This window comes from Bos taurus, chromosome X, assembly GCF_002263795.3.
Source record: "Bos taurus isolate L1 Dominette 01449 registration number 42190680 breed Hereford chromosome X, ARS-UCD2.0, whole genome shotgun sequence".
NCBI classification, from domain to species: Eukaryota; Metazoa; Chordata; class Mammalia; order Artiodactyla; family Bovidae; genus Bos; species Bos taurus.
The window spans coordinates 36,825,537-37,096,492 of NC_037357.1; the positions used below are offsets into that span (position 1 = coordinate 36,825,537).

Below are 270,956 nucleotides of genomic sequence, written 5' to 3' on the forward strand. Positions count from 1 at the left end.
GCTCCGTGACCCCAAGGGAGCCGCAGCCTCCTCACAAGGGGGCTGTCCACTAATGAGCGAGTGAGGGTGTCACACTGAAGCTCAAAAGATGAGGCAGAGGAGGGCAGAGGCGTTTGGGGCACAGAGGAAAGCTGTGCCCGGGCGGGATGTCGGGAAAGCCCACATGCTCTTCAAAGTCAGGGCTCACCTCCAAAGTGCCTGCCCTGCACACCTGCTCCCCAGGGGCCTCCACCCAAGAACCAATCAGTGGAAGCCCTGCCACTTTTCCTTGGAAACTTCTCACTCCACTATCACACTATCACCGTTTCTTCCCTGCCTCCCCTGCCCCCTGCCTCGTTGACACCTTCTGGGCCAGTGAAGGCAGCTGCTCAGGCCTCCCTGTGGGTCCCTTTCCCTGCCCACCCCCCACTGCCTTCCACCCACCCACCCTTCTCAACACCGCATCCTTGAAGCTACTTGTGTCCCTGGATTCCACGCTGTGCCCTTGGTCCCCCACCCTGCCCCACTCCATCCTCTTGGTCCATTCAGGCTGCTGGAACAAAACCACCAGAGACATGGATTTCTTGCAGTTCTGGGAGGCTGGAAGTCCAGGATGCCAGCAGGGTTGGGTTCTAGGGAGGACCCCCCTTCTGGGTTGCAAGCCAGCCAGCTTCTCACTCTGGCCTCACAGGAGAGACAAGGCAAGGGAGCTCCTGAGATGCTTTTGGAAGGGGACTAATTCCACAAGGGCTCTGCTACATCATTTCCCAAAAGTCCACCTCCGGGTACCACCATCACCTTGGGCCTTCTGACTTCACCAGATCAGTCTGGGAGAGGGCCTATTCGGACCATAGCCCTCGCCAAGGTCAAGGGTCACGTCTGAGCTGTCTCCCACCTGTGGCCACCCGTTGCAGTTGACTGCTTGGTACATGGTCTGGCTCTATACCTGGACGGCTTTGAAGATTTGTACTCTGTGTCCCCTCAGGCACCACCCCCCACATCTGGGAAAGCTTTGAAGCCTTGTGCTCCCTGTCCCCCCACGTCTGGGCAAGCTGATCAGGATATCCTCCCCCCAGCCCCAGCCAGAGCAAAGAATCTATCATGCACTTGAGCTGTTTTCCCAGCACCCTGGGGGGCCTCAGACTCAAGCCAGGGATTTTTTTTCATAACCTCTTAGTGGGTGTGGGGCCATCAATCTCCACATCCAAATCACATTCAGGGTGGGGGTGTCCGTCTCACTTGCACACAGTGACCACAACACACGCCCTCCTGCCCCAAATGCTTTCCCTTCGGGGATTCCTGGGTTCCGGGCCTGTTCTCTTGGCTTGTCTCCTCCCTCCCGGATCAGCTGAGTGCCCGGTGAGTCGGGCTCAGGCCTGGTGCTGGGACAAAGCAGACAGTGTCTGCCTTCGGTAGCCTTGCCCTGGCTCCAGACACAACAACGTTTGTAAAAACGAAGTCCGATCAGTGCCCTTCCCTCTCCAAGCCCCCACAAGAGCCATACCGGCTGCCAGAAGACAGCTCTATTTACCCGGCAAGTGTCCTCCCAGGCACAAACACTGATGAGATTACAGTTTTTGGTTTATCTACTGCCTTGGATTATTTCCTTTGGACTACATGAGTTTCAAGTGAAGACAAACTCAATACGGAGAACAGTGGAGTGAGCTCTGAGCACCTATGAGATCTCCTATGAGGCCAAGTTGGGCCTGAGGAGAAGGGCTGAGAGTCAGCATGAGGGTCAGAAGATGCAATTCAGCCACAGACGTGCACAAAAAGCTGCCACGGATCCAGAGACAGAAAGTGGATCAGTGGGGGTAAGGGACCAACAAGCCACAGGAGGGACTGGTAACTGGCACAGGGGTTCTTTGAAGGCGTGATGGAAATGTTCTGGAATTAGATTATGGTGATGAGTGCATAACTCAGTAAATATGTTAAAAAAAATAACATGTTGAACTGTGCAGCCTAGATGAGTGAATGTTATAGTATCTGACATATCTCCATAGCTGTTAATTTTTAAAGGTCCTGTGCTCTTCAGAGACAAGTGAACTGACAGCTACTGCTACTGCTGCTAAGTTGCTTCAGTCATAACCAACTCTGTGCGACCCCATAGATGGCAGCCCACCAGGTTCCTCTGGCCTTGGGATTCTCCAGGCAAAAATACTGGAGTGGGTTGCCATTTTCTTCTTTGGTGAACTGACAGACCCACCCTCAAAGTCCTGAAATAGGGCAGATAATGGCACACGGTACTTTGCTCCCCCTTGGGGAGGGGAGTTGAGTGGCTTGTTGGAGATGGGGGAACACCCAGGCCTGACACTTCCACACATCCAGGATCCACCGACCTGAGTGGGGGCTTGACCCGAGTGCCTCTCACCAGTGACTTTAACCCACAGGCCGTGTGACAATAGAGGCAGGGCTTAAGAGTGATGTGGCCACAAGCCAAGGAATGCCTGCAACAACTGGAAGCTGGAAGAGATACAGAAGGGAGAGATGCGGAAGGGTCCTTCCCTAGAGCCTTCAGATGGGAGGGAATCCATTTCTGTTGATCCAGTTTGCAGTCCTGTGTTGCCACAGCCCAAGGAAACTCACACAAAGGGGTGTGGGAGGGAGTAATTAAGCCCCACCTTGCCATCTGCTACAGAGACAGCAGAGAAGATGGATGTGGCTTCTGATGGTTGCGTGGGCCCCTCACAAGTTCTGCCAGTGGAGGGAAGAAGGCCTGAGAAGGGCATAATCTTTACCCCAGAGCACTGGAAAACAAAAGAGATAGAAAGACTGCAGATGAAGCAGTCAGATCCAAGAAGGTCAGGCGGCTTCTCAAAGCCTCCCAGCATGTGGATGCCAGCCCAAATGGGTCAGGGCTGTTAGCTCCAGGAGCTTAGAAAGGGAACTTCTCAACAGTTTGGTCATCCTTGCCAGGTGCCACTCTCCTGTATGCCTCTCTAGCCCCAGCCATCTCAATCTTTCTACCAGACCCTGTCAATGTCAATGCCCTTCCTGTGTTTGCGATTGCCAAGGCTCAAGGACACACCTATTGCTGTCTCTGCCCTCTGCCGGGACAGGGCAGTAATGCATCCCAGATTTTCCTCATGTGCATGCCCACCATCACTTGACCAAGTCTGTCTCTAAAGGTCTAAATCCCCAGGGAGAATCTGATGGGATGAATCTTTGTTATGAACACATAGCCCTCTGAAACAGGAAGCCACCTTTTGTCAAATCAGCAGCAGGGCGGGGTGGTGGGGCTCAGTGTCTGTACACATTCCTAGGTAAGCTGTGTGGGAGGTCGGCAGTGACCAGCATGCCAACCCAGGAGCCCAAGGACACCCATTTGGCAGGGTCAGTCTCAGCGCATCTGAGCCCACGACCTCAGGTATTACACTTTGTGCACCACCCCCATACACCCAGAAAGGGACTCAGAGAAAAGGGCGTCATCACCCACCCTTTTCAGTGGTCAGCCAGAGATATTGTCTTTGCTATTTGTTCACTGAGCAAGGAAATAAAGCCCTCAACTCTCTTGGCAGGCAGTCAGTAGAGATGGTCTAAATTGCTAGATGAAGAAATAGGTGGGGAAAAAGCCAGTTGTCTGGTGATGCACAGGCAAGTATCCGAAGAGTTACAGTATTACGTTGAAGGCAGGCCATTGAAATAGTGACAAAGTGTATCTAGACTGGAAAGGGAAAAATAAAACTACCTCTATGCACAGATAACACAATCTTATATAAAAAAAATCCTAAGGAACACACACACACACAAACTACCTAGAGCTAATAAATATTCTACAACTTGGATGGACTATTTATTAGCTCTAGGTAGATTTGTATACTGCTCTTGTATTTCTACACAATACCTATGAACAATCAAAAATGAAATTAAGAGTTCTGTTCATAAGAGCATCAATTGAATAAAATACCCAGCAATAAATATAACAGAAGGAGGGCAAAACTTGTACAACAACATACTACTGAAAGATATTAAAGAAGATCTAAGTAGAAAGACATCTTCTGTTCATATATTAAAAGATTTTAATTGTTTAAATAGTAATATTCTTCAAATTGGTCTACAAATTCAATGCAATCGCTATCTAAATTCCAGTTGGCTTTTTGGCAGAAATTGACAAGCCCATCTTAAAATTCACACCGAAATGCAAAGGACCCAGACTAGCCAACATAATCTTGAAAAAGAACAAAGTTGAAGGACTCACACTTCCTGATTTTAAAACTTACCACAAAGCTACAGGAATCAAGACTATGTAGTACTGACACAAAGGTGGAGATACAGATCCACAAAATAGAAACCCATACTGCTTTGGTTAGCTGATTGTCAACAAGGGTGACACATTCAATGAGGAAAGAATAGTGTCTTCAACAAATGGTGCTGGGACAACAGGATAGTAGCCACATGCAAAAGAATGAAGTTAGACCCCTTCCCCACACCATATAGAAAAATCAACTCAAAATGGATCGTAAATCTAAATGTATTGTAACAGCTGAAACTATAAAACTCTTTTATAAAAAATAGACATAAATATTTGGGGACTTGGATAAGTTCATGGTTTCCTAGATATGATACCAATAAATAACAAGTAGATACATCATCAGTTCAGTTCAGTTCAGTCTCTCTGACTGTTTACAACCCCATGCACTGCAGTACTCCAGGCCTCCCTGTCCATCACCAACTCCTGGAGCTTTCTCAAACTCATGTCCATCGAGTCGGTGATGCCATCCAACCATCTCATCCTCTGTCGTCCCCTTCTCCACCTGCCTTCAATCTTTCCCAGCATCAGAATCTTTTCCAGTGAGTCAGCTCTTCACATCAGGTGGCCAAAATATTGGAGTTTCAGCTTCAGCATCAGTCCTTCCAATGAATATTCAGGACTGATTTCCTATAGGATGGACTGGTTTGATCTCCTTTCAGTCCAAGGGACTCTCAAAAGTCTTCTCCAACGCCACAGTTCAAAAGCATCAATTCTTCAGCACTCAGCTTTCTTTATGGTCCAACTCTCACATGACTACTGGAAAAACCATAGCTTTGATTAGACGGACCTAGACAGACCTTTGTTGGTAAAGTAATGTCTCTGCTTTTAATATGCTGTCTAGGTTGGTCATAGCTTTCCTTCCAAGGATCAAGCATCTTTTAATTTCATGACTGTAGTCACCATCTGCAGATTTTGGAGCTCCAAAATCACAGACACATTGTACTTCATCAAAAGTAAACAATTCTGAGCAGGGCAGCATGGCAGGGAGCTCCGACTGGCCACCCAGTGCTGAGGAAAAAAAAAGATTCATGGCTGCCAGGGGCTGGAGGGAGGGGTACTGGGGAATGACCACTCAGTGAGTATGGGCTTCCTTTTGCAAGTAATGAAAATGTTCTGGCCTAAGAGAGTGGTGATGTTTGCGCAACCACGTGGTGATGGTGGTGAAGATTCTAAAAGCATTGAACTGTACACTTTAAATGAGTGAATTAGTATGGAAGTGATATTTCAGTAAAGCTCTATTTTTTAAAAATGAAAGCCAGAAGGGAACCCTTAAATTGTTTCTGCCCTGGGGCAGCTCTGTCTGGAAGGGAAAGTGAAGACCCCAAACCCTCATCTCAGAAACAATTGACTCCTGTGCTGTGGTTACGTAAGACGTCACCATGGAGGAAGCTGGAAGAAAGGCACGCAAGACTCCCCTGTACTGTCTTTGGAACTTCCTGTGAATCTATAACAATTTCAAAATAAAACCAAAAGATGTCTTATGGGGCTGGGCTGTTAACTCAAGGCTCTGTGTCCAACTTCATTCAGGTTGTTGGCAGAATTCATTTCCTTGAGGCAGAAGAACCAAGTTCCCTGCTTCCTTGACTTGTGGTCCCTTCATCTTCAAGCTGGCGAGTGGAGTCCTTCTCAATATCTTTTAATCTTTCTGACTCCCCTGCGGCCTCAGCCAACAAAGCTCTGCTTGTTAAGGGCTCCTGTGATGACACTGCCTAGCCAATAATCAAGGCTAATTTCCCCATGTTCAGGTCAATTGGTTAATAGCGTTAATTACATCTACAAAGTCACCTCAGCTGTGCAGCATAACATATTCATGAGTATGACATCAGAGGACCAAGGACGTGAGAGTCAAAATTCTGGCTATCACAGTGGGTTATTTAAAATCTATCTGGGATGTAAACCCCCAGGAGGGTGAGGGTTAGGCATTAGGTATTAGAGAGGAGGAGGGAAGCCATCAAAGAGTTGTCCCCAGTTTGGAAAAGCCTCAACAGCCATGAGGGGGGCTGCGGTCACCCAAGGAGAGGGGGCAGGTCAGCCAAGGAGGGTGGGGGCAGGTGGTGGGTGGAAAGAATGGCCTGGGGGAGGCCAGCTGCGGATGCTCTCAGAAGTTTTCCCACCCCAACCTTAGCCTGCAGTTTTCTCCTTGGATGTAGCATCCGAAGACCAGTCTCCTATCTCCTTGATCTCCGAAGGTCAAGGCTAGAAGGAATCCCAGTGAGTTGGGGGGCTAGCCTGCTGCCCTGAGCCCGGTGTGCTGGCCACAGCCTACCACCAGGGGGCAGAGTCGACTACATCAAAGGCCACACAGCTGGAGAGTGCAGCAGTGTGTGTCTAAGTGTGTGTACAGGCGTGTTGGGGGCACGCTCATTGCTGGGTTGAGTCTCTTCACCAACCATGTCAGAGCCTCCTCTGTGCTGCCACGGTGGCTGAAAGGCTCCTCTCTGCTGGACACAGGCTCTCAGAACAGGAAGAGCTCATGCAATCCGGTTGTTACCCTAGTCAACACCCAAAGCACCCATCTCCCCGGTTCAGGCAAAAGAAGGGATCCGACTGGGTGCTACAGACTGAGTCTTGTGGCAGCACAAACAGCCCTCTTTGGGGCCAGGAGTTGGGTCTCCTTCAGAGAGAGAAGGGAGCAGGCCACTTAACCAGCCCTCACAAACTCAGGTCCACCACCCTCCAAGCCAGATCTCAACAACTGAAATTCACATCAAAATGCAGAACTAGTGAATAACTGGGCTCAGGTCCCAGAAATAGGCTGCCCTTTCTACAGGGTGACGGGAAGATCCTCCCTGCTTCCTGTTGCCATGGTTTCCACTCTGCTACCAAGCAGCAGGCGCGGTGGAAGCCATTTCCCGCAACGGGATGCTGGTGCTGGCTGGATGTGCAGCTGTGGTGGCCAAAAGCAAGCGAGATGGTGGGGGGGGGGGGGGAACCTAGTCCCAGAGATCTCTCCCCAGGGCCAGAGAGTAAACATCAAGGCATTATACACTCCTTGAGCACACAGATCAAGAGGCCTTGTAAAAAAGACTACACAGAAAAAAATTCCAAATGCTAGAGCCAACACGTGCTTGGGCAGAAGGCACCGCTGGTTTGGACCCTGGGCATGAGTTCTTGGCACAGAGGAGCCCATTTCTCTTTTGGCCAGAACACGGTGAGTGGGAGGAATGTCTTGGGTGTCCACAGCCTGCAAGCACAACAGACTCTGGGGTCTCACCCTTATGCATCCTGCCATTTGGAACCTAGGAATTGCTGGTAGCTCTGAGCTGGGGGCCCCTGGGGCTGCAGCTTCCCTTTGGGACCCGGTCTGTTCTCCACGGGCCCAAGGATGCCCTGTAGGTGGCCTGCCACCCTCCCAGGAGAGTAGGCAAGAATCAGAGTCCCTCCAGTCTCCAAACCTGCAGGCAGCCACTGTGCCAACTCGGGGACCCTCTCTATACTCAGTTTTCCAAGACAACTCAGGGGCCTCACCTTGTCCCCACAGCCTTAGTTCTGGGAAAGGTCTCCTGGGACAGGGAGGGCACCATGGGGTGCTGGGGTGATGAGGCTGCCCCAAGGCCTGGCAGGGGGACTGAGCACTCAGAGCCTGGAACAGGAATCACACCCGGACCTGACTTGCAGCCGCCCTGGCACTTCCTGGGTCTCTACTGGTCATTCCCGAACTTTCCCCACCGGTGGAACTCACTCAAAAGGCTTTGTTTATGCCGCTCACCAGCTCCGCCCCCCCCCCCGGGTCCCTACCCCCTCACCCCTGACTCATTCATTTTTCTAGTCCCTGGGGGCGATTAAAATTCAGCCCAGATTCACATCTCATTTGAAGCATCCCATCTGCCTCCCCAGGACTGGAATGCACCGGAATGGAGACAAGTAGCTCTGACCTCCTTTCCCCTCCCAATACCCCGCTGCCCCGCTCCTAAGGCTGGGGCCGGCCAGCCTTGTCTGGTGCCACCAGCCCAAGGTCGAGGTGGCGGGGCATGGAGGGGCTGTTCCATCCCTGACTGTAACTCCTGCTGAAAGGTTACCCCTTTCCCAGGGTGGGCTCAGCCCCTCCTCACCAAGGACTCAGGTGGCTGGCCAGCCCTGTCTTCTTGCCCCCTGCCATGTCCACAGCCCAGCCTCCTCTCCAGATGGGTGCCCTCTTCCCGACACTGGCCCTCTGGCCACCCACGATTCCTGCCCCCCAAGGCAGAGGCGAGCAGGGGTCCCAAGCTTTCCTTCTCAACATGCATTCTCAGTACCCCCTGGCCAATCGAGAGGGGCACTCCAGTAAGCCTCCTGAGACCCCAGTGGGGAGACGTGGGTACCCTCATTCCCAAGGCCACAGAGCCAGCTCTCCCCACACCTCACTCCAGGCTCAGAAGGCAGCTGGAAGAGTGGGGAGTGACACTCTCTGAGTCACCCCTCCATCGGGCTAGGGGTGACTAGCCTGATGGTGGGAGGTGACCCCCTACCACCATTAACAGCTTCTGAGCGAGGGAAGGGGGCAGAAAGAAGGGTAACAGGCTTTGCCCCCTAAAGATGGTGAAGGCTCTTGGTTGCTTGGTTGCTTGGGTAGGAGACTCAGGGAAGGCTTCCCAGGAGGATGCTAATGGAGAGACCTGCATGGAGCTCTCCAGGCAAAGGGAAAGGCAGAAACAATCCCAGGGAGGTGGTGAGGGTCCTTTCAGAAAGTACTGTGAGGCTGGGGCTGCAGCTATGGGGCCTGATTTTTTTCTCCCAAGTTGTCAGCATTTTAAGATGTAAAAAAAAAGCATTCCTCTAACTAAGGGCAGCACACATTATTCTGTGTTTCTACAGCCATTGAAATGGATCTCCAGGCCAGCTTCACGGTAAACAGTAAATGGATTAACCCAATTAAATCCTCACCTATGTGAAGGACACACCATTTTGCCCCATTTTATAAAGGAGGAGGCTGGTGTGACCTGCCCAGGGTCAACGGCCAGGGACAGCAGAGCTGTTGGGTCCAAACCAGCCTTTCTTCCCTTTGCTCATCTCTGGAGTGCTTGAAGGACTTTCTTTTGTGAGTGTGTGTGTGTGTGTGTGTTTTGATATAAAGATCTTCCCCTACAGTTGTTTTGCTCGGGGAATAAGTATTCAGGGGTTTTGTACACCGCTTTGTGTCTCCCAGCCCTGTTTTCCTGTGTGGATTGGATGTGACAGGAAGGTACCGAGGACAGTACTTCATCGCCCCACTTGCTCCTTCTCTGTGTAGATCCAGGCGGGCTGCTCTAGGAGATGCTTTACAGCTAGACATGGCTACTTTTGCAAGAAGAAGCAAAAGATCCCCCAGGAGAGCCGTCACCCCTAGCCCAGCACAAAGCAAGGCTTGGAAACACACTGCAGAGACAGAAGGGCCATCAGTGAATTGGTTTCCAAATGCTTCATTTTTTTAATTAGGCAAATTGATCATTAGAAAACTGATTAAGCTGGAGCCGCTGTTGGAATAAAAGGTGGAAATAAACTCCTTCATTTGAATTCCAAATGCAGGCTTGGAGGTGACCTGGTGGTTAGGCAAACTGGTTAAGGACGGGAAGGCGAAGGGACCCAGTGAGCGAACATAACCTTGACTCTTCCCTCCTCCCAGACCAGAGGCCCCAGGAGGTGTGGCTCCAATGTCCCATGCTGCCAACCCCGGGGGCCCAGGCCTGGGGTGGGGGCAAAAGAGAAGGTCTTAGGGGGCCTCTCATGGGCCCCACAGAACCCTCATTAGAGGATCAGGATGGGGGCAGGGGAACAGCAGACCAGGAGCATCTGAGCTGCAATTTACTGATGTGTGCAGAAGTCCTGTAGCATTTTAACTGTGGTACCGCCCTGCCTGGGGTTCCAGCTGCTGTGATTAGGACTATGGGCCCAGAAAACTGGGCCGTCCTCCCTGGGAAGGCGCCAGAGCCCGGCTTATGAAGTTTCCAGCCAGGACAGGATCCCAGCGCCTCACCAGAGATAATTCCGCAGAAGTCTTAGTCTCTAAAATTGTTTCTACTAGATAAAGAAAAAAGAAAGGAAGTGAAGTCTCTCAGTCGACTCTTTGCAACCCTGTGGACTGTAGCCTACCAGGCCCCTCTGTCCATGGGATTCTCCAGGCAAGAATACTGGAGTGGGTTGCCATTTCCTTCTCCAGGGGATCTTCCCCACCCGGGGATCGAACTCAGGTCTCCCATATTGCAGACAGGCGCTTTACCCTCTAAGCCACCAGGAAAGCCCACTAGATAAAGAGAAGGCACAAAAGAGTACCAACATGGTTCTTGGAGAATGTCTTGCTTCTAGGGTGGTAAAGAAGATTTTTGGACTTGGCGGAGGTGCTTAAATGAAGGGCCTGAAATTTTGAAAGCTTGCTTTTCCTTTTAAAATATTTAACACTTTAGGAAACAATGAAGACTTCAAAGTAAAAATTGAAAAAAAAAAAAAAAGAGTACCAACAAAATGTACGTGGGTAGGAAGGTCAATGCCAGTAGGCCCTGCTTAGTCACTGCTCAGCTTGGAAAAAAGAAAGGTGACATTGCCTTTAAGGACCTTGGGTGTCCCTTCTTGTCCACCCCACCCCACTTCCCCCTGCTTCAGACGGGACCTCTTTCTTGAATTTTTCCTTATAGTCTCTCCACCTTTGTATGCGTCCATCCCCCAACAACACATTTCCTTTCGCCAGATTCCAAGTGTACATAAATGGAATCATGCTGTGTATATTCTTCTCGAACCTGCTTTCTCATTGAACATGGGAATCTTGAGACTCACCCATGCTCCCCCTTAAGAGCTGACGCTGAGTCCCATGGTCATCTTGATGGACAGTGGGCCCAAGTCTATCTTTTGTACTGTTACAAACAGGGTGGCTTGACACACTCGTGGACAGGTGTCCTGATGTTCAGGGTGAGTTTCTGTAATGATCACAGGCAGGGGGAGGCCCCTGGGCCACATATCACATGAGCCCTCCACTCTGCTAAGGATGGATGAATCACTTTCCCACGGCTTGTGGGCCTGCAGCCTCTGAGTTTTCTCGTGGTTTGCCCAGAGAGCCTGATATTGTCAGACTTTATCCTCCATGCAGATTACCAACTGTCCCAGGATTTTTCATTGAAAAACATCTGTCTCCACTGACCTGCAGTGCCAACTTCGTCATGCATTGAATTTCTCCACACGGCTCATCTGCTTCCACTGTCTCTATTCTGCCACCTTGGTCTGTTTGTCCCTCCTTTTGCTAAACTGCAGCTGCTTAAATGTTGTCCCTTTAGAATCCACCTCAGAATCTGCTAAGGCAGCTCCATCCACCTGACCATTTGCTTGCTCTTCCATATACATTTAAGAACTACCTTGTCAAGCTCCATTTTTAAAATGGCATTTAGGTTGCTACTGTAGTCAATCAATAAATCAAATGGAAATGTTCAAAACATGCTCAAAACTTTGATTTTTTGGAGACTTCTGGGTAGCCAAGATAATGGTGGCAAGGTCCATATATCTGAAACTCTCAACACAGCTTCCAAACCAAAAATCAGTTAAGAAAAACAAGAACAAATATGACCACACAAAACCCATGCCCCTCAGCATAACCAGAAGACAGACAGCATCCAAATTTTGAATTACCTAAAATAAATAAAATCACAAGGACAGGGGGAAATCTCTTAAAAAATGAAATACAAACAAAAACAAATGAAGCAACACATATATCAATGTATAACCACCCCAAAGGGGAAGAAAAGAACCAAGCCAGGTAACCTTTGAACACAGTCCTTGGCCTTGCTGCCCTTAAGTTAAAGACAAAGAACTACAAACAAATATTGAACTCCAGAGAGTAGCTTTCTTATTTGCAGAGATATGAGTTGACAATTCTGAAACTGCTTTCAGAGTGTTCTGGGGTTGAGCAAATACACACATGAATTGAGGGTGATGTGAGCCAGCTTTCTCAATGAGAGAAGGAAATTACAAGTAAGCAAGTGGGAAGAATGCTAGAGTGAACCTGGAATCAGAGATGTCAGTATGAACTCGTGGAGAAAGAGACAGAGAGATAGATCATTGATAGAGAAATAGATAGACATTAAATACTGATTGATAATACAGATGTGTGAAAGTGTACATATATATCCAAAGATATACATCTACATGGGCTTCTCTGGTGGCTCAGAGAGTAAAGAATCTGCCTGCTATGTGGGAGACCTGGGTTCAATCCCTGGGTTGGGAAGATCCCCTGGAGGAGGGTGTGGCAACACACTCCAGTATTCTTGCCTGGAGAATTCCATGGACAGAAGAGCCTGGTGGGCTACAGTCCATGGGTTCACACAGAGTTGGACATGACTGAGAGACTAAGCACATACATCTACATGTATGCATGAATGTGTTATACATAAATGTGTGTGGTGTGTGTGTAATTTCCCAATAGGTTTCTAATTACAACAATTATCCACTCAAAATGAACTAAGGATCCTAGGATAAATGGCAGATCCTAGGAGTAGGGGCCAGGGAAGGTCTGGAGGAATCTTAGAACATCCTGTTCCTCAAGAAGGTAAGGAATCCATGACTCTGTGTTGGTATAAATAAACAGGTAAATGGGGAGAGGTGAAGGGAAGTTCTTCTTCACAGTAAAACCAAAGAATAAGTGTGGAATGAATGATAGAACTGTAAAGGCACCATTTGGCAACCATCATACGAATGACTGACTCAAGTAAAAATGATCAGTGACTGAAAAAACTGCTGGGTGAAAGTTTGACGAAGAACTGAACGTTTAAATAGTCTCAAAATGTGGCCCACACACACAAATGGAAAATAATAGCAACTCAACAGGTGAGAAACCTGGCAGACATCCCATTAACTAAGCCATCAAAGTTACATCTTCACCAGTAATGGACAAACAGCCATTACGTGCCTCCATGTCTCATGTGCCACCACGTCGCTTCTCTGAAACGTCTACCAAAAGTGTAAAACCTGAATCTAATGGTGAGAAAATGTCAGACCAACCAAAACAAAGGATACTCTTTCAAATAATCGGCCTACGCCTTTGAAAAATGTCAATGCTGTAAACCACAAAGACCCAAGAACTGCTCCAGATTAAACGAGACTAAAGAGACATGGCAACTGAATGTAATTCATGATAAAATGTGTTCCTTTTCTAGAAAAGGCATTATTGGGACAATTGGCAAACTCTGATCAAGGGTAAGATCACAATATTGTTTCAGTGTTATTTTCGTGATTTTCATAACTGTACTGTACTGATCACTGAGGAAGGCTTTCTTATCTCTCCTTGCTGTTCTTTGGAACTCTGCATTCAGATGGGTATATCTTTCCTTTTCTCCTTTGCCTTTTGCTTCTCTTCTTTTCTCAGCTATTTGTAAGGCTTCCTCAGACAACCATTTTGCCTTCCTGCATTTCTTCTTGGGATGGTTTGGATCACTGACTCCTGTACAATGTCATGGACCTCTGTCCATAGTTCTTCAGGCACTCTGTCTATCAGATATGATCCCTTCTGTCTATCTGTCACTTCCACTGTATAATCATAAGGGATTTGATTTAGGTCATACCTGAGTGGTCTAGGGGTTTTCCCTACCTTCTTCAACTTAAGCCTGAATTTGGCATGGTCTGAGCCACAGTCAGCTCCCAGTCTTGTTTTTGCTGACTGTATAGAGCTTCTCCATCTTTGGCTTCAAAGAATATAATCAATCTGATTTCAGTATTGACCATCTGGTGATGTTCATGTGTAGAGTCATCTCTTGTGTTTTTGGAAGAGGGTGTTTGCTATGACCAGTGCATTCTCTTGGCAAAACTAAGTTAGCCTTTGCCCTGCTTCATTTTGTACTCCAACGCCAAACTTGCCTGTTACTCCAGGTATCTCTCAACTTCCTACTTTTGCATTCCAGTACCATATAATGAAAAGGACATCTTTTTTTGGTGTTAGTTCTAGAAGGTCTTGTAGGTCTTCATAGAACCATTCAACTTCAGCTTCTTCGGCATTAGTGGTTGGGGAATAGACTTGGATTACTGTGATACTGAATGGTTTGCCTTGGAAATGAACAGAGATCATTCTGTCATTTTTGAGATTACACCTAAGTACTGCATTTCAGACTCTTTTGTTGACTATGAGGGCTATTCCATTTCTTCTAAGGGATTCTTGTCCACAGTAGTAGATAGAATAGTCATCTGAATTAAACTCACCTGTTGTGGTCCATTTTAGTTCACTGATTCCTAAAATGTCAATATTCACTCTTGCTATCTCCTATTTGACCAATTCCAATTTACCTTGATTCATGGACCTAGCATTGGAGAGACCAAGGGAACATTTCATGCAAAGATGGGCACAATAAAGAGAGAAACGGTATGGACCTAACAGAAGCAGAAGATATTAAGAAGAGGTAGCAAAAGCACACAGAAGAACTATACAAAAAAGATCTTAATGACCCGGATAACCACAAAAGTGTGATCACTCACCTAGATCCAGACATCCTAGAGTGCTAAGTCAAGTGGGCCTGAGGAAGCATTACTACCAACAAAGCTAGTGGAGGTGATGGAATTCCAGCTGACTTATTTCCAATCCTAAAAGATGATGCTGTTAAAGTGCTGCACTCAATATGCCAGCAAATTTGGAACCCTTGGCAGTGGCCACAGGACTGGAAAAGGTTAGTTTTCATTCCAATCCCACAGAAAAGCAATGCCAAAGAAAGTTCAGACTACCACACAATTGCACTCATCTCACACACTAGCAAAGTAATGCTCAAAATTCTCCAAGCCAGGCTTCAACAGTACATGAACTGAGAACTTCCAAATGTCCAAGCTGGATTTAGAAAAGGCAGATGAACCAGAGATCAAATTGCCAAAATCTTTTGGGTAATATAAAAAGCAAGAGAATTCCAGAAAAACATCTACTTCTGCTTCATTGGCTATACTAAAGCCTTTGACTGTGTGAATCACAACAAATTGTGGAAAATTATTAAAGTGATGGGAAAACCAGACCACCTTACCTGCCTCCTTAGAAATCTGTGTGCAAGTCAAGAATAAACAGTTAGAGCCATACATGGAACAATGGACTGGTTCAAAATTGGGAACAGAGTACATCAAGGCTGTATATTGTCACCCTGCTTATTTAATTTATATGCAGAGTACATCATGCGAAATGCCAGACTGGATGAAGCACAAGCTGGAATCAAGATTGCCGGGATAATATCAACAGCCTCAGATATGCAGATGACACCACCCTTATGTCTGAAAGTGAGGAGGAACTAAAGAGCCTCTTGATGAAAGTGAAAGAGGAGAGTGAAAAAACTGGCTTAAAACTCAGCATTCAAAATACAAAGATCATGGCATCTGATCCCATCACATCATCCAAATAGATGGGGAAACAATAGAAACAGTGACAGACTTTATTTTCTTGGACTCCAAAATCACTGCAGATGGTGACTGCAGCCATGAAAGTAAAAGACACTTGCTCCTTGGAATAAAAGCTATGATCAACCTAGATGGCATATTAAAAAGCAGAAACATTACTTTACTGACAAAGGTCTGTATACTCGAAGCTATGGTTTTTCCAGTCATCATGTACAGTTGCGAGAGTTGGACCATAATGAAAGCTGAGCACCAAAGACTTAATACTTTTGAACTGTGGTGCTGGAGAAGACTCTTGAGAGTCCCTTGAACAGCAAGATCAAACCAGTCAATCTTAAAGGAAATCAGTCCTGAATAATTGTTGGAAGGACTGATGCTGAAGCTGAAGCTCCAATACTTTGGCCACCTGACGTGAAGAACTGACTACTTGGAAAAGACCCTGATGCTGGGAAAGATTGAAGGCAGCTGGAGAAAGGGACGACAGAGAATGAGATGGTTGGATATCATCACAGACTCGATGGACATGAATTTGAGTAAATTCCAGGAGTTGGTGATAGACAGGGAGGCCTTGCGTGCTGCAGTCTGTGGGGTTGCAAAGAGTCGGACACGACTGAGCGACTGAACTGAACTGAACTGAACTGTGCTGAGATTGGAGAAAGTTTCTTGTTTTTAGGAAATACGCTCTGAAATATTTACAGATAAAGTAGCATCGTGTCTTAATTGATTTAAAAGATTCAGAAAATGTGTTATGAGTGTGTGTGTGTGTGTATATATAGATAAAAGTGACAAGAATAAAGCAAACAGAGTAAAATGTCAACATTTGGGAAGTCTTTATGAAAGGTATAGAAAAAATCTATCTACTATTCTTTTTAACAACTATAGTGAGATATAAATCATATGCCATGCAATTTACCTATTGGGACTATGCTTAGGAGTGGAATTTCTGGATCATATGGCAACTCTATGCTCAACATTTTGAGAAACTATCAAACTTCTAAACCAGCTGTACCGCTTTACCTTTTTATCAGTGATGTATGAGGGTTTCAATTTCTCCACTTTCTCATCAACATGTTTTGTTCTTTTTTGCCACACTGAATGGCATTTGGGATCTTAGTTTCCCAACCAGCAATTACACCCATGTCCCCTGCAGTGGAAGCATGGAGTCTTAACCACTGAACCTCCAAGGAAGTCCCCGTTCATCTTTTTGATTCCAAGCATGCTAGTGGGTATGGAGTAGTATCTCATGATGTTTTGAAATTGCATCTTCCTGACAATTAATGGTGTTGGGCATCTTTCATGTGCTCATTGGCCACTTGTACATCATCTCTGGAGAAATATCTATTTAAATGCTTTGCCATTATTAGATTTGAATCTTTTGTCTTTTTATCATGAAGTTGTAAGGTTTCTTTTTATACTGTAGATACAAGCCCTCTGTCCAATATATGCCCCTGATCTATATCCCCTTTAATCCAATATATGATTTGTAAACATTTCCCCTCATTCTGTGGGTTGTGCTTTCACCTTCTTGGTAGTATCATTTGCGGCATAAAACTATTTAAATGAAGTGCAATTTATCTATTTTTATCTTTGGTCACTCCTGCTTTTGGTATCATATATAAGAAATCATTGCCTGATACAAGGTCATGAAGATTTACACCTATGTTTTCTTCTAGGAGATTTATAGTCTTGGCTCTCATAATCAGGTCTCTGATCCATTTTGAGTTACTTTTTGTGCATGGTGTGAGGTAGGAATCCAACTTTATTTTTTGGCAGGTGCATATCCAGTTGTCCCAGCACCATTTGTTGTAAGATCATTTTTTCTTCCATTGAATTGTCTTGGCTTCCTTTTCAAAAAATTTAATTCACCATAAATGTAAGGGCTTATTTCTGGACCTCAATTCTACTACATTAATTTATAAGTCTATCCTTATGCCAATACCATATAGTCTTGATTCCTGAAGCTTTGTTAGAAGTTTTGAAATAAGGAAGTGTGAGTCTTCTTTCTTCTTTTTTAAGATTATTTTGCCTGCTCTTAATCCCTTCCATTTCCATGTGAATTTTAGAATTGGCTTGTCCATTTCTGCAAAAACACCAGCTAGAATTTTGATAAGAATTGTATTGAATCCATAGATCAGTTTGGACAGTGAAAGTGAAAAGTGAAAGTGAAGTTGCTCAGTCGTGTCCGACTCTTTGCGACCCCGTGGACTGTGGCCCACCAGGCTCCTCTGTCCATGGAATTCTCCAGGCAAGAATACTGGAGTGGGTGCCATTTCCTTCTCCAAGGGATCTTCCTGACCCAGGGATCAAACCCAGGTCTCCCACACTGCAGGCAGATGCTTTAAACTCTGAGCCACCGGGGAAGCCCACAGTACTACCACTTTAATATCAGTTCTTTGATCTGTGAACATAGGATGTCTTTCTACTTATTTAGATCTTCTTTATTGTCCTTTAACAACATACTGTTGTACAAGACTTGCCCTTCTTTTGTTAAATTTATTTCTAAGCATTTTATTCTTTTTGTGATTTATAAATAAACTGTTTTCTTAATTTCATTTGGATTGTTTGTTGCTGTATATTGAAACAATTGATTTTAGTACCTTGATCTTGTATCCTACAACTCGCTGAGCTCATTTATTCATTCAAATAGCTTTTTAGTGGATTCCTTAGGATACAAAATCATGTCATCTGTGACTAGAGATAGTTTTACTTATTCCTTTCTAATCTGGATGCCTTGCATTTCTTTTTCTTGCCTATTGCCCTGGCTAGAAGCTCCAGCACAATGTTACCTGAAAGTGACAAGAGCCAACAACTTTGTCTTGTTTCTGATCTTAGGGGGAAAGTTTTCAGTCTTTCACCATAAAGTATAATGTTCAGTTCAGTTCAGTTTAGTTACTCAGTCGTGTCCGACTCTTTGCAACTCCATGAATTGCAGCACGCCAGGCCTCCCTGTCCATCATCAACTTCTGGAGTTCACCCAAACTCTTGTCCATTGAGTCGGTGATGCCACCCATCCATCTCATCCTCTGTCGTCCCCTTCTCCACCTGCCCCCAATCCCTCCCAGCATCAGAGTCTTTTCCAATGAGTCAACTCTTCGCATGAGGTGGCCAAAGTATTGGAGTTTCAGCTTTAGCATCAGTCCTTCCAATGAACACCCAGGACTGATCTCCTTTAGAATGGACTGGTTGGATCTCCTTGCAGTCCAAGGGACTCTCAAGAGTCTTCTCAAGCGCCACAGTTCAAAAGCATCAATTCTTTGGCACTCAGCTTTCTTCACAGTCCAACTTTCACATCCATACATGACCACTGGAAAAACCATAGCCTTCACTAGATGGACCTTTGTTGGTAAAATAATGTCTCTGCTTTTGAATATGCTATCTAGGTTGGTCATAACTTTCCTTCCAAGGAGTAAGCGTCTTTTAATTTCATGGCTGCAATCACCATCTGCAGTGATTTTGGAGCCCAAAAAAAATAGAGCCTGACACTGTTTCCACTGTTTCCCCATCTATTTGCCATGAAGTGATGGGACCAGATGCCATGATCTGATGGTTTTCTGAATGTTGAGCTTTAAGCCAACTTTTTCACTCTCCTCTTTCACTTTCATCAAGAGGCTCTTTAGTTCCTCTTCACTTTCTGACATAAGCCATATGTCATCTGCATATCTGAGGTTATTGATATTTCTCCTGGCAATCTTGACCCCAGCTTGTGCTTCTTCCAGCCCAGCGTTTCTCATGATGTACTCTGCATAGAAGTTAAATAAACAGGGTGACAATATACAGCCTTGACGTACTCCTTTTCCTATTTGGAACCAGTCTGTTGTTTCATGTCCAGTTCTAACTGTTGCTTCCTGACCTGCATATAGGTTTCTCAAGAGGCAGGTCAGGTGGTCTGGTATTCCCATCTCTTTCAGAATTTTCCACAGTTTATTGTGATCCACACAGTCAAAGGCTGTACAAAAAAGATCTTCATGACCCAGATAATCACAATGGTGTGATCACTCACCTAGAGCCAGACATCCTGGAATGTGAAGTCAAGTGGGCCTTAGAAAGCATCACTACGAACAAAGCTAGTGGAGGTGATGGAATTCCAGTTGAGCTATTTCAAATCGTGAAAGATGATACTGTGAAAGTGCTGCACTCAATATGCCAGCAAATTTGGAAAACTCAGCAGTGGCCACAGGACTGGAAAAGGTCCATTTTCATTCCAATCCCAAAGAAAGGCAATGCCAAAGAATGCTCAAACTACTGCACAATTGCACTCATCTCACACGCTAGTAAAGTAATGCTCAAAATTCTCCAAGCCAGGCTTCAGCAATACGTGAACCGTGAACTTCCAGATGTTCCAACTGGTTTTAGAACAGGCAGAGGAACCAGAGATCAAATTGCCAACATCCACTGGATCATGGAAAAAGCAAGAGAGTTTCCAGAAAAACATCTATTTCTGCTTTATTGACTATGCCAAAGTATGATGTTAGCTGTGTTTTTTCCTACATGCCCTATTTCACATTGAAGATGTTCCCCCCTCCACCGTTTATTTCTACTATTCTTGTAATCTTTCACATATTTGAAATTATGTTTAAAAAAGTTAAAGCAAAAAAATATGTATGTGTTCCAATCCATGAACATAGCATATATTTCTATTGTTACTTTTATCTTTCCTTCAATGTCTTCTCAAATGATTGTAAATTTCTAAATAATGGTCTTACATGTCATTTTTTGTATTTACTCCTACATAGATATTTTATGCTATTGTAAACATTATCTTTCTTTTATTTATAAATTCTGTCCCTGCTTATTTTTACTGATTTATATCCAGAAACTGTGCTAAATTTTCTTATTAATTTGAATAATTTATCTGCAGAATCTTCAAGCTTTTTACACAAACTATCATAGCATCTGCAAAGAATTTCTAAATCTTCTTTTTTAATTTGGATTGCCCTACGGCACTGGCCAGGAACTCAAGTACCATGTCAAATGGAATTAGCCAGTAGCGTTATCTTGTATCTGACCTCAAATGTAATGCTTTCAACATTTCACATTTCAGTAATTTGGTTTTTAGCTGTTTTACCCAGATATATCTAGGTGCATATTTCTCTTCATTTATTCTGCAAGTAGTTTCTAAGCCCTCTTTAATTTGTGGTTTGAGGTACCCCCCACCAGTTTTGGGAAAGTTCTCAGCCATTAGGTCTTTTAATGCTGGTCATGTCCCCTTCCTTCTCTCCTCTTCTAATCATCCATTTGTTTAGCTCTGTATCCTGTCTCTCTTTCCCTCTTTTTTTAGTTTCCATCTCTTTGTCTCTCCCTAGTTTATTCTGCATAGTTCCTTCTGACTTACCTTCCAGTCCACTGATACTCTCTTTAGCTGTACATAGTCTGCTCTTATGCCCATCCATTTGTTTATTACTTTTGGTTACTGTCATTTTTAGTTCTAGAATTTTTAAGTAGCTCTTTTTATAGCTCCAGTTCCTTGCCATAATTGTCAATATTGTCAATTATATCTTTGAACAGTGTATGCTTAGCTATTTTCAAGTTTATATTTGATCATTCAAATATCTGGAGTCACAATCCATGACGCCATGAAAACTGAAGTTCAAGGTCACCAGGATCCACAAATATTCTCAAGACTGGCCTCAGCATTCTGTTTCCCTCTCTGAGTTTCTGTCTTGATTGAATTTTTGGACTCTGGGATTCCTTACTCTTTTACCATCTAACTGGTTCATTTAAAAGGATGATTTTTTAGATCTTTTATTCAGTGACTTTAGTTATTTTCATCAGAAAGGTCACACAGAACATCTAGTTTATAATGCTGAAAAAAAAAAACAGAAATCAACTTACACCTTTCTAAAAATCACAAACCTTGCATGTACTCTGTCATAAAAATGGCTTCCTTCTTGGTATTCTGATTGCAAAAATCTGGATAAATTCATCTAAGATAAATTTCTCTTTCTCTCATTCTTGTTTTTTTGTTAAGGGGTAGTAGTAGTAGTTTAGTCACTAAGTCATGTCCAGCTCTTGCGACCCCATGGACAGTAGCCCGCCAGGCTCCTCTGTCCATGGGATTCTCCAGGCAAGAATACTTAAGGGATAGCCTTGTGTTTTTCTTTAATAGATAGTTCTGCAATAATAATAATAATGATAATAAGAATGTCATAAAATGGCTGTCTCCACACTAGGTAATAACAGAGACCACATCAGTTAGCATTTAGGTTCAGTTACACATACAAGAAAAAACCTACTTGTGGCTTAACCAAGGAAGACATTTATTTGTTTTGTGCATTAATGAAGTCCAGAGGTAAAACACTCATGACTAGTATGGATATTTCACAAAATCACTAGCAATCAAGAATCCTTCCAGATCATTCCAACCCCCTGAAGTGTGGCCTTCATTGACTTGATCCAAAATGGCAGCCAGAGTGCCAGCCATAGCACCAGACAGAGATAAGGAAGAAAATAGAGAAAAGGGTGAACAAGGAGAATACCAGCACCTCTGAAAAGAATTTCCCAGAAGCAAAGCTAATTAGTTAATTAATCTCATTGCCAAGAACTGGTCATGTGGCCACACTCAATTGTAAAAGAGGCTCAGAAGTGTAGGCTTATCCTCAGACAGTCATGGGCCCAGCTAAATATCGGTCACCACAGAAGCAACCAGCAGTCTCTACCGTAATTGCTACATCCAAAAAGCCAACTAGGAGGTGCAAGAAGAATTATAGAATCAAGAAATCACCATTCATAACTCAAAATAATGGCCCTAGATGGAGATCATCAATGCCTGCTGAAACTGCTGGGTGGACATTTGCTGTATCAGGTTGACCCCACCTGCACCTACCAGTCCATCTTGACTTTGAAAGTGGGCAGCTAGATGAGGTGTGTCTCCTGGTGTAAGATGTGAAGTGCTCAGCCCCACCTGACGTGTCACCTTACCAACAAAATTTAACCTGAATTTGATCACACGTCTTGCTCTACTTACCAGTTTATAGGAAATACAGGTGACGAACGACACAGTAGACACCACAAGGATGCCATCATCAGCCAGGATGGACTTGGTTTTTCAAGATCTTATAAGACATGAGAGGCAAATCAACTCTCTGCTAGGTGATCACCTTGCTGGTGCTCATATCTAAACAAACCAGTTATAAGAAGCCATCTTTCAGACAAAGAAAGTGTATATTAAGTGACATTAAGGACTATTTCTAACATCGATCATTAGGTGTGATCATGATTTGTGGGGTTGTTTTTATTTTTATTTATTTATTTATTTATTAAATTTAAATTTATTTATTTTAATTGGAGGCTAATTACTTTACAATATTGTATTGGTTTTGCCATACATCAACATGAATGTGGGGTTGTTTTTAGAAGCCAGTATCTGTTTTTAGAAGCCAGGATCTGTTAGAAATCCATAGATATGTCTTTATGTGTGAAATGATGTGAAGTCTACCATTTATTTTCAAATGATCCAAACTAGAAACGTGTGAGATCTTGGAACAGAAAAGAACATGAGTAGAAAAACTGGTGAAATCTACATGAAGTCTGGAGCTTAGTTACTGGTATTGTACCAATGTTCATTTCTCGGTTTTGACAAACATCTTGGGAAGGCCAGGGGTTAACAATAGGGGAAGCTAGGTAGGTGAGGGGAACCCAGGAGCTTCTGTACTATCTTTATCCCAGGGCTTCCCAGGTGGTTAAGTGGTAAAGAATCCGCCTGCCAAGCAGGAGATGCAGATTCGATCCCTGGGTCTGGAAGATCCCCTGGAGAAGGAAATGGCAACCCACTCCAGTATTCTTGCCTGGAAAATTCCATGGACAGAGGAGATTGGTGGGCTACAGTCCATGGAGTTGCAAGAGAGTTGGACTCAACTTGGCAACTAAACAACCACAAAATTATTCCACAATCAAAAGCTCACTTTGTGAGGACCCTCCTACACTGTAGGTAGAAATGTAAGTTGGTGTAGCCCCTATGTAAAACAGTAGGGAGATTCCTTGAAAAACTAAAAATAGAGCTGCTGTATGATCCAGCAATCTCACCCCTGCACATATATCCAGAGAAAATTATAATTCAAAAATATATATGTACCCCTATGTTCATAGCACCACTATTCACAATAGCCAAGACATGAAAGCAACCTAAATATCCATCAACAGATGAATGCATAGGGAAGACGTGGCACATGTATCCAATGCAACATTACTGAGCCATAAAAAAGAAAGAAATAATGTCGTTTGCAGTAAGACAGATGCAACTAGAGATGATCATACCAAGTAAGTCAGAAAGACAAAGACAAATCCCATATGATAACACTTATGTGTGGAATCTACAATATGACAGAAATGACCTTATCTATGAAACAGAAACAGAGTCACAGACATAGAGACAGACTTTTGGTTGCCAAGGAGGAGAGCAACAGGGAAGGAATGAAATGGGGTACTGGATTACCAGATGCAAACTAGTACACCTAAGGTGGATAAACAATAAGTTTCTACTGTACAGCCCAGGGAACTATATTCAGCATCCTGTGATAAACCAGAATGGAAAAGAGCATGAAAAAGAATATATGTGTGTGTGTTTATAACTGAGTCAGTTTGCTCTACAGCAGAAATTAACACAGAACTTGGGAGAGGGGGGCCTTGGCCTCCTGCCTGTTTTTTTGCAACTTCCTGTGAATCTAATTATTTTAAAATAATAAATTCCAAAAAATACCTCAGGAAAAGAAAAATAAGGGTCAAAAGGAAAAACCCAAGCCAGTTGTTGATAACTGTTGACACTGGCTGGTCAGTCCCCAGGGCCTCATTAACGATTCTCTCCACCTTTGCTTAATGGCTGATATTTTCCGCAATAAACAGTTTTCTTAAGAGTCACTGCTAAACCAATGTCTGTTGAATGAATACATGAAGGATTAATGAATAACCACAGTCAAAACCTGCAGTTCTATAGATCATGGAAGCAAGAGCCAGGGAGGCCTTCTCAAGGCCACATGGAATCACAGTCCTTCTGATCTCCAATAACATTCTCTTAAAATATATTTTTTTTAAACTTTACATAAGCAGTATGTAAGCACATGCTTGTTGTTTTGTTTTTTTTTTTTAAAAAAAAAAGAGGGGGAAATTGACCATAAACTGAGGGCTGCAGCAGGGGGGCTTCCCTGGGAGATGGCAAAGAGAGACCCAGAGTGCCCACTGTGCTCAGGGACAGGGCCACAGGCAGCCAGATGGCCAGTCAGAGGACTCTGCCATGAGAGGTTTTCTTCAAGATGAAATCACTTGAATGCCTGGTGTGTTTGAACGTCTTGAGAGAACATTTACACACCGGGACGAGTCTTGGGTTGAATTAGTGATAAGTGCATGGGAAGCTAAGCAAACAGTCAGCCAGAGGACAATTATTAACTCCTGGGAAAACAAAATGCTGTGCAGAGGAGAAAAGTAACCATGGCTTGCTTGGCTTAACGGTGAATGGCATTTACGTGGCTGCATAATTTTCAAGGCTGGGGGGATCGGAGTGGGGGGTGGAGAGCTGAACCCTTGTCCTACAGAGAAGCTTGGAAGCACGGGATAGAGGGGTGAGGGGCTGCAAGGGCAGGGGTCAGGGGATCCTCGTGAGCCAAGGTTTGGGGGCAGGATGGAGGGAGGCCTTCAAGAAGGTTCTCAAGGTACAGTTGGGCCCGCTTCCCAAATGCTTCTTCCTTCCCCCCACCCTGGCCATCCCCGTGACCCACATAGCCCTTCACTCCCCACCCCCCAGCCCTCCAGATGGCCTGTCCTTGCTCCCCTGTGAGGCCAGACCCTCCACAGGGGCCCTGGGCCCCTCCCCGCTGGCCTGCTCTCTGTCACGCACTGAGCGCGTGCCCAGCTGCAAACACAGCAGCCCCTCTGGGGACGAAACTCCCATCTGGCTACGTGCTGGACAGCGGCTAGGGTGGCCACCCCCCCACAGAGCTGCCGGGAGGCCCCATCCTCCACCCTGGCTGGGAGGACCCAGGAACCCTCCAGCAAGTCACTGCCTTCGGAAGCGGAGAGGGTAACACACTGTGGGTCTGATGGGGTGAATGGTGCACCCCCCCACAACTCTGAGAGACAGGTCCACATCCTGGCCCTATGAATGTGGCCCGATTGGACAAAGATGTGATGAGATTAGGCTCTGGAGATGAGAACATTCTGGAAGGTCGTTACCCCTTCGTGGGACCCTGAGGGCAGCCCCAGGACACTCCTCCGGGGGAGATGCGGATGTGGGAAAGAGCCCCTCTAAGCACCAGGAGAGTGATGGCTGATGCTCCTGACCATGGGCAACGGCTGGCGGCCATCACTTGGTGAGCATGCTGGACCCAGCAAGGTGCCCAGGTCATTCCCCCGACCATGAAGGTTGGGCAACTGGGACTCAGCACATGGGAACCCCTCCAGCCATCACCCCCCAGCCCCAAGCCTTCCGCCCATTTGATGGCCACTCACCCAGTGTCTACTGACACTGTTCTGGCCAAGGCCCTCCATGTCACCAAAGCTGGTGACTTCTGCCCTTTCCTTTCTTTCAACAATGACCCTCCTCCCTACAGGCCTGATGGCCCATCAACCTGTCTGCCTGTCTCTCTGCAGCCTCAGCTCCATGTTCCCTGGCCTTGATGAGGGGCAGGGGAGTGGTGGAGACCCAGGGCAGCCAAGCAGGCTGGTTCTCTGAGGCCTCCTTGGGTTTACATGCCAAGATGAGAACAGTGCAGAAACGGTACTGTGGGCAAGAGTGAAGGATGTAGTCAAGAGAGACACTGGATACACAAGGAAGGGATGGCCCCAGGGGCTCCCCCATGGGGATGGGGGCTGCAAGGGACAGTGTGCTAGGCTGAACCCAGCCTCAAAGCTGCTAGGCCACTGCCACCCAGGGCCCAGCCGTCACTAGAGGGGACCTGGCACAGCCATGCTGGCTCCAAGGGGCTCTGGGAGGGTGCCTGGGCTCAGGTTTCCCCTGAGCTTTGGGAAACTTGCCTTTCATCTAAGTCACCATCTGCCTGCCCTGCTTGAATATCAGCACCTCGACAATAGTTGCTCGGCTTTGTTGCCTGTTCTATCAGCTCCTAGCACAGTATGTGACATGCCAGAGGTACTTCACTATTTTTTGAATGAATGAATGAATGAAGAGGCCCATCACACCCTACAAGAGCAGGAAGGAGAGGGTGTTCAAAACCACGAAGCCTGGCCCCTGGGTACATATCACCAAAGCCCTCTTCTGGGTCCTTGCTGTCCATCTGTGGATCCAGGTCTCCTCCCCACAGTCAAATCTCGAACCACCTGCCTGGGGCCACCAGCCTCTGAGTTAATGCTCACCAGACATGGAGGCCTGGCTAGTCAAGGCTATGGTTTCTCCAGTAGTCATGTATGGATGTGAGAGCTGGACCCTAAAGAGAGCTGAGTGCCAAAAAATTGATACTTTTGAACTGCGATGTTGGAGAAGACTCGAGAGTTCTTTGGACTGCAAGGAGATCCAACCAGTCCCTCCTAAAGGAAATCAATCCTGAATGTTCATTGGAAGGACTGATGCTGAAGCTGAAGCTCCAATACTTTGGCCACCTGATGTGAAGAACTGAGTCACTGGAAAAGACCCTGATGCTGGGGAATATTGAAGGCAGGAGAAGGGGGCGATAGAGGATGAGATGGTTGGATGGCATCACCAACTCGATGGACATGAGTTTGAGTAAACTCTGGGAGTTGGTGATGGACAGGGAGACCTGGCATGCTTCAGTCCATGGGGTCGCAAAGAGTTGGACATGACTGAGCAACTGAACTGAACTGACGCATGGAGGCCACAGGCCAAAGGGCCAAGACCATTACAGGCCGGTGGTCCAGAGGGACAGGAAAGAGCAGGGGTGAAGAGGAGCTGTAGGGGAGGGGCAGAGGGAGGTTGCCCCGGGCCTCCCTCTCTCCATCCTGTCTCCCCTTATCTGAGACTAGCCCAGGATGGCCAGTCAAGGGAGCTGAGGCCCCGGGGAGGGAGCAATGGGGGAACTGACTGAGCTCAGCAGCAGGTTCTTGGGACGCCACAGGGGAAGGAACCTAGAGAAAGGGTCCAGGGTGAAGCTAAGACATTGGTGGGAAGTGGGCGAGCCCCTTAAGAAGGAGAGCATGGGCCGGCCATGGAGGCCAGGCCCAAGGAGGCCATGGGCCAATTTTGCTGGGAGCAGGAAGTGGATGTTGGTGCCATGTTGGCTGGTGGCAAAAAGGAGGGTGGAGGTTCTGCTGATGCACCAGCCAGCACCAGCCAGGGGTGTCCTGCCCTTATTGTGGCTGGGGCTAGGGGCTGCAGGCAGCCCACTGGGGTGTCCTCAGCTGGGCTGGGTGGCGACTCAGGAGCCTTGAGTTCACAGATCAACACCTTGTCCCCCAGGGGACCAGCTCAGAGCTGGTGAGGGCACGAGGTGGCTGCCAGGGCCACGTGGGGAAAGCAGGGTCCTGGGGTGGGAGCCAGCCTAGCTGACCATCGCCCTGGGGTTTTGCATCACAAGGAGGCAGAATCACCAGAAGAGAGAGAATGTGCGTCAACTCAGCACAAAGGTCAGGTGTGACTGGAGCTTGAGCCTCAGGGGTGGGTCAGACAGGAGAGCCGGGCTCACCCAGGGCTCTCCCCACCCCTGTCCGCGACCCACTGTCCCTGGCCCAGTCTGGCAGCCAAGCCGCTGATCCGTGGACCGAATCACCCGCCCACCATCTCACGGGGATGCGAAGACACCTTGCCTCCCTTGTAGGGATCTGTCACGCTGCATGGTGCCCGGCTCCCCTTGCCCACCTCTGGAAGGGTCTAGAGAACCAGAAGCTGGCATAAGAGGGGGCAAAGGGAAGGCTCGGCGAGAGGCCACTAGCTAAAGTGTCCAGCCCCAAGGACTGGCATGTCTGTCTGCTTTTTGCTCAGCAGAAGCAAAGAGTTCTATGTGTGTGTGTGTGTGTACACACATGCACGTGTGCATGCAGGCAGCTGTACAGGGCAGGTGAGGCAGTATCCAGGAGCTCGCACTCACACTGTGAACGTGTGGGTGCGTGTACCGTGATTTCAGGCAGAAGTGTGTGGGAGGGATGGGAGTGATCAAGGCCCAAAAATGTGTGTGTGTGTGTGTGTGTGTGTCCCAGAGACTCTAGGAGGCAAGCTGGCATCTGGGAAGCAGCCTTGGGATCTTGAACAAAGGAGAGGGGGCAGTCTTGGGCATCGCCTTCCCCAGAGTCCCCTTCTCTGATGTGGCAGCTGTGTGGCTCTGCACATTTGGTTTTTCTATGCCTCCAGCTTCATCTTTACCCCAAGTAGACACACACACACATACGTGCCACAGGGAGTCTTTCTGAGTCCTTGAAGAGGTTCAGCATTTTCCTCCCTCCCTGCTCTTGCCCATGCTGTTCCAGCCTGGTACCACTTTCTTCCCTGCTCCACCCGGCGGACTCCTACCGCAAGACTAGGGTCTGGGGCCCACCTTCTACAGAGCTTTCCCTGTTCTTTCCCAGCCTGCGGATTTTGTTGACCACTTGTTGAAGGCAGTCCACTTCCTCCTGGTTTATCTGCTGCCGTGTCAGTAACTATTCCCAGACCTAGATTATCCCTGGAAACCAATCGAATCAGCTCATTCATGTATTCCACAGGCATTTGTTAGATGTCAACTAAATTATGCTTTCTCCTTAAAGATAAGCTCTTAGCTAACATAACTAATTATCAATTACTAGGTTGGGATGCATATTTGGGAAAAGTTATAATTTAGAGCAAGGTTTAAAGGAATACAATTAATTAAGAATAAGCTAAAAAGACATCCCTGCCAGTGATTAAGACTCTGTACTTCCACAGCAGAGGGCAGAAGTTCGATCCTTGGTTGGGGAACTAAGATCCTGCATGCTACAGGACACAGTTTAAAAAAAAAAAGAATAAGTTAAGAACCTTGTTTCAATGTAAACTAAGATTGCTGCTGCTTGTTAAAGCTGGGTCTGTCTCAGAGGTAAGATAAGGAAACACCTCTTTGTGATTTCTGATCAGATTGCCCAGCCCCATCCATACCTCTGCTATGCTGGAATTCCCAAGCAGGTGACAATGTCCACTCATGGCTACCTCCCTTTTCCATGGAGAGGGGCAGAAAAGAGTGCAGACTTTCTTTTCTTTTCTGTAATTTCAGTCTAGAATGGCCAAACAAAGTAAAACTACCTCCTCTGAGATGAGTTCCCTTGCTTTCCAAGACCCTCTAATTCTGCTGCATCCCCTAAATCATGAAAACTGTAACTGGTAAAAAAAAAAAAAAATCATCTGCATAAAAATAAACAAATTCATCTCAACAACAATAAAAACTTATCATGATAAAAGACCAGTCCACCAAGAAGACACAGCATTCCTACATGTGCATGCACCAAACCACAGAGTTGCAAAATACGTGAGGCAAAAGTTGTTAGAACCAAAAAAAGGAACAGAGAAGTCCACAGTTACAGTTGGAGAGGTGAACACTCGTCTCTCAAAAACTGGCAAAAGAACGAGATAAAATCAACAAGGATGTAGAAGAACTCAACACCACCACCAATAAACCCTATGTAATAGACATTTATGGAGCACTCTACCCAATAATAGTTCAGTCGGTAAAGAAACTGCCTGCAGTGCGGGAGACCTGGGTTCGATTCCTGGGTCAGGAAGATCCCCTGGAGAAGAAAATGGCAATCCAGTCCAGTATTCTTGCCTAGAAAATCCCATGGACTGTAGCCCACCAGGCTCCTCTGTCCATAGGGTCGCAAGAGTCAGACACATCTTAGAGACTAAACCACCACCACACCACCACTACCCAATAATAGCAGATCCCCATTCCTTACAAACACCATGAAATATGTACCAAGACAGACCATATCCCAGGCCATAGAACAACCCAACAAACTGAAAAGAAGTGGATCATGCAGAGTTTATTCCCCAATCACGATAGAATCAAACTAGAAATCAGTAACAGAAAAATAACAAAAAAGGATCTCCAGACACTAAGAAACTAAACACACATCTAAATAATCCATGTGGGGCAAAGATGAAGTCTAAAGAAAAAAATTTAAATACACTGAAATGAAAGAAAATAAAATTCCAATATAGCAAATTCTGTGAGAGGCAGCTAAAGCAGTGCTAAGGAGGGATATTTATAGCAAAAAAAGAAGAAGAAGAAGAAGAAGAAGAAAGATTCTTTCTCTCCCTTAAAAGGAATCAATTTATCAGAGGTAGGACAGTGCACAGAGTAAGGATAGACAATTTGCCTTGATTCATTCAATCAACAGTATCTGTCAGGCCGAAACCTTCACAAATTAATCGTTTACAATAATTAAAATCTGTCTATATCAGGAAGCTTGGAGACTTTAGCGCTTTTACATATCACTGGATCTAGATTTTAAACCAGAAGAGTTGCACTGAGCCCCAGGTCTGCTTCCAACTGAATTACTCTGAGAAAGCCATTCAAGTGTGCTGAATCTTGAACTCTTCATCTGAGAAATGCTAAGGCTATTTGCCTCATCACCAACTAGCATGTATTCAGACTGTCTAGCATCACCGACTCAATGGACATGAATTTGAGCAAACTCCGGGAGATGGTGAAGGACAGGGAAGTGTGGTGTGCTGCAGTCCATGGGATCACAAAGAGTCGGACACAACTGAGTGACTAACACTTTCTCACCTCACAGGGTATCTTTTAGCTTTAAATGATGCAATAGATGAGAAAGCCTTTCAAGAACTCTAAGGTTCTCCACGTCTGCTACACCTGTCATAACAAAGCACCACAAACTAGATGGCTTAAAATAATAAGATACTTATTGTGTCACAGCTCTGGAGGCCAAAGGTCTCAGATCGAGTTGTGTGTAGGGTTCTGCTCCTTCTGAAGGCAGTAGGGAAGGGTCTGCCCCAGGGGCCGCCCCTGGCTCCTGCTGGTGTGCTGGCAGGCTTTGATGCCCCTAGGTTTTACAGCTCCACATGGCATTTTCCCTGGGAGTGTTTGTGTCTAAATGTCCCCTACTGGGACTTCCCTAGCTGTCCAGTGGTTAAGACTCCATGCTTCCAGTGCAAGGAGAATGGGTTCCATCCCTGGTTGAGGAACTAAGATCCCACATGCTGCAGCAACAGATAAATCAATATCCCCCTTTCATAAGGATATCAGTCATAGTGCAGCTGTCCCCGACCTTTTTGGCACCAGAGACCGGTTTTGTGGAAGACAATCACTCCTTCCTGTGTGGCCTGGTTTATGGCCTAGGGGCTGGGGTCCCCTGATATTTAATTAGAGGCTCACCCCACTCTGGTATGACCTCATGTTAATTACATAGATGATGGCCCTGTTTCCAAAGACGGTCATATTCACAGGCACAAGGAGGTTAAGACTCAACATATGAGTGGTGGGAGGGGGACCATTCAACCCATAACAAGCCCTACACTAATGTCCTATTAGAACATTTTGGTCTTTTGCATCACTGTCCCTTTTGTTGGCTACACCTTATGTGGTCCAATTAAATCTTAATTGGATATATACAAGTGTGTGCATGTGTCTCAACCTTGGCAAGCTCCCTGGGGAGGTGAATGTATGCCCTGTGAAGGCTTGTGCACATTCATGTGTGGACACCACGTGACTGTCCTGATTCTGGGTTTGTGCTACCGTAGCACCACTGATGGAGCAAGTTTTAGCGCCCACACTGGAAGCCTCGGGTGCCCCTAACCTTCTCCCTTAGCCCACTCCGGGGCCCCTGTCAGCCTGAAAGCCAGCCAGGGTCTTGGTGGACACCCGGTGGGGTTCCATGCAGTCTTGTGGGCACCCTGGCCCTCATCTCTTGGAGAGATGTGCTCTCTGCCTGTCCGCTTCCACACAGCTGACAAGCACTCACACGAGGCTCCGGTTTCCGCAGTAACCAAGGCTGGTGACTGGTCACAGAACCTGCAGCAGAGGTGTCCCAGGGATACAGACAGGATGGCATGGCAACTCATCCTCCCTCCAGCCCCTGCCCACCTTTCCTCTGCATTATATGCCCAGCAAGCGCCTTCAGGCAGGTTGGGGGTGAATGGCCCCATCCTCAGCAACCACACGCTCGGCCCTCAGGTGTGGGTAGGAGCCACCCCGGGGCCCCGGCCAGCTGCCTGGACTGGAAAAGGGATGTGTGGGCAGTTGGAGGGTTCTGGGAGAGATGGCTGGCAGTGTGGGGGCACCTGGGCCAGCAGGAGTGTCCAGACTCCGTGACCAAGCCTGCGGGCTGTGGGTACAGCCGGGCACAGAGGAGGGAGCCAAGACAGTCATCGGAGCTCAACCCCAGGAATTCACAGTCCTCACCTGGAGGAGGAGGACAACCCAGGACAGGGAGGGGCCCTGGAAAGTGGCCACAGCTGCAGGAGCCAGCCCCATAGTCAGACAGCTGTGGGCCAGGGTTTGGGGTGCTGGGAAGGTCCATGTGGGGTTATACATCATTCACTCAGGAGACATCTGTGGAGGGCCTGTGGTGCCCAGGCCCGATGCCAGGTGAGGTGGAGCCCAGAGGCACCTGCAATGGGGGCGCTGGGCTCGCCAGCTGCCTGGGCAGAGGAGCAGATGACAGACAGGGAAGCCCTGCAACACAGTCCATCAGGGACACAGACCAGCCTTTCCCTGGGTTCCAAATCTCCTCCTTCCTGGTGCCCCGAGCTCCCTCCTGGCCTGCTCCTGGCCAGATGCCCACTAAGGCCGAGAGCCAGGAAGGGGCTGGTGGATGGTGGGGGATGAGTTGGGAGGACAGGCCTGGCACCCCCTGCAATGAGATGACAGTGCTGCCTCCTGCTCAGAAGAGGGAGGCCAGGGGCCCTGGCCAAACCGCCCCCTTCCCACCCAGAGTCGCAGCCATGACTGGAGGCCTCCAGGGCTGGGGTCCCAGGCAGCAGCCCCCAGCCAGTCCTTGCAGAGGGCACTGAACATTCACGGTCAGGCTGGTCCCACCACCACGAGCTGCCCAGCGGTCGTCTCACAGAGGCTCGGCCCAGAGCCCACCACCACTGGCCTCGACCCTGGTAGGTCCAGGGTGGATGTCAGCATGTAGCTGTGCTGGGATGCCCAGTGCCCCATGGTCCAGGGCCAGAGGACGTGCCCAGGCCTGTCAGGAAGAAGGGCCCACAGTGGCTGGGTGGTGTCCTGCATTCAGGGCCGGCCTGGACTCAGACCTGCAACTCCAAAGGGAGCCAGGAGGACCAGAGCCCCATGCTCTGAGGTCCCCTGTGGCCGGGATGGAGGTGGCTGGTAGTGACGCCCGTGTCTCCCAGCCCCTTCCTTCGTGGCCGGCTTTGTCTTCCTGCTTCTTAATCAGCAGAGTCTGGTGACCCGGTTCAGTTGTCTAGCAATCATAGCCAGGTTCTTGAATCCATTCATTCCTGGGGTACACACACACTACAGGAGCCCCATCCCAGAGCCAGGCTGGGCGCTCCATGCTGGAGAGGGACACCACCACGATGTGGCCTCTGTCCCCAACTGTTCTGTACCAGTGAAGGGAAGAAAGACAATGTGCCCTTACCAGGCTGATAAGGAGCTGCGACACTAAGTGGTGGTGGTATGGCAGGTGAAGTCTTTAGGAGATAACAGGGTGGGGGGAATGTATTTTGCACGTGGGCTGACATGCACTGGGGGTAGCGGGCTGGCTGTAGTGGGCTGAAGAGTGGCCTTACAGAACACGTGTGTGCCTGGAGTCTCAGAGCGTCAGCTTATCTTGAATAAGGCCAATGGACACGAGACAGCTGGTACATTCTGGCAAGCACCGGAACTGCAGTGGGGTTGCAGAAGATTCCTGAGAGAGGGGAGCTGGAAGGTAAGAGGTCACACAGGACCATGTGAGCCGGCTGAAGTGCTTGGACTTTGTCCCCAAGTCCACAAGGCCACTCAGGGACATTGAACAATGCTGGGGGGTGAGGTGGTAAGAGCCTCTGCTTTACGAGAGTCACCATGTCCACCCTGTGGAGATAAGGGCAGGACTGAGGAAGGGTCTGGCCAGGGACAGGAGGGCAGCACGTGCCCACTCTTTAGGTGAGAACCCAGCAGGAGGTGGCAACTCGAGGTGGGAGGGGTGGCGAGAAAAGGGAACTGAATGATGGCCCTGAGGCTGGGATCTGGGCAACTGAGGGGAGACAGTGAGTTCCCTGTGGCAAAGAACACATCTGAAGGGCCATGGGTCATCCAGGGAGCCATGGAGACTATGATGACACAGTCATCACCCAGGAAAGGTGAACACGTTGAAGTGAAAGTGTCAGTCGCTCAGTCATGTCCGACTGTTTGCAACTCCGTGGACTGTAGCCCACCAGGCTCCTTTGTCCATGGGATTCTCCAGGCAAGAATACTGGAGTGGGTTGCCATGTCCTCCTCCAGGGGATCTTCCCGACCCAGGGATTGAACCTGGGTCTCCTGCATTGCAGGCGGATTCGTTACTGTCTGAGCCACCAGGGAAGCCCACCCAGAACAGTAGTGGAGGCCATCCCAGGGGTACACTCAGGGGGAGAAGAGGACTCAGAGCCTGAGACAAACTTGACAGAAATGGCGAGAGTGGTGGGAAGCAAACCTGGAGGGCAGAGAAGGGTGGGAGGGACATAGGAAGGCACTTCTGAAGGTGACATCTGGGACAGTAGCTGAGGGGATGGGACAGCGGACCCCAGCTCTTCTGAGCCTGGATGCCAGGGGACTGGGACTACAACTGCTGCTGGCTTTGACTCAGCAAGGGCAGGAAGTCCAGGGAGCTCTCACCTGATTGGCCTGAAGATGCCAGGTCATATGGGTGGCAAAGGTACCCACTGGAAGGGTCAGGCCTCAGCTGGGCTCCAGAAGACTGATGGAGCTTTGGATTGGCCACTGAGGATGGTGGGAAAGGAAAGTGGCCAGGGACAAGTAGGGGATCCACAGGGTACCAAGTGGAGAGGGGACTAGGGTTACGGGAGAAGCCTGGAGATGCAGGGGTTCAAATGGACAGGACAGGACAGAGGTGGGAGCCCAGACCCAAGGCCCCAGCGGTGAATCCAAAACCAGGGAGTGAGAGGTGGGTTGATTGAGAAGAGCTTCAAAGGTCCTGGCATTCAATGGGAAGATGGACATGTCACATCTAGAAGCCATCACCTTGAGAGGCAAGGTGATGATGCCAACCAGCCTTGGGCTCTGGGAAGTGCAGTGAGCAAGAACATGCAGGAGTGCTTTTCTTTAGACATTTTATGTTATTTGCCATAGCTTTTTTAAAAATTTCATAAGGTATTTCCTTATTTTATTGAAATATAGTTGATTTACAATGTTATGTTAGCTTCAGTATATAACCCAGTGATTCAGATACATATATATACACATATACGCATATATATACATATACTCTTTTTCAGATTGTTTTCCCTGATACGTTATTACTAAGTATCATGGAAAGACCTTTGAGAGCAATTTAGAGACTTGGGTGGAGGCAAGGCTGGTGCTGGAAGGACAGGGCCAGCAGTGAGGGGAGAAGACACAGAGATGGGGAGGGAAGGCTTGGCTAAGACAGAGACAGCATCCCAAGCTGTCACTGAGAGCAAGAGCACAAGACCTCGGGGACTTCGTTCTGTTGACTAGGAAGAGTCCTCTCAGGTTTATAGACGTGGGGACTCCATCGTTGATTCCCTCTTCTCTTCTGGGGCCACAGAGAACAGGCAGCTCAGGCCAAGGATGCCATAGGGAGGTCAAAGTCCCAGTCACAGTCCCTGTGGCTCCGGACAGGTCCCAAGAGCCAAGTCCTGCAGGTTGACACATTGGGCTCTAGGTTACACTCATGGTCCTGCCCACGCCAGCCCCAACATGGGTCCCTAAAATGGAGGTGCAGTGAAGAGAGGCCACCATGGCTAGGAAACCAATCTCAGGCCTTGGCTTTTCTCTCTGTGATAGTGAAATGGTGGTGGGGGTGGTGGGCGGCAGGGGGCAGGTGGCAGGTACTGAGGAGGGGTGAACACACCGTGTTGGAGGGAGACAGCTCTGAGGACCCCTGTGAGGAACCCCCGACTCCTCACAGCCTCTTGCCAAGAGGGCCAGCTTCAAGGGCCTGAGGAGGCATCTGCAGGGAGAGAGTGACCCTCCCCCGGCTCTGCCGCCATCAGGCCTTGGCCTTCCCCTCGCTCTTCTGTCTCTCCTCTTTGTGAGAAGCGGATACGGCAAGATAATAGGCACTCTCTAAATTTAGATGGGAAAAACCCCCACAGAGTTGGTAGAGATACCCTGGGCCTTCCTTGTGGCAAGCCTCTCGAGTACGAAAGTAGGGAGGGGGCGGCAGCGGGGTTGGTGGGGAGGGGTGCTTGGGGACAGGGAGAGGGACAATGACAGAAGTCCTCATCTGGGCCAGGGTGGGCCTGAACTCACAGGCAGGCCAGGGCCTCTCCACAGGCCGTGTGCTGCCATTTGGGACTGTGTGGACCACTCACCACGGTTTCTCTGTGACCTGGAGCTCCGTCCTTCCTCGCTGGGGCTGTGTCACTGGGTCCCCTCCTGACATCGCGAAATCTTGAAATCTGTGAGAAAGATGGGCTTGGACCTGAGCCCCAACATCAGAGGCTGGGATCCTCAGCCTCATCTCTCAGGGCCTTGGTTTCCTCATATGGAAGCTTTGTGGCCCTTGTTCCTGGCACGGTGACCAGAAAAAGCCACTGTTCTCATTATTTAAGGGTCCCACGAGGGGGCCTTCTGGGCCAGCAAGGAAGGCTGGCTCGAAACTTGGTGACAGCAAGGCTTCAAAGGGCAGCAAGTGTGACTTGACGTGGCAAAAGCCCACCCGAGTCCCCCTTCCAGGGGCGAAATGGCTCCAGGCTCGCCCTGTGCAACACCCTCCCCTTGACTCTGGCAGCTTAAGCATTGATGCCATAGCCAAGGGGCAGGTCCCTGACCTGGGCCCTGGCCCCCTCCTGACTTAATTGATTCCAGTCACTGCTGAGGTGTTCCCAGACCAGACTAGGGTGGAAAGCTCCCATGACGGGAAGAGACGTGTGCAGAGCTGTGCTCAGCACCCCTGACCCCAGGACAGCAGTGACCTAGCCATCCTGCTAGCAGGCCTTGGTCTGGGTGCAAGGAGCTCCCGGGACCCAGGCTGGCCTTGCCGTATTGGGAAGCAAGGTGGTCGATCTGTGATACAGGGAATCAGACCCCTGAGGATGAGGACATGAGAAAAACCCACAGTGTCCCCAGAAGCCCCTCCCGGCCCCCCAAAGAACTGAGCCAGAGCCAGGGGCCTGAACCCACTGTTCTGTTTAACACATTCCTTCCTGTGAGGTGATGGCCTCTGTCAAGAGCCATGTTCCTGGAGGGAGGACAGGGAGATGTGACCAGAGACCCCAGTGATGGCCTCACTCACAGAGGCCATCATCAGAGCGATTGGTGACAGGTCCCGCAGCAGGGGATGAGAGACAGGGCTGAAAGGGGCCGTATCTCCTGGCCTGTCCCTTCCACCTTTCTGGTTCCCCTCTCCTGGCCCTATTCAGCCCTCTGTCTCATCCCCTCCCACCACTGGCCCCCAGTTCCCTCCCGCCTCCCTTTGCCGGTCCAGCCAATGGGCATGGGAGTCTGGCTATCTCCCAGTAAAAGAATTATATCATCTGAAACGTACATCCCGACACGCGTGCTGCATGGCTTCTTGGGAAGACAAGTACCGGGAGCCCGCGCGGCTGGCCAGAGGGGGTTGATAACCAGGTTATCGAACCTGAACGGGAGGCCTCCCAGAATGGGGATGTTAATGGCTCCTGAGGTCCTGGCCCCTCAGAAATCAATCGCTGCTGCGCTGCACACACTGCCTCCCTCCTGTCTTCTCTGTCCCTTTCACCTGGGCTTCAAGCGCCAATCTGAGAGCCATCACTGGGTTATTTGGTTTCCAATGCCCGCAGGTGGTCCTGCCAGGGGGGCTGCGGTGGGCAAGTGGGGTGCCCCGGAACAGGGCCTAGGATGTGCTCCCGGAGGCATGGCAACTGGTAGCGCGAGATGCATCCAGAAGATGCTGGCTAACGCGCCTCTGAGGGGGGAGGGGCAGTGAAGCCAGTTCCCCAGCGGTGGAGGGGCGGCGGCGGCCTGGGGGGCGGTTGTCATGTGAGCAAATGGCTTCAGCGGAGGATATTGCGCTCGGTGGGACCCAATGGTTGCCCAGAAATAAAGGCTCACGTGTACGTGCACCCAAACGCCAGTGCTCTGGGGACGCCAGGGCCTCCATGCAAGGACCCAGTGAGACGGGCCTTTCTTCAAAGCTTCAATTGTCTGAAAAGTGACCCAGAATCAGGACCTGGAAAAGCTGCATATTCACAGGTACGGCCACCTTCAGCCACGGTGCACGGGGGCGCATCCCGGCCACTGCCCAGTTTTCTGCTCCTCCACCCTGCACAGGCAATTTCTGCTGCGTGTCTGGGGCGGGTGGGGGGCTTGGGGGGGTTCCCAGTGGAAGAATCAGGGAGGCCACAGAGGAGAACCCACCATGAGGTTTCTGTTAGGACCTGAGCATGCAGGCTTGGCTGCTTCAGAGGCAGGCCCAGCTATGCCTTCAAAACAGCCTCAGTTCTGACATGGCTGGCCTCTCACTCAAGTCCTCTTCGAGAAGGTTCTCCAGCTCATCCCTCAACAGGATCACAGGCTAGGCCTGGCTAGCCAAGCCCCTGAGAATGAGGCAGGTGGCCCCCATTTTCCCAGGCGGACCAGGTCTGTGTCCTCGGAGCTCCCGGGACTGGCCCGGTGGTTCAGGTTAGCTTTCTTCGCGTCCAGTGCTGGGTGGGTCTTGTTGCCTGGAGTGCAGAGGCCCTGTGGGAGGGCTGGGATAGCAGCTCTGCAGGGGTGAGGGTGGCATCATCCAGTCCAAATGTTCCTCCTCCAGCCGTTCAGCCCTGAGTCACTAAAGCACAGAATTGGGCGGGGGGTGGGGGTAGTTCTCCAACCTTTCAAGAAACTCCTCTGTGAGTCAGCTCCCTAAGCTTTTGCAGGGGGCCGAGTGCCCAGAGCCAGGGGCATGGCTGCCATGTGTCTTCCCCAAATGGGAGGGTCCCCAGGGGAGCTGGCCCCCATCTTTTCTGGTTACCATGTATTTTGCCCCTTTGACAGATCAAAATGGTCCTATTGCTGAACGGCATGCCTTTAAGCACAGGTTGCTATCTTAGCAAAGGGCCCTCTGACTCCAGGACAGTTGGCAGCGTGGACGGCACAGAAGCACAGGGTAGAGTGGCAGGATCCACCCAAACCACCATGGGTTTCGTTTGCCCACCTGCATGCCATCGTCTTGGCAGTTTGATTCCACGCCAGCCCCTGGGGCCTTGCTGCTGAATGGGAGGTGAACGATCAGCCCGGCCCACAGATGCACCTGCCAGTGACGGTAGCCCCGAAAGGCCCAGGCGCTGGAGAGGGGAGGGTGGCAAGGGCAGGCACGTGATGAGGGCTGAAGGAGGCCAAAGGGCGGGCTGGGCCTGCCAGGCTGGTGGCATCTGGACCCTGCCCCAGCTCCCACACCTTGGAGAGAGACTGCTGCAAAGCTGGTGAGGGCCCTTGGAGATGGTGAGGTCTGCTCCATCCCCAAACACGCAGCCTCTGTCCTCTCTTTCCCAGGGGTGATGACTCAGGGGGATTTAGGCTACCGCTGGCATCCCAGCCCTCCCTGCATCCCCCTCCACTCTGGCCCTGTCACCACACAGCGGCGTGACCCCCGGGAAACCACTGCTTCAGTTTCCCTAGCTATAGCAGGGGACCCGTCTCCTCCAACTGCCAGATGGGTGTAAAAACCAAAGGAGGCCCGTGATGGTGGGGGGCCCTGGCCCGAGGGCCAGAGGAAAGCACCCCAGGCCTGCAGACAGCACCTCCTCCCTGACCCACCCCCACCGTCCTGGCCGCACCCCTTCCAGGCACTCAGGCCCCAAAGCTCTAGGAGCCAGAATCTGATACGGGAGGATGGCAGAAGACAGGAGTCAGGGGACCGCGGGTTGGGCGCTTCGGATGCTCTCACCCGGACCTTACACCTTAGCCCCTGGGACATCAGGAGGTGGCCCCTGGGGCCGAGCTGTGTCTGGTCCTCGATGGCCGCAGGAGTGCCAGGGCGGACTGTTCCAGGCAGCCCAGCCCAGGCCCAACTGAGGTCAGGGCCTCCCACCCAACTCCGGCGGCCCAGGCTCAGAGACCCTGCGGCGAGGCGGCTGGGAGCCGGGGCTGCTGGGGCATCCCCCCGCCCCCGCCGAGAGGGGCCGCCGGGGGCAGAGCGGGCGGCGGCGGCAGGTGGGAGGCAGGCGGGCGGGGGAGGTGGGAGCAGACGCCGGGCAGGCCGCGGCCCCTCCCCGCTCCCTCCTCGCGCGCCTCCGCCGGCGACATTGCCCCTCCTGGGCAGGGGGCGGAGAAGACGGCGGCAGGAGGGGAGGAGGCGGCGGCGGCGGAGGCGGGATTTGGAGTTTCCCTCCGCAGCGGCGGCGGCGGCGGCGGCAGCAGCCCCTCGGCTCCAGGCGAGGCCGCCGCCCGAGGCTCCGGTGGCGCGCGGCGGCCGCGGCGGTAGCGCTTCCCGCCGGCCCGGCTTTTGGAAACTTCCCGGCCGCGACGCGCGGAGCCGGCGCAGGAAGCCGAGCGGAACGGAGGTGAGCTGGGCACGCGGCGCCCGGGCACCCACCCCACCCCCACCCAGCCTGGCCGCCCCCCCGACGTGTGTGCGCCTCCGCCCTGCGCCCCCAAAGTCTCTCCAGCGCGCACCCCGTCAGGCCGACGCACGCGCCCCTGGGAGACCCACTCAGTGCGCCCGCCCGTGCACCTCCCGTGTCGATGGCCACGCACACCCCCTGACACACGCGCGTGCACAAACAGTGCACCGCGGACCCAGGGCCCTGCAGTGCACGCCCCGGCAGCCGCTAAGTCACCATCGACTACTGTCCCCAACTCAGGCCAGCACCCATCCCAGACGCTGCCACGCCTCAGTACACACCCAGGCGCGCGTGAGCGTGCGCGCGCGTTCACACCACACACACACACACACACACACACACATACGCACACACACACATAGATACCCAACACATCCTTGGGATATCTGCACTAACACAGCTCCCCTCGCCGGCCCGCACCATCTCCAACTCCCCATATGCTCATCACAGACACCCCACCCACGTTCCCAGTCCAGAGATGCTGACATCTACCCACCCCTGGACGAAGCCCCAACAGGAACCCCCGCCCAGAGGCCGTCGCCGCACTCCTGAAGCCCAGCTGGCTCCCCAGGCCTGCACCTCGTACACCCCCAATATGTGCACACCTGCGGGATTCTGGCTCTTGGGCACCCTGGCCTGCCCCCATGGCACATAGCCCTGCACGTCCTCTAACACATTTCAGTCCCTCCCTCCAACACCTGGCACACCGGTTCTGGAGGCTGCAGCATTTGGTGGCATCTCTGCCAGGCGCCACTGGCTTGCCTTTGCAGCAGCGGTTCACCACCCTGAGGCCCCCCCAGGTGGCTCCCTAAACAGGCCCCGAGTCTCCCCAGCGACTGACTTGGCCTGGTCCCTAAAAGATAAGGAAGGCACTGGGGTGCAAGGTACCGTACTTAGATGGGGGAGGGCAAGGGAGAGGCAGGCAATTGAGATGGAGGCCACCCAGCTGCGGCCAAAGGGGCCCCAGGTGTTGGCACGCACGTAGTAGGTGGATTTCCTGGAGGCAGGAGTCGGAGTGCCCGTGTGTGTGCCCGTCCGTGTGTGTGTGTGTGTGTGTGTGTGTGTGTGTGTCCACCTGCCTGTGCGGTGGGGGGGCGGCGGGGGGAGGAACCGCGTGCGCACGTGTGCTTCTGTGTGTCTGGGTGAGTGACCCGCTGAGGGAGAAAGCCACCCCCCTGGGCTCCCTGGTGCAACAATTGATTTCATTCATTCATGCCTTCTTTGTTCACGAGCATTTCTTCCGTGAGCACCGCATGCCAGGCCCTTCCCTGGGGGGCTGGGGCCAGCTCGGGGCCGGGCACACACCCGCTCCTGCCTTGGAGGAACTCCCAGTCCCGCCAGGAGGCCGACCCGGCAAAGCAGAGAGCCATCACCGCGGAAAGTGGATGTGGAGGAAAAGACACTGGATTTGCCCGGAGCGCTGTGGCTGGGAGTTCTAACCGGGCTGGACGGCCCAATTGCCGCCACTGGGCCGGCGGGACCCAAGTGTTTGGGGGTGGGGGCGGGCGTGGGGGGGCAGGCGGGGCGCCGCTCTCAGGAGGCTCCCGGGCCCCGGGGGCGCATGGGCAGCGCGCTAGAGGCCTACGGGCAGCGGCGTTTCCGCGGCCTCCGAGGGGCACTGCTTGGGCTGGGCGGAGGCCAGGGGCGCCCTGCAGGAGAGGAGGGCGGGCAGCGGGCGCAGCGCCCATCCTACAGGAAGCGCGCAGCCGAGCTCCGCCCGCTTGAGGGGGCCTGGGGAGGCCACTGCGCGCCCGGAGCGCGCGCGCGCTTGGGGAGTGGGTGCGGGGCCCAGGGTCGGCGCCCCTACCCCAGCCGGCGCTGCGGGGGGGCCGGCGAGGGTCGGGGGAGGGGGGCTTGGCGGCGCTCAGCCCTGCACTGCGGAGGTGGCAACAGGTTCCAGGATGTCTTCCTGCTGCTGGCGCAGCGGGCGCTGTTGGCGCTGGGCAGCGAGCACTTTGGTGATTGAACGCCCCCCGCCTCCCCTTGAAGGCTCACTCTCGCGCGGCTGACCAGCAGAGATCTGGGCAAGGGGCAGACCCGCACGACCCCCGCCCAGGGGCAGAATTTGCCTCCCTGGCCTGATGCTGGTCCCCTCCCGCAGGGAGCCGTCTCCAGAAAGCAGGCCTTGGCACCGCAGGGTGACCCTCTCTCCAACCCCCTGAGACCACAGCACCAGGCAGGAGCGGGGGTGTGTCTCTCCCTCTACCTCCCCGTGCAGGGCGGCCACCCCAACTCTGGCGACTTGGCCAAGCCAGACACACCAGGCTGGCACATCCTGGAACCCCTGGGTGCCTTCAACCCCAGCCCACTCCGGGGTCCTGCCCACAGCTGCAGCAGGCCTGGAGGGACCCCCCCCCCACCGCCCCAGGCCTGGTGGCTTCCCACCTCTGCCTGTGGGAACTGGGATGTGAGAGAAACGAAATGCACACACACAACCCCCCCAACTCGGCTCCAGCCTAGCTGGTAACCTCAGGGAACTGAGGTCTGGAGCACAGAGGAGGGAGACAGAAACCTGGGGGAGGGGGAGTGAAGAAGGAATAGAATCAGGACAGGCTGCAGAGGAGGCAGCCCAGGCTAGGGGCGAGGGGACCCAGCCTAGCTGCCCAGGGCCCCTGGAGCCAGGTGATGGGACTAGTGGCCCACTGGGCTGGGAAGGGAGGCAGGGTAGGAAGGGGCAACCGGAGGCCCCTTTGAGGCAACCTGGCTCTCTGTGACCTGCCCTCTCCCCAGCAATACCTCCTGCCGTTTCCTATCCTACTTTATGTTCTGATCAGTGACCTTCCAGCAGTTTTGCACCTTTCACTCCTTAGTTACCTCTCTTATGGTACCCATCCTGTGTGCATAGCTTTACCTTTGTTTACTTAGTTCCTTGGGGTACATTCCCAGTGTGGGGTTCTTCCCAGCTCTGGATGTATATTACCAAGTTAATTTCCAAAAGAGTCACACCAGCATACCTCTAGCAATCAGCAACAGAGTAGCATGCCCATCTCACATGGGTATTCTCAGTCTGAGAACATTGGAAGTGTTACCTTGTTTTCTGTCATTGTTAGCTGGGCTTTTAAATTTGTTTTCCTTCCCATGCCTGAAGTTGTACCTTTCTCCAAATGCCTTGCACCAGTTGCATGTGCTCCTTCATGCAGTCTTTTCTGGTTCCTTGCCCATGTACCTATAAGAGTCTCAACTTTTTGATTCATTTGTATGAGCTTTCTTTTATCTGCTGTACACTTTCCTTCAACTGGCCTATTTGCTTTAGGGCTTTAAGAAAAAAAAGGGGGGGACATAGACCAGACTTTTCAGAAGCTCCGCCACCTCATTTCATTGTCTCAGAATTTATCACACCTGGTATTCTCTCATTCCATCCCTCGGTTTATTACTGACCTGTCCTGCTGGCCTGGGAGTGCCTTGCAAGCAAGGGCCCAAGTGTGCCCTGCCGGTTCATCGTCCTATGTCCACAGAAGGTTCTGGAGGCCACTGTGGGGCCTTTGCTGCAGGGCAGGGCTGAGGGGAGTTGAGGCAAACAGGCCTGGAGATGGGGAGAGGGCTTTGAAAGCCCTGATGGCGACCTGGGCCAGCACAGGGGCAGAGGGGACAGTACAGAAGTGAGAGACATTTCAGTAGAAACGCCTTGACTCTTGACTAGGGAGGCGGCAACCCGAGAAGCCAGGCTGACTTCCAGGATCAGTAGGGCAGGCTCTTGGAGTCTTTGGCCTGGCTCATGCCAGTGAAGCTACTGGGGTGCCCCAAAGCTGCCCTTTGCCTGCCTAGCCTTCCAGCTAGCCCTGGGCCGAGTTCTGGCCAGAAGGCAGCAGTAGATTTGTGGTTCCGCTTTCTTTTCCCCTCCACCATTTCCCTGGCAGCCGTGGTGATGAGCCTGTTATATGGATGAAGCCACTGAAGTCCAGTCCCAGGACCAGATGGTCCAGGGGCACCCCAAGTGAGCCTGGCTGGAGGTAGCCTCTGGGGCTGGGGCACAGGGCTCTTGTCCACACCCCTCCCCCTGCCTCCAGGGGCCTGGCTGGCGCCGGCCAGGGGAGCTGCAGTTGGTCCCCTGCTGGGCCCCTGACCTGCCCTTGGCCTCTGCCCCTGGCCCTGTCCCGCTTGGGTGGAAGCCCCGGCCCAGCGGGCCACTTGCGGGGCCCACTCACCAGCTTTCAAGGGCACCCGTTGGCTCGCTGGCCCCCCTGAGCCCGCCCCCGCCGCCCCGCCCCTCCAAAGGCAACTCCACGTCCAAAGGCAACTGGCTTCCAAGGTGGGAAGCTGGGTCGCAGTGCCAGGAAGCTGCCGGTGCGCGCAGGCGGCGGTGGACTTGTCTCCACGTGCGGCGCGCTCTTTCTGCCATCCTTCCCTCTTCCCAGTGGCCGGGGCCGGGGCAACCCAGCCCGGGAACGACGCCCCTCGAGCCGCGGTGGCTGTGTCCAGGACATCCGCGAGCGATCGCTCGCCGCGGGATCACGCTCCAGGTCTCTCCTTTTGTTTTCTCCGGGTGGAGTCGGGCAGCCCCGAGAGGTCCCGCCTGCCGAGGGCCAGCGCCTGGGCACCGCCTTTATCTCCCCGGCCCCGGCGGGCCGTGGGGACAATCTCGGCCTAGAGCCCCTCTCCCCGCCGCCCCTCAGCGCACGCGGTCCCCCCCAGTCGGAAGCTGAAAAGCGGGGGGTGATCGCGGGCGTGAGAGACGCAGGAAGGGGTCTGAACTCCTCCGAGGGGCCAGGAGGGACCCTAGCGGCTCTCAAAGGGGGCCGTCGGACGCTCAGCCTTGCTCGGCTGGGGCACCTCTCGCATTTCCCTTCTCCGGTGGGGCACTCGAGTGGCTGCCTGGGGCATTTTTCTTGGGGCGCACGGGGGTGCCTTTGGGCATGCCGTGGGAGAGGCAGGAGAAGATCCGGCGATAGAGGGACTCCCCCGCGAGACCCCAGGCGCCCTGTTTCTGGGCGCGCAGATCGCGGGCTCACGTCTCGTGCCTTCCCTCTCTCCGCAGCTCCGGAAGCCCGACGTGCCGGGAGCCGCGAAGCCATGGAGGGTCTGGGCCGCTCGTGCCTGTGGCTGCGCCGGGAGCTGTCGCCCCCGCGCCCGCGGCTGTTGCTGCTTGACTGCCGCAGCCGTGAGCTCTACGAGTCGGCGCGCATCGGCGGGGCGCTGAGCGTGGCCCTGCCCGCGCTGCTGCTGCGCCGCCTGCGGCGAGGGAGCCTGTCGGTGCGAGCGCTACTACCGGGGCCGCCGCTGCAGCCACCGCCCCCCGCCCCGGTGCTCCTGTACGACCAGGGCGGGGGCCGGCACCGGCGCACCGAGGCCGAGGCCGAGGAGTGGGAGGCCGACTCGGTGCTGGGCACTCTGCTGCAGAAGCTTCGGGAGGAAGGCTACCTGGCCTACTACCTACAGGGTAGGTACCGGTGGTGGGCGGCGGGTGGGCACCCGTCTGGGGAGGACCCCTGCCCGGGGAGCACAGGACCCCACCTTCGGAGGGCCATCCGAATCCATCTGATCATGGGCGAGCCCGACCTCCTGTGGTCCAAAGTGGAGATGAGAGTCTGTCCTCCTCTGAGCGTGACCTTGGGGAAGCCCTTCACTCTTGGGAGCCCCAGTTTCTGAGCCTGGAAAATGGGAGAATCTGATCTGACCTGGCTCCGGGAACCCCAGCGGGTCCCTATCGCCCCCCTCCCCCAGCTGCTCAGCCATGGGTGAAGGAGGCTGGAGCCCCAGGACAAATCTCCCCTGCTCACCGAAGGGTCTGGAAGGGGGAGGGGAAGACGGGGGCTGGCGGGGCGGGGGCGGGGGGGTGGACGACAGGGAGAGAAGCTGCAACGGCAGAGACCTTCCCCGCTTCCCCTCCCCCTGCCATGGTCAGCGCAGGGCTGGGGGAGGCGATGGACAGACACAGACGTGTTGGCTCCTTGCCAAGCCAAACACACCCTCTGCCTCAGAGATCCAGGATAGAGACAGGATTTCCAGGAACCTAGACCCCTCTCCCCATTGAGGAGGGTCATTGTACTGTCCTCCCTTGCTCAATTCTGAATGTGCAGAGATATAGAAATATAGAACCTGTTGGATTTCTAGCGCCGCCCACCCCCCCAGTCCGAGGAAAATAGTAGTTATTTGGAGATGGAGATGTTCCCTTCTGAGCACCTTGGGAACATCCAGGTGGCACGCTATACACTCTCCCAGGCTCTCTGAAGAGCACGCAGACGTGGCTGTGCCCTGGCCCCTGATCTCCGGAATCACTCAGGCAGACAACTCACATCTGAACCTTTCCTCGTCTTTAACTGATGCCTGCTGTCCTTCCCAAGGCTGGCACTACGTGTTGAGCCCTCACGCCCGCCTTGGCTTGGCCCCAGGGATGTGAGATCCTCTTTGGTTTGCCGTCCAGAGGACCGGCTCCAGAGACACCACTTGGGACACCACGTAGGTCAAGGCTGCTCACTCCTGAGTGCCCCTTGGGTACATCTGCCCACCCACCTCTTCAGGCATCAGAAGGATCTAGGATTGCATCCCTAACCCCAGCCAGGGCACTTAGCTGCCCGGGAGGCTACCTCAATGGGCCCCTCGTTTCATCCCCTCTCCCAGGTGGCTTCAGCAGATTCCAGGCCGAGTGCCCTCACCTCTGTGAGACCAGCCTCGACCGCCGGGGGGGCCCGAGCATGGCCCCACTGCCCAGCCCAGTGGTGGGGCTGGGGGGCCTGTGCCTGGGCTCCGACTGCTCTGATGTGGATTCCGAGCCTGACCGTGATGCCATGAGCTGCGGCCTGGATTCTGAGGGCGCCACACCCCCCCCAGCGGGGCTGCTGCCGTCCTTCCCTGTCCAGATCTTGCCCAACCTGTACCTGGGCAGTGCCCGTGATTCAGCCAACGTGGAGAGCTTGGCCAAGCTGGGCATCCGCTACATCCTCAATGTCACCCCCAACCTCCCCAACCTCTTCGAGAAGAATGGCGACTTTCACTACAAGCAGATCCCCATCTCGGACCACTGGAGCCAGAACTTGTCCCAGTTCTTTCCGGAGGCCATCGCGTTCATTGGTGAGTCCACTCCGCCCTCCCCACTCCTTCCCCAGCCCCCCCAGGCCTGCCTTCCCCCTGGGCCCAGCCCAGGATGGCCCTGCTGGGGCCAGGCAACTCCTAGGATGTGATCCCCGTGATGGGCCATCTCACACAGGGCCCCCATCTGCCCCCACTAGACGAGGCCTTGTCGCAGAACTGCGGGGTGCTCGTTCACTGTCTGGCGGGTGTCAGCCGGTCCGTCACTGTCACCGTGGCCTACCTCATGCAGAAGCTGCACCTCTCGCTCAACGATGCCTACGATCTGGTCAAGAGGAAGAAGTCCAACATCTCGCCCAACTTCAGCTTCATGGGGCAGCTGCTGGACTTCGAGCGCAGCCTGCAGCTGGAAGAGCGCCGTGCCCGGGAGAGGGGCAGCGGGGGGCAGGAGTCAGCCGCCTCTGATCCCCCCTCTTTCTTCACCACCCCAACCAGCGATGGTGTCTTTGAGCTGGATGCCACATAGGGCCCCAGGGCACCCTCCAGTGGGTGTGCCCAGCCCAGCCACCCACGTGCTGGGGAGGAGGCCAGAGGGGGCTTGGCCTAAGCGGGGGCGGGGTGGGGGGAGGTGGGGGGAAAGCACAATACCTCATTCGGGGCTGTGGGATGAGGCAGAGGCTGGGGACCCCCTCCAGGGTGGCGGTGGGGACAGCCCTGTCCTACCCACTGGAAACATCCACGGGGAATCCTATTAAACGTGCCTACGGGCCAGGCCTGGGGCCACCGGCCTGACCCGCGCCACTTTGGGGCGGAACCCCGCTCCAGAACCTGCCTGTTCTACGACTGTTACTTTTCTTTTGTGGGGGGTGGTTGGAGGTGGGGGGTGGATTCCCATTCCGAGGGACGATTCCAGGTGGCTGCCGGTTCCCAGGGCCCAGGAGATGTGTGCTTGGCCAACTCCCGAGCCTCCCCGGGGTCTCCCATTCAGGAAGCACATGGGCCTCTTATGGCCACAGGGACCTGCTCCCAGCCCCATTCCTGTTGCCCCATGGCTAGACCACCACCACCACCAGCATAGTCACCTGCTGCTCCTCCACAGGGGCCTGAGGTCTCCTGGGATGGGGGGGTGGGGGGGGTGGGGGGGGGGACTCCCAAGGGACATGACCTGGAGACTCAGCAGCCACCCCGCAGCCACAGGGACCATCCGTGTCTGGGTGCGCTCTTCACCAGGAGCCGCTGGGCAGGTTCCTGGCCTCACATCTGGCGCCCTGACTGTTTATCCACTTGACATTTGAAAAGATGCTTTTTTTTTTTTTCCTCTTCCCCCAGATGTCTTGACAGGATCACTGGGGCTCTTTGTGACTGAGGGTGGTCAGACTGCCGCCGGAGGAGATGGGGGTCTAAGCAAGAGCTGGGTGGGGATGGGGAGAAGACAGCCTGGAATTTGCTGCTGTGGGTCCCACGCAGCCCTGGTTGGATTGGGGGGTGGGGAAAGGGCCAAGCGTCACACACACACACACACACGGTCATTCACTGCAGTACATCTCCCTGATGAGCAGCCTGTGTGCATGTATGTCTGTGTGTCCACGTATCAGCACTTGCACACACACACCCTCTTGGTTTACGAACCCAGCCTGGGACCAGCAGTCCCTGTGGCCAGGCCATCTCACCCTGGGGAATCCACAGCGTGGTTGCTTTCTTTAATTGTTCCTCAATAAATGGTTTCTGTTGAGATCCTGAGCACCTTGGAGAGTCTGGAGGGGAAGGTGGGGAGGGAGGCCTGGGGAAGGGGGTGCATGGGGGATTCGCACACCACACCCTGTCACCACTGTCATGTGCCATCCAGCATCCACACTGCCCAGCCTCTGGCTGAACCCCTCCTGTACTCACAAGCCACTGAACTCCAACTCCGTGCCCCATGGCTTGGGACTAGGGCGCAGGCTGCAGACTAGCATGCAGCTGCAAGTCAGAGGCCTCCTGCTCATGGTCAGCTTCCCAGAGTGGGAGGGAGGCACTGAGATCTGGTGATGCAGCAAATGACGTCAGGTCCCCAGGGTGGCAAACAGACGAGGGGAGCAAGGGCTCGGGTGTGACCGTGAGGGGTGGGCACTTGAGCCCCGAGACTCAGTGCGGAGCCAAACCCAAGCCCCAGGACAAGGAGATGGAGCCACAGGAAGACCCAAGCTGGTGAGGGATGTGGGAAGACTGCTCGTCCCAGCGTGCGGCCCTCTGGCTGACACAGGGTGGAGTTGGGACTCCAGAGGCTGGGGCTGGGGGCTGGGGGAGCATGCGGAGGCCACTGGGTCACCTGAAGTGACAGCAGGGCCTTGTTCCTCTCTGGCCTCCTCCAGGGCCTTCTGCACACTGGAGCTGGAGCAGCCATTCTAAAGTCACAATTCCCGTTGACAGAGACACAGCTGGAAGTGGAAGGGAGCTGGAGGGTGGGCAGAAACAAGCACGGTGTGAGAAGTCACTGGAGACTTTATGGGCAATGTGGCCCACATGTCTAGAGCCACCCTCCTGGTCCAGAACCTTTAAAATGGAGAATGAACCTAAAAACCTGTTTGCATGAATGGCTGAGCTGGTAGGGAAACAAGTGAAAGCCTCCAAGATCAGGAATGATACTTGAGTCCAGAGAAGTAAGTCAGCTCTGGGGCCAGCACCTGACCCAGGGGCATCTACACCCAGGAGCCAGAGCCCATCCTTTCTCCTGAGACAGCTTTCCATGGCTTTCCAGACACCAATCATGGGATGGGAGATACCGCCTGGGCCCACACATAAAGCCAGGACTTTTGAAGGGTGGTGCTGTGCTCTCAACAGGTGTCTTCAGCACAGTATCCTGCCCCCCACCCCAAGATGGCCTCATGGGAATCCTGGAATCCTGTGCATATGGCAAAAAGGGACTCTGCAGATGTGATTAAGTCACGGATCTTGAGATGGGGAGATTGTCCTGGGTTACCCAGGTGGGCCCTAAATGCATCTTTATAAGGGAAAGAGGGCCACAGGAGAGTGAGATGAGATGCAATGATAGAAAAGAGGTCAGAGTCAGAGAGATTCCAAGATACAACACTGCTGGCTTTGAAGAAAGATGAAGGGGACCCAGCCAAGGAATGTGGGTGCTCTCTAGAAGGTGGAAAAGGCAAGACAACTGATTCTTTCCTTGAGACTCTTCAAGGAATGCAGCCCTGCCCACACCTCAATTTTAGCTCAATTAAATCTGTGTTGGATTTCTGACCCTTTTAGAAGTAAAATCTCCAAAGGTTCATGGGGAATCTTGGTTCCCAACCAGAAACTTGATTTCCCATCCTGCCTTGTAGCTAATTATGGCCAAGTTCTTCCATGATATCTGCTTCTCCATCAGAACCCTTAGCGTATTTATCATAGTATTTGAAATGACTGGTCTGGTAATTCCAACATCCCTGCCATAGCTGAGTCTGGTTCTGATGCTTGCTCTGTCTCTTCAAACTGTAGAGGGTTTTGCCCGTTAGTGTGCCTTGCAATTTTTTGGTTGAAAGTCAGGCACGATGTCCTGGATAAAGGAGCTGCAGGAAGGAGGTCTTTACTTACTAGTGGTGGAAGGGGAAGTGTTCTGCAGTCCAATGGTTAGCTCTCAGTGTTTTGGTGAGCCTGTGCTTCTGGGTTGTGATCTTCGCAAGTGCTTATCAGTGCCCCCTCTCCAAGGTGGGCTAGGATGGCTACAGGGGGCTGAAGTTGCATATTTCCCTTCCCCCAAGTCCCTTAGACTCTAATAAAACCCCAATAGGTCAGACTCTGGTATAATGGTTTGTCTTCAGAGCAGGCTTTGTTAAGAACAGAATGCTCTGGTGTATTTCAAAGTATCAACTTTCCCCTCTCCCCCAACTGGAAACATGAGGAGATTGTTCTCCAGTATTCACTCTGAGAATCTGATGGGGCTCCTAGAGGTAAAACTCACAGAAGTGTAGGAGGTGAGAACCTCCCTAAGATTAGGCTCCTTGCAGTTTTTAACTCTCATACTTCTCCACACTAGCCTCCAGCAAATCATTAGTTAAAGCTCAGGTTTTCCTACCCCAACACTGTACCCACTCACAAGTTTCTGCTCTGGTAAACTGTGGTTTTCTGTATCCACCTGTCTGTTTCTTCAGTTTTGTGAGCAATACTTTGCCATTTGACCTCTGTTCTCTAATGGATCTAAAAACAGTTGTTGGTTTTTCAGTTTGTTCAACATTTTCTTGTTGTTGGCATCAAGTGATGACTCCCAGGCTCCTCACGTGCCAGATAATAGACTGGAAATTCCCTGGGTCTGTTTTGATTGGCTGATTCTTTATCATTACAGATTACATTTTTATGCTTCTTCTCTCTCAGTCAGAAAGTCTTGGTGGTGGAGTTCACCTCTTTTGTTTCCTTTCTCTCTGGTACCACCAGGTCTTCACCACCTTAAAACGGTTGATTCATATATCTGCCAAGTTTTCCAATCATGTATGGAGAGAGGGAAATTCTGGACCATGTTATTCCTTCATGGCCATATCAGTATTAACTTTAAGCTTTGTTAAGACAAAAATGCATGCTAGGTTTTCTAGAGTAATTGCTAAAAGAATATAAATAGAGTATACTACTTTCAAACTAGTAGAGGAAAATATCATATAATAACAAGGAAAAAAATCTCAATTCAAAAGTCAAAAGAGGAAAATAAAGAAATAGAAACATTGGAATAAGTAGAAAGCATAAAATAAAATTTTAGAAATTAGGCCAAACATCACTAAACAAAATCGACTAAATTCTTCAATTGAAGACAAGATTTTTAAAAATCCACCCATAAGCAGTTTGTAGGAGGGACATCTAGAGACTTCCATGGTGGTGCAGTGGTGGAGACTCCATACTTCCACTGCAGGGGGAATGGGCTCAATTCCTGGATGGGGGACTAAGATCCCCCATGCCACGCAGCCCAGCCAAAAAAAATAATAAGAAGAAGAAGAATACACAAAAATAAAAATTAAAAGACTGGTACATCTAAATGATAGGACAGAAAAGGAAAATATTGAAAAGTCAGGACTTCTAGCTATGGCCAAATGAGGATATCAACAAATAACCTCAAAAAAAAAAAAAATAAAGCTGGACAAAGCTGACAAATACCTTTATGATCTAGAACTTAACCAAAGGTATATAATAAAATGAGAAGTTGAACTGTGGGAATCTGTGGCATTCTGGCCTAGAGTTGCTCCCATCCTTCCCAGCTCAGTTTGTCATGGAGGTTCTACCAGTACAAGGCAGCTCAAGAAAACCAGCAGCTTCTCTGCCTAGGTTTGAAGGGGGCTAAGTCAATTTGGTGGGGAATATCCACATCCAGGGACATTGTCAATGGAAATAAACTTCTCGGGGGAAGACCAACAGGGAAGGGCCAACAACTCAGCTCTACTAGACAGGTTGTGAATGTGGTTGGGGCAAGCGTGTTCCTGACTAGTTGGAGAATGGAGAGGTCCCAATCTAATCATGTTTCCTGACTACACTGAGGCTATACACATGTATGTAGGAGATTCAAAGGCGTCAGGGGAAAGAAAACCCTGGGAAGGCCTGAAAATAACCTGAACGTTGAAAGAACTCCCCTGCCCACACACAGATACATCAGAGCACACAAGCCTTAGTGGCCTGAGATCTTTCAACATAGTTTCTGACTAATCATTGACTGGCCACTAAGCTGGACAGATATGCGGCAGCCCCTAGGAAACCAGGCTTACATTTTAAACTGTTTTTTTTTTAATTCAACAGAGACACCACTGACTGCAGCTGGGGGTGGGAGACAGTACAGTTTCACAGACTTAGTGCAAAAAAGTTACACAACAAAGAAACAAGTACACACACACACACACACACACACACTGAAAACTACTTCTAGGGGTAAAGGGAATATCATAATCCAGAGTTGATAGAAACTATATTCCAAATCCTGAAAGATGATGCTGTGAAAGTACTGCACTCAATATGCCAGCAAATTTGGAAAACTCTGCAGTGGCCACAGGACTGGAAAAGGTCAGTTTTCATTCCAATCCCAAAGAAAGGCAATGCCAAAGAATGCTCAAACTACCGCACAGTTGCACTCATCTCACACGCTAGTAAAGTAATGCTCAAAATTCTCCAAGCCAGGCTTCAGCAATATGTGAACTGTGAACTTCCAGATGTTCAAGCTGGTTTTAGAAAAGGCAGAGGAACCAGAGATCAAATTGCCAACATCTGCTGGATCATGAAAAAAGCAAGAGAGTTCCAGAAAAACATCTATTTCTGCTTTATTGACTATGCCAAAGCCTTTGACTGTGTGGATCACAATAAACTGTGGAAAATTGTGAAAGAGATGGGAATACCAGACCACCTGATCTGCCTCTTGAGAAATCTGTATGCAGGTCAGGAAGCAACAGTTAGAACTGGACATGGAACAACATACTGGTTCCAAATAGGAAAAGGAGTTCGTCAAGGCTGTATATTGTCACCCTGTTTATTTAACTTATATGCAGAGTACATCATGAGAAAAGCTGGACTGGAAGAAACACAAAGTGGAATCAAGATTGCCGGGAGAAATATCAATAACCTCAGATATGCAGATGACACCACCCTTATGGCAGAAAGTGAAGAGGAACTAAAAAGCCTCTTGATGAAGGTGAAAGTGGAGAGTGAAAAAGTTGGCTTAAAGCTCAACATTCAGAAAATAAAGATCATGGCATCCGGTCCCACCACTTCATGGGAAATAGATGGGGAAACAGTGGAAACAGTGTCAGACTTTATTTTTCTGGGCTCCAAAATCACTGCAGATGGTAACTGCAGCCATGAAATTAAAAGACATTTACTCCTTGGAAGGAAAGTTATGACCAACCTAGATAGCATTTTCAAAAGCAGAGACATTACTTTGCCAATAAAGATTCGTCTATTCAAGGCTGTGTTTTTCCTGTGGTCATGTATGGATGTGAGAGTTGGTCTGTGAAGAAGGCTGAGCACCAAAGAATTGATGCTTTTGAACTGTGGTGTTGGAGAAGACTCTTGAGAGTCCCTTGGACTGCAAGGAGATCCAACCAGTCCATTCTGAAGAAGATCAGCCCTGGGATTTCTTTGGAAGGAATGAAGCTAAAGCTGAAACTCCAGTACTTTGGCCACCTCATGTGAAGAGTTGACTCATTGGAAAAGACTCTGATGCTGGGAGGGATTGGGGGCAGGAGGAGAAGGGGACGACAGAGGATGAGATGGCTGGATGGCATCACTGACTCGATGGACGTGAGTCTCAGTGAACTCCAGGAGTTGGTGATGGACAGGGAGGCCTGGTGTGCTGCAATTCATGGGGTTGCAAAGAGTCGGACATGACTGAGCGACTGATCTGATCCGATCTGATCTGATTGTCTAAAATGTTCAATTTGGGGGGACCTCCTTGTTGTCCAGTGGCTAAGTCTCCACACTCCCAATGCTGGGGTCTCAGGCTCCATCCCTAGTCAGAGAATTAGATCACACGTGCCACAACTATAGATCCCACATGCCACAATTAAGACCCAGCACAGCCAAAGAAATAAATATTTGTTTAAAAGTTCAATTTTCAACAAAAGAATTGTATAACATGCAAAGAAACAATAAAGTATGATCCACATTAGGGAAAGAAGTCAGCAGAAACTGTCTCTGAGTGTTTCCAAATGCTAGAATTGGCAGATGATAACTTCAAAGCACATATTATAAATAGGTTCAAAGTACTAAAGGAAGCCATGTTTAAAGAGTTAAAGGAAAGTATGATGACAACAACAAATCAACAAATAGAGAGTCTCAATATGGATACACAAATTAAGAAATGATAACTAAATGAAAATAGCTTTAAATAGTGCAATAATTGAAATGACAACTTCTTTAGAAGTATTCAAGAGTAGGTTCAAGATGTCATAAGAAATTACTACTGACCTTGAAAATAGATCAACAATATTAATATACACTATACAATCTGGAGAATGGAGAGAAAAATGATAGCACTTCAGACACCTCTGGAACAATATGAAACATTCTAAAATATGTGTATTGGGGGGTTTTGAAGAACAAGGTCAGAATAAGTATTTGAAGAAACAAGACCAAAACTTCCAATATTTTATGAGAAACATTAATCAGATCCAAGAAGTTCAATGAACCCCAAATAAGATAAAGAGATAGTCATAGACACTTTGCAGTCAAACTGTTGAAAGCCAAAGATAGACAATTTTGAAAGGAATAGGAGAAAAATGACCCATGTAGAAGAAAACCATAATAAAATTAACAGTTAACTACTCATCAGAAATAATGGAGGCCAAAAGACAGTGAAGTGACATAATCAAAGAGTTGAAAGAAAAGAAGAGTATCCATCAAAAATTCTGTATCTAGCAAAACTATACCTCAAAAAATTGAAGGTTAAAAAAAGACATTTCCTGGTAAACAAAGACTGGGAGAATTCATTGCTACTATACTTCTTTTGGAGAAGGCAATGGCACCCCACTCCAGTATTCTTGCCTGGAGAATCCCATGGACAGAGGAGCCTGGTAGGCTGCAGTCCATGGGGTCCCTAGGAGTCGGACACAACTGAGTGACTTCACTTTCACTTTTCACTTTCATGCATTGGAGAAGGAAATGGCAACCCACTCCAGTGTTCTTGCCTGGAGAATCCCAGGGACAGGAGAGCCTGGTGGGCTGCCGTCTCTGGGATCGCACAGAGTCAGACATGACTGAAGCGACTTAGCAGCATACTTCTTTACAAGAAATACTAAAAAAAAGTCCTTCAGGCTGACACCAGTTAGTAAGTTGAATTCATAAGAAGAAATGAAGAGGAGCCAAAATGATTAAAATCTGGGTTAATACAAATGTCTCTCCTAACTTTCTTCTCCTAACTTCTTCAAAAAAAAGTAAGATTGTATTGATATAAAGCAATAGCTATAACACTGTCATGTTAAGTTCCTATGATAATCTATATAGATGTAATATATATATGACATTAATAACACAAAAGAGGAAGGCAGGAATGGAGCTATGTTAGAGAAAAGTCTCTACATTTTACCCAAATTAAATGAGTGTTAATATGAAGTAGATTATAATTACTTAAGATATATATTGTAAAATAGTTAAAAATCAACAGAAGAAAAAAAGGTTCACTAAAAAACATTTAACACAAAAGAAGGCAGTCTAGGAGGAAGAGAGCAACAAAAAGACAGAAGATACAGAGAAACCAATAGCAAAATGGCGAATGTAAATTCAGCCATATCAATCACTACATTAAATATTCATGGTCTAAACATCCCAATCAAAAATCAGAGAGTCAAGAAAACAAGATTCAACTATTGAATATATATTGTTTACAAGAGGAATTTAGAGCTTTAAATGCCTATACCAACAACAACAACAAAAAAGTCTCAAATCAATGGCCAAATGATAAATCTTAATAAACAAGAAAAAGAAAAGCAAACTAAATCTGAAACAAGCAGAGGTAAGATAAGTGCAGAAATGAATTAGAAAATAGGAAAACTACAGAAAATCAGTGAAAACAAAAGCTGGTTTTTTGAAAAGACCAACACAGTTGATCTTACCTAGACTGATCAAAAAAAAAGATTACCTCGGACTCAGTGCTTTCACTGCCATAGGCTCAGGTTCAGTCCCTGGTTGGGGAACCTAGACTACGCAATGAGCAAAAAAAAAATAGGTTACCAAGGTCTAGAATGAAAAGAGGAACATTACTACTGAACTAAAAAATGTTAACGATTATAAGGCAAACGTTATGCCAACAAATTAAGACAATTCGGGTGAAACGGACAAAGACACAAATGATCAAAACTGACTTTAAATGAAATGGAAAATCTCAATAGGCTTATAACAAGCAAATAAGTTGAAATAGTAATTGAAAGTCTTCCCACAAAGAAAATCCAACTCCAGAAATCTTCACTGGTGAATTCTATCAAATAAGGCAACTGAAAATGTATGTCCACACAAAAGCTTGCACAGAAATGATCATAGCAGCATTATTCACAATAGCTAAAAGGTGTAAACAACTTAAATGTCCATCAGTGAATCCGTGGATAAATAGAACATGATCTATCCATACAATGGAACATTGTTCAGCTATAAAAATAAATGAAGTACTGATACACGTTGCAACGTGGATGAACTTTGAAATCATTATGCTTAGTGAAATAAGGCAGACACAAAGAGCCACATGTTAGGATTCCATTTATGTAAAATATCTGAAAAGTCAAATCCACAGAGACAGAAAGTAAATCAGTCTTTGCCAGGGGCTGGAGAAGGGGAAGTGGAGAGTTACCACTAACGGGTACAGCATTTTCCTCTGGGGTGATGAAGATGTTCTGGAATTAGATTGTGATGATGTAAACTGTAAATACAGATCTCGTCAATTTCCGATGGGGTTACATCCCAATAAACTCATCATAAGCTGAAAATATCCTAAGTCAAAAATGCACTTAATACACCTAACCTACCATCATAGCTTAGCTTCGACGTGCTCAGAACACTAATATTAGCCTACAATTTGACAAAACCATCTAACACAAAGCTCATTTTATAATAAAGTGTTGAATATCTCATATAAGTGAATAGTGAACTGAAAGTGAAAAACAGAATGGCTATCTGGGTACGGAATTTTGATGAGTGTTGCCAGTTGTTTACCCTCATGATCAAGTAGCTGAGTGGGAGCTTCAGATTACTGCCATGGCCCAGCATCATGAGAGGGGATTGCACCACATATTGCTAGCCTGGAAAAACATCAAAATTGAAAATTCAAAGCATGGTTTCTACTAAATGTGTATTGCTTTCGCACCAGCGTAGAAGTCAAAAAATCGTTAAGTCAAACCATTTTAAGTCAGGGACCATCTGTATACTAAAAAAAAACAATAAATTGTACATTTTAAAGGGTGGATTTTATGGTATGTGAATTATATCTCAGTAAAAAAAATTAAGTTTGAAAGAAAAAGAACTTAACAAGATATGCCAGACAAGTATTCACCAAAAGAAAGATACAGTTGCTATGTTACTATCACTGTATAAGTCGACTATAAAGCACAAGCACACAGATGGAGAGAACAAGCATATGGACACCAAGGGGGGAAGGCGTAGGTGGGATGAATCAGGAGACTGGGGTTGACATAGATACACTACTGTGTATAAAATAGGTGACTAATGAGAACCGACTGCTATAGCACGGGGAATTCTACTCAGTGCTCTGTGGTGACCTAAACAGGAGGGAAATCTAAAAATGAGTGGCTATATGTATACATATACCTGTTCATGTGTAAGTGAACAATGCAGAGAAATAGAGGAAAACAATAGAATGGGAAAGACTAGAGATCTCTCCAAGAAAATTAGAGATACCAAGGAAACATTTCATGTAAAGATGAGCACAATAAAGGACAGAAAAAGTATAGGCCTAACAGAAGCAGACAATATTAAGAAGAGGTGGCAAGAACACACAGAACTGTACAAAAAAGGTCTTAATGACCCAGATAACCCTGATGGTGTGATCACTCACCTAGAACCAGACATCCTGGAGTGTGAAGTCAAGTGGGCCTTAGGAAGCATCACTACGAACACAGCTAGTGGAGGTGATAGACCTCCAGCTGAGCTCTTTCAAATCCTAAAAGATGCTGCTGCTAAAGTGCTGCACTCAATATGCCAGCAAATATGGGAAACTCATCAGGGGCCACAGGACTGGAAAAGGTCAGTTTTCAGTCCAATCCCAAAGAAAGGCAATGCCAAAGAATGTTCAAACTACTTCACAGTTGAACTCATCTCACACGCTAGCAAAGTAATGCTCAAAATTCTCCAAGCAAGGCTTCAACAGTACATGAAATGAGAATTTCCAGATGTTCAAGCTGGATTTAGAAAAGGCAGAAGAACCAGAGGTTAAATTGCCAACATCCACTGGATCATAGAAAAAGCAAGAGAATTCCAGAAAAATATCTACTTCTGCTTCATTGACTACATTAAAGCCTTTGACTGTGTGAATCACAACAAACTGTGGAAAATTCTTCAAGAGATGGGAATACCAGACCACCTTACCTGCCTCTTGAGAAAACTGTATGCAGGTCAGGAAGCAACAGTTAGAATCAGACATGGAACAATGGACTGGTTCCAAATTGGGAAAGGAGTACGTCAAGGCTGCATATTGTCACCCTGCTTATTTAACTTATATGCAGAGTACATCATGAGAAACGCTGGACTGGAAGAAGCACAAGCTGAAATCAAGATTGCCAGGAGAAATATCAATAACCTCAGATATGCAGATGACACAACCCGTATGTCTGAAAGCAAAGAGGAACTAAAGAACCTCTTGATAAAAGTGAAAGAGGAGAGTGAAAAAGCTGGCTTAAAACTCAACATTCAAAAAACAAAGATCATGGCATCCGGTCCCATCACTTCATGGCAAATAGATGGAGAAACAATGGAAACAGCGACAGACTTTATTTTTCTGGGCTCCAAAATCACTGCAGATGGTGACTGCATCCACGAAATTAAAAGACGCTTGCTCTTTGGAAGAAAAGCTATGACCAACCTAGACAGCATACTAAAAAGCAGAGATGTTACTTTGCCAAGAAAGGCCTGTGTAGTCAAAGCTATGGTTTTTCCAGTAGTTCTGTACGGATGTGAGAGCTGGACCATAAAGAAGGCTGAATGCTGAAGAATTAATGCTTTTGAGCTGTGGTGTTGGAGAAGACTCTTGAGAGTCCCTTGGACTGAAAGGAGATCCAACCAGTCAATCTTAAAGGAAATCAACCCTGAATATTCATTGGAAGAACTGATACTGAAGCTGAAACTCCAATACTTTGGCCACCTGATGCGAAGAACTGACTCATTTGAAAAGACTCTGATCCTGGGAAAGATTGAAAGCAGGAGGAGACGGGGACGACAGAGGATGAGAGGGTTGGATGGCATCACTGACTCGATGGATATGAGTTCGAGCAAGTTCCAGGAGATGGTGAAGGATAGGGAAAACAGCAGTACTACAGTCCATGGGGTCACAGAGTTGGACACGACTGAGCGACTGAACAACAAGCCTCAACTGAGGAAAAAGCAACTGGGCCTCTACTCGGAACATCACATGAGGCAGGCTTGGCTCCCTGGCATGAGGGGAACTATAGAACTCTCAGTGGGGCCTGGGTCGGGGGGTGGAATCTAGAGATGAGATTTTTATATTTATCAAGAGAGATCAGATAGGGTCGAAAAATACTGGAAAACTCTCTTCAAGCAAAAATCTAATCTTGTCACTATCCTACCTACAGCCCTCCAGTGGCTCCACAGTGCCCTCTTGAGCAAGTTCACTTTTTCTGGCCAATCTCTGAACCACTTTTCACAACCACCTTCAAGAAATCAAATCGGGTTATTTGCTTCTTCCTGAAACACTCCATACTCCATGTCTTGCCCACCTGAGGAGACAGGGATGGAGACAAGGATACCTGGGCAGAGCTGGGGTTGGGTAGAGAACATGGCTGCCATGGGCCCACCCAGTGGCTGGCAGGAAAGAGCTAGGCTTCGAGTCCTGACAGAGGGCCTGGCTTGCCCCCTTCACCTCCTCAACTGGTCTGCTTCTCTCCTAGTCTCCCTCACAGAGCCCTGTTCCGTCCACCACTGCCAACCTCCATCTTTCCTGTCCTTCTTCAATTGCCTTGACACAGGCTCCCTCCATTTCTTGCCTTGCCGCCTGACACGGTCCCCCAGAAGTGTCAGCCCTGCCCCACTTCCTAGTAGCCCCTCACAGTGAACCCCAGGGGTTGACCCCACTACCCAGGTTCCTATTTCACAAGGAATTAACTCAGTGAAATAGAGGCACAGAGGATGTTAAAGGCAAGAGAACCACTTGCAAGGCTGAGACTCCAATCCAGGGTGCCCCCCGGCCCAGTGTTCTTCCTCTGTCCTCACACCAACAGTTTGTGCTCACCAAAGGAAAGGTAGAGAAGAGCTCCACCATCTTCTTCTCAGTCCCCATATGGCCTTCCTATTCCCAGGGAGCCATCCTCCTTGCCCAGAGGCCAGCAAGAGGTCAAGCACAAGGTTGTGTGACCTTAGCTCACTTTTATGGCCTCTATGCCTCAGTCGAGAAGCAATAGTTAGAAATGGACATGGAACAACAGACTGGGTCCAAATTGGGAGAGGAGTACGTCAAGGCTGTATATTGTCACCCTACTTATTTAACTTATATACAGAGTATATCATGTGAAATGCCAGGCTGGATGAAGCACAAGATGGAATCAAGATTGCCGGTAGAAATATCAATAACCTCAGATACACAGATGACACCACCCTTATGGCAGAAAGCGAAAAAGAGCTAAAGAGCCTCTTGATGAGAGTGAAAGAAGAGAGTGAAAATTTTGGCTTAAAACTCAACATTCAAAAAACGATAATCATGGCATCCGGTCCCATCACTTCATGGCAAATAGATGAAAAACAATAGAAATAGTGAGAGACTTTATTTTGGGGGCTCCAAAATCACTGCAGATGGTGACTGCAGCCATGAAATGAAAAGATGCTTGCTCCTTGGAAGAAAAGCTATGACCAACCTAGATAGTGTATTAAAAAGCAGAGACATAACTTCGCCAACAAAGGTCCGTCTAGTCAAAGCTATGGTTTTTCCAGTAGCCATGTACGGATATGAGAGTTGGACCATAAAGAAGACTGAGCACCGAAAAACTGATCCTTTTAAACTGTGATGTTGGAGAAGGCTTTTGAGAGCCCTTTGGACTGAAAGGAGATCAAATCAGTCCATCCTAGAGGAAATCAACCCTGAATATTCATTGGAAGGACTGATGCTTAAGCTGACACTCCAATACTTTGGCCACCTGATGCAAAGAACTGACTGGAAAAGACCCTGATGCTGGGAAAGATTGAAGGCAGGAGGAGAAGGGGACAACAGAGGATAAGATTGTTGGATGGCATCACTGACTCGATGGACATGGGTTTGAGCAAGCTCCAGGAGTTGTTGATAGACAGGGAGGCCTGGCGTGCTGCAGTCCATGGGGTCGAAAAGAGTCGGACATGATTGAGTGACTGAACTGAACTGATGCGTTGGTCCACCTGTATTCAAAGTAGGGGATGACTCATGAGAATGACTACCTCATAGTCGAGGCTGGAGTTAATCCAGGTGCCTGGCACACAGTAAGTGCTCAATAAAGACTCGCCACTGAGCTAACTCTTCTGATTAGAGAAGGGTGAGGAATGTGTCTCTTATGTTCTAATTCTATATCCCTTCAGGCAGTGCCAAACCACCATGTTCAAAGCCAATCTCGCTGTCTCTCCCCCAAACCCACCCCAGCTGAACCCCTCTTGGTGAATGGTTCCATGGGCCACCACAGACCTCCTCTCCTTCATTCCCCACCCTCAACCCATCACTGACTTCTAAAGAGCTCCCAGGACCACCGCCCTAGTCTCCAGATACCCAGGGAGGGCCCCTAGGTTGAGCATCCCTGAAACTCCTGACACCCAGGGGTTTGCTCCAGGACAGAGCATGAGACCCACCCTGAGTGGCCCAGAACGAGGGAGACAGCTTCGTCTCATCTCACCCACAGGGGCTCCCCTGTCCATCACCAACTCCAAGGGCTTGCTCAAACTCACATCCATCGAGTCAGTGATGCCATCCAAGCATCTCGTCCTGTGTCGTCCCCTTCTCCTCCTGCCTTCAATCTTTCCCAGCATCAGGGTCTTTTCCAATGAGTCAAATGCCAAATTTGATCATCAAGTGCCAAAGTATTGCAGTGTTAGCTTCAGCATCAGTCTTTCCAGTGAATATTCAGGACTGATTTCCTTTAGGATGGACTGGCCAGTCCTTTGATCCCGACTCCCAACTCACAGAAGCTCAGCACCTGCCCAGCGTGGACAATGGCGCTGTCTGGCTCCCACCCCAACGCTGGCTCATCACTGGCCAGAGGCTTCCCCAGCCTGGCTCCAGTCTGACAGGTCCCTCCAGTAGCAGCCCCAGTGCCTGAGCACCTGCTGTTCCCTGAGCCTGGAAATGCTCCCATGGCCTGGGTGACCCAAAGCTTTCTTTTCACAAACTGCCCCTCAGATGGGAAGGGCTTGGAGGGATGAAGGGAAGGATGCCACCTCTGCCTGACTCGGAAGAAGGCAGGATTTGGGGGAGACGTGGTTCTGAGCAGCTGCCCCAGGTGCTGAAGGATCAACGGGGGTGGGGGGAGGGGGTGGGCTCTTGGGGAACACGTGACCTTGGCGCCACCTACTGGCCGGAAGTCAAATTGCACTGTATCTCCCTGCGGCCTGACTTCCTGGTGGCTCAGATGGTAAAGCATCTGCCTACAATCCGGGAGACCCGGGTTCAATCCCTGGATCGGGAAGATCTCCTGGAGAAGGAAATGGCAACCCACTCCAGTATTCTTGCCTCGAAAATCCCATGGACAGAGGAGCCTGGTAAGCTATAGTCCATGGGGTCACAAAGAGTCGGACATGACTGAGTGACTTCACTTCCCTGCGGCCAGAGCCAGGGCTGACTCTTCAGTGAGGACCAGGGGGCAACCTGGGCTGGGTGTCTCTGAAGGAGTGCCATTCCTTCTGGAAGGCTGGCTCTGGTGTGCCGGCTCAAGCCTCCAGGAGCAGCCAGCGGCTACTCTCTCCTGCGTCTGAGGAAGCCCAGCCCCTCCGCTGCAGGGCCTTCTGTGTAAGAGTGGGCACCCTTGACCCGCGGGCCCAGCGCTTGGCGCACACTAAAGGCCCCATCAATTTGGACGGCAGAATGAGACAGTGTGGGTGTACTGGGGAGACAGTATGAACAACCGAAATGAGGGAAGGAGAGCCAGTGAAGTGGACGTCTGAGGGGGCAGGACAGTTCTTGACAAGGCCCCAAGTGGCAGGCAGGCCAGGTTGCTGGAGGTTAAGAGGCCAAGCTCTGGAGACCTGGCCACAGTCCCTTGGACTGCTGGCAGCTGGTGTGGTGGGACCTCACTGTTTGACTGTTTGACCCTGAGGCCTTGAGCAAACGACAGCCTAAAAGTGCCCGTGGTGACAGAGGATGAAGCTGCCTTCCCCCACAGGACTTGCCCCAGGGCTCAGGGGCCCATAGGTAGATGTATATGGAAGGTAGTGAGTGGGGGGAGGAGAAAGCCAGAGAAGGCACTTGGGGTTTGGGAAGCAGCAGGCAGGCATGCCCTGTTCCAGCCCCACCCCTGAGCACCAGGCCAGCCCTGCTCTGGGGTTTCTCGCTGCCTCCGTTCAGGGCCCAAATGTCAACACGGAGAAGTGTCTTCATCAGGTTCTGCAGTGGCTGGACGGGGCGGAGCTCCAGAGCCCGGCCTTGATAGGTCCAGAGCCTTTCCTAGTGCTGCTCAGGGCGACTCAGGCTGGCACGGGCCGGTAGGGCGAAGGGGTGGCCTGCTGGCCCAGAACTCAGGGTGCTCCCTCTGGCCCGGATGGGGCCAAGGTCCTCAGAGTCTTCCCGTGAGGAGCACAAACAGGGCAAAGGCCCTGTGGAGCCTGGAGCCCAGGTGCACCGAAGCCACGACCCAGCACACGGTGCGGGCCCCAGTGGCGCCCCCTACTGGCCAGGGGCTCCTCCCTCAGCCTTGGATACCGAGGCTGGAGAGCCTTTGCCTGCAAACACAGGGCGTGCACTGTCCGTCCAGGGCCCCAGGAAGCAAGGGAAGGAACGGAGAGGGCAAAAAACGGCCCAGGACTCTAGTTGCCCCTGAGCACAGCCCAGCCCAGCCCTGGAGGCCTGGAGACAGCCCTCGCCGCCTCCCACCCCCGCTGCCAGCAGGAGATGCGCCCATTCTCTCCCAGGGCCCCAGAGCCACATGCAGGCCGACCCCAAGTGGTGGCCCTGCTGGCCTGCTGGGCTGACTCTTGCTAGCACTTTGGAGAGTGAGGACAGGAAGTCCTTGGCCCACCGGGTGCTTGTGTGCGGAAGTTCGGGCAATGATGGACCAAGTCTCACGGCCGTGGACCTGCCTCCTTGATTTCCTTCCCGTGGAAGACACCCAGCCCCTTCCACCCTCGCCCTGCCACCCCTCATCCCTCCTTCCAGCTCACCACTGCCCACTGTTCTGTCTGTCTTTATTGATTTGGGGGAGACTGGGGTGGGTGGGGGGATCTGGAGGGCCACGACATAAGCAGGACCACCCACAGCAAAGCACACAACAGGCACGGGCCAGACATCCCTGGGGCCTGTTGGCTCGTAGCCAGGGTGTGGTGGCAACAGGGGAGGGAAAGTCTGCAAATGCCCCACCCCAGCGCCATGCACCCCACCCAACAGGACTCGAACTCTCCCCACAGCGACCCACCCTGGGCTGGCGGGGTGGGGTGTGTAGAGCTGGGGGCTCTGAGGGTCCATGCGCTCAGCCTGGGCATCTGCCTGGAGGAGAGGGAAAGAGAGAAGCACAGGAAAACGGACACTCAGGAGCCCCCCCCCACCATGGCCTGCCCTGTGCCCCCGGCCCCCAGCCCAGGCTCTCAGCAGAGGTGCCCACTGGGGCCTGGCACTGGGCCCCTCAAGAATCCAGGCCAGCAGCATGGCCTGCCCCCCGCACCTCTCTCTCATCCCCTTCTTGGGGGACCCCGGCTCCCCCGCTACCCCTGTCTGTGCTCTCCACCCTCAGCCCACTGAGCTCTAGGCCACCCGGGGCCTGCCACTTCTGGAGTTCGCCAAGGAGCCATCTCCCAGCATGCACCTGGCTGTCACCACTCGGGGGGCTGGCTGGTCGGAAGGCCCGGGTGGCTGCGGCTCATCACCCTCCGTCCAGAGGCCTCATTCTCCAGGCTCTGCCCCAGCTTGCGGATGTGGCGGAGGAAGGAGGTAGCATTGAATGCGCGCTGCCAGGAGAGAGGGGTGTCAGGCCACCACATCTCGGGCCCAAGACTTGGAGGCCCACAAAGGTCACTGGCCACCCAGACCATCCTCCTGAGGCTGACGGGAGGAGCAGCCAGCCTTGAGCTGATTCCCCCAGGTCCCTGTCCACACTGACCTTCCAGTGATTTCGAGCAAAATTCTTCTGGATCTGCTCACTGACGGAGCCCAGGATGTCCTTGTCAAAAGCTGTATCTCCGGAGATCCTAGAGGGTGGCCGGAGGTCAGTGGCAGTGGGGGTTCTGAAGGTTCCCCCTGGACAGTTCAGCAGAGGTCCCACTCACCAAAGATGCTGTAAGGCCTGCTGGCAGGTGAATCTCTTCTGAGGGTCTCGCTCAAGAAGGTGCCGGATGAAGTCTTTGGCTGAAGCCGGGAAGCCAGGTCAGACCGGGGTCAGCCCCCCATGTCCCCATGGGCCCTCATCCCTACCCACCTCCCTGAGCTCTGGATCAGCCTCAAGTTCACCTGATTCTGAGATGTCATCCCAAAAGGGAGAGTCAAACTCGTAGTTGGCCCTCAGGATCTGGCTGAAGAGTTCAGGGTCGCTCTCGTCGTAGAAGGGGGGGTACCCACACAGCCTGGCACCCACAGATGAATCAGCCAGCTGTCCAAACCTCCCCAACCCAGCCGGGGGCAGGCAGGCAGAAGAAGAACCTTCCCAGTGGTCACTCACAGGATGTAGGAGATGACACCCAGGGCCCACACATCTACGGCCTTCCCGTAGGGTTTCTGCTCCAAGAGCTCCGGGGCTGGAGGCCAGAGACAGACAGACACACACCCGTGCACACACACATTGTGCCTTCAGTGCGGCCTAGTGGACCCACCGCCTGCCCTGCCCCTGGCACCACAGCACCCACAGCACCCCCTGCCCCCTCCCCCGGCTCCCCGTGGAGCCTGGGGGCACCCCCTCACTCACCCACATAGCCTGGGGTCCCACAGGCGGTGCCTAGCATGTTGCCCGCCTGGATTTTGGAGAGACCGAAGTCAGAGACCATGATCTTGGAGTCCTCGAAGGGGGTGGCGTAGAGGAGGTTTTCAGGCTGTGACGCACAGATGGCAGAAAGAACGGCAGGTCAGCCCCAGTGTGGCTCTGGGAGCTGGGTGCCCTCAGGTTCCCAAGATCCCTGGCACAGGGACACCGGGCAAGCCCCAGGTGGGCAGGCACCTTGAGGTCTCGGTGCACGATGCCCAGGCTGTGCAGGTAGGAGACAGCGCCAAGGACCTGGGCCACCAGGTGGCTAGCATCCTTCTCTGTGTAGGAGCCGCGCTCCATGATTCGATCGAACAGCTCACCCCCTGTCACCCTGAGGAGAGCAGTGACTCAGCGGACCCAGGCCCCACCGGCCCCAGCTTACCACGCAAACCCAGCGCCCCCCACCCCACCCCGCCTGACCCTGCGGTCCTCACAGCTCCATGGCCAGATAGAGGTGTGAAGGGCTCTCGTGGACATCTTCCAGAGCCACAATGTTGGGGTGGCTGACCCTGCAACGGCACAAAGACGTCCCCTGTGGGCCACCACTGGGAAGCCCAGCAACCTCTTTACTTCCTCCCAGCCTGGCCCAGTCCAGCCAGGCAGAGACCAGGCCAGGCCTTTCTTGGGGCCACCAGGGCAGGTGGGGTGGGGGGTGGGGGGATGGCGCTCCAGCCCAGAATACTCCCCAGCCCTGGTGGGGCACACACCTGCGGAGCACCGCGATCTCATTTTCCACCAAGGCCTCCTTGCCTCGAAGAGCCTTCTTGGGGATGCACTTGAGAGCGACAAGGTGTGAGGAGCCACGCTCCTGGGCCAGGACCACTTCAGAGAAAGCGCCCCTGCAGCAGAGAGGCAGGCAGGCAGGGAGGGACAGGACGGGAAAGGACCCCTGAGCTGAAGGAGATGGAGAGGCCCTCTAGGTCCCATAGCACCCCTGCCCCCCCCCCCCACGAAGACACACAAATTCCTAGACACACACACACACTCACGAGCCGAGCTTCTCGCGGATCTCATAGACGCTGCTGATATCCTCCGTCTGTTTCTTGAGCAGCAGCATGTCTGGGGGTGCAGGGCGAGGTGGGGAAAGGCTCCCAGGGGCGAGGGGCAGCCCCGGCCCTCAAGCCCAGACTCAGCGGTGCCCCCAGGGCGCCCTCAGAGACAGCCTCAGTCCGGAACCCCGGTCCCGCACACCCTCCCCCAGCCCAGCCCGACCCGGCCCGCCCCTCCCCCACAGTCCGGGTCCACACTCCCAGGTGGACGCCCACCCTCCTCCCCGCTTCCGCGCAGGGCCAGCCCCCGACAGCGATCAGCACCCAGACGCCCCCTCTCCGCCCCCGCACCCCCTAGTCAGCCGCGATCTGCCGCCTTCCAGAAGGCTCCGTGCCCCTTCCCCCCCTCCCCTGGGCCGCCCGCCCCACCACCGTTCCCGCTCACCCCCAGGCCTAGACCTGCCACTCATGGCCCCCCTCCCCCGCGAGGGCTCCGACCTGCCGGAGATGCACCTGCGACCCCCGCGCACAGCGGCCCGCCACGGCCACCCACGCGGCCGCCCAGCGCAGCCCAGCCCCGTGGCGCCTCGTGGCGGGAGGGACTCGGCAGCCCGGGCCTCCCAAGTCCGGAGCTGCGTGGGCCGCGCGCGTGCCGGCCGGGGGCGCGCTGGGCGTGACAGGTGTGCGCGGCGCCGGACACGGCCCGATCCCCTGCGCGCGCCCTGCCTGCGCGCGCCACCTCGCCTGAGCGCGACCCCGCCTGCGCGCGTGCCCATTGCGGACCTGGAGCCCCAGCGAAGCCGCAGAGTCGCCCCTGGGCAGTGGCCGCCGCGCCGAGCCCCGCGCCCGCGCCCCGGCAGTCCCGCCCCCTCCAAGCCTGGCCCTGCGGCCCGCTGGCGGCGGAGCATGAGGCCGCGGCCCTGCAGGGCGCCTTGTAAGGCAATCGGCCCGCGCTGGCCGCCCCCGCCTCCTTCCTTGGTCATTTGTGCGGGTTCCTGCAGGCTCCAGCAACCACCACCCCACCACCCCCGCCGGCAACCAGACGGGGTCGACCCCAGGGCCTTTGCACCACCACCGGCGGCAGCCATGCAGAAGTTTCTTCACCCACATGTTGCCTTTGGCTCTCCGCCTGCCTTCAGGTCTCCCGCTCTACCGTCCTCTCCGCCGACAGGCCGTCCAGGCCGCTTGGCCAAAAACAGCTTCCCGCTCTTGCCCCAGCCTTGCTACTGCCGCCTCTGGCAGCCCTGGCCTGAGCCCACCTGGGCATTCAGGTGGGGACAGCCCCAGCCTCCTTGCTGGGCTCCCCTGCCCTCTGATTACACCCTTACCCTCTCCGACTGGCCCCTTCTTCCCCTCCACCCCGAGCCTCTGGAGCATGCCTTTCCTTGAGATCTGGCCAACCCTGAATTCCAAACCCTGCTGTGGCACTCTGTGTCACTGCAAACCAAAGCAGGAATCCTTAGGGGCCCCAGGGTTTTGCAGGATGGGTCCCTCTCCCCCATCAATGCTCTGGCCATGCTCTACACACTCTGCCCCTTGCTCTAGCAGCTGCAGCCAGCTTCAGCCACACCAGCTTCTTAACTGGTGCTCAAACATGCCACCCAGGCACATGCCCTAGGGCTTCTGCACTGGCCCTTGCCAGCCTCGTGCCTGGAATACTCTTCACTCAGGTATCTGCTTGGCTGGCTACCTCATTCCATCAGGTCTCAACTAGAATGTTGCCTCCTCTGACAGGCCTCAGCTGTCCCCCTCCAACACGTTCTATAGAACGTCACCTTGCCTGCCTTGTCTGAAGAACATATGTCTCAGCAAAGCACCCATTCCCAGAGAGTGTCTCTGCCGACCTGGCCCAGGAGAATCGCTTAGGAAGTTAAGTGCTGGGTGACTGAATTCAATCCTTCGTCTGACAATAAGTAGATTCGGCCCATCCAGTCTCATCTCAGTTCTGGTACTCCTCCCAGGGGGTCCAGGTCCCACCAAGGATGGGGATGACATGTGTCCTGGCTGTTGACAGGAGGGCACCCACACAGGCCAGTGTTGCAGGGTCTTCAAGGAATCTCAGGGTCTGTGAGTATCCCACTGAATCTGTCCTCTAGGGGGTCTGTAGGCCCCTAGTCTGACACAAAGTGTTCAAGAAAGTCCACGGAGCAGGCAAAGGTTTTTAAAACTCTCTCTCAAGACCCCTGGCAGTCCAGTGGTTAAGACTCTGCTCTTCCAGTGCAGGGGCATGGATTCAATCCCTGGTCAGGGGACAAAGATCCCACACGCCATGTGGGCCAAAAGATAAAATTAAAAAATCAAAATCATCTCTGTGTACCTCAACACTTGCACATCCTTTGTTTGAAATAGTGGGGTCTCGGTGCTCTGTGACAACCGAGGGGGTAAGCTGGGATGGGAGGTGGGAGGGAGGTTCAAGAGGGAGGGGGACATATGTATATCTATGGCTGATTCATGTTGATGTATGGCAGAAGCCCACACAACATGGTAAAGCAATTATCCTCCAATTCAAACTACATTTTAAAAACTGGTAGTTGGAGAATGCCCCCTCAGTTTCACTTTCTCAACCGCCTCTCTCAGTTCCCTTGAGAAGGCTCCAGGGGCCTCAGCACTTGGCAGCCTGGTCCCCCCTCCCAACTGCTCTGATCTGTGCACAGGGTTTCCTAGAGTCTCCACCTAAAAGAGCAAAAAATGAGGAATGGAGCCAACAGTGAACCCCATCTCATACTGGCAGAAAGTACTATTTGTTCTTGGACACTTGGACTAATTGACACAGAAACCACATCTTACTTGCTTGTTTCATAATTACACATCCACATGTCTAATCCACTGCCCCCATGGTCACAGGTCCTAACAAGAAATGTAATTGGTGTTTTGGAGAAGTACGAGGGTGTGTGAATAATAAAAGGTGGCCCGTGTGAAGAAGGACCGCAAAGGAGGGGCAGCGGATGGAAAGGGGAGGCAGGAAGAAAAAGAACCACCTCCAAAGAGCCTGTGGCATGAAAATCACCTGTGGAAATGGAAAAAAGTGATCTCACAGTTTTTGTTTGAAATCTACTATTTACAATACACTGGAAATTATACCCTTCATGACTGTTGAAACATCCATTGAAATACTGTAGATGTCAACTTCACAATACATGTGTGTGTGTTATATGGTGGTGAGTAAAGAGCTTTTCAAAATCTTTTCAGGGGACCCCTTACAGTAAAATGAACTCAAAGTGGATTACAGACCTAAATGTAAAATGGCAAACATCTAGAAGAAAACATAGGAGAAAAATCTGTCTTACCTCGGATTTGATGATGAGTTTGGGGATACAATATGGAAAGCATGGTCCATGAAAGAAAAAATGATGCATTGCACTGTATCAAAATGTGACATGTTTGCTCTGTAGACAACACTGTTAAGACAATGAGAAAAAAAAAGACAGAGGGGGGAGAAGACAAGCCACAGCCTGGGGCAAATCTTTGCAAAAGGTATATCTGATATAGGACTGGTATCCAGAATAGATGTTGCTGTTCAGTCACTAAGTCATGTCCAACTCTTTGGGTCCCCGTGGGTTGCAGCACATCAGGCTTCCTTACCCTTCTCTATCTCCTGGAGTTTTCTCAAACTCATGTCCATTGAGTCAGTGATGCCATCCTCTCATCCTCTGTCGTCCCCTTCTCCTCCTGCCTTGAAGCTTTCCCAGCATCAGGGTCTTTTCCAATGAGTCAGTTCTTCGCATCAGGTGGCCAAAGTATTGGAGTTTCAGCTTCAGCATCAGTCTTTCCAATGAATATTTAGGACTGATTTCCTTTAAGATTGACTAGTTTGATCTCCTTGCAGTCAGTCCAAGGGACTCTCAAAAGTCTTCTCCAACACCAAAGTTCAAAAGCATCCATTCTTTGGCGCTCAGCTTTCCTTATAGTCCAACTCTCACATCCATACGTGACTAGTGTAAAAACTATAGCTTTGACTAGATGGACCTTTGTTGGCAAAGTAATGTCTCTGCTTTTTAATACGCTGTCTAGGTTTGTCGTAGCTTTTCTTCCAAGGAGCGAGCGTCTCTTAATTTCATGGCTGCCGTCACCATCTGCAGTTATTTTGGAGCCCAAGAAAATAAAAATAAAGTCTGTCACTGTTTCCGTTGTTTCCCCATCTATTTGCCAGGAAGTGATGGGACCAGATGCCCTGATCTTCGTTTTTGAATGTTGAGCTTTAAGCCAGCTTTTTCACTCTCCTCTTTCACTTTCATCAAGAGGCTCTTTAGTTCCTCTTCACTTTCTGCCATAAGGGTGGTGTCATCTGCATATCTGAGGCTGTTGATATTTCTCCCAGCAATCTTGATTCCAGCTTGTGCTTCATCCAGTCAGGCATTTCACATGATGTACTCTGCATATAAGCTAAATAAGCAGAGTGACAATATACAGCCTTGACATATTCCTTTCTCGATTTGGAACCAGTCTGTTGTTCCATGTAAGGTTCTAACTATTGCTTCTTGACTTGCATACAGGTTTCTCAAGAGACAGGTTAGGTGGTCTGGTTTTCCCATCTCTGGAAAAATTTTCCACAGTTTGTTGTGATCCACACAGTCAAAGGCTTCCCTGTAGTCAGTGAAGCAGAAGTAGATGTTTTTCTGGAATTCCTTTGCTTTCTCATTGAGTTATGCAAGCCCCTTCGCCATCTCAAGGTTGTGATCCATGAAAGGACCAAAATAGATAAGGAACTCTGAGAATTGAACAGAACACAAGCAACCCAATTTAAAGATAGGCCAAAGATACCTAATCCAGGAAAAAATACAGAGGGCAAATAAGCATATGAAAAGATGTTTCACACCATAGGTCATTCATGCATTGCAAATTCAAACAATAAGACACCACTACATACCGATGATAACGGCCAAAATCCAGACCATGGATAACACCCATAGTGGCATGTAGAGGCTGTAGAGCAACAGGAACTCTGATTCCTGGAGTTTGCAATCTGGAGGGATTGCAAAATGGTGCAGCCACTTTGGAGGACAGCTTGGTGGTGTCTTACCAAACTAAATGTACCATACAATCCTGTAACCACACCACTTTGTATTTTACCCAAAGGAGTAGAGACAAACCAGGCACAGAAAAACCAGCACACAAATGTTCACATCAGCTGTATTCACAATCAGCAAAAACTGGAAGCAGCCAAGATGTACTTTCTTAGGTGAATGGATCAACGCACTGTGGCCCATCCAGTCAATGAAATATGATTCAGTGATAAAGAAGAAAGAGCTATGCAGCCATGAAAAAAAAATGCACAGATATTAAATGCACATTGATAAGCAAAACAAGCCAGTTTGGGAAAGGCTACATACTGTATGATTACTTTTATATGATATTTCAGAAAAAGCAAAGCTACAGGCGGTAATAGATCAGGGATTGCTAGGGGTTTGAGAAGAGGGGTAGGGTTTGACTAGGGGAAGCCCAGGGTGTGTTTAGGGCCATGAAAATACTCTGCGTGATGATGCTGTCACGGTGGATACATGACACCCTGTAGAGAAATGTACAGCAGAAAGAGGGAGGAGGTTGGGAGATCCCAGGAAGTGATCCTCCGGGGCCCAAACACTTTCTGTGTGCCTGTGTCTTTGATTACAGGAAACAGCATTCATTCAGCCTCCATGACCTTCCCTGAGTTCCAGTGCGCAGATTCAAGCAGTTGTTCTTTAGGAGAGGGAGGGGATGTCACACCAGGGAAAAATAAACTGTGCAGAGCAGGCTTGGGGCAAGGTCCTGTTTCCCTATCTATACAGAACAACATATTTGAGCTGTCCTGCAGATTCTGGAAATGACCTCTGGTACACTGCCCACAAAAAATGTAGACCCCAGATCAATTGGACCCGAAGGTTGATAATCTTGATGCTTACTTACCTCACCACCATCAGAAGAAGGTCCACAAGCTGATCCTGCTCTCTTTGAACAATTACTATAAAATTCCTCACTGTCTTCTCCAAGCTGGGACACACAGTTTTGAGGGCAGTAGCCTGCTGTGTCCCCCTTTGCCAGGCAAAGCAATAAAGCTATCCTTTTCTACTTTTGTACTTTGGGATTCCCTGGTGGCTCAGAGGGTAAAGCATTTGCCCGCAATGCCAGGTTTGATCCCTGGGTCGGGAAGATCCCCTGGAGAAGGAAATGGCAACCCACTCCAGTACTCTTGCCTAGAAAATTCCATGGATGGAGGAGCCTGGTGGGCTACAATCCATGGGGTCACAAAGAGTCAGATACGACTGAGTGACTTCACTTTTCTTTCTTTCTTTCTTTCTACTTTACATGAAACTCTGTCTCTGAGACTCGATTCAGCCTCAGAAGGAATGCAGACTGTGACAAAAAGAATCGACACGTATTAGAAATGTACAAAACCACGTCACTGAATAGGGGGTGGGATGGAAAGGAGCTGATCTACGTCACTTTGGAAATGAATGGCATCTGTCAAAAGCAAAAGCAGAAGGGGCGACATATAAGCCGTTGGCTGTAGTTACCAACATTGCTCCTCCTGAAGGTAAGGGTTAATAATTCTGAGCACTCTCTACCTGCCTGCTGGAATTAGTCAATTAAATACATGGAAGGCAAATGCTGGGAGCCAGTGGGAAGACACACACGAGCAAGGGCAGGTGCTAGAAGGATCCACTTAGAATTTCTATTTGTCCTTGACCAGTTAAGGTCCAAGTTACCTACCCTCTTTTGCAAGATGTGCATTTTTTTTTCAGTTTTATGTTATTGTTATTATTATTATTTGGCTGTGCGGGGGTCTTCATTACTGTGTGGGCTTTCCTGTAGTTGCAGTAAACGGAGGCTACTCTCTAGTTGCGGTGTGCAGGCTTCTCATTGCGGTGGCTTCTCTTGTTGCTGAGCACGGGCTCTAGGGGGCGTAGGCTCGGTAATTGCAGCTCACAGGTTCTGCGATCACAGGCTCAGTGGTTGTGGCACATGGGCTTAGTTGTTCCACAGCATGTGGGATCTTCCCAGACCAGGGAGCCAACTCACACTGGCTCACAAATGTCCCCTGCATTTGATTATTTCTGGAGCCACACCTCCGGTCCTGTAAAGACTAGATTTACAAAACAAGAAGATCATTGTTTTGTTTTGTTTTTTACATCAAACAATTGGGTGGCCACCTCAAGGACATTAAAGGACTGACACACCCATTCACCTATACGTTGGCATGTTTCAGTTTCCCTCATTTAGCTTAGGGGAGAAAGCCTCCCCCCAGATTTCTAACAGCTATGCTTAGCTATGATTACAGGGCTTCCCTGGTGGCTCAGATGTTAAAGAGCCTGCCCTCAGTGCAGGAGACCTGCATTCAATCTCTGGGTCAGGAAGATCCCCTGGAGAAGGAAATGGCAACTCACTCCAGTATTCTTGCCTGGAAAATCCTATGGACAGAGGAGCCTAGCGGGCTACAGTCCATGGCGTTGCAAAGAGTCGGACACGACAGAGCGACTAACACATGGTTAGTTTAATCAGACAGGTGGCCTCCCATTTTGGTAACTTGTCTATAAACTATTTGAAGATCTTCTGTGGGTTTAAAAAAAATTATCTGATGATGGCCCCCAGTTCAGCCTCATATCTGAAGAGACTGGCCAACAGCAGCCTCACGTAGTCCTGTTTCTAAAAGTAGCCTAACAGCAGTAGCTCCACCAAAAATCTCAGCATCACACACAGTGGGGTTCCCTTGAGAATCAACCTGGGGTGGAGGGGAGACCCCCTCTGGCTTAAGACTTAGGCAGGCTCACATGTGCAAGAGCGATCATTTTTCTTGGAGGGTGGCTTCCTCGTAAGGTTCTCCAAATTGGACTCTTGTCTCGAATTTAGTGAACAAGTCCCTTCCCAGCAAGGGGAAGGCATACTCAGGCCTGAGCAGAAACTGACATGTGAAGGTACGACTTCCTAGCAAGCAGCTGAGGGTGGTAGGGGGCTTATTGCTTAGCTTTGGCCATCCATTGAGCCCCATTATCACACATGATCAGAAGGACCAGGGTCCAAGGAAATCAGTTAGCACAGAGTAGGTGGCCCTTGTATCTGATAAGAAAATAACTGTCCTACCTGCCACGTCAAGTGTTACCTGAGGCTCCTCCAGACAAATGACCAGGTTTCCTTGTCGAGCCGGGGAGGGTCCTGGCCAGTCCCACTTCCAGTGGCCCTCTCATTTTCATATCAGGCAGGGACCCAGTCGGCTTTTCCCATGCAGAGGGCATTTATCCTTGCAACGGCCCTCTTTGCTACACTTCGATACTTTCTTGGCAAGACAGTGGCTCTGATCCTGGCTTCTTGAACTCTGCCCACGCCATGGGCTTTTGTAATGGAGGGTAACTCTGAGGTGGTGCAGGGGTCAGGGCTGCCCCCAGTAATTGTGCTTTTCATCCTTATTGTCCCTGAATCTGGTTTGCTTCTTCAACCTTATTGCTATCACTGAATACTCCAAAGGCCAAGTCCATGAGCTGATTCAAGGGGACCTGGGGTCTCCAGACGTCTAGATGAGGAGTCAGGGGGAATGATCTGGAAGACTGTCCCCTCTCAGAATCAGGGGAGATGGGAATTCCCAGAGCTGGACTCATAAGGGGACTCTCCAAAACATCAGTCTCCTGTCAGGGAAGAAGCCACTTTGAAGGGTTGTGAGCCAGCCACGTTTGATAGGAGTTCTTTAGACCTGGATCTTAGATTCAGGACAGGAACCTTTGAACATACGGGGCTCCCTTCCATTTCCCTTTCCTTTGACAAAATAAGTCCAGCTGCAAGATAGGGTTGTAACTCAACGACTCAATTTTCTAGCCAGATCTCTTGGTCCTCTAGTTTGCATTGGAGCCATACAGGATTACAAAAGAAAATTAATTTTTTTCTTAAACCAGTGTCTAAATTTTCCCCAATTAGCTAATATGCATCCTAGCTAAGACTCTTTCAGGGGGTCTACAGTCGCTCCCATTTTGTTTAGGGTATCACGACGACACAGGGGTCTGATGGATTCTGACCAGATCCTGATTATTCATCCTGGCACTTTGCCAGTGTCCCTGATAGATATCCCACAAGCCTGAGTGTGCTGCCAGGGATTTGAATGGGTGAAATGGGTGGACCCCGTTAAACACTCAAGATAGTGTTTCAGAGATAAGTCTTGATGGCAATTTTGTTGTTGTTCAGTCACTAAGTCATGTCCAACTCTTTGTGACCCTGTGGAATGTAGCACACCAGGCTTCCCTGTCCTTCACCACTACCCAGAGTTTGCTCAAACTCATGTCCATCAAGTCGTTGATGCCATCCAACCATCTCATCTTCTGTCAAACACTTCTCCTCCTGCCTTCAATCTTTCCCAGCATCAGGGTCCTTTCCAAGGAGTCAGTTATTCACATCAGGTGGCCCAAGTATTGGAGCTTCAGCTTTAGCATCAGTCCTTCCAATGAATATTTGGGGTTGATTTCCTTTAGGATGGAACGGTTTGATCTCATTGCTGTCCAAGGGACTCTAAAAACTCTTCTCCAGCACCACAGTTCGAAAGCATCAATTCTTTGGCACTCAGCATTCTTTACGGTCCAATTCTCAGATCTCATGACTACTGGAAAAACCATAGCTTTAACTAGACAGACCTTTGTCAGCAAAGTGATATCTCTGCTTTTAAATACACTGTCTAGGTGTGTCATAGCTTCCTTCCAAGGAGCAAAGGTCTTTTAATTTCATGGCTGTAATCACCGTCTGCAGTGATTTTTGGAGCCCAAGAACGGGATGACAGAAGATGAGATGGTTGGATGGTATCACCGACTTGATGGTCATGATTTTGAGCAAGCTCTGGGAGTTGGTGGTAGACAGAGAAGCCTGGCGTGCTGCAGTTCATGGGGTCACAAAGAGTCGGACAGGACTGAGCGACTGAACTGAACTGAACTGAGAAAATAAAATCTGTCATTGCTTCCACTTTCTTCCCTTCTATTTGCCCTGAGGTGATGGGGCTGGCTGCCATGATCTTAGTTTCTGGAAAGTTGGGTTTTAAGCCAGCTTTTTTACTCTCCTCTTTCACCTTCATCAAGAAGCTCTTTAGTTCTTCTTCACTTTCTGCCATTAGGGTGGTGTCATCTGCATATCTGAGGTTATTGATATTTCTATTGGCAATCTTGATTCTAGCTTGTGCTTCAGCCAGCACAGCATTTCGCGTGGTGTACTCTGAATATAAGTTAAATAAGCAGGGTGACAATACACAGCCTTGACATACTCCTTTCCCAATTTTGAACCAAGGTCCATTGTTCCATGTCAAATTCTAACTGTTGCTTCTTGACCTGCATACAGATTTCTCAAGAGACAGGTAAAGTGGTCTGGTATTCCCATCTCTTGAAGAATTTTCCACAATTTCTTGTGACTCACACAGTCAAAAGCTTTAGCATGGTCAATGAAGCAGATGTTTTTCTGGAATCGCTTTGCTTTCTCTATGATCCAATGAATGTTGCCAATTTAACCTGTGGTTTCTCTGCCTTTTCTAAATCCAGCTTGTACATCTGGAAGTTCTTGGTTCATGTGTTGTTGAAGCCTAGCTTGAAGGATTTTGAGCATTACCTTGCTATCATGTGAAATGAGCACAACCATACTGTAGTTTGAACAATCTTTGACATTGCCTTCCTTGGGCTTGGAATGAAAGCTGACCTTTTCCAGTCCTGTAGTCACTGCTGAGTTTTCCAAATTGGCTGGCATATTGAGTGCAGCACTTTAACAGCATCATCTTTTAGGATTTGAAATAGCTCAGCTGGAATTCCATCACCTCCACTAACTTTGTTGGTAGTAATGCTTCCTAAGGCCCACTTGACTTCTCACTCCAAGATGTCTGTCTCTAGGTAAGTGACCACACCATTGTGGTTATCTAAGTCATTAAGATCTTTTTTGTATAGCTCTTCTGTGGACTTCCCTGGCGGCTCAGATGGTAAATAGTCTACCTGCAATGCTGGAGATCAGGGTTCGATCCCTGGGTCAGGAAGATCCCCTAGAGAAGGAAATGGCAACCCACTCCAGTGTTCTTGCCTGCAGAATCCATTGGACAGAGGATCCTGGTGGGCTACAGTCCGTGGGGTCTCAAGGAGTTGGACACGACTGAGCGACTTCGCTTTCACTTTTCTGTGTATTCTTGCCACCTCTTCTTAATCTTTTTTTTTTTTTTTTTTTGTCTTAATCTCTTCTGTTTCTGTTAGGTCCTTGGCATTTCTGTCCTTATTGTGTCCACTCTTGCAGGAAATACTCCCCTGATATCTCGAACTTTCTTGAAGAGGTATCTAGTCTTTCCCATCCTGTTGTTTTCCTCTATTTCTTTGCACTGTTCATTTAAGAAGGTCTTCGTATATCTCCTTGCTATTCATTGATGGCAATTTAGGAGACAATATAATTGGCCTGATCCCTGACAGTCCCTGACTCTGGGGATTTGGCAGAAAAGGTGTTTAATTAAGCATGGAAAACTGGGATTGTGGCTGTCCAGCCATGAGAGAAAGGGTCTGTTTGCCAAAGGCAACCGTGGGTTCCCTGTTGAGCACCCCAAATGTGCCAGGTTGGTTAGCCTGAGGAGGCCCCTTGGATTAGTTGGGGGGAAAAAACCCCACCAGAGTCCCAGGGCCTAAATCCTTCAAGAAGGAGGAAGGAGACCTAGGCTCTGAGTCAACTAGAGGTTACCTTTATCACTGCCACAAAAGAGAAACAAATAGAGTTGAAGGGTAGGGCTGGTTCGTACCCACCAGGCAGTGATAACAACTCAAGGCTGAAATTCCCCTCAGGATATGGACCTTGAGATGGAGAAGAGCCTCCCTCTCCTCAGAAGTAAAAGAGGCAACACCCATCTGCTGGGAAAGCTGGCTAAGAGGTTCAAGGATCAGGAGAAAGGCCAAGAAGTCAGGAGACAAGGAGGACATAAGCAATAACCAAGATAGGAGGGAAGGTGTCCAACCCACGACCATTCCCAGGAGAGATTACTAAGTGCCCTGAGAAGGCGTTCACTCACAGCTTCCACGCAGGGGTATCCGGGCTCCCTTAAGAGATGCCAGTGGGGAACACAGCCCTCATTTCAGTGACACCATCAATGAGGGGGTTGAAATCAAGAAGAAGACTGAGTGGGACTAGGAAGGTGCACTTCCTAGCGTGGGAAGGGACTGTGACCCTCAAGAAGGAGGTGCTCGCCTGCAACTTCTGTTTGGGGGTGCTATGAGGGCCTTAGTCCCAACAGCCCTCATGGGGGGCCAAGCTGAAAACCTCAAGGAAGCTTCAGAGAGTCCCCCAAGTTGTTCTTCAGCACAGTTCTGGTGTCTCAGAACCAGACTGACACTGTGATCCAGTATGGAGCTGGAGTCAGGCCTAAGGATCCATAGAGGGGAACTGAGTCACCAGTGAGTGGGTTGGCCAAAAAAAGTCCTTGGGCTTTAAAGTCAAAATAAAAGACATATTTTTCATTTTCACCATGAACTTTATTGAACAACATAGTCACCATTTTTTCCCACTAAAGAAAGAAAAAGTGAAGCCAATCAGTTGTGTCCGACTCTTTGCAACCCTGTGAACTGTAGCCTACCAGGCTCCTCTATGAGATTTTCCAGCCAAGAATACTGACTGGAGTGGGTGACCATTTCCTTCTCCAGTGGATCTTTCTGACCCAGGGATTGAACCCGGGTCTCCCGCATTGTAAACAGACGCTTTACCATCTGAGCCACCATTTTTCAGGCACTTTCATAATTCCATCTTGCCAAAACAGTTTGGCTTTTTGAGCAAAGAACTATTTCTGGTTCCTTTTACAGTCTTCCAGGGAAATGAAATATTTTCCACGAAGAGAATTTTGTAAACACGGAAATAAATGGAAATCCAAAGGTGGGCTGTCTGGTGAATATAGTGGATGAATCAGAACTTCCCAGCCAGGCTGTAACAGTTTTTGCCTGGTCATCAAAGAAACATGTGATCTTGTAGTCTCCTGATGGAAGATTATGTGTTTGCTGTTGACTTCAGTTGGTCTAATTGGGAGCAGTGCTTGGAATTAATTGTTTGGTTTTCCGGAGTTCATAATAGAGGACTCCCTTCCAATCCCACCATATATGCAACATCATCTTCTTTGGATGAACACCAGCTTTTGGTGTGGTTGGTGGTGGTTCATTTCACGGGGCCCATAATCTCTTCCATTCCACAATATTGTGTAGTATCCACTTTCCATTCCGTGTTCCAATTTGGTTCCCCCCAACCCCCTGCCCCCTTAATTTATGTGAAACCCATACATCAAAGTGACTAACATAATCAAGTTGGTGCAGATGATTTTTGATGCTTGATTTGGATATTTTGAATATGTCATCTATCTTGTGCGTGGTGTAAATTTAATTGTTCTCAGTTAAGGTCTCAGTTTGATCACTATCAACTTCAACTGGTCTCCCCAACCAAGGAGTGTTGTCCAGTGACAAATTTCCAGCATGAAACTTCACAAACCACTTTCCACACATTCAATCAGTCACAGCACAAATCTTTTTTTTTTTTTTTTTGCATTTCAGTTCCCTTTTTACCTTTGTTGAAATAATACAGCATAATATGCTGAAAATGTTGCTGTTCTTCTTCCATCTTCAATATTAAAATGGTTACACAAACGTTTACTGACTTTGATGCTTTTTTAAAAATGCTCACTGATATGACAGCTGTCACCAAAGAATCTAAGAGCATCATTTTGAATGAAGTTAAAGACAACTAAGTGCTACTCGAACCAGCTTAGGGAAAAAAACGAACGAACTTTTTGGCTTACCCCTTATTTGCCCCTGTAATTAGGATGCCGGCATGGTTCTCTTGGTGAATCTTCTCAAGTCCTAAGAGACAGAGCAATAGGGGAGAATGAGAAAGATGAAAGGACAAAAGCCTCGGGCTCCTTCATGGCCAGAACTGGTCTCTGCTGGATTCCACAGGCGGTGTCAGCCACCACCTGAGAGGCTACTTGAATCTATCTGGCTTGGGACGAGGCCCAGCCACCCTCCACAGAGGAGAGCCACAGCCCTACAGATGGACTGAGATTATGCCCTTTGAGGTCCCACCATCAGGAAAGATGGTGCAGGAAAACGGGCCATAAGAGCATAGTCATGCCCAGGTCTCGGGTGAGGGTCCTTGGCTCTATATAGGAAAGAATCCAAGAGTGAGCCAGAATAAAGTGAAAGCAGGTTTACAGAGAGAAACATACTCCTTAGCTTTCCTGGTGGCTCAGTGGTAAAGAATCCACATGCCAATGCAGGAAACTCAGGTTTGATCCTTGGATTGGGAAGATCCCCTGGAGGAGGGAATGGCAACCCACTCCACTATTCTTGTCTGGACAATCTCATGGACAGAGGAGCCTGGCAGGCTACAGTCCTTGGGGTTGCAAAGCCTGGGGCACAACTTGGTGACTAAGCAGCAAACAACACACTCGAAAGGCAGAATGCAGTGTGTCTCAGAGGTGACAGTGGTCCTGAAATATAGGTGCTTAGTTTTTAGGGGCTGGGTAGCTTCATAGGCTACCTAGGGGGAGGATTATCCCAACTATTTTGGAGAAGCGGTGGAGGCTGACAAGAACTGGCCATTGCCTTCTTTTTGGCCTTTTATGTCAGCCTGTGAACTGTCTTGTCACCTGTGGGTGTGTCACTTAGTATGTTAATGCAGTACATTGGGGCTCAAGGTCTACTGAAAGTAGAATCTTCTGCCATCTTGGACATAATCAGTTTTAACCAGTTTCTGTCATATCCTGCTTTTCTCAATGGGTGTGTCATTCTTTAAGGATTGTGCCTTGGCCCCTTTCTTCCTATCTCGGGAGCATAACCACCACTCATCAAGGGTGGGCCGTGCACAGTGACTTCATTCCCAAGAGGACAGGATGAAAACGGGGACATCCGTTGAACTACCACGACCAGGTGACCGAGGTCAACACTGACAGTGGGAGTCATGTGGAAAGCACGACGTCCTGCTGGGGTGTGATGAGAACGACACTTTACTTCCACGGGCTTCCTTTCAATAACCATCACCCTGTTATCTCGAGATATGAAAACCAGAAAAACTCCAAGGAGTCCTCCAGGACCTCCTCCAAGACACCAAAAACGAGGACGGTCACAGCCCAGAGGAACCAAAGAAGATGGGACACCAATGCAGTGTGGGATCCTGGGGCAGAAAAAAGACATGAGGAAATACGAATATGACCGTGGACTGGAACCCTCCCTTTCTTGGCAGGGATTGGGTGTGTGGTCCCGGGTTGCATAACGTACAGAGGCAGAGGGAAAGCGCCCTGGGTCCCTTGGCATCATGTCTTCGGTACCGGCAGCTTCAGGCACCAGGACAAAGGCGGAAAACTGGACCTCAGTGGGTGACAATGTAGAGCATTGGTTGATTATTGTAACAACGGGAGCACGCAACGGAGAGTGTTAGTAACAGGGGAAGCTGGGAGTGGGGGTGGGAATTCTCACTACTAGCTCTGCTGTTGGTCTGTGCCTCTAAAGCTCTTCTGATAAAAAGACAGTTCATTTACAACACAGAAACCAATTTTAAAAATCCTGTTGGGGGAGGTCTGTGTGGATGAGCACAGCTGTTGGACCAGCGTGCTGTGCAGGCTGGGGAGTGGTAGGTTGTCCACCATCAGCCTCCACAGGCTTCCAGCCTCTCGGGTGGCCCTCCCCCCAGCCCACCGGGCAGCCTGCACCTTTCTTCCCCTTCCCAGTGGCTGGAAGCACAAAGCCCTTCAAGGTAGACGCCAGTTTTTCCTTTGTTCCCAGCTAATTCTAACTCCAAAGCTTCCTGTGCCTGCCAGCCTCCAAAGAGGGGGAGCCCCCAACCTGCCCCCACCCTGTCTCCAGCTATGAGACCCTCTTGGCATAACCAGTCACCCCAGGGCAGGGTGCTCTCCCACTCAACCCACTACTCCGAAGACCCCAGTAGGAACCAGCACTGGGTCCAATCCCCAGCCCGAATTCCCAGGCCTCCCTGGACAATGGGAGCCCCCCGGACTGGCCTTCCCTCTTTCCAGTTCTCCCCTCCTCCCCTCCCCTTCCTCTTCACCTCCTCCCTCTCACCCACAGTCTAATTGTGGCTTCTTCCTGAGGAATGCTTTGCATCTCACAGAGGAGGAGTGATTGGGAACCCATCTGGAAGGGCCAACCTTATGGCAGAAAGCAATGAAGAACTAAAGAGCCTCTTGATGAAGGTGAAAGAGGAGAGTGAAAAACCTGGCTTAAAACTCAACATTCAAAAAACGAAGATCATGGCATCCGGTCCCATCACTTCATGGGAAATGGATGGGGAAACAATGGAGACAGTGACAGACTTTATTTTGGGGAGCTCCAAAATCACTGCAGATGGTAACTGCAGCCATGAAATGAAAAGACGCTTGCTCCTTGGAAGAAAAGCTATGACCAACCTAGACAGCACATTGAAAAGCAGAGACATTACTTGGCCAGCAAAGATCCATCTAGTCAAAGCTATGGTTTTTCCAGTAGTCATGTATGGATGTGAGAGTTGGACCATAAAGAAAGCTGAGAGCTGAAAAATTGAAGCTTTTGAACTGTGGTGTTGGAGAAGACCCTTGAGAATCCCTTGGACAGCAAGGAGATCCAACCAGTCAGTCTTAAAGGAAAGCAGTCCTGAATATTCATTGGAAGTACTGATGCTGAAGCTGAAGCTCCAATACTTTGGCCACCTGATGCAAAGAACTGACTCACTGGAAAAGACCCTGATGCTGGGAAAGATTGAAGGCAGGAGGAGAAGGGCGAGATAGAGGATGAAATGGTTGGATGGCATCACCGACTTGATGGGCATGAGTTTGAGCAGGCTCCAGGAACTGGTGATGGACAGGGAGGCCTGGCATGCTGCAGTCCATGGGGTCGCAAAAAGTTGGACACAACTGAGTGACTGAACTGACTGGAAGGGCCATCAATACCTGGGTCCAGTGGAGGACAGCCTCCTGGCTTTCAGCTGAGGTTCTGCTGCAGCAGAGGGAGGTCTGACAAAGCCCTGAGACCTCACCGAGGGTTGGAAACCCCTCTGCCTGTGTTCAAACACTGGAGACCTCCCTGTCTGCTGGGGCACTCCCACGGGCTGCTGGGGTCCACACACCAGAGGACCAGTCCATGAACTCCATGTGTCTCCAAAGGCCAGCTCACCTCGGTTGGACGTGGAAGGCTGTGTGGGTATGCGCTTGGGTCAAGGCCCCTCTCAGCCTCCTCTCCAGCTTCCTGGACCAGAGAGCAGCTGAGCTGAACCCTGCAGGACCAGAAGGTGGTAGGCAAGGAAGAGGCACCCCGGGTCGTGGCCCATGGGCCAGCTCCACGAATGTTAGGTGGATCTTCGGTGCGAGGAAACCACAGGAGAGGACATGTGGGGAGGGCCTGGTCAGATTTGTGCTGCTGAGAGAAGCGTGGGTCACAGGAGGGGGTCACGTGGGGTCCCGGGAGGCGGGAGGTGGTGTCAGGAACCACTGGAACCAGCCTGTTGCAGCCCCTGAATGCGGACACCCCAGCTCCAAGTGGCTGGAGGTGGTCCCTGAAGGAGCTGGAGCCATTTTCCGCAGCCAGCTCACCCTTGAGAGTTCTCTAGGACCCAGTCACCTCTCCCTGAGAAGCCTCTGACCCCACCATAATCGCGGCAGGCAGGTGACAGCTCCCTCCCGTCCTGCTGCTGGCCTTGATACATGTGCCCCGCCCTCCTGGCAAGGTCACAGGAGGCCCCCACTCTTGGCTCTGCTCGATTCACCCTGTGTCCTCCTCAGAAAGTGCCAGCAGTTCACCATATCATCCTCCGCCCTGCAATCCCTCTCCCCGCCAACTTCCTCAGAACAAGCAAATTGTTACATTCTGGAGGCTCCTTGCCCCAGCCAAGACCTCACCATTCCCGAACTTGTCCCAGCAGTCACGTCACCCAGGTCCCCGCCACAGCTGATGCCTCCCCTTAGAGGCATCACCCCACCCGGCCTGCAAATGGCATCCTGCCCCTTCCCCTCTGCCTGCTTTGCTTAGATACTCTTTTGCTCTCTCCAACGTGTCTGGGGGTGCCTGTGCTTGATTGGGCCCTGGCTTCCTCAGGCCATCTTTGGGTCCTGTACTCCTCAGTTGCCTGTCTCCCAAGCTGCTTCACTCTGAGGCTGGGCCAGAGCTCCAGATCGGGGCTCCTGAGGAGTCAGGGGACCCTCGTCACCTTGGGAAGAGGGGTTCCCTGAGCTCCAGGCCCCGCCCCCAACCTGAGCCCAGAGACCCTGCCTGTCTACCCCAGCGGCCAGTCAAGGCTCCCTGAGCGACGCTGCCCCTCCCTCACCTAACAAGCTCAAGCTGGCTCGGACCGGAACTGCTTTTCTTCCTAAAGCCGCCCGGAAGGCTGAGGGTTTAGCTTAACGGGATGAGCCATCTGGGGACTGCAGGGTGGCACGCTCGGGGGAGCCTGGGACTGGGGGCAGGGGGTTGGGGGTGGGCACAGCGCGCATCTGCAGCCATGATGGTAACCCCTCCCTGCCCCCTCGTGGGGCTACTCTCAGTCCTGGAAAATTCCAAACAGGCGGCTCAAGGGCTGCTGGGGAAGCAGCTGAACAACCTGGGTCCTGCTGATCCCTGGGGAGAGAAAAGCGTGGAGCGGAGGCCTTTGGGGGGAGGGTCCGTGCACCTGCCAAGCACCAGAGGGCACCCTTACCCTATAGTGCCACAGTCTCCTGCAGGTCGGGCACGCGGAGGGGCCGCAGGAGTCCCTCCCACCGTCCACTTGGGTGAAAAAGTGCGGCCTTGTCCACCGGCCAGTCAGGCTTCCCTCGGCTTGTTCAGGAGAGTCAGCGAGCGCTGTCACTCTGACAACCAGGACACTAACAGACCAAGGCTGTCTCCCTGAGGGATGTGGAGGGCCCAAGGGCAGGAGACAGGGTCTCGGCAAAGCCCCTCAGCACGCCTGGAGACAGACCCCCGCACCGCCACCGCAGCCTTTCTGAGGGGGCTCGCTGGGCCCAGCGCCTCAGCAGGTGGAAGCAGCCTGCACCCCTGAGGTGGTGTCACGGGGCCCGGAAGCTGGAGGCCTTGGTACCCAACCTCGGGTGGGACTCAGAGATGGGCCAGGCTGCAAGGAGGTTGGGGCGGGGGGCGCCCCAGGATGTCCGAGAAGGTAGCCGGGCCAGCGGCTGGCCTCGAAGCGGGAAGGGCAAGTGAGGTGGCTGGACGGTGCTGCGGGCCTGGAGGAACCCGGGATCAGGGGCGGCTGGGATCCGGGAAGGAGGCGCTGGCGGGCGCCCCAGGTAGCGGGCGGCCTCCCGCGGGAGCAGCGTCTCTGGCTCTGGAGAAGGGCGGGAGGAGGTGGGCGGGGTGACCAGGGCGCGCGGAGGGGGAGGGGCGAGGCCCGTCCTCGGGGGGCGGGGCGAGAGTGACGTCACCTTGGAGACGGTTCATAAGCGGCCAGCAGTCCGGCCAAAGAGGAGAGGCGAGATCAGAACACGGTGGTGAGTCGCTGAGCTCGCTGCGGCCCGGAGAGCGGCTAAAGCCGCCGCCGCCGCCGCCGCCGCCGCCGCCACCACCGCCGCCGGGAAGGAGGGGCGAACGCCTAGGCCGCCGCCGCCGCGGGAGCCGCAGGCGAGTCGGGCAGCCGCGCCGGGCCGGGCCGGGCCGCAGCGGGCGGTGGGGGGGGAGCGCGCGGGAGGTGCGGGCCGCAGGCTCCTGCTCCTGCTCCTGCTCCGGCCGCCGCTTGCAGACAGGGGGCTGCGGATGCCGCCCGCGCCCCCGCTAGGCTGAGCCTCAGGCCGGGCGAGCCACCGCCGCCGCCGCCGCGGGAGCTGCGGGCAGGAGCCTCGGGAGCCGTCGCCGCCGCCCGATCGGGCCCCGCCGCCGCCCGCGAGCCCCCGGGCCCCCGACACACATGAGATTCTTTAGGCTCACTTTCAAGTGCTTCGTGGACTGCTTCTGACCGCGCCGCCCCCGCTGTCCCGCACCCCGCCCGCCTCCCGCCCGCCGCCCCGACCCCCCGGTCCGGCCGTCCTCGGCCCCCGGCGGGCCCGCGCCTTCGGGGCCTTTATCCCCCCCTGCGCCGCTGGCGACCCCGCGCCTGTCCGCCCGCCCGCCCCCGCGGGCCGCCGTGCCCCCGGCCATGGCCAACAAGAGCACGGAGAACGGCATCTACAGCGTGTCCGGCGAGGAGAAGAAGGGCCCCCTAATCGCGCCCGGGCCCGACGGAGCCCCGGCCAAGGGCGACGGCCCCGCAGCCCTGGGGGCGCCCGGCAGCCTCCTGGCCGTTCCGCCGCGCGAGACCTGGACGCGCCAGATGGACTTCATCATGTCGTGCGTGGGCTTTGCCGTGGGCCTGGGCAACGTGTGGCGCTTCCCCTACCTGTGCTACAAGAACGGCGGAGGTGAGCACCGGGCCCCTCCCTAGCCCCACTGGGGCGGCAGGGCGAAGTCCAGAGGGTGGGGAGGCCCCCGGGGTGGCGAGGGAAGGGGAGGGCCGGGGGGCCGCCCCTCACCCGCCGTCGCCGCTCGGTGGCCCAGCCGGGCGGCCACCCCCCTGGCCGGTCATGTGCCTGGCAACGTGGTGGGGGAGGGGGCCTGCGAAGGAAGCCTCGAGCTGTGTCGGCCCCCCACCCCAGCACCAACACCCGCAAGTGATTGGCCACTGAGGTGGCCAGGCGAGGCCTCCCGCCTGGGGGGAGGCCTCCAGAGGTGAGGAGCCCTGGATGCCCCCTCCGATCAGGCACACAAGTGGCACATTGTGCGGGCCCCCCACGTGTGCACACACGAACACACACACAATGGGCCACTCTGTCCCTCCCCCTGACTTCCCCTCCCTTCCCTTCTCTCTCTTCCTCTTGCCTCCCCTCCCCTCCCCTCCCCTCGAGCCTGGGCCTGGAACACTGGGTGCCGGAGCCAGGCTTGGGAAGCCGGCAGCCCGGGCCGCCTGGCGCCATTGCTGGACACACTGCATGCACACCCCATGCCTGCCCGCCCCAGCCCAGCTTAGCAACAGCGATGGGCACGCGTGTGTCCTGTGACTGCAAAGCAGCCCCAGGGGTGGGGTGGGAAAAGCCGCAGGGACTAGGCAGCAGGCGGGAAACTGAGGCTCAGAGCAAAGGCCTTGGCCCAAGGTCACAGCAGGAGGATGCAGAGACCACGGGCCCAGCCAAGCGGCAGCCAAAGCTTAGCCTTTTGAGTAGTTGCCTGGCGAGCTGGGCCAAGGGTCAGGGGCCTGGAGGGGAGGGGTCCCCCACCCCCATCCTGGGCGCTCCTGTCTTGTTGTACCTGCCAGGCTCCCCCAACTTGCTCACTTCGTGTCCTTGCTTAGCAACCCTTTCACATACCCTGCACTCTGCTCACTGGTAGACAACTCCACCCACCCACCCTCTTCTTCCTGGGCCTTCAGATGTGCGGGCAAGAGGCTCCCTTCCCTTACCCAACCCCAGTGGGTCCCCGGGCCCGAGTGCCAACCACAGCCAACAGGCATGAGCATGCACACTCATTCATGCCCTCACAGTTCCTTCCTCTGCCGCCCAGCAAACTGCAGCTCAAGGGGTGGCTTGTATCCACAAGTGTGTGTCTCTGCCGTGCCCGTTAGTTAGCTCACCCTCGGTGAGTAGGGGCCAAAGCCCTATAGGGGAAAGGGGCTCTCAGGAAACCAAAAGGAAATGGGGTTCTGCTCGGTGCCTGCCCCCCCGCCTCCCCGCCAAGACTGTTCACCTTGGGCTCCTGAGTCAGCGGCCACCCCTTATACTGATTCACTCAGTGGGAAGTTATCATGGCCTGGGTGGAGCCTGAAGGTGGGGCTCCACCCACACCCCAGGGCTTGGGAAGGCCCTGGACTGTCTTTCCGCAGTTCTGGTCAAGTCCCCTGCCTGGCCAAGGGGCAACCCTGTGCAAGTGCCCACCTCCAGCTTTGTCCCCCCAGGTGTGTTCCTTATTCCCTACATCCTGATCGCCCTGATTGGAGGAATCCCCATCTTCTTCTTGGAGATCTCGCTGGGCCAGTTCATGAAGGCCGGCAGCATCAACGTCTGGAATATCTGCCCCCTGTTCAAAGGTGAGCAGCCCTGGCAGCTCCCGTGTGACCCCCGCGGACCTCTGCCTTTCTCCACCCCTGGGACAAAGATGGTACCCACTACAGAAAACCTCATCCTGTCTGAGCACCAGGCTTGGCATGTGGCCCTCAAGCTGCGAGGACTTGAAGACCACCTACCTGGGTGACCTTGGTGGTGGACCTCTTCCCCTCCCCGCCGGGCGAGAAAGCCCTGCCCACCACCCTTGGGGCTGGAAGGAGGGTGGCTTGGTGTGAGACACGATGGCAGAAAAAGCCGAAGGAGCTGACCCTAGGCTGTGGCACAGACTCATGAAGTGACTGGCTGAGGTTGCCCCTGAGAGGGTGACTGTCTCCCACCCTGCCCCAGGTCCCCATAAAACCCCCCAGCTGCTGAGTATGGGAGGTTGCTGTTGGGAGGGGCGGGAAACAGGTGAAGGCTTGCCCGTCCTTCACTCATCATGCTGGCAGTGGGACTCAGGGGATGACAGGTGTGAGACTAGGGAAACAGGACTTGCCTCTCATGATGGGATGTGTGCTTGTCCGAGGGCTGGGGAGGAAGCAGGGGGCTGGGGGAGGATCTGATTTTTGGCCACAGATTGAGAGGTCTGCCTGGCATGGGGCACTTGTACAAGGAAAGTTGGGGGCTCGGAGGGGTCTGGGTGGACAGCAACAGAAGGGTCTGGTTGCACTGAGGGGGGTCAGAGTCAGCAGATGTGGGGAGCAGGATGTTAGGGGCCCAGCAGGGATCACCGGCAGTGCCTGGTCAGGAGATCGTGGGAGCAATGGGGCCTGGCCAGGGATGAGCCTGGACAGAGACTCTTCCCTGCTCCCCAGGCCTGGGCTACGCCTCCATGGTGATCGTCTTCTACTGCAACACCTATTACATCATGGTGCTGGCCTGGGGCTTCTATTATCTGGTGAAGTCCTTCACCACCACGCTGCCCTGGGCCACGTGTGGCCACACGTGGAACACTCCCGATTGCGTGGAGATCTTCCGCCACGAAGACTGTGCCAATGCCACCATGGCCAACCTCACATGTGACCAGCTTGCTGACCGCCGGTCCCCGGTCATCGAGTTCTGGGAGTGAGTCAAAGCACCTCGGAGCCAGGCCTAGTCTGTCTCGCCTCCTGCACATAGCTTGTGTATGCGCATGTGTGTATGTGCATGCGCGCACAGGTACATGCACATGGGTGTGTCCCGGACCCTGCCCTGGAGGCATGCGACCAGGGATGCAGAGCAGGCTGTGCCTGCCCGCCTGGGGAGGGAAGCGGGAACTGCTGTTGGGCCTACTGGGGATGGCATGGCGCTGGGCTGCCTGGGGGTCCGGGCACACAGACTGCAGGGACCCCAGGCTGGGGACTTAACACAGGCCTCCCAGAAGCACCAGTAGGACCAGCTAGACTCAAGCGCTGCCAGAAGAGCAGTGCCACCCAGGACTCTCCCAGTCTCTTGGCCTCTGCAGGCACAACTCTCACAGGCTTTCCTTCTCCAGGAACAAAGTCTTGCGGCTCTCTGAAGGGCTGGAGGTGCCAGGGGCCCTCAACTGGGAGGTGACCCTGTGTCTGCTGACCTGCTGGGTGCTGGTCTACTTCTGTGTCTGGAAGGGGGTCAAGTCAACAGGCAAGGTACAGCCGGGGGAGACCCCGGGGCTTGGGCACCACTGCCTGGGCGTGGGGTGCAGTTGCCAGGGACCACTGCTGCCACAGGAGGTGACTGCATCAGGGGTTGTACTTCAGTCCAGCCCCAGAGCCCCACCCAGTGGAGGGGGAGAGGCCCCCACAGTGGCTGCCCCTTCCCTGGGGGTGGGGCATCCCTGTCCCACCTTCCCACCCTCCCAGTTTCTGTTGATTCCAGCTCTGGTTTAGGGTTCTGGTCAGTTTTAGGGTGTGGGTAGACCCGGTCTACTGCCTGTTTCTATCCCCTGATGTGTGGCCTAGAGGACCCCAGCGGGGAGCCTGGACACATTGCTCCTTCGGGGGCCCACTGTCCGGCTGGCGGGACCACTGAACAGACACAAAATAAGACAGCCTGCTGAGCAGGCAGACCTGCTTGGGAGGCAGACGCCTTCAGTGTTATCTCACTCTTACCTGTCTCTGGCAGGCTGAGTTCTAATCCCAAGGACCTTGCGAGCACATGACCTAGAGTCAGGGGCCCAGGAAGCATGGGACCTGATCCTGGCCCCCTCCCTGCCGCTAACCTTGCTTGCTTTGGGGCTGCCGGTATCCCAGCTGAGCACAGCCTCCTTTGGCAGCCATGGCTCTGACTAGAAGGCAGGGTAGGGGGCGGTGGTTTGAGTGGCCAGCATGGGGGGTACTGCGGCCTTCCCAGCAGGACCCCCCTCTAAGCAGCCCGACCCCCCCAGATCGTGTATTTCACCGCTACATTCCCCTATGTGGTCCTCGTTGTGCTGCTGGTGCGCGGAGTGCTGCTACCTGGCGCTTTGGATGGCATCATCTACTATCTCAAGCCTGACTGGTCAAAGCTGGCATCCCCTCAGGTGAGGGAGAGCAGAGGGAGGGGACACGGTGGTGGCGGGGGACACGGGGTCGAGACAGGCACCCCAGCAGGGCTCCCCACACCTTCTCTTCCCTGTCTCACCTCCAGGTATGGATCGACGCAGGGACACAGATCTTCTTCTCTTACGCCATCGGCTTGGGGGCCCTCACCGCCCTGGGCAGCTACAATCGCTTCAACAACAACTGCTACAAGTAGGCACCGCAGCCGGCCACCCCTGCCCTGCCCTACCCACCTGTGGGCGGCAGGCAGTCTCAAGAGCCTGAGTGTTCCCCTGTCCACAGGGATGCCATCATACTCGCCCTCATCAACAGCGGGACCAGCTTCTTTGCAGGCTTCGTGGTGTTCTCCATCCTGGGCTTCATGGCCACAGAACAGGGCGTGCACATCTCCAAGGTAGCAGAATCAGGTAAAGACCCCCCCGCCCCACCAAGCCCCAGCCAGGCTTCTGGAGCCGCAGCTGTACCACGGATATGAACACACGCAAATAGCCATTGTGAGAAATGGGGAAAAGTCCAACTTGATTTGTCCCATCAGCATGGGCCAGGAGGAGGCCTGGCTGAGCAACTGGGAGGCACAGATGTGCCTCCAGCTCAGGGCCAGAGCCCCAAGCCCCCATCTCTCTCTCCAGGGGCCTCGGGGTGTGTCCTGCTTGCCAGAGTGTTGCCCAGGGAAAGGGTGGCCTTTTCTGGGTCCGTGGGGACCTGTGACTGCAATGGCTACTGGAACCCAGGCCCCAAAGGCTGAGCCAGACATCCCTGTTACAGGTGTCAGTCTACCAAGGGCCTGCGGGAACCTGCCATCATGGTCCCTGGCATGGCGCACACACAGGGGTGGGAGAGGCCCGGTGATGCTTTGCCACAAGTGGGAAGGCCTCTGTCCACAGGGTACCCTGCCGTAGTTCATTACCCTGGTGCTGGGGGACAGGGTGGGGTGGGGGACAAGATGTGGGTGGGGGGCTCTGGATGTCCACACCCCGCACCTTCTCCCTCAGGGCCTGGCCTGGCTTTCATCGCCTATCCGCGGGCCGTCACGCTGATGCCCGTGGCCCCACTCTGGGCAGCTCTGTTCTTCTTCATGCTGTTGCTGCTTGGTCTGGACAGCCAGGTTTGCAAGGGGTTATGGGCCTACAAGGTGTGTGATGGGGGGTGGTTGTGGGCCTAGGGCACCCTGGGCGCCAGGAGACAGTGGGTGGCCAGGGGAGGGGCCTGGCCTGAGTTGCCCGGCTACAGTTTGTAGGTGTCGAAGGCTTCATCACTGGCTTGCTGGACCTCCTCCCAGCCTCCTACTACTTCCGATTCCAAAGGGAGATCTCCGTGGCCCTCTGTTGCACCATCTGCTTTGTCATCGACCTCTCCATGGTGACTGATGTGAGTGTGAGTGGGACGTGGGCTGCCCACCCCTACCCCGCCTTGCAGGCGGCCAGCTACCAGCCCCCCTGACCCGGCCCCCTCCACAGGGCGGGATGTATGTCTTCCAGCTGTTTGACTACTACTCAGCCAGTGGCACCACACTGCTCTGGCAGGCCTTCTGGGAGTGTGTGGTGGTCGCCTGGGTGTACGGTAGGTTGGGGTCAACAGGCGAGCCAGGCTGGGGCAGTCAGGGGCGGTGGTGGGCGTCTTGAGCTCTGGCCCTCCGTCTCTGCAGGAGCTGATCGCTTCATGGATGATGTGGCCTGCATGATCGGGTACCGACCTTGCCCCTGGATGAAATGGTGCTGGTCTTTCTTCACCCCACTGGTGTGCATGGTAAGGGAGAAGGCCAGGCAGGGTGCAGGGCACCCAGGGGCCAGCCAGCCATGGCTGCTGGGGATGAGTGCCAAGCTTCTCTCACCCACAGGGCATCTTCATCTTCAATGTGGTCTACCATGAGCCGCTGGTCTACAACAATACCTACGTGTACCCGTGGTGGGGCGAGGCCGTGGGCTGGGCCTTTGCGCTCTCCTCCATGCTATGTGTGCCCCTCCACCTCCTGGGCTGCCTCCTCAGGGCCAAGGGGACCATGGCTGAGGTCAGTGCCCCATGCCTCCCTTTGTCCACGCGCCCCCCCCCCCTTGGTCCAAACAGGACCTCCAGGGTGCCCATCCTGCCAGCTGCCAGGACAGGTGCCCGGGACACCCTCGATGGGGTATAGATGGAAAACAAGTGGTCCCTCCAGGGACTCTGGTCATGTAGACCTGTCCCCAGCCTCTGTTTTTACAGCCACTCAACCCTACACTGGCTTCCCTGGTGGCTCAGATGGTAAAGCGTCTGCCTGCCATGCGGGAGACCCAGGTTTGATCCCTGGGTTGGGAAGATCCCCCTGGAGAAAATGGCCACCCACTCCAGTACCCTTGCCTGGAAAAATCCCATGGACGGAGGAGTCTGGTGGGTGACAGTCCATGGGGTCGCAGTCAACTGAGTGACTGTACTCACTCACTCGACCCTCCCCTGAACCCAGTTTCCCTACTGCAGGCGTCACAGCCTGGCCAGTGACCAGGCCTGGGGCTCCAAGTTGGTGGCAGGTGGCGGGAAGTGGCCAGAGGCCCAGAGTGAGCAGGGGCCCCTCCCCAGGCACTCAAGGCACGCCCCTCTCTCCCACAGCGCTGGCAGCACCTGACGCAGCCCATCTGGGGCCTCCACCACCTGGAATACAGAGCTCAAGACTCGGATGTCAGGGGCCTGACCACCCTGACCCCAGTGTCTGAGAGCAGCAAGGTGGTGGTGGTGGAAAGCGTCATGTGACGGGCCCCCGGCACCAGCTCCCCCTCTTGTAGCCATAGCATCCCTGCTTTAGCCCCCCCCACCCCTCCCGGGGGGCTTGCCTTTCCCTGCCACTCAACGGGGGTCTGCCTGCCTGGGGTGGGGGGAGGGGAGGAAGCACCAGAGTGCTTATAACTCACTTTTTTTTCCATTTTTAATAAAACACCAAAAAAATACCACAACCCACCAAAAATAGATGCCTCCCCGCCCCCATAACCAAGCTGGTGCACACGCTGCTCCCCAGCGCACCGCCCCCCCCCGCCCCTGCTAGTACCCACTGCAGTCTCACCTCAGCCCCCTGCTCCCTGCCTGCCTCTCCAGGTTCTGCCCAACATACCCTTGGGTGGCCCCCACCCCAGAGGTAGCAGCGTGGGGCCCAGGATTGGAGAGCAGAGGGGGAAGGTGGGGCGCACAGCCACAGAACCAAGGCAGATACTTCAGCTGGGCTAGACCCCTCTCCCCATCCCCGATCTAGACGCTTAGAGAGCCAGCCAGCAACGGGACCTTCGGTTCCTGCGCCAATTGCCACCAATATCAATTGTGTGAGCTTGTGTATGAGTGCACGTGTGTGTGAGTACATAGGGTATAGATCTCTTCTCTCTCAGCAATGGTGAATACCAGGTGTAAGTTGTGCCTGTGGGCAAATGAGGCTTGTATTTTGCACATTTTATAAAAACTTGAGAGATTTCTGCTTGTATATTTCTAAGAGAAACACCCCAATGTCCCTCTCCTTGCCACGCCCCATCCCTTTCAGCCCCTCTTATACCTCTGCCCCCCAGCCAAGGAGTGTGAATTTCTAGATCTAATTTTCATAGGCAAAACAGAAGCTTCAAGCTATCAAGTGTGCAAGTCCGTCGTGTGGGTATGCATGTGCAGTCCCCAGCCCCAGACCAGTGGAAAAGTGCAAGGTTGGGGGGAGCCTCACTGGGTGTCCCCACAAGTCGGCAAGGTCGGCTGATGCATCACCATGGGGGCCCGTGGCTTCCCACCTGGCCTGCTCAGGCTGGCCCCCACCCTGCCCTCTGGGATGGGCACCACCTGGGACAGGCACCACCACTGCAGGGACCCGAGGTGGGCACCAGCCTAGGTATGGCTCCCACCTGAGAGCTTCAGGCTGATACACTGTCCATGTCTCAAATCCTCCATGTGTCAGGTTCACTGAACCCTGCGTGTCACGTCCAGTCCTGAGGGGGCCCTTGAGGGGCTTCCCTCACACCCTGACATGGGCTGGACGGGTGGGGCTGGGGGAGGGCCAGGGTCCAGTGGGGACGCCCTTACTGTGCTAAAAGCCACTGCAAACAGCAATAAAGACGTCATTTTCCAAAGCTGGCTCCTGCTTGTCAGGTGTTGGGGGGGCAGTCAGGGGATGATGGGGTGTGAGCCCTCCCCACCCTGAGTGGCTTCCCTGGGCAAGTGTTGGTTCTGAGGTCTCTACACCTGGCACAGTTCCAGGAACAGTGCAGGGAGCTGACATACTTGGGGACCAAGGGCCACTAAAGAGGAACGCACTAAGCAGGGAAGGTGGGTGTCAAGTCCAGGCTCTAGCTTCTCAAGGGTGCTCCTCTGAGAGCAGGTAGGGCCCGGGGGAAGGTTGGTCACTGGGCAGGACCAGGGCACTAGCAGGTGCAAAGTCACCAGGTTAGTGACCTGCCTGCACCTGATATGAAGAGCTGACTAACTGGAAAATGCCCTGATGCTGAGAAAGATGGAAGGCAGGAGAAGGGGGGTGATGGAGGATGATATGGTTGGATGACATCACTGACCCTGTGGACATGCTGCAGTCTGTAGGGTTGCAAGGAGTTGCGCACAACTTGGCAACTGAACAACCAACAGGTTTGTGGATGGCTGGGACCCCTTCTTGGGTGGTGTTGCCAGGCTCTGCACCAGGGAGACGAGGTTCAGAGGGGACAGTGTTATCTACCAAGTAGAAATGTCTAGTCGGCAGATAGACAAGGAGTTTGAAGTTCTAGAAAGTCTGCACTGTAGACAGAACTTTGGAAGTTCTCATTACATAAAGACGGCCCTGAGCCTGGATGAGTCCCTGGGCAGCTGGAGAGGGAGCCTTGGCCCAGGCACCGAGCCCTGGGGCCCTGGGACACTCTGGATGTGGCAGAGCAGAGGGGGAGCTGGCTGCAGAGTCAGGAAAGTTGGGAGGGACACCCCTCCACCACCCAGAACACACATGTGAGGGCCCACCATCCCCTCCAGGTGTCAGGGAGGAGGGAGTGATGGGCTCTGTCGGAGCTTTGGTGATAAGATCACACAGGATGAGAAACCTGGGGCGAAGGCAAAGGCAAAAACCTGATCGGGATGGCATTAAGGGGTGGAAGCAACCCATCTCCGCAAAGAGGAATAAAGAAAAGGAGGTCCATCCTGAAAAATGAGGGAAATTCTGACACCTGCAACAAGATGGATGAACCTCTGAGACATGACACGTGGCAGAAAGCAGCCAGAAGACACATCCTGTGTGACTTGACTTCTCTGAGGAGTGCAATTCCAAGAAAGTGGGGGGGAGGGGGGAAGTTAGTGTTCAATGGGGACAGTGTCCGTTTGGAATGAGGGAACAGTTCAGGAGATGCGCAATGGGGATGGCTGCACACGACGGAAGTGCACTTACTGCCATTCAACTGCCATCCTGAAAATGATTCCGGGGGAAGTCTGAGATTACACACGCTTTGGCACGAGGTTTCAGAGGTGTGGCGGGGAAGAAGTAGACCAAGGAAACCCATTCAGGATCCATCCAGAATAACAGGAGGGAGGATGGGGTGAGACACAGACATACAGGTGGCCAGGGCCAGTCCGCTTATCAGCTGAGGCGGGCCTTCCTGGGGTGGGCGTCAAGGTAGGGCACCGGCTGCCTGCTCTGAATGCCAGCCTGAGCAGAAGGGATGGGGTGGCCCTTCAGAGAAAACGGACAACTGGTTCCTCTTCAGTCCCTCACAGGCCATTCCCCGTTTAGCCAGGCAGCGACCCCTTAGTGAGGGGAGGGCCTGAGCTCTTAACTGGACAGCCAGGGGTGGGCTCTGGCTTGTGCCAGTCACAAGCAAACATTCCGGTGGTCACCAAGGAGAACCTGGACAGGGTGCAGGTCACCGGAGCCTGGGGAGGAATATCAGCTGAGTAGGCCCCACCCCAAGTCAACCTGGGCCTCTGGAGCCTCAGCTGGCAGAGATGCCTCCCTGGCCAGATGGTGGCCCAGCCCCTGCAGTGCCAACGCCTGGCCTGCCAACCCAACCCTTGTCCCACCCTTCTCTGAAAGGCTCCTCATCCTACAAGCTTCTGCTCTCGCCACACCTACAACCCCAAGAAGCCTGTGCGCTGGCAGCTCAGCACCACCAGTGTGGCTTTCCCAAGAAGGCCCTCGCACCCTCCAACTCAACAGTCCCTACCACCCCAGACCCTCGCCACTCCCCACCCTGCATGTGCTCAGTTGTGTCTGCCTCCCACCAGGCTCCTCTGTCTAGGGGAGTTCCCAGGCCAGAATACTGGAGTGGGTTGCCGTTTCCTCCTCCAGGGGGTCTTCTGACCCTGAGTCACACCAGCTCCTTCACATCTCCATTCTTCTAGCTGTAGCCGTGCCTTGGCTCACATCCTTGTCACCTCTTGCCAAATGGCCTCCAGGCCACCTGCCACCAGGCCACCAAAGAGTCAGAAAACATCAACAGTGCAGTAAGGGGCACTTGACAGAGGTCATGCTGCTTGGCTGGGTCCTGTTAACTAGGGAACCCGTCCCTGCAGCAGACAGAGAACATGCGGACCAGCAGTGGGAGAGACAGGTCAGGGTATGGATCAGCCCAGCCCTGTGGTGCCCACGAGGTTACCAGAGGTGCAAGCAAGGCAGGGAAGACTATTGGGTACAGTGGCTTACAGCCCCACTCTGAGCAGAGGCTGCCGGCTGAAAGCAGCCTTCAGAATGGGCTGGAGGGGGCAGTGCCCACAGCTGGCCCTCCAGTCTTAAGTGAGGTGGGCACCATGCTTTCCACTTTTAAGAGTTGGCCATCCCCGTCACTCTCTTCTCCTCCCCAGCTAGCTGCTTCCGCTCCGCCCAGCCCGGGGAAGAGCCTAAGGGCCCATGGTGCGGACTTTGGCCTGCAGGAGTTCAGAGCAAGGCAAGCTCAGGAAGGCCGAGGTAGTCAGGGAACACTTCCTGGAAAAATGGGACAAGCTCTCAGCCTTGGCATAGCAACCAGAGGGTGTCATCTGCAGCCTCCCTCCGCGGCAGACACCACCTAGAAGGCCACCGGAAACGGGGGTGGCACTCCCCACAAGAACATGGGCAAAGAACACTGCTTAAGGGAGCCACCAGACTGAGCCCGGTGGGAGAAGCTGGTGCTCAAGGCTGGCTGTCTGCACCCGTTTCCAGGGGCCCCCGAATGCCAACAGAAAACACCTCTGACCTGCCCCCAACCCCCCTCACCCAGTCCTCAGAAGCAGCAGAAAAACACTAGAGCCTCCTTGATGGCGGCCACCTGCCAAGCCAGCCCAGGGGGTGTCCAGGCCAGAGCAGGATCATGGGGTGGCGGAGGGGACCCCAGAGCCACCTGGAGGCTCTGCCCACTTCCTCTGTTTGCCCTGGGCCAGGCGTAGGTCACCACCAAGGGCACGTCTTCGCTCTCGCCGGCATTAGTCAGAGGTCATCCTGGAAACCTTCAGGAGGGGGCAGGGCAGGGAGGGACTGGTGGCACTCTGCCATGCTCTATCTGGCCTCAATGTGATGAACAGGACCCAGAGGAGGCGGGCGAGGCTGCCACCCGGAAGCCCAGTGGGTTCCCTGCGTCTCCCGAGCTCCCCTGGGCCCAGGGAGATGACAGGACCAATATGCCCTGCGTGGCCGTCAAGCCGGGCCTGGCCTGGGGTGCCCAAGGCAGGGCATAGACGGGGCAAGTTCGAGCCCGCACCCAGCCTGGGAGGAGGGAGCCTTTGGGAATTAGAACAAAGGCAGGGAAAAGCGTCCTGCAGGCCTCTGGGGCCAAGCCTGGGGCCGGAGTCTCTGTCCGAGCTGCCTGCTTGGACAGTGTCTCAGCTGGTCCAGGCGGGGGGATCACAAGGGGGCCTCAGTCACACGCACGCAGCACAGACATAACACAACAGACTTTATTGCCCCCCAAGAAGCTATCCTTCCTGCTCTGCCTGCCTTGCGGCAGGACCGAAGGAGGGGGGCCTTAGGAGCCCAGAATATCAGCACGCAACATCGAGGGGCTTAGCCCAGTGAGAAGCAAGCCCCGCTGCAGCCTGGCTCATTCTGGGGGGGGGGGGACCCGGGTCCCCTAAGGAATGCAGGCAGCGCGTGGAACAGCAAGCAGCATGAGGAAACAGAAGCGCAAAGGAGAGAGTGGCGGTACCGAGCGAGGCTGGGCCCTGCAGCGGCAGCCGGCCGCAGGCGGCCGGGGAGCATCACTCCTCCTTCTTGTCCGAGGGGCCATCTACTGCAGCCTGCAGAGGGGACAGAAGATTGCAAAGCGGTGGGGGGGGAAGGCCAGGGTGCACCCCTCCCCTTTGCCTTCCAGTGCCCTCAGCCCCAAAGACCTGGCTGGGCACCCCTTTCGCCACACGCCAGGCAGCCGACAAGCCTGGGAAGCCCCCCCTGAGCAGCCCTGTCTCCCGGGCCTCACCTGCACCCCTCCTCATCCTCACGGTGGCCTCCACATTTCCAAGTCCCTCCCGCGTCCTGCCTTCAAGCCTGCCCTCGACTTCAGCTCTTGGTCCTCCTTTGGGGGCTGGGCACACCCTTTCCACCCTCTGTGGCACCCCAACTTGGGCCCCCAAGCACTCAGTCAAGCTGTCAGAGTTCAGGGATATTTCCGTAGCCCTCATGCCGAGTTTCCGGTCTCCCAGAGCATGTGGAAACAGGGCAAGTGACTAGGACCTGTGATGCTCCCTGCTCTCTGCCCCAGCGCAGGGAAGGCCTGGGGCAGGGTGGGGAGTTTCCCATGAATCTCTCTGGTACTTGCTGGGGCCCTTCAGTGAACCTGAACAGGAGTCAGGGGGGCTCAAAACTGTGCACCAGGGGTACACGGCAGGAAAGGCACTCTTCTCAAGGGCACTGATGCTGGGCACGAGGCTGGGAAGGCCCACAGTGCAAAGGGCTGGCCTGGAGACCAAGGCCACCTTGCTAAGTGACAGCCATCTACCAGGCCACAGCCCTCCTACCCAAGGAGGGGTTCCGGCTTTTGGGGCCCAGACTGGCACTGGCTGGAGCAGCACTAGAGAAAATCAGGGGAACTGGGAGAGACTGCAGCCAGCTTGCTGCCAAGGCCTCGCCAAGCGGACAGAGATCGGCCTGGAGGCTGAGGGGCTGACCTGCAGCTTCGTGTGCTCCTCCAACAGGCGGTCGTACTCCTTGGTGAGGCCCTTAGACTGCTTCCGCATGGCCAGAGCTTCATTTTCCGCCTTCTCCAGCTCTGGGGGGAGCACAAATGGCGAAGGAAGGAAAATGAAAAGATGAGGTTGAGGGAGAAAAGTGCCGTTTACTGGAGACAGCAGATGTGGCTGCCCCAGGTCCGTCCCCAGTGAGAGTGTCTGGGAGACCCCTCCTCTCAAGAAGACTCCTCCACCAGGTGCTGTGGAAGCATCCAGAAGGCGAGTCTCCAGAAGTGGGAGAGGCCTGGCCAACAAACCCGGAGCAACAGGAAGACATTAGGGCTCCCTCCCCCCAAACCCTGTCATGGAGATACCCTGTGTGGCTCTCAGCAGGAGTGACTTCACGGGGCCTGGGGGCCTGGGAGAAACATTCTGAAAAGGTTCGGGGCAAGAGCAGCAGGACCCCAGCCTTGAAGCTGGGAACAAGAGACATGTCAAGAGAGGGCTTTACGAAGAAAGCAGATGGGAGCATCTCTAGCAGCTCTGGTTTAGCCTGCCTTCCCCACCCACCAGGCCCCTGCTGACAAGACACAGAGTGCCATTCCCCATGCCTGGCACTGGCTGAGATGCTCTGGAGGTAGCCCCTGCATCTCTGGGGTGCCTGGGCCCTCCTTGCTGGGACTCTACACAGACTGCTAAACCACGAAGCCCCGATGGCTGAGGCCAACCCCAGCTGGGTTTCGGCTGGGCGAGCTGGGAGCCACTGTTTACTTTTGCCCAGCTCTTCAGCCTGCGTGCGAGTTTGGTATGAATCCTTTGGCACAGAAGGTGCGGCAGCCACCCGCGGAGGCTCCAGAGTTCTGGGGGCCACGGGCGACCTGAGCGTAGCACTCACTTTGCTTGTTGACAGCCAGCTCGTCCTTCAGCCTCTTGAGATCAGCCTTCAGGCTCCTGTTCTCTTCCTGCACCTTCACTTCGCTGTCCCTGCCACCCAACTTGGTGACACCGCCAGCTTCCTAGGAAGAGCGCCAAGGATCCAGGTCACTCAGGTGGAGGAGGGGACGGGGGAGGGAGGGAGAGGAGGCCTGGTCCGTCCTCGCCACTGAGCTGGGATTCCTCAAGCTGCCCTGGGCACTTGCCCCTTCGGAAATGTCAGCACAGAATCAGGCCACTGTGTGTTCCCAGCCACCTGCTACAGCTCACAGGCCACATGCCCTGCCTGCCCTGGCTCCGTTCTCAGCAGCTCCTCCGAGTTTACCCCCAGGCTAGCCAACAACTCAACTTGCTGTCATTTGGGGACTGTGGCCAGTCACCCCCAACTGACCCAGGCCCTCCCATTTCCCTCTCCCCAAGCGCCACCCTTCACTCTAGCCAAGCCCCCACACAGCGCTGCTGTGCCAACTGTCTTCTGCCTCTGAATCCAGCTCCGTCCATCTCCTCCTCCCCAGCTTGGCTCACACCTCACCTCCTCAGACAAGCCTTTGAGGATTGCCCCACCTCATCCCCAGCTGATAGCCATCCTCAGGAAGACCAGGGCGGTGGGGGGGGGGGTCTTGTCTTGGGTGTTTCTGTGCTAACTTGCCCCATGCTCGCAGCCCAGGGCTCGGCTCCTTAGGGAGTAGGTTTTATCAGGGAAGAGTCTGACCTGGCTATAGCAGAGGGAGGCAAACAGAATAGCCGGGGTGCCCCCTTGCCCACCATGACCCCCAGACCCCTCCCACACACCCGCCCTCCACAGCGAAAAATGTCCATTCGTCCGTCTGCCTGACTGCTTCACTTTTCGGACAACAGCAGTGTCACATATTTCCGAGGCCCACGAAGAATGTCTCGTGGTGAGGGGAAGGAAGGGGGTCAGGTGGACCCAACTCACCTTCTTGAGCAGGTCGTTCTCCTCCATGTACTTCTTGGCTGCATCACTGGCGCTCTCTGCCTGCTTTTTAAAGGCTTCGTTGGAGGCCAACAGCGTGGCCTGCTGGGAGATGAGAGTCACCAGGCGTCTAAGCAGACTATAATTGTTGATAAAACGAAGGGAGAGAAAAAAATGGCTTGCATGAACTTCTTTGGGTTGCGCCCACCCTCTACTTGCCTCCAACCGAGACCTGTCCTTCTGGATCGCCAGCCTGGAGAACAGCAACGTACAGCCAACATGAGGGCAAAGATGGAGATGGAGCTGGGAGCTGTCCTCCGCCACCATGATTGCTAATGCCCCCAAAAGGCTGCTTGCAGCCCTGAGGCTCTCTTCCAGCCTCGAAGGCACAGGCAGCAGGGGCCTGACAGGACAAGGGGGACCGGGTTTACGTCCAGCCTGGAGGCCCAGAACCCGGCACTGCAGGGCGGAGCCCAGACATGCCAAAGCAGCCCCGATGCCCCTTTCCTTGCTGCAAGGCTGCACTTGCCCTGATCACCCGGAGCAGCCCGTGCTGGGGGCACTTCGAACGGGCCAGCTGAATCGTGCAGGCCACCTGGGGAGGCAGACACTACCACTGCCCCCATTTTACAGAGGGAAACAGAGACTCAGGCTGCTGAAGCCATCGCTTACAAGCCAGAAACCAATGTGGCTGGAATGTGCACTCCTGCCCGTTCTGACCCCAAGGCCCGAGCTGGCAACCACGCCATGTTCTCAGTTTCCAGGGAACCACACCCGAGGGCGATTGCAAGATGGAGACACCTCTCCTCAGGCCCTTCCCATAGGCAGTCCACAGGCGGCTGCCAGAGCACATGTGTTAGACAGGATCACCACCCTGAGGTTTCCCAGGGTGAGGGGGACAGAGGATAAGGGATCAGGGCCCAGGTACACATCTCAGGTCCAGACCAGCCACGCTGCTGCCAGCCAGAAGGATCTCTATTCGTCTCCAAGGCCAACTGTTCAATATCATGGTAATCCAAGTCAATGCCCCAACCCAAAATGCTGAAGAAGCTAAAGCTGAATGGTTCTATGAAGACCTTTTAGAACTAACATCCAAAAAAGATGTACTTTTCATTATAGAGGACTGGAATGCCAAAGTAGGAAGTCAAGAAACACCTGGAAGAACAGGCAAGTTTGGCCTTGGAGTACAGAATATAGCAGGGCAAAGGCTAGGATGGACCTGCCCAGTCACTGCCCAGAGGAGGGTGCAGGACAGCCAGGGCCCCAGGGGCAAGGGGAGGACTCAGCAAGGGTATTTCCCCAACGATGTGCTCACTCTTAGGAGACAAAGCAACCGAGGCTGCCTGCTCTGAGGCATCATCTCCGGCCTCTTCAGGGCTCTTGTGGACACCCGCTACTCACACCGGCTGAGAGGAGCAGGGAGAGACGGGAGGGCCGAGACGCCCAGCTCATCCTGGCCGAGCCCCTGCCAGGGATGAGCCCGAGGCGAAGCGACTCATGGGGGCTGTGAGGGACCCATCACGCTTCCTGGTTCAGAGAGCGGCTCCAGGGGCCCCTGTCAGGACGGGGAGAGCCAGGCGACTGATTCCTGGCAGGAAGGGAGAGTTTCCAGTGACATGTGCTCTCTAAAATTAGCGAGCGGGACCTCGTGGCCTGGGGCTCAGGTTTCCCTGTCTCAGCCCTGACTGCCCACCAGCCTGCCCCCCACCAGGCTGGAACCCTGGAAATGCAGGGACCTCTCGAGCGCCCCGGGAGCCAGAGAGAGAGAAGCAATGTGCCTGAGGCACACAGGCAGAGTGGCGGTCCCCGGAGGAGCCCTGCAGGAAAGGCAAGTCTCACTCAACCCTGAGCCCACAGGCAGCCCCCAGACGATCCTGGTGGGGTGGAGCCAGCTGCTCCTCCCAGCTGGAGACTGGGTTGGGGGGGAGGGCACGTGTGCCACCTGGCAGACCCAGCTGGCAATGACAGGGCGGGCCAACCCGAAGTGACACTCCCTGTTTGCCGGCCCCCACAGGCCGACTGCGGCAGGGCTGTGAGTGACTACAGCGGCCGAGCCAGGAAGGCCGGGCCCAGCTCTGCTCGGGGCCCTCCGGGCCCAGCCCCACTTACGGAGAACCAGGGTGAGCAGCAAGAGCAAACACGTGGTACCGAGCCCCAGAACTGCCCACCGTGAGGGCCTCCCCGATTCAGGTCAGGAGCCTCCAGGATCAGGGCCCTGCCCCCGCCACATGTCTTTCATACCAACCGTCTTCATCCTTGTCCTCTCCTTTCTTGTTAGACCTGTTCCTCCAACCCAGCCCCTGGCAATTCCGGGTAATTCCCTCCGCCAGGAGCCTCATCCCTCCAGGCTCTCCTGCCCAGCAGCCCAAGCCCCTCACGGATCCCCTGGCCCCTCCACGCCCCAACCTACACTGACCTGAGCCTTGCCCTGACCACGCCACCAGCAGTAACCGCTGCATCCCAGGAGCAGCCTGTCTGTAGCGTTTGGGGCGGCTGACAGGTCATCCCCTTGCAATTCTTCCCTGCCCTTCCCTCCAACACCCCCAAATGCCTGCCTTCAGGATCCTGGCCAGATCTTGACATCCGGCAGCCTACCCTCTGGTGGCTCCTGTGTCCCCCCAAGGCATGGCCGACTCAGCCCATCCAAGACAAGCCAACCAGCCCTGCAGTAGATGGCATCGCTGATCTACCTGAGCTCTCGGACTTGCATGTCACCCGGGGCCCCAGTCCTCCTGAGGCCTCATTGCTTCTCTCCTGGGTGACTGTAACAGCTCCTAACTGGCCTCCTCCCTACCCTTGATCATACAGTTTTGCAAACCACAACCCGAAGGAAAGCCAGTGACCCTTCTCCAAGACAGTCTGACCATGTCACCCCTCTGCTGCGATCCCTGATGCCCGCCTACTGCCTCTGGCTGGCACACAGCCGTCGGTGAGCTGGCTCTTATCCCCTCCCCACCTGCATGGCCCTCTGCTCCAGTAACACCGAACTGCTGGCTGTGCGTGAGCACACCAGTCCTCGCTTGCCTCATCTCCATGCCGCTGCATGTCAGCCCTCGCCAGTCCCCCTCCTGGTGGAGCGCGCTCACTGATGACTCAAGAGCCAGCCTGCTCTCCCCTCAAAGCCTCTCCTGAATGCCCAGGGTCCCCTCCGCCCATTGCACAGTCCCTGCTCTTCCTGATCATCTCCCCACATCACCGTGTCACTTGCTCCTCACCTGGCTGCCCAGCTACAGATGCCTTCAGGCCCGGGACAGCACCCTCAATCTCCCGACCCTCTTGTCCCAGGTCCACTGGGAAGGGGCCCAGCAGATGACGTCTCCCGCCCCCCGCAGCGGTGAGATCACACCTCTGGCCAGGACAGAACGTGGGTCTAGGGCCCTGGCTCTCCCCAGACTCAGCCTTCCCTCAGCCCGGCCGCAGCGAGGGGGACACAGGCTGACACGGGCAGGGCTTGCCCGTCAGTTGAACCATAGGGTGACAGCAAACGACAACAGCAGGTGCCATGTCAGACCTGTGGTGATGAGCCAGCTAGGCTTGTGACTGCCATGGTAGCTGAGAAGGCACTTGGGAAAACATTCATCATCAAAGCTGGGGGCAGAGCCCAGTGCCCCGGCCCAAGTTCAAAGGGTGCCCCTGCCAGTTACCCGGAAAAACCAAGAGCGGCACTCCCTAGCATGGCCACCCATGCCTACCCAGGAGTCGGCATTCTAGAACTTCTTACTGCCCCTGACACATTAGGCCCCATGCTCCTGGGCCTGCCCTTCATTTACCCAAGATCCAGCTCCAAAGCTCCTGGAACCCTCCGCTCCCTCTCAGGCACATCAGTGCACCCTTTTTCTGTCTGTCTCCTGAATGCTCTGCGTCTCCCCTGGGACCCAGACCCAGGACAGAGCAGGGCACACGGTGGGAGGTGCTCCACTTCAGAATCTCGAAGTCTCAACAGCGCAGAGATGGCAGTCAGCCTAGAGAGAAGGCTGGCGGCCTGCTCTCCCCATGCCTGCTGGCCCCGCTCCATCACGCTCAGCTCGACCGCCCAAGTCCTGTTCTGCAGGTACCTATTCTTAGCCATTTCTGGACAACAGGTGAGAAGCCACCGCCAAAGGGATTTCCCAGAGGCACAGGGCTGGCAGAGGGGCCCAGGGTCTGGGTTATAAACACACTCAGTAACAGAGGGAGACGTCAGGGCCCAAACCATAAGAGAATCCAAAAGTGGCCTTGGCGGACAAATGTCACCCCCAGAGACCTAGTAAGATGTTTCTGGACACTGAGGAGGGCTTTCCTGCTTTTCTAAAAGGTTGAGTAAACAAGAGTCGGCAGTAGAGAGAGAGCCAAGCATATCAAGCAGCAGGGACATGCTTCACAGGTGCTCTCCACCAATCCTGTCTGCCTCCTCTGGGTGAACTGGAGGGGAGGGCTGGCTTCATAGGAATTGAGAAGAGAGCAAGAAGGAGTGTCTTCGCACATCCCAAATGGAATATTCTAGGCCTGTGGCCACCCCGCTCCACCCTGGCTGTTGCCAATCCTGCCATGAGCATTTACCAGGTCACTCGGCCCTCAGGACACGACAGGACAAGACAAATGGGCAGGCACCTTCCCTTACCCTGTTGCACCGCGCGAGCAGGAAGCTGGGGTCACAGCGCCACCTGTTGACATTCCAAGCTGACTACAACCCTGTCCCAGGTGGTGCCCTGGGCCGCAGGTGGACGCCAAGGCAACACAGAGGCTGCGGTGCAGATGCGTGGGGAGGTGGCCACCCTGGTGAGGAGCCGAAAGCCAGGTGCCGCCCCAGCAAAAGCTTGAGGCCAAGGACACAGGCAAAGTCTAATAGTAGGGCTGAAGTGGCCCCAGGGAACTCTCACCCTAATGAGTCTGGAGTCACAGAAATAAGGAGGCGGCAGAAGGGGAAGGAGAGCTGACTCAGAAACTGTCCAGGGAAAAATTTTCTGAGGGCTGCCCCCATCCATCCATCTCAGGAGTACATTTCAGCCCTCAGAGGTCCTCTTCACCCTTGAAGTCAGAAGAAACAGGAGGGGGTCGGGGAAAGGCCAAGGCCCTGCAGCAACTCAAGCTTAAGCCCTGATGTCTACCCTGGGGACAGCAAGGCCAGATACAGAGCGCAGGGGCGGCAGGCCCTCTGGAGCTGAAGAGAAGCCGTGAACAGGAGCGAGCTTGTCACGTTGCCTTCTTGAAATCAGGGACAGAGAGCAACCAAAAGAGGCCACACACCCCAGGCAGATGCTCCAGTGCTGAAATGCACTGGGGGCACTCTGGCTACTTGGACAGAGTGGGAGGTGAGTGGGTAACAGGTAGGGAGGCCAGAGCTCCCCAGGCAGCAGGAGGAAATAAACTGCAGGGTTTTTTGCCTTCTCTACATACATAAAATTCAGATGGGTGTATCTCTCCTTTTCTCCTTTGCCTTTCCCTTCTCTTCTTTTCACAGCTATTTATAACGCCTCCTCAGACAGCCATTTTGCCTTTTTGCATTTCTTTTTCTTGGGGATGGTCTTGATCACTGCCTCCTGTACAATGTCACAAACCTCTGTCCATAGTTCTTCTGGCACTCTGTCTATCAGATCTAATCCCTTGAATCTATTTGTCATTTCCACTGTATAAACCTAAGAGATTTGATTTAGGTCATACCTGAATAGCCTAGTGGCTTTCCCTACTTTCTTCAATTTCAGTCTGAATTTGGCAATAAGGAGTTCATGATCTGAGCCACAATCAGCTTCCGGTCTTGTTTTTACTGACTGTATAGAGCTTCTCCATCTTCGGCTGCCAAAAATATAATCAATCTGATTTCGGTATTGACCATCTGGTGATGTCCCTGTGTAGAGTCTTCTCTTGTGTTGTTGGAAGAGGGTTTTTGCTATGACCAGTGCATTCTCTTGGTAAAACTCTGTTAGCCTTTGCCCTGCTTCATTCTGTACCCCAAGGCCAAACTTGCCTGTTACTCCAGGTATCTCCTTAATTCCTACTTTTGCATTCCAGTCCCCTACAATGAAAGGACATCTTTTTGTGTGTGTTAGTTCTAAAAGGTCTTGTAGGTCTTCACAGAACCATTCAACTTCAGCTTCTTCAGCGTTACTGGTCAGGGCATAGACTTGGATTACCGTGATAGTGAATGGTTTGCCTTGGAAACGAACAGAGATCATTCTGTCATTTTTGAGATCGCATCCAAGTACTGCATTTTGGACTCTTGTTGACTATGATGGCTACTCCATTTCTTCTAAGGGATTCTTGCCCACATTAATAGATATAATGGTCATCTGAGTTAAATTCACCCATTCCAGTCCACTGATTGCTAAAATGTTGACATTCACTCTTGCCATTTCCTGTTTGACCACTTCCAATTTGCCTTGATTCATGCACCTAACATTCCAGGTTCCTATGCAATATTGCTCTTTACAGCATTGGACCTTGCTTCTATCACCAGTCACATCCACAGCTGGGTATTGTTTTTGCTTTGGCTCCATCCCTTCATTCTATCTGGAGTTATTTCTCCATTATCTCCAGTAGCATATTGGGCACCTACCGACCTGGGGAGTTCATCTTTCAGTGTCCATTCTTTTTTCCTTTTCATGCTGTTCATGGGGTTCTCAAGGCAAGAATACTGAAGTGGTTTGCCATTTCCTTCTCCAGTGGACCATGTTTTGTCAGAACTCTCCACCACAACCTTCCAAATAGCTGAGAAAAGAAGAAAAGCTAAAGGCAAAGGAAAAAAGGAGATACCCATCTGAATGCAGGGTTGCAAAGAATAGCAAGGAGAAATAAGAAAGCCTTCGTCAGTGATCAATGCAAAGAAAGACAGGAAAACAGTAGAATGGGAAAGACTACCAATCTTTTCAAGAAAATTAGATACACCAAGGGAACATTTCATGCACAGATGAGCACCATAAAGGACAGAAACTGTGTGAACCTAACAGAAGCAGAAGATATTAAGAAAAGGTGGCAAGAATACACAGAAGAACTATACAAAAAAGATCTTAATGACCTAGAAAACCATAATGGTGTGATCACTCACCTAAAACCAGACATCTTAGAGTGTGAAGTCAAGTGGGCCTTAGGAAGCATCACTACGAATACAGCTAGTGGAGGTGATAGAATTCCAGCTAAGCTATTTCAAGTCCTAAAAGATGACGCTGCTAAAGTGCTGCACTCAATATGCCAGCCAATTTGGAAAACTCAGCAGTGGCCACAGGACTGGAAAAGATCAGTTTTCATTCCAATCCCAAGGAAAGGCAATGTCAAAGAATGTTCAAACTACCACACAACTGCTCATCTTACACGTTAGCAAAGTAATGCTCAAAATTCTCCAAGTGAGGCTTCAACAGTACATGAACCGAAAACTTCCAGATGTTCAAGCTAGATTTAGAAAAGGCAGAGGAACCAGAGATCGAATTGCCAACATCTGCTGGATCATCAAAAAAGCAAGAGAGTTCCAGAAAAACATCTACTTCTGCTTTACTAACGCCAAAGCCTTTGACTGTGTGGATCACAACAAACTGTGGAAAATTCTTCAAGAGATGGGAATTCCAGACCACCTAACCTGACTCCTGAGAAATCTGTATGCAGGTCAAGAAGCAATAGTTAGAACCCTACATGGAACTCAGCTATCAGGGAATCCACCTGCCATGCAGGAGACCCCGGTTGCAGGGAGGTTCTTTACCAATTGAGCTATCAGGGAATCCACCTGCAATGCAGAAGACCCCAGTTCGATTCTGGGGTCGGGAAGATCTGCTGGAGAAGGGATAGGCTACCCACTCCATTATTCTTGGGCTTCCCTTGTGGCTCAGCTGGTAAAAAATCCACCTGCAATGCAGGAGACCTGGGCTGGGAAGATCCCCTGGAGAAGGGAAAGGCTACTCACTCCAGTAAGTCCTGGAGAATTCCACGGACTGTATAGTCCATGGGGTCACAAAGAGTCGGACAGGACTGAGTAACTTTCACACACACACAAGTGTTTTTCTTATGGAAATGTTTTTCTTAATGGAACTATGTATTCGCTTTAGAATCTGCCTTTCTTCAAAGTGGTTCAAGATTAACTTTTTTTCTTTTCTCAAACCTTGGGCTGATAATGGTTCAACAAACCAGTGTTCATGTCAATTGTTTTATGGCCGGGGGGAATGAGACACCTCGTACCATCCTATCTCAAACATGCACATACACTGTGGGAAAGGGGACTGGTGAAACCCCTCAGCCTTGAGGTATCTCTCTTATCTGATTAATAAGCTTACTAACAGACATATTCTGTCCCCTTCTGATGTCTATGCCAGAAGCTTTCCCTACCTGTTATACTTTAATAAAACTTCGCTACACAAAATGCTCCAAGTAGTTAAGCCTCGTCTCTGACCCTGGCTCGAACTCCTCTCCTCTGGAGGTCATGGCTCGGCTTGCAGAAGCAACCTTTCAGAGGGAGGGAGCAGTCACCCAAGATGTGCCCCACACAGCCAGTAAGTGTTAGTCACTCAGTCGTGCCCGACTCTTTGCAACCCCATGGACTGCAGCCCACCAGGTTCCTCTGTCCATGAGACTTTCCAGGCAAGGATACTGGAGAGGTCGCCATTTTCTTCTCCAGGGGATCTTCCCAACCCAGGGTTCGAACCCCGGTCTCCTGTACTGCAGGCAGATTCTTTACCGACTGAGCTACAAGGAAAGCCCCACACAGTACTCCAATCCAAAGCAAAGTGTCTCTTGCAAGGCAATGAGCCCAGGAAAGAGGCCTGGCCCAAACAGGGAACAAAGCCAAGGACTAGAGGTGGTATCAGCTACTCGATCCAACGCAGAGGCCACTGGTGGCCTTTCCGTTTTAAATTAATATTTTGGTCCTATCACTTTATGGCAAATAGATGGGCAAACAATGGAAACACTGACAGACTTTATATCCTTGGGCTCCAAAATCACTGCAGATGGAGACTGCAGCCATGAAATTCAAAGACGCTTGGTCCTTGGAAGAAAAACTATGACCAACCTAGACACATGTTAAAAAGCATGCCAACAAAGGTCCATCTAGTCAAAGCTATGGTTTTTCCAGTGGTCATGTATGGACGTGAGAGTTGGACTATAAAGAATGCTGAGCCCTGAAAAACTGATGCTTTTGAACTGCGGTGTTGAAGAAGACTCTTAAGAGTCCCGTGGATAGGAAGGAGATCAAACCAGTCAATCCTAAAAGAAATCAGTCCTGAATATTCATTCACTGGAAGGACTGCTGCTAAAGCTCCAATACTTTGGCCACCTGATGCAAAGAACTGAATCACTGGAAAAGACCCTGATGCTGGGAAAGACTGAAGGCAGGAGAAGGGGGATGACAGAGGATGAAATAGCTGGATGGCATCACCAATTCGATGGACATGAGTTTGAACAAGCTCTGGGATATGGTGATGGACAGGGAAGCCTGGCGTGCTGCAGTCCATGGGGTCGCTAAGAGTCGGATACGACTGAGCGACTGAACTGAAGTGATATTAAATGAAAAATCAACTCCTCAGTCACAGCAGCCACACTTGTTCACAGCGAGCATGTTTCCAGCCTGGAGGCAACTGGTCAGATGGCGCTGGGCTGGAGGAGCTCACAGTCCTTCCCATCTACAGACCTGCTCTCCATGCCTCCTGCCCTCTGCCTTCCAAGAAAGGGGCCCTGCTAGAACATCAGGCTTCCTTCCCATGACCTTGGAATCAGGAAAACTGAGCCCCTATTGTTTGGCACCGTGCCCCCAAACTGCTCATTTGCCATTTGCCTTTAGAGTATGAGGAAGAGAATTCTTTGGCCAAAACCAAGTAGCTGAGCAAAAAATCCAATTTTAAAAGAAGCTGATGCTCATTTCAATGCATGTCAGATGGTCTTCCGTGATCTCTTCATAGGCAACTCCCCACACTTTACCGCAGTCCCCACTTTATCAGAGCCCCTGCTGGGCCTAGCACCCACAGGACACCAGCACACTAATGCAGCTGGGCGACTTTGGCTGGAGGAGGAGGGGACTAGAAATCAATGGACTTATCAAAAAGTCTGTTATTCAGTGCTTAGCTCTGAAGCACTATTGTATTTGAAGTCTCAGAAAATGATGGCAGCTGATTGACAGATCAAGAGGAAATCCCTCTACCTGGCCTTCTAAGGTCAGCCCTTCAGTTAAATCACTTTATCTCTGGGATGATCTTGAGCATCAGATTTTAAAAACCCCTCAGTTATTTTATTTAGATGTGGATTACAGCAAGAGTAAAAAAATATACTTTTTTAGGTTTCCCTTGTGGCTCAGCTGGTAAAGAATCCGCCTGCAATGCAGGAGACCTGGGTTTGATCCCTGGGTTGGAAAACTCCCCTCAAGAAAGGAAAGGCTACCCCCTCCAGAATTCTGGCCTGGGTCCCAAAGAGTCAGAAACGACTGCGCGACTTTCACTTTCATGTTCACTTTCAAAAAAGTATAAGCAAAACCTGCAAAGTAATCTGGGAAATGTGACCAATCACCACCAAGTTGGTTACTATGAAGTTACTCTAAGGTTCTCATATGCAAAATACTAGCGTGCTTAAAACTTTTTAACCAAATCCCTCTCTTTTCAAAGTGATAGGCCAAAATCCTATTTTGCCTATAAACATGCTATTTGGGATTGGCTTCAAAATACTCCAGAGGATAACGGGAGTGATCAAACTAGACTGGCCAAGGACACACTCGCTGTTGAAACTGAGTGACACCCGCAGGGGGCTGCTCTTCTCTACTGCCTCCAGTGCTCAGCCAGGCCTGAGAACCCCCAGCAACATCCAACCAGACGCCAGGGCCCTGAGGCTTCCCCTTGGTGTTTCCCCCCAAGCCCCTCCTCGGCCGGCCTCTCCTGGCCTTCCACTCTTCCCCCTGCACTCACTCTCCCCACCCTGTGCCCAGCCTGGAAAGTTAAGACCCTGAGGGCCAGGCCTGGCATTCTCTGTGGCACAGCCCACCACACAAGTGGGGAAAATCCCACAAAACTCTCTCACTACTTGGGGTGATACCAGGAACAGTCACTGTTTATGAAGCAATCCCCATAGACCAGACAGGATGCCAAGAACACAGCCCCGGTCACCTTAATCCTTACACCAAGCCTGTGAAAAGGCATCCTCAGCCATTTAACCAGGGAGGGAAAAGGCTCCAGAGACTGAGTGACTTCCTCGAGGTGACATGGCTCAACAGTAACAGACCCAGGGCCCAAACCCAGCTAATTCCAACACCCACTCTCACTACAGCCGCCTGCCTCTCAGGGCCGTTGTGGGCTATTACATCCCGCTGGGGAAGGGAACTTCGCAAGAAAGCCCAGGCCACCCCATCCGTATTGACTGTGGCGACAGAACCCAGCCCTAAAGGAGTAGGCAGAAAACAAGAGGGAACCGCGGACCAAGTTCAGGTCGTTAGAGATGGAGCAATTTCACACACAGGGCCTGGATGCAACTACTGCTTTGGTCCTGACCATTCACATTTCCTCAAAGGCAAAGAAAACAGAGCTTGACTCTTAGAACCTGCAAACCTCAGCCCAGCAAGAGCTGCCGGGCAGCCACATCCACAACTGCAGAGGGACACCGGCCAGTTGCAGCCCCACTCAGAGCAGGGAAGGAGGCACGAAGGCAACAGATGAGACACAGTGCACAGTGCCCGGGTACATCCTAAATGGTGACCTGCACCGTGCCCTCAGGGACCAAAGACCCACAGCGCGGCGCCAGAACCAGCAGCATCCATGTCCTCAACACGTGTGTCTTCGCACGCACTCCCCCCACCCCAGCGTTCCTGCTCAGTGCTAAGGAGACCTGAAGAGCTGGGCATCCAACCTAGAACAGTCGGCACAGCAGCTCGAGGAGTTCAACCTAGACACGGGCCTGAAGCCGGCCCTGTCTGCCCAGACACTCCCTTCAGGCCCAAAGGGGAAGGCAGCCCTGTGTATGTGCCTGGCCCTTGGCATGGAGCCGGCAAGACTAGAGGGGGTGACCCTAGGTGGCCATGTCCCAGGCCACCAGGGCCTTGGAGGTCAGCACAACACAGGCCTTGGACCACAGGATGAGAAAGGCAGGAAGCACAAACGGGGGTTCTAGGCTGACTGGCAGGCCAGCAGGTGGGGGTCAGGGGGGTCCAGGCTGAGGCCACGGAAATAGGGAAGGGGCCCCACGTGGCTGGTTCATGACAGAGAGACCAAAGCAAAGACTCAGAGGGCTGTAGGAAGGGGTCACATCCCGAAGGTCTCAGGGTCAGGCCTTGATGTCAAAGCCACTCTGAAGGCACTGGAAGCAGGGGCGGTGGGGCGGTTTTATACCATCAGAAAGCTTGCTTGGCTGGACCAGGCAGCGCAGACAGGCTATGAGGGCAACTGTGGGGCAGGAAGCCTACTGAGATGACGCAGCGCTTTCTGGACACCGAGGAAGAGAAGCTCAGGAGGTAAGCTCCCTGGTTTGTGGAGGGGGGACAGAGTTCCCGTTTGGAAGATGAAGAGTTTGGGAGGGCTGCCTGAACTACACTCCTGAGCTGCACACCTGAAAATGGTTTGGAGGGGCAGGTACTTCCCTGGTGGTCCAGTGGTTAAGACTCTGTGCCTTTAGTGCCAAGGGCCCGGGTTCAAGCCCTGGTAGGGGAACTAGGATCCATGCAGCCAGGCCAAAACAGCAACCAACGAATATGAGAAAGCCTGTCTGACAATCTCATATATGACAGAAGAATGAAAAAGTGGTTCAGATAGCCTGCTTGATGCTATATGTACGTTTGACAATTACAAACAAACGAATGAAAAAGATACCACAGGAGCTGGGGAATCACCTGTGATGAGAAAAATGGGCAGAGCTCCCCCGGCCTTCTGTGTGGAGACAGCTGTTCTCGAACTTCGTGGCCCAGCCCACAGCTGGGCTTTCTCAGCAGGAAGCACTGAGACCTGGGAAGGTAGCAAGCTGCCCCACATCAGAGCAACCATGGAGCAGCAGGGGAGAGCTTTGTGAGGAAGGACACACCTGTTTAAGGATGTGATGCTCCCCGACCAGGGATTGAACCCAAGCCCTCGGCAGTCAGAGCATGGATTCTTAACCACTGGACCACCATCAGGGAATTCTCCCCGCTGTGTGCTCTTAACCCCAGACCCAGGAGGAGCCAGTGCCACTCCCAGCCTCTTCTCCTAGCCTTGCTCTCTCCCTCTGTGGTCCCCTCACCACTAACCTGCTATCTCTCTCCCCTAGTCTTGTCTCTCCCTGAATCGGCCTTCATTACCCTTAACCTGGCTTCCAGGGAGTGGTCGCCCAGCCCTCTCACCCATCCGCCATCCTTCGACCCCTCCGTGAAGCCACCCCCCTCCACTGCCCAGCCCCTGCTTCCTCGCACCTTCCAGTGGGCCTCTCGAGCTCCCTTCCCCTACATGCATGTACCAGTCTTCCTCTGGGTTTTGCCACTCTGCGGGCACCCACAGCAGAACCACCACCGCTTCTGCCTCCAAGGCTTGGGGTCCCCACTAGTTCCCCTCCTTTCTCCGGCCAGCACCTCAGAAACCTGGTTCAGGCCACCAGCATCTCCCAATTCAGTGATCTCCCCTTTGCGCCCCCTGCTTCTAGGTGCTCTTGCGCTAAAAACTACCCCACCCCAGGTGCTGTTGCCAAGTACAAATGTGCAACTCGGACCACGGCACAGCACTGCTGGAAAAATGCAGCACTCTACCACACAGAGGTCAGGTACACACTCTGAAACTGGCATTAAAAACCCTCCACCATGTCTCTGGCCACTCCTGAGTCATCTACCCTGCTCCACGTGCTCCTTCTCTAACAGCCCACTGGGTTCTGGGACTGGGCCAGTACCTGCCAGTGAGACATGTGCAAATTCGCAGGAGAAAAACAGGAAGACAGACACAAACACTATGACCAGGAGGTCCAGCTGAGAGGCATGCAAAGTGGCAACTGAGAGGGGTTTTCCTGGTTTATGAGAGAAAACTGGGGGGATGAGCCTGATGTTCAGCAGCGGGGAACTAGAAGATTCGTAAGAACGCTGGAAACTGATGGGCTGTAGTAGAACAATGTTCATGACGGACAGTGGGAGATCCAAGTTCGCCTGTGGTAGTTCCAATGTGAAGACGCGTGTGGCTGCTGTAGGGAAAGAACCCAGGTGCTGAGGTCCTATCACTTTAAATCGGAATTCTCAGTTCTGCTGATGACTAGCTCTGGGAACTTGGGTCTCTGAACCTCAGCTTTGCAGAACTACTGTAAAAATTAACGTGTGCTTGGCACATGGAATCCTTAACAAATGGTAACTGATATCAGTCTAGAAAGATATTCAAAAAAGGCATGTGGCAACATTGGTTGACATTTTAGAGGATGTCTTTTATTTGTTTATTTAAAGCCTCAACTTCCTCCAAAGGCTATATACTTTCAGATGGCTTAATAATCTTCAGATAGGGGCACTTTCGTGGTGGTCCAGTGGTTAAGAATCCGCCTTGCAAGGCACGTGACGATCCTTGGGTGGGGAACTAAGATCCCGCATGCCATGGGGCAACTGAGCCCTCATGTAACAACTACTGAAGCCCGTGAACTCCAGAGACTGTGCCACAATTAGAGAGCCCATAGGCCACAAAGAAAGATCCCACATGACACAGCAAAGATCCTGCAGGCTGCAAGTAAGACCAATGTGGCCAAATAAATAATCTTCAGAGTACAAAAGGGACTAAGAGATTAAAGTCACTGGACTCCTAAAACTTAGGCTAAGGCTGATGCATATATTATGTGCTTGACCCAGGCACCTTCCTACCAAAATCCAGGGGAAAAAACAGCCTACAATCCAGTCTACAGTCAGAGGCAGACTATAAACCAACAATCTGTTACTAAGAGCTCACACCAACACAAACAAGCGGGCATCCGAACTGGTATCAGAACTAGGCAGAGGCTTGGGCTGGCCATTTAGAACCTGTGCAACTCAGGCCATCTCTCCAGTGCTCCCTCTCTCCTGGGTTGCCCTTTTCCACTCACAAAGGCCCCCTGAATTATGAAGCTATTACAGAAGTCCTTACTGATTTCAAGCCGAACCAGAACCCAAACAATTCACACACACAACTATTCTCCCTCAGTATTCCTGCAGCAGCTCTGTCTCCTGTACAATGATGTTCTGGTTATGGAGCTACGACCGTGAGTGGGACTCTGCAAAACAATCTAATACACCTAAACTTGACCCAGCCGTGACAGAGAGACATCTCTCTTGTTCTTTCACACAGACTTGCACACGGCTAACAAGAGTTAGTGGGTCATCTATGCAAAAGAAAAGTGTACAAAAGTTGAGAGGAACATGGAAGCAAAGCCATGTAGGACAATAAACGAACTAGTCCATGTAGGGCAGACAGAGGAGAGAAGGCAGTCTTCAAAGAGAAAGCGCTTCCAAAACTACAGGACAGACAAGAGCATGGTTTCTGGAAATACCAACCAGGTACACAAGGAGAGGGAGAGAGTATGCCCAGTGTTTTAAATGTACTTGACCACTGAGTCACTTTGCTGTACACCCGAAATTAACACAACATTGTAAATAAACTATAGTTTGATTTTTTTCAATGGTTAACAATTAAACACCAGGGTCACTGGGAGCTCAGCAAAATGCAGGTCCTTGTCAGCAGGCCAGGGGCAGGGCAGAGGGTCTCCGTTCCCAACAAGCCCCCAGGTCTAGCCAATGCTGCTGGCCACAGGCCACGTTGAGAGCAGCTAGGTGCCAGGGAACGAGGATCCCACAGATCCCATTTCCAATAATTAAACAGAGAAAAAGGGGAAAAAAAGAAGCATCCTGTGCCAGATTAGAAAGCATCAATGTGGGAAAGTGGTTTTTTAATGGTAAAAATTTCCAACCAGCTCACCTATGTGTGACCAGGGAACTGATTTAATACACGATGGTGCCCTCACAGCATGGAACACTGCACAGCCATGAAGTACAGGAGAAGTCTGTGCAAGTCATTTAGAAAAACTGCCAAGATAATTGAGTGAAAAGGGCAAGTCAAAGCAGAGCAAAAAAAAAAAAAAACAAACCATAGTGCTCATAAGAAAACAGTTAACATATATGTAAAAGATTATTTTTAAAAGTTTCAGAAACATCCCACTTATTACCTATAGCTATCTCTGGAGATGAAAACTTGCAGTTTCTCACCACACACAACTATTTGAAGTTTGGGGGGCTTTGTTTATGTTTACAGTGAGTAGGGATAACTTCTGTAATCAGAATAACATAGGTGATAGTTGTGTTTTTAAAGTGTTTCCTGCAAGCTGCATATGAGCTGTGTATTTGGACAAGAACAGTTCTATGGCTAATGTCATGCAAAGAGAGAAGTTCCTCAAGGGTCACAGCCACCATACAGGGTCTGACCCCTAGACTAGGGAGGAGTGTATCATCTTGGAAAATTCTAGAAACTAAACAGATCATCTGTGGACAACTAGTGAATCCACACCGATCCTCGGGGTCACTTTCCTTTTCTAAAAAGTCACACGAGAATTTCACATCCTTTTTTTTGATCAGCTACTGGACAGGGATCCAGGAGAGTGTGGCAGGTACAGCAAAGCCTCTTTCAGCCAAGATAGACAACAAACAGATGGGGAGCTGCGGGAACAACCCGGCCCAAGAAGCTACTGTCTGACACATTTTAAAGGGAATTCGCTGAAACCTTCCTTACACGTTTCTCAGATTGAGAGGTCACAGCACAGTGGGGGAAGCAGCTGAGAGGACAGAGCGCATTGGACCTGTGGTCCAGATCTCTCTCTCCTCTTAGAGATTCCACACCCCGCTTAGGAAAAGACAGAGATATAAACGACGACTGCTCTTCTTTAAATTCACCAGTCTGGGTTCGAAAGGAGACTGCCAACTGCTCTGCACCCTGACTGTGGTGGTGTTCTACTCTTCACTGGTCAAGCTAGAACTAGATGCTGACTAGTGCTTTATGCCAGTTTTTTAAAGTCAACTGCAGGAATTAAGCTGGAATGCCTAGCTTCATGGTGTTGCAGAGGACTGAGCTGAGCACACACTCACTCATCTGATACACCTGGCTACACTGTCCCCCGGCCCACTCAGATAATACCTGCCCTGGAGGCATTCTTCTGGAAGAGATCACAAAAGCAGAGCAGTCAGGAGAGTCAGACTTCAAAACCACAGTACGTGAGGAACAAACACCATTCCACCCAACAGCACTGTGACTACTTCTAAATTCACTACCTGAGCTTTGCCAGCATCTCTTTAAAGGTGGGACCCCAACTGCAACCCTCCACACAGCACTGGCTGACACTGAGTCAAGCAAGGCTGGTGCCTCCAGCCCTCACTGGAGGGGACTAACAGCTCATGAGCTTCTGCAGTAGCTCTGCCACGAACTCCTACTAAGCTGCAGTAAGGCACAAGCCCAAGTTTTTCTGAGTTCCTGTTTGGCCTTGTCTCCGCTGCCCTTTATGAACCTACACACACATTTGCAAACGTAATCCTGTTAAAAACTCAAGTCTCATTCGAGTTGGCCCCATCAGCAAACCTGTCTAGATGGCCGTGGGTTCTGAGTAGTAGCTCACATACCTGTTTTTCAACTCCTCCCACTTCCATTTCTCCCTGCACCTGCTCGCCATAACAAATATCCTCAGCAGAGAAGCATTGAGCCGGCCAGCGATGGAGTGCAAGCTCCTGAGACCCCTATTTGGATGGAGGTGACCCATACAGCAGCCACTCCTGGGACTTAGGACCCCACCCAACTACACTATTATGCCAGCACAGTGCCCACACTTCAGCACCTGGTCCATAAGAATCTTCTTGAATCGGAGACTGGCAAACCTTTTGCAGAAAATCCACACACCCCAAATGGGCAAAGGCAGGGATAAGACTGACAGAACCTGTCCCCCCAGCACTCACAATAGTTGCCAGTGATCCCTCTCTCTTCAAAGGGATGGTATGGGGAGGGAGGTGGGAGGGGGGTTCAGGATGGGGAACACGTGTACACCCATGGTGGATTCATGCTGACGTATGCCAAAACCAATACAATGTTGTAAAGTAATTAGCCTCCGATTAAAATAAACTTATATTTTTAAAATAAATAAATAAATAAAGGCATACAAGCTGTTCTTTCTGGAACACAGCTTGACATCAAAGTCAGACCAGACCCTCCCAGTCTGTTTCCTCACCTACTATCTCCCTCCTTTGGAAACTGGGATGCTTGCCCGTCTGCAGTCGTGCAGAATCTCTCCTACCCTGCAATTCCTCAAGGACTGGCGATTCCAGCTGCAAATGAACTCCAGAGCCTCTAGACATCATTTCATTAGCCCAAGCGGAAACTAAGTCAGAGAAGCTGGGCGCTCCAGTATCGCCTCGCCCATCTAGGATTTCAGTTCTCTCATCCCAGTGCTTCCTTTGCCCTGACCCCCTACCCACCATTTCCTTACTTTACACAGAAACACGGAGGGGACTGTCTTTTTCCCAGGCTTCACTGTGCTCCCGATCCAGTGCTCACCAGACTTTTGCCTTCTCAATACTATTCTTAAAGCTCCCAAAAAAAAAAAAAAAAAAAGCTCCCTGTCCTCTTCCAGTCCAATCCTTAGTTTTCTTTCTGTCCTTTCTAACTTCCAGATGAAATCCTCCCCAAGAGCCTCTGTGGTCCTTCAGACACAGCCAGTTCTCTTTTCCCACCCTCTGGCTCACTTGCGGTTGGACTCAGTCCTCTGGATCGGCTTCCCTTTCAGTTTCAGTCCACAAGATCATACTTTTTTGGAGCTTCCTGAAACCCTAAAACCCTGGCCTCTGTGTCCAACTCCTTCCAGCACTCTCAGTTCCTGACTCTCGGAAGGTAGAACACGGCAGGCCTGCAGATCACTCCTGGGATTAGGTGTATCCCCCTGAAAAGCCCTTGCCAGCTCCACCTCTTGTCACTTTCCAACTCTGACCCAGAGACACCAGGCTCAGCTGAGCAACTGACTTTTTTGTGTGAAAAAGGGAAACCAAGACAGTCATTCCAATGTGTAGTAAAGAAGGAGGTCCAGGTGATTAGAATTAAGATAGCCCAGCCCAAGAATCCACAAACTCACCCTACTTCTGAGTAACCTCACAGTAAGTTTTTCCCAATACTCCTGGAAGCCCTTGTCCTGAGCACAATGTCTTATTCCCTGCCAAGTAAGCACACTTGAGAATAGCCAGCCCCTCACTCCATCAGAACCCCTGTGAACAGGAGGCAGCATGCCAGCCCTCAAGTTCCAATAGGTCTCATGCTCCTGTGATAGGTCTACACCAGGGAAGGCCCTGGCGACACGGTTGGTCTCAGCCCCGTTTTGTGCCCTTTCTGCCCACTTTTCTCAGGACTGGACCCCATACATAAAAAGGCCCTATTCAGTTGTTCCCTTTTAAAGCTGGGCTCCAAAGGGCCTCTTCATAGGAGGGAAAGCACCCGTCACTTACTCCACTGTGTACAGAGAGCAAGGTGATAGTAGCACACAGGCCCTAAAAGAACATGTTGCAACTATGGCAGAGCCACAGCATGGCCTTCTGGCCTACCAGTCAGCCCTCTCCCATCTTCCATGCTGCCTCTAGAGAAACTGTGTGGTTCCCCGAATGTAGAAAGAGCCTCCAATTCAAGGCCACAGACTAGCCCATAGGTCCCTTCAGTCCCTCGCCCCTCCCCACTCACAAGGACAGCAGCAAGGAAAAGCCAGCAATGTAGAGGTTCCTCTGGGCACGGAAAAGCTTCATGTGGAAGTGCTCCACAGCCCCAGGGTTGTTCTGGAGGTTCACCTTCTCTGTCACATCATCATACTTTCGAATCTCACGAACAGCATCTGCGGCAGAGCAGAGATACAGATGTTCAGCCCCGGATCAGTCCAGCTGAGATGCAAGGTGTGAGTCTGGGCAGCCTTGCTTTCCTCGAAACTGTCTCCCCTGCTCTTCCCCTTCTACACACATTTTGATGGGTGCCCTGTCAGAAGTGCTGCCCTCCGACCTGTTCTCTCCTCCAGCTTTTCTCATGTCACCCTCTGGACCCATTCTACCCAGACTGCAAGCTTGCTCTCCATGTCAAGAAACTCAATGAATCTGAGATGTTGCCAGCAACTGGGGCAACTCCCTTTCCCACGGTGCCCCCACTGTTTGGTTCTATCACAAATGGGGCTGGCCATCAGCCACCCAACTGATAAACCAGGCGAGTCCTGTTTATGGAAATGCCCACGAGGCAGGCATGAGCTGCCTAGGAGTCAAGACCTGGAGCATGCCTGCTAAAGACTCAAAGGTTTTCATTTCTAAGCATCTAAGCTTTATAACTGGTTAAACTGGTGTATTCTGCTTACAAAAGAAATTCACGCTCATCAATGTTCAATGCAGGAGAAAGAAGCCCATAATATAATCAATCACCTCCAGTAGAACCTACTACATGCGGCCAGCTTAAATAAAGCAGTCATTTTCAGTCCCATTCAGTTCAGTCGCTCAGTCATGTCCGACTCTTTGCAACCCCATGAATCGCAGCACACCAGGCCTCCCTGTCCATCACCAGCTCCCAGGGTTTACTCAAACTCACGTCCATCGAGTCGGTGATGCCATCCAGCCATCTTATCCTCTGTCGTCCCCTTCTCCTCCTGCCCCCAATCCCTCCCAGCATCAGAGTCTTTTCCAGTGAGTCAACTCTTCGTGTGAGGTGGCCAAAGTACTGGAGTTTCAGCCTTAGCATCATTCCTTCCAAAGAAATCCCAGGGCTATCTCCTTCAGAATGGACTGGTTGGATCTCCTTGCAGTCCAAGGGACTCTCAAGAGTCTTCTAGTTAGTGTTATTCTCTTTGTATTACACAGACCTAAAATTAATGTCCATGTCCCCCAAATTAGACTACAGCACCACAAGAACAGAAACCTTTCCTATTACATCCCTAAGGCCTAACAGAGTTCTAGGCATACAGGGGGAGCACAAACACCTGAACAGTGAAAAACCTCTGCTCTAAAAAACCACTGCTGGCCACTCATATATTCACACCTGTGCATTTGCAGGCTAGAAATGGAACCATCCCATACCTACTACTTTTCTCCCTCAACCCTGCTATCTCTTTTTTCTCAATTGAGGTACACTGATTTGTAACATTATATAAGTTCCATTAGTATTTTTTACTTCTATGTATATATCCCCTACAACGTGCTTAAAAAAATATATAGAATGCTTCATGAGTTTGTGTGTCATCCTTATGCAGGGGACATGCTAATCATCTCTGTCTCATTTCAATTTTAGGATATGTGCTGCTGAAATGAACATCTAAGACATCAAAAATCAATACATAAAGATCTACCTAAAGAAGACTCTTAATGGATCCCCATGGGAGAGGGGCAATGTAAGCCTACTATCTGGATCTTAATTTATGGTATGAGACTGCTTGTTTTTTAGGCTGATTTTACATCATAAATATACACCTCCACTTAATGGTATCTTTGTGTTACATCTGTGGGCTTCCCAAGTGGCTCAACAGTAAGGAATCTGCCTGCCAATGCAGGAGACACAAGAAATGTGTGTTCGATCCCTGGGTCACAAAGATCCTCTGGAGGAGGAGATGGCAACCCACTCCAGTATTCTTGCCTAGAAAATCCCATGGACAGAGGAGACTGACACACTACAGTCCACAGGGTTGCAAAGAGTCAAACCCAACTGAGTGACTCAGCATGCACACATGTGGGTTCCTGACCCCCAAAATTCCCATTTGGGCACCTTAACTCCCAACCAGATGATACTAGGAAGTAGGGCCCTTGGGAGATGAGCACAAGGCCCTCATGAGTAGGTTTAGTGCCGTTATAAAATAGACTCCAGAGGGCTCCCTTGTCCCTTCCTCCATGTGAAGACACGGCAACACAGAAAACGACTGTGGAAACATAACACAGACTGTTAAAATAGTTACCTGTGAGACGTGGGTTTATGGGGACCTTTAACTTTGTAAGTTAAATTTGTAAATTTTTAAAGATGTGCTATTTTTGTGATTTAAACAAAAAACATGTTTTCCCACACTGTCTTCTGCATCCAGAGACCCCAGCACCTCAAGGTCCACCTTGACTAATGGCAAAGAGCCAACCAGGGATGGGGGCATTGGGCCAAACCAACTCAAGTCATACAGCAGAGAGCTACCCTCTCTATCTCAGGCCTCCAGCCCAAGGCAGTTGACCCTGAACTCTCTTTAGGCCCACTCCCCCAGTGAGATGTACCCTAGACCCCTTCCCAAGGACGGCTAGGGGCCAGCCAGGGCTGCAGCTTCTAGCTAGTTATGCTATGTCCCTAGCATTTGCTCGGAAAAGGCAACGGCACCCCACTCCAGTACTTTTGCCTAGAAAATCCCATGGATGGAGAAGCCTGGTAGGCTGCAGTCCATGCGGTCGCTAGAGTCAGACACGACTGAGCGACTTCACTTTCACTTTTCACTTTCATGCATTGGAGAAGGAAATGACAACCCACTCCAGTGTTCTTGCCTGGAGAATCCCAGGGATGGGGAAGCCTAGTAGGCTGCCGTCTACGGGGTCGCACAGAGTCGGACACGACTGAAGCGACTTAGCAACAGCAGCAACTTATTTTTGACTCATTGGAAAAGACTGATGCTGGGAGAGATCGGGGGCAGGAGGAGAAGGGGACAACAGAGGATGAGACGACTGGATGGCATCACCGACTCGATGGACGTGAGTTTGAGTAAACTCCGGGAGTTGGTGATGGACAGGGAGGCCTGGTGTGCTGCGATTCATGGGGTTGCAAAGAGTCGGACACGACTGAGCGACTGAACTGAACAACTTATTTAGGCAAGCCTCTATAGATTACATTAGGATATGAAGCAGCCTGTTATCATAGCAGGATGTCGCTCTAGAACATCCAGGCAGTTCCCTGACTCCTCAAAAAGAAAAACGGCACTTTTGCCCACTACCACCTTCTGCAAGGGGCCAATCCCACCCAATCTGCCATACCAGGAGAGTTCGTGGAATCTGGTGTGCAGAAGGGCAAAGCTCTATGTGAACATCCCCCAGCATGGTCCCTCCCCACCCCAACTCTTACCCCCAGCCCACACCTAAAAGCAAAAGCACACACACCCAGTTCCTAAACCCTGCAGCCTACTGGGACCAAGGTCAGCACAGGTCCATTAGCCTCTCTTGGTTTCAGCTCTGGAAGGACCCAAGGAGCTGCCTGAGACACGAGGTGGTCAGCACCAGGGGCACAAAGGCTGCTGGTCAAAGCAAAGACCCTGCCAGCAGGCAGTAGCAGGGATGCTGACGTCTTTGTGGACGAAGGGAGCTTTTCTTCCCCCAAGAGAAAGACAGGCGCACTAAATGGTCTGTCTCTGAGAAGTCAAAGCTGTACTCTAATCATGGAACATGGCACATGGCACAGGGCTTTGTAGCAGAGGCCACAGCAAAAGGTCTAAGTCAGGTAGCTACCAGCAGCCACAACTCACTCACCAATGACCAGTAGCACAAGGATGACAATGAGAACCACAAAGAAGGTGTTGCCATATGTCACTACCAACTCCACAAGGCGGGACTTGAAAATCTTCTGCCATCTGTGAAGAGGACAAAAAGGTTAAAGTCAGTAGAGTAAGAACACACACCTGGGATCCAGGGCCCTGAAAACAGAAATACAGTTTTGCACTCTTCTTCAAAGGCTGAATATCTCATACAGATTCAGCCTCAGCTGCTTGCAATTTTCCAACTTATGACATCCGTTCAACGGTGTTAAAAAGAAAAAAAAAAAAACCTGTCCAAGCATAGAAATTTCTAAAAAAGTCTTAAACACTGGTAGGCTCTGGGGAGAGAAATGCAAAACTTAGTGTTCCCTCTGTAGTATCAAAATGCTTGCCAAATCCACATTATTTCTTTAAACTGTTTTCCCATGTGCCCAATCTCGGCTCATCTAGACTCCCACCACACCCGATTACCATGAAGCAGACCCCAGACCTCCCTTCCTTTTCCTCCATAAATACTTCAGCATACAACTCCATCAGAGAAGAGCCTTCAGAAATGGCTACCAATCACAATGCCACCGCCAGGCCTCAAAAATATCAAGAAAAATCTCTCATCATCAGAGCCAGAACTCCAAAGTCCAATTGAGGCAATTATTTTTTAACAACTGGTCTATTTGAATCCTGACAAGCTTCTGACTCTGCATTCTGTTGATAAGTACCTTAAACCTCTCTTATTCTACGAACTCCCCCCTCCCTTGCTCTCTTTTGTTTTCTCCCCCAATTCACTGTTGCAGAAACCAGGCTGTTTGTCCTGCAAAGCTTTCGATGTAGCAGCTCCAAGTGGGCCACTGTCCCTGCATTTCCTGTGAAATATATACGGTGATTCAGATCTAGCTTTTGTCAAGAACATTATTTAAGCAATGCTATACACTTTCTATCACAACAGTGGCCTATAATTTTTCATTAAAAAGAAGCTTTTATGAAAACATCTGCGAAAAGTCTTATTTGTAATGTTCTAACTTAAGACCAGATGTGTTCCTACAGTATATGTAATCAAGATGAATTTCAAAATAACTTTTCAGAAGTCCTCTGTTCACTGAAAAAAACATGGCTTCGGCATTCCTAGGCTGAGTAATGCTCATGAGGCCACTACGCAACCCCAGCGAGACTGGTTAGGAGGACAGAAGTCACCAAATCAATGGGAACATGACCCAGGGGCAAGTCTTGCAGATCTCACAATGCCATCCCCTAAACACCCGGAGGGCATCGTTCCCAGAATGGTCGCTTGGTCTTCTCCCCTCTGGCACACTCTGAAGACCAGAAGGCAGGGTGCAGGGGAAAGGACCTCGTCAAGATGTGACTGAGCACAACTGTGGGCCTAGCTGGCAATAATAAACACAGTCCTTGCCACCCCCATCCCAGACAGGTTCTACCTGTTTCCGGCTGGCTTCAATTCCAGGGCCCCCCAACTCTGCAGGCACAAGCTACCGAGACTCTTCCTGGCTTGCCTGCCCATACCTTTTGGGAGAAATGAAGGGAATGCAGAGCAGCAGCACAGCGAAGACCTCCGCATAGAGGAAGGTGGCGACTGCAGTCCACTGCAGACTCATCGTGTTCCTAGCAGCTTTCCACCAGAAGATGTGAGCCTGTTCCTGACGGAGCACAGAACGAATAGGCGTCGTGACAGCTCGGCAGCCACCAGCCCTAGACCTCAGAGCCTTCCCAGCCCTCGAGCCCCGCAGCCTGGCTGCCAACACCTCCAGAGACACCTTTCCAAACAATTCTTCCCCGTGGAGTCTGGGAGACTCCGCCTGCGGAACCCTGGCAGCAGTGGGTGGGAATCGGCAGTTCGGGGAGCCCGGAGATCGCCGCCCGCCGAGGGGCGCCAGAGGCTACCGCCCACCACACCGCAGCCTCGGTCCTAGCAACGCCTTCGCGCTTCCTCCCAAGCTGCGATGCATCTGGGCCCTTCCACCCGGGCCGACAGAGAAGGAGCGAGCAGCTCCTCCCAGGGCAGGAGCGGAACTCCAAAGCCTCTCAATCACCGCCCCTTCGGCTCGGGCTTTCGGTACCTCTGAGAGCCCCCGAGAGCGACTCCTAGAGGACGAGAGTCGGAGCCAAGGGTAAGAGCGGGTCTCGACCCAGCACCTCACGGCCCCGTCCAGAGAAAGTTCTAGAAGACTGTCTCCTCCGAAGCTGGAGAAACCCCTCCCGGCCTCCCAGGTCTGTCGCGGCGCCTACCAGGCTCCAGAAGACCCCTAGACGAGGCCCCGACCCGGCACGCCCTCACAAGCCCCACCCCGCCGGCTCCTCCGGAGGGACTTCGACGTCGCCCCCCACCCCGGGAGACGGCTCCACCCGCCGCCACCCCGACTTCCCTCCGCCCGGTCCCGCCCCCGCACTCCAGCCTCGGCCCTCGCCCTGCGCACTGGGCCTCCCCGCGCCCCCTCGTCGAAGAGCCGGGGTATCTCGGCAGCCCGGGAGCCCAGCGCGGCGCGCGAATCCGCTCACCGAGTTCTCCAGAGTCACCACGCACGCCTCGTCGCCGCCAAACTCTCCCACCACGAGCCCGGCCCCGCCCCTTCCCCGCGGCCGGAACCGGAAGCGCCCGGCTAGTCCCGGCCCTCCCCCAACCGCCACAAGGCCCCGGAGGCCCCGCCCCCAAGCCGAGGCTCCCGACGCCTGGGACTGGGGAAGAAGCCGCGCCTCGCGCGCGCGCGCGGAGCGACGGGTCCCCGGCCTTGGCGGGAAGGCGAGGTGCCGCTTCTCTAGCCTGCGCGGTCCTCCCGCGTCTCTGTGGTCCGCGGAGGGGGCGGGGCCCCACCGTGGGGCGAGAACGGGGTGGGGCGCCCCGTGCCTGAGCTCCGCCTCCCGCCCCTCCTCCGCCTCCTCCCCCTCCCCCGACTCGCCCCTGGGGAGGGGTGGGTGGGTAGGTGGGGATTCTGGGCGGGTGGCGGAGTCACAGTCGCTTCAGCCGGGCTGTGGAGCGGACGGACGCGCCCGGTACCCCAGGGAGGGGCGCCACCAGGGGAGGAGGAGTAGGAGGTGGAGAGAAAAAGACGCCCTCTCGGCCGGAGACCTCTGGAGGCTCTGACCCCAAGGGCCAAGGGACTGACAAGTTCCAAGGACTGACAAGTTCCTCCACTTCGGCCGCCTGAAGAGGCCGCGACGCTGGAGGGCCCTGAGCCCACCCGCGCCAGGGGCCCCAGCACCACCCGGGTGGCCTAAAGCGACAGTCTCAGGGACCACTGCGAGGTCTCCAGTTGCCTAGACAACGAGCCCGGGGTCAGAGCCACCACCCTTGCAGCCACCTGCCTCCTCTGCCGCCTCAGGCACCCGTCCCGGTCCCGTGAGTCCAGCCCAGGTGACATGACGGTGCTCTCTACCCCCCGAGCCTCGCGGGTGACCACGCTGAAGCGTACTGCCGTGGTCCTGGCCCTCGTGGCCTATGGAGCCCACAAACTCTACCCTCTGGTGCGCCAGTGCCTGGCTCCGGCCAGGGGCCCTCAAGCGCCCGCGGTGGAGGGGGAGCCCACACCAGACGTCTCCGGTGCCCCCGTGGCCTCAGCGGGCAAGGCCGGCGTCAACCAGGTGTTCTTGCAGCGGCTCCTATGGCTCCTGAGGCTGCTGTTCCCCAGGATCCTGTGCCGGGAGACGGGGCTGCTGGCGCTGCACTCGGCTGCCCTGGTGAGCCGGACTTTCCTGTCAGTGTATGTGGCCCGCTTGGACGGCCGGCTGGCCCGCTGCATCGTGCGCAAGGACCCTCAGGCCTTCAGCTGGCAGCTCGTGCAGTGGCTGCTCATCGCACTGCCTGCCACCTTCATCAACAGTGCCATCCGCTACCTGGAGGGCCAGCTGGCCCTGGCGTTCCGCAGCCGGCTGGTGGCCCATGCCTACAGCCTCTACTTCTCCCAGCAGACCTACTACCGGGTCAGCAACATGGACGGGCGGCTTCGCAACCCGGACCAGTCCCTGACAGAGGACGTGGTGGCCTTCGCTGCCTCCGTGGCCCACCTCTACTCCAACCTGACCAAGCCGCTCCTGGACGTGGCCGTGACCACCTACACCTTGGTTCGAGCGGCCCGCTCCCGCGGGGCTGGCACAGCCTGGCCCTCGGCCATTGCTGGCCTCGTGGTCTTCCTCACGGCCAATGTGCTGCGAGCCTTCTCGCCCAAGTTCGGGGAGCTGGTGGCTGAGGAGGCGCGGCGCAAGGGAGAGCTGCGCTACATGCACTCCCGAGTGGTGGCCAACTCAGAGGAGATTGCCTTCTACGGGGGCCATGAGGTGGGGCCGCTCGTGGGGCCGGAAAGCGCGTGGCTGGGGGAGTCCAGGGCAGGAAGGCCGGGGGCTGCCTGCGGCTGATGGCACAGGTGTGGGCTGGCCGTGGGAGAGGGAGACTGGGGACGACCAGAGCCGCGGGCAGCCCAGGTCGGTACATTAATGGAGAAGCAGGAAGGCTGGGTGGAGACTGTCCTGGGTCACTTCTGCTTCCTCCCCACCTCCCTTGTCCTGGCCTTAGGGCTGCGGACCCTAGTGATGGGAGACCCAAGAGCTCCCAGCCTGCCCCCTGCCTGCAGCTAACAGAGAAGGGGCTCCTGCCATCTGGGGGCAGGGATGACGGGATGCAGCCTGCTGCCTGGCCCCCTCCTAGTCCCCCAGGCCCTTTGAAGACCGGCGTCCGGCCAGGCAAGTGGGCATTATGGGCATGACTCAGCCCAAGCGGAGGTTAACGAGCAGCAGCGCTCGGTGTGTTGATCGGATCTCAGCGCTCCAGATCAAGCTTCTCCCCGCCTCCGGAGCCCAAAGGCTGGCCTGGCTGCAGGCTTGGCTGCCTCCCCGAGGCCCCAGCCGGGGGTGCCGGGGCCCAAGCCGCAGCTGCAGCAGGACGCACTTCCTGCCCTCCCGGCGGCCACCTTGCCCCCAGTGTGGCCGCCCTTCCGCCCAGGTCCCAGCCGTGCAGCTCCCCAGCAGGCTGGGTCAGCGGCCAGCCGGCTAGGGCCAGGAGCCGGGGCCTGGGAGAGGTTACTCCAGGCCAGTGCTCCGGCCCCTCCCCTCCTCCTGCCTGGGTTGCAGCTGCCTCCGGCTAGGTTCTCTGCGACTCTGGTTTCGGTTCCCCAGTGCTTCTGGGGGAGGGGTACAATGGCATCCAGCTCCTGAAGGCCCACGGATCCTCCCTAGATCAGATGGCCTTGTGTCCTCGACCTTGTCTCATTGGCAGCCCATCTTATCAGGCAGGGAGGCAGGCTTGTCCCTGATTTTTTTTTTTAAAGACTTATCCCCGAGCAGATAGGGGGCATTCCCGGCTGGGCTCCAGATAAGGAGAAAAAGGGCCGGATCTGCAGCCACAATCCCCCATCCTCCTCCCCTGTGCTCCAGGGACGCAGGGTCTTGGCAGGCAGCCGTGCCCTTGGGTGAGGCACTTGGCACATTCCCCGCAGCTACATTGTCAGCCCCAGCTGGCACTCCTGCCAGCTCCCAGCACGAGCCTGGATCGCCAGGGCGCTCAGAGTAGGCGTGCTCACTTCAGGAATGGCAAAGCAATGCCCAAGACCTGGCTGGGGTTAGGGGAGGTGGGAAGAAGGGAGAATCGCTAGCTCTTTGAAGGATTTCCTCTGGGTTAATTTCAGGAAATAACATGTTCATGGGGCAGATTCACCGGCTGGGGTGGGAGGGGCCTGATGTGCGTCCCCAACCTGTCTGTCGAGGCCTCGGGCAAAGGGCTCTGTGATGTGATGGGCCTTCATGGGTGGCTTGATTGCCCTCACTGTGTGGGCACGTGGCTCAGCCCAGTCCCATTGGCTGATGTCCCCATGGACACTGGCCCAGGCTCAGATCAGCAGGCTGGGGCAGAGGTAGCTGGCTGACTGGAGGGCAGACCGCCGAGTATTTTGCTATTCCTGGGATGTCAAGGAGAAGGGTTATTGCTGCTGCTGCTGCTGCATCGCTTCAGTCGTGTCCAACTCTGTGCAATCCCATAGATGGCAGCCCACCAGGCTCCTCTGTCCCTGGGATTCTCCAGGCAAGAATACTGGAGTGGGTTGCCATTTCCTTCTCCAGTGCATGAAAGTGAAAAGTGAAAGTGAAGTCGCTCAGTCCTGTCCAACTCTTGGCGACCCCATGGACTGTAGGTAGGCTCCTGCATCCATGGGATTTTCCAGGCAAGCATACTGGAGTGGGTTGCCATTTCCTTCTCCAGTGCATGAAAGTGAAAAGTGAAAGTGAAGTCGCTCAGTCCTGTCCAACTCTTGGCAACCCCATGGACTGTAGGTAGGCTCCTCCATCCATGGGATTTTCCAGGCAAGCATACTGGAGTGGGTTGCCATTTCCTTCTCCACAGAAGGGTTATTAAACAGGCTCATACCAACACACCCAACCTCTTATTAGCCTGAGCACGGATAGATTTTCTTAATAAGTCAAAGCATCATTCACAAGAATTGGCTTTGTTTAATGGCTCGGCCTACCTGGTCCAAATGCCATACGTCTTGCCACCTCCAGGCTGTGTGAGCTGGAGCAGGTCACTTTGCCTGTCTGGGCTACCACGGACAGGAGAATACACATATAATGGGACGTGGTGAGAATCAAGTCAAAAGTCAGCTATAACATGGTGAATTGGCAAAGGAAACTATTCCAGGCTGGGCAGCTCTTGTTCGTTGGGTGGGGAGACAGGATCAGGGCAGGTGCCCCTACCAAGCCATCCAGGACCCAATGGCCACCTTGCTGTGACTGCTTCTTGGCCACTCCAGCCCATCTAACTGCTGCTGTCCCAGAGAGCCTGTTTCTCGCCCACTCTCTCTCCTGAGATGGCAAGTGGTGGCCAGTGTACAAGCAGGCAGGGCAGGCCCCCTCGTGGCCTGGCTGGTGGGCTGGCATCCTCAGCTTGCTTTGGCATGGGGCTGTCCACTGGGGGTGATGCCTGAACGAGCTTGCTTGGGAGTGTGCCCTGCCGATCACGATGGGAGGACACAGTGTAAGTTTGTCACCCAGAGGAACTGTGGGCAAGGAAAGGGAGGCCAGGGCCTACAGAGGTAGAGATGACTGAAGCACGTTCTTCGAAACCGTCTATTGCCTTTGGGTTTCCTGCACTCCCCTCTGCTTCGTTCAGGGTGACCCCTCGGCAATTGCTCAAAGAAATGGGCAAGGTAGCTGCCCTCAGCCCGTGTCGAAAAGCTCTCCAGGGCAGAGAGGGGGCATGGTGAGCATCCCAACTGAAGAGACAGTGGAAAGGGGGTGGGAGCCTCAGAAATGAGGGGATGAGCCCCTTCACTGCCGTTGTACCCCAGCGCTGCGTTGTCTATGCCATACCTCTCCTGAGTTTGAGACCTGTCCCCCTGTCCATGGTAGCCCAGACAGGGAAAGTGACCTGCTCCAGCTCACACAGCCTGGAGATGGCAAGAGGTATAGCATTTGGACCAGGTAGGCTGAGCCATTAAGCAAAGCCAATTTTGGTAAACAATGCTTTGACTCATCAAGCGTGGCCCAGTCCTAAGCCCCGGCTCTCAGCCGTGTCATGGCCTTCGAATGGCATGGCCCGTGTAGCCTGGCACTCAGGGATGCTCACTGTTGCCCCGGGGGACTGACTGCCATGCCTCTGGGTCTCTGGCACCCCTTCCCCACAGGTGGAGCTGGCCCTTCTGCAGCACTCCTACCAGGACCTGGCTTCGCAGATCAACCTCATTCTGCTGGAACGCCTGTGGTATGTCATGCTGGAGCAGTTCCTTATGAAGTACGTGTGGAGCGCCTCAGGCTTGCTCATGGTGGCTGTCCCCATCATCACTGCCACTGGCTACTCAGAGTCAGGTGAGAGAGGGCCGGCCTTCTGGACCACTGGGCTAGGCTTGGGAGGGCCCAGTGCCCAGCTGGCCCACCTGCCTCTTCTACTGCTGGGGATCCCAGCTGGCACCCTTGGGAAACATCCACAGTCACACCCTCCCAGAGCTCCTCTCTGCCACCCTACATGTGGGTCCCCCTTACAGTATCTCACGCTTCTTGGTCCCACTCAGCCAAGCCCAAGGATGTCAGTTCAGGAACACCCTTCAACAGGCATCTGCACAGTTGCCCACCTGGCCCTGTCTTGACCCATCTTGGCAGTGGGATTATGGGGAAGTACGTTCAAGGAGCCCCTTTCTGGCTAAAACCTGGGCTTTCCCACGCCCGCTCTTGCAGGTTGTCAAGGGCAGGGCCCTCTTGCCTGAGGCCTGGGGGACTGTGAAGGATTCCCAGTTTGTTCCTCTACCTGTTTGCAAGGAATTCATTCTATTTGCAGTCTTCGTGGTTGCCCTTCAAAGGTTAATGTGCATACTTGAGAAAAGTCTGGGTTAATCAATAGCTCCTGCTCATCCCAGCCCTTGCTTACCACACTTTGGAGGACCAGCCCACCATCAAGTTTGCCATGGCTTTATTGGGTCACTGCATGTTCAGATTCGCCCGTGAGTTTCTGCTTTTTTTTGGTTCTCTTTCTCTGCAGTTTTCTCTAGGAAAGCCCTTCTCTGCAGGCCGGTAACCCTCCTTTGGACAGATGTCCTTCAGAAGTTCTCTTTTGTTCTTTTTTTTTCCCAAAGACTTTTAATTAGTTTTAGAATACCGTGAGGCTTTTGTCAAGGGAGCTTTGAGAATATTTTGTTGCCTGAAAATGTCTTTATTTTACCCTCCCCCCGACAACTGAAGTTTAGTTGGATGAGGAAGTTGAGGCGGTCCGTTGGTCTCTCTTTAGTCTGTTGACAACATCCCATTGCCTCTATTGGAAAACCTGCCATCAGCTTAACTGCTCTCAGCTGCCTGCATGGTCTCCCTGGTTAGACTTTTTCTCTGCAGTTTCTCTGGGAGGTGTTTGCCCGTGTGTTTCCATTTATTCTGCTTGAAACTTCTTGTATGTCCTGTGAATATCCAGACTGTTCTGTCATTCAGATTGCTTCCATCGTGGAAAGTTCTCAGCTGTTCCCTTTTCAAATATATTAATGAATTGAATGAATTCCTCTCTCGTTCTTTGTGCTCTTTACTTCTGGCCTCTGTCTGCCCCCTTCCCCACCTCACATTGTCTGTGCTAAATTCTGGGAGGGGTCTTCCGATTTTCCTGCTCACTCATTGGCTAGTTTTCTCTTTGGCTGCATCTAATTTAAATTATTTTCATTTTCAATGATGTTTCTATAAAGTTCTACTTGATTCTCTTTTAAATAGACATTTGAAAATAGAAATTTCAAGGTGTGTTTGTGTCTGCTTTCTCATCTCTCTGACTGCCCCTCTTTTGCTAGCTACCATACTAATCATGCTTATTCCAAGGTTTCTATCCAGCCATTCGAGACCTGGGTTCAATCCCTGGGTCAGGAAGATCCCCCTGGAGAAGGAAATGGCAACCCACTCCAGTACTCTCGCCTGAAAAATCCCATGGACCGACAGAGGAGCCTGGTAGGCTACAGTCCATGGGGTCACAAAGAGTCGGACACGACTGAGCCTCTTCACTATCTATCCAGCCATCTGGTTGTCTGAATTCTTGAGAGTCTAAACCAATTTCATCTTCCAGCTGCTGGTCTTCTTTGCTCAAGGTCCTTGTGGGCTTAGCAAGCACTGGAGGGTAGGATTCCCCAGAGCACTCATTGGCTTTGGTTTTAGCTGAGCTCCCAGGTAATGAACCGTTTGGAGGCCATTTCCTGTTAACTTCTCCACTTGGGGTGGAGGGGTTCCTGAATTTGGAGGTGATATTAATTTGAGCCCTAGACACATAATCACCAGTTCAGAGAGGAGACCTTGCATCTTGAGACCTGGCTGTGTGACAGCAGCTCCTATCTCCATCTCCAGGGACGTCACAGGAGCACTAGCTGCTAGCTTCTCTTCTCGCTCCTGGGAATTTCCCTTGCTTTCCTGCAAGCACAGCTCCCATGGAAAAGGTGTTGTATCTTGTGCAGTTGGGTAGTTAGAGGGTTTTCAGTACTATGTAAAGAGAGTGAGCCTGACGCGCACGTTCCAGAACCAGAAGCATCTCTCACTCTCTCCGTATCGGTGCCTCTCTTTTGGGGCTTCCGTACCCTCAGCTGTCTGTCTCTCTCTGCCAAGAGGAAAGATCTAGTTGGAGGCGGTCGTTGTTTCCACCAATGGACCTATTCAAGGGGTGGCCTTGATTTAGGCCAGGAGCATGGGAAGGGACCCAGGAGGAAACCAACCTGCGGTTTCTGGGAGGAAGTGCCTGCGGCCACTTCCCTCCTCTGCAGGCCTAGGACTTTCTGGAGCCTCTGCCGTGTTGGGCTTTGTGGGCGATTCAGAGGCCTCAGCTCCTGTGCCCACCTTTGTGGCCAGACTCAAGGAAGTCAGAGGTGTGTCTGTTTTGTCCCTGCTGTGTCTCCAGTAACTGCAAACTGGAGAGCGCTGGGAACGAGGTAAGCAGGCAGGCGATCATCAGGGGAAACAGATGTAGCTAACTTTGCCCTTCTGGCCTGCCGGCACCTCCAAGCTAGAAGGCCAGGGAGGGGCCACCTGGCCAGGAATAGCTGTCGAGGGTCTAGCTGTGGGCACTGAGGAAAGCAGCAGAGGGTTATGCTGTCTCCAGGGAGGTACCCGCTGTTGCCAGGGTCCCCACAGACCCTTCCCCTTTGTGTGCAGTCCCTTTCAAGCTCTCAGGACGTCTGGAGAGGATGGTTTGTGTTCCCCCCTCCTCTGCCCTGCCTAGGACCACAGTTGGAAGGAAGTTCTGGGATTTAGACTCTCAGAATTGCCAGTCCCCTCCCCTACCCAGTGCCCTGGATTCCTGGTGCTCTGGCCAGTGGTCCAGCATTGTCTACCCACTATTGCCCCTGCCCTAACCTTTCTGCCCCTTCCTACCCCACCCCCACCATCATATCCTTGACTCCTGGCTCAGAAACGTTCATGCCTGTGGATAGAGTTAACCTTCAGAGTCAGCCTGTTTTGCTTCCCATCACCATTTAGAGAACATTCCTTGTATAAAAGCCTTGCCCGTCTAGGGGACCCAAGGATCAAGAGAGTCAAAGCCATGGACAAAAGAGAGTTGCACTGGGCAACCATGAGGTCTCAACTGAGACAGAAAAGAAAAAAGCAAATCAAGACAGGAGCGGGCTTCTTTAGAGAAATAGTAGCATTGAGGATGGCCAGAGAATACAGCATCAAGGGGAGAGATAAGGGTAAAACGGGGTCAGTCAACATTTTTTCACATGTTTATTGGCCATTTGTGTATCGTACGATGGAAACATTTATTTAGATCCTTTGCCCATTGTTTAATTGGGTTGTTTATCTCCTTGCTATTGAATTGACAAAGTTCTTTATGTATTCTGGGACCTAGGCCCTTATCAGATTAATGATTTGCAGATACTTTCTTCCAGTCCATAGGCTGTGTTTTTACTTTGTGGATGATTTACTTTGGTGCCCCCAACTTTTTCTGTTCGATGAAGCTGCCTTCTCTGTTTTGCTTTTGGTGTCCTATTCAAGGAGCCGTACCTAATGCCGAAGTGCTTTCTTCTAAGAGTTACATAGTCTCAGCTCTGTGTGCAGGCCAGGGCTCCACTTCGAGTTCGTTTTTGTGTGTTGTGTGAGGTCGAGGTTCGTCTTTGGCACGTGGAGACCCAGTTGTCCAAGCATCATGTGCTAGAGGGACTTCCTCTCTCCCCTAGTGGTTCAGTTTTGACTTTCCACTGTCCTTGCCCCCTCCTCACCCACCCCACCCACCCCCACCATGCTCTGCAGACTCGGAGACAGTGAAGAAGGCAGCCCAAGCGATGAAGGAGGGGGAACTGGTGAGCGAGCGCACGGAAGCCTTCACCATCGCCCGCAACCTCCTCACCGCTGCCGCAGACGCCATCGAGCGGGTCATGTCATCCTACAAGGAGGTAGCCCCCGGTCCAGCCCATGGCCCAGCCCTCCCCCGACCCCACTTATGCCCTCTCCCCTCCACCCCTGCTGGCAGAGGCTAAGCCAGGATCACCCTCCCTGCAGGTCACAGAGCTGGCTGGCTACACAGCCAGGGTCTACGAGATGTTCCAGGTGTTCGAAGATGTCCAGCAGTGCCGTTTTAAGAGGCCCGGGGAGCCGGAGGATGCGCACACAGGGTCCGGGGCCATCATGAGGTCTGGCATCCGCATGGAGGGGCCCCTGCAGATCCGAGGTAAGGTTGCCCTCCCCAGAAAGGTCCCACGGGTCCCGGCCCTCCCACCACTGCCTGGTGTGCCCTGGAGGGCTTCCCGGGAAAGCTGTGGTCCCCACTGCCCTACTTCCCAGAGCAGTAGCCCTTGCCAGGATTTCTCTTTGTAAAAGAGGTGGAGGGTAGCCCCTGAGTGGAGTAGGGGCTAGGGGGCGCACTGTGGAAGAGGCCCTAAGCATTGAAGCTGGCTTTGGGGGGTGCTGCGGGGCAGGAGCAGACACTATCCCTCTCCCCAGCCCCGAGCACCGCAAGGGGAGCATGGTAAAGCTACACACTGGCGGGCTGCCTGGAGGTGGGGGCCCACGGAAGCCAGCAGAAGGTGGGGGAGCATTCCGCCCCCCTCTCTCTGCCTCATGCCCTCTCTCCAGGCCAAGTGGTGGATGTGGAACAGGGCATCGTGTGTGAGAACATCCCCATTATCACACCCACTGGGGAGGTGGTGGTGGCCAGTCTCAACATCAGGGTAAGTAGAAGGCACAGCCAAGCACCAGCCCAGAAGCTCGGGCGGGGCTGAAGCCAACCCTGAGGCCCCACGCCTGGCCTTCTATACCCACAAGCCACCCGCAAGTCTCAGCCCTTAGGACCCAGCCTGATCAGCCTGCCTTGTGTTGTCAGTAGCCATTGAACCCAGGTCTACGTGGCAGCAGCTGAAGCTGAAGGTGAAAGAGCAACGTGTCTACCTATTAGTTCTGGGGCAATGGAGTCAGAGCTGATAAAAGAGCCTTGTGATTACCAGGACTGGGCAAGAGTCACCCATAGGTTCCTGGCCATATTGTTGCCAGCACCCCACACCCCGCCCTGTCCCTGAGAAGCCCAGGACTTGGGCACTCTGGTCCAACTCTGGTCCCAGGTTGGTGGTCCCACCCATATGCTGTGAGAGGCCCCCAGGGCAGGTAGGTGGTGGGCATGGCCTGGCTCCTTGGGAGAGCGCTCATCCACGATGCAGGCTGTCTATGGACAGGACTCCCTGGGGGCCAACAGCCATCAGTCACCCATGTGCCTAGCTAGGGCTTTGGACGGAGTGATGGACTGAAGGGGCGTCCTGGGGAATGGGAGTCATTCATTCGTTCACCTAATGTTCCCTGAGCTCCAGGCTGGGCACTGTAAACCAGAGGTAAATCAGGGAAGCCCTTAAGGGTTACAAAGAGCCTGGGTCAGATAGCTCTCCAGGTTCAGCAAGGATCACAGCTCACCAGCTCTGGGGGCGTAGAAGTCACATGAAGCTTCACCCAGGAGCCTCTGGGCGGGTGGGCAGGCTGCCAGCTGGAGGCTGGGCACAGAGCAGTGGTATGATCGCCATTACCCCTGGGAGTAGTCACCTTTGGGAGGTTGGGTGCCGCTGATGGCTGGTTTATCCAGGTTGAATGGTTGCCAGGCAGGCCCAGGGGAAGCCCAGGTGGGCAGCTAGTTAGAAGGTGAGGTGAGGCAAGGGAGTGGGGGCTGGGGGCTGAGAAAGAGCTCCATCCTGCCAGAGCCACTGGTGGAGTTGGGCTCTGGTTAGGTTAGGGATGGGGCGCACCCGGCTCTGTTCAGCCAGGTGATGGGGTAAGAAGGGCAGTCGCAGAGGTTCAGGGAAGGGGGCAAGGGAGACCGCCTGGGACACATGCTCTGGGATGGTGAGAGGACCGCCCTGGCTGGAAGGCCTGGGGTGTTGCGGTGAAATCACACAAGGTGGTGGTGGGGGGGGGTGCGATCAGGAAGCTGTGCCTTCAGTGCCATCCCCCACCCTGCAGACAGCAGCACCCCCCAGGTGTCTCCAGATCAGCAGATGTCAGGCTTTTTGTGGAGCCTGAAGCACCTGCTGCCCACATGGCCTCCAGGTGTCCTGGGGGGCACCGCTGACTGTTCACTGGGCCGCGGCAGGACAAGCTGTCCTGCTGTCCCCGTGGTCTCTGGCGTGTGTCAGGGACAAGCCAGAGCCCTACAGCTGAACCCCGGAGCCTGCCCCAGGGGCCCTGCCGTGCCTAAGCCAGAGGTGGAAGGTGGGCGTGGGCCAGGTGCAGGGTGTTCTCTGAGGCCAGCAGGTCAGCCACAGGTGAGGGGAGGGGGCCTGGGCAGTGCCCACAGCTGCCTGCCGCCCCCACAGGTGGAAGAAGGCATGCACCTGCTCATCACTGGCCCCAACGGCTGCGGAAAGAGCTCCCTGTTCCGGATCCTGGGCGGGCTATGGCCCACGTATGGCGGTGTGCTCTACAAGCCCCCACCCCAGCGCATGTTCTACATCCCCCAGAGGTGAGCAGCACCCCCTGCCCCCTTTGATCCGAGGGGGCAGGGGGTGGCAATAGGTTGCCCCTGGGGTCGGAAGGGCTGGGCACCTCCACCTGCCAGTCCCCCGCCGCAACCCACTGGCCCAGAAGCTTCACCGCCATGGGGCACGTGTGCACATGTGAGTGTGTCTGAGCCTGCCAGGGGGTGGGTGTGCCGCCCTCCGATTGGTGCCCCCCACCGAGGTGCCAGCCTTGCCTCCATGGCCACCCGGCTCTACTGCAGGCCCTACATGTCCGTGGGCTCCTTGCGCGACCAGGTGATCTACCCTGACTCAGTGGAAGACATGCGCCGGAAGGGCTATTCTGAGGAGCATCTGGAAGGCATCCTGGACATCGTACACTTGAACCACATCCTGCAGCGGGAGGGAGGTAGGGGAAGGGGCATCCCCACCCACCAGTGCCGCCCCTGCCTCCCTCCTAGCCTCCCCCACCCCGGGTGAAGATGACCCCAAGCAACATGCAGGAGTCCAAAGCGCAATGGAGTCGGGAGAGCCTCACCCCGGTGGGGGACCCACAGGAAGCATACAGCCCCAGACAGCCTGAGCGTGGAAGGGAGCCAACCCTGGCAGGGGCATCCAGAGGGGCACTGTCTCCAGGCGGTGGGCTCAGGGGCAGGCAAGACCCCCTCGGGCCAGGCAGGGAATGCACAGGTACGTTAGGCATTTGAGTGAGAGGACAGAGCCCAGGTGTAGGCAGGGCAGCCTGGCATGTGCATGGCGACAGTGGAGGTGGAGGGGACGCCTGCCCTCCCATGTGTCTCCCTCCAGCCTAGGGCTGTGTCCCCTGGGAAGAGACCACAGGAAGGAGGAACAGGCCAGTACTCGGGGGCCTCTCAGGTTGGTCTTTAAATGCCCACGGCACCAAGAGGAGGGTGGGGTGGCCCAACTGCCAGCTTTGGGATTTCTGTACTGAAAGCCGAATGATTGAAGTCAGAGTCCTGCCTTGGCCACTGAGGGGCAGCTTAACTTTGAGCCAAACCTGACTTCTGGACATGCCCTCCACCTGTAGAAGAGGCAGGTGCTAGTCTCAAGCTCAGGGCCGACAGGTGTCATCGCCTATGCAGAAAGGGGCTTCAGACAGTGGATTCAGTGGGCCGGCTCCTCTGGGGCCCCTGGTTGCCACGATCCCTGAAAAGCTTTATCCTCAGCTTCCTCCTGGCAATGCGGAGACCTGGGTTTGATCCCTGGGTCGGGAAGATCTCCTGGAGAAGGAAATGGCCACCCACTCCAGTATTCTTGCCTGGAAAATCCCATGGACAGAGGAATCTGGTAGGCTCCAGTCCATGGGGTCTCAAAGAGTCGGCCACGACTGAGAGACTTCACTTCACTTCACTTCCTCCTGGCCTGCTGGGACCCCTTTTGCTCACCCTGGGAGCACTCCCCTCCACCTGGGCTCCACACGTGCCCCTGAGTGCCTGGGGTCCCCGAGGCTGGCTGTTACACCCCGTTAGCATGAAGTTCAGCTGTGAGTAACAGAACTACCCACCAACAGTGGCTCAGATCATTTACGAGTTTATCTTACTGGGACATAGAAGTCCTGAGGAAGTCAGGCCGCAATTGGCGGGGATTGCCCCACCCCATAAAGGCCCCTGGGTCACTGCTGTATGTGGTCTCCATTCCCAAGGTCACTTCGCAGTCCACAGTGGCTGCTTTGGCATCATATCACATCATATATCCTGGGCCATAGGATAGAGAAGGTGAGGTGGGGGCAATCACTGAGTGAATGCTGTCTTTTAAAGAAAGTTCCAGAAGCTGCCACATGTATAACACTTAAACTTACACCCCATTGGCCAGGATTCAGTTCTGTGGTTAAACCTCCCATCGGGGCAACTTGAGCATTGAAGTGTTTTTTTTTTGGTGGGTGGCCACATGCCCTACCGAAAGTTCTAGTTCTCTGGAAAGAGTGGAGGGAGCAAGCCAGGAGGCGTTTCTCATGAATCACCCACTTCCTTCCTCATCCAAGGAACTCTCCTGAGCCTTGCTGACATGCTTCACACTGGGACACACAGGCCTCGTCCCAGTGGGTGAGAAGGTTTCCGGAGAGACCCCCGGAGCTGTTCTTGGGGCTCTGCCTTGACTGTCTGCTGCCCACTGGTACTTCATTAGCCCCATTAGGTCCTGTGTGATTTTGCTGGCTCCAGAGACTGGGTGGGGCAAACAACAGAAACATATTGTCTCTGAGTTGTGGAGGCCAGACGTCCACGATCCAGGCGTGGGCAAGGTTGGTTCCTCCTGCTGGCCATGAGGGAGGGTGTGTTCCAGGCCTCTCTCCTGGGATGGGAGAGGCCGTCTGCGCCCTGTGTCTTCACGTCATCTTTCCTCCGTGCGTGTCTGCATCTCCAAGTGTCCCCTTTTATAAGGACACAGTCCCATTGGACTAGGACCACCCTCGTGACCTCCCTTTAACTCGATCACCCCTGAGAAGACCCAGTGTCCACGTGCGGTGGGTGGCATCCTCAGGGCCTCCGGGTGAGGGCTGCCCGGTGTCTATTGGAGGAAATGTGTGTAAATCTGGACCAAGTCCTTTTGGACTAATACAGTGTCCACAGACGTCCCCAGTGGCTGGCCTTTCCCTGCCATGTTCTGCTCTCACTCATGTCTGTAGCCCTCTGAGCAACCCCAAGCCTTCCCACCACACCTACCATGCCCAGGCTCTTCTGCAGATGCTGCCCAGCCCTCTTGAACTGAACATCAACCCTTGTTCTGTGCCAGGTTGGGAGGCCGTGTGTGACTGGAAAGATGTCCTGTCAGGGGGCGAGAAGCAGAGAGTCGGCATGGCCCGCATGTTCTACCACAGGTGAGCTGCCAGCCTCCCAGTCCCAGGAGCTTGGGCTCCCTCGGGCACCGGGAGTTCCCTGATCCTCTTTCCCTGGGACCTCCTGAAGTGGGGAGGGCAGAACTGCTTGGAGGCCTGGCCCCAGCCCTGGGGGCCTAGCAGGACTGGGGTCAGGCTCCCTGCCTCTGCCTGAGGGGCTGGGGCCAGCCTGGGGCATTGGCCCCAGAGGCCCACAGCCTCACCCACATGGCCACACCCCCAAGGCCCAAGTACGCTCTTCTGGATGAGTGTACCAGCGCTGTGAGCATCGATGTGGAAGGGAAGATCTTCCAGGCGGCCAAGGATGCAGGCATCGCGCTGCTTTCCATCACCCACCGACCCTCCCTGTGGTAGGTGTGCCCTCCCTTCCCGAAGGACTCTGGCATAGGGTCCTGGCGGCCCGCTGAGTGCCTCCTCCCTGTCCCTCTCCTGATGCAGGAAGTACCACACCCATTTGCTGCAGTTCGACGGGGAGGGTGGCTGGAAGTTCGAGAAACTGGACTCAGCCGCCCGCCTGAGCCTGACTGAGGAGAAGCAGCGGCTCGAGCAGCAGCTGGCAGGCATCCCCAAGATGCAGCGGCGCCTCCAGGAGCTCTGCCAGATCCTGGGCCAGGGCCCCGGGGCCAACCAGGGCACTGCCACTTGACCGAGGGCCCTGGCTCTCTCTTACTTGGCCCTTGGCCCCCCTCCGCCCCCACCCCAACCCTCGGATCACGTGAAGGAGAGAGAGCGCCTGTGCAACCCGGCCCCACGCCCCCCCGCCCCCCACCACATGCTTCACCATCCTCCCGGGCCTCCCAGGGGACCACCCACAAAACCCGTGCCCCCTTCCCAGGGACCTGATCGAGGGGAAGGGAGAGCAGCCAGAGGCGCAACCAGCTGCCAGCAGCAGCCTGGGCCTTGGAGCCCTGGGGTTTGCCAGGCAGCACCTCCCAAGGCTGCAGCTCATCACTCTTGGGTTTGCAGTCCCTCAGAGACATCATGGTCCATGCCTCTATTGCCATCATCCCAGGGACCCAGCAAGGCTCCCATCCCCTGGGATACCGTTTTTGCCATAAAAACGGCCAAGTGAGACCCTCAGAATGAGACACAGCCCCTCATTCATGGCGCCCCCGCCACCCGTCATTCTGTAGAATCCACAAGGAAAAGAATTGCACAGCTTTTCCTACCGAGCCATGATAAGAATGTAGCCCCATCCCTCCCCCCTTCTCCAAGCTAATTTATTGGATTCCTGTTTGTAGACATCTCCATTGCCAGCGGGAGCACCCAGTCAGCCAGCCCCTGGCCCACCCACCACCCCACCAGCCTACACTGCCGACCACCAGAGGGTGGGTGGGGGCGGGCCGGCCCCAGGGGTGACGGACCCTGGGGCCATCAGGCATGAGGGCACCGTGGTGCCCAGTCCAGTGCCAAAGAGGGGTCAGTGGGGAAGCTGTGTCCGCAAAGGCAGCCTCGACCTGAGAGGGAGACCCCCACCGCCACCATGCCGCCATGTGCCTTTCAGGCCCTCAGCCCTGGGGTCAGGGAGCCTCCCTGAGTTCCTCAGTAAAGACCTGCCATGGAAAGTGCACTCTTGCCTCCCAGCCTCTGTCTCCACATGGGGGCTTGGTTGGGGGAGAGGCAGGAGGAGCAGCCGTGGGCCTGGATGAGGGGCAACCTCAGTGGCCCACCTGCAGCCAAAGATGCTGGCCTGCACATCCTCTGGACCCGGCCATGGCAAGGAGGCATCTGCAGTATCTCCCCAAAATGATGTTTAAGCCCAAAGAGGACCCTGGACCCTGTGCCAGGGAAGAGGAAGGGGCTGATGCCTGGTCCATACATGAGAAGCTTCGAGAGAGATACCAAGCAGCGGACTGGTGGGGGACACAGAGGAACAAGAGTCCCTAGCCAATTAGGCCAAGGGCAGCGGGACACAAGGCTTCTAGACCTTGTAGGAGTGGGAGACGCTTGTGCCACATGCCAAGCGCAGGGGGAAGAGAGGGGCCAGAGCCTTGTCTAAAGAGTTTGGACTTACTCCGGAAGCAGGATGGAGATAACATGGGAGCTCTGCTTCAAGAAGGCTGAGCGGAGGGAGGCAAGAACACCACACCTGGCCCTTATCCCTTGCTGGTGGGACCGGAAACGGGGCAGCCATGGTGGGCAAGAGGGTGGTGGGTCTGGGAAAGCTGGGCACGGAGTTCCCACGTGACCCAGCACTTCCACTCGGAGGTTTAGACCCAGAGAATGGAAAATAGATGTTCAGTCATAAACCTTTACACATGAATATTCTTCACAGTACTGTTGATGGTAATCCAAAGTGGAAACAACTGGAATGTCTATCAACAGATGAATGCACAAGCAAAATGTGGTCTCTGCATACAATAGAGTATTATTCCACTTACCAAGTAGACCGATGGCTGCCAGGAGCTGGGGCGTGACTGCTGAATGGGCTCAGTTTTCCTTTTTGGGGGTAATAAGAATGTTCTAGATCTGTAGAGGCCATGGTTGTAAATACTGTCCATCTGCTAAATGCCAACAAAGTGTGCACTTTAAAAGGTATGCCTTTATGTGAATTGTACCTCGAAAAATAGATGATAGAGACACTGATCCTAAAGAGGTAGAAGTGATGGATGACCGATAAATAATAGAGATGATAGATTGATGATGATGATGGGTGGATGGATGGATAATAGGTGAAGTGATACAGAGAGACATAGACAAGGAGCATACGGCTTGACAACCCGGGCCGGATGTGCTGAGGCCTGAAACCCCAGATGGATTAGAGAGTAATTAGAAGTCAACAGGGGGACTTCCCTGGCAGTCCGGTGGTGAAGGCTCTGCACTTCCACAGCAGAGGGCCCGGGTTCAATTCCTGCTTGGGAGAACTTAAGATCTCGCATGTGCATGCCATGCAGGGCAGCCAAAAAGAAAGAAACAGATGGTTGGGGGCACAGCTCAAACTCCAGGGCAGGAAAGGGGTGGGGTGAGACTCAAGGTGATGGTTGGGTGGCCGGGTGGGTGGTGGCACCTGTTGAAGAAAGGACAGGTCAAAGAGAAGGTACTCTGCCCAATGACTGCTTGCTGGCCCCGGGCCTGCAGCCCCAGCAGAAGGCACGAGTGGAAGTGATGAGCAGGCAGTTGGCACTAGGAGGGTGCAGCTGGCTGAGAGCTCCAGGCTGGAGGTCCTCTGAGGGGGCGTTGGCCAGCAGAGAAGCAGCGTGGTCAGGAGGTGCCTTGGTCTCTTATCTGGGAAACAGGAGGCAGATTGCATTTTATCTGAGATTTGAGGTTAGGAGTTGTTCCTGATCCTGGGAGAACTAGCAATTCAGAGGTTTAGGAGTCATTCCCGTCTCTTGCAAAGATTATGCAAGTTGTCCCTACTTGATAATAAATCCTTTTTTTTTTTTTTTTCAACTTACAAAGCTAGAATGGTTCTGTGGTCTGCCACCAAACCCTAATTGATATCGATAGAAAGAGACATACCCAGTGAATATCACTCAAAAGGAAGTTAATGGACAGAAGTTAAGTTTAGACAAAGTAGACCTCAGGGCACAAATCATTACTAGAAATACAAGAGGTTGCTGCCCAATGATTAAAGAAGTAATCCATTGAGAAGCGGAGTTTGTGATGGACAGGGAAGGCCTGGCGTGCTGCGATTCATGGGGTTGCAAAGAGTCGGACACGACTGAGCGATTGAACTGAACTGAACCATTCTGAAGGTGTGTGTGTAGCTACCTAAAGACAGAGCCTCAAATGTACATCAAACAAAAATTAGTAGGAAAAGGAAAAATTAATAAATTAGTAAATTCACCACAATAAGTCACACTACCCCTCACTCCAATTGGTAGCTCAAGCAGACAAAAGGGGGAAGAATGTAGCACCAATTGAACAAGCTTGATTAACAGATATACGAAAACTAGGGAGTACACACTTCAAGTTCACCTTGAACACTTACTAAAACCCACCGTGTTCTCAGCCACAAAACAAATCTCAACAAATACTAGAATGAGTATCACACAGAGCATGTTCAAACTGCAATAGAATAAACCCATAAATGGATGATAAAGCTAAAATGAAGTCCTCCCACATTTGAAATTTTAAATTTACATAGTTATATTTACAAATACACTTCTGAATAATTAATTGGTCCAGAAGAATGATAATGAAAATCTAAAAGACATTAGAACTGAACGACAATGAAGACGTGCGGCATGTAGCTCAAGTAGGACTTATGAGAAAACGTCCAGCTTTAAGTTGAGGGAGCTGAACCCCGACACAGGAAGTCAGAAAAACCGCAGTAGAATAAACTCAAAGAAAGCTGAAAGAAGGAACTCACAAAGACAGTAGAAGTTGATGAAATTGAGAAAAAACAAAGATAAAACTAAAATTTCTCTGAAATTAGTAACATAAATAAGGCTCTGTCAAGAAAGACGGGCTTCCCTGGTGGCTCAGCTGGTAAAGAATCCGCCTGCAATGTGGGAGACCTGGGTCTGATCCCTGGGTTGAGAAGATCCCCTGGAGAAGGGAAAGGCTATCCACTCCAGTATTCTGGCCTGGAGAATTCCATGGACTGTATAGTCCATGGGGTCGCAAAGAGTCAGACACAACTGAGTGAGTTTCACTTTCACTGGCAAGAATGAAAGGACAGGGTATCCAAATAAATGATGTCAGGAGGGAAAAGAGGTAGAATCACAGCTGCCACATCCCTTGCCAATGTAATGAGAGGCTCTGGATAAAGCATGGAAGCGTGGACACCTGTGTAGCCCCTGAAAGGTACTCCTTTTCTGTGGTACATTTATTCCTTTTTTCACTTGTCATCCCCTTACCATCACTTCTGCAGTGTTTTGAGAAAGCAGAACTAATTGCAAAGTACCAACCTCTGGTTTTGTTGAAAACAGCATTGAGAGGCAGCCGGCAGCAAAGGCTGGTTTCCACAAGAATTGGAAGCACCAGATAACTCAGAAGAAATACTGTGTGTGTGTGCGTGTGTGTGTGTGTGCGTGTGTGTGTGTGTATGTGTGCTGGGGTGGGGAACAGGAGGATCTATTGAGAGTCTGTGTAAGAGGCTACTAGATCACATGTATTTCAATTATATACATAAATTATATATATACATATATATATATATACACGTATATGTATATATAAAGCTGCTAGATTCTCACATCTTTGTCCCACCTCATGCAGAAGAGCTGACTTTACTCTCTCGTAAGTTAGAAAAGAAGGTCTGTGGAAATGCAAATTAAAGTCACAGTGATATATGGAATTAGAGAGATGGTAACAATAACCCTGTATGCGAGACACAGATGTATAGAACAGTCTTTTGGACTCTGTGGGAGAGGGCAAGGGTGGGATGATTTGGGAGAATGGCATTGAAACATGTATAATATCATATGTGAAACGAATCACCAGTCCAGGTTCAATGCAGGATACAGGATGCTTGGGGCTGGTGCACTGGGATGACCCAGAGGGATGGTATGGGGAGGGAGGTGGGAGAGGGGTACAGGATGGGGAACACATGTACACCCGTGGCAGATTCATGTTGATGTATGGCAAAACCAATACAATATTGTAAAGTAATTAACCTCCAATTAAAATAAATAAATTTATATTAAAAAAAAATAAAGTCACAGTGAAGACTTCCTTAGGGGCCCAGTGGTTAAGACTACACTTCCAATGCAGGCAGTGTGGGTTTAGTCCCTGCTCGGGGAAGTAAGATCCCATATGCCATAAAGCACGGTCAAAAAAAAAAAAAAAGCCACAGTGAGATATCATTTTAGTCCCATGCACTGATTGATAGAAATGAAAAAGACAAAAGAGAAGGGGGTGACAGAGGATGAGATGGTTGGATAGCATCACTGACTCACTGGACATGAGTTTGAGCACACTCAGGAAGATAGTGAAGGACAGGGAAGCCTGGCGTGCTGCAGTCCATGGGGTCACAAAGAATCAAGACTTAGCAACTGAACAACAACAAAAAGTCAGACAATGCCATGTGTTAGCAGTGATCTGGAGTAGCAAGAACTCATACACTGTGGGGGAGATATAAACTAGTACAATCACTCTGGAAAACAATTTGGCATTATCTAGTAGAATTGCCTGGAAAATCTCATGGACAGAGGAGCCTGGCGGGCTACAGTCCATGGGGTTGCAAGGGTTGGACACGACTTAGCAACTAAACCCCAGTGGAATCGAAGATGTACATATTTACAACCTGACAGTGTCACTCCTGAGTGTATCCTATAGAAGGTCTTTTGCAAATACACCAGATTATGTGTACAGGTCATTCATAGCTGCCTTATTTATAATAGGCAAAAGCCAAGGAAAAAAAAAAAGCAGGTGTCCATTAACAGGAGAACAATGTTACAGTCATATGATGGAAAACTATTCAGCAATAAAAATGAATAAACTCCAGCTATATGTTTCAAACTTAGATTCATGTCACTAATGTAATATGGAACTAAAGCAACAAGTTACAGAAAAATACATCCAGTATGACTCCATTTATATAAATTCCAAAAGTATAAAACCAAACTATGTATATTGTTTAAGGATTATCCATATTTGTGCCAAGTACAAAGAAAAGTAAGGATAGTGCTTGCCTCTGTCAAGGGAGGAGGAGGGTATACGAGGGCTTCAGAGTCATTGGTAATGTTGCCCTCCAGTTGACACTGGGGACATATGTGTAGTAACAAGATACAATGAACTGAATAAAATGGCCTCCTACAAAATGAGAGAAAATATTTATGTCATATAGCTGATAAAGGGTTAATATTTAGAATACACAAAGAACTCTGACAACTCAACAACAGATCAAATTACCTGATTAAAAAATGTGCAAAGGACTTGAATAGACATTTCTCCAGAGATGATACACAAATGGCCAACAAGCCTATTAAAACATACTCAACATCACTAATCATCAAAAAATGTAAGTCAAAACCACAATAAAATACTTCACACCCATTAGAATGGTTACTACTTTAAAAAACACAGAAAACATCAAATAGTGGCAAGAACGTAGAAAAATTAGAAGCCTTGCACACTGTTGGTGGGATTGTAAAGTGGTGCTAGCTGCCATAAAAAAAATGGTCTGGAAGTTCTCCAAAAAAGCAAACAGAACTACCATCAGCATTCCCACTTCTGAGTATATATCCAAAAGAACTGAAAGTAGACCCATATACATATCCATGTGCTATTCACAATAGCAAAGAGGCAGAAGCAAGCTGAATGTCCACTGACAGATGAATAGATGAACAAAATGCGGTCTATACACAAAATGGAAGGGAATCCAACCAGATGCTATAACATGGGTAGACCTTGATGACATTATGTTATGTGAAATAAGCCAGTCACAAAAGAGTCACACGATTCCATCTATGTGAGGGCTTCCTCAGTAGTTCATAGGTAAAGAATCTGCCTGCAATACAGGAGCCACAGGAAACATAGGTTTGATCCCTGGGTCGGGAAGATCCCTTGGAGAAGGAAATGGCAACCCATTCCAGTATTATTGCCTGGAGAGTCCCATGGACAGAGGAGCCTGGTGGACTATAGTCCTTGGGGTTGCAAAGAATCGGACATGACTGAAGTGACTTAGCACATATGCACCTATGTGAGGTACCTAGAGTAGTCAGATTCATAGACACAGAAAGTATAATGGTGGGTGCCAGGGGCTGGGGAAAAGGAGATGTGTTTAATGGATATAGTATTTCAGTTTTGCAAGATGAAAAAGTTCTGGAAATCTGTTTCATAACAATGTGAGTATACTTAACACTACTGATATGTAAACAAAAATGGTTAAGATGGTAAACTTTATACTATGCATTCTTTTACCACAATACAAAAAATTGACTCAAAAAGAAACAGAAAACCTGAACAGTCCCACAGTTATTAAAGACATTGGTAATTTAAAATGTATGGATAGAGGGGCTGGTGGCTGCAAAAACAAGGAAGGCCTAGATCATTTTATAGATGAATTCTATCAAGCCTTCAAGGAACTGATAACCCTTGTAATTAGATAATTTGTTCCAGGGAACAGAAAAAGAGGAAATTCTCCAAAAACAGCAACAAAACCAATCCACCAATATACCATGACAAACTTGAGTTTAGTCCGAGAAGCACAAGAGTAAGCATTTCTTTGAAAGAGGGGTTTAAAATTACAAAATCAATTAACATAATTTACCATATTAACTGATGCAAGGAGGAAAATTCTATCATCCATCGACTCAGTCCATTCAGGAAAAATATTTGATAACATTCATCATATGGCAAACTAGGATGGGAAGGGAACTTCCTTAATCTCATAAAGGTGTCTATAAACACCCCCTGCAAGCATCATAATTAATGATAAAATCTTAATAATATTCTCTTTGCTTCCATTCAACCTTGTACTGTCTAGGGAAATACAGTGAGAAAAAGAAATTGTACTTAAAAAGACTGAAAAAGAAAAAACAAAACACTCATTCCTGGTGGAAGGTATGACTGTGTAAGTAGAAAACCAAGAAGAGTCCACAAAAAAAGAATCCAGAAAGAATTATTAGACTTCACGCAAGCATTTATGAAGTTACTTGATACAAAATCCATACACCGGAAGTAGACAACCACTTCCCTGGTGGTCCAGTGGTTGAGACTCCACTCTTTCAGTGCCGGGTTCGATCCCTGGTCAGGAAACTAAGATCACACGTGACACATTGTGTGGCCAAAAAACCCACCAAAATCCATACACCGAAGTCCACTGTGTTTCCTTTGTTGTACACCTGAAACTAACACAATATTGTAAATCAGCTAACTTCAATTTTTTAAAAACCAGTTGTGCTTCTATGTACCAGCAACACAATCAGAAAGTGATTTTTTAAAAAAAAGATACCATTTCTAATGGCATCAAATAATAAATAAATCTAACATGAGATGTGCAAGTCCTTAGGGGAAAATGTACTCAAATGATATGAATAAGTAGAGAGAGGTGCCATGCTTAGAGATGGAGAAACGATATTTTAGAGATGATTAGTCTAGAAAGGGATTCAAAATTCAACAAAATCTCCATTTACCTGCTCAAAAAAGTACCAACGTTTTTTTTCTGGAACTTGACAAGCTGATTTGAAAATTCTAAAACTTTCTATGGGCAGGGGGAAGGACGGTCCTTCCAGTCTTGAAACGCAGAGACATCTGCATTTTTTTTTGTCTCTGCTTCCAGTCTTAGTGTCCAGAGACCCTTGCCCCATCACTCTGCCAGCAGCCTGCCCCGCCCAGAGATTCTAGATCCCACCCTTCTAGGCCCTTCCATTCTAGGCCCCTTCTTGGGCATTTGGCCTTCCGCCTTGGAGATGAAAGGTGTAGACGAAGACAACTCATTGAGCACCCATGCTCTGAATCTGCTGGACCTTCAGGTTCTGGGTGGCTCACCTCCCCTGACACCCTGGTCTCCCAAGTTCCCTCTTGTGACCATCACTCACCCCCAGAGTTCATCACCCCAAGCCAAGCTTCTCAGGCTAAGACCTCACCGGCTCCACTGGCCACCTCCTTCTGCCTTGTGGACCCCCCACCCCATCCTCCCCTCCACTGGCAGTCCTGTTCTCTAGGGATCTCCTGGGTTTTCCTGCCTTCACCACCTCAACCAACTTGATTTCAAGGTTGGAGGAAATGCTCTGTGGGTATGTCAACTGCAGGCTTGGCCTCAGGCAGATCCCCTCTCCCCTCCCACCCAATGCCTGCTTCCTGCTTCAGGGCCTCAGGGCCTGATAGTTAAAGGCAGCGGCCCATGGTTGACTCTTGGCCTGGCCACTTACAAGCCATGTGACTTGGTGCAAGTTCCCTAACCTCGCCTGCCTCAGTTTCCCCACCTGTGAACCAGGGGAAGTAACTGCAACCCCCTCCAGGGTCATTGGAAGGACTGAATGAATTCACATACAGCAAACACTAAGACTAGCCCTTGTTCACTGGAGGACAACAGTAGGCGTAAGACCATGTGGTTCAAAGTCAGCTGAAACCTCACTTCCTCTGTGAAGCTCTCCATGATGCACTTGTTGCTATTGTTCAGTCACTCAGTCGTGTCCAACTCTTTGCAACCCCATGGACTGCAGCACGCCAGGCCTCCCTGTCCATCACCAACTCCTGGAGCTGGCTCAAACTCATGTCCATCGAGTCGGTGATGCCATCCAACCATCTCATACTCTGTTGTCCCCTTCTCCTCCTGCCTTCAATCTTTCCCAGCAGCAGGGTCTTTTCCAGGGAGTCAGGTCTTTGCATCATGTGGCCAAAGTATTGGAGCTTCAGCTTCAGTATCAGTCCTTCCAATGAATATTCAAGGTTGATTTCCTTTAGGATTGACTGGTTTGATCTCCTTGCTGTCCAGGGAACTCTCAAGAGTCTTTTCCAGCAACACAGTTTGAAACCACCAATTTTTCGGTGCTCAGCCTTCCAAGGTCCAACTGGCTCAGACGGTAAAGAATCCGCCTGAATGCAGGAGACCTAGGTTCAATCCCTGGGTCGGGAAGATCCCCCGGAGTAAGGTATGGAAACCCACTCCAGTATTCTTGCCTGGAGAATCCCTGTGGACAGAGGAGCCTGGCAGGCTATAGTCCACGGGGTCGCAAAGAGTCAGGCATGACTGTGCAACTAAGCCACAGCCACACTCACATCCGTACATGACTACTGGAAAAGCCATAACTTTGACTATGTGCACGTATGTCGGTAAAGTGATGTCTCTGCTTTTTAATATGCTGTCTAGGTTTCTCATAGCTTTTCTTCCAAGGAGCAAGTGTCTTTTAATTTCATGGCTGCAGTCACCATCTGCAGTGATTTTGGAGCCCCCCAAAAATAAAGTCTGTCACTGTTTCCATTGTTTCCCCATCTATTTGCCATGAAGTGATGGGACCAGATGCCATGATCTTTAGCTTTTTGAATGTAGAGTTTTAGGCCAGCTTTCACTCTGCTCTTTCAGTCTCATCAAGCAGCTCTTTAGTTCCTCTCCACTTTCTTCCATAAGGGTGGTGTCATCTGTGTATCTTAGGTTATTGATATTTCTCCCAGCAATCTTGATTCCAGCTTGTGCTTCATCCAGCCCAGCATTCTGCATGATGCTTTCTGCATATACATTAAATAAGCAGGGTGACAATATACAGCCTTGACGTACTCCTTTCCCAATTTGGAACCAGCCTGTTGTTCCATGTCTGGTTGTAACTGCTGTTTCTTGACCTGCATACAGATTTCTCAGGAGTCAGGTAAGGTGGTCTGGTATTCCCATCTCTTAAAGAATTTTCCACAGTTTGTTGTGATTCACACAGTCAAAGGCTTTCAGGTAGTCAATGCAGCAGAAGTAGATGCTTCTCTGGAATTTCCTTGCTCTCTCCGTGATCCAATGAATGTTGGCAATTTGATCTCTGGTTCCTCTGCCTTTTCTAAACCCAGTTTGTACATCTAGAGGATCTGAGCACCCGTAGACTTGAGTCCCCGTCCTTGGTGATCCACAGTGCCGTCCACAGATGAGCTGAGGTCTCATCCGCTGGTAGGTAGTTATGCCTCTTAGATCCAGGAATGTCTTGAGACAGATGGCAGTGGGCTTTGTCTCTGAACGGTGCCAGTGCCAGGGTCACATCTGGCACTCAGTAGGCACTTCATGGCAGGCTATGGACTGCATGCCTGCCAGTCCCGCCATGGGAGGGCACCATCTCCTCTGGGCAAGTGAGCAGCCGGCCCCTGCACCTCTGCCCACCAAAGCCAGCAGAGGGCAGCAGTGCCCTGCCCTGAGCCATTGGGCAAAGGGGCGGGCACGGAGGGGCTGGACTGCCCAGGCTGGGCCACCGGGATGAGGCGGGTTGGGCGCAATTGCATTGTGGGGAGGGAGGCCGGGACTCATTCCTGGCACTGCCAGCTGCTTCTCGGCCCCGGCCAGGAGCCCCACCCAGGTAGGCAGGAGCCGGGGCTGGCCAGGCACAGGGTTCAGGGGCCTCCAGGTCAAGGGTGGGGGAGTGGGGGGCATGGATCTCCCCACCCCAGCCAGGGGGGTGGCCCCAAAGCTGGGTGGTAAGACTCCCATTATGGCCCCAAATGGGAGATTTGGTGCCTCTGGCCACGGGGCAGGGCACGGGCGGTAGGGAAGCAGCCCACCTTGCTGCCCACCCCCACAGCTACCCAACCGGCCCAGCCAGGTGACTGCCAGCCTTGCCACTGCCACTGGGCCCTGGAGCTTGCTGCGGTTGCACACCGTGGGCAAGAGGGGGACCCTGACTGGTTCCCGCCCCACAGCCACGGCCTGAGCACTGTCGGCTCGGTGTGCAGACGGGGCCATGTGAGCCTGGCATGGGAAGCTGGCCACCTGCTGGTAGTCTTGTCCCCACCCGAGGCTGAAGGCTGGGTGCCCATCTGCTCCTGTGCATCCTTTTGGCTACGGCCCCCTCCACTGGCACCAGATTGTACCTGGCACGACTTTGCCAGTCCCTGGGGGTGGGGAGTTGGGGGCATAGGGAGAGGTCTCCCGGCAGGGGGTGCTGCCTTGGCCGGCCTCTCCCCTGCCTCCGGCTGCAACAAAGGCAGGCATTGAGGGCCAAGGCTTGCCTCCAGCCAGGCGCCAAGGCTGCAGAGGGTGAGACTGCCCATGCAGGGGCTGACCCTCGGGGGGGCCAGCGCTCCGTGACCTCCTCCAGGCCTTTCACAGGGACCCCTGGGGGCACAAGGAGAGGAGCCTGGTGGCTGGCACCGGGTGGGCATGGGAGAACTGGCTGTGTGGGTTTCATTTTTTCTGGCTGAAGGCACTCTGCCCCCTTTGTCTCCAGATCCCCAGGAGGGTGTCTCCCTGGGGGTGGGAAGCGACAGGGAGCCCCCGGGTCAGGGCAGCTTGGATGTGGGACTAGGAACACCAGAGAGTGGGTCCCTGGCCTGGGCCTCCAGACAGAAGGGACATTGTTGGGGCAGAGACAAAGCTGCCAGCTGTGGGGGAGCCCGCCTGCCAGGCCCTGGCCCCCTCCTCCTGCGGGGTGAATGTGAATGGGGCCAAGCCTCGACTGTCTCCCTCCCACTCAGGACAATGCCCCCTACAGGCATCCTGTGTCCGTCACCACTGCCCCGGGGCAGTTGAACCCAGGAGGTGTCTGCCACGCCACCCAGGAGATGCCTCTGCTGCTGCTGTCCGCCAGGGTAAGTACCCGAGTCCCTCGAGCACAGAAAAGCCTGGAGCCCAGGGGTCCCCTGCCCAGCACCTCCAGCTGCAGGCCCTCTAGCCTCAGACCCACCCCAGACACGGCCGCTGATACCGGGCTCCAGAGGAAATGGCCCAGTCCCTGAGGCAGGCCTGACCTTCCTGTCTGTGCCCCTGAGATAAGGGCGCAGGGGCCTTCCTCGGGGGCTCTCCCGGCAGCTGGCACACCCATGGGAGCTGGAGCTGCTGGCTATGGAATGCCCGCGGGTGTCCTCCTGGCTGGTGCCTGCCCGCACCCCCAACAGTGTGGGACCCTCAGTCAACAACTCAGGACCTGCTTTCTGCCCCGTCTCTGGGGCTCTGCCTCCGGGCTCAGGAGGAGGGAGGCTCAGGAGGTCATGGGCCCAGGGGCTCGTGATGTGTCACCTTGCCACCTGGGCACCATGCAAGGCTGCTAATTGCCCCTGGCCAGGAGGTGAGCTGGAAGGCACAGCAGGGACCCCACTCAGAGCCTTCTGCTTCGGGCTTGACCTTGGGCCCCTACAGGGCCGGGGCAGGGTGGGGGCTTGCGGGGGGGTCCCTCCGGTCTGGACCCTAAATGGCTGCAGGCTGGGGTGTGGGGATGCCTGACTCCTGGCTCGAGCTTTCCTTCAAGCGCTCCTCTCACTCCCCTGGGCCCACTCTTTCTGCCTGTCTTCTCTCTGCCCTGTCTTTTTTAAGTTTCTATTTAATTATTTGGCTGTGCTGGGTCTTACGTGTGGCATGTGCAATCAATTTCCCTGACCAGGGATCAAACCCAGGGCCCCTACATTGGGAGCATGGAGTCTTAGCCACCAGACCACCAAGGAAGTCTCTGCCCTGTCTTCTCATACCCCATCCCCATCAACACTCTCCATGCCAGACCCTGGTGGACCCCTGGCTGCTGGAGCCATGGAGCAAAGGACTGGCCTCCCCTGATCCCTGAACCCTGGGTGGTCTCTCGGTCCCTTGCACCTCCCCTGCCTCGGCACTGAGCACCCCCAGCTCAGTCTGGGCCACACCCGCCTCTATCCCCCAAGCCCTCTGTTCTCTGCCTTGGCCCTGGCCACTGGCCCCTGCTGTCTATAGGGTCTTTCAGGGGTCTCTCCTCTCTCGGTGACCCAGTCCTTCTGCAGGTCTTCTCTTGGCCTTGTAGGATCTGCATATAAAGTGGAAGATGAAGAAAGTTCTTCCCTTACACATGCATGGGCACCCCACTGTCATCCCTGGGGACTCTCCATCCCTCTCTTGGTCCCCCAGTCGCTTGGACTTTTTCTCTCTCCTCTCCCTTTGCTTCTGTCTGCCCCAGCTTTCTGCTTCTGTCTCTCCGCCTTTCTCTCCCTCCCTTTCTGTCTGCCTGTCCCTCCTGCCCCCCAGCACTCAGTTCCCATGGCCACCCTGACTTACGCCCTCCTGCCTGGCCTCCCCCAGGGCCCCGAGATGGCACCCCGGCATCTGCTGGGTGCCCGCCTGCTGCTCATGCTGCCACTGCTGTGCCTGCCACCCACCCCAACTGGGGCGCACCACTTCTCAGCACCCAACACCACCCTCCACCACTTGGCGCTGGCACCGGGCCAGGGGGCGCTCTACGTGGGTGCGGTGAATCGCCTCTTCCAACTTAGCCCCGAGCTGCAGCTGGAGTCAGTGGCCATCACGGGTCCCGTCCTCGACAGCCCTGACTGCGTGCCCTTCCGGGACCCAGCCGAGTGCCCGCAGGCCCGGCTCACCGACAACACCAACCAGCTGCTGCTGGTCAGCGGGCGGGCCCGGGAGCTGGTGGCCTGTGGGCAGGTGCGGCAGGGTGTGTGCGAGAAGCGCCGGCTGGAGGATGTGGCAGAACTCCTCTACCGGGCTGAGGACCCAGGCGACGGGCAGTTCGTGGCCGCCAACACCCTGGGGGTGCCCACGGTGGGCCTGGTGGTGTCTGGACCCGACCGGGACCTCCTGCTGGTGGCCCGGGGCCTGGCAGGCAAGCTGTCGGCAGGGGTGCCACCCCTGACGGTGCGCCAGCTGGCTGGGCCACAGCCCTTCTCCAGCGAGGGCCTGGGCCGCCTGGTGGTGGGTGACCTCTCCGACTACAACAACAGCTATGTGGCAGCCCTCGCCGACGCCCAGTCGGCCTACTTTGTCTTTCGGCGCCGCGGGGACCGGGCGCAGGCCGAGTATCGCTCGTATGTGGCCCGGGTCTGCCTGAGGGATGCCAACCTCTACTCCTACGTAGAAGTGCCCCTCAGCTGCCGGGGCCACGGGCTCGTACAGGCCGCTGCCCTTGCCCCAGGAGCCTTACTGGGGGCCTTTGCCGCCGGCCTGAGGGGCGTGCAGGCGGCCCTGTGCGCCTTTCCCCTGGCCGAGCTGGATGCCAGCATGGAGCGAGCCCGGCGCCTCTGCTACACGGCAGGCGGCAGGGGCCCCAGCGGCACCGAGGAAGCCACCGTGGAATATGGCGTCACGTCGCGCTGTGTCACCCTGCCGCCCGTGAGTGACTGGGCCCAGGCCTCACCCCTGACTTGTCCCCTGGGACTCTGCACGCTGGCATCTGGCAACCTTATCTTATCCCAGCCTGCCTCCTTGGCCCTGGCCCTCTGTGGACCTGAATCATCTCCCAGCCCAGAGCTGCGGCTGTCACAGGTCCTGGCCAAGGGTAAAGTGAAGTCGCTCAGTCGTGTCCGACTCTTTGCGACCCAATGGACTGTAGCACACCAAGTTCCTCCGTCCATGGGATTTTTCCAGGCAAGAATACTGGAGTGGATTGCCATTTCCTTCTCCAGGGAATCTTCCCAACCCAGGGATCAACCCAGGTTTCCCGCACTGTAGCAGACACTTTCACTATCTGAGCCACCAGGGACTCTCTGAGCCATCCAGCCACTGTCTGGCCAAGGGTGGCTGGATGCTTTCCCCATTACCAGTGACCTCTGCTTTAGAGGATGACACGGAGGGCCAGCTTAGGCTAAGTCTCCGGGCTCATCATCTCTCCCTCTTAGGTGCGACTTTGGGCACGTCCTACCAGCTGCCTTGCCCTCTTCCACGGACTGCAGACCAGGGCCCAGGGAAGGCACCTCCGGCCTCCCTCTTCTGGGCACTAATTCCTTCCCCGCTCGTCCTCATTTCTGCAGGACTCCCCAGAGTCATACCCCTGTGGCGATGAACACACGCCCAGCCCCATCGCAGGCCGCCAGCCTGTGGAGGCAGGGCCTCTGCTGCAGCTAAAACACTCCATCAGTGCTGTCGCGGCCCTCCAGGTGGACGGACACACGATCGCCTTCCTCGGGGATGTCCGGGGCCAGCTGCACAAGGTAAGGGCCTGAGGAAGGCAAGGCGGCCCTCAGCCAGACCCCCCAGTGCCCAGCCTCTATGCTGCCAGGCCGGGACTGGCCTCAGTGGCCCTACTGGATGCCCTCCTACCCTGGGACGGCTCACAGAAGCATCCGTCTCCTTCCACCTCTGGATGTGTAGCTTAGGGATGTCCCGCGGCAGCTGCAGCTGGTAACAGGGGACTCTTGCTTCTTCATGGTCTGCATGTCTCCCTTAGCTGGGTAAGGCTCAATCAAGGAGGCTACTTGGGCACACTGGATGCCCGGGGGCCTGCCTCACCCGCAATGGCCTGGCCCAGCTGCCCTGTCTTGGGGGGAATGGGAACCGGCTCTGTGGGCCAGGAGGTTCCCCTAGAACCCCAGCCATGACAGTACCTGCCCCGAATGGTCGGCTTGTGGCCATCTTGAGAGCGGGCCTTGTCCCCCACTCCCCCAGGTCTTTCTCAATGGCACTCAAGGCCAGGTGTACCACTCACAGCAAGTGGGGACCCCGGGCTCAGCCATCAGCCCCGACCTGCTCGTGGACAGCAGTGGCAGCCACCTCTACGTGCTGACGTCCCAGCAGGTGAGGGCTGTCCCAGGGGCCCAGGCACACGAAGCCCGAGGCCCTGCACCCACCACCTCTGCCCTCTGCCTCCTGTCCAGGTGGCCCGGGTACCCGTGGCAGCCTGCCCACAGCTCCCAGACTGCAGCAGCTGCCTCCAGGCCCAGGACCCTCTGTGCGGCTGGTGCGTCCTGCAGGGCAGGTGAGGCAGGACACTGTGTCTGCAGTGCTTCTAGGTGGGCCTGGAGGTCAGTCCACCTCCCCCAGCCTGGTTGGTGTCCCTTTGTCAACACTGCCTCAGGCTGGGCAAGGCCTCTGTCAGCCTCTCTCGGGTGCCCCCTGGCCCACTCCAGCTCCCCTCCACCTGGCAGCCCAAGGAATCAGTCCCTGATGGCGCCCCTCACTCAGGTCCGTGTGCTCGTCTCCACCGCAGCAGCAGCCCTCGACTCACAGTCACGGCCAAAGGCCGTGTGTCAGCCCCCAGGCACTGAGGGGTCAACCCCTTCCTGTCTGAGCGGAGTCCCTTTCCCTGCCCCCCGCTTGCTGCGCTCCACCTGGACCATATCATGCCCCTCACTGCCCATCACCCAGGGAGCCTGAGTCCCACGCAAGGCCCCATCAGGCCTCTGCCCCCCAGGTGTACCCGCAAGAGCCAATGCAGGCGGGCAACCCAGCCCAACCAGTGGCTGTGGACGTACGCGGACGGCCTCTGTCTGCACATTGAGAGCGTGCTACCGGCCCACCACCCCCGCCAGGAGCAGGGCCAGGTGAGCCCCATTTTCCTTCTCTCCTTCTGCCTCTGCCCACACCTTCCCTGCCTGGACCCCTCTGCCTCAGTCCCGTGGCCCCCTCCAAAGGCCCCCACCTGCTGGGTTTCCTTGCATGTGCCCTAGGTCACCTTGTCGGTACCCCGGCTGCCCACCCTGGCCACGGACGAATACTTCCATTGCGCCTTTGGCAACTATGACAGCTTGGCTCATGTGGAAGGGCCCCAGGTGGCCTGCGTCACCCCTCCCCAGGACCAGCTGCCACTGAACCCTCCAGGCACAGGTGAGGGGCCCCTGGGGTGAGGGGTGAGGGCAGGAACTGGAAGAGGCAGGAGCCACCTGACCTGCCCTGCCGCTGCCATCCCCCTCCCAGACCACATCACCTTGCCCCTGGCCCTGATGTTCGAGGACGTGACCGTGGCTGCCACCAACTTCTCCTTCTATGACTGCAGCGCAGTCACAGCCCTGGAGGCAGCTGCCCCGTGAGTGCCCAGCCTGGCTGCGGGGTAGGGGTGGGGACCCTAGATAGTGCCCCATCTCAGCAGCCCCCTGCCCTCCCAGGTGCCGTGCTTGTGTGGGCAGCCTCTGGCGCTGCCACTGGTGCCCCCAGAGCAGCCACTGTGTGTATGGAGAACGCTGTCCAGAGGGCGAGAGGACCATCTACAGCACCCAAGAGGTGAGTGGATCCACCCTGCCCCACAACCCCCTGCCCCCAGGCCCCTTGCCTTCCAAAGCACTAAGCGGTCTCCTCTGGCCAGGCGGACATCCAGGTGCGTGGCCCGGGGGCTTGTCCTCGGGTCGAGGGCTTGGTGGGCCCCCTCCTGGTGCCAGTGGGCTGGGAGAGCCGTTTGGCCCTCCGTGTGCAGAACCTTCAGCATTTCCAGGTGAGCATTCCAGCAGGTGGGGGCCGGGGGCAGATGATGGCGTTCAGGCTGCTGACGGCATACATCCCCTAGGGCTTGCCTGCCTCCTACCACTGCTGGCTGGAGCTGCCCGGACAACTGCAGAGGCTGCCAGCATCCCTGGAGGAGGTGGCTGGGGACTCGGGCCTCATTCACTGCCAGGCCCAGCAGGTGGGCAGGTGCCCAACCCCCAGTCTCAGTTGCCGCTGGACACCTTCTGCCGCCTGGGCTTGTCCCAGGCCCTCGGGGGCTCGCTTGCCCGCTTTAACCCACTGACACCCATGAGGCCTGCTCTGGGCAGGCCACGGCTGGGAGATGTGCCCTGCACCAGGCGGGGGTGAGGGGGCATCCATGTGGGGAAGAGCTTCCCGGAGGAGGCGGACGGGGGTCCTGGGAGGTTCTGAGTTGCGTTGGGCCTGACCCTCCCTTCCATTCCCAGTTCCAGCCCTCCATGGTCCAGCGGGAGCTCCCGGTGCCCATCTACGTCACCCGGGGCGAGGGCCAGCGGCTGGACAATGCCCACAGTCTTCATGGTCAGCTCGGGGGCGGTGGGGCGGGCAGGGCAGGGCATGTAGCCGGCGGGGGCGCCTCACCATGCCTCCTAAACCCCCCCACCAGTGACCCTGTACGACTGCGCTGTGGGCCACCCCGACTGCAGCCACTGCCAGGCAGCCAATGGGAGTCTGGGCTGCCTGTGGTGCAGCCACGGCCAGCCTGCCTGTCGCTATGGGCCGCTATGCCCACCTGGAGCCGTGGAGACGCTGTGTCCCACACCCAGGATTGAGACTGTGAGCCCCTGAACCTGCACCCACCGCCCCCTCCCACGGCCTAGCCACCCGCCTCCTCCCCTCAACTCCTAGCCCCCACTTTCTTGGTCCTAGCAGCCCTGCCCACCCCCCCCCTCAGTGGGTGTGGGTCAAGGGCATTCCCTCACCATCCTTCTCGGTTACAGGTTGAGCCCCTGACTGGTCCCCCTGAGGGCGGATTGGTTCTCACCATCCAGGGCTCTAACCTGGGCCGGGACTTCGCCGACGTGCAGGACGCTGTGAGCGTGGCTGGCTGGCCCTGCAGGCCTGAGCCATCTCTCTACCGCATCTCAACCCGGTGAGGCATACTGGTAGCCAGGGGCAGAGGGATGCCATCCCAGGGAGGCCCGCAGAGACTGGCCACCCAGAAAGAAGGGAGGCTTGGAGCCAAGACACGTGGGCCCGGGGTCAGATGCACCAAAGGATGATAAGCCAGAGAGAGGGGGGCTGGGCCTTGGGCAGCGGCTGGCAAATGCCCCATGGCTCCCGCCAGGCAAGAGCCCCTGAGCAGCCATGGGCTTTCCATCACCAGGATCGTGTGTGTCACATCGCCTGCCCCCAACCGCACCATGGGGCCGATCCAAGTGGCCATCAAAGGGCGGCCCCCAGGCATCTCAACCCAGTACTTCACCTACCAGGTCAGTGCCTGCCCAGGGTGTGTGCCCATACCAGGGGATTGTAGCAAGAAGGGGCAGAAGGCTAGTGACGTCTGGATGAGCACTTCCAACTTGACCTGAGGGGAGCAGGAAGAGTTGCCTCTTGTCCAGGAAGGAAGCCATGTGATCTGAGGGGTCATTCTGGCCACTGAGTGTGGGGTGGGCTGGGGGCCAAGGTGGGAGAGTGAGGAGGGCACAGGGATGCAGGAGAGCAGAGATGCCTCCAGGTGCCAGCCTGAGCCCTCCTGTCCTCCTGTCCGGGGCCCTTTCTGGAGCCAGGAAGCCCTTGGCACAGACAGCACCCCCGAGGAGGTGATGAGGAGGTCCCCGAGGAGGTGACGGCATCTTAGGGCTTAGAGCTGGGGCTGAGGACAAGACGACACAGGGAGGGGACCAGAGCACCCCCTGGTGGGGCATGGCAGTGGGGCACAGGGCTTTAGGGACTGGAACCAAGGTGAGGAAATGCCAGGCCAGATGGCTATGCCTGCCCTAGCTTGCCCTGTCTCCCAGGACCCTGTCCTGCTGAGCCTGAGTCCCCAGAGGGGCCCCCAGGCAGGGGGAACCCAGCTCACCATCCACGGACAGCGCCTCCAGACAGGAGGCAACATCAGCGCCTTTGTGGGCAGCCAGCCCTGCCCTATGTAAGTGGCTCCTGCTTCCAGCTGGTTGCTACCAGCTGGGGGTGCTCCCAACGGGCCCGAGTCCCCTGGCGTACAGTGGTGGTGGGGGGTCTCTGCCCTTGGTGGGGGAGGCAAAGTGGGTCTCTGGCGGGCTGGCCAGGCTGAGGCTCAAACCCAAGGTGCCAGACCACTCCCCACCCTGCAGCCAAGAGCCGGTGTGTCCTGAGGCCATCGTGTGCCACACCATGCCCCAGGCTAGCCCAGGAGATGCAGTGGTCCGAGTGGTCTTCGGCCAGGCCCAGCGCTTGCTGCTCACCAGCCCCTTCCACTACACTGCCAACCCCCAGCTCGTCGCAGCCGAGCCCAGTGTCAGCTTCCGGGGGTGAGGACCTGGTGCACTTGCACCCTGCCAGCAGGGTGGGGTGGCAGGATGGGGCCGGGCTGCCCGGGCCGTGCTGAGTCCCATCCCGGCACAGGGGCGGGCGGCTGATCCGAGTTAGGGGCACGGGCCTGGACGTTGTACAGCAGCCCCTGCTGTCGGTGTGGCTGGAGACCTCGGAGGGGACCGCTGTGAAGCTGCAGTCCCAGGACCTGACCCCTAGGAGCGGCTGTGAGGTTCCGGCTGCGGCCCCCCAGGCCTGTACCCAGCTGGAGCGGGGCTGGCTGCAGGTGAGCCTGTGCTCAGCAAGGGATCGGGGCAGGCCGGGAGCCCCCAGCTCATCCCACCTCGGCCTGCCCCCTCCCAGTGCTCCAGCGTGTGCTCCATCAACTCATCCACCCTCCTCCTCTGCCGGAGCCCCGCGGTGCCTGACACGGCGAGCCCCCGGCGGGTCTTCTTCAGCCTGGATAACGTGCATGTGGACTTTGCCAGTGCCAGTGGGGGCCAGGACTTCCTGTACCAGCCCAACCCTCGGCTGGCCCCCCTCCATCATGAGGGGGGGCCCACCCGCCCCTACCGCCTCAAGCCAGGCCACATCCTGGATGTGGAGGTCAGGGTTTCAGCCAGCAGTCCTGGGGGGCTGGGGGGACCTGCAGACACAGGCTGAGTGACTCCACTCAGGCCCGTGATTGGCTTCCCAGGGCGAGGGCCTCAACCTGGCCATCAGCAAGGAGGAAGTCCACGTGCACATTGGCGACGGCGAGTGCCTGGTGAAGACGCTGACACTCACCCACCTGTACTGTGAGCCGCCCCCGCGGGTCCCACAGCCCAGCAATGGCTCAGGCACCCTGCTGCAGTTCGTGGTGAGGCTAGGACCCCAGGCACAGGGGTGGGCGGCCGGAGCCATCAGAGCCAGTGCTCAGGAATCCTGTGCCTCCCACCACCCCCAGGTGCAAATGGGCAACGTGCGCCTGGCGCTGGGCCCGGTCCAGTATGAGGTGGAACCCGTGCTGTCTGCCTTCCCCGTGGAGGCCCAGGTGGGCCTGGGCGTGGGCGCAGCCCTGCTTATCACTGCCGTGCTCCTCCTGACCCTCATGTACAGGTGAGGATCACATACACGCCAGTGTCCAGTCCAGTCCCCTCTTCACTTATGGCAAGGGTGCCCCACAGTCGGCCATCTGGGCTTGGGGGTCTCGGCCCAGGCAGGCCGGCTTGTGTGGCTGACGCTCGGTCCCCCGGCGGCAGGCACAAGAGCAAGCAAGCCCTGCGGGACTACCAGAAGGTTCTGGTGCAGCTGGAGAACCTGGAGATCGGCGTGGGTGACCAGTGCCGCAAGGAGTTCACAGGTGGGGCGGGGGTGGGTGGGCAGGCGGGGGGAGCGGGACGCGGGCAGAGCCACTCCCGAGCTCAGACCCCGGTGGCTCCTGGCCTGCAGACCTGATGACAGAGATGACTGACCTCAGCAGCGACCTGGAGGCCAGCGGGATCCCCTTTGTGGACTACCGCACCTACACCGAGCGGGTCCTCTTCCCCGGGCGCAGTGGTGGCACCCTGCAGCCGGCCGTCGAGGGGCTGGGTGAAGAGGGTCACCGCGCACCCGTGCACCAGGGCCTCATGCAGCTCTCCAACCTGCTCAACAGCAAGCTCTTCCTCCTGACCGTGAGGGCCATGCGGGCAGGCTGGAGGGGGGCCTGGGGCGAAGAGGGAGGCTGGGTGGTCGGCAGACACGGGCTGCATGGTGGGAGGCCATGTGGGCTGCTGGGCTCCCCAGAATGAGTGCTGGTGCCCCGCCACTCCCACTTAGCTCATCCACACCCTGGAGGGGCAACCCAGCTTCTCGCAGCGGGACCGCTGCCACGTGGCCTCGCTGCTGTCCCTGGCACTGCACAGCAAGCTCGAGTACCTGACCGAGATCATGAGGACGCTGCTCAGTGACCTAGCTTCCCATTACGTGCGCAAGAACCCCAAGCTCATGCTGCGCAGGTTGGCCCTGGATGGCTCTGGGCAGGGTGGGCCTGGGGAGCCCCAGGCGGCCAGCTGGGTCCCGAGCCACTGGTAGGGCAAGTCAGCCCTGCCTGTTCTCTGCCACTGGCCTTGGGTGGGGGACAAGATGGCCCCTGCACAGCCCCTCTGACCTGGGGCCCGCTCCATGCAGGACAGAGACCATGGCAGAGAAGCTGCTCACCAACTGGGTGTCCATATGCCTCTACGCCTTCCTGAGGGTGAGGGCCCCTCTCCCCTCACCCCATGCCAGGGCTGCTGCCTCGGGCCTACCTGACCTGTGGCCCGATCCCTCCAAGGGGGTGTCGGGCACAAGGGCAGGGTGTCGGTAAGGGATAGGTGGTGAACCTTTGCCCTGGCCGCGTGCAAAGCCGAGCCTGCTGGCATGGGCCGCCCTCTGCCCTGGCTCTGCGCAGCCAGCTGCCCCTGTGAGCTCACGCAGCCGGCTGATCCCCGGATTGATGCTTGTAGGAAGTGGCTGGTGAACCAATATACATGCTCCTCCGGGCCATCCAGTACCAGGTGGACAAGGGCCCCGTGGACGCAGTGACAGGCAAGGCAAAACGGACCCTGAACGACAGCCGCCTGCTGCGGGAGGATGTGGAATTCCGGGCCCTGACGCTGATGGTGCTGGCCAGCCCGGGGCCAGGCGGGCCATTAAGGAGCAACACAGCACTGCACATCCCCACCCGGGTGCTCGACACAGACACAATCACTCAGGTCAAGGAGAAGGTGTTGGATCAGATCTACAAGGGCACCCCGTTCTCCCAGAGGCCCTCGGCGCACACCCTGGATCTCGGTGAGTGCCCGCCCCAGGCTCTCCTCGCCCCTGGCAGCTCGGCTCTGTCCAACAGGAATGGGCTGTGGGCTCACTGGCTCCCCCGGGTCCCCTCCCCGCACCCCCAGAGTGGCGCTCAGGCCTGGCGGGTCACCTCACCCTGTCAGATGAGGACGTGACATCGGTGACTCAGAACCGCTGGAAGAGACTCAACACCCTGCAACACTACAAGGTGCCTGGCAGGTGGGGTCTGGGGGGGCAGGCCCCCTGCCTCGGGCTTGGCAAGGGAAGGAGCCCAGCCTTTGCCCCCCTCCCCACCAGGTCCCAGACGGAGCCACGGTGAGGCTCATCCCCCAGCTGCACAACGGAGGAGGCATCATCTCCCAGAGCCTGGCCCCCAGCTGCCCATCGGGGGAGAGTGAGTGTGGTCCCACTGGGATCACAGGCCCCCAGGAGCTCGAGGCCATGCCATCGGCCCTACCTGGGTCTCCCAACACCTCATCAGTGGGGAAGCCAAGACTCCCTACTGGGCCCAGGCCCGTGGGTGGACAAAGGTGGCGGCATGTCACCTTCAGGGAGCTCCTGGGTGTGAGCTGGAGCTCCCCGGCTGGTGGCATGGGTGCAGGGGGACCAAGGACTGAGGCCCAGCTTCTGCACCCTCAGACACCCCCATGCTGGAGGATAGCGAAGAGGGTGGGGTCCATCTGTGGCACCTGGTGAAAGCCCCCGAGGAGCCTGAGGCAGCCAAGGCGCGGCGGAGCAGCCTGAGGGACCGGGACCGGGAGCGGGCACGGGCCAAGGCCATCCCAGAGATCTACCTCACCCGCCTGCTGTCCATGAAGGTGGGGCTCCCGGGGAGGCTCAGCAAGGGCACCTGGACAGACCTGGGGAGATGCTGTGGGACGATGGAGCTGGCCGCAGCTCGAAGGGCCCCCCCACCTTGACCCCCCCAAAAACTGCCCCATCCCCTGCCTTCTAGGGCACGCTGCAGAAGTTTGTGGATGACGCCTTCCAAGCCATCCTCAGCGTGAACCGGCCCGTGCCCATCGCCGTCAAGTACTTGTTTGACTTCCTGGATGAGCTGGCGGAGAAGCACAGCATTGAGGACCCGGAGACCTTGCACATCTGGAAAACGAACAGGTGTGTCACCTGCCAGCCTGGCCCCGGGCAGAGGAGTCCCAGAGAGACCAGGACACTGCCAGCATGGCCAGGACAGGAACCCAGGCCTGGGGGCCATCACCTTGGGTGACCAGTCGCTCCCCGCCCCCCTCCCCCCCTGGTATGACCAGCTCCCCAGGCAGCTCAGGGCCATGGGGGTCCAGGTGGAGGAGCTGAGCTGGACTGGCCGGGACTCACTCCACGGCTGGCCTGTGTCTCCAGCCTGTTGCTGCGGTTCTGGGTGAACACCTTGAAGAACCCGCAGCTCATCTTTGACGTGCGGGTGTCAGACAACGTGGACGCAGTCCTCGCCGTCATCGCCCAGACCTTCATGGACTCCTGCACAGTCTCGGAGCATAAAGTGGGCCGGGTGAGGGCCGAGGAGAGAAGGCCTGGGGAGAGGGTAGCCACAGGGGCTTTGCACTGAGCCCTGGGTGGGGCTGGCCCCCACGGGGCGTGGGCCCAGGAGGGGGCACCTCCCCACTTATGCCCACCCCGCCCGGAGCAGGATTCCCCAGTGAACAAACTGCTCTACGCCCGGGAGATCCCTCGATACAAGCAGATGGTAGAGAGGTAGGTGTTGGGCATCATGGACTAGGGACCTTCTGGGCTGCCTGCCTCTAACTCTGTGCCCTTTTGCAGATACTACTCTGATATCCGCCAGAGCCCTCCAGCGAGCTACCAGGAGATGAATTCAGCTCTGACTGAGCTCTCGGGGGTGAGGACACAAGGGAAGGGGGAAGCTGGGGGCTCAAGGTCTGGGCCGGGGCCTCACCCACCATGTGCCTCCCCCAGAATTACACCTCGGCTCCCCACTGCCTGCAAGCTCTGCAAGAACTCTACACCCACATCCACAGGTACTATGACCAGGTGAGACCTGGGGGCACTCCGAGGAGAGGGGCGTGCCTCTGGAGCCCAGAGGGAGGCCCCAGGAGTCTCCCTTGGGGGCGGGAGTGTCCAGGTCCAGTGTAGGCAGAGGAATGGAAGGGCCTGGGGCTGGGGAAGGGGCTCGGCTTCCTCATGGAGGAAGATTCGATAGGAAGGTCTGGCTCCCAGCCTGCTACTGAGATGGAGGCAGGTCAGAGGCCAAGGCCTCAGGCTGGGTGGCCTCCTCTGCCCTGGCAGATCATTGGTGCCCTGGAGGAGGATCCTGTGGGCCAGAAGATGCAACTGGCCTGCCGCCTGCAGCAGATGGCCGCGCTGGTGGAGAACAAGGTGACCGAACTGTGAGTCAGGCGGCAGCAGGACCCACCATCTCCGCGCCTTCCCGCACTCGACAAAGGATGGAGCCCTGGATGGAGCCTGTGACCGAGGCGTGGTCTGCACAGAGTGGGAGGGCCTCCCCCTCTCCCTCCTTGCCACGCTGCTGGGGGGCTTCTTTCTAATTTATAGTAATCCTTCCCCCTCCCCCACTGTATTTATGTGCTTGCTAGAGGATCACATCTGGAAATAAAACACAAACATGTCTTTTTAGAAAATGCCCAGTTCCCAGCCCCACCTTCCCCGTGAGTCTCCTGGGTGCCCTGGCCCAGCCCCCAGCCCGCAGCTAGAACTTCTGCCACATGCTAAAAAGAGGACCCCAAGGCCTTTTCTCCTCCCTCACGTGACCCCTGCAGGAAAGGTGCCCCTGCCCTCCCACCACCATCTATGCCCACCCCACCTTCCCAACTATTTTTTGGTACAGGGATGTAGAACCAAGTATGTCCCATCTTGGGATCACCAGTTACTACCAAGCTCCCTCTACTCCATTCTGACTCCATTCCCTCCCAGGAGCAATCAGCGTGTTCTCTCTAAAGAGCCAAAGTGCCCATGACCCTCTGCGGAAACCCCACATTCGTGCCCGCAAGCTCTGGGGGGCTCCTTGATCACCTAAGCCCCCTCGCCCCACCTCGCCTTCCACACCCACAGCTGGTCTTCAGCCAAGACCAGCCACGGAGGTCTCCAGTGTGTCCTGCTCCCTCTCTGGAGGTTCCCCTGCCCACCCCGTTTTGGGGGACCGGATTCTTCAAAACCTGGTCCCTTGGCTACCACCCCAAGGTCACAGGCTTTGGAGGGCTGTGTGACCTGGGCCACTAGAGCCATGGGTTCCTTTGCTTTCCACTTGAAGATTCCCCGAGGGCAGGGCCAGGGTGGACACCTCTCTGTGCATCCCACATGGACATGTGCACTTGTTGGAGCCAGGGAGCAAGGCAGAGATGGACCCAGGGAGCCACAGGCATGCCGTGCAGCCCTGGGGTCCCACATGGGCAGCCCCCAGGCCTGTACCTCTGGTGGGAAGACCTCACGCCCCCGACCCGCGCCTGGCCAGGGCCCCTCAGGATGCCACATGGAGGGACGAGAGGACACTGGGCTGCCGCGTCTTGGGGCTCCAGGACCCGAGTGGCCAGGGAGTGAGGTACCCACGAGAGTGGCTGGGGTCGCCTCTGGGCAGGCTTGCACAAGCCAGAAGCCAGAGCATGTTTTCAGTTGTGGCCACTGCCCGAGGGCATATGAGAGGGGGCACCGTGCCCACAGGGCCCGTACCAGGCTCTGGAGCCCCGGGACTCCAGTTTGAGGACCAGCTCACCACCACGTGGCCACTCTGCAGCACCCTCTGCCAGTCCTGGGGTGCAGGAGCTTAGCCCGGGGTCCAGGTCACCACATCCCGGTATGGTGGTCCTAGGGTGCCAGGGAACTCCCCAGGGAGGCAGTGGCACACTGTGTCCCCACGGCGGCGCCCTTGGCCAGCCCTGGGATGGGGGCGGGGGGCTCGTCCTGGGGGATCGGGCCCTCGAGGGCCGCTGTCACCGCGCCGCCCCCTCCCCGCTGCATACCTTGCCCACAGCCGAGCAGCTGGGAGGCTATTTATAAAGGCGGGTGAGATCAGCAGCGGAGGCTATAAATGCACGGGCTGCGACCGGGCCCCAGAGGAGCGGCCGCCCGGGGCACCGGAGCTGCGGGCAGCGCGGCCAGAATGAGCGCCAGTGCAAGCGGCGGCTGCGGCGGCGACGACAGCGACAGCAGCAGCAGGTAAGGCCAGGCCGGGCTGCCTGGGGCCCCTGGCGGCCCGCGCGCTCACTGCCTGCCCGCCCCACCCGCAGCTCGCAGGCCTCCTGCGGGCCCGAGTCCTCCGGCTCCGAACTGGCCCCCATCGCCCCTGCGCCTCAGATGCTGCAGGGGCTGCTGGGCTCCGACGATGAGGAGCAGGAAGACCCCAAGGACTACTGCAAGGGTGAGGCCCCGGGGAGGAGGAGGGGGCCCGGAGCCCACCCACGTGGGCCAAGGGTCCCGGCAGCACGGTGCCGTGCTGGGGCAGGGGTAAGGCGCCACCCTCAGCGGCCTCTGTGGGCTCCCTTCTCCAGGCGGCTACTACCCTGTGAAAATCGGGGACCTGTTCAATGGGCGGTACCACGTGGTGCGCAAGCTGGGCTGGGGCCACTTCTCCACTGTCTGGCTCTGCTGGGACATCCAGTGAGTGTCGTCCCCCCTGCCCCGGGGCTCCATGCCAGCTGGGATCCTGCCCCTGGGCACGCCTGCGGCTATGGCGAGGGCCCCGTGGGTCTGTCTGGTGCCGGCGGCCGACATGGGTCTCGGTGTTGCAGGCGCAAGCGTTTTGTGGCTCTCAAAGTGGTGAAGAGCGCGGGGCATTACACGGAGACAGCTGTAGATGAGATCAAGCTCCTGAAATGTGTGAGGCGCCTCCCCTACCCGTTCCCAGCTCCCTGGGAGCCGCCTGGGGCCTGCCGGGCTCCACAGGCTGGGGCGGGGCGCCCGCAGGGGTAGGCTCCAGCTGGCTCGGCCGAGGGGGAGGACCCGGAGGGCGGGCCTGAGGCTTTTCTTCCAGTGAGGCCCAAGCACAGCGGGACAGGGGGGCCGGAGGGGCTGCCCACCCCGGGGGAGCAGCTGGCAAGGGGGAGGTTGAGGCCATATGTGGACCTTTGGTTTCTACTGCAGGTCCGAGACAGTGACCCCAGTGACCCCAAAAGAGAAACCATTGTCCAGCTCATCGATGACTTCAGGATCTCAGGGGTTAACGGAGTCCATATCCTTTGCAGGCTGAGCAAACAAGTGTGGCATCTCAGCAGGAGATAGCTGGCTGGTGCCTTCCAGCTCCAGGGGCCTCAGTTTGCTATCTGTGTGATGGGCTGTTTATCCCTTCCAATGACACTAGTCTATGAAATACCCCCACCACTTCAGGGATTTGTGTCTGGGCATGGGGGGTGGAGCAGATAACCAGATTGGCATTGGCAATCCATGGCTAGGTTACCCCCAAGTGGGAGGCACCGTCTCAGTGTGCCTTCCCTTTCGGGGGGGCTGTCAATAGGCTCTTGGGCAGACATGGACACAGGACTGGAGCTGTTCCGAGAAACCTGTCTACTCCTCCAGTGCCCTGTCCCTAGGAAGACCACAGAAAGTACGGTGCCAACTGGCACACCAGAGAGTGACAGGGACACTATAGCGCCACCGGGACAGTGGTGATACAGGACCTCCCAGACCCAGCTCTATGCTGCCTGAGCCTCAGGGCTCCCCCACCCCAGCTGAAGGTGGGCAGGACCTGGGCCCCAGCTGCATGCCCAGCGGCTGCCCTTCACTCCTGGCCCCAGATGTGTGCATGGTGTTGGAGGTCCTTGGCCATCAGCTGCTCAAGTGGATCATCAAGTCCAACTACCAGGGCCTGCCCGTACCCTGTGTGAAGAGCATCGTGAGGCAGGTGAGCTCTTCCTGAGTTCGGCAGGAAGAGCCCTGTGGCACGCAGCCAGGGCAGGGTGGGTGGACTTCAGGACTGGCTCTCTACAGGTGCTGCACGGCCTGGATTACCTCCACACCAAGTGCAAGATCATCCACACGGACATCAAGCCCGAGAACATTCTGCTGTGTGTGGGGGATGCCTACATCCGGCGCCTGGCCGCTGAGGCCACAGAGTGGCAACAGTCAGGGGCACCACCCCCATCCCGCTCCACAGGTACCCAGATCCTGCGTGGGGCCAGGGCAGGGCCCGTGGGCCTCAGCCCCGGCCTGAGTCTCAGTTCCTTTCTCTTCCTCCCGGCTCTGCCTGCTCCACCGCAGTCAGTACCGCCCCCCAGGAGGTCTTGGTAAGTTGGGCCGCCTCTTTTCCTAGGCCTCATTTTCCCATCTGCTCAGAGCTCACCTCTCAGCCTCTCTGGTTCCCCCTTCTCCCTAACTCTCCCTGCTGCCCAACACTCCTGCAGGGGCATTTCCAAAAGGCTGGGTGGCCTGGATGAGGGTGATACAGAGGGGGCCACAAGCCCCAAACGGCCCTGGGTGGCCACTGGGGCTCACCACCACCTCCCCGAAAGGACAATGTGTTAACAGCTGGCCCCAGGGGAGGCTGGCGCCCAGCCAGAGGCTTCTTGGTTCTTCCTTGGCCTCCAGCTCTGGAGAGTGGAGGGCAGGAGGGGACCCAGGAGGTGGGCGAGGTGGCAGGACCATGTCCTGGTGGCCATGGGGTCCTGGGACCTGCAGAGCTTGTCCCCTGTGGGAGCCCCGTGGAGACACTTGGGCTGCTCCGTGGCTGGCTGCCAGGCACCCCCAGGCTGACCCTGGTTCTCGGCAGACGGGGAAGCTGTCGAAAAACAAGAGGAAGAAAATGCGGCGCAAGCGGAAACAGCAGAAGCGGCTGCTGGAGGAGCGGCTGCGTGACCTGCAGAAGCTGGAGGCCATGGAGGCCGCGGCCCAGGCCGAGGGTGAGGATGGGAGCAGGGAGCGGGCCCCCCGGCGGCGGCTGCCCACTCAGCACCTTGGCCTGTCTCCCCAGACTCCAGCTCCAGACTCGAGGCGGGCAGTGGCTCCACATCCTCTTCCGGTTGCCACCTGGGCGGCGTGGGGCCTGACCCCTCGCCGGCTTCTTCATCCCCGGCCCCCAGGGGCAACCGCAGCCTCAGCCCGGGCTCCCAGACCTCAGGCTTCTCGGGCTCCCTCTTCTCCCCTGCCTCGTGCTCCATCCTCTCAGGCTCGTCCAACCAGCGGGAGGTTGGCGGCCTCCTCTCCCCTAGCAGTAAGTGGGACCAGGCCAGCGGGCAGTGGGCAGGGCTGGGCCAGTGCCCAACCAGCTCAGCCACTCTTTCTCTTGCTTCCCCAGCACCGTTTGGTGCCTCCAACCTCCTGGTGAACCCCCTAGAGCCCCAAAACGCAGACAAGATCAAGATCAAGATCGCAGACCTGGGCAACGCCTGCTGGGTGGTATGAGCAGGCACCCTGCTATGAATGAGGCTGGTCCCCGGGGCTCGACCAGACCCCCATGCCTGCCTCAGGCTGCAGTCCCAGGGCTGAGCCCAAAACAGCACCTCTCCCACCTGGTCGGCAGGACTGGGCCCATGGGCGGGGGTGGACGGCCATGGTGCAGGGACCAGCCTGTCTCAGGTCATCTTGCCAGGCCCTCTTAGGACAAGGGGGGCCCCTGAGGCTCAGAGCGAGCCCCACGATTCTCCTGGGGTGCATGGGCCCACAAGAGGTGGGAGACATGTTGAGGGCAACTAAGGGCAGACCAGCCCTGGCCCCAGCCCCTCCCCTGGGCTCCCCTTGCCTCCAGCACAAGCACTTCACCGAGGACATCCAGACACGGCAGTACCGGGCTGTGGAGGTGCTGATCGGCGCCGAGTATGGGCCCCCAGCTGACATCTGGAGCACAGCGTGCATGGTATGTCTGCCCGTGGCTGTACCCCATCCGGGCAGACTCACTGGGGCCAACAGCCTTACCCTCTGCCCTTTTCAGGCCTTTGAGCTGGCCACTGGCGACTACCTATTTGAACCGCACTCGGGAGAAGACTACAGTCGTGATGAGGGTAGGAAGTGGCGAACCCCAGGGTCCGGCCTCAGGACCTCCCAGCCGCCTGGCCAACCTCCCAGCTCCCTTTCTGTCCACAGACCACATCGCCCACATTGTGGAGCTGTTAGGAGACATCCCCCCAGCCTTTGCCCTCTCAGGCCGCTACTCCCGGGAGTTCTTCAACCGGAGAGGTGGGGCCACCTGGATGGAGGGGTGATGTGGGAACTTGGGGGCCAGCGAGGGGTCTCAGATGACAGGCCTCCCAGGAGGAGGCTGACCTGTGGCGTGCTGGCCTGCCTCCAGGGGAGCTTCGGCACATCCACAACCTCAAGCACTGGGGCCTATACGAGGTGCTCATGGAGAAGTACGAGTGGCCCCTGGAGCAGGCCACACAGTTCAGCGCCTTCCTGCTTCCCATGATGGAATACATCCCCGAGAAGCGGGCCAGTGCAGCCGACTGCCTGCAGCACCCTTGGCTCAATCCCTAGGCCCTGTGGGCACTTTGGGCAGCTTGGGGCGGGCCCGGCTCCCTCCCTACACCCCCGGCCCCTAGTGCCTTCAGGGAAAGCAGGACAGTTCCTGCCCACCCTGCTGAGTGGGAGCTTTCTCATACCCACCTGGGCGGGGCAGGCCAGGGAAGACAGATCTGCCGAGGCCAGGACCTGGCCTTTCAGAATGTGTTCTGCCCCCCAACCCTCACAGAGGGGCCCTCTGAATGGGAAGTGTGCTGTTTCTTTTCTTAATAAAGTGTGACCTGAAACACCTGCGTCAATAGTGACAAAAGCACGCCACCAAGGGCTGGGGCGGAAGTGGGTTTATTCTGGGTCCGCCCACTGAGCCACCCAGGGTGCTGGTGGCGCCAAGCAGATCTGAAGAGTGGGCCTAAACAGTCCTGGGGACAGCCTAGGCCTCCACGGCCCGACCGTTAATGACACGGATATGGCGGATGATGTCCTGGATGGCTTCCGACGTGGTGCCCTGGCCCCCGATGTCTGGGGTGTGCATCTGCAGGAGACGGGCAAACTTGGGCACACACCAGGATCCGGCCAATCCCTGAGCCCTGGCCTGCAGGCAGCCCAGGGCTGCCCACTACACTCTGTGGCCTGCAGGAGCTGGAAGGGCCACCAGGGGGGCCGCAGTACCAGCTAAGGCCAAGAAGGCCCAGCCAACCTGGTGTCACCCTCCTCATGGTGGCGCTAGGTCACCATTTCCAGCCCCTTGGGCGTCCTATCAGCTCAACCTGGGAGAGGGGTGGGGGTTGGGGGGCCTCACGTTTTCATTGTCCATGGATGCCAGGACGGCCTTGCGGATGGAGGTGGCATAGGAGTGCAGCCTGAGGAAGAAGAACAGAATTCAGTCCTCTGGGCCTCGTTCGCAGTCTGGGGGCTGATGGCCGGGCATTGAGAAGCCACTTACTTGAGGTGGTCGAGCATCATGCAACTTGCCAGCAGTGTAGCTGTGGGGTTGGCAATGTTCTTATTGGCAATACTCTTCCCTGTGTTCCTTGTAGCCTGGAAGAGGCGACATGAAAAAGGAGGGGGCTGGTGAATGTAAGAATGTTGAGGGTATCCTGCATTGGTGTGAACTGTCCAGAACAGGCAAATCCAGAGACTGAGCAGATGAGATTGGTGCGAGGGGCTGGGGGGAAGGGAAAGAGAATGCTGGCCACAATTACCAGATTTCTTTTTTTTTTTTTTTTTTGGTAAGAAGTGGATTCATTCAGATTCAGAGAGAAGCATGCTCTACAGAGTGGGCCATCGCAGAGGGCAAGGGCCTACAAAATTTCTCTCTATGGTGATGAAAATGTTCTAGAATTAGTGGGGATGTTTGCAAAATTTTGAATATTCTAGAAACCACTAAATAATTTACTTTCAATGACTGAACTAGAAAGTGTATGAGCTATAGTTTTTTGCCGACCTTTGTTGACAAAAGTCCATCTAGTCAAAGCTATGGTTTTTCCAGTAGTAACGTATGTGGACTTCCCTTGTGGCTCAGATGGTAGAGAGTCTGTCTGCAATGCTGGAGAGCAGGGTTCAATCCCTGGGTTGGAAAGATGAAGATCCCCTGGAGAAGGAAACGGCAACCCACTCCAGTGTACTTGCCCAGAGGATCCCGTGGACAGAAGAGCTACACTCCATGGGGTCGCAAGGAGTTGGACACTGACTGAGCAACTCCACTTTCACTTTCAAGTATGGGTGTGAGAGTTGGACCATAAAGCAAGCTGAGTGCCAAAGAATTGATGCTTTTGAACTGTGGTGTTGGAGAAGACTCTTAAGAGTCCCCTGGACTGCAAGGAGGTCAAACCAGTCAATCCTAAAGGAAATCAGTCCTGAATATTCAGTGGAAGGACTGATGTTGAAGCTGAAGCTCCAATACTTTGGCCACATGATGGGAAGAACTGAGTCCTTGGGAAAGACCTTGATGCTGGGGAAGATTTAAGGTGGGAGGAGAAGGGGACGACAGAGGATGAGATGGTTGGATGGCATCACCGACTCAATGGACATGAGTTTGAGCAAGCTCTAGGAATTGGTGATGGACAGGGAGGACTAGCATGATTGCAGTCCATGGGGTGGCAAAGGGTCAGACACGACTGAGCAACTGAACTGACTGAGCCCTAGTTCACAAAGGCCCATGACCTTGGCATCGCTGGTGGCACTCACCGTCTCAAACACGGCATACACATGGCCATAGTTGGCCCCAGCCACAAGGCCGGGGCCCCCAACTAGCCCAGCACAGACGTTGTTGACGATGTTGCCATAGAGATTGGGCATCACCATGACATCAAACTGCTGGGGCCGGGACACCAGCTGTGGGGTGGGGAGCAGCAGTCAGGAGTTGGAGCACCAGCAGGCCCATGCACCCAGGGCAGGGGCCCATGCAGCATGGCAGCCCAACTACCTGCATGGTGGTGTTGTCCACAATCATATTCTCAAAGGTGATCTGGGGGTAGCGGGCTGCCACTTCCCTGCAGCACTGGAGGAAAAGCCCATCGCCCAGTTTCCTAGGGTGATGCAGGACACCAGCTTGGCCACGGCCACCACCCACCAGAGGGACGGTATTCACCAACACCACAGAACCACCAGTCCCATTTGCAGAGTGGGAAGAACCCCGTTCCACCTCCCCCCGATGTGTGCACTGAGAGCAGGCCTGGGCCCTGGCGCAGAGGGGCAGCGTTGGGGACGTACATGATGTTGGCCTTGTGCACGGCTGTCACTTTCTTGCGCCCGCTCTCCTGGGCCAGTTGGAAGGCGTACTCAGCAATACGCAGGGACTTGGCCTTGGTGATGATCTTCAGGCTCTCCACCACGCCCGCCACACTCTGGGAAGGTGAGGAGGGACAGGAGACTCATATCCTGTCGGAGCCTGCCCTCTGGCATGAGGTTCTGTCCAGGCATGGCCTTCCTGACTACCGGCCTAACCAGGTGCCCCCTGCGCCCCACTCACCTCGTGTTCCAGGCTGCTGTACTCGCCCTCTGTGTTCTCCCGGACAATGAGGATATCAATGTCCCGATGCCGGGTCACCACACCTGGCAGGCTCTTACAGTGGATGACGTTGGCATAGAGGTCCAGGCTGGTGCTGCAGGTGTACCAAATCAGATCAGCCGGCCGCGGCCACCACCATCCCCACCCAGCACCCACGCTGCGCCCTTGGCTCTCACCGAAGGATGTTGTTTCGCGATTTGTGGGATGGGGGCAGGTTGTGGTTTGTTTCAATGTTGCCTGCAGGACAGAAACAAGACCAGCAGGCTGGAGAAGGGCCCAGGCTCCAGTGTACTCCCGCATTTGAGCTGGTGGGAGCAGGGCTTCACAGAACACCCTAGCGCACTTGCAGTCGAAGTGCCATGACGGCGGATGGATGTGTGCGTCTGAGTGTTGAGTTCACTGATGGCTTCCTGGCACATAACAGACGCTCGATAAATACTAAATGAAGGAAGGGATGAAAACAGCTGGCAGCTAGCCAGAAGGTCTTGCGAGACCCTGGGTGAGGCTTGGCAAGGCCAGGGTCCAGCTGCAAGGGCAGCTTGGCCAGGGTTCGTGCCAGGCCTTGTGTCAAGGTGCCACAAGAGCTCCAGCTCAGGGGCAGGCAAGAGTTGCCTGTAAAAGACCACGCCTTCACCTTGGCTGGAACCAGGGCACCCAGAGGGCCAGCTGCCCCTGAGAGAAGGCAGTCAGAGAATGCCAAGTTGAGGGGGCCCTTCTCAGGTCCCCACGGGGCTACCTTGGGCACCCTATCATTGGCATGTCAGCCCCTCCAGGCGACAGCCAGGGCCTGCATCTCTACCTTTGTCTCGGCTCACTCACTGCTCCTACAGAGCAGGTGATGGGCTCAAGTGTGCAGAATGAGTGATGGAAAGTTTAAGGAGCTGGACCCAACTGAGGAACACTCAGCGAGGGTCAAGCTCCCAGCTGTAACTTCCACAGCTGTGCCAACTAGAGCCAAGGCCACCAGTGGGGGCTTAAACCTGCATCGGTGTGACACCCAGCGTGTGAAGGAAGACTCTGAGAGCCACAGCTGACTCCAGCAAAGAGGGCGGCCCCAGGCGGGAGGGAGCCCACGCCTAGACAGGCTCCCACAGCAGCTAGTGACACCGAGACCACCGAGGTGCAGCACCCATGGGCGCCCAAGGACAAGGGTCAGCTCACAAGGGAGTCTCACCCTTCAGGGCTACGCGGTTCCGACGGATGGCCATGATGGCATTGCGGATGTCCTCCTCGTCCGCGGTGGAGCTCACGTGCACCTCTTCAAAGTCCACAGGCACACATGCATGCCTGGGGCAGAGTGGGATCAGGACGGTGATCCCAGGCCCCGAGCACAGGGCACAGAGGTCTCTCCTCTGCTGTTGCCCACTCTGCCTGGGCTCTGGCCAAGGGGAGACTGAGCCTAGCTGTGCCAGCTGATGGGGGTGCCCTGACACTCCAAGAAGGCATGAGTCGCTCGGGTTCTGCCCTCCCCCTCACCCGGCTCAGCCTGGCAGGAGGGCAGGCACCAGGACAAGGGGCTGCCCACCACTGGCTCGCTACCCTCATGGTGCCCCGTTCTCAGGGTCCCCCTCTATACCTGAACACTGACTTGACGTGCAGCATGAGCTCTGGCCCAATGCCATCTCCCGGGATCATGGTCACCGTGTGCCGCCCACCATACTTCGCCGACGGGGGCTGGAAGGGAGGGGGAGGGGGCAGGCCTTCAGTTCCCTTCCTCCCTCGAGTCCTGACTCAGTGGGCCAGCCAATTGGGAGGTGCCAACTCAGGGTACCCCAACCATATGCCCTGCCCCACCCACAGTGCAGCGCTGCTCGTGGGGGGTTGCAGTCCCCCCAAGTCAGGAGGGCAACCACAGAAGCAGGTCCCACCTCCGCCTGGAACTGGGTCAACCCCAAAGCCACTAAAAGCCCCCAACCTGACAAACAGGCAGGCGGGAAGGATACTCACAATTGTTTGTTGCTAGAGGCGGGGACAGGAAGGAAGAAGACACAGATCAGCCGAGGTTAGAAGAACAAGGCAGGGCCCAGGGAACCAGGCTTTGCCCCCAGGGTTCAGGGGAGGAGGAGAGGAGAGGAGGGAAGGAGGAGAGGTGGAGATTGCGCCTCAGGGGACACATGGAGGGAACAGAGCCAAGAGGCGTGGCACACACATGTGCCCACACACACACCCCTCTACACCCCAGGTGCCCACAAACCCATCCACATGCACCTGCACACACACTCTTCTGCACACACGTACAGACGGACACGTGCCTGTATGCACTAGGGCAGGTTACTTACTGAGAAGCTCCTCCGGGGGGCCTCGTGGGAACCTAGAACCTGGCAGAGAGAACCCAGATGCCAGTGGTTGTTGTCAAGTTGGCCAGGGTCAGCCGAGCTCCTGGCAGGGGAGGTGGGCACCCCCACCATGCCCAGATAGGCCCTGTGGCTCTGGAGCTTCCGCTGTCCAAAGACATTTACAGAAATGTTGACGCTTCCCTCCCCGCCTTTTGCTGTTTCTGAGTTTTCTCAGCCAATTTTTCCTGCTCAGTGCGGTCTGTTGAGTGAGCAGAAATTGGCACACTCAACACAGTACAAAAGGGAAACCATAATAGCAAACCACAAGGCTACCACGACCGTGATGCATGTCATTTTTTTCCATCACGTCTCCTTACTACAAAAGCAGCATACAATCAGAACATGGCGACGATCCGGATCATGGAAACCAGAGGGGAAAAGATAGCACCCAGCCCTCTGCCCAGCCAAAGATTAGCCCTACTGGCCACATGGGGAATAGCCCTCTAGGATCAGAAGAAGAGCAGATGCTCATCCTTAATTAAGGCCTTTATAAAGGTTTGCAAAGATGCTTCGTGGCCTGCGTGGATGACAGATGTCCCCAACCCCCCCACTTGCAACGGCCACACGTGGTCATGTCGGTGCCATGCCTGAGAGCTTCAGAGCAACAGCCACTTGAGTCAAATGGGACAGGTGCTCAGAGGGACCCATCTGGAGTCCCCACACTTACCTGGAGGAAGAAGCCCAGGTCCCAGCTCCTGCCACAGGGGGCTACAGGCTCACACTTTCCTCTCTGGGGAGCCCCACCTGTGTGCCGCTCAATGCAAAGAGGCGGGGACTGAGCCACAGTCCCTCCTTCTCACTCAGGGATGCCCTGCCACTTGCCTGCTGGGGGAGCAGCAGAGGATGCCAGCCAATGATAGTCACTGTGGCCATTTCCCAAAGAGCCTTGCCTTCCTGCTAGGAGTCTAGAAAGCTCAGGCAGAGGCTGACCACCCCATGTGGGTCTCTCCGGCTGGTTTTCACAAGGTACCCACTTGCACAAAGCTCTGCAGGTATAGGAGTTAGGAAGGGGGTGATGAACAGGACAAGATGCTCCTTGGGTTTCTACTGATCCGCGGAGCCCCCGGATCAGGAGCCAGATGCATGCTTGGGGTTTTTCTGTTTGCCTTCTAGCAACTGTCAGTATCTAGATTCATCTCTCTATAGGCTCTCGACACAAACTTGCACATGGTGGCTTAGACTGCCCTTCCTCCAGGAAGCCTTCCCGATGCCCTAAGGCTGCTGAGCTGCTGGTCCCCTTGGGCTGCAAAGCCCTACTCGTTCCCTTCCTCCCAATCCCCATCTCCCTAGGTTATGGCTGCCTCACTCCTTCTCCAACCCTTAAGCCCCAGAGAGTGGACGCGGTGTCTGTCTGATCTCCTACTATCACCCCAGGACCCAGAAGAATGCCTGGTCCAGAGCTGGGACACGAAACACATTTCTTGACTGAACTGAACACATCAAAAGATGAAGAAAGATACGGCAGGTTCTGAGACTAGGGAGACCTCAGTCCAAAGCCTCCATCCACTACTCCTGGTGGCAAACAGCTTAACCTTGCTAAGCTTCTTCCCCTTACCTGAAATCCATGGAACAGAGGTGCCTACTTTATCTGACCACTGGAAGCATTAAGTGAAAAGAGGTATGCAAGCTGTTCAGTCCCGAGCTGAGGGATGAGGGCTCCCCTTCACCTCAGCAGCCCCTCAGGCCAGTGTGCAAGGCTGGTGACCAATGAGGAGATGCTGGGCTGGCCCCTATGGCTGCCAGCTAATTCCTCCTGGGTTCCAGCTCTCTGAGGCCCACAGGCACGGGGCAGGTGACCTGGCCACGATGGTGAGCCACCACTCACACCGTGCCTGGCTCTATTTCAGTGCAAGAACCCCCCACCAGACCGTGGGTCCCATGACTACCACCAGGGCTGAACCTCTCCCTCATCTGGTCCCAATGCTACATGTTCCATCCAGCTTTGGCCAAAGACCCAGAGAGCTCTCGGGATAGCAACTTCCCTGACCTTGCTCTGGACAGACTCAGGCCCCTTCCTTCAGAGAGTTACAAAGATTCTGTGAACCTATCCATCAAAGGACCCCAGGACAAGGCAAGATGTGATACATGCATTGGTCTCCAGCTTGTTCATCAAGCAGGAAGGTGGACTGTTACCCTCGTCCTTTCAGAGTACCACAGAAAGCACTCCAGAATGGTATGTGATTCAACCAAAGGGCTCCTGTGCTGCACACCTTAGTGAAGTTTCTCTCTTCAGTATGTTTCTGTTGGATCAAGTACCAATGGTGTCTGCATGTTTTCCCACAAGGTCCCACTAACTGGGACCAAAGATCTGGGCTTCATCTCTAAAGGTTCCCATACCCAAGACAACCAGTCTGGGGCAAGGCATTCCCCAGCTAGCAGCCTTTCAGTCTCCTCATTCCCGGCCCAATATGAACACAAGCACACACACAGGTGAAGTCAGCAAGGAGACAAATGTCCCCATCAGGATCCTGCAAGAGCCTAGCGGCTAGGAACCTTTAGAAAGCCTCTCGCCAGCAAGTGGGAGAAGTCAGCACTTAACACAGAATTTAATAAGGCAGAAGCTGCGACAGGCCAGCCTTCCCAAAGGCTCAGAGCGGGGAAGCATGCCAGGAGATGTGACCGCAAGGAGTGTCAGCAAAGTCACTGAGTTCTGGAAGGTCAGAGGTGGGTGGATTCTTTGACAGCGAGGGGAAACTGGAGCCCAGAGAGAGAGGTCAGACCTCTCATCCCTTCGGGCCAGTCCCGACTTGATGACGCTTAGGACTTCCCACCCACCTAGGGACTACACTATCCTCATGGAAGTGTGTCACGAGAGGAATCAGACCCGAACAAGCAAGATCCTAAACAGAGAACGATGGAAGCAAAGTCCTCGCGGCCTCCCGACCCGCCGCCAGCTTCAGGAATCCTAGCTCCTTCCCATTCCCAGCGCCTGCAGGGTGGGAAAGCCCCTGGGGCACCGAAAAATCAGACTGGCCACCTCCACTGGGAGAGGTGGCAAAGCGGTTCATAAGAGGGAAATCCGAGGAGGACGGGCGGCCGGGAACGGATTCCCAGGAGCACAGGAGCAAGGCGGGCCGGACACGCGACCGCCTCACAAGGGTTCCCACAAGGACACTGGGAAGTGACACTGCCCCCCGCTCGCCGGGAACTCCCCCGCCACCACATGCAGACTCCTGGAGCGCCAGACCAGGGTCAACTTAAGCTAACCCCTTCACTGACAGCGGAGGTGGCCAATCAACCCCGGGCCGCGACACGCTCCCCTCCCCGTGAGGCCCGCAGCCAATCGGGCTCCAGAACGGTCCGAGCGCGGCGGCGGCCCGCCTAACCCCGCCGAGTTGCTAACAGCTCTTAGTGAGTGCGGCGGATGTCCCCGTGGGCCGCTCCTCCCTCTCACCTCCCAAGGACGCCAGAGGAGGGCCGGCCTGAGCGCTGCCTTCACAGCGCCGCCCGCGGCCGTCGCCACCTTCAGCGCCATGACAGAACGTGAAGACAGCCGCAGGTTCCGACACGCAGCTGCCGCTCTCGCGAGACTCGGCGGAGCGCGACGTCTCGGGAGGGGGCGTGGTCCCGGCAGTACGCACGCACACGGCCGCGCCGGTTTCCCACGCCTTTTTCCGGCGCCGGAGGCGCCGCCGCCGCCATCTTTGGGGGGCGGTCGGCTGGGCGCCTGGTCCGGGGAGGAGACACGTCAGTACCGCCGGCGACGTCAGAGGCCCGCCCAGCCCGCCGGCGCCCGATTGGCTGCGGCGGCCGCTGACGCGTCGCGCTTCCTCGTCTACTCCTCGTGTTCAGGCTAACCACTCTCTTTTTCCCTTGGCAGAGAACACGCGATGGCGGCGCTGGCATCTCTCGGCGCCCTGGCGCTACTGCTGCTGTCCGGTCTCTCCTGCTGCTCAGGTAGCGGCCTGGCCGGAGTTCTTTTCTGGCGAGCCTCTCACCCACGACTGGTGGTGCGTCGGGGGAGGACGGGTGCGGGCAGAGCGGGGGTCTGGGCCTTCTCCCTCTGAGAGGCAGGTGGTCTCTGGTCGCGGCGGCCGAGGCCACCATGCTCTCGTGCACCACACACGTTCACCCAGCAGCTGAGCTGCTGGAAGAAACAGCCTGATCTGTGCCCCGTCTGCTCCAGTGAGGAAGACTCCCAGAGCCTTTCTGTGCGCCTGGCCCCAGCTCCAGCAGGGAAAGTGACACTCGTCCCTGCCGCCACTCCTAGAGCCCCCGATCTGGGCGGGGAGGGGAGTGGACAGGAGCAAAGCTCTGCAGTGTAGGGCGATCGGAGCGAAAAACTGAGCCGGTGGAGAGGAACCATCTGACCCGATGTGGGGTCAGGCCTCCCTAGGAATGGGGCTCCGAGTGAAGCGAGGAAGCAGAGACGGTCCAGGCAGAAGGGCCCAGAGTGCAGACGAGTTAGAAGGGACCTGAAGAGGGAAAGATGAGTGTCTGGATCAGACGCTTGGTTTGTGTCCCCTAAGGCCTTGTTGGATCCGTATAGGGTTTTTCAGCAGAGTCAGATGGCTTCACATTCTTGAGAGGTTGTTAACAGTGGCCCGGCTGAGTTCTGACTGACACTGGAGTCCAGAAGTGGGTTTAGCAGGAGGTCCTTCCAGGAGCCCACAATGGGCCTGGGGGCCTGGACTGGGTTAGGACCACTTTGAGCACTTTATCTGCCCTACTTCAGGCCAGCACCCCTGATGGCCTGGAGTGTTTCACCAGCCTCAGTGGCCACCCAACCCACACCCTGGTCACTGGCTCCTCAGGAACTCCCCATGCTGTAGGCAGTGATGCCTGGAAAGGACAAACCTGACCGTGAAACTGTGCTTTCCCGCGTCTGGAGGAAGGTCAAACTTGGCAAAGTGTGGAAGCATCTGGGGAACGTGGCTCCTGAGAACCACTTCCCAGCGACATTCCCAGGCATCTTCCTCCCACTGGTTCAGTCCCAAGCCTCAGCCTAAGTCATGGCCCTGCCCTGACACCGCGTTAGAGCAGCTGGTGCCTGGTGAAACCTTTCCTTCCCTGTGGCCTCTAGCAGTGTGGAGATGGTGAGGGTGTGTTCTTTCTCTCAGGGCAGCAGGAGGACAAGTTGTGCGTCTGGACCCAGATCGCCCATTTCCTTTCCTCCGGAACCGCTGGGGCCAGTCTTGGCTTTCTGTCAACTGTCTGGGGCAGAGACCCTTCATGTGGGAAGCCCGCATAAGTTTTTGTGCTTTTATGTCTGCAGAGCACGTCTTCAGTCAACTAGCTAGGGCCTTGCAGCTCTGAATTGAGGTCAGCCTAGCCCTGGGCTTTTGGGGTATTCCAGGGCAGGCTGTATCCCTAAACCATTGCATGGCTTTTCTGTCTGTAGGTCCAGGTACAGAGTTGAGTTGTGCAGTGAATTCACACAGTGCACTTCCCACCCCCCAACATGCTCACCTGTTCTTTTGCCCTGACATCGAGGTTCCACACACACAGTCTTCCCATCCCCCTTTCTCTGCCTTCCTTAAAGGCTACCCCACCCCTCTTGTCCCCTGCACTTCTGATTGGTCATTTGGATCCGTCTCCCAGACTCCACCTGGCAGGGTCCAAAGGGCCCATTGTGTCTTTAGTGGATGAGCTCTGGGAAGTGGGGTAGGGTGGTCCCTTCTGCCCTGCAACTCAGTGAGCGAAAGCCAGGCCTTATCCCTCCCTCTCTGCCTCCTCCCTGCAGCAGAGGCCTGTGTGGAGCCCCAGATCACCCCTTCCTACTATACCACCTCGGATGCTGTCATTTCTACTGAGACTGTCTTCATCGTGGAGATCTCCTTGACTTGCAAGAACAGGGTCCAGGTGAGGCAGCAGGGCTTCAGCCAAGAGGGCAAAGGCTCAGAGGTGGGCAGGGAGCCTGAGCCTTTGGGTCCTCAGTAGCACCAGGTGAGCCCAGACCCAGGGCTCCACGAGGACAGAGCGAGCATCAGGGTTTCGCTGCCCAGCTGAAGGCGAGAACAGGGCACAGGTGACTAAAGAACATCCAGCTCACCGGCCAGGTCTACTTTTCCCCCACGCAGCAGTGTAGGCAGACACTTTGCTGTGTCTGGAAAGCATGCTCATGGGAAGAGAGAGAGCCAGGCTCAGCCCCAGGGCTCCTGTATCCCCTTTCTGGTTGCTCTTGGCTGAAACGTGTGTCTACGTGGGCATTTGGTGACTTAAAAACTGAGCAGCCCTGGCCTGGGTCCCTGCAACCTGAAGGCCCAAAGAAAGATGGAAGTTGGGCTTTCTTAGGTACCACCTTCTTTAGGCAGCTCCTTGGGTGCCCCTGATGCCAGTACTCACTTCCAGACTCAAGAGAAGAAAAGAGAACACTTCAGTCATCTCACCCCTGTTCACCTAACAGGCTTGCTGGGGATTAGGGAGGCCAGGCCAGCGGGGAGGTGTGGTCCCCAAGGAGCAAGACCAACATGGAGAGACTGGCCCCCATGGTTCTCACTTGGTGCCCCTACCAGACCCAGCACAGTCCCTGACTCTGCCTGGCAACCTGCTTACCCTAGGCGTGGGCATAGCGGAACCTCACAGACAGCACAAGAAGGGAGAAGGTGACTCTCTTTTTATCCCCTCCCCCCAGAACATGGCTCTCTATGCTGACGTCAGTGGAAAACAATTTCCTGTCACCCGGGGCCAGGACGTGGGACGTTACCAGGTAAGGGAGGCTGTGGCCGTCACTTTAGGGGGAGGCCACCTGCTCGCAGGTGCAGCCTGAAGCCCTGGGCGGCTTGGCCAGCTGAGCTGAGGTCCTTGGACTCTGTGCGCTGGTAGCAGCAGCACGCCCATCATATCCACCCCTTGCCAAACGCACCCCACCCAGGTGTCCTGGAGCCTAGATCACAAGAGCGCCCATGCGGGCACCTATGAGGTCCGGTTCTTTGATGAGGAGTCCTATAGCCTCTTGAGGAAGGTGAGTGTCCCCAAAGCCCCCCAGGCCTGTTGGAGGGAGGGTGCAGCCCACAGCCACAGCTTTCTCTCCCCTGCAATCCCCATCCCCCTTCCCAACTCAGAGCAGGATGGATGGGTAGCCACCTTCCTGCCTGACCGCCCACCCCAGCTAGCCCCATGCCTTTCCTTTGCCCACCTCTCTTCTCCCACAACTCTGGGCAGGGTTCTGCCTCAACCTGCCCACCCGGCAGAGCCCCCTGACCCCAGCACCTCCCTCACAGGCTCAGAGAAACAATGAGGACGTTTCTGTCATCCCACCTCTATTCACAGTCAGCGTAGACCATCGGGTAAGCTGGAGGAGGGGACTGGCTCAGCCCAGGGGAAGGGGTGGGGCACATGGCCAGCCTCACCTTTGAGGGGGCACTGGGGGCTTCGCCAAGGTGGGTGGCGTGTCTTTGTGCCCCCTGGAGTGGCTGGCCCCCTCCCCCGTCTAAGGAGACCATGGTTCTCCTTTCTTGCAGGGTACCTGGAACGGGCCCTGGGTCTCCACTGAAGTCCTGGCCGCAGCCATCGGACTAGTGATCTACTACCTTGCCTTCAGCGCCAAGAGCCACATCCAGGCCTGAGGGTGGTGCCCGCCCCCACCCTTGCTTCTTTGAATAAAGAGCTATTGGCTATCCTGAGCACTGGAGCTGGGTCACGCACATGGGCAGAGCTGGGTGCCCAGCATCCATCCACCCGAGCAGACGGCACAGGTCTGGAGGTCCTCTCCTCCTCATGTGTGTCTGCTTCATTCCTTGGCTGTCACTACCACTCCGTTCTTAGCCCTCAGATGGTTTTTGGGACTGAATGCTCAGTGCCCAGCATCTCTCAGGGTTGCCTTCATGGTTTCCCTCCCACCCGTCTTCTGGAAGAGTGTGGCCTTGTCTGCCTGCCCTCACCCAGCCTGCCTGGGCCCACCTAGGGAAGGGCCTTCTGACCACCTGCCACTGTGAGGGCAGGGTCCCAGGGACAGTGGTGTGGGAAGCTTGCCTGGAACTCAGGAGTTAGTAGCATATGCAGGCGCAGCCCTTCTGGCCTTTGGAAGGGTTCCTGGGCTTTGGAACTCGGGGCACAAGCCACACCCCAGTACTTTGTGTTTTTCCTGGGGGGTGTTGCAGGCACCCCTATGGAGCTGATGCTGTTGAATCGAGTTCCAGTAGCTCTCTGGGGGATAGTCCTTGCAGGCTCTCTGCTCCAGCCAGTTACCCCCAGGATGCTCCTGTCTCATGACATCAGGTGGGGCCCAGAGAAAGGCAGAGACAGACCCCCCCCCCCCCGCCCCCGCCCCCGCCCAAGCTTCTGAGGAGCCCACTGTCAGCCCTTTCCAGCCTGGCCTTGCACCTTGCTTCCTAGCAACCCCTCCCCGCCCCACCAGCACCTGGCAGGCATTCCTGTGCAGGCTCCATGCTCCGAGTCAACCCACAGCCGTCCCTCCAGTCCAGTTTCCCTCCTGCCACGGGTGGGTGAGGGGGGAATGCCTAGGGTCCTTCCCCACTGCACACGTTTGCTCACCTGTGACCTGGCTGCTTCCTGGGCATCAGTGAGAGATTGTTTTGGGATCAGCCAGCAAAGCACCTGGCGCCCATCACCTGTTACCAGAGAGAATGAATAACAAGCCTCCAGGGAGGCTGCACCAAAAGGGAAAGTGAAAGTGAAGTCGCTCAGTCATGTCCGACTCTTTGCCACCCCGTGGACTGTAGCCTACCAGGCTTCTCCATCCATGGAGTTTTCCAGGCAAGAATACTGGAGTGGGTTGCCATTTCCTTCTCCAGGAGATCTTCCCAACCCAGGGATTGAACCCGGGTCTCCCTCATTGTAGGCAGAGGCTTTATCGTCTGAGCCACCAGGGTAGACTCAAAACCTACCTGAGCAGGTAGGGGATCTCCTGTGGGCTCTGTCCTTGGGAGCATGGAGGGACTTGTTTGGGAACCTTCTTAGGACTCTGGGATCCCAGCTGCTCCTTGCCCCCACCCTCAGGTGGGCAGGGGGTGACTGGCAGGAATAGGGAGGTTCCAGGTCACAGCTGAGTGCCCCTAAGACCTGAAGGGGCGAGGGCACCCTGGCTGAGGGGCTTTCTGTATTCCACATAGGTGCTTGCTAGTTGAGCACTGCTCCTAAAAACGCACAGTAGCAGTTGGCCACGCTGGGGCTCTTTAAGATGCAGGCTCCATCACCACTCTGCCGGGAGAGGGTGAGACCCAAATGTGAAGTTGCTGGTCCAGGGCATTGTGATGACACATCTGCCAGAGCCAATGAGAGCTAAGCTCTCACATGGGGACCCAAGGTTACAGGCCTGTCCTAGACCCCATCCCAGGAGCCCTGGGCATCTGGCACCCCACCTCAGAGCAAGAATGAGGTGCCTCTAGAGCCATCAAAGTAAGTGCCCTTGGTCACCTGCTCTAGCCAGTTTTCTGTGACAGGTTGGGCCGTGGGCACCCCATTCTTGCAGGGACGTGTATGGAGTGTCCCTCTCGAGGACACTCGTGTCCCAAGAGTTGCCATGCCTAGCCCCCAGCTCCAGAGGCCTAGGATGTCAGCTGTTTGCCCTTTTCAGGAAGAAACCACTGCTGTTCCATGTGCCATGCTGGGTCTTCCCTCCCAGCTGTTCATTCAGCAGGGCACTCCACTTCTATGGGCTGATTTCTTGCTCACACCAATCTTGGCAAATTAGAGGAAGTCTATTGCTCTTCCAAGAAAATGTTTAAATGTATCCCCACCCACTTAAGGTGCTGGCAGTGTCCTGTCCTGTTCAGGACACCAAGCTGAAGGGCTGGCCACACACATGGTCCCTGGAATTGCTAGACTTAGCAGGGTTCCTGGCACTGAGCAGGACTGCTGTGCTGTATGGAGTCTCTGGGAGTTCCCACCAGCCCAGGTCAAAAGACACATCTCATGAGTGCTAGCCGTTGCCTTCCAGAAGACCACAGCCCACTGCCCTGTAAGGCTCTCCCTGAACCACTTCTCTAGGACCTGACCAGAGCTAGAGTGTTGGCCTCAGGTGCATGCCAGCACCAGGCCATTGCCAGTCCTGAGTCCAGTCTCTGCCTCGCTTCCTGCACCTGGGTACCATCCCTGTGACTGAGCCAGACCTTGGAAATGATCCTGGCGCTCTGTCCCTCCTCCTCCCGGCATTCTGGAGGCTGACTGCAGGACACTTCCCTGTTTCTCAGCTTCCCCGTGACCCACCAAGCCCCAAACCAGCCCCCAGTGCTGAAGAATGAATACCAGGAGACCAGGAGTCACCCTCAAAAGGCAGCTTGCTTTATTCTCACGACACTGGCAGGGGGCAAGGATGGGTAGCCTGTCTGCCTCCCATCTGAGGCCCTCTGAACTGCGGAAGGGTCCTGAGACCAGCTCTTACTGATACACAGGTCCCTGAGGGGGGCCCCCGTCCACACTGGCAAAGTGAGGTGCAAGGGCATCTGCTCCCCAGTCCACCCAGCTGGCAGCACCTGCCTGTCGCTCAGTGCCAGGGTGCTCCCTAGCTCCATATGGGTCTCATCACCAGGATCTTCTGCTGCAACTCAGGGGACTTGGCTTCTGGACCCCTCCTGCCACTCAGGAGAGAAGGCAAGCTCCAGGGGTGTCTGACATAGCCTGGGCTCGCTGATGTCTTGGATGGAGACTGCCCCTTACATCCCAACGGCCACCAGGGAAGGAGGTGACCTCCAGGGTGAGCATGGCAAGCCACACCTACACTCCCTGTCCCCACACCTCGGAGGGGAGGCCCCCTGCAAAGCTGCTTCCCCTTCTTTCCTTCATCTCCCCACCTTCCCTCCCACCCCCAAACCGCCCCCCGCCCATCCCTTCTTCCCCCCACCCCCTCCTTCCCAGCCATCACTTGGGGATTCCACCTTGGTCAGGCTGCCTGAAGGAGCTGCCAAGCTCCAGAGCAGGTCCACAAAACAAAAGAAACAAACCAAAACAATTAGCAAGCACAGAAAAGGGAAAGAGCCACAAAAAATCAGGGTTGCCTCTGTCTACAAATAATGGACATTCTCTTGTGCTTAGGACAGTCTTTCTTTGCCTCTCCTTTTCAGTAGACTTCCCTGTCCCCAAGTAGCCACTCTAGAGGGAAGTACATGTGTGTGTACATACATGTGCCTGGGTTCAGGTCACACACACACACACACACACACACACACACACACCCTACGGCTGAAGGGAGGCAGATACGTGTCTGTCCCCAGGCCAACTGTGGATGTGGTCACTCTCCCTGAGGAGAAGGAAGTTGCTGATGAGGAGAGGCATCCCTTCTCTGCAGGGGCTTCTGTCTGGGTAGCAAAGTCCCACGCTCACACACAGACACAGGCTAGATGCTAAGCGAGGGCAGGAGATGGGGATCTGGCCAGGTCACTGGACCCGCGCCCTGGAGCACAGAGGGTGCTCACACGGTGGTGACCGAGAGCAGAGGGTTGTAGACCCGCTTGCCGTCGGCCGAACGTGTGCCATGGGCCAGCATCTCCTGGATGGTGATCCAGTTGTCCAGGATCTTCTTGTTTCGCTTCTTCATGGTCTTGCGGTGGCTCAGGGCGATGATGTTGAGCTCGGCCTTGCTGTCTCCGTTCTGCTGCTCCCGAAGGCACTCCAGCCGGCTCTGCATCATGAACTCGCGCCGCTTCCGCTGCTCCCGGGCCCGGATCAGGTGCTGCTTCCGCTCTTCCTTGCTCCAGTAGCGGCCCATCTTCATCTCACTCACCGCATCATCATCGGTGGTCATGCCACTGCGCTCCTCGCGGATCTTCAGGGCCCGGGCTTTCAGGAGGCGGTCGCGCACGGGTCGCTTGGCCACGTAGCGGGTCCCATCGCTGCGCACTTTGACCTTCCACTCCATGCGGGGTGCTTCAGGGCCCACAGCCGCGGCCCCTCCACCCACCCGGGGGCCAGCGGCCACACTCAAGGGGCCGGGGCCCAGGTCTTCGAGGCCGCGTGGGGCGGCCAGCTGCAGGCAGCTGTGATAGTGCTCGCCCTCCTGGCCTGGGCCGCGGTGGTGCCGCGACAGGTAGGGGCTGCCTTCAGGGCCCACGTGCTCCAGGGCCACCCCTGTCTTGGGTCCGTGGCGGACCCGCTCTTCAGCCGAGTGCTGTCTCCGGCCCACATCGGGATCCCGGGAGAGGGATCGGAACTTGGCGGGGCTCCCCGGGGGAGGGGGGGCAGTGGCCTTGGGCTGGGCGGCGCCAGGGGCTCCCGTGGGGGTCCGGTTGAGGTTGGAGTTGCCCGCCGCTGCTGCCACCCGCCGCAGGGGGCTCTCAGGCAGGGGCTCGGCCAGCAGTGGGGTGCTGCGGCAGCTCTCGCCTGTGTTGTAGGCGCTGGTGCTGTCCTTGTCTGACTTCTCGGGCAGCTCAGAAATGTCAGACAGCTCGTGCTTCTTGGGCTCGCTGGCCGCCAAGTCGTACAGGCTCTCCTCCTCCAGCAGCCAGGCCTTCATGCAGCGCTCCCGCAGCTGCTGCATCTTCTGTGCCCGCAGGATGTTGCGGCACTTGAACTCCAGGTGCCGCAGCTCCTCCTCCAGCACGGCCAGCTCATGGCCCGCGCTCTCATTGCGGTTGACATCCAGAGCGCCGTGGCTGGCCGCAGCCCGGGGGAAGGGCAAGCCCAGTGGGTTGCCATTCTCCAGGTGACACTTGATCTCCAGGAGCTCACGGTAGCGCTCATACTCCTCGTCCGTGAGGCCTGGCACATCACCGCCGCCCAGCCCCGCGCCCTCGGCCAGCAGGGAGTCCATGCTGAAGTGGAAGTCACGGCTCTGTAGGGCGTCCCCTTGCAGGCCGAACTTGCGCAAGGGCCCAGGCGTGTTGGCAGTGCTCAGGGGCTCGTCCCCCAGCAGGTCGTGCTCGGAGCTCTCCTCGTTGCGGGTGCTCTCGTCTGTCCGGCCCACCCCACTGTCCAGCTCCTGGCTGTTGTGCAGGCCTGGGCCCGCCTCAGGGGCCCCTTTTTCCTCTTCGTGTCCAAGCTGGGGCGGCAAGAGGAGTCCTGCTCAGTGGGGGCCCCATCGGGTGGGAGGGCGGGGTTGGGGGGATGTCGCCAGGGGGTGGGAATTACAAGGGCTTCTTTTGGGTCTGCTGCATCTCCTACAGCCCCCCCAAACCCCTCCTCATTCTGCCCTCCAGCACCCGGTTCCCCACCCGCACCCCCCCTTCCTCACCTGCTGGGCTGGGGGGGATTTCAGCTTCCTCACCCGCAGGTCATCCTCATTCTCAGAGCCAAAGTCATCCAGGAAGTCGTCCCGGTCGCTGTCCTTCCAGCGCTTTGCCAGCTGCAGAGACAGGCCTGTGCTGTCCCTGTGGCCTCAAGGACCACCCCAGAGCACCCCCCTTTCATCAGAGCCCAGAGAGGGCAATGGGCCCTGGAATCGCACCCCCCTGCCCCCCATCGGTGCCAGAAAGCCCAAGCCCTAACCCAGGGTCGGGGGCCCAGGACACCTGAGTGGGCACACACCCACCTGGCTCTCGGGCCGGGCCACCAGCAAGGAGATGTTGGTGTTCTCCTCCTGACTCAGGATGGCCACCGCTTCCTCTCGGTTCTGGACATCCATGCCGTTTATCTGCAGCAGGCCAGAGACCATCAGCGGAGATCCTGGGGCTGGCTTGGGGGCAGGGCCCAGTTAAGCTACAGGGGTCCCCCTCCCCTGGAGCTGCAAAGCAAGCACCCTGGGCCAGGATGGGCTTTTGGAGTGTGGCAAGATGGAGGCAAGTGGAAGATGCCATGGATGGAGACCACCTGGCCCACCCAAGAGCACGTGTGCTCAGAGACACACGTGGAGTGGGAGACCTGCTCATGTCGGGGGCACGGAGGGACAGGCTAGCAAGGGGCCTGCCATGCCAGCAGATCCCATGAGCACACAGGAGCCGGGGGCATGGTTGTGCAGCAGGGAGGTAAGTCCTAGCCCTGGTTTCAGGTACGGGGGTAGAGGGTTGCCCAGCCTCAGGCTAGGCTCTGAGTGGGAGAGAGCCTGTTCCCCAAGCTCACCTGGATGATACGGTCTCCCTCACGGATCCGGCCATCTTTGGCTGCGATGCTGTTGGGATTCACCTGCAAGGCACGGGCATCAATGGGGCCTCGGCCCCCTCCACTAAGGTGCCCGTTTGGTAGGAAGGGGCAGTCTTGCCTCAGGGCAGCCCCACAAGCGAACAGGGGGCTGACTTTCTGAGTGCAGCAGACAGGTGAGGAGAAGGACCCCTGTGATTGCTGGGAAGGGCTCTTCCACTACAAGCCCGGGTCCTGTGGGGAGGACCAGCTGACTGCACACACACACACGGAAGCCATGGGCTGCCCTGGCCTCGCTGACCGGCAACCTCCCTGTGGTGCTAAGTGGGCTCCTTCTGAGCAGCCTTAGAGCCTCGGGGTGCCCTGGCCCCTCCTGGGTGCTGCTGCACAGGGAGGCTGCTGCACAGGGAGGCTGCATGGAGCCCTCAAGAAGACCCCTGCCCCCTCCCAGCTTCATACCTCTCCCACATAGATGCCCAGGTCCTCCTCCTCATCTGTGCGGTAGCAGACCATCAGGCCCAGCTTGTCCCGGTGGCTGCTTTTATACAGCTCTACCTCCTGCCGTGGGGGATGAAGAAACAGACAATGAGAAACTGCGGGGGGGTCGGGGGGGTGGGAGGGGGCAGCCTCGGCTCAGCCCTGACCCCAGGACTGTGTCACATCAGCCGAGCTCCCAAGGCTCTCTCTTACCATCCCAAACGGCACACAGGTCCCGTGGTCTCCCCTACCCCAGGAAACACCCAGGACACACACACAGAGGACACACGGGACTCATGGGATAGACACAGGCGCAAGACACAGACTCAGCAACACAAACCAAGTGAGGGATCTCACGCGTGCCCTCCCCGACTCAGCCCAACTTGGCCCTTGGGCCCGAGTAAAAAGCCACGCACAGGACAGGACCGTGAGGTCTGGCCACCTGGGGGCAGTGGGAGCCAGGCCTGAGCTGGGCGGCCAACAGCTATCCCAGGGCTGGCCACCCGTCTCACCTCGTACTCCAGCTCATCCATCCGGTCTGCCTCCTGCGGGCCGCCCTCCATGAACTCCGCTGGGTCATAATACTCATGACTGATGGGGGGGCTGCCCAGGAGAAGTGGGGCATCAGGTGGCAGCCCAGCTACCTCTTCCATACCCCTCCTGCGCTACACGCACCCAGGCAGAGACCAGGAATATATCTTGAACAGGATTGTGAGGTCGTCCGCACCGAGGACCCAGGCGTGCCTAAGCTCTCCTCACCCTGCCCTGGACCATTCCTGTCCTGACCACCAGCTCAATGCCTCTCACCATGCCAGTCAGCAGGGGCCCCTCCCAGCTGGCACTGGACCCACTCACGCAGTGCCCCCAGGAGTTATTCAGGCCCTGGAGGATGGCTGGGCAGCGGAGCAGGACCTAGTCTCCATCCAGAGGCAGCCCTCCTGGCCCCGAGGCTAACCTGGCCACTGCCAGCCCTTGGTCTGCCTCTCTGCAGAGGAGGGGATCACGGGACCACCTCCCTGCTGCCCGGGAGACTCTAGCGAAACGAGTCAGCGCTCACACGGTCATGAGCCATCAGGCCTGGAGGAGAGGCCCTTCTTCCGAGTGGGCAAAAGAAGAAAGTCAAAGGGATGGAAGAAGCTGAAAGCAGGAAGAGGAATGGAACAGACAAAGATGCAAGAAGATTTGAGGGGTGATGCTGGCAGAGGAGAAGAGAGAATGGAGGAGGAATAGCTGAGGACCCCAACCTTCCGGCAGCAAGGTCCCAGGACGGTCCTCCTGTGGCCCTGGGGGTAGATACAATGGGAAGCTTGCGTGTCAGACCCCCTGGGCCCAAAACCAGCTGGCCTCCAGCCAGAGGCTAGAAGCCCAGAGATTCCTGAGCCCGGGGGTGTGACAGTCAGTTCTGCAGGCCAAGGAGCCTGCTTTCTGCCATAGAGGGCACCCACTCGGGGTTTCCCCGCCATGCCCAGAGCTGCAACAACATAGCAGCTCTGGGTAGCCTGGGATGGCCGCCCCAGGTGGCATGCCTTCTCTGGAGGCAGGGCCCGGGGCCCTCCTAAGGGCGACTCACAGCTCAGATGGGACGAACGGCTCCAGGATGACCATGGGCGGGGTGGGTGGGCGCAGCTTGCCCAGTGCCATGATATGCTCGAAGGTGATGTCCGTCTGAGTGCCACTGTCCACCAGCTGCAGGTCGTGGCAGGAGCCATCCCCCCGGAGGCGGGGACTGCGTCTCAGCACCTGGATCACCAGGGGCTCCTTGGAGGCACGCAGGGCCTCCAGAGTCTGCTCCTGAGACAGCTTGGAGAGCTCCTTCCCGTTCACCTGTGGCAGAGACACGCCCCGGTGAGGACGCGCCAGGGCCCTGCTGACCCTGGCCCCCTCCGCCACCACATTGAGCCATCTGGGGATGGCAGGGCCACACCTCGAGGGCTGGGGGGCCTCGCCTAGAGCCCTGCTGGGCCACCCTCCTCCTCCTTCGAGCATCCGAGTTGGGAGGGAGAGCTTGACTGCCTTCTGCCAATGGAAGTCAGTCCACGAACAGGTTCAGATGCAAGGGCCATGAAGAGCAAAAAGGCTCGAAGGACTGGATCTCCATCCTCAAGGCAGCCAAGGCTTGCCACAGAGAAAAGGATGCCACACACCCGAGCCCAAGAGAGGGGTTGAGGAAGTGGCCCTGATAAGACCACAGTGTTCCCAGTCTTCAATTGTGACAGTGCTCCCCCAAGCTGGGCGTCTCCAGGAATGAGGGTTTTCACCAAGATGGCCAGTATAGTTACAAAATCGTGGTTTCGGGGCTGTCAAGAACAGCCCAGCCCCTGAGTATCGTTCCAGGAAAGTACAGAGTCCTAAAGACCCTTGGACAGCCGGTGGCTCCTCTGAGTCATGGAACCCAGATAGTCATCTTGTGGCTACCTGGATATGTCCTTTGTAGACAGCAATTTCAGGAAATTCTTTCCTCTCTCCCCAATTTTTCCATAGTCAGGAAAGATTTTTTAATCAGGTTTGTCTAATTATCAAATAAAGAGTTTTACTGTAGAACATTTGAGAAAGACTTAATCCTAAAGAAGAAAACAGAAATCACCCACAATCTCAAGGATGTAAAAGCTGTGACTGTTGGCATATCTCCTCCTTGGTCATTTCCCACTTTGTGACTGCAGGCAGCCTATTCATGGACCATCCACTCTGTGTTGGTTTGGTCTCTACTGTCTATCACTAGTGGTTCTCAATCAGAAAGAAGGTTGCAGAGACACCTTTTTTTGTACATTCTGTACCTATTATCTATGTATGTCTTTGTATAATCTAGGTGGTGATAGAGAACATTTCCAGAAGTGGAATTATTGGATCAAAGAGTATCAAGGAAACAGATATTAGTTGTAGAATGTTATCAGCACAGCCCTAGAGGATCAAGAGAGCCAGGGAGGTTGCAGTTATAAACAGAGGAGGGAAGGGAGGTGCGTGGGAGAAAAGGACCAGCTGCTATGTACATGACGGGGTGTGTAAAGGCAGGTCTGGCTAAGGCTGGGGGCCAAGGGAATGGGCAGACTGGCCTTGAAGCCCTTAGCAGAGCCAAAAGGGTCAAGGAATGTTTGAGGCATCCGTTAACGCACATCCAGTATCGACCTTTCAATGGTACAAGCGTACAGCTAAATGAATTATCTTAAAAACAAAGGCCATGAATCCTCCAAACTTATGGTTTTCTAACTACTACATTTTCCAGTTATATGGCCCCTTAGGGTTCCTTTAGTCTAGTGTGTCTGGAAGGACACGCCACAGGATGGTGGGTGGCTGTGCGTCTCTTCCCAACCCAGTGATCGGTGACGCCGGGGTGGTGGTCGTGGTGGGAATATTCACACCATAGAAATCGACAAACACTCCCAACCAGGGTTTTTCAGAACATTAACTGATGCCCCATTGCCCTTAAGTCCAGAAGGGGACGTGTGGAGCTGCTGCAGTCAGAATTTTCAGAAGGAGGCATATTTCACATTTTCATGGTGTGCAGTGGGATGCTCAGGTGACGCTGAGAAACACAGGGATGTACTTCTCCCTGGAAACGGTAGCCAGCCACAGCTTTGCTATGGAAACGGCCCAGGCAATGGGAGGGGAGAGCTGGGTGGGCTGGGATGTCAAGAGAGGGATGGGCACACACACGTAGATCCAGGCCACCCCTGTGATAACCCTGCAGCCATCCGATCCTTGACCCATGTGGTACCAGGCAGAAGCAGAGCTCTGGGTGCAGAGGCTTAGAATTCCGAGGCCGCTCCTGCCACAAGCGCCTGGGGCGCCTTCAACCTCCTCTCCTCCTCAGCCATCCCGTTGAGCCCCCAGAGCTAATAAGGGGCAGGAACAGGGCAGGACATGAGTGCCTCCCAGGGAGGGTGAGGGCTACCAACAAGATGGCGACATTCAGGGCAAGGATCAAAGAAGTATTCTGCACTTCTCATGCTTCCTCATCCTTCAGCCATGAAGAAGAGAAAGACATGTGTGCACGGGCCAAGCCACCATTCAAATGTCCCTGCTCCTGTCTGGACAGGTGTGAACCAAAGCCAGCCCATCAGAGTCCCCCACAAGGTAAGATCACAGTCTACACCCGCCAGAGGCACGCCCCACCTCCTTGGCTGGCTGCCACTGCTCCAAACCCACACCAAGCCAATTCGAAATGGACCCAAGTCCTAAATGGATCGAGCTTTAAAACTAGCTTGGACGAGTGAGATAAGTGTTTTTATGGTGCTGACATAGAGAAGCCATTTTTTCTTTTTCTTTTGGCCGGGCCTCACGATGTGTGGAATGTTAGTTCCCTGACCAGGGATCAGACCAGGGACTGAATGTGGGCCATGGCAGCGAAAGCACCCAGGCCTAACCACCAGACAGCAAGGGAATCACCTGGAGATAAAACATGGGCGAACAAGAATGGAAAAAGGTATCACTCTGACTGTGTTAAACTATAAGACTTCTGGATAACAAAAGACATCATAACTACAGTTAAGACAGGCACAGAATGGACACAGGATTATCCAGAATAAAGAACTCTTACAGAACAATGCCAACAAAGGTCCGTCTAGTCAAAGCTATGGTTTTTCCAGTAGTCATGTATGGATGTGAGAGTTGGACTATAAAGAAAGCTGACTGCCGAAGAATTGATGCTTTTGAACTGTGGTGTTGGAGAAGACTCTTGAGAGTCCCTTGGACTGCAAGGAGATCCAAGCAGTCAATCCTAAAGGAAATCAGTCCTGAATATTCATTGGAAGGACTGATGTTGAAGCTGAAACTCCAATACTTTGGCCACCTGATGCGAAGAGCTGACTCATTTGAAAAGACCCTGATGCTGGGGAAGATTGAAGGCGGGAAAAGGGGACGACAGAGGATGAGATGGTTAAATGGCATCACTGACTTGATGGACATGAGTTTGGGTAAACTCCGGGAGCTGGTGATGGACAAGGAGGCCTGGCTTGCTGCAGTCCATGGGATCGCAGAGAGTCAGACATGACTGAGCGACTGGACTGAACTGAACTGAACTAAACAGGACACTGGAAAAATCCAGAACTCAGTAGGGAAGCAGGGATTCTAGGAAAAGGGACCCTGAACCCTTTTGAGGAGGGTTGAGGAGATGCCCCTTCAGGACACTGGGATGTAAATACCAGAAAGAGTGCAGGTCTGCCATTGGTAAAATGGATCCAAAAGTTGTGGTATATTCGTACACGTGGTTTGTGGCAATACACATGCTTATGAACATCACAGATAGGAGAAAATGTACCTCGGGGTGACAAACCTGAATCCCCCTGGACAGGGGAGGGGAGGGATGGGTCAGGGATGGGAAGAACAATGAGACCCACAAGGCCCACCTCGAGGTTGGATGGCAGTACACACGCAATACTCGAGAAACAATTCAGAACACATCCACATGGAGGGACAGCAGCCGTCACCTATTAGGATGTGGAAGGGGTGAGACTTGGGGCGCAGAGGTTTCTGGCCCGGGCGTTGTATCCTGGGTGAATCCTTTAGCCTCCCCCGTTTCCTCATCTGTCAGGTATACATCTCTTAGTGCCCGTTTTCCAGGACCAGCCAAAAAACACTCAGAGCAGAACATGTCACGACTATCCATTCACCCAGACATGCCCACCACGGTTGGTATCTCCAGCTGGTGAGGGGCAGGGAGCAGACTATATATAGTAGGGGCTGGGGGTGTGTGGATGGTGGGTACCCCTGGGATGGGGGGAGAAGGTGGGGCTTTGGCTGAATTGGAGGGGATTCTGGGGTGGCAGCTGTGGAGGAGGTGGAGATGGTCTTGGCACTCCAGCCAAACTTTTTCATTTGCTGGGCCCCTGTGGTGCCTTCTCTCCCTCCAACGCCCTTCTTTCTTGCTTCGCGGACAGCTACACGCACTTAAGGCGAAATGCCCCGGTGTGTCCCTTCCAAGCCCAAGAGTCACGCCAGGCCTGGCAACCCCCCTACCCGCCCAGGGAGAATGCCAAGCAGACGCTTTCAGGGTGACTCGCCTTCCATCAGGTTCTGGAGGCTACCCATGGGCCTTGCCTCCCAGCGTGGGAGGTCAAAGGCTCAGGGTGCGTGTCAGCGGGCCCAAGGACCAATGGCACAACCCTGGCTCAGAGGAGAAGCGCTCCAAGTGGCCCTCAGCTCTGTACCCGTGTCTGTCTTCCAGGCAGAGCTGGGGCACCCGGCTTCTGCTTAGACCCAGAAGCAATCCCCAGTCGGGGGCACTCTGTGTGGGCCTGAGGTGTTTCACCTCCGAACACAAGATGGTCAACTTGCTGGAGGAATCTTGATAACTACAAAGAACCTTGCTAATGTTCATCATATCCTTTTATCCAGTATATTTCTTATAAATAATAGATCCTAAAATAATCAGAATTTATATTACATGAATGATAAGGATATTCAGAACAGAGAAGCATTCATTATTATTTATATTGTGCGAAAATACAGCAAACGTCAAATTTACCATTTTAACCATTTCAGGTGTACAACTCAGTGGCATTTCATGCCTCCGAACAGTCATGCAACCATCACATCTATTTAATTCCAGGACATTTTCAGCCCCTAAAAGGAGACCCCCTACCTATTCTCTCCAAATTCACCCCACCCTGGCACTCAATCTTTCTTTCGTGCAATTGCCTCTAGACATTTCCTAAGTGGAATTCTACAACAGGTGGTCCAGTATGTCTGGCAGTTTTCCACAAAATGTTTTCTAGGTCCACCCATATGACAGCAGGCATCAGTACTTCATTTCTTTTATGGGTAATATTGCAACCTATTCCAGAAAACTGCACTGAGTGGATAAATCGGTCATCCCTCAACACACGTTGGTTTGTTTCTACATTTTGGCAATTGTGAATCACACTATGGTGAACATTTGTGTCCAAGGGTTCATGACCCTGTTTTCAAATATTTGGGGCCATATGGTCATTCTCTATTTAATGTATGGAGGTACCAGCATTATTTCTAATGCCAAAAACTTTACAGTAGTCTTTAGTACAGGTGTCTGCCTCATGGAAATGTACAGCTGCCCTACCAGAGTCTTCTAACAAGCGTTTCTCAAAAAAGATACAAAATGACACATGAATTCTGATGACTATCATGTAAAATGCATGTTTAAGGTAAAAGACTGCAAAAGAATATATAGAAACATTGTTCCAGGGAAATGAAGATCTGAGAATTTGCTTTCTTCCCAACTTTATATACCATGGCTAAATTGTTTTTTGAAAAACTGTTTATGGACTTCAAAAAGATAGCATTGCTGGACAAGTCTCATAATAAACTATCAAGCACCTCTGGGAGAGCTCAGTGTGAGCCCAGTTTCGAGAACTGATGGAGTGCAGGTGGGAAGAGAGATATGTGCCCACAGGAGCATCGTAGTGCCATAAGTATGCAGCTTGGAGAGTGAACCGGGCTGTGAAAACTATTTGGAATGGGCGTGCCTGATATATATATTCATTGGTACCTGCATCAGTATTATTACACAATCCTTTCTTTAAAGACTGGAAGGAAATTCATGAAAATGGAAGAATATCAGCAGTGGTCGGGGCTTTCCTCATAGCTCAGTTGGTAAAGAATCTGCCTGCAATGCGGGAGGACCTGGGTTCAATCCCTGGGTTGGGAAGATCCCCTGGAGAAGGGAAAGGCTACCCGCTCCAGTGTTCTTGGGCTTCCCTGGTGGCTCAGCTGGTAAAGAATCTGCCTGCAAGGTGGGAGACCTGGGTTGGATCCCTGGGTTAGGAAGATCCCCGGGAGAAGGGAAAGGCCACCCACTCCAGTATTCTGGCCTGGAGAATTCCACGGACTGTATAGTCCATGGGTCACAAAGAGTGGGACACAACGGAGCGACTCCTCCAGCAGTAGCTGGTTATCTCTGGGAGTTAGTATTTCTAGGTGACTTTCGTCTTTTGTTCTTTACAGCATTTTCTCCTGTAAACATTACTTGGCTACCTAGAGAAAACAGACAAGAACAATCTAGCCTACCTAGAGAAAACAGACAAGAACAATCTAGCCTGTGCCTTGCTCTGAGTTTTTTCCCGAGGCCCCAGGCTCAGGGGCAGCTTTGTATTCCCCGCCCCTGGGCAGGCCTGGCCCGGGGCTGGGGGGGTGCAGCCTTTGGGCTCAGGCCCCTTGGGAGCAGTGGTGATAAAGTCACATCAGATTTCACATCCAGATCTGAGCTGGGGAAGCTCAGGGGAGGCACGCTCTTGTCCAGGTGTCCCTAAAATGGAAGGGGCAGCTCCCAGGACCTTGGATCCCCTGAGTGGATTGCAGTTTCCACCCTTAGGGGAAGTGGCCAGGAGGGTCCCAGGCCCACCCCAGGGAACACCAGGAAGCTGGTTCTGGAAGGCTCGAGAAGGGCCTTGTCATGGGGCTGTCAATTAGTCTCAGGCCTAGGGCAGGACCGAGCAGACTCCCTCCCACCCTCCATTTATTTCCCCCATGTGCACCCTGCCACCGGCTCTAGGTCTGCATTTGCAGAAGGGGTTTTCTGTGGGTGGCCAAGGAATGGGCCCCGAGCTCCCCCAGCCCCATGTCTGAGTAGAAGGCAGCAGGAGGCCCCAGGGATGGGGGCACACTGACCCACGAGGCACCAGTCAGAGAAGGGGGAGAAGACAGCAGGCCCCCAGGTCTGCCTTCAGAGGGGGGCCCTGCCCACCCCAGCCCCTCAAAGTAAGCCAGGCCCTGGGGTGAGACCCCTCCAACAACCAGAGGGCAGGTGCCTGTGGCAGCTGGGAGAGGGGCGAGAGTGGGAGGAATAGGGGAGAGGAGACACAGTTGGCACACAGCTGGCGCAGGGACTGGCTCAACCCAAGCTCCAAAGGCTAAGTGGGAGGCAGTCGTGGTGGGCAGGGGAAGACCCTTCTAACAATCCAGGGTGTTGGGGAGGTTAGCAAGAAAGGGGAGGTCCCCCCTCACCCCCTGGCATCAGAGGCTGAACCGGGGCAAAGAGTCTGGGTGCCTGGGTCACTGCCCACTGCACTGAGGAGGGCCCCAGGGGGTGAGGACAAGGATTCCAGGCACAAGGTCCTGCTGTGCTGTCTCCACAGGGCTTCTCCGGAATCAGAGGGATTAGAAGGAGCACAGTAAGGGAGGGCATGAGGCTGCAGGAATGTCAATGGAGAACAGTGGATGTGGAAAACTCTCTAGAGCTGCCATACAATCCAGCATAACCACGAGAATGGAAAGCAGGCACCCTAACAAAAGCTTGTACACAAATGCTCATATCGGCACTATTTTTTTGTTTGTTTGTTTTTTGGCCTCGTGGCGCAGCTTGTGGGGATCTTAGTTCCATGACTAGGGATTGAACCTGGGTCCCAGCTGTGGAAGTGCTGAGTTCTAACCGCTGCAATGCTAGGGAAATTCCAAGCAGCATTTTTCTAAATAGGCAGAATTTGGAAGCCTCCTCCATGTTCACCAGCAGATGGATAAGCATAATGGGGGAATGTCCACCCGGCAGATCATTCCACCATATAAAGGAGCGAAGTCCTGATACATGCTAATAATACAGCATGGATGAATACAGCCCAGCAGCCCAGCCAAGTGAGAGAAAGTAGGCACAGAAGGCCACATGCTGTATGATTCCAGAATAGGCAAACCCATCAAGACAGAAAGTCGAGGAGTGCAAAGAGAGAGTGGGAGAGCCTGCATAATGGTAGGAAGTTCCCTTTGGGAGTGACCACCATGTTCTGGAACTAGGTGGTGGTGACAATGACACCACATTGAAAGTACTCAAATATCACTAATGGGAAACTTTATGACATACATCGTTGCCCACAATAAAAAATTAAAACTGCTCCCTGAACCCACAGAGACCACAGGTGCCCTCACAGAGATGCAGGTCACTGGAAAAGACACAGAGCTGGGGGATAGGCAGGACTTGGGGAACTGGTTTTACTCAATGCAGATCATTTTTTTTAAAAAAAGTTTTTAAATTTGTTAATTTTTGGCTGTGCTGGGTCTTTGTTGTTGCAAGGGCTTTTCTCTAGTTGCAGCAAGCCAGTGCTACTCTCGAGTTGCTGTGCACAGGCTTCTCATTGAGCTGGCTTCTCTTAGCACATGGGCTCAGTTGCTGCACAGCATGTGTGATCTTCCCGGACCAGGGCTCGAACCATGACTCCTGCACTGGCAGGCAGATTCTTCACCACTGAGCCCCCAGGGAAGCCCCGATGCAAATCTTGATCTCTGCTTTGAAGTTCCTAAGACTTGCAGATATCCCCCACTCCACCTACATGCGTCTCCAACCAAGCCACCAAACCAGTGTCATATGACCATTGTTGTTGAATTCAAGTAGGGATTGACTGTCCTTGACTTAAAATGCTGAAGTGAAGTGAAGTCACTCAGTCGTGTCCGACTCTTTGCGACCCCATGGACTGTAGCCTACCAGGCTCCTCTGTCCATGGGATTTTCCAGGCAAGAGTACTGGAATGGGTGGCCATTTCCTTCTCCAGGAGATCTTCCTGACTCAGGGATCGAAGCCAGGTCTCCTGCATTGTAGGCAGACCCTTTATAAATGCTGAGATGGAGGTATATAAGCCAGGGATTGAGTGTAGGAGGAGATAAGAGGCCCAAGGAGAACCCGAAGGCACCTTGACATTGAGCAGTTGCAGAGAGAGATACAGAGCTTAGTCACCCAAAGAGAAGGAAAGTGAAGAAGGGAAGCTGGGCAAGACAGTGTACCAAGGACGGGAGGTTGGATGGGATCAGGACGCAGAAGGACCCTCTAGATTGGTTAAAAGAGGGCAGTCGGGGAGGGGGACGCCCAGCCGGCCTGTATAGACTCAGCCTTTGGGAGCTTTTGCAGAGAATGGGGTGGAAGGGGCTTTGGGGTGTGGGAGAGCCCTAGGTTTGGTTTCTACCAGGACAGACATGTGAGAGCATTTGAATGCTTGTTGGGAAAGGTAGGTTCAGAAGACGAAAAATTTTTAAATGCCAAAAAAGAGTGAGGGTCAGACCTGGAAAAGGTAGGGGGTATATGTGGGGGTGGGGGGGAATCGAGGGAAACACGTGGTGGGGGGCAGGGGGCAAGAGCGAGGCAAATGGCGGTGGAGCAGCAGAAGGGACATTGGTGTCCGGTGGGACATGGTGGGGATATGAGGGCAAAGAGAGGACACAGGAGCAAGGGGTCAGGGAACAGCAACGCAGACAGCTCGGCGACGCAATGGGGATCAAGCAGGGGCCTGATCAGCGAAGCCGGAGGCACGGCCCCACCTCCCGCCCGCGGCGAGGCGGCCGCGGCCCGGGAGGGGGCGGGGCCGAGGCGGCAGAGGGCGGGGCCCGGGCGCGCTCGCCCCGCCCCCCGGGCGCGGAGCCGCAGACAAAGAGCGCGCCGCGGCGGCGACGCGAGCAAGGCTGGGTCGCCCAGCCGGTCCGGTCCCCCGCGCTCTGGCCGGGTCTCTCCCGCGCTTCTCGGCCCGATCGACGGCCCCTACCCCTCTGGTCCCCCGCCCCCGCCCCCAGCCTTGGTGGATGTCCGGCCCCGGCTCTAGGAGGCTGGGGGCTTCAGGTGGAAGGCCCTCAGCATCCGTCCCAGATGCTCGGATTTGAGAATCGCTGAGCGGGGCGAGGAGGGTAGTCTGAGAAAAGAGCCCTGGGCCGGATGACTGGGGGTCCCACAGGCCCCACGGCCCCCTGGAAGGTCTGGGGAACGCCCCTTTCACCCAGGGTCAGGAGAGGAGGAGGGGGTTGACGCCATAATTCGAGGGGCGCCCACGGCTGGATTGCCTCTCCCAATCCCACTCTGCGGATTGGGAAACCGAGGCCAGGCAGAACAGAAACCAAAGTTAGCCTCTGCACCCAATCCCACCGGCTAGCTCAGCTCTGCTGTCGCCAGTGTCCAGGGAACACCTTGGATACAGCTGGGTGTCTGGCTCCGCGGGACCCAGAAAGGAGACGCCCAGAGCAGGGCAGGCTCTTTTCCGGGGCCCAGAAAGAAGTCTTCATTCATGCCTTCCCATCTCTGGAGCTGGAAAATTGTCAATCCATAGGGCCATCGGCACATCTGTCTACGGCATCTGCCCAGGGACGTCTGCATGCCCCTTACCCAGATCCCAGGCACCTGCTCCCTCCTGTCTCAACACACACATTCCCAAGCAAAAAGCTGGCACCAAGCTTCCCCTCCCGGGAAATCCTGACACCCTTAATGTGTTCAGGGATTGAACACAGACACAATCATCTCTCCAATTATACTGCTAATGCCCTTATAACCTTTTTTTTCCCCCAGATCCAGGACCCAATCAAGGATCACACATCTGGTTCTTAGGTCTCTGAAAGTGAAAGTGTTAGTCACTCAGTTCAGTTCAGTTCAGTTCAGTCACTCAGTGTGTCTGACACTTTGAGACCCCATGGACTGCAACACACCAGGCCTCCCTGTCCATCACCAATGCTCAAACTCATGTCCATCAGGTCAGTGATGCCATCCAACCATCTCATCCTCTGTCGTCCCCTTCTCCTCCTGCCTGCAATCTTTCCCAGCATCAGGGTCTTTTCCAGTGAGTCAGGTCCTCACATTAGGTGGCCAAAATACTGGAGTTTCAGCTTTAGCATCAGTCCTTCCAATGAATATTCAGGGTTGATTTCCTCTACTGGTTTGATCTCCTTGCTGTCCAGCGAACTCTCAAGAGTTTTTCCAGCACCACAGTTCAAAAGCACCAATTCTTCAGTGTCCTCAGCCTTCTTTATAGCCTCAGTCCTTCCAATAAATATTCAGGACTGATTTTCTTTAGGATGGACTGGTTGGATCTCCTTGCAGTCCAAGGGACTCTCAAGAGTCTTCTCCAACACCACAGTTCAAAATCGTCTCTCACTGTTTTCCATTGTTTCCCCATCTATTTGCCATGAAGTGATGGAATCAGATACGATGATTTTCGTTTTTTGAATGTTGAGTTTTAAGCCAGCTTTTTCACTCACCTTTCACTTTCATCAGAGGCTCTTTAGCTCTTCTTTGCTTTCTGCCATAGGGTGGCGTCATCTGCATATCTGAGGTTATTGATATTTCTCCTAGCAATCTTGATTCCAGCTTGTGCTTCATCCAGCCCAGCATTTCTTATGATGAACTCTGCATGTTAAAAAAGCAGGGTGACAATATACAGCCTTGTCGTATTCCTTTCCCAGTTTGGAACCAGTGCGTTGTTCCATGTCCGGTTCTAACTGTTCCTTCTTCACCTGCATACAGATTTCTCAGGAGGTGTGGTATTCCCATCTCTTGAAGAATTTTAACAGTTTGTTGTGATCCACACAAAGGCTTTAGTCAATGAAGCAGAAGTAGATGCTTTTCTGGACCTCTCTTGGCTTTTCTATGATCCAATGGATGTTGACAATTTGTTCTCTGGTTCCTCTGCCTTTTCTAAATCCAGTGTGAACATCTGGAAGTTCATGGTTCAAATACTGTTGAGGCCTGGCTTGGAGAATTTTGAACATTACTTTGCTAATGTGTGAAACAGTGCAATTGTGCAGTAGTTTGAACATTCTTTGACATTGCCTTTCTTTGGGATTGGAATGAACAATGGACTAGTTCTGTGGCCACTGCTGAGTGTTCCAAATTTGCTGGCATGTTGAGTGCAGCACTTTCACAGCATCATCTTTTAGGATTTGAAATAGCTCAGCTAGAATTCCACCACCTCCATTAGCTTTGTTCTTAATGATGCTTCCTAAGCCCCACTTGACCTCTCACTCCAGGATGTCTGGCTCTAAGTGAGTGATCACACCATTGTGGTTATCTGGGTCATTAAGATCTTTTTTGTATAGTTCTTCTGTGTATTCTTGCCACCTCTTCTTAATATCTTCTTCTATTAGGTCCTTCCCTCATAGCTCAGTTGGTAAAGAATCCGCCTACAAGGCAGGAGACTCTGGTTCGATGCCAGGGTCAGGAAGATCAGGAAGATCTGCTGGACAGGGGATAGGCTACCCACTCCAGTATTCTTGGGCTTCCCTTGTGGCTCAACTGGTAAAGAATCTGCCTGCAATGCAGGAGACCTGGGTTCAATCCCTGGGTTGGGAAGATCCCTTGGAGAAGGGAAAGGCTACCCACTCCAGTATTCTGGCTGAAGAATTCCATGGACTATATAGTCCATGGGGTCACGAAGAGTCGGACACAACTGAGCGACTTTCACTTTCCACTTTCTGTTAGGTCCATACCATGTCTGTCTTTTATTGTGCCCATCTTTGCATGAAATTTTTCCTTGGTATCTCTAATTTTTGTAGAGATTTCTAGTCTTTCCCATTCTATTGTTTTCCTCTATTTCTTGGAATTGATCGCCGAGGAAGGCTTTCTTACCTCTCCTTGCTATTCTTTGGAACTCTGCATTCAGGTGCATATCGTTCCTTTTCTCCTTTGCCATTTGCTTCTCTTCTTTTCTCAGCTATTTGTAAGGCCTCCTCAGACAACCATTTTGACTTTGCATTTCTTTTTCTTAGGGATGGTTTTGATCACTGCCTCCTGTACAACATTACAAACCTCCATCCATAGTTCTTCAGACACTCTGTCTATCAGATCTAATCCCTTGAATCTATTTGTCACTTCCACTTCCACTGCTCAATTGTGTCTGACTCTTTGCCACCCCATGAACTGTAGCCCGTCAAGCTCCTCTGTCCATAGGATTTTCCAAGCAAGAATACTGGAGTGGGTTGCCATGTCCTTCTCCAAGGGATCATCCTGACCCAGGGATCAAACCCATGTCTCTTATGTCTCCTGCCCTGGCAGGTAGGTTCTTTTACCACTAGGGCCACCTGGGAAGTCTCTTAGGTCTCTAGTCTCCTGTATCTACAACAACCTATGCACTGAAAAACAACTTTCATGACACTGACCTCTTGGAAGAGTCCAGGGCACTGGCCTCATAGCAAGTCCCAGGGTCTGGATTCGCTTCCTTCCTTCCTGGTTACATTCAGCTTAGGCCTTCTGAGGAGACCGGCCACCCTGGGCAGGCTGTGTCCCTCCCCACACGGTGTGAGGGAGGCTCAGTGTGATCACTCAGTCTCTCCCTGGTAAAGCTGCCTTGTCCCTTCCTAATGCACAAGTCATCTGGGTGATATCTTGAGACCCAGGGACTCTTTTCCGCAACAACTTTCATCTCATGGTTTGACCACCCAAGGATGCTCCCCAGCTGGATCAGTTCAACTGGATGAATTACACTGGTGGCTGCAAAATGCCTTCATTTGTTAGAATTCTAGCAGGGAAACAACACTACATGCCAACAACATATGACTGACCCAGTGAATGGTGTGCTCCCAGTTGAGGCTGCCTGGACAAGCTATACCATCCACCCCTAAAACTCTACCCACCCTTTCTGCCCAGGGGCAGGATCGGAGAGAATGAAGCACACAGGAAGCCTTCATCTCAATGGATCCTTTAGTATTGGGGTGGTGAGTGTGTCTGGGTTCCCATGTGAGCTACCTATGGGTTATTGGTAAGGATGTGGGTGACGTGAAGAGGCTCAGTGAGCTGCACGTGGCCTGGAAGAGCAGATTATGTCCCTTGGGGGCCGCACATGGACAATCATCCCTGGAAATTGATTTGATAGATATGAGCTGAGGCCTCCTCCCTTTTATTTGTAATAAACTCTCTTGCTAGGTGATACTGATGGAATTTGTGGGTTCACGGATTTATCCAAAGTCCCGCTCAAGGTCCTCACTGCTCAGTGTAGGCTAAAACCAGCAGCACGAACATCCATCCCCTGGGAGCATGTGAGTAATCTCAGGCCCCACCCTGGACCTGTTGAAGCAGATTCTGCATTTTAACAAGGGCCTCAGGGTAGTCGTGCTGGCCCAGAGCGCCCCCTTGAGGAACCGGGACTTGCAGGCACCTGGAAGGGATTCAGACCACAGGCAAGGGCTTCACAGGGTCTCTCTTCCCACCAAGCCCTCCCCAAAGGGTGGGTGGTGCCCACCCAGGGGCAAGCTGAAATCCGACCCAGCAGCCCTGAACCTCCTGCCTTTCCAGGGTTGAGCAGGCCTCTCAGGCACCTCTCAAGTCCTGCCTGGAGAGAGGCTGGGAGTGAGGGATGCCCCACTGAAGCCACATTGGACAAGTGAAGCAAAGCACTTCCTAAGGTCATCCTTGGTTGTGTGCTCACAGCTTCCCACCTACGTACCTCTGGGCTAACCTGGTTGGCCCAAAGGCAAAGGCCATGTCTTGCAGTAATCCAAATATTCTCCATAAAGACTGAAATATTCTTTTCATTCAAATGAAGCCTTCCTCAGTGATCAATGCAAAATGAAAATATTCCTTTTATTTCCACTGCTCAAAGCAAGCTTGAGAAGAGACAGACTGCACTAACAAAGAGGGGCGATGCTTTGTAACATCTGAAGCCAGCTCTGAACCCCAGCTTCTCGGTCTTTCTTCTTTTGGTGCGGCTCATGTGCAGAAGGACTCAGTGTACCTCCATCTCAGTATCTGTCCAGTGCCTGACTCATCTCATATTTTCTACTTCACAACTCAGGGCCCGTCTGGTTTTGTACCCCACCCTGTGGGATCTTAGTTCCCGGACCAGGGGGTCCCCAACACACTGCCTTGGAAGGGCAGAGTCTTAACTGCCGGGAGGGCCAGGTAAGTACCCCCCACTTCTTTCTTGTTAGGAAAACTCTCACGATAATATTGGACATTCTTCTGTCACTGGACATTGTGACAGTTTCATGAGGAAGGCCTTCTCCATCCACTTTCCACTCCTTAGTGCCTGATCAGATGTTCACAACCCCTCGCCCACCCAGATGAGATTCCAGGGGACCAAATGCCCTGCTGATTTCTCAATGGCAGTGATGCCAGGAGGCAGGCCCTCTGTATTCCCATGTGGCACATGTAGAAGCTGAGGAACTGAGTCAGGGAACCATTCAGTACCTCCACACACTGTATTCCCTGGCAGGGGCCCTGAAGGAGAAGGTAAGAAAGATTTACTTGGCCCTACCAGGGGCCCCTGCTAAGCTAAGTGCTCCCATGTGCTTTTGGTAAGAAAAGTGCTTTTGTTAAGTGTATGTGTTGTTCAGTTGCTATGTCGTGTCTGACTCTTTCGACCCTATGGACTGCAGCCTGTCAGGCTTGTCTGTCCTCCACTATCTCCTGAAGTTGGCTCAAACTCATGTTAAATTGAGTCAGTGGTGCCATCCACCCATCTCATCCTCTGCCGCCCCCTTCTCCTTTTGCCTTCTTGTTTTTAAAGCTTTACTGGAGTAAAATTGCCGTATGATCAGCTGCACGTATTTAGAGCATACGGTTTGAAAAAGTTTTGATATCAGGGGTATGTGTACATCTATAAAGCCATCGCCACAATCAACAGAGTGACCATCTCCATCATTCCCAAAAGGGTCCTCCCACCCCTTCCACCATCCCTGCAAATACTGACCTGCGTGCCCCCCACCTGCTTTTTTTTTTGAGGCCAGCTTGCAGCATCTCAGTTCCCTGATCAGGGACTGAACCTGGGCCACTGCAGTCAAAGCTCCAAATCCTAACCACTAGGGCTTCCCTCAGAGAAGGTGATGGCACCCCACTCCAGGACTCTTGCCTGGAAAATCCCATGGATGGAGGAGCCTGGTAGGCTGTAGTCCATGGGGTCGCACAGAGTCAGACACGACTGAAGTGACTTAGCAGCAGCAGCAGCAGGCCATCCCCACTGGCTGCAATGTATGAGACCCAGGTTTAATCCCTGGGTCAGGAAGATCCCCTGGAGAAGGAGATGGCAACCCACTCCCAGTATTCTTACCTGGAGGATTCCATGGACAGAGGACCTTGCCGGGCTGCAGTCCATGGGGTCTCAAAGAGTCAGACGCAACTGAGTGACTTAACACTTTCCTTTTCAGGCCACCAGCATCCCCCCCCCCACTACCACCATCTGCTTTCTGTCACTATAGTTTGCCTTTCTAGAATTTTCTATCAATGGCTCAGACAGATCCAGGACAAGGGGTCATGGTGTCAGACAGAGAGAAGGACACAAGCCCAGCAAGCAGGGACACCAGGAATGGCTCTCGAAGGCTCTTTGGTGTCTCAGTGTACAGTGACCAGACTATCGTCCTTTCTACCCTTTGTGACCTGGCTTCTTCCTCTTCCTAACAACCTGCATGACCCGGCCCCCCACTAAGGGTCATTTCCAGATTTTCCAAGCTCTCCCTGGGCCCCCCAGGCCCCTAGCACCCACATTTGGTTAAATATCATTGGAAGATAAGATTGGGACAACAGAAATGGAACTGGGGTTCTGACAGGCTGCACTTCTGACATACCTGTGATAGACCACATCAGAAGAACCCAGGGCCAAAAACACCACAGGATCACCTCAGTGGCCACAGAAAAACCATTCAACAAAATCTAACAACCCTCCATGATAAAAACACTCAAACTAGGAATAGAAGGGAATTTCCTCCACCTGATAAAGAACATCTATGACAAACCCGCAGCTAACTTCATACTCACAGGACAAAGACTGGAAGCCTCCCCACTTAGATCAGGAACAAGGCAAGGATGCCCACTGACCACTTCCATTCAACAGTGCACTGGAGGTGCTAGCCAGAGCAAGTAGGCAAGAAAAAGAAAGGCAAGAGACGGGACTTCCTTGGCCGTCCAGTGGTTAAGACTCAGTGCTTCCATTCCACAGGGTAGGGGTTCAATCCCTGGTTGATCCAAGAACCGCAAGGCTCCACCAATAAAATGAAATGAAAGGAAGATTGGAAAGGAAGGAAAACTATCTCTACTATATATAGGAAATCCTGAGGAATTCACTCAAAACAACTATTCCAGCTAATAAATGGGTTTAATAAGGTTGCAAGATACATGACCAATACAAAAAACTGAATTGTATTTTTATACAGTGGCAACAAGAAAAATGAAAAGGAAATTAAGAAAACAACTCTTACAATAAAATCATAAAGAATAAAGTACTCAGGAATACATTTAACAAAAGTACAAAACATTGGTAAAGGTAATTGAAGACCCGGGGAATTCCCCAGTGGGCCAGTGGTTTGGACTTTGTGCTTTCACTGCCAAGGGCCCAGGTTCAATCCCTAGACAGGGAACTAAGATTTCACAAGTGGGATAAAAAGACATCCCATGTTCATGGGTAATACTCCCCCAAACTCAATGTAATATTCAATACAATTTCAATATCTATTCCATGCAATATTCAATATGAATTCAACCCAATTCCTACAAAATCACAGCTGGCTTTTCAGAAAGTGACAAACTGATTCGAAAATTCATATGGAAATTCAGGTGACCCAGAACAGACACCTGAATCTTGAAGAGTACAACAATCTTGAACAATCTTGAAGAGTACAAAGTTGGAAGACCCACACTTCAAAATTTATTTACAAAGCTCTAGTAAAAGCTGTGGTGAAGGCATAAAGATAGACATTTCTCCAGAAAAGATAAGCAAATAGTCAATAGTACAGGAAGGATACTCATCAGGAAATGCATTTGGAAAGCACAATGAGACAGATACCACCTCAAATAATAGGTTGGCTCTAATCTAAAACGTATGTTGGAGAGGCTGTAAAGAAATTAGGATCCTCTTACACTGCTGGTGAGAATATAAAATGTAAAATGATGTAGGCTTTGTGGAAAAGAGTTTGGCAGTTCTCAAAATAATAACCATAATTACCATATAATCCAGCAAATCCATTTCTGGGTATTTACCCGAAAGAGTTGCAAGCAGGGACTCAAACAGATATTTGTACTCTCAGGTGCACAGGATGACTGTTCACACTAGCCAAAAGGTGGCAATAAGTCAAATGTCCATCACTGGATGACGATAAATATTATGTGGTATATAGCCACACAATGGAATATTATTGAGTAATAAAAAGAAATTTCATACCGAGAACATGCTACAATGTGGAAGAACCTTAAAAACATGATAAAAAAGTTGGACAACAAAAGATCAGGTATTGGAGAAGGAAATGGCAACCCACTCCAGTATTCTTGCCTGGAAAAGTCCATGGACAGAGGAGCCTGGCAGGCTGCAGTCCATGGGGTTACATGACTGAGCATGTGTGCATGAGGGTGGAGGGTCACGGGTTGGTAGCAATAAACTGGTAGAACTAAAAAAAAAAAAAAGATCAGGTATCAAGATCAGGTATCATACAGTTCCTAAAATGAAACTGGTTCCATTGAAATGAAATGTCTGAAACAGGCAAGTCCATAAAGACAAGTAGACTAGTGGTTGCCAGAGCCTAGGAGCTATTGGCACGAATGGGCATGTGACTGCTAATGGGTACAATGTTTCTTTTTAAGGTGATGAAAATGGTCTGGAATTGGTGATGGTTGCACAATTCTGAATATACTAAAAACCACTCAACTTTACATGTTGCAAAGGTATGTGGATTATACATCAATATAACTCTCTATGTGTGCATTTTTTTAAAATACCTGTGAATCATCTGGAGAAAAGGGTCTGGAATCAAGGCTGGAATAGAGACTTGAGACTTCTTAACCTGGGGGTCAGAGGCCTCTGGGGACCTAGGAAAGAGCCTCAGGGCATAAGGAAGCCACATGGCAAGTGGTGTAGGTGTCCTTGTGTGTGTCTCTGGGCTGCACTGTGTCCTGGTGGGGTTCCTTATTTTGGTAAGATGCTGGGGCCACAGGCACATATGGACAAGCCATGGAGAAGCATCTCTGAAATCGGGAAGTACCAGAATTTAAGTGGCAGGTAGGCAGAGGTCCTGGAAGCTGGTCTTCTGGACAAAAACTTTCTTCCCTCTGAAAAGAGGTTCAAGCCAGGAGAAGGTCCCTGCTAGCCAACAGACCCGGAGTCATTTGGGATAGCTAATGGCTTTCCCTTCTCTCTAGATTTTTTACAATTCAATTCTCTTTGATTTTCCTTTGAAAGGACAGTTTCTTTTCTAAAAAACTGCAGCCATACTGTGTAACACAGGGCACTCCACTCTGTACTCTGTAATGATCTATATGGAAATAGAATCTAAAAAAGAGTAGACGTAAGTATAAATAATTCACTTTGCTGTACAGCAGAAACACAACAATATAAATCAACTATAGTGCAGTAAAAATTAAAAGATCAATGTAAAGATGTAAAAGGTAAAATCAAACTACATCCAGTCTCCGATTCTGTCCAAACTTCTATGGGAGCTTTAAAAGGGATCAATGTCCCCAGGGCCTGGTCGGTGAGGGCTGGCAAAGACTAGGAAAGGAAAAGGACCCATCTCTCGGGGGAGCTACTTGCCTAGGGCTCAGGGGTCTCCCTCCAGGAGACCTGGCCCAGGACTTCCCTGTCCAGGTTCACCTCAAGCCTTCCTCTAACAGGGAGCCTCCCTGAAGGCTAACCCAGCCAGACCTGAGGACCCCCACTCCTGCCCTGGGGAATCCAGAAGATCACAGCAGCATCCTCTCCCAAGCTTGGCTGGCTCAACTCAGGCCTGCAGCGTGGGGCAGGTTGCCTTCCACTTTCCACACATCCCCACTGGGTTGGCCCTTAATGAAGGGCTACTACCATCAAGAGCCAACTCAAGAGCTTTGGATTTGCTTGCTATTTGATGGAACGATTGCAAGAAAAGGCAACCGTGAAGATGGGATGGCATGGCCTCATCGACCAACGAGGGCAACGCACCTACCGCTCCCAACCTCCTTCCCTGCAGCCTTGGTGCAGACCACTGGGATTCCACAGGACCGCCTGGTCTAGTGACCCCAACCTGGGTCATTCCCCAACCCGATCGCAGGAGGAGGAAATAGAAATAACCAGACCAAAATTTCCAAACAGCTGGAAGGAGAGATGAAACCAAGCAGGGGGCTGCGGTTGGGGGTGGGGGGGGGGGGCGACCCCTGGGATTCCACCGGAAGGCCTCCTCTAGTGATCCCAACCTGGGTCATTCCCGAACCGGATCGCAGGAAGGGGAAAAGGTAATAGCCAAGCCAAGATTTCCAAACACCTGGAAGGACAGATGAAACTAACCGCGGGGCTGGGGGGCGGGGGTGGGGGGGCTGAGCAGAAAGAAGGCGGAGAGCCACGAGCAGGGAAAGCAGAAGGCCTGCGCGTCCACGGAGACCGGCCTGGGACAGGCGGGGAGGAGCGCCACCAGACTGGGGCAAGATTCCGCGTCCCACCCGCCGCCGGCTTCTACCCGGGTGGGCCCAAGGACCTACACTCCCACCACGTCCTCCCCCGTCTCCCCCGCGCCACCGCCAATGCCTGCAGGAGGTTCCCCAATTTTCCTAAGGAGATCCCCTTCTCCCAGCCAGCACCTCTCCGACCTGCACGTGCGCCCGGTCCGGACCAACAAACCCAGAGTAGAAACGTATACCTGGGTGAGCCCGGCCTGCCCCTGGGTCCAGATCCCCTCCACCTTTGACCTTGAACTCCCTCCACGGAGCCCGGGGGACGTCTCAGACCAAGCCATCCAGGACATGTCTCTAGACGGTTCTCAGGGCTCACAGAGAAAGTACACACACACGGGGTGGCAGGAGCCTCCGCGCACACACAGACGGGGCACAAGCACGCACTCACGAAGTCACGCCACGCACAAGCAAAGGAGCCCGGCTCCGGGTCCGAGAGCGCGACCTGGAGTCTCCCATCTCTCTGGGCGTAGAGTACTGCCGGGTCCACGCCCCCACCCACCGCCCAAAGGCCCTGCGGGGCACAGGGCGGGCCGGGCACCGAAGGCCGCGGGCTGCCCTTCTAGTAGACCCGGCGACGGCCGCTCACCCGAGGCCCTGAAGGCCTGGGAGCCCACCGTTGGCTTGGGCAGGGCCGGAGCGGAGAGGGGTTGCTGGGGGAGGTACCTGATCGCGCCGGCCGGGCGTCGGCGGGGTCCCGGGGCGCGGCCCGCGGGCCCCCGTACCCCTGCCCCACGGGGACCGCGATTTGCCCCCGCCTCCCGGCGCTCCGAGAGTGCCCACCTCCCTTCCCCAGCCCCGAGGCCAGCGGGGCCAGCGGGGCCAGCGAGATCAGGGAAACGCAGGCCGTTGCTATGCAACCCCCGTCCCGCGCCGGCGCCGGCGGCAACTCGTTTCCCGGCTCAGGGTCCCGAGGTGCTCGCGCAGCGGACCCGGGCTCAGCCCAACTTCCCGACCCGGACCGATCGGGATCCAGGGCTCGCCTCGCAATCAATCGAGCGCCCCAGGGATGCGTCCCGTACCCCGATCTCCACGCAGGGACTCCCATCCGCCCCCACATCTGTGCCTGGTTCCCACGGACACCAACATCCAGCCGCCCTAGAGACGGAGGACGAAAATGCCTCCGTAACCTTCTCCGCTCGGGGCCCTTCGGCCCCTCCATCGGGCCCTCCCCTCCAGGTGCCGCCCTCCCGCCCCTCGCCCCCGCGGCCGGGCAGCCCTACCTGCAGCATCACTTTGTACTGCTCCTCCGGCTTCTGGACCACGCACATATTACATCCCATGGTGCCGGCCGCCGAGGGGAGGAGGGCGGCCACGGGAAAACGCCTTTCACTGGCCCGATCGCGGGACCTCGGGCCCCGGGCCGGGGCCGGGGGCCATAGCCTAGCTCGGGGGCGGGCCGCCTAGCGGGGGAGGGGGGCACGCCCCCGGGGTGGGGGCAGCTCCACGCCTCTCCGGTTAACCCTTAGCTGTCCGCGGCCCGGCGCGGGCATGCTCCCTCGCACCCCGCCAGGAAAAAAAAAAAGGGTAGCGGGGGATGGGCGGGAGCGCGGGGCGTTGCACGGCTACCGCCCCCCCCCCGCCCCCGCGTAGGCGCGGGGGCGCGCCAGGCCGCTGGGGGCCGTCAGGGGCCGCGGGCCGAAACCCTCCCAGCCCGCCGGCTCCGCGGCTCCAGCTGCCACCTCTGGCTCCCACCCATGGCCACCCGCCCCGGGAGCCCGGCCCTCGCGCTTGGCGCCGCGTCCGGGCCCGCCGACTCGGGGGATCGGCGGCCACCCCGCTCGCAGCCAGGGCTCCCCGCCCCACCCCTCCCCGCCCGCGCTCCCGCCTAGATGGGCCGCGCTCCAGGCGCTCCGGGCGCCCGCTCTCCGGCCAGCCGCCCGCCCCGCGGTCTCCGGCTCCCGCCTGGGACGACGGACACGGCGCGCGCGCGCGCCCGCGTCAGCAGAGGGGAGCGGGCGCACGCGCGCGGGAGCGAGGGGAGCGGGGCTGGGTGGGCGAGCGCGAGGCTGGAGGCCGCGGGAGCCAGCGCGGGAAGCCGGGGGCGGGGCCTTTCCCGGAGTCCCGGGGCGGGGGGGCGGGGGGGTCCCCGATTCCACGGTTTCCTGCCATCGCCAGCGTCCGGCCCGGAGCACCTGGCCCTGGATATGCCGACTGCGCGGGGCCAGCCCGGGATACCAGGGTCCGGGGTGGAGGAGCGCCTCCCGGGATCCCCCACGAGCTCGCGGCCTCGGGACTGGGGGAGGGGGGTCACGATTTAAGCCCCTTTCGCACATCCTTCGCGCAGCATCCGTCTCTCCGGATTCCCTTTAACGATCCCGTCTCTCCAACTCAGCCGTTCTCTCGCTGTCGTTGTAAACGTATACCTTTGTTAAAATTTTAAAAACGAAAACATTTTTTTTTTTTTTTAATAAGAGAGAAAAGCGTGAGGTTGGGTGGGTCTCTGGGAGAGCCAACCGAGCGGTTTGGGATGCTGGGGCCCCGGGTGCACCGGATTAGCTACCTACCTGCGTCTCTCTCTGTCCCCGCCTGAGCCCAGCGTGCCACTTTCACGCTCCCTCCATCTCTTCCCTTATCTCTCCCACAGTCTGCCCTGGCTTCCTTGGACTAGCCTGGAGAAAGAAGGCCTTGGCCTGGAAAGCCGCCTCGGATGGAGGGCCGGGTTCCCATGGGCTGCCAGGGAGAGCCGCGGAGTCCAAGCCCTCTGGCTGCAGAGATAACTTGATTCAATTGTTGCCTGCTTCATTGCCAGGCCTTGGCAAGTGATGGAATCGATAACCACACAGGGCTGTTTAATTACACCACAGCGGTTGGCAGAGGCCCCTCCATAGCCCTCCTTTCCTCGCTGACTCCTGGTTTAGAGAACAAGAATCAGGAATATGCTGGGCCTGCCTGGAGTCTGGAAATGAGATGTGGATGTATATGCCCCTGGAGACAGGGCTGGTGTGTAGGTTGCATATGTCAGAAAGTGGTCTCAGGGGAATGAGAACCGATGTCAGGGTATGTCCTCAAGCTGGTTGGCACTTGAAGCTGCTGGGACTTGACCCTGCTATGGGCTGGCTGGATATAACTGTCTATCCCAGACCCCAAGAGGAGACTGGTGAAGGTGAAGGTGAAGGTGAAAGTCGCTCAGTTGTGTCCAACTCTTTGTGACCCCATGGACTTAGTCTATGGAATTCTCCAGGCCAGAATACCTGAGTGGGTAGCCTTTCTCTTCTCCAGGGGATCTTCCCAATCCAGGGATGGCACCCAGTCTCCTGCATTGCAGGTGGATTCTTTACCACCTGAGCCACCAGGGAAGCCCCAAGAGGAGACTGCCATACCACAAAGGGCCACGAGTTTGGTGGCTTCAAACAACAGAAACAGAAATGTATTTTCTCCATAGTTCTAGAGGCTTCAAGTCCAAAATGAATGTGTTGGTAGGGCCATGCTCCCTCTGAAGGCTCTGGTAGGGGGGGTGGTCCTCCTTTGCCTCTTCTTAGGTGCTTGGGGGCTCTTAGCCATCTTTGCTCTTCTTTGCCTTATAGCTGCATGGCTCCAGTTTTTGTCTCCGTCTTCACATGACCTTCTTCCCCATGTGTCTCCTCTGTGTCTAGGTCCAACTTTCCTTCTTCTTTCTAAGGACACCCTGGTAGTCCAGTGGTTGTGACTTTGCACTTTCACCGCTGAGCAGCAAAATAAAGAAATCAATACAAATTCAGGACCCCAGTCTTTGGACTTAGGGCCCACCCAAATCCAGCGTGACCCCTTCTTAACTCAGTAACATCTGCAAAGACTAATTCCAAAGAAGGTCATGTTCACAGGTACCAAGGACTGGAACTTGAACTTTTTTTTTTTTTAATGTCTGTACATTTTTATTTTATTTTTTTTAAGGAACTTGAACTTTTTTGGAGGATGTGGCTCTATGCACTACACATTGGCAAGTTCAGCTTCTCAGCCTGCCAAAATGGACTCTGCCTCTTGGTGGGAGGAGAGACAAAAGTCACAGTCGATAAGACCGTGAGTGTCTCGAACATGGGGGCAGACTCCAACAAGAGCGCTTCGTGTCCATTTTGCCATCTACTGTACCCTCCTCCATCACCCATTCTAGATCTTTCTCTCCCTCAGAAAGCATCTCCACTGGTCTAGGTGATTCTCCTGGACGACTGAACCAGACCTTTACCCACCACATCTCTGAGTGTTTAATGGTTTTCTCCTTATTAGGCCACCATTGTGCAGTTGCTTATTTTGTTTATCATTCAAGTTTATTAAATTGCTTGTATATTAATATTTTTTAAAGATTTATTTATTTGGCTGCACCAGGTGTGTGTTGCCAGCTTGCAGGATCTTCATTGCCATGTGTGGGATCTTTAGTTGTGCCTGCGAACTCAGTTACCCCATACAGGATCTAGTTCCCTGACCAGGGCTTGAACCCCTAGTGAATCTGTGTGTCACGGACATACTTCTTACTGTCGTTGGAGAGCAGCAGTGCTAGCTCCTGAAGTTCTCAGGATCAACTGCCCTGCCAATACAGCAGTCTTTTCTTGGCCAGGTGATCCCTGATTATGAGGAGTCCACGTTAGCCAGATGGCAGGTTTCTACAGAGCCCTTCCCATGAGCTCTGATAGAAGCAATGCCCTGAGCCCAGAAGTCAGGACCTCTAGCCCAAGAGGGCCTAAGCTTTCATCAATAATGCCTGTGTGAGGAAGCCTTAATAAAAACTCAACAGGACGGGGTTTCGAGAGCGTCTGTGTCCATGAACACAACCTGGCTTGTGCTTGGCATCTGAAGTGGTGAGGGGCAGTCTTTTGAGACTGAGCCCTTAACATGTGGGATCTGATGCTGTCTCCGGGGAGACTCAAAGTGTGTTGCCGTTGCGCTGAATTACACCAGCTGGTGTGTGAGAATTGCTTGGTGCTGGGGAAGACCTAGTCAAGGCTATGGTTTTTCCAGCAGTCATGTATGGATGTGAGAGTTGGACTGAAAAGAAAGCTGAGCACCAAAGAATTGATGCTTTTGAACTGTGGTGTTGGAGAAGACTCTCGAGAGTCCCCTGGACTGCAAGGAGATCCAACCAGTCAATCCTAAAGGAGATCAATCCTGAGTGTTCATTGGAAGGACTGATGCTGAAACTGAAACTCCAATCCTTTGGCCACCTAATGTGAAGAGCTGATTCATTTTGAAAAGACCCTGATGCTGGGAAAGATTGAGGGCAGGAGGAGAACGGGATGACAGAAGATGAGATGGTTGGATGGCATCACTGACTCAAAGGACATGAGTCTGAGTAAACTCCAGGAGTTGGTGATGGACAGGGAGGCCTGGAGTGCTGCAGTCCATGGGGTCACAAACAGTCGGACACAACTGAGCAACTGAACTGAACTGATCTGAACTGGGGAAGACCTCCATACCACACATTGGAACTGGGTGCAGAACACTTTCTACTGACCCAGTCTTATTCCTCCTGGGTCCCGGACCAATCAGTCAACTTGTTTTCCATGACATCTTTATCTCAGGCCATAGCTCTCTCTACCAAGGGGACAGCCAAGTGTCCTGCCCACCTGGAGTACTCACCTCACCACGGTGACACACCCAAGAGCCAGGTCTGAGTGTTTCCCCTGCATGGGTCCGTCATAGGGAACCTCTGCCCAGAAGCCCAGAAGGTGTAAGCTGGGAGAGGGTACTGTATGATGCAGGCAGGTGACCTGGGGTCTTGACTACCTGTCCGTGTACCCGACTTGGGCCTTGGGCCCCAGTTGGGCCTGTTCGGGAAGGTGCCATCTCTACTGGTTTGCTGCCATGCCCTCCTGGCTACAGGACTCAGCAGGTCTGCCAATATTCAGGTCATGATGGGCATCATCAGTCACATAGGCACTTGATATCCTGGGATCAGGCTCAAAGTCTGGACCACAGCCCAGTAGCATGACAACAGCTGCTTTTTGAGTGGTGAATAGCTCTTCCATGGAAGATATGGCCTTGCTCCAAACCTTTATGTATCTGTACTGGAATCCTTCTACTGAGGCTTTCCCCCAGACTCTGTCCCGGCATCACTATCTACCATGGACAGATCCTCTTGAGCCTTTAGACTGGCTGCATCTTCTAGCTCTAGTGGCCTAGCAGCTTGGTCTGCAGCCCTGACCTTCTACAGGGCCCTTTCATACTCTGGACCACTCTCAAAACAAGTGACAGCTGCACATCTCGAGACTTGCTTAAGATGAGACATTCTGCTCATTGGGTGATCTACCCAGCCTCATGCCAAATAAATCCCTTTTCTTGCTGAAGGTCGAGTCCATGTCTTCCGGCGATCAAAAAAAAGCAAATGTACGAAACCTGAGAGTGTGGGAGAAGAAGATGGGAGCCAGACGATGGATCTGGGAGCAGGGGCTTTGATCTGAGCTCAGCAAAGAGGAGGACGGGGAGGGCCACCCCAGCAGAGCAGGAGGGAGACAGGTATGGCAGGCAACCAGGCTGCAACAGACAAGGGACAGACAAGGTGGGTGGTGTATCACCACTGTAATCCCCATGGCCATTGAATACCAAGGTGACTCTGGCCCAGGTTCTGATCTGGAGTGGTGCTATCGTGACTCTATATTTCCTCACCCCTGCCCTGCCGGGTGCCCCACTGGGAAGCCCTGTTTCCCAGTAGTCACTCATGACTTTACCCACTGGCGTCCCCAGAATGGAGCTCCCAGGGAAGCAGGGGCCAGAGCACAACCGAGAAACTGTCCAGCTTCTCATCTCTTGAGAGCCTGGCTTCTTTGTCATCTGTCATCTTGATCTCGGGTGAGTGGCCTCAGCCTGTGATGGCTTGGAGTGAAACTTGGGTTCACAACCAGAGATTGAGGCCGAGTTGATGTGGTAAGAGCACCAGATCCTAGCCACTAGACCAGTGGTCAGTGACAAAGGCCCTGTTCCTTTGGCTTTGCAGAAAAGGATTCCCACAGGGACTTCCCTGGTGGTTGAGTGGTTAAGAATATGCTTTCCAATGCAGGAGATATGAGTTCAATCCCTGCTCAGGGAACTAAAATCCTGCATGCCACAAGGCAACTAAGTCTGCATGCCACAACTAAAGAAGCCTGTGCACCACAACAAAACCCAGCACAGCCAATAAATAAATAAATATATATATATATATATATAAAAATTTTAAAAAATTCCCACAAAGACAGTATTGAAGCAAGTAAAGTGTTTAGTAAGAGGAAAAGAGGACAATAATATGTGTGGGTAGACACATGGGCAGACTCAGAGGGAGACTCCTTGAGTCATACCCTTGTGGTAGTTTAAATCACTTATATGGGGCATTCCTTTGGCCAATCATTTTGATTTGCCCGGTTCACAGTCCATATTTGGTACAACTCAGGATATTCCCATGTGTGCACACACATCTCTTAGCCAAGATGGATTCTATCCCAGAGGCCTGTGGGTAAAGCATCCCTTGACATCACTCCCCCACTTTGACCTTCAAGGAGCCTTTCTGTGCATGCGTGGTCGGAGAGGTCTCCTGACTTCTAGAATGAGAAATGTGATCTGGACAGGGCCTAGCCTCCTCCCTTAATTGTCCTGCTCTTCTCATCTTGGAGTTTTGGTCCACAGGGAATGAATCTCCAATTGGTTTACAGGGGGTGGGTGTGGGGGCATCTACCTCCTGCCTGAATCCTGGAATGAAGAGATTGTACTCTCCTAATTCTTTGAGTTTGCCTCTGTGTTTTTCATGGCTCGTGCCTTTGGTGGTGTAGCCAAAGAAGTCATCACCAAATGCAAAGTCAGCTAGATTTTCCTCTAGGTCATCATCTTTCGGATTTTTTAGTTTCACATTCCACGTTACTCATTTTGAGTTAATTTTTTTGAAAGACATAAAGTCTGTATCTAGATTATTTTTTTTCTGGCATATGGACATCCAGTTGTTCCAGCACCATTTCTTGAAAAGATTATTCATTCTCTATTGAATTGCCTTTGCTCTTTTGTCAAAGATCACTTGACAGTAGTTGTCAGGGACTATTCCATGTAGCGAAACTGAAAACCCTGTTGATGACATAGAGGAAGCAAATGGTGGACCCAAGGGGCTTCTTGTGTTCGTTTTAAGAACAAGTCATGGGTATTTGGTTTTCTAGTTTGTTTTTTTTTTTTTTTTAATGCAGATGCATAGAATTGGATTACTCACTATCTGTCAGACAGGTCCACTCAAGGCCCATTTTCATTTTGTTTGTTTAAAGAATAAAGCTCATTAACACCTATGAAGCCACCACCCAACCCTGGCACAGGGCCATATACCATCCTGACCCTACCACTCCAATGCTCCATCACAACAATAAGCCACAGATGGATTTATCATTCTCATGCTTTTTAAAATTTTGAAAAAAAATATGTATAACACAAAATTTGCCATGTTTACCACTGGGTTTTTTCAGACTTCATATCTGCCAGGCTGGTGGGTGGAAATGCTCTCTCACTATGATCCTGCATTTTCCTGATTACTAATTATGGTAGAAATGTTCACGCACTGAGGTCTGGGGAAGGCATTCTGGCTTATGCATGACTTAACTCAAATTTAAGACTGTTTGTGGCCTATTGAATATAAACTGTACATCTGCTTTAATTGTGAAAGAAAAGGACACATTGACCAGAAGTAAAGACTGTCCATGATAAAAATAAAAATGAAACGTCCCCCTTCCTGGGGCTGCTTGGATGAAAAGGCTCCCTTCCCAGGTGCCAAGGCCTTACTGACTCATCAGCTGGTCTGGTTTGTTGTTGTTGTTGTTGTTTTAACTTAAAGGAGTGTATCCTTGACTTGTTTGATGTTCTTTGTTCTGACAATTTATGGAACTGCTCTGAACACCATGCATCTCCAGAACACTGTTTCAGGCTCTGACTGACTCTGAGAAGCTGTCTTCCAGGCTAGAGTCTGTCATGGTCTGGTCACGGGTTGGAAAAGAATTTCCAGACATGAGGCAGAGTGAGAGAGAAATAAAGTTTATCAGAGTGGGAGAGCTGTTAGACCAGCGGGCCAGCTCAAGGGAGAACTGACGTTGAGCAGGGGTCCTTCAGTTCAGTTCAGTCACTCAGTTGTGTCCGACTCTTTTCGACCCCATGGGCTTCAGCACTCCAGGCCTCCCTGTCCATCATCAACTCCCAGAGTTTACTCAAACTCATGTCCATTGAGTCGGTGATGCCATCCAACCATCTCATCCTCTGTCGTCCCCTTCTCCTCCCACCTTCAATCTTTCCCAGCATCAGGGTCTTTTCAAATGAGTCAGCTCTTCACATCAGGTGGCCAAAGTATTGGAGTTTCAGTTTCAGCATCAGTCCCTCCAATGAACACTCAGGACTGATCTCCTTTAGGATGGACTGGTTGGATCTCCTTGCAGTCCAAGGGACTCTCGAGAGTCTTCTCCAACACCACAGTTCAAAAGCATCCATTCTTTGGCGCTCAGCTTTCTTTATAGTTCAACTCTCACATTTTTATACCCGGGGTACAAGTGGGATAATGGTCTTGTGGGTCATTTGCTGATTGTATGAGGCATGTATACTGGGTGGAAGGAAGTGAAGTGAAGTGAAAGTCACTCAGTTGTGTCCGACTCTTTGTGACCCCATGGACTGTAAACTGTGGAATTCTCCAGGCCAGAATACTGGAGTGGGTAGCCTTTCCCTTCTCCTGGGAATCTTCCTAACCCAGGGATCGAACCCAGGTCTCCCACATTGCAGGCAGATTCTTTACCAGCTGAGCCTCAATGGAAGGGTGGAGGGAAGAGTAAGGCAAATACCTTCCCCCTATGGGGTAAGGAGGGGAGACAGGCTATCCTGCTCAGGAGGACCTGATATTACATGCGGGAGGGAAGGACGATAAGGGTGTAGTTTTTCTGTTCCTGCATTCCAAGGCCCTCCTTGGTTTTATCTGCTTTTTCATCCTTGGATCACCACAGAGTCCTCACTTTGGCTCAGTTAAAACTCTTTTCTATTCTATTATAGATTGCTTATTGATTATTTTCATTGACACTGGCAAGGCAAATCTTTCCTTCCTAAGTTTCTTGGTCATTTGCATTTTCTCTTTTATGTTGCACCTGGTTTTGATTTTTGCCCTTTTTTGTAGTGTTTTCTTTTTCCATTTGCCTACTGATTTGTTGTTGTTCAGTTGCTCAGTCGAGTCTGACTCTTTGCAACCCCATGGACGGCAGCACAGCAGGCCTCCCTGTCCATCACCAATTCCTGGAGCTTGCTCAAACTCGTGTCCATTGAGTCGGTGATGCCATCCAGCCGTCTCACCCTCTGTCGTCCCCTTCTCCTCCTGCCTTCAATCTTTCCCAGCATCAGGGTCTTTTCTAATGAGTCAGTTCTTCACATCAGGTGGCCAAAGTATTGGAGCTTCAGCTTCAGCATCAGTCCTTCAAATGAGTATTCATGATTGATTTTATTTAGGATTGACTAGTTTGATCTCCTTGAAGTCCAAGGGACTCTCAAGAGTCTTCTCCAACACCACAGTTTAAAAGCATCAAGTCTTCAGCGCTCAGCTTTTTTTATAGTCCAGCTCTCACATCCATACATGACCACTGGAAAAACCATAGCCTTGATTAGATGGACCTTTGTTGGCAAAGGTCTCTGCTTTTTAATATGCTGTCTAGGTTGGTCATAACTTTTCTTCCAAGTGAAGGAGGAAACAGATAGAACAGGCTCCATCTTGAAAGCAGGACTCCATCTTGGGCCGGACTGTGGCCCAAATATCTGTGGAAACGACATACCAACTGGAAAACCAGGACCCCAAAAGGAAGAGTCCCAGGGCTCGAACCTAGACTCTCCCTAAAAGAATACCCTAATTATCTGTGTAACTGAATAGAATCATAATTCTATTACGCTTATTGGGGTATGACCACAGGCCTATAGATAATTGTCCACTTTTAACCACCTAGACTTAAGGCAAATGAATCATGGGTTAACTTTGTTTCTTTCTTTTCCTTTGTTCAGACTAGTTTCAGGGAATTTGGGGATGTGGGTTTGGGCACAAACACTTAGGGTATATAAGGTTTTCACAAAAACTGGTTGGGATCCTTGGCTGAGAGGAGACCCTTCCTTTGGCCCACGAGTGTAATAAACTGCACTCCACTATCTGCATTGTCTTTCTCAGTGAGTTTGTTTCCCAGAATGCATGTCTACAACACAAGGAGCAAGTGTCTTTTAATTTCATGGCTGCAGTCACCATCTGCAGTGATTTTGGAGCCCAAGAAAATAAAGTCAGTTGCTGTTTCCCTTGTTTACCCATCCACTAATTTGTAAGAATTGTTTCTATGTTCTAGATACTAATCTTGTGTCAGTTACAAATGTTACACATATTTTCTCAGTCTGTGGCCTGCCTTTTCACTTTCTTGAGTCTTTGCTAAACAGAAGTCCCCAATTCTAACATAGTTAAATATACCAAAATTTGTAACGGATTAATGCCTTTTATGCTTGGCTTAAGAAGTCCTTCCCTACCCTGAAGTCAAAAAGATACTTGCCTATATTTTTTATAAGCAAATGGAAAGAATAACTGTGTGGATTCCCTCAATGTAACAAAAGATCAGTGTATTATGTATGGCCAAGTAGGGTCTAGTCCAAAAATACAAAGGTAATTCAATGTGACGAAATCTTTTCATAGAAATTATTACTCAGCAAGTTAGAGGAACCAGCTTGATCACATCAGTAGGTGCTAATTACTCATTTGATCAAACTCATTCCTTTAAAAAAGAATATGAACCAGCGACGATGTGGTGAGGGATGAGGAGGACCCCACGTAGAAGAGCACAGCTGGCCCAAGTGTCTCCTGAAGTTGAAGGCCCAGCAGCCGTTTCCCAGACATTCAGAGGATTGTTTATTTGATTTTACCTTCTGTCCCAAAGGCTTGATTTCCCGGTTAGTTGGGTAAACCACAAAAATAAGCTAAAAAGAAATCCTTATGCCTCTGGGAGAACAAACATGGTGGACTGGCTGAGACTGTCAGGACAGAGAGCTGAAGAGAGGAGGAGTGAGTCAAAAAGGACAGTGACTATGAAACTCTCAGTGGTAAAAATATTTATTCTGTGGCCTTTGCCATGGTTGTGAGAAGGTCTCTGTACACAGCTGGTGAAATACTTGCCCTGGCTTTGATGGGCTGTATCCTAATTAATTTCATCTGCTTCCCTCGGAGCTTCCCAAGCAGGTATGCAGAGCACTGCTGGAATGAGCAAGAGAAGGCAACGGCAGCCCACTCCAGTACTCTTGCCTGGAAAGTCTCATGGATGGAGGAGCCTGGTAGGCTGCAGTCCATGGGGTCGCTAGGAGTCGGACACGACGGAGCGACTTCACTTTCACTTTTCACTTTCATGCATTGGAGAAGGAAATGGCAACCCACTCCAGTGTTCTTGCCTGGAGAATCCCAGGGATGGGGGAATCTGGTGGGCTGCCATCTATGGGGTCGCACAGAGTCGGACACAACTGAAGTGACTTAGCAGCAGCAGCAGCTGGAATGAGAGCTGACTTAGGAGAATCCTGTTAGATGGCTGAATCTCGTGAAGCAGTAAATAGTTGCTCTAAGTTAAAATGAGTTGCTAAGCTTGGCTCACCTTAGAGGAATCTTTTCCTTAAGAATAACAGACATAAGAAAAGATTGGCCTGGGAACTTGCTTGGTGGTCCAGTGGCTTAAGACTCCAGGTTCCCAATGTGTGGGATCTAGGTTCCATCCCTGATCAGGGAAATAGATCCCACATGCCTCAACTGAAAAAAAACTTCCTGCATGCTACCATGATGATGGAAGATACCATGTCCAAATAAATATTTTAAAAATAACTAAATAAAAGAACAGCCTGGACAACTCTTAAAAAGAAAGAATATGAGGTAGGGATTATTATACTAGTGAAGTAAATCAGAAGAAGGAGGACAAATACCCATGATATCACTGATATGTGGAATCTAAAATACGACACAAACATCTAAGAAATAGACTGACAGACTTAGAGATCAGACCTGTGATTGCCAAGGCGGAGTGGGGATGGGTAAGGGAAGAATTGGAAGTTTGGGATTCACAGAGGCAAACTCTTTTATATAGGATGGCTAAGAAACAAGGTCCTACTACATAGTACAGGGAGCTATGTTCAATATCTTGTGATAAACCATAATGGAAAACAATATGAGAAAGAACATATATGTGTATAATTGAGTCACTTTGCTGTACAGCGGCAATTACCACAATCAGTATCAGTATCAGTTCAATCTCTCAGTCATGTCCGACTCTTTGCGACCCCATGGACTGCAGCACTCCAGGCCTCCCTGTCCATCACCAACTCCCGGAGTTTACCCAAACTCTTGCCCATTGAGTTGGTGATGCCATCCAATCATCTCCTCCTCTGTCATCCCCTTCTCCTCCTGCCTTCAATCTTTCCCAACATCAGGGTCTTTTCAAATGAGTTAGTTCTTCGCATCAGGTTGACAATCAGAGAAGGGAATTAACACAATATTGTACATCAGCTATATTTCAATAAAATAATTTTTTTAAGAAAGTGCAAGGAAGTGAGACTGTTTTGACTCTTCCAGTGATGTCACAAAGGCAATAAGTTGCATGGAACTCCCCCTCCCCCCCAGAAAAAAAAAAAAAAAACATTTTCAACAAAACTAAGAGACAGAAAGAATGCATAAATTGGGAAAACTGGGGAAAGATGTTAAAATTAAATTGCCAAAAAAACCCCTAAGAGACAGATCTCAGCCCCAAGGCAGTTAGCATTGGCATACAGAGTCCACAGTGAGGCCGCCCCATCCTGAGATCAGAGCACTCTATCCAAGTCATGAGCTGACTCTGTGACGGTAACCCAATGTCCCTACCAACAGCAAGAGCTATAGGATCCAGAGCACTTCGGGAGGAGACCGAACGGAAGCCAAGCAGGGGATACATATCGTTAAAGGATGAAGAGCATAACAAAGCAGCCAAGGACAGGACATCTCAGAAAACACCCAAAACAAAGTGCACTTCTGTAGCTGAGGGGCTCATCCTCTCGGGGTAATCCTACCTGCTCCCCATAAAGCAGGAGCTTGGAGCAACAGAAAGGAGAAGCCAGGAGCCACTCTGTGGGGAGATGGGGGCAGGGGGGTGGGAGTGTGGAACAGAAAATATCAAACTAACCCAGTGCTCCAGGAGCTCAGAAAACACTCATTTATCAACATCTCCTACAAGTTAGTACTTTTTGTATCCCACTTAAGAAAGTCTTTCTCAACTGCAAACATCATGAAAGTGTTCTCCTGTCGTCTTCTACAAGTTTTGCTATTTTGCCTTTTGCATTTCCAGTACAACTGGAATTGATTTTTGTCCATGGTGTCCGGCAGCGGTCAGGGTTTATTTATTATTTCTTAAAAGAGGGGGAAAAAAAAAGACTTCCAGGTTGCAGACGCTCTGTAGGGTCTAATCCTGAGATCCAGCTTGGTTTTCCAGATCTTTGTTTTGAAGAACTCAGGAAAGCTGGCCAAAATCCTGTTTTCCTTTCAAAGGACACAGCATTGAGATGCAAGTCCCTTTGCCCGCGGGACATTTGCTTCTCCAAGCTTGGGTCTTGGGGCACTTTTAAGTTTTAAGGGAAGTCTGAGAAATTCGTCGGGTCTGCTCACAATGGCCTCCAGGAATAAAGGCCTCTCCAGTGGGGAGGGGCCATTGTGGGTTCGCACACTTGGAAGGCTCTCCCCGCCTCTAGGAACTCAAGGGCATTGAAATGCAAGTCCCTCTGAGGGCGGAAGCATTGACTTATCCCTGTCAGGGCTTGACCATTTTTAAATTGTAAGGGGGCCGGTGGAAATTCTCCGGGCCTGATCTCCATTGCTTCCCAGAGGAAATGCACCTTTTGAGTTCCTGGGGGAGGGGCTGGTGTGGGGTCTCTCACTTGGACCCTTCTTGCATTGCCCCTTCCTTTCCTCTTTCTTTCCAAGTCCCCTCAGCATCTCCCCGCTTTCCCACCACTGCTGGAGAAGCCTTTGCACATACATCTCTGTTTGGGGGGAGCAGGGGTGACCCAAAGGGACATGGAAGGTAAATGCTCCTTTACCATCTTTGGGTCTCCGGCTGGGCCTGGAAATGAAACTAACACAAGACACATTCACAGGAGAAATGCAAACACTTGATTAACCTTTTATGTGAACCTGGCCACCTTCACAATTCAAGGAAGACCCCAAGAAGTGACCAGAACAGGAAACTTTTCTACCTTTCTACCACAAAGGCCTGTTGCATTTGTGAAGCACTGATAAGACACAGAGGTTTGGGCTCAGATGACAGGTGGCATAGGAACCACTTGGCATGCCACAGTGAGACTTAAGGTTGGTACAGTCTTCCAGCCCCCACGCCCGGCCCTGGCGCAGGGAGGCACTTTCACAGGGGAAAAAGACTCAGTGCATTGATGACTTTTCCCTTTTCTGCCTGATGGTGACACTTGAGGAAAGAAGTGTTTTCTTTTCTTTTTCCTCCAGATGGATATTTAAGGAACACATCTCCACTGAAGGAAACGTGTCCTTTCTCCGTGGCTGTGAAGTGTGTTGGAGACACAGAACTGAAAACAATCTCCCAACCAGGAATACCTGGCCACAAAGGCAGAAAAGATAAAAATCAGAATAATCTGTGCAAACACAAGCACCCCGCCAGAGGGATGCTGATGCCAGGGGATTCTCCAAAGGGGTGGGGGACACCCCCCGCCCCCGCGCCCCTAACCTGTAGCTTTGGCCATTTGGAGTCCAGTTGGCTATAGTGAGACCTCTCCCAGGAAGCCAGGAGGTCTGCGGGGGCTGCAGCTTGATTACAATGCAAAACAATGCTCCCCGACCCTGGAGGAGGGGGACATTCCTGAGTCATGAGAGGATTTGCATATATTTAAAAGGAATGAGGAGGAAATTCTGAAAGAAAAGGTCCAGGAGGGGGAGTCTCTCACCTTATCTTCTCCGGGGAGATGGAAGGCTCCTACTCTTCATTTGAATATTTCCAAGGACCACCTCCTTGTGTTATTAAGAAATCGTCACATTACAATACTTCATTATCTCCACTGTCCTTTTAACTTTTTCTGGGCGAGGGGCAAATTGCCAATGCCTGAAGAACCAGCAAGAAAAATGCAAAGCAAAACAATGATCAGAATTACAATAGGATGAATTTCACAATGCAGCCTGATATTTGCCTTGAAATAGAAGAAGCTTTAAATATACCAATGGGAAAAGGTTAAATCAGATTCTTGGGAAGCAACGCACATTTTTTTCCTGTCTTCTATTAATTTTGCTAGCTGTTGTGACCTATTACCCAAGCTTTCTAATAGTTAACTATTTGAGTGTTATTTTGAAGTTCCTCATAAAGTCTTGTCCAATCCAAGTCTAGAGTAGCTTAAGTCTGGGGTTGTATAATTTAAATGTTTAATTAAGAGTGTTCTTGTAAAGCCCAATACATTTCTCCTAAATTTTCATCAAATATGTAAGTAACATCACATTTACATGATAACTGAAGCTCTTCTGTAATTGTTCTATCTTCTCAAATACCATGTCTTGGACATGAAATACAAACACACTCATGGCCATCATCTAGCATCCAAGTCTTAGGAGGCACCAATTCAAGGGCACAGATGGAACCTCCAGAGTTTGAAATCCATGGCCAGATTTATTTCCAGTCTTAGGACAAACCAGTCCCTTGGGCCATTTTTTTCTTGCATCAGTCCAAATCAATAGTCATAGTGAACCAAGACGTAGATGGCCCCCGCCCCCAGGGTGAGCAATTTGAATTCATTCCCTGTGGACAGAAACTCTAAAATATCAATAACAAGATAATTGAGAAAGGAGGCTAAGCCTTGCCCAGATAAGGGAGAAGAGACCACACATTTCTCAGTCTCAAAGTCAAGGATACCTTCCCAACTAGAAGGCTCCTTGGAGGTTAAAAGGGGAGTGATGCTAAGGCTATTTACAGTCCTTTTTGCTGGATTCCATCTTGGTTGAAAGATGCACACACACGTGGGAGGATCTTGAGATAAGCCAAATACAGACTCAGAACCAGGCAAATCAAGATGATTGGCCAAAGGAAATCCAGAAGAAATGACCCATAAAGGTGATTTAAACTACCACGAAGGTGAGACTCTCTCTGAGTGCACCTGTGTTGTTGCAGAAACCAGTACTCGAGAAACCAAACACCATACTCGGAGAGTTGGAGAATTCAGGTTTATTACGCCGGCGGGCCCAGAGGAGTTAACACTCCAAGCTCTGAGCCCCAGACCAAAGGGGTTACAGAGTTTTTATACACAGACTGTAGTGGGCAACACTGGCTGTTAATAGGCTCATTTAAACTAAGGGGTTTCATGCACGAGAGAACAGCAGTCAAGATGGGGAGGGGGATGTCTGACTTTTACACAGACAGGTATGATTAAGCAGGTTTGCAAGGGCCTGGCAGTTGCAAAGAGCAGAACAAGGGTGAGTGAGATAATCTCCAGTTCCTACTATTGTAAGTCCCCACTTTCTGAGACTGCATGACCTATGTGATCTAGACTTTGCAAGGAGCAAGCTGAGTTACAGAGGCAGATGAGCAAGAGGTTATGTAAATTTTAACTCTTCCTTTTCAGTGTGTCTGTCTACATGTATTATACTCTCTTCCTCCTAATAAACTCTTTACTCGTTTCACTGCTTTCCATCTTTGTGGGAATTCTTTTCTGCAAAGTCAAAGGGCCAGGGCCTTGTCACTGATCACTGGTCTGTTGTGGTTGTTGTTCAGTCACTCAGTTGTATGTGACTCTTTGTGAACCCATGGACTCCAGCACACTAGGCTTCTGTGTCCTTCACTATCTCCCAGTGCTTGCTCAAATTCATGTCCATTGACTCAGTTACACTATCTAACCATCTCATCCTCTGCCACTCCCTTCTCCCTTTGCCCTCAATCTTTCCCAGCACTAGGATCTTTACCAGTGGGCTCTTCACATCAAGTGGCCAAAGGATTGGAGCTTCAGCTTCAGCATCAGTCCTTCCAATGACTATTCAGGGTTGATTTCCTTTAGAATGGACTGGTTGGATCTCCTTGCAGTCCAAGGGACTCTCAAGAGTCTTCTCCAGCACCACAGTTCAAAACCATCAGTTCTTTGGTGTTCAGCCTTCTTTACGGTCCAACTTTCACATCCATATATGACTACTGGAAAAACCGTAGCTTTAACTAGACAGACATTTGTCAGCAAAATGAAAATGAAAATACAGCATAGCAAAATGTGTGGGACACAGCTAAAGCAGTGCTGTGAGGGAAATTTATAGCACTAAATGCATACCTCAGAGAAGAGAAGTCTCAAATCAATTACCTGAACTCCCACCTCCAGAAAGTAGAAAAAGAAACACAAAATGAACTGAAAGCAAGCCAAAGGCAGGAAACAATACACATGGGACCAGAAATCAAGGACAGGGGAAGCAGAAAAACTAATGAAAAAATTAATGAAAGAAAAGATAAGTATGATTGACAAACCTTTAGAAGATTGACAGAGAAAAAAAGGAGAAGAAACAAATGATGAGTATCAGGAATGAAATGGGGGATATCACCACAGACCCTTCAGGCATCAAAAGGATCAGGAATTCTACCAGTAACTTACATGAATGTGACAATTTAAATAGAAATGGAAACGGACAGGGACTTCCCTGGTGGTCCAGTGGTTAGGACTCTGCACCTCCACCAGGGGGCCCTAGTTTGATCCCTGGTCAGGGAACTAAGATCGTCCAAGATGTGCTGCAAAGCCAAAAATTAAAATAAAAAAAAGAAATGGAAATGGATCAATTCTTCAAAAACACAAACTCCTGGGACTCCCCTGGTGGTCCAGTAGCCAAGACTGTAACTCCACCATCCCAGTTCAGGGGCCAGGGTTCTATCCCTGGTTGGGGAACTAGACCACTAGACCGCACGTGCCACAACTAAGACCTGGCTCAGCAAAACAAGACCAAACCCACGAACTACCAAGGCTCACTCAATATAAAATAAATACTTTGGATAGTTCTATAACTATTAAGGAAATTGAATTGATGATTTAAAATCTCCCCTGGTGGTCCTGTGGCTAAGACTCTGTGCTCCCAGTGCAGCGTTAAGTTCAATCCTTGATCATGGAACTCGATCCCACATGCCACAAATGAAGATCGTACATGTTGCAGCGAAGACCCAGTATAGCCAAATAAATATGAATAAATAAATAAAAGCAAAAAAAAAAAAAAAACCCTTTAACAACCCCATACCCTAGGGCTGCTCTCACCTTCTGAGAGGGACCTCTTTCAAAAAAAAATTTCCTCCAAATAGAAACTTCTAGTCACAGATGGTCTCAGTGGAGAATTCTGGCAAACATTTAAAGAAGAATTAATATCCATTCTTCACAATCTCTTCCAGAAAATAGAAGAGGAGGAAGTACTTCTTAAATTATTTTATGAGGCTAGTATTACCCTGACACCAAAACTAGGCAAAGAAAATTTTAAAAGAAAAAACTACAAACCCATATTCCTCAAGAACCTAGACACAAAAAAAGCTTCACAAAATATTGGTGAATGGAATTCAGCAAAATATAGAAAGACATATATCATGGCCAAGGAGAATCTTATTCCGGAGATACAGGCTGGTCCAATATTTGAAAATTAGTCAGTGCAGCTCATATGAACAGCCTAAAGAAGAAAAATTCACATGATTATGTTAATGGATACAGAAAAAGCATTTGGCAAAATTCAGCACCTATTCATGATTCAGAACTCTCAGAAAAATAGGAATAGAGGAGGACTTTCCTGAATTTGATTAAGAGCATCTACAAAAATCACCTCCAATAGATGGTGAAGGACAGGGAAGCCTGGCATTCTGCGGTCCATGAAGTCGCAAAGAGTCGGACATGACTGAGCGACTAAACAACAACAAAAATCCTACAGTTAACATTATACTTAAAGGTGAAACACTGTTTTTCCCTTAAGATCTAGAGGGAACAAAACAAGGATGTCTGCTCTCACTACCCTTATTCAAGATAGTGCTAGAAGTCCTAGCTAGTGCATTAAGGCAAGAAAAGGAAATAAAAGGCATACAGATCAGAAAGGAAGAAATACAGCTGTACCAATTTGTAGGTGACATAGTTGTCTATGTGTAAAATCTCAAAGTGTGTACCAAGAAGCTCCTAGAATTAATACAGGAAATTTAACGAGGCTGCAGAATACCACAAAAATCAGTTGTATTTCTATATACTAAATATAAACATGTGGACACCAAAATCTACAATGCAATATCATTTAGGGACTTGCCTGGCAGTCCAGTGTTAAGACTCTCTGCTTCCACTGCAGGGGGCACAGGTTGGATCCCTGGTCAGGAAACTTAGATCCCACTTGCCACTGGGCAACTAAGTCCAAGCACCACAACTAGGGAGTCCGTTGTGATGCAACAAAAGATCCTGCATGATGCAACTAAGATCCAGCACAGCCAGAACAAACAAACACATTTTAAACGTTCAGAGTAGTTTTAAAAAATAAAATAAACCTTGACCTAAGTCTCTAAGCTTCACACTATATTCTCAAAATTAACTCAAAATGGATCATGGACATAAATATAAAACTTTCAAGGGAAAAAAAAGAGAAAACCTTTGGGACCTAGGGCTAGGCTAAGAGTTCTTAATTTGACACCAAAAGAATGATCCATGCCACCTGGGAAGACCATCCATACAAGAAAACATTAATAAATCAGGCTTCATTAGAATTTAAAAGCTTTTGCTTTCTGAAAGACTCTGTTAAGTGAGAGCATGAAAAGACCAACTACCGACTGGGAGAAAATACTTACAAACCATATATCTGAGAAAGGATTAGTATTGTAAATATATTAAGAACTCAAAACCCAACAGTAAATCAATCCAAGTAGAAAATGGGCAAAAGATATGAAAAGATCTTTCACCAAAGAGGGTACACTGATGGCCACTAAGCTCATGAAAAGATGTTCAGCATCATTGTCCAATAGGAGAAGGCAAACTAAAATCATAATGAGATTATCACTACACGCCTGTCAGAATAGTAAAATAAAAAAATCGTGACAACGCCAAATGTCAGTGAGGGTACAGAGAACTGAATCACTCCTATGTGCTGATGGGAATGCAAAATGGTACAGCCTCTATGGAGAACAGTTTGGCAGGTTTCTTATAAAAGTAAACATGCAACTACTGTATGACCTAGCAATTGTAGTCCTGGGCATTTATGCTAGAGAATATAGATTTACTTTCACACAAAAATCTGTACATGAATGTTTATAGCAGTATGTAGCTCCTTTATAATAGCCCAGAATTGTGAAGAACTCCAATGTCTTTCAATAATGGATGATTAAAGAACTGTGGTCCATCTACACTATGGAGCCCTCAGAAATACAAAGGAAGGAACTAGTGATACGCTCAATAATTTGGAAGAATCTCCAGAGGATTGTGCTCAGTGTTGAAAAGCAATCCCAGGACTTCCCTGGCAGGCCATTGGTTAAGATTCCAGGTGTCTACTGCAGTGAGCACGGGTCCCTAGTTAAGGAAATAAGATTCTATGTGCTGCACAGCTAAAAACAAAACCAAACAGATCTTGATTACCAAGGAATATGGAAGGGCTGGAGGCAGGGGAAATGGGGTGTGATTATAAAAGGGACAGAAGGGAATCTCGAGGTGATGGAAAGGTAGTGTTGTAGCCATGCATTCCGGGAAACAAACTCACTCAGAAGGCCAGTGCAGATAGTGGAGTGCAGCTTATTACAGAGTCTCCTCTTAGCCAAGGACCCCGACCAGTTTTTGTGAAAACCTTATATACCCTAAGTGTATGTGTCCAAACCCACCTCCCCAAATTCCCTGAAACTAGTCTGAACAAAGGAAAAGAAAGATACAATGAAAGTTAACCCATGATTCATACGCCTTAAGCTTAGGTAGTTAACAGTGGACAATTATCAATAGGCCTGTGATCATACCCCAATAAGCATAATAGAATGTATGATTCTATTTGGTTACACAGATAATTAGGATATTCTTTTAGGCAGCAGAGAGTCTAGGTACGAGCCCTGGGGCTCTTTCTTCCAGGGACCTGGTTTTCCAATTGGTATGTTGTTTCCACAGATACTGGGCATATAGCTCAAAGTCCACAGTCCGGCCCAAGATGGAGTCCTGCTTTCAAGATGGAGCCTGTTCTGTCTGTTTCCTCCTTCAGTATCTTGGCTGGATCAGTGTCACTACCTATTTGTGAAATCACAATATAAAAAACAGAAAAAAGATTTAAATTGGCAGTTTACTAAAGAAAACATATGAGTGGATAATAAACATGTGAAAAACAATGCATCCTATTTATCCCTCAGGCAACAGAATTTTTATTTCTTTGGCTGCACCGGGTCTTAGTTGTGGCATGTAGAGTCTTTAGCTGCAGCATGTGGGATATAGTTCCCCAACCGGGGACTGAACCCAGATCCCTTGCATTGGGAGTGTGGAGTCTTGGCAACTGGACCACCAGGGAAGTCCCAGGAAACACCACTGAAAACCAGAATGAGATATCACTTTACACTCACTGGAATGGCCAGGATAAAAACAATTGTTGGAGAGGCTGTGGAGAGGTCGGAGCTCTCATCTATTGTTGGTGGCTCTGATGGTTAACTTTCTGTGCCCAGCAGAGCACAAAGTCAAGGGATTAGGAAGCTTCCAGCCCCTGATGCCCACAGCCACGAATCCTGGCTGCAAGAGAAACAGCTCCATACACCGAACGCTGAGTCAAAATGTACACAGCTTTGTATACACAGCCTTCTGGAGACCCTGGCCCTGCCTCAGAGGTGTCGCCACCCAGCTGGAATGACAACTGAGTCTGAAAGAGGGCCTGCCACCCTCCTACCCACCAAGCCAGCTGTTTCACGCTAGAGGGTGACACCAGTCAATTCCATGGCAGAGGAGGCCACACTGACTGTCCATTCCAGTAAGGACAAAACGCTACCCCTTGCATCATGGAATGAATACCATATGCAATAATATTTAAAGGGCTTTAATTTGGTAAATTATCTTGCTTCTGGTTTATCTTGTTGAATTTAGGTCAGATTGCCAATTTACTTGCTGGGCACAATGTATATATCGACTATTTTAACGTTTTATGTTAATAAAGCTCATGGTAGAGAGCAACGATATATTGTCAAGAGTGGAGGAAGGGTTTTTAAAGGAATTGTCACACAATCAAGATATTCATTTTGCTCTTTGATCTAAAAGGAAGCAAGTGATGCTGTATTTTTGAAATTCCTCTTTGATCTTTCATCAGGAGTCAGTTTCAGCAAATATCTTGGAAAGTTGTAGTCCTATGTAAAGAATCTTTTAGAGAGATGCAAATCAAAACTGGGACAACATATCTTCTCACATAGGTCAGAATGGCCTTCATCAACAAATCTACAAATAGGGAATTCCCTGGTGGTCCTGCGGTTAGGACTCCACTCTTTCCTCCAGAGACAATCTATACTTGCATCTGGTGGACAGCTGGTACATGAGAAATCCCGGATTTCCTGAATCCAGTTTCTGGGGATTGAAATAGCTCAGATCTTGAGTATAGTCCCTTAGGGGACAGGACTGCAGTCTTGTCAAGGGCTATTCTAGTTCCACCTTACACTCACTCTTAGATCTTTGGTGGGCCCTGAACTCCAGGTTTGGACCCTCTGCCCTGTAAGTCTGTCCACAGCTCTGCTCAGCTTCTCTGACCCCGTGGGACCCAAGCAGGTGGCCTTAGAGGATAAACATCCTTAAATGCTGAGCTCATGTCTCTCTCACTTTGCTCCCTCTTCCATACCTTGGCCTCATGAGTCTTCACTACCTGTTATCACTTGCACGTTTTCCAGCAAATGTTTTCATGCGTTGTTGAGCTTGCCTAGTTGTTCTCAGTGAAAGCTGGGGTTCAGATGGCTTACTCTGTCCTTGCTGGCCACAGAAGTCACTCAGCCTCATGCTTTGAGGCTCTCTTTATGACACTGGGTCTACATGTAAATCTTTTGTTTGGTTGGTTGTTTTTTTTTTTTTTTGCTTGTGCCCTATAGCCTGTGGGATCTTAGTTCTCCCACCAGGGACTGAACCCAGCAAAAGCACAGAGTCCCAACCCCTGGGCCCACAGTGCTCCCTAGTGTCCTACCTGCTTCTCCCTGTCACCGAAAATAAAGCTACAGCAAACTTTGTCTCACATGACAGCATATACCTTGGATCTTAGGTGACACAGTATTATAGGGTCTTAGGCCAGGTGTGTACATACTTAATTGAACTAGATACTGACAAATTCTTCTCCACAATGACCGTGCCAGTCCGTATTTCCAGCAGCAGTACACAAAGGCTCCTGTAGCCCTACATCTCTGCCAGCATTTATTTCATATTATCTGTGCTTGTGTGTGTTTGCCAGTCTAATGGGTAGAAATGGTATCTCACTGTTGTTTTCATGTGATATACATTTCTCTGATAATCGCTGGGCTTGAGCATCTTCTTTTGATGCTTCTCGGCATTGGGGGTTTAATTTAGGATATAATACAGAGAATTGATTAGCCAGGCAGCAGGAGGCAATGGCCACAGGGAGCCTGTGCCACCTTCAAGGCTGGAAGAACTCAAGAAAGAGCTTGGATACAGGCCTCAAAGCTCAGGGAAGGAGCCCTGCAGAGTTGGAAATCAGAGCCCAGGGAGAGGGTGCCGCCAAGCTATTGCCAAGTGGCTGTTGCCAAGGCTTGGGGGAAGGGTCAGGTCAACCGGAGGAACCAAAGGCAGACAGGACTCCAACCTTTCAGTCTTCCTCTAGGGCGCCTACTTGTGGAAGCCAACAGACAGACAGTCAGAAGAGGAGGAAGTATTGAAAGCCCAGTGTGGCCGAGCTCTGGGTTTGTATGCCTTTCAGCTTCTCAGTCTCAGTCCGAACCCTTCTACATGTATTTGAACTTCCATCAGCAATGGTGATGACTGTATGTTTCTGCTGGACCAAATGCCAGCATCCTCCCTAAAAATATGCTCCACCCTCTCCCCAAGGAGGAGAGAGGCCAATCCCCAAGTGCCTTTTTTTTTTTTTTAATCTGAGTTCCCTGACCAGTGATTGAACCTGGGCTCCAGCAGTGAGAGTGCCAAACTCTAACCACTGGACTGCCAGGGAATTCCCCGCAAAGCCTTTTTAATCATCTCTGATGACAGCCATGGTGTTGATAATGTTAATTTCTCCTCTAAATGTCATAGTTCCACTTGAATAGTCTGTGATCCAGAGACTAAATTGTAAAGTTATGCATCAAAAGGATTGCTATATAAAGTAATAAGAGGGAGGGAGAGGAAGCAGAAAATTTAATTCTATTTCAGTATGGGCAAAGGACCCGAATAGACATTTTTCCAAAGACATCCAGATAGCCAACAGGTTCATGGAAAGATGCACACCACTAATCATCAGAGAAATGCAAATCAAAGCCACCATGAAAGATCACCTCACACCTGTCATAAAGGCCATCACCAAAGAGACAAGAGATAACAAGTGTTAGCGAAGATGTGGAGAAAAGGGAAGACTTCTGTACTGCTGGTGGGAATGTAAATTGGTGCAACTACTTTGGAAAACAGTATGGAAGTTCCTCCAGAAATTAAAAATAGAGTTGCCAGGCCAGCGCGTGGCTCCCGCCGCCTCTCGTCTCTCTCCCGGCCCCTCAGGCTGATTCGCCAAGATGACCAACACAAAGGGAAAGAGGCAGGGCACCTGCTACATGTTCTCCAGGCCTTTCAGAAAACATGGAGTTGTTCCTTTGGCCACATACATGCGAATCTACAGGAAGGGTGATATTGTAGATATCAAGGGAATGGGTACTGTTCAAAAAGGAATGCCCCACAAATGTTACCATGGCAAAACTGGAAGAGTCTACAGTGTCACCCAGCATGCTGTTGGCATCATTGTAAACAAACAAGTTAAGGGCAAGATTCTTGCCAAGAGAATTAATGTGCGTATCGAGCATATTAAGCACTCTAAGAGCCGAGATAGCTTCTTGAAACGTGTGAAGGAAAATGATCAGAAAAAGAAGGAAGCCAAAGAGAAAGGGACTTGGGTTCAGCTGAAGCGTCAGCCTGCTCCACCCAGAGAAGCACACTTTGTGAGGACCAATGGAAAGGAACCCGAACTGTTGGAGCCCATTCCCTATGAATTCATGGCCTGATGGGTGTAAAAATAAAGACCTGGACTGTGCAAATGAAAAAAAAAACAAATAGAGTTGCCAGAACTTCCCTTGTGGTCCAGTGATTAAGGCTCTAAGCTTGGTTGGGGAACTAGGATCCTGAATGCCCCAGTGATAGCAACAACACTAGGTGCTCAGTCATGTCCAACTCTTTGCGACCCCATGGACTATAACCCTCAGTCTCCTCTGTCCTTGGAATTCTCCAGGCAAGAATACTGGAGTGGGTTGCCATTCACTTCCCCAGGGAATCTTTTCAACCTAGGATCGAACCTGGGTATCCTGCATTGCAGGCAGATTCTCTACCATCTGAGCAATCAGGAAAGCCCCATGATGTGGCCAAAAGTTAAAAAAAATAATTAAAAAAAGATAGAATTGCCATAGGATCCAGCAATTCCATTTCTGGGTATACATTGGAAGGAAATCAAATCACTATCTTGATGAGTTTTCTGCACATCCATGTCACAGCAGCATTACTCACAATAACCAAGACGTGGAAACAAGCTGAGTGTCCTTCGGGGGATGAATGGATAAAAAAGATATAGTATATAATATATATATAATGGAATATTACTCAGCTATGAAAAATAACGAAATCTTGCCACTTGGGACAATGTGGGTATACCTTGAGGGCACTATGCTCAATGAAATAAATCAGACAGAGAAAGACAAATACTGTGTAATTTCACTTCTGTGTAGACTCAAAAAAAGCTGAAGAGATAGAATGGGAAGGATGGTGTTTTTCAGGGGCTGAGGTAAAAGAAGACCTGGTGATCAAGGGCACAGACTTCTGGTTAGAAGATGAATAAGTTCTCAGATCTAAGGTAAAGCACGGTGACTAGAGTTAATACTACCGTAGTGTACACTTGAAAGTTGCTATGAGTAGATTTTAAACGTTCTCACCACCACAACAACAAAATGAAAATTCTGTGAGGTGGAGAATGTGTTCGTTAACTTTATTGTGGTCAACATTTTGCAACACATACATGTACCAAATCATGCTGTACACCTTCAACTTACACAATGATCTCTCAATAAAGTTGGGGGGAAAATTGTGAAAAATTAGCTGTGCCACTCCAAGCTCTGCCTACTTGGAGAATTTTCCTTTGCTGCCTCTCCAGAGGAGAATGGTTATCGGAAAAAAGAGGGCCTGGCCTTTCTATAAAACCCTAGAGTTCTGCACAGTGATCCCCTATCAGTGCTGGGCAGAGACTCCACACAGCCTCACCAATTCCCACAGACATTTTGAGCATTATTGGATCTGCTGGGTCATAGGCCCAGTTGGAAGTGAGAGAGCAGCCTGGATTCACTGCAGAGTTATCTCCTGCCCAGATCCCCACACAAAACAGGCAGCCTCACGAGTTACACAGTTGATGGGCCAACGTGGCACACTTGCCTGTGATATATATTCCACGATCCCAAAGAGTACAACCAGACATTTTTAGAGGTGGCTGATATAGGTGCAGCTGTCTTTCACCTTGAAGAGGGTAACTTTACATTCTGTACAGCACTGAGCTTCCAGAAACTTCAGTGAGGTTTTACATCCCTAGATTTTAATGGAGTAAATCTCCCACTTTCTAGTCTGTGTATGTCTTACAAAGCATCTCTAGTACTCTCTGCTTCTTGCTCATCAGATTAAATCAGGATGATGTCATCAGTGCAGTGGACCAGTAGATTTTGTGAGAAATGTGAGATAGTCCTGAGTCTCTGAGCAGTACGTTATGTCAGAGAGGAGGAGAGGTGACTTGACCCTTAAGTGTGCTATTGGCCCTGCCAGAAACAAAATGCTTCTGATGGACTTCATGTATTAGAAAAGAAAAGAAAAAAAGTGAAGTTGTTCTGCTGCTGCTGCTGCTGCTAAGTCGCTTCAGTCATGTCCAACTCTGTGCGACCCCATAGACAGCAGCCCACCAGGCTTCCCCATCCCAGGGATTCTCCAGGCAAGAACACCGGAGTGGGTTGCCATTTCCTTCTCCAATGCATGAAAGTGAAAAGTGAAAGTGAAGTCGCTCAGTCGTGTCCAACTCTAGCGACCCCATGGACTACAGCCTACCAGGCTCTTCTGTCCATAGGATTTTCCAGGCAAAAGTACTGGAGTGGGGTGCCATTGCCTTCTCCGAAGTTGTTCAGTCATGTCCAACTCTTTGCGACCCCACGGACTGTAGCCCACCAGGCTCCTCCATCCATGGAATTTTCTAGGCAAGAGTACTGGAGTGGGTTGCCATTTCCTTCTCCAGGGGATCTTCCTGACCAAGGGATCAAACCTGGGTCTCCCGCATTGCGGGGCTGATGCTTTACTGTCTGAGCCACCAGGGAATCCCTTTGCATATTGGTATGGAGTAAAATAGTCAATAGGCCAATAGCTGCATAGCAGGGACCAGGGGTTGTGTGATTACTGCTTTGGGAAAGAAACTCTATCTGAAACAGCAGCTATCATTGGAGTCACTGCCTGATGAAGTTGAAATCAGTCTGTAGTCTTTCTCCAAGATCCATCCACCTTCTGCACAGACTCAAATAGATAAATGGGGATATGAGCCATGTCATCCCAACCGTAACTTTCAAATCAAGGCAGAAATACCTGCAATTCCCACTAGCAATTACATCTTTGTGTTCCTGCCCCTGCAGCAGCCAAGGTTGTGCTGGCATCTTGATCTCATCGAACTTAGGCCACAGTGGAGTCCAAGTTGAAGTCATCCAACCAAGTAGTCAGTTAGAGTCCCTGCCAGCTACATGGTTAACATGAATATAGACTCTCCAATAAATGCACCCAGCTCAATAAATTGTATCTAATCCAACATTACATTCCACCCTTTTGGTATAACATCCTTAAAATCCACTCTCACACAAATGCTCCCAGATGTCTGTCAGTAATAACTAGCAAAAATCTTACTATTCTTTTCGGGTTAAAGATGTTTCCTCTTGGGTCTTCCCTGTGCCCACACCCCCAGAGAATGCTGAGACTGGGCCCTCCTCACAGGTCTAATGGCCAACGGGTCTCGTGCAGAATGGGTATCCCCTTGCAAAGCATTGGAGGGCTTCCACAACAGCCCTAAAAGTTCTCTTAAATAAAATAAAAAAAAAAAGAAAGAAAAAAAAAAGTTCTCTTACTTTTTGTAGCCATGGAGCTGAAACGTGCTGCAAGTCAAGCACAGAGTTTGATCGTGCAGGTTGAAGAATCACAGTGTTGACTTAATTCCCAGCCTCTTTGGGTTTTTCATGTGAGAGGTGGAGCCGTGAGTGGTGAGGAGCAAATGATACCTTCAAGCCACAAGATGAGATTCCTGATGCCACCCTTGTTACCAGTTTCTCCATCGGTCTAGTTTCAACCAATCAGGAAGCAGAAGCGAAGGCAGGTCCTTCCCCGGGTTCCTGAGAGGGAATAATAATAATAAATGAAAAGTCACTTGGTCGCATCCGACTCTTTGCAACTCCGTGGACTATACAGTCTAGGGAATTCTCCAGGCCAGAATACTGGAATGGGTAGCCTTTCTCTTCTCCAGGGGATCTTCCCAACCTAGGGATCGAACCCAGGTCTCCCGCATTGCAGGCGGATTCTTTACCAGTTGAGCTACAGAGGGAATAGGGCCTTGCCAACTCCTCAATCCTGCACATCCAGCCTCCATGGCTGGGAGACAACACATTTCTACTGTTGAAGCCCCTCAGCTTGTAGTCCTTGGTCACAGCCGCCCCCACAAACTCATACAGCCCCTAAGGCTGGAACAAAAAGCAGGATTGCAACTCCTCAAACTTAGCCACATTGATGGGGGTCCTGAGAGGACCAGTGTCCAGGTAGGGGCAGAGCCTAGCCAATGCTGGGGTCTTCAGGCTCAGAAAAGAGCCCCAGGGGGGCCCCAAAAAGAGGGGCATTTGTCACCTGGCATGGGTGCCTTGGTTTGAGGATGCAACAAAGCACAGCCCCTCTTGTCTTCAAGGCCAGAGGAGGGGTGAAGGAGGACTTGTGAGGGTGATGCTTCCATGAAAGCACACCCTTTCTTCCTCCTTGGGCCTCGCAGTCTCCCTCTAACAGCCTCTGAGAGCAGAGCTTGGGATGGGGCCAGCTAGCCAAGCAGGAATGGGATTTGCAGTCTCCGCTCTAGAGTCAAGATGCAGAGGAGAGCAAAGTCAGTTGGCACTCAAGAGACAAGAGCTTAATACCTGGCCTAGTCACGCTCATCCTGGGGCATGCACCTCCAAGAAAGGACTGCATAGATCCACTTTACCCAGAACAGCCAGAGCTTGGAAACAACCCTTTGTCCACCAATAGGCACATGGATGTGTAAACTGTGGGAAGTCCACACCATTCCCCAGCAGGGCATGGGAGGGAAGATGCCATAAGCGGGGCTGTGTCTGGAACAAGTAGTGGGTAGGGGCATATAGGGCTTTCTGTGTTGCCAGTGTTGCGAGTGGTGGATTCAAAAGTGCCAACTTCAGGTGCGCACTTTATGTCGTGCATGCTAAGTCCCAGTGACAACATTTTGGGGGGATGTTAGGGCAGTGAAATTACTCTGTATGATACCGTACATTTGTCCAAATTCACAGAACATCCAACACCAAGAATGAATGCTAATGGCAGCTGTGGACTTCAGTTAATGATAACAAATCACTATTGGGTCATCAGTTGTAAGAGATGGAAGAGGGGAATAAAGAGGGAAACTGGTGAGGAACTGAAATCTACGCTGAAATTCTCTACTCACCACTCAATGTTTCTGTAAACCTAAAAGTGTTCTAGAAAACAAAGTCTGTAAGTTTTTTTTTAACCATCCAGAAAGGCAGCCCAGGGTTGACATGGCAGCTGCATCTCATCAGGACCCTGGGCTTTTTCTATGTTGCTGCTCTGTCATCGTCAACAGCCAACTTCCACTCTCCCAGGCTGGCCAGGAGATGGAGCCAGGCAGGGAAAGACACACTGTGCTTCTTTCAGGGCACAGCCCCGTGCTTCCATCCCAGTGGCCCCACCTAGGTGCAAAGGAGTCTGGGAAATGCATCTTCAGCTCAGTGAAGACATTCTATTGTTATGTAAGAACAAGAAGACACGTCTTGGGGCCAAGAAGCAGATGCTGTTTTAGGTGGAGATTTAAGAGGGGATGATTAGGGTAGACAAGTCTTGAGGGGTGATCCATCAATAGGAGCAGAATAGCAGGGCAAGAGCTGCAGAGGTGTGTGGTGTTACTCACTGGTGTTTTTACGGATGAAAGGTGGTTACTGCTTGTTTGCCCCCAGAACTAGTCAACAGGAGCCAAAAATGAGAGATGCAGAGAAGACAAGGAAGATACAGCAGGAGAATGATCCTTGATGAGCCACAGTGGGGTGGGACCTGGTACCTAGGTAGAAAGGGTGACCTCAGATTTCAGCTCACTTCACTGAGGGTTCCAGGCTGGGGCTGGGGTGGAGGGGGTAGATTTGATGGTGAGAACGGGGGCAAAGATGCCTTCTACTGGTGTTTTGTAGTGACTCAGCTAAAGAGGACAGACACCAAGACCTCCGCTGAATAGGGGAGTTGGGCAAACCGACACAGATCCGCAGGACTGGCTGGCCGTCTGTCCCAGCGGGTCCACTTGAAGTTTCTGTCATTCATTTGAGGGGGGTTTTTACTGCCTGAGAGGGCCAGGCAGCCCAGGGTGCTCTACCCCTCAGGGCCTGAAGCTTCAGGAACAAGGTGCCCAACTGTGGCTGAGAGCCCAGATCGCCCCTGGAAGGCCAGCAGGGTAAGGGGAACAGGCCAGGTGGAACCACAGTGTGGGACCCAGTGCTGGGTAAAATGACAAGAGCGCCTCTTTGTTTCCAGGTTTTTATTTGCCTTTTATAATTCTGATATTTATGTACATATATATATATACTTTTTTTTTGTAAAGGGCTCATCGACAGACCAAGCAAAGGCATTCAGGGCGATGGTGGCTGCTGGGAGAACTGATCTTTCCTTTTTTTTTTTTTTTGTCTGTTTTTCTTTTTTCCTGGGATGGGATCATCAAAGCTAATTGCTAGAAAACCTAGAAACCACCTACAGACTCAGACATCTGCCTACACACTAGTGGCATATGGGGAAAGGGCGAGGGCACAAACTTGCAAAGTCGTGGTGTATTTACATTTCCAAGGCGGGGCGCTGGGGGGGATCGCTGAGCAAGGGGCTGAACAAGTTCAGACTGGGGTTGGGGGGGTGGGTTGCTAAGGGGTCCTGGGGCCGGGGGAGGAGGTGGGCCTGGGCAGGGACAGCGGAGCCCACTTGGATGTTTTCTGGTGGGCACCGAAGGCAGCATGTGTCTGGAACTCCTGAAAGCCAGCTGCAGGGTGGGGTGGGCCAAGTTGACACAGGCAGTGGTGGGGGGACTCTGGTCTGTTCAGATGGCCCCCTCTGTACCCGTGGCCAGCTTGTTCAGTTCCCATCCCAGTTGGAGCAGAGATGGCTGAGAAGATGGGGCAGACAGCAGGGACACCGACTTCAGTCCCCTGTCCCAGTCCTACTGGCCAACGAGTGGCTGGGGCTGGAGGTGCCAACCCTGGTCCTTAGGAGACCCCCTCCACAGCTGTGCCTGCCTCCTCGCCTCAACCACAGCCTCGCCCTGCCCAAAGGCTGGTGAGGCAGCACCTGAAGACTCCTGGCATGTGAGTGGCCCCCGAGCTGGAGTGAAAAAGCAGTGTGTGCCCAAGAAGCAGAGCAGCTGGGTTTTGGCAATCAAGTGGGGACTGGGGAGTCAGAAGAGGGCGTTGAGGCAGCGAGATCCCCTCCTCGGCCCCCGAACTCACTGGAGAGAAGGACGGGCCTCAGTCCCAGGGTCAGGGACCCAGCACAGGCCTTGGGCTGGGCCATCATGGTGATCTCTGATAGCCCCGTGGCCTGGCCCTGGGTGGTGCTCTGCCTGGCCTGGCTGGACCCCGCTACTCCAGGGTCCCGGCGGGGTTGATGGGGGATGTGGCCCCGGAGCTGTCATTGCCCCCTGCCACCTCCTTCTCCTTCTTGCCACTGTACTGGCCGATGAAGGAGCCATCCTCATTGAACTGGACGTCCACGCTGCCTCCGTAGTCCGCCAGGCTGTCATCGCTGCCCAGGGGCTTGATGTCTCCGTTGAGTGATGGCTGGCTGCTACCAAAGGCCTTCTCCTCATTGTCACTGCAAGGGGAGGGCGGGGACCATGGGAGGTGGCCCAGCGGTAGCCAGCAGGAGCAGGCAGCCGCTGGCCTGAGACGGAAGGCCCAGGTTTGCCCCACTTCCGTGTGTTCTGAGCACACTGGGGACAAGGCCTTCACTCCAGACACGTGCAGCTTACATGCCTGCACCCTGGGGGTGTTGGGGCTCCCATCTCCGGATGGGCTGAGGAGGGGTGCCAGTCCAGCCCGTCCCCAGAGACAGGGACAGGGAGGCTTGGGAGCTGAGTGTCAGCATTGTTGGCTGGTCCCTGAACCAGGGAACTATAGGATCAGGAGGCATGGGGAGTGTACAGGCCTGGCACAAATCACCCACAGGAGGGTCCCTGCCCCCAAAGCGTGACAGCCCAGCCTTACCTCTCCAGGGACCTGCCATCACCCCCGCAGCACAAAGGAGAGACAGAGAGATGCAGTCACACACGAAAAGCGCACAACTGGGTGGCCCGGGGGCATGGGCTCCACCCCCAGCTCACCTGTACTCGCCGAAGGTTTCGTCCTTCATGGGCCGGGCCTCTGAGTCCACCTGGGTGTCCTCCTTGTCCTTCACTGCAGACACAGAGCAGGCCCAGCTGCTCACCCTGCCCCATCACCCAGCCTGGCTCCAGGCACATGGGCCTGGTCCTTCACATGCTCAACACTGACAGCTCCCCTCGGGCTACCTGCCCGCCACCCGCAGTGTGCCCATGTTGTCCTGCCCGGGCTCAGGGACCAAGGGGGGGGGGCCACAGCCAGGATGTACCCGAGTACTTGCCACCCTTGCTGCGCTTAATGAAGCACAGGATGAGTAAGACAAGAAGCAGGACAACGATGGCACTGATGAAGCCGATGAACCAGCCCTCAGTGGCAAAGCCAGCGGGAGGCAGCCTCACTCGGCCTGTGGAGGGGAGAGGAGGCAGGAGACTGAGGCCAAGTCCAGGGTTGAATGCGGAGGGCCCCCAGGGACACTGCAGTTGCAGGACCCGAGCCCACCCTGTCAGTCCCCAGCCTTGGTCAAGGACCTCCCTCCAAGCCTCTGGCTCCGTCCCCTGCCAACCCCCAACCCTGCCAACCCCCCAACACCAGGGACCCCCCCACGCCAGGGACCCAAATTCCAGAGATCCCCCACACCAGGGACCCCCCTGCCAGGGATCCCCACATCAGGGACCCCCCACACCAGGGACTGCACAGGAGCAGCTGAGGACATCTGAGGACTTCAGACAGCCCGGGGGAGGGGCGAGCTGATGGGGAGGGGAAAGTCGGGGTCCCTCTGGGGGAACAGGGAGGAAGAGCTTCAGTAGAAATGGCTTCCCTGGCAACAGGACCAGTGGAGGATGTGAAAAAAAAAAAGGGCTCTTTTCAGGGACCTGGACTTTTCTCCATTACAAGCCTAGGGGCACAGAGGTTCTGGCGGGGCCGTGGGCAGCTCAGGGATGGAGGGAAGCTGACTAAGCCTGCCCGCAGCCCCCGCACCGGTGCCGTTGGTCTTCACTGCCATCTGGTGCAGGAGCACCTGCTCCTTGAGCAGCTGGATCTCATAGTCGGTGTCAGGCTGCAGGTCCCACTGTGTGTAGGAGCTCTGGTTGTAGCTGACGTACTGCGGTGGGAGACGAGCCACCAGCTTCTCGTCTGTAGTGGGTGAGGGCAATTCGACTGAGCAGGGAGGGCCTGGCAGCACCCTGGGTCCATGCCAGCCCCAGCCCCTCTGGGCCCTGAACCCCCATTTGAGGCTCACCCCCCAGGGCTTTGAACCAGATCTGGAACCCGAAGTTGCACTGGCCCTCTTTGGGGACCCAGGAGACCACACTGTAATTCTCGCCAGCCATGGCGGAGATGTTGCCAAAGTCCGGCATCCCTGGCAATGGAGAGAAGAAGGGTCATGGGACCTGGAGGCCGCCCCCTGGCCTGCCCTTGCCGCCTGCTCGGAGCCCACGCCAGCTCACCGGACAAGGCCATGGTGCCTCCTTCCCGTACGATCGCCTCCCCCGGGCCCTCCCTCGTGGTGGCCTGCAGCTGGAATCGGTACCGCAGGCGGGGGCTGAGGTTGGTCAGGTTGTGTGTCCGCAGCTCAGGGTCCGGGAGGTCAAAGGACAACTGCTCCTTGCTCCCGTCATTCACTGCAAGGACAGGTGAGCAGTGGGCTTCGGCCCCCAGTGCAGCCCCCTCCCCGGCTCCCCCCTCCACCCCCTGGCCGGGTCCATGACACACGTACAAGGTTGGTAGGAGAGCACGTAGCCCGTGAGCACACCATTATGGCTGAGCGGAGGCTGCCAGTGCAGCAGCAGGCTGGTATCTGACTGGCACTCCAGGTGCAACGCCTCAGGGTGTCCAGGCACTGTGGGGCACAGAGACCAGTGGCAAGTCCTCGCCCCAGTCACCCCATGTAGGAAGGGACAGGGGGTGTGGAGGTAGGGGTGCAGGGCACAGAGCTCACCTCCCTCAGGGGTGTTGAAGGTCATCCCACTGGCAGGCCCCAGTCCCCTCCCGTTAAAGGCCTGAACCTCTACCCAGTAGGAGCTATAGGGCCGCAGGCCTCCCAGGATGGTGCTGGTGGCATTGGCTGGCACCACCACGTGGCCTTTGTGGACGTGCCTCTTGTTGTGCTTCCTCTGACTGCCTTCCCACCAGTACGTCACCTGCAGGTAGACAGGAGACCCCGGAAGGACAGAAAGGGTCTGGCAGTGACCCGGGTCGGGGTGGGGTGGAGTGTGGGGTGCGTGTTCCCCATGGCCCTCCCAAGGGAGCAACTGGCAGAAACCCAGGCCCAGTCCTATCACTCCTGGTCACCCCACCCATCACCCCAGGGATCTCCCCAGCCCCCATGTGATGGACTCTTACATTGTATCCCCGGAGGTGGCCTTTGACCTGGGCTGGGTCCACAGACTGCCACCTGACCAGCACAGTGCTTGAATTGAGGGCCTTGACGGGTTCCAGCAGAGGGCTTGCCTGGGGGTCTGCAAAGGGCCAGTGACATGGATGAGGCCAGCCCAGGACTCTGCCCACCCAGAGTGGGAAGATGGATTTGGATGCAATGTAACAGGTGGGCAGTTTAATGAGCAAGGGCGTTTACATAGTCTCAGAGTCTCTCCCCGAAGAGAGAGGAAATAGTAACTATGTGACAGAGGAACTAGAAAAGATCTTGACTGCATAATCAAACTGAACATTTGGTCATGTTCTAGATTGGAGGCAAGGGAAGAAGCAGGATAAGTGGATGCCATGCAGGAGATTCTGACTTGGACCATGGACTGCGGGAAAGACAGTCTTGGGCCCCACACTGGGGATATTGGCTACTATCAAAACAGACAGTTAAGTTATAGATACCAACTTATGGATGGTCACTGTCTTTCTGGATTTGCAAGACAGCTTTTTGGTTACGTAAGCAAATAGCCTTACTCTTAGGAAATGCACTGTATTAAGAGGCAGGAGCTGGCACCGGGCTGGATCCCTGAGTCAGTGGCGGAGAGTGGGCCAGGGAGGCACATGTGGGCTCCACCCCACCCCCCGGGTATGGGCAGGGCCAGCCCAATACTCACAGTCCTCTCCAGAGTAGCCGATGGTGATCTGGGGCTCAGGGCCCTTGCCCTGGCTGTTGACGGTCTGGACTTTGATCTCATACGGCACAAAGGTAGATGTATTGGACACCACCAGGAAGGGGTCACTGACGATCTGTTCCTGCCAGGCCCCCTGCATCTTCTGGGGGCGCCACTGCACTCGATACTGAACCTGGGGGGCATTCCAGTCCATCCACCGCAGCGGCTGGAGGGGGAGAGCAGAAAAGAAGCTGGGTGGTCAAGGTCCCCGGTCCTTAGGACAGCCAGTACTTTGGGGGGATAGCAAACCCCTGAGTCCTGATCTGAGGTCCAGGGGTGAGCTCGGCCCAGGATCCTCACCTTCCAAGTGATGACCATGTTGTTGGTCTCATTTCCTTCCCCCTTCACGTCCACGGGGTTCTTCTCTGGGGCTGCAAAGTAATGTAGACACATCAACACTGTGGGCGCCCACCAAGGCCATGAAGGCAGAAGACCAAGGAAGAAATGACCTATTGTAACCCTGGATGTCAGGAGGCAGTCGCCGCCCCAGGGGAACCCCTGGCAGCAAGGGAGCTTGGACACCATCCCTTTTCCTGACTTTCCCTGGTGCTCACCTGCCTCCGGCGTGACCACAGTCTCAGAGTCCGGGCTGGGCTCCCCAGGGCCATATTTGTTGATGGCAGTGACTCGAAAGGTATAGTGGACATAAGGCGACAGCTTGAGGGTGGTGGAGGTCTGGTTTCCGGGCACCTTGCCCAGGCTGTACCACTTCTCGGGTGCCATCTCCTTGTCCTCAAATTCAATGTCATACTCTGCCAAGAAGTGAACCAGCAGTGGAGTCATCGGTGGGTGGTGAGTAGGGGAGGGGGGGGTCGTGCAAAGTCTGGCTCTCCCAGAGGAAGGGACAGGGAGCCAGAAGGGAGGGCAAACAGAGTGCCATGCTGCTGTCTTCTTACTCTCAATGGGGGCGTTATGGTCATCAGCTGGGCTCCAAGACAGGCGCACCTGGCTCTGCTTCAGCAGGTGGTGATCAGACAGCTCCAGCTGGGGCACAGGTCCGGGGCTCCCTGGGGGCCACAGGAGCTGGATCTCGGGCCCACTCATGACCCAGCTGGCCCACTCCCCCTGCGACGGATGCCTGGGCTCTTGCGTCTCGCTCGCCTCTGTACCACGAGGCGGATACCCTCTGGGGACTCACCGACCACCAGCAGCTCTGCCCGGCTCTCCACCACGTCCAGCTTGGTGCTGGCCACGCAGCTGTAGTTGCCCTGGTCACTGTAGTCCAGGCTGTGGATGACCAAGCGCTCGTCTTCTATGAAGTACCTGGTGGGGGGTGAGGAGTGGGGGCACACTTGTCCTAGCTACTCCTCCCTCCTCCCTCTCCTTCCAGGTTCTTCCACTCAACAGCAGGTCACGCCCCTGCCCCGACATATGAGGCCAGGGGGTCTGGGCATCCTGCTTTACCCCCCCTTTGCCCCCTCCCTCCACCAAGCCCAGGTTGGGGCTGGGCCCGCACTTGTCACTGTCCCCCAACTCCTGCAGGTCGAGAGCATCCCTGCGCCAGGTGGTGCTGTGCTGCAGGGAGGGGTCAAAGGAGGCCTGGCATGTGAACATCACTCGGGAGCCTCTCTTCTCGATTGCACTGCGGGGCCCCTGCATGATCCGAGTGGCATCTGGGGATGAGGACGAGAAGAAGGTCATGCCAGGGTCCCCCAGAGACCCTGACCCTCCCTCAGGGAGGGGCTGCTGGCCACAATCAGCAGCAGCAGGGAGGGGCATCGGACCTTTGACCTGCAGGTTAGCCACAATGGTCACGTTGCTTTGGTCGTTGGCAGCCTGGCAGAAGTAGTGCCCAGTGTCATTGGTCTGGAGGTCTCGGATGCCCAGGGTCCCGTTGGTGTAGGGGAAGAAGCGCTCGTCCTGCAGCACTGTCTTTCCTTCCCTGTCCAGCCTGGCACAAGCAAGGCAGGCCTTGCTCAGACCCCAGTGGGCTGGGACCCCTGGCCCTCCTTGGTTGCCTGGGCTGGAAGATGGCTTCCAGGTGCCCCCCACCCCCTGCCACCAGGGTCAGAGCACGCACCACTGGACGCTGGGCACAGGGGCTCCGAAGGCCTTGCACAGAAGGTAGGCGGTGCTGCCCTGGACTGCCATGTATGTCTCATTGTCTGGGGTCAGGATCTTGGCTGGCAGCTCTGAGCGAGGAGCAGTCAATGGGACACAGGGCCGAACTCAGGGCCGGGCGAGCGCCCACATGCAGTCAGCAGGCAGATGCAGGGATCACCAGGGCAGCTTCTCCCAGGAGAGCTGGCAGCCTCTGGAAGCTGACAGTGACTCCACCAGGCCCCCATGAGCCCTGCCCATCTTGCTTCCCTATGGCCCCTGCCAGGCTGAGCCTCTCTCAGCCTCTTGTCTCAGTCTCCAATATCCTATCAATTATGTGAGGCTCCCCGCCCCCCCCACAGACAGCCTGCCTCTTCCTGAAAGCTCTCTGGGTCTCCCCAAGCCCACCTTCCCTGAGGCTTGGGGACAGAAGCATCCTGGCCAGGGTGAGCCTCTGCTCGGGGACCACGCTCAGAGGCTGCTTTTTCGTCTGGAAATACCAGTAAGACCCTGCCCCACTGTTGGCAGGATGGGCGGGAGACATGGGGAAGGCTCCAGACAGGAGCAGGGCAGCCACAGCACACAGACCAGCTGGTGGCTGAGTTGGCCTGGTGGCCTTGCCCGGGGCAGGACTTCAGGGACGGGCCAGGGGGCTATAAGGCAAGGTGGCTGACACTCACCCACAACATAGATGTAGGCATTGGCCAGCAGGAGCCCGTGGCGGTTGCGGGCCTCACACTGGGTCACCATAGTGTCACTGGGCTGCAGATTGCTCAGGACCAGGGCTCCATGGTGGATCCGGTATTTCTGGTCCTTGCCCAGCTCTGAGCAGATGGCAGGTGGGCCATGGGCCCAGGGCAGGGCAGTGAGTCACTATCCCCAGGGCCCCCCAGCCTCGCTCCCCATCCCTGCTCAAAGCCCTGCTTACCCTCCACAGGGATCCCATTGATTCTCCAGGTGACCTCCGGTTGGGGCCTGCCCTGCACTTGACAGTCTAGGCGGGCAGTCTCCCCTGGCCCGTACAGATGGCTCTGGGGCTTGTGTAGCCAGTATGGTGCAGCTGCCAGGAAGGGAAGAACTGATATGAGCTCACAGCGGGTGACCAGCTCTCGGGCTGGCCCTGACTCTGCCCACCCTCACCACCCCCCGTGACCGTGGGCATGGCATTCTGGCTGCCTGAATGCCCGCAGTGGCGCCATACCCTCCACGGTGACGTAGTAGGCGTGGCGGTCGCTGCCCAGCGAGTTCTCAGCCAGGCAGCGGTACTCGCCGTCGTCCTCCTCACCCACGTTCAGCAACTGCAGCGTCTTGTTGTGGTTCTGGTAGGTGACCCGGTCGGCTGGCATGGGGCCGCTTGGGCGCAGCCACTTGATGGTGGGCGTGGGGCTGCCCGGGGCCACCAAGCACAGAGGCCAAGGGAGACAGCAGAGGGGAGAGAGGACCGGGCTGCTCAGCCCTGCCCCACAGCAGAGGCTCCACCCATGCTCCGCCCCACGGCACAGGCTCCACCCCCTGCCCCTCCCCTCCCAGGGGACCCAGACTCACAAGCCCTCAGCTATGCACTCCAAGATCAAGGGCTGCCCCTGCAGGGCCACCAGGTGGCTGCTGGAATTGGTGGGGAAGAGCAAGTGTGGTTTTCTGTCCATCATGCTGTTGGCTGTGAGGAGACAGGGCGGGCAGCATGGTGCACTCTTCCCCAGCTCCGACGCACTAAGTTCCCAGGCTGGGTGACTCTGGACACCCCAGGGAGCCCTCCGAGGCTCAGTTTCATCTTCTTTTTTTTTTTAGTTCTACCAGTTTATTGCTACCAACCCATCTCCCTCCACCCTCATGCACACATGCTCAGTCATGTAACCCCATAGACTGCAGCCCACCAGGCTCCTCTGTCCATGGACTTTTCCAGGCAAGAATACTGGAGTGAGTTGCCATTTCCTTCTCCATCCTCCTCTTCTTAAAGAGAGGGCCCTATCTCTGCCCTCACCACCCAGGGAAGGTGTGTGGGCCACGCTGTCTTTGAAGAAGACTGATGGGATGCACCATGAGGGTAGGAGAAGAGTAGGGCAGTGTATCAGAGACTTTGGAACTCACTCGCTTTGACCCGGAGGTCAATGGGTTCCTTTTGAATGATGGTTCGGGTGCCAGGGAAGTGGGCGTGACAGATGTAGTCTGAGTGGTTGTCTGAGGTGAGCACATTAGCAAAGTAGAGGTTGCCATTCTGGCCCATGGTCACCCGCTCATCCTGTTTGATGTGCAAGATCTCTGTGGGCAGGGTGGGGGGGCGGGAAGGAAGGAGGCAGAGGTCAGAGGTCAGGAGCCCTCCCCCGGAACATACACCCACTGACCCGTCCCTTGCCCCTGGCAGCAGCCCCTCGTGGGCACCCACTGCTGTTCATCCAGTAGATCCGGAGTGGCTCTGCACTGGGGGGCGGGTGGCAAGGGAGAATCACCGACTCCCCTTCCTCGACCTCAACAGGTTTCACTGTCTCCTTTGGCCACTTGGGGGTACCTGGAAGGGACAGAGAGGCCGGCCCCGTGGATTTTCCAGTCTCTTCCTGGAGAAGGCAGGGCAGGGGGAGAGGAGGAGGGCTACCCGAGGGCACAGGTTGGCGAGCCAGGACATGAGGGAGGCAGAGACTCTGGATCCTCTCTGGGCTCAAGGCTGAGACCAGCGCAGCATGCAGATGAGATGGGCTGGAGGCCAGATGGCCGTGAAGGGTTAACTCTCTACAACTCTTAGCTCCTACCAGGAGGAAGGGATGAGGGCGGGTGGGGGAAGGCTGAGGTGCAGTGATGGGGGGAGGGGAGCCGTGGTGGGATGCTGGAGTCATAGCCCCTTCCATCATCCTGACACAGAAACCATGGCAACGGTTCCCAAGGTAACTGGAGGGGCAGAGGAGAGGAGATGAGTGCAAGCTCAGAAGGCGGAAAGCTCATGGAGGAGGATGGAATGCTTGGGGGGGGAAACCCCAGGGAGAGGGCAACACAGATAAAGACAGAGGCAGACAGCGGTAAGAAGGGAAGCCAGAGAGGTCAGGTGAGAGGTGCACAACGGAGGGGAGAGGAGACACACTGATGGAGGGGACATGGGAGGAGATGACTGGAGGGAAGTGGAGAGCAGACAGCAACTGAGGGGTGGATGGGGTAGAAGCTGAAGCCCAGGCTCAGACAGGCTCAGTCCTGCCCACATTCAGTCAACAAGCCCTCCCAGGGCACTCCCCAGGCAGCAAGCCCCAAGGCCAAGAAGGGAAAAGCACAGAAGAGAGGGAAGGGGGGATGGAGCTGACCAGAAAGAGTGGCAAAAGAACAGGGGGAGGAGGCAAGAGGTGGCTGCAGGCCAGCAGGGTGCCCGGTCCCTTGGCACTCTTAATAATCAGCTGAGAGAGGTCAGCTCTCGGGTTGGAGCCTCACACATGCTCGGCAGATCCGTTTGGGGACCCGCTCACATGCCCCAGACCCTCCCTGGTCCCTGCAGTGCCTCGCACCCTCGGCCATGAGCTGGATCTCGTGGGACATGGCGGTGCCCAGCTTGTTGCTGGCAAAGCAGCGATAGGTGCCCTGGAAGCTCTGGGCAAAGTTGCTGCTGTTGCCCGTGATGCTGAAGGAGCCAGAATGGGGCACCTGGTTCACGATCATGCCCAGTTCCTCTCTGGGTTTGAAGAGGATGCCATCCCGAGTCCAGCGAAACCTGTGGGGCAGAAAAAGGCTCAGAGGAGCCCTGAAGCCGGGCAGCCAGGCCAGGGGCTGGGCCAGGGCGACGACCCTGGCTGGTGAGGGATGCCCAGGAGGGGGAAGGCCCTGGGGACCACAAGGGCTGGGGGGTCAAGTCAGTGGTCAGCCCCAGGGCTTAGAGGGTGACGGTCACTCACTGCACTTCGGGTTTGCCGCTGGCCTCACACTTGAGGCTGACGTCATCTGTGGGGAAGACGACCACACGCCGGGGAGACTGCTCCGTGATGATGGGGGGTTCCATCACTGGGGCAGGAGGGGGGACAGACATAGTGAGCACTTCGGCCCTCACCCTTGTCCCATGGGGACAGAAGCCAGGTCTGGAGCCTGACAGGCCGCATGGCCATTGGGTGGTGGGGCGGGGAGGAGCAAGTTGAGCCCAAAGCAGCTGGGCAAAGGTGGAAGGGACCAGAACAGAGAGAAGATGGCACCAAAAGTCACAGAGAAAGAAACCAGAAGAGAGAGAAGAAGCCAAACAGAAAGACAAAGCATGTGAAAGAAAGAAAAGAGAGACAGGGGAAGCCAAAGGCAGAAGCACCAACGAGGGCAAACCCCTCACGGGGAGAGAGGAGGACCAGAGGGAAGGGTGGACCACCAGAGACAAGTGGAAAGCCAGGGAGGAAACCCACCTGCTGGAGACAGAACAAAGCCGCCCCCCTTCCCCCCGCCACCAGGTGCCACAGGACCCAGGAAGCAGAAAAGACTGCAGCTTGCATGAGGCACAAGGCATACAGGGCCTCCTGGGAAACATTTCCACCCTCCCCCCAACTTACCATGGTGTCCTTCATCTGAGAGATCCATGCAGCAAGGGACAGAATGAGAAAAAGGCTGACAAGTCGCCCCATGGCTTAGGCAGAAAGAAGTACAGACAACCCTGGGGGAGGGGGAGGCTGGGAGAGGCTGTAAGAAGGGGACACATGCCACGCTACAGCTATGGCAGGTCAAGACCTCCAGGACACAGCCTGATCGCCAGTTCTGGGGTGGGGCAATGGCCAGGACCAGTAGGCCTCAGCACTAGCGGGCAGGGAGAAAGAAATCCATGACTTTAACAAAGACTGCACTGTGGCCAGATCCTTGCCTCCTCCTGGCAGGGTCTGCAGAACTGACCCCCCGCCCTCCACCCAGGATACCTTGGAAGCCAGAGAGGCAGACAGCCCGCCTACAGCAGCCCGGGAACACTCCCCTGCTCCAGCTCATATCCCTCCTAATCCAATTAGCACAGCTCAGTGTTTTCAATTACCTGGGCCCAGCGGCCCCCTCCCTTCCAAATCCTCCCCAAGGCCCTGCTGAATCTGAGTTTCTAGGGCCTGCCGGCCCGGCGCCAGGCCTCAATTTCTCCCCTTTCTTCCTCCCAGCCTGCCACCGAGCTCCCTGGAGCTGAGGCCGGGGCTTCTGCCCCCAGTGCCAGCAGGCTTCAGCAGAGCACTGGCTGGGGTGGCTGACAGCAGTGGGCTGCCTCTGAAAGCTTTTGTTTCTGTGGAAGACCTCAGGGTAGGGGCCCCCAGGAGAGAGGACGGGGCTCCCTGGGAACACTGCAAAGAGGGTTCTGCGCTTGGGAGGGGCCAGTGAAGGCAGCCCAAGAGGCAGAGACAGTGAGAGGGACCACAGGATGGGGCAAGCAGGGAAGGAGACAAAGGGGCCTGGAGGGGCCGGGGAGGGAGAGAGCTGGAGGAGAGCTTCCAACTGGGAGGTACCAGGCTGCTCGCCACGTTGCATCAGGGTCAGTAACAAGTGCCAGCCAGTGCCCAGGGCCCCCTTAGACCTGCCGTGGGTCTCCGACACCCCTCTGCACACAGGTATAGCAGGGTAAGGCCTGAAAGTCACTGGGGAGAGATGAAGGGGGAGGCAGACGAGCACATGTGTGGGAATGTGCCAAAGTATGAGTCTGGGCACATGTGGGCACACCCCAGGCAGTGCTGCAGTGACGTTGTGAGTATCCACCCATGTGCCTCTATACGGATGTGTCTGGCCAGAGTATTTTGGAAGGCTGTGAGTGCCTGCCTGTGTTTACTGTATGACTCTGTGTGGCCTACCTGCTCCTGTGTTCGTGTGGATGGCTGTGTTCCTTTGTATCTCAACCTCTCACTTGTGTGTGCCTGTGTGCCCCCGTGTGTCCTCTTGGGGGGTCTCTGTGCCTGGCTGGATATAGGTGGCTGATCTGTGTGCCTCTGCAGCTAGGGTAGGGTTTCGGGTGTGACTGCACAGAGCTCCATGTGTATATCTAGGGAGACAGCCCCAACCTTTCTTCCCATCAGACCCTCCCCACCTCCTGCAAACCCTCAGGACCCCTCAATGTCAGGGGCCGGTCACGGTCACCTCCCTCAGCCCCTGACCCATTCCTGGCTTGGACAGTCTCCCCCAGCCTCAGCGCACAGCTCATCTCTCAGTGATGCTGGCCTCCAACCGGTGCAGGCTCAGAGACAAAGGCGGAAAGGTGAGGGGGGAGGGGACTGGAGTGAACAAGGAGCAGATTTAAGATACACAAATGCTACCATGTCAACTGTCCCTCACACAAGCCCCAAAGCCGCTTATAGCAGTGTGTTTATATCTCCTGCTCACACTCAGGAGAAAACACCATCACAGTAACATACGGTCCACACACAGACAGGTACTCACAGGCCCGTATGACTCACTAGTACAATCCAATGTCAACAGTCAAATACCTACAGAGCTTCACAAATTTGACCAGTAAGTAGTGGTTAGAGTGACTCACAAACTTACCTACACAGGACATCAAAATCACACTTGGAATATCCCCACTTAGTCAATGTATCACACCATACACATCTAAAAATATATCCAGACAAATTACATAGTCTGTCCAGCTCAAAAGCATACACAAATACTCACGTTCAGTCACAGCCCTGTAGCCACCCTCCCCAGAAACCCCCCTCGAAGGGATTACTCCAACAGCCCCACCCCCAATCCCCCACTAAGTAACTACACATCACATTTTAAGGATCCAGAAGGCTGCTGGATCTTTGCAAGGGGTCTTTTCCTGTCTCAGTTCATGGAAAGGGCTACCAAGGGCCCGATATAGGATTACCCAAGTCAGAAGCCAGAGCGAGGCTTGGTCTAGCTAGCTGAGGACATTCTCGCGCTTGCCCCATCCTTGGCGGGTTGGGGCCGACACTGAGGCCTGAGGGGGCGGGTCAGGCGTCAGGCCTGCTGTCCGTGGTGCTGAAACAGCACCCGCCCTCCCGCGTCTCTGGTCCCTGTCCGTGGTACTGAGACAGCCCGAGTCTTCCACCCGGTCCTTTACAGGGGGATCCAAAGTCCGGGTACCTCTTGCGCACTCCGGGCCCCCAGGGAGTGAAGGTCGGGGGGTCTGGAACCCAGAGAAGGTGAGGAGGCAGAAAATAAAGAAAAGCCCAGTGTGGCGGGGAAGGGAGGCGCCGCGGCGCCCTCCAATTACTCACATTCCTCAGGGATCTGGATGAGCACGCAAGGGCTGCAGAGGAGGAGAGGCCACAAGAACCACAGCGCCACGGCCATCTTCCCGGCGGCGCCGGCAGCTCGGCTTTGCCGGCAAAGCCGGCCGGGCTTGGCTCAAGCTCCGGCCGGAGGGAAGGGTGGCTGGTGGGTGGCTGTGGGAGGGAGCCGGGGGTGAGGGCACTGCGAGAGGGAAGGAGGGGAAGGGCAAGGTGAGGGAGGAGAGAAAACGGACGGATGTTAGTGACTAACATCTGGGCGAGCCTGGGCTCCTGGCCCCGCCCCCAGCCCCGCCCCCTCCACTCTTCCCTCCCCCAACCCCCCCATTTTGGAGAAGAAAACCTGGAAGAGACCAGGAGAAGCTGGGCCTCCAGTTCGCATTTCATTCCCTTCCTACTGGCTGTGCCTCCACCAGCTACCTCCCCAGCACAACCAACTTGTTGCCCCATCCGCTCCCCTGGGCATGCCACAGGCTGCTCTGTGCCCATCCTCCCGATGTGTGACTCAAGGGCCCATAAGCAGGTGCCTGTGGGCATGAGTGTGGATTTGGGTGTGCAGTAGCTGTGTGACTATGTGCGTACACACAGGAGGACATGTCCCTCTTCTCTGCAACCAGGAGGCACTCATGAATGGGTGTGTGTATGACTGCAGGCACACAGAAGTATGGGTGTGTGCTCCTGCGCATCTGTGTCTCTGGGGGATGACTCCTGTCTGCTATCTCTGTGCGCACACACAGCATGCACACACACATATGTAGAGAAGAACCCTCGTCACAGTCTCATTGCTGGGGGTTTTGGAACCAACTGGTCCTTGGGTGCTGTTCAGGCCTAAAAACCTGGTAGGGGACAGGGAGACTAGGGAAGTGGGAACATGGCAAGAAGGGAAGGGAACCAAAAAGTCTGCATTTCATTGAACAGGTTGAGGGAAAAAGAAGAAAGAAGGGGAAAGGAAGCCTGCCCTCAAGAAGTGGCAGGAGGGAGTCAAGGAGGAAAGCACCTCTCAGCTGTCCCTTGGGCTCCTAGGGGGCCAACAGAGGCAACTGTGGCCTCCCCCCTTCCAGATACTCCAAGCCAGGCTCAGAGCAGGGCTCAGGGAAAGCTCTGGGACAGCATTTCTTACATCTAGAGTGTCTGGCAGGCCTACCTTCTGGATTTTTTTTCTGAGTCTTCAGGGCTCAACTGATAGATGTGTCCACCCCAAGCCCAAGTCTATCAGCTATATGCACAGGCCACCTCTGCATGCCAGAAGGCCCAGTGACCGAGGGCCCAGTGGAGGGTGCTTCTCTGCCAACAACGAGAAGAATGGCCTGGTCACTTCCCCAGGGCACTTCCAAGAAGACAGAGAGTTGTGACCCCCAAACAGGAAGAGGTGTGAGAAAGAGACAATAGTAAAAGTGACCGAGAGCTTCAGGGCTGGAGCTTGGATATGATGCCTGAGCTCACCAAGTCCATCCCAGGCAAACTCCCTCCCAGCCAGGACCTGATCAACATGGGGACCAGCCTCATTCAGAAGGCAGCAGCAGTGGGTGTGGAGGCCTGGAATGCTATGCCAAGACATCCAGACTCAGTCAATCAGGAGGCAGCCAGAAGCCACAGCTTGGTGTTGTGGAAGGTGACCTGAGAAGTATGGTGAATTCAGCAGACTGCCCTGGGACCCAGCAGGCAAAATAGACAGTAGCGAATAGCTGCCAGCCTAGAGCTCTCAGACTCCCAGACCCAAAGCTGGAGGGGGAGGCGGGGAAGGAAGCACCCAGGTGGGTCAACGTGGACAGGCTGATGGCCGAGAGAGTGACCAGGAGAGTAAGTGGCAATGGCCTGGTCACTTCCCCAGGGCAAGAGCCAAGCTGGGTCCCAGAAAGGAGGCAGTCCACCAAGTCAACGCAAGCCGGGTGGGCCTCACGCGACCTTGGCCTCAGCTTCAAGGCCTGTAGGAAGCAGTAGGAGACTCAGATCAGAGGGCAGGCAATCAAACAGCTGCCTTGGGAGCTCTGAGTGCTCTGGTCTTCAGAGGGGGAGGGAAGGGAGACAAGCAAGAATCTCCAAGGCTGTCCTTCTGGGCTGTGAGGCTGGAGCATTCCCTTTTGCTGGAAAGAGGATGGCTGCTTGTCCCCAGAATGGGGTTTGGCATGTGTACCCTGGTGTATATGCAGGGGATACAGGATAGCCCCAATCCCTGTGGGCTCCACTTACTGCCCCATCCTGACACCCCGCAGTCTCACATTCAAACTCTTTTAGTCTCCTGGTCTTTGCCACCCAGCTCACCACCTTCCCAGGCCCTTGGAGCCTGGGCAGGAGCCAGAAGGTGGGGAGGCCCCTGACAGCTGTGGCTGGGTCTCTGATCTCTCCCCATTCCTCAGGCAATTACAGAGCAAGCAGCTCAGGTTGTCAGCACAGCAGGCCCCCCACCCCCCATCAGCACCTCCAGGGGCAAAGGAGGCGGGGGAGTGTTCCACAAGCTGGTGTACAGATGGAGCCAAGGCCACGTCTGCAAAGGCGGGGTGGGGGCCGCTGAGGGGGGGCAGGCTGAGGAAGACTGAAGGGTGACAGACAGGGCGAGAAAGAGGCAGGAGGGAACAGGAGAGACAGAGCAGGAGGGCTTGGGGGGGTCGGGGGGCAGGGAATGGGAGACAAAGACAGATGCTGGACCACCACAGTAACCCATGTGGAGAAACCCAGAAACAGAGACCTGGACAGCGGGGAAAGGGAGGAGAAGGGTGAGGAGCACAAAGGACAAGACAAAAAGCAAAAAGCAACTGATGAGAAATGGCCAAAAGAGCAAGATGAGTGAGGGGTGTGTATGTGCGTGCGTGCTTGAGTGTATGTGTGAGTGTGTGCAAGCCCAGGGGCACCTCTTCCACATCCTTGTAGACAGGGGTGTGCCAGGAAAGGGCCACAGAGGGAGAGATGGACCCGAATCACAGGAATGGGGCTTCTTGGGCTTGGAGGGCAGACTGGATGGTGGAGAGACCAACAGAAGGCAGAGACAAACAAAGCCTGCAACAACAGATACAGAGCAGCAGGGCCCTGACCACTTGTGGCCGTAGGATGGGGGGCGGTTACAGACGAAACAAGCCGCTGCTGGCAGACCCTTAGGAAGCAGGTGGGGAGTCCCACAAGGGAGGAGGGACAAGTACTCAGAGGACCTCGCTCCAAGATTTCTGCTGGCACACAGTGAGCCGCCCCCGGGCAGAGGGGGTGCCCGTGCGTCCATGGGCCAGCTCAACAGTGAGTGCCCGCACACTGGGGGAGGAGAGACCAGGGCGGGCTGAGTACCCCTCCTCCATGAGGCCTCCTGCAAACTCAAGAGGAGGGGCAGGCAGGGAGGGAGATAGGGTGTGGCAGGCTCTGAGATGCAAGAGCCAGCAGGGAGTACCTCAGTGAGACCCTGGAGGAGCCCCACCCTGCCACACCCTGAATCCTCAGGCCAGTCCTCTCCTCCAGCCTCCATCCTCTAAATGGGGACAGGGCGGGGCGGTGTGGGGGGGGGGGGGCGGGCACACTTGGGAGGCTGTGAAGCCAGGTTGGGATCTGGGAGGGCTGCTTTTCTCCTTGCACACACCCTGGGAATCTCCTGGCTGGCCTCCTCCCGGGCCCTTCCCAACGGACAGAAATGCTCCTGCCACAGGAAGGTGCCCCTGCTGGTCTGTTCTGAGCAGGGGGCAGGGCTGGGGGCTCAGCCTGGGTATATAAGATAGTCCAGAGTGGCAGTGCCAGGGCCATGATCTGGTAGGCCTGAAGGGGTGCTTGGGGGCACCTACACCTGGGCTGTCTGCTCAGCAGGGCTGGTGGGGAATCTTCCAGGCTGTCGATGGGTATACAAATGGGGTGGGGTGTGTGTCACCTCCACCCCAGGCACTGTGTTTCTTTAAGGCTCCTCCTCGCCCTCCCCACCAGGCTATGGCTGGCGGGTTTCCATGGAGATGGGAGCCAGCTCGCTCCACTGGCAAAGATGGGGGAAGAAGGGAGGAAAGCTTGCCGCAGCCTAATGGGTAATTTAGATACTACAGAAAAGAGGCTCCTGGGTGGGAGCCCTCACAGGTACTGAGGTGGAGGGTGGGGGTGTGGGGGCGGCTGGAAGTCTTAGAGGAAGCTGCTGAGTCCTCGGTGATCCCAGCCTCGCCCCACTCTCAGGGAGAGCACACCCTCAGCCCCTTCAAGGCTGCGGTCTCCAAGGCAACACCAGCTCACCTGTAATGGACCATTCTCCTTACAGGGTAAGGAAGGGGTGGGGCAAAGGTTAACTCTTTGTGGGAGAGAGGGGAGAGTGGACGGTCTCCACTGAGAAAGGAAGAGGGGGGAATCTCCCCAAAGGCAGTCAGACATTTCCCCCTTTCCTATTTTATTAACTGAATTTGTGGCTAGCACGTCCCACAAGCCAGGGACACTTCTAAATACCCTTACATGCATCACTCATTGAATCCTGAAAATGACCCTGGGGGAGCAGTACTATCATTATCTCCATTGTATACATTGAGGAAACTGAGGCTCAGAGAACCGGAGCACCATGCTCACCAGGTATGGGGTTCTAGATGGCGTGGGGGCCCCCAAAGCCTCCAAAGACAACTCCGGGGGGGTCAGCTCGCCTCTGGGCCTCTCAGGCATCTTTGTGCGTGCACCTGCCTGCATTTGCAGAGGGTCAGGGGTCTGGACAGGGATGCGCTTCAAGCCGGCCTGCCCCCTGGGGAAGGGCCTATTTGCTAGGCAGATGGCAGGCAAATGCGGGCAACTGGGAGGGAACTCTTGGGAGCGGGCCACGCGGAAGTAGAAGGTGACCCACATCCCATCTCAGCACAAAGCAGAAACCACCCTACCCCTCAACCCCCTTCCCCGCTGCCCCCTCCAGGACTCTGCACAAGAGAAGGCAGACAGTTCTTGGTTTCTGGCTCCTCTCTCCCTGGCCATGCAGAACCTTGGGATGCTCTGACCCCTTTCTGTAAACCAAAGGCTCCAGGGCCCCCCTCACAAAGACCTGGCTACCTACAGGGCCCCTCTCTCCAGATACAGCTTAGGGGCAGCATGGACTCCCTTCCTGGGCAGCAGGGAGGTTCCCAGGGTGTGTGACCAGTTGGGAAAACTGATGCCCACGGCCTAAAATGGGGCCCCTCATCCCCTCTAAGCCCTCCCTCTGGGTCTGGAAAGTGGGCTCAGAATAAGATCGCAAGCCCCCATCCTGAGAAATGAACCTGGCACCAGAGGGGGCTGGGGGCTTCAGGGACCGGGCAAGAAGGGGCGACATATATCCACTCCAGGACCCCAGAGGAGAGAAGGTGGCAGGTCCTGTGGGAGAGGAAAGGTGCCCAGCCAACAGGAGAGGCAGGAGGGGCCCGGCCCAAGGCCCACCCGGAGCTGCACAGCCCCACTGGCCCCGGGACAACTGGCCCAAGCGAGAAGGGGCCTCCTGGAAACAGCTCAGACACAGCCGGGCCCCTCTGGTTGCCTCAGGGCTCCCTGTTCCAAAGGGTTAAAGGGCAGAGGGGGCACCGGAAGCCTGGAGATGGACAATGGAGGCTCTGTTGTCCCCTGGGCCTCAGCATTCCTAAGGCATGAATGCAGGCGGCCAGGGGAGGGGCCAGAGGGCACCCCGCCCCCCAGCAGGAAGCCTCTGCAGCACAGGGGCGCAGGGAAACACACACACACACACACACACACACACACACACACAGCCTCCTCCGAAGCCACCACCAGCATCAGCCCCGCCCCTTCCTAGCACAGGATCCACGCGGGTACAGGACAATCTGTGTGCATACGCTCTCCCAAGCACACGCACACACACACAATTGCACACGTGTAATGAGATGGCTAATGCCCACGCATGCAAATAGGAATATGGGGAAGCTGCACACACACACACACACACACACACACACACAAAGCTGCCCGGTGCAAACCTCCAGACCAGCTACCTGGCTCTGAACACTTCTGAGCAAAGCCTGGCTCCTGGGACACACCAGAAGGGCAGGAAGGGCCAGGCCTAGGACACCACAGCCCTCCTGCTCCTCTCAACCGGAGGTTGTCCCCGTTGGCCCCGCTAAGTTGAGGGCCAGAGGCTGGCAGGGACTGCCCCGTGGCAGGGGAGAGGCAGGGTCTGTGACCCCCTCCCC

The 270,956-nt window shown here is 53.6% G+C and overlaps 12 protein-coding genes and 3 non-coding genes across 37 annotated transcripts in view; 9 read left to right on the forward strand and 6 right to left on the reverse strand.

The window, feature by feature from the left end:
- Positions 1-40,905: 40,905 nt before the first annotated feature.
- DUSP9 (dual specificity phosphatase 9) lies at positions 40,906-48,901 on the forward strand. 4 transcript variants are annotated; one of them, XM_059883540.1, is made up of 4 exons: positions 40,906-41,042; positions 46,078-46,479; positions 47,661-48,110; positions 48,361-48,635. In XM_059883540.1, the coding sequence occupies exons 2-4, from the start codon at positions 46,113-46,115 to the stop codon at positions 48,531-48,533; spliced, it is 990 nt and encodes a 329-aa protein (XP_059739523.1). In that variant the 5' UTR covers positions 40,906-41,042; positions 46,078-46,112; the 3' UTR covers positions 48,534-48,635. The 4 variants fall into 4 exon arrangements, with proteins under 4 accessions (XP_059739523.1, XP_059739522.1, XP_024844003.1 ...); XM_059883539.1 differs by having other exon boundaries at positions 40,942-41,042; positions 48,269-48,899; XM_024988235.2 differs by lacking the exon at positions 40,906-41,042 and adding an exon at positions 45,349-45,562 and having other exon boundaries at positions 48,269-48,899.
- A 17,168-nt stretch (positions 48,902-66,069) lies between these two features.
- On the reverse strand, positions 66,070-69,963 carry PNCK (pregnancy up-regulated nonubiquitous CaM kinase). Of its 6 annotated transcripts, none has more exons than XM_059883533.1 (12): positions 69,622-69,963; positions 68,829-68,908; positions 68,557-68,688; positions 68,284-68,358; positions 68,042-68,180; positions 67,793-67,916; positions 67,550-67,625; positions 67,342-67,454; positions 67,161-67,239; positions 66,995-67,082; positions 66,701-66,842; positions 66,070-66,380 (listed from the first exon to the last, which is right to left on the reverse strand). In XM_059883533.1, the coding sequence occupies exons 1-11, from the start codon at positions 69,946-69,948 to the stop codon at positions 66,708-66,710; spliced, it is 1,368 nt and encodes a 455-aa protein (XP_059739516.1). In that variant the 5' UTR covers positions 69,949-69,963; the 3' UTR covers positions 66,070-66,380; positions 66,701-66,707. The 6 variants fall into 6 exon arrangements, with proteins under 6 accessions (XP_059739516.1, XP_010819874.2, XP_010819872.1 ...); XM_010821572.3 differs by having other exon boundaries at positions 66,070-66,384; XM_010821570.4 differs by having other exon boundaries at positions 68,839-68,908; positions 69,622-69,688.
- A 14,029-nt stretch (positions 69,964-83,992) lies between these two features.
- Positions 83,993-84,120, forward strand: LOC112445245 (small nucleolar RNA SNORA57). The gene has a single exon (XR_003033611.1). It is a non-coding gene; the product is annotated as a small nucleolar RNA SNORA57 (small nucleolar RNA).
- A 4,632-nt stretch (positions 84,121-88,752) lies between these two features.
- Positions 88,753-96,330, forward strand: SLC6A8 (solute carrier family 6 member 8). The gene is given in 13 exon segments (NM_174611.2): positions 88,753-89,140; positions 90,667-90,798; positions 91,630-91,879; positions 92,289-92,421; positions 93,159-93,293; positions 93,401-93,504; positions 93,595-93,719; positions 94,305-94,417; positions 94,543-94,680; positions 94,770-94,872; positions 94,958-95,058; positions 95,150-95,320; positions 95,893-96,330. Coding segments are annotated over 13 exon segments (1,908 nt in total). The 5' UTR covers positions 88,753-88,878; the 3' UTR covers positions 96,034-96,330.
- On the forward strand, positions 95,533-95,604 carry TRNAG-GCC (transfer RNA glycine (anticodon GCC)). Its single transcript has one exon. It is a non-coding gene; the product is annotated as a tRNA-Gly (tRNA).
- Positions 96,331-101,127: 4,797 nt separating the features above from the next.
- On the reverse strand, positions 101,128-130,138 carry BCAP31 (B cell receptor associated protein 31). 4 transcript variants are annotated; one of them, XM_005227692.5, is made up of 8 exons: positions 130,085-130,138; positions 129,092-129,225; positions 127,572-127,672; positions 123,805-123,952; positions 104,222-104,357; positions 103,247-103,367; positions 102,352-102,452; positions 101,128-101,484 (listed from the first exon to the last, which is right to left on the reverse strand). In XM_005227692.5, exons 2-8 carry the CDS (start codon positions 129,181-129,183, stop codon positions 101,446-101,448), a joined length of 738 nt encoding a protein of 245 aa, XP_005227749.1. In that variant the 5' UTR covers positions 129,184-129,225; positions 130,085-130,138; the 3' UTR covers positions 101,128-101,445.
- LOC112445306 (U6 spliceosomal RNA) lies at positions 125,297-125,401 on the reverse strand. The gene has a single exon (XR_003033663.1). It is a non-coding gene; the product is annotated as a U6 spliceosomal RNA (small nuclear RNA).
- Positions 130,139-130,546: 408 nt separating the features above from the next.
- ABCD1 (ATP binding cassette subfamily D member 1) lies at positions 130,547-146,363 on the forward strand. The gene is made up of 10 exons (NM_001046190.1): positions 130,547-131,857; positions 135,190-135,370; positions 139,259-139,401; positions 139,508-139,676; positions 140,081-140,175; positions 141,799-141,944; positions 142,203-142,348; positions 144,691-144,775; positions 145,018-145,143; positions 145,232-146,363. The coding sequence occupies exons 1-10, from the start codon at positions 130,943-130,945 to the stop codon at positions 145,437-145,439; spliced, it is 2,214 nt and encodes a 737-aa protein (NP_001039655.1). The 5' UTR covers positions 130,547-130,942; the 3' UTR covers positions 145,440-146,363.
- A 10,230-nt stretch (positions 146,364-156,593) lies between these two features.
- Positions 156,594-171,322, forward strand: PLXNB3 (plexin B3). Of its 3 annotated transcripts, none has more exons than XM_002699723.6 (36): positions 156,594-156,675; positions 157,790-157,903; positions 159,354-160,397; positions 161,036-161,215; positions 161,670-161,798; positions 161,879-161,979; positions 162,415-162,544; positions 162,671-162,827; positions 162,918-163,026; positions 163,106-163,220; positions 163,303-163,428; positions 163,501-163,617; positions 163,886-163,979; positions 164,065-164,234; positions 164,399-164,550; positions 164,785-164,890; positions 165,419-165,549; positions 165,734-165,910; positions 166,005-166,197; positions 166,275-166,517; positions 166,609-166,770; positions 166,858-167,009; positions 167,153-167,253; positions 167,343-167,566; positions 167,712-167,890; positions 168,063-168,129; positions 168,380-168,707; positions 168,815-168,918; positions 169,008-169,104; positions 169,350-169,528; positions 169,666-169,826; positions 170,067-170,214; positions 170,353-170,417; positions 170,487-170,562; positions 170,640-170,714; positions 170,970-171,322. In XM_002699723.6, the coding sequence occupies exons 2-36, from the start codon at positions 157,877-157,879 to the stop codon at positions 171,072-171,074; spliced, it is 5,724 nt and encodes a 1,907-aa protein (XP_002699769.2). In that variant the 5' UTR covers positions 156,594-156,675; positions 157,790-157,876; the 3' UTR covers positions 171,075-171,322. The 3 variants fall into 3 exon arrangements, with proteins under 3 accessions (XP_002699769.2, XP_010819886.2, XP_005227778.1); XM_010821584.4 differs by having other exon boundaries at positions 170,640-170,701; XM_005227721.4 differs by having other exon boundaries at positions 157,807-157,903.
- Positions 171,323-172,763: 1,441 nt separating this feature from the next.
- Positions 172,764-177,370, forward strand: SRPK3 (SRSF protein kinase 3). Its single transcript, NM_001083390.1, has 15 exons — positions 172,764-172,853; positions 172,925-173,055; positions 173,186-173,294; positions 173,426-173,513; positions 173,778-173,865; positions 174,428-174,534; positions 174,621-174,786; positions 174,891-174,916; positions 175,399-175,528; positions 175,600-175,839; positions 175,924-176,024; positions 176,374-176,481; positions 176,557-176,626; positions 176,709-176,801; positions 176,914-177,370. The coding sequence occupies exons 1-15, from the start codon at positions 172,798-172,800 to the stop codon at positions 177,096-177,098; spliced, it is 1,698 nt and encodes a 565-aa protein (NP_001076859.1). The 5' UTR covers positions 172,764-172,797; the 3' UTR covers positions 177,099-177,370.
- Positions 177,371-177,409: 39 nt separating this feature from the next.
- IDH3G (isocitrate dehydrogenase (NAD(+)) 3 non-catalytic subunit gamma) lies at positions 177,410-185,924 on the reverse strand. Of its 3 annotated transcripts, none has more exons than NM_001076313.1 (13): positions 185,824-185,924; positions 182,373-182,411; positions 182,041-182,052; positions 181,670-181,767; positions 181,268-181,380; positions 180,270-180,330; positions 180,055-180,187; positions 179,796-179,929; positions 179,509-179,611; positions 179,271-179,417; positions 178,027-178,121; positions 177,883-177,943; positions 177,410-177,615 (listed from the first exon to the last, which is right to left on the reverse strand). In NM_001076313.1, exons 1-13 carry the CDS (start codon positions 185,902-185,904, stop codon positions 177,514-177,516), a joined length of 1,179 nt encoding a protein of 392 aa, NP_001069781.1. In that variant the 5' UTR covers positions 185,905-185,924; the 3' UTR covers positions 177,410-177,513. The 3 variants fall into 3 exon arrangements, with proteins under 3 accessions (NP_001069781.1, XP_015317007.1, XP_005227754.1); XM_015461521.3 differs by having other exon boundaries at positions 182,373-182,534; positions 185,824-185,914; XM_005227697.3 differs by lacking the exon at positions 182,041-182,052 and having other exon boundaries at positions 185,824-185,914.
- Positions 185,925-186,231: 307 nt separating this feature from the next.
- On the forward strand, positions 186,232-189,994 carry SSR4 (signal sequence receptor subunit 4). 2 transcript variants are annotated; one of them, XM_005227671.3, is made up of 6 exons: positions 186,232-186,326; positions 188,113-188,231; positions 189,004-189,078; positions 189,244-189,333; positions 189,593-189,658; positions 189,833-189,994. In XM_005227671.3, exons 1-6 carry the CDS (start codon positions 186,260-186,262, stop codon positions 189,935-189,937), a joined length of 522 nt encoding a protein of 173 aa, XP_005227728.1. In that variant the 5' UTR covers positions 186,232-186,259; the 3' UTR covers positions 189,938-189,994.
- A 2,598-nt stretch (positions 189,995-192,592) lies between these two features.
- On the reverse strand, positions 192,593-220,430 carry PDZD4 (PDZ domain containing 4). Of its 4 annotated transcripts, none has more exons than XM_010821566.4 (8): positions 220,077-220,430; positions 198,388-198,641; positions 197,330-197,420; positions 196,800-196,898; positions 196,323-196,385; positions 195,796-195,897; positions 195,532-195,609; positions 192,593-195,306 (listed from the first exon to the last, which is right to left on the reverse strand). In XM_010821566.4, the coding sequence occupies exons 1-8, from the start codon at positions 220,134-220,136 to the stop codon at positions 193,741-193,743; spliced, it is 2,313 nt and encodes a 770-aa protein (XP_010819868.1). In that variant the 5' UTR covers positions 220,137-220,430; the 3' UTR covers positions 192,593-193,740. The 4 variants fall into 4 exon arrangements, with proteins under 4 accessions (XP_010819868.1, XP_005227750.1, XP_005227751.1 ...); XM_005227693.5 differs by having other exon boundaries at positions 195,499-195,609; positions 220,077-220,429; NM_001205543.1 differs by having other exon boundaries at positions 193,581-195,306; positions 195,499-195,609; positions 198,406-198,641; positions 220,077-220,136.
- Positions 220,431-244,389: 23,959 nt separating this feature from the next.
- On the forward strand, positions 244,390-244,986 carry LOC101902561 (large ribosomal subunit protein eL21-like). Its single transcript, XM_010821587.3, has one exon. The coding sequence runs from the start codon at positions 244,455-244,457 to the stop codon at positions 244,935-244,937; it is 483 nt and encodes a 160-aa protein (XP_010819889.1). The 5' UTR covers positions 244,390-244,454; the 3' UTR covers positions 244,938-244,986.
- Positions 244,987-250,726: 5,740 nt separating this feature from the next.
- The window catches only part of L1CAM (L1 cell adhesion molecule), a 23,522-nt gene continuing 3,292 nt past the window's right edge, over positions 250,727-270,956 (reverse strand). Inside the window, exons 1-28 of one of the 4 annotated variants that reach the window (NM_001192435.1) lie at positions 264,844-264,919; positions 262,198-262,212; positions 261,565-261,670; positions 261,181-261,383; positions 260,082-260,204; positions 259,787-259,957; positions 259,244-259,355; positions 258,900-259,084; positions 258,627-258,758; positions 258,379-258,522; positions 257,679-257,790; positions 257,383-257,549; positions 257,115-257,271; positions 256,797-256,921; positions 256,555-256,665; positions 256,213-256,410; positions 255,959-256,029; positions 255,602-255,824; positions 254,907-255,022; positions 254,503-254,704; positions 254,281-254,403; positions 254,012-254,185; positions 253,804-253,923; positions 253,542-253,697; positions 252,832-252,966; positions 252,566-252,638; positions 252,450-252,461; positions 250,727-252,057 (exon numbers count right to left, since the gene is read on the reverse strand). In NM_001192435.1, the coding sequence (NP_001179364.1) occupies positions 251,826-252,057; positions 252,450-252,461; positions 252,566-252,638; positions 252,832-252,966; positions 253,542-253,697; positions 253,804-253,923; positions 254,012-254,185; positions 254,281-254,403; positions 254,503-254,704; positions 254,907-255,022; positions 255,602-255,824; positions 255,959-256,029; positions 256,213-256,410; positions 256,555-256,665; positions 256,797-256,921; positions 257,115-257,271; positions 257,383-257,549; positions 257,679-257,790; positions 258,379-258,522; positions 258,627-258,758; positions 258,900-259,084; positions 259,244-259,355; positions 259,787-259,957; positions 260,082-260,204; positions 261,181-261,383; positions 261,565-261,670; positions 262,198-262,212; positions 264,844-264,919 (3,774 nt within the window). In that variant the 3' untranslated portion in view covers positions 250,727-251,825. Of the gene's footprint in view, positions 252,058-252,449; positions 252,462-252,565; positions 252,639-252,831; positions 252,967-253,541; positions 253,698-253,803; positions 253,924-254,011; positions 254,186-254,280; positions 254,404-254,502; positions 254,705-254,906; positions 255,023-255,601; positions 255,825-255,958; positions 256,030-256,212; positions 256,411-256,554; positions 256,666-256,796; positions 256,922-257,114; positions 257,272-257,382; positions 257,550-257,678; positions 257,791-258,378; positions 258,523-258,626; positions 258,759-258,899; positions 259,085-259,243; positions 259,356-259,786; positions 259,958-260,081; positions 260,205-261,180; positions 261,384-261,564; positions 262,174-262,197; positions 262,213-264,843; positions 265,040-270,956 lie in introns of those variants that run through there. The other 3 variants (XM_024987987.2, XM_024987989.2, XM_015461516.3) reach the window with 3 other exon arrangements.

Excerpts from the sequence above, each read along its gene's own strand:
- DUSP9 (XM_059883539.1), top strand. The coding sequence starts at position 46,113 with ATGGAGGGTCTGGGCCGCTCGTGCCTGTGGCTGCGCCGGGAGCTGTCG. Across the intron at positions 46,480-47,660 it reads CCTGGCCTACTACCTACAGG|GTGGCTTCAGCAGATTCCAG; the intron begins GTAGGTACCGGT and ends CCCCTCTCCCAG. Across the intron at positions 48,111-48,268 it reads GGAGGCCATCGCGTTCATTG|ACGAGGCCTTGTCGCAGAAC; the intron begins GTGAGTCCACTC and ends TGCCCCCACTAG.
- PNCK (XM_059883533.1), bottom strand. The coding sequence starts at position 69,948 with ATGTGGGTGAAGAAACTTCTGCATGGCTGCCGCCGGTGGTGGTGCAAA. Across the intron at positions 68,689-68,828 it reads AGCTCGGCTCGTGAGTGTGT|GGGCGCTTTCTCTGAAGTGG; the intron begins GTGTGTGTCTAG and ends TCTCTGCTGCAG. Across the intron at positions 66,843-66,994 it reads TTGCTCGAAATCACTGGAAG|CGCGCATTCAATGCTACCTC; the intron begins GTCAGTGTGGAC and ends CTCTCCTGGCAG.
- BCAP31 (XM_005227692.5), bottom strand. The coding sequence starts at position 129,183 with ATGAGTCTGCAGTGGACTGCAGTCGCCACCTTCCTCTATGCGGAGGTC. Across the intron at positions 127,673-129,091 it reads CCCTTCATTTCTCCCAAAAG|ATGGCAGAAGATTTTCAAGT; the intron begins GTATGGGCAGGC and ends TCCTCTTCACAG. Across the intron at positions 104,358-123,804 it reads TTTTCCTTGCTGCTGTCCTT|TCTGCTTAGACGCCTGGTGA; the intron begins GTGAGTGGGGAG and ends CAACAATTATAG.
- ABCD1 (NM_001046190.1), top strand. The coding sequence starts at position 130,943 with ATGACGGTGCTCTCTACCCCCCGAGCCTCGCGGGTGACCACGCTGAAG. Across the intron at positions 139,402-139,507 it reads TCATGTCATCCTACAAGGAG|GTCACAGAGCTGGCTGGCTA; the intron begins GTAGCCCCCGGT and ends CCCTCCCTGCAG. Across the intron at positions 139,677-140,080 it reads GGGGCCCCTGCAGATCCGAG|GCCAAGTGGTGGATGTGGAA; the intron begins GTAAGGTTGCCC and ends CCCTCTCTCCAG.
- PLXNB3 (XM_002699723.6), top strand. The coding sequence starts at position 157,877 with ATGCCTCTGCTGCTGCTGTCCGCCAGG. Across the intron at positions 163,429-163,500 it reads AGAACCTTCAGCATTTCCAG|GGCTTGCCTGCCTCCTACCA; the intron begins GTGAGCATTCCA and ends TACATCCCCTAG. Across the intron at positions 168,130-168,379 it reads GCCTCTACGCCTTCCTGAGG|GAAGTGGCTGGTGAACCAAT; the intron begins GTGAGGGCCCCT and ends TGATGCTTGTAG.
- SRPK3 (NM_001083390.1), top strand. The coding sequence starts at position 172,798 with ATGAGCGCCAGTGCAAGCGGCGGCTGCGGCGGCGACGACAGCGACAGC. Across the intron at positions 173,514-173,777 it reads AGATCAAGCTCCTGAAATGT|GTCCGAGACAGTGACCCCAG; the intron begins GTGAGGCGCCTC and ends TTTCTACTGCAG. Across the intron at positions 175,840-175,923 it reads CGGCCTCCTCTCCCCTAGCA|CACCGTTTGGTGCCTCCAAC; the intron begins GTAAGTGGGACC and ends TTGCTTCCCCAG.
- IDH3G (XM_015461521.3), bottom strand. The coding sequence starts at position 185,904 with ATGGCGCTGAAGGTGGCGACGGCCGCGGGCGGCGCTGTGAAGGCAGCG. Across the intron at positions 179,930-180,054 it reads ACAGCAGCCTGGAACACGAG|AGTGTGGCGGGCGTGGTGGA; the intron begins GTGAGTGGGGCG and ends TCACCTTCCCAG. Across the intron at positions 179,612-179,795 it reads GTGCACAAGGCCAACATCAT|GAAACTGGGCGATGGGCTTT; the intron begins GTACGTCCCCAA and ends GCATCACCCTAG.
- SSR4 (XM_005227671.3), top strand. The coding sequence starts at position 186,260 with ATGGCGGCGCTGGCATCTCTCGGCGCCCTGGCGCTACTGCTGCTGTCC. Across the intron at positions 186,327-188,112 it reads CGGTCTCTCCTGCTGCTCAG|CAGAGGCCTGTGTGGAGCCC; the intron begins GTAGCGGCCTGG and ends TCCTCCCTGCAG. Across the intron at positions 189,334-189,592 it reads CCTATAGCCTCTTGAGGAAG|GCTCAGAGAAACAATGAGGA; the intron begins GTGAGTGTCCCC and ends CCTCCCTCACAG.
- PDZD4 (XM_005227693.5), bottom strand. The coding sequence starts at position 220,136 with ATGGGATGTAATATGTGCGTGGTCCAGAAGCCGGAGGAGCAGTACAAA. Across the intron at positions 195,898-196,322 it reads AGGGAGACCGTATCATCCAG|ATAAACGGCATGGATGTCCA; the intron begins GTGAGCTTGGGG and ends GGCCTGCTGCAG. Across the intron at positions 195,610-195,795 it reads TGGCCCGGCCCGAGAGCCAG|CTGGCAAAGCGCTGGAAGGA; the intron begins GTGGGTGTGTGC and ends CTGTCTCTGCAG.
- LOC101902561 (XM_010821587.3), top strand. The coding sequence starts at position 244,455 with ATGACCAACACAAAGGGAAAGAGGCAGGGCACCTGCTACATGTTCTCC.